Source organism: Mytilus trossulus, chromosome 2 (genome assembly GCF_036588685.1).
Source record: "Mytilus trossulus isolate FHL-02 chromosome 2, PNRI_Mtr1.1.1.hap1, whole genome shotgun sequence".
NCBI lineage: Eukaryota > Metazoa > Mollusca > Bivalvia > Mytilida > Mytilidae > Mytilus > Mytilus trossulus.
The window spans coordinates 68,248,818-68,493,418 of record NC_086374.1 but is presented as its reverse complement, the minus strand read 5'-3'; the positions used below and the strand labels follow the sequence as shown (position 1 = coordinate 68,493,418).

Here is a 244,601-nt window from a genome sequence, read left to right as displayed (position 1 = left end):
GGAACAAAAGTCACAATATATATTTTGTAGTCACTTAGTTTTCCTTTACTTTGAGTAATAAAAAAAAGTCACAATTATTAAATATATATGTTATATATTTGACCACATGTTATTTTGATTTTTTAAGGTGAGAATCCTTAGATTGAGTGTGAAACAAACAACTCATTGCCATTAGTAATAGTTTGGTATTTACAATATTTATTGATAGAACTATTAGTTTAGTGGCTTCTTGTGGTACATTTTCCTTTTTAAAGACTTTAGTTATCTATTGCATAGATGCAAATACTGTAAATTCGGAAATTATTGCGTGCATTTATTATTGCGATTTTGTCATTTTAAACTTAGATGCGATTTTAATTTTTGCGGTTTTGAGAAAAGTCATGCTTAATTCTGTTAGAATATTACAAAATGCGAGTTTAAATTATTGCGTTTACAACTCTGTCGCATTATTTGCAATAATAAAAACCTCACAGTAATTTGTGAATTTACAGTAGTGAATTATTCATATGCATTCCAACATACTTCTGATAAATAATTATACTTAAATACGTATTGTGACTTTTTTTCTTAGGGATTTTGTGACTTTTTTCCTGACTTTTTTTTCCGTTCACCTATATTTTGGTACACAGTAAGTTAATCTCTGATTAATTGGTGATCAAGTATCATGAGATAAATGAAAATAAAATTATAAAGTTGATGCTTCCAAAGTGCTTTTCCAGATTAACCTTCATCAGAAATGTTCAATTTAGAGTCATGAATAAACTGGTACCAAGTACATTCTTTCTACACGTTTTCTATCATTTAGTGTTAGAGAGCAAAACCAGATCTTTACATGACTGTGTTATTATGCATAAATATAAATTTAAGCTGTCAACTGACCCTCACCTTGACAGGGAATTCTATGACTCTTTTGTGTGTGTGTGTGAATGTGGGTTTGTGAAACACAAGACTTTTATCACATTATGGAGGTCAAATATGTACTACTTGTACAGTACTTAAAATGAAACTAAATAGCGCAAATCGTTTTGTTTCACAAATGAATATCAAGATTACGCAAACAATAGTGATATATTTTATTTATATACAATAAAATCTTTCTCAATATTACATATTTTTAAGACAGTAGTCTCACAAACACTTTACCAACCATAACAGCCTATGAGAATCTAGATAACTTCTCAATCCTGTGGGAGAATTTTACAATGTCTTTTCTTTTCATCAATGATAATGAAACAACTATATAAATATAATTTTGAATGGTGATATCTCCATGAACTTTTTGAAACACATAATTACAATACAGATACTGCATTGAAAGTAAACGAATCATTCCAGCCAACATGGAAATCCTGTAAAAGTTTAATTTCGGTATTTATGAATCTAAAGACTTATGGGTAATATCGTTATTCTAACCCCAAAATGAAAACAAAGTCATATTATTGGTTGAATTGTAATTGCTAAAGGCTTTGTTAGCCAATCATAGTGTTTTGGTGAAAGCTTACCCAGGATGCATTAGATTCTGAAAGAGCAAATTGATGCAATACTATAATGAGTTTTCTCCTTGACTATCAATCAACACACATACATAAAATACACACACAAACAGTAAAAATTCTCATAATTTTCATACAAATCTATATTCTGTTGTTGACAATACTAACAAATGATAGTTAACAATATTGATACAATATGGATTCTTTGTCAGCTGATATCAAAGAGAGGTAGAATTATCATGCCATATAAAAGTTAATTCGCTGTCCACTAGTTTACAGAATATATATTTTTGGTTCCCATGTCTTGTTGGTCATGTTTTGGGTATTGATATTTTTTCTTTATGAAAACAGTGTATGGATATCTAAATTTTATAAAATGTTGGACTGTGAGTCTGCCAATTCAAATGTTTAGTCATGAATAACATAATTGCTCATCTATTCCTACAGACTTCATTCTCAGCAATTTATTGGTGAACTGTTTGTACAGATGAAGCTGAAATTTAAAAAAATCAACAAAACTTTAACTTAAAATACATTAAATGCACTAAAATATCTTTTTTTAACACTTGATGATATGATATCTTATGTGAGGCAAGTTTGGTGGAATATTTTCAATTAACCAATACAAATCTTTCTTATAGAACTAAGGTAGTTTTCAGTCAAATCTAATTGAGAATACTAGTCTCACACCCAAAAGATAAATTACAAGCCATTATAAAGACTAACTTTTTGCTTCAGTATTTCTTCACAAAATTTAAGCAAGCAAAATATTTGTGGTTTTATAGCTGTCAAGCATTAATTCTAACAAAAAAATTACAACAACACTTAAACAATTCAAGCTTTTGAAGTGCTATCCTGGATTTACCTTCATCAGGGAGGTTAAAAGCCTAACATTTTGAAGCCAGTTTATAACCAAAAGGACTAAACAATTGTGGAATAGATTTATTTAGTCATGTTCTGACATTCGAGCTAGTTCTAGTCCTCATGGTTTCTTTTTCATGAATTAGCACTTATTCATTGTATCTATAATACAGAAACACCTTTTAAGGACCTAATTGGTAATTCACACAAAAAATATATTTGTTACTGAAAATTGTTCAATCAGGAGAATTAGAACAAAAGCAAAGTTCAAGAATAATAGATCCTACTGAAACTGGGCTATGCAAATTTGATTCTTTTAATTAATTGCCACAAATATCAACACCTAAATTCATCATACCCAAATCAAAAACAGCATGCTTTTTTTCTTTTTTTTTCACTACTTAAACAAATTTGGTGTATTCGGAACATTTACTTATTGTGAAACAAACACTGAAATATCAGTCTTCTACTGCTTTTCTGTAACTTCCTCCTAATAACAAGGAGCACATCCAGTATAAATTTAAAAGTGGTTGAGGCTTATTTTACAGTATGTTTAATGTGGGTTGTGTGATTTACAGGGATTAGTTCAAGTTCACAACATGAAAAGTACAGTTTATCCACATTTGTATACAAACTATTATATCAGAAAACACTTTTTAATGTTATCAACCAATTGCCAATGGCTTAAAACCTTACAGGTACATGCTGCCTTACTATTTCAACAATTATCATTATTTCTTACAAAAACTCAATTCTTCCATTATCTCAAATGCTTTCATTGCAAAATTTAATTATATTACATACATGATTTTTATTGTTATCTAATGAGAAAATAAAATGAAATGAGCAAATATATATATGTCACAAATTGATATTTAAAACTCTATAAACAAATATTTCTATTTACAAAAGGCATAATTCTATTATCCCTGATCCTCAGAGCAACAAACATATGTATCTCTAACAATATAAAAACTAACACATTAAAAATTCATTCAACAATATTCACATAAAACATTTATGCACCAAATAATCCATATAGCACTAATTTAGCACTTCACTCAACAAAGCACTCTATATAGCACTTCATTAGTCATAGCACTATCAACCACAAATCAGCACTTCATTAGTCATAGCACTAGCAACCATAAATCAGCAAGAGTTATTCCCCTTTCCTCATTTTTATCACAATATTGTATAATATTGCCATAAAATATACAGTTCCAAATAAAAACTGATTTGAAAATGTAAAATTAATATTTGTTATGTTTATCAAAAGTATCCTTAAATTAAAAAGTACCTGATAATAATTTTTTTTTTAAATAGTTAAAACATATTCAACTTTTAAGACAGAATACAAGACTTCAAAAACAAGGCAACAATCTCTTCTCATACTAGAAAAAAGTAGCAATGTATTTTTTAAGCTGACGAGTATTGATCATAATTGTCAAAAGATAAAAAGAAGAGAAACCTGGTCAAACGGAATAATGGCAATATTGCTTATTTATGTTCAACCCAAGTTCCATGACATCTCCCTCCTGATAAGTGATAGTTTGAGGTGTTGTTCATTCTAAAATAGCGTTCAATTTGTGTATGAAGGTCTAGATGGGGGTCTTTTTTAGTACAGTGGATTCATTAATATTTGTTAGTTACTACTTTACATGGGTTTCCATGATAAAGGTGAACCATACATTAAAATGTTTAACAAATGACAAATTTCAAATAGGCTTGTAAGTAGACTTTGTGAAAACACTGAAATCAAATATCCATGAAAATGCAAGTTTTCCTCAATCCACAAAAATAAATGAATCCACAGTACATTCTTCTATATTCTTTCTCTAGTTTTATCTTTTTGTCAGTTATTCTCTATTTTTAATATTCTACCACCCTTTTAATATTCTATATTATTTTTGGTTCTATTTTAATATAATCTTAATTTTTTAGCCCCTTATTATGCATTATCTGCTCATTATTCTCTATTTTGTTCACCCATCCAAACCCTTGTGTATTCATACCTGTAAATATTTACTGTAAAACCTTTTTAATCTTTGTCACAGATATATTTACTGTAAAACCTTTGTCACATATGGCCATGAACAAAGGTCTTTAATAATCCCTTCTACTTAAAATACCTTTTTTTTTAAATTTGAAAACTGTTGAACTCAAAGGGACATCTTGTAAATCAGGAAATGTTAAATCGTCTAGTGTTCTTAATTACTATTTGTTTAAGTGGAATTTTAAAAACTATATCCTATATTTCAAATGTTTCTGCGGATTATTTGTGTCCCCTAGTTGACAGTTTTAGCCCATAGTATAATTAATTAGATTAAAAACAGTTTAATACATCCTTGAAAGTCATAAGAAGTTAATTATGACTATATTTAAAGGAATTTATATAGTTTAAAAAGAAATCAGATTTTAAAAAGTATTATTATTCACCTATAAAAAAAATAAGTATGTCATTATCAATATTATTTTGGAATAGTAAGTTTTTTGTTTTGTGTTTTGGAGAAAATACATGTAGTGTTTTTCTTAGACAGCTGTTGTATATGTTTTTCAGTACATATTTAGAACAACTGATAGGAATAGAAGGTCACATCATAACACACAACATCTAAAATAAGCTGTTGTTGTTGGTAGCAACCTGCCATATTTGTTATTCTTTTATTTTAGCATAATTCAGGCCATTCCTTTTCCCTCTTTGTAGTTAATATTCTGGGGCATGTAATTTTTTTTCTAAAGTCTTTGGATGTTTATAATGATAACAGATGCAGGGATTTTTCTGATGAACAATTGCATAAAATTTAAGAAAATACACACTATAAACCATATTAACTTGCATCTTCAATTTTGCTTAAACATATTTGCAATATGAGAGGACTGGAAAAAAATATCCTGAACTTATTGCTTTTGATAAAGATTATAATTATCTCCACAGCTGTATTCATTTCTCTCAACATAAATTTTTGCATAAAAATGTTTACCCATTGAAACAGAAAGTATGTCCTTCGATTCAACTACATAACTAAATAACTTCACAACTCTACTGCATGAGCTGATGTATTTACTATTTTGATAAATACATCTTTTTCAAATATGTAAATACTGTCAAATGTTACAAATGACTCAATTTAGTTGTTTCGGATTTGTAAAGGATAAATTAAGAATCCTTCTTTACTTTTCACTTTCTTTTAATGTATATGAAAAAGATAAGATTGTAAAATTGTTCAGACAATTGACTTTTGTTTACAAAGTTTCCCCTGAACTTCTACAAACAACAAGAATCCATTGCGTAGGATATCAAACTTTTTTTCATTATAAACTTGATGTTTTATCCATTATTTAAATGGAATCATTGGCGGATCCAGGCGGGGTTCAAACCCCCCTTTATTTTGTCCGATCAATGTATTTGAATGGGCACATATAGTTGGAACCCCCTTTTTTTTTTTAAATGGTTGGATCCGCCCCTAGGAATTCTATATTATCTCCATAAATATGGTAATTAAAAAATAAAAGCTACTATATTTCTGTGAGAAAAAATTACAAATATTTAAGTCTGAGATATAAATTAACATACCAGATTACTGTAGAATTGTTATTGTAATAGGATACCAAACTGAATATTAATTCGAAGAGTTGAATTTTTACTCAAATCTTTAAAGAATTGGAAAAAAGGTTGAATTTAAAGAAAACAATAAAAATATGGCATACAATACGAAAGATGAAATAATAAATACAAATGATAAATACTAATCCTACAAAAAACATTCAATCATAATTTACTTTGTATGCTGATAAAATCCCTGAATAATTATGTCTGATGTAGATAAAAACTTTGTAGACCATATTCATACAGAAATATGTCTAAAATTAGCACTAATGTTAAACATAATAAAAGTAAATATTCTGAGTTAGACTCAGCACATAATACATTGTTGTACAGCTTAAATAGTTACAATTTCTTTACTAGATTTATCTCCCCTTAGAACATCAACACACATACTTCAAGATCATACTCTGAGCAAATAACAAACAAAGGTTACTGAGAGACTCTGGCCATGATTACAGGATACTAGTTCAATTCATGATTTATAATAATAATTCAAACAGAGGAAATTTTCTTAAATTGCATAGACTTTTAGTGTGTGTTGTATTCAAATTTTTCAGCAAAGATTTTTCTTGGACATATCGTGAACTAAAAGTGTTAATAGTTCGACTACATGTAATTAACTAGGTAATTTGTAATCAACTACATTTTATAACATGTAATTAACTAGATAACCTGTAATTGATTACATTTTATAACATGTAATTAACTAGATAATCAGTAATCAACTACATTTATAACATGTAATTTACTTGATAATCTGTAATCGACTACATTTATAACTCGTAATTAACTAGATAACCTGTAATCGACTACATTTATAACATGTAATTAACTAAATAATCTGTAATTGACTACATTTATAACCTATAATTAACAAGATAACCTAAAATTGACTACATTATAACATGTAAATTACTAAATAATCTGCAATCGACTACATTTATACCATGTAATTAACTAGAAAACCTGTAATCGACTACATGTTATAACTTGTAATTAACTAGATGACCAGTAATCGACTACATTTAATAACATGTAATTAACTAAATAACCTGTAATCATGTCTTAAGTCTCCACAGCTGCCACATAAATAATAACAATAATTAAACATTATACATCATCGTCTTGTATATATATATCTTTAACTACATTGGGCATGTTAGACTCTGGGATAGGTAAAACTGTTAACATTTTAGAGTGCTCAACACTTATATTCCGCAGGTCCATCAGTAAAAGAAGATACTTTGCTAAGGCACTTCCACCACGACATCGTTTTTTACTTTCATATTCATTTAATGCGTCAACGTACATTTTTTGAATCTCTTCAATGAGATCTCTGTTTTGAAGTCCACCTCTGTCAGCTGAAAAAGATAAATTACTTTAATAAATATAAGTGTTAATTTATACATAGCAATAAGAATAGCATTGATTCTTTCATTTAAATTGGTTGAATATTTTGAGCTTGCTTTCAGTAAAGATGAGCATTTTTTTATGGGATCTGATATTGATTATTATCCTTTGTTTGTATTTACGATTTTGTACTGTATTGCTTCTGATTTATTGTATTTGTTGGATACCACTTTTTGCAGAATTTATGGGTGTAAGTAAAACCATAAATATAAATTTCCAACGCAGTAAACATTTTCTTATTGAGAGTTTAGTATTTTCCATATCCTGATTTTCATCTTCTGTATTTTCATGGACCTTTTGTTAATAATCTGATTAAAATGAAAATCATGGATTGACGTTGAAAGTTACTGAAAATATATTTTTTTTAAGCATACTATCTTGGTGATTCTGAGTATATAAATTACAGATTTGGCTATATTTTTTGGATTATAGCTCTTCATCTTTTATATAAGCTTTGGATTTCAAATATTTTGGCAACGAGCATCACTGAAGAGACATGTATTGTGGAAATGCGCATCTGGTGCAGAAAAAATTTGTACCGTTAATGTTATTACAATAAGAGCCTTCTTTGTTTACTTATCTTAAATATATAAACAAGAGGGAATAATTCCCTTTTTTATAGAAAAAAACAAACCTTATAACCATTTTAAGTCACTTTAAAAAAAAACTTTTATGTTATTATAAATGTTTTACGTTTTTTATTCATATTTCGTCAGCTGAGTAAAAAGTTAAAAATATCTGTAAGAAAGTGATTTGAAAAGTTTCTATATTGTTTTCATCTGGTAAATAGTCATCATTGAAAAGCTTAAACAAATTGGTTTATCACATCAAAAACAACAAGATGTAAATTTATTCCCAAAGATCTTATTTGCGTAAGCGAGGTATAATATCACAGCAGGTTTTTTCACACACAAAAAATAAAAAAGACCTATTGTTTTATACAGCAGATTTTCAAAGTGACAAATATGAAAAATCAATATATATAAACTGATTGCAACAGTTGAACCAAATGATGGACAAATTAAAATATAACTTTTACTTAAAAGATTGAAATTGACACAGAATTAAAACATAATTAAGTAAACTTACATATGACATATTTTCTTGTTATTAAAATTAAGATGGAGCTTATATATTCAGGATATAATTAGGAAAACATTACAAATAGTATTTGAGGGTACTTATTCCACAAGTTAAGGATGACCTAAATTAAAGTGTTTGAAAAAAATCTCTTTAGGTTTAAATGCGGAATTTCTCAATAACATGAAAACTTATACATTGTGTATTCACAAAAACATTCTCTAAAAGATTTGAGTATAAAAACAGTTGTTTTCAGTTTATTCATTGTTTAAAACGTTTTTTTTTCTTTTTAAATCTAACATTAAACATTTTACATGAACATGAAACATGAACTAAAACATGAACTAAATCAAAACAATCATTTTCTTCAATTTGGATATTTCTAACAATTTTGAATGAATGAATATAAGTACAACAGGATATAGTGTGAGCTAAAACTGACTAATGAAACCCTTCCTTTATAGTTATATGTTAGTAGTAATGTGTATTCATATGTTATAATAAACAAAAATTCGGTTAACAGGATATGGACGCGCAATAGATGTAAAGACAAATCACACTATATTGCATATTCACATGAAGATTTATATCAAATTTCAGGTAGCTCTGATTTGTAGTTTTTCAAAAAATGTAACAAACAATTTCACAAGACTGATGTGTGGCCCAGTATATTCATTCCCCCTCTTTAAACCTATCCTTGAAATGAAATATTTGCAACTGGGCGTTAAGCTACCAACAATTAATCAATCAATCTTTTTTTTTTTCCTTTTGAGAATAGGCACAATATTACCAATAAGGTATTGTTTGTTTCTGTTTCAAATAATATGCCATCTTTGTTTTGTATACACTGTACAACAATATGACCTAGACATTGGAATTATTTTAAGAATAGGTGTGAGATGGTCGAATTCTTGTGGTCATTCACCTTTTGAATGATGAATGCTTCATTTAGCCTAGTCTCTTGTTTTCACAGTTTTGCTCGACTTTTTGATGTTGATTGTAAATATTTAACCCACTCTTAATTAGTACTTGTACAAAGCTGCTATAAAGTGAGTCATTTTTCTAGAATCCTTGAAATTACTTGAACGTTTCTTACCAAATTTGGGTTTCAAACTTCACAAGGTTTGTTTACATTCTGCCATGTTTGTTATTTAAAATTGTGGAGAATGCCCTTATTTATTTTCAAAATTAATAATTTATCTGATATGGATATTAAATTTTAATTCAAAAATCCAGTTTTACCAGACAAATATCAAAATTAAATACTTCATCAAAATTTTTCCATTGCATAACAAAAACTGGAATCAACTTGTATTATCCAGAATTTTGGCTTATTTAAACATTCATGAAGTGTACTAGAATTATTTACAAGCATTTTCTTATTCTACTTGATGATGAAAAACCAGTTATTTCATGAAAATACTGCAAACAATCACACGATTTGAAATTACTGAAATTTCAATAGACGTTTAAATTTTAACAGTGACAATTGTTGTTTTTTTTTAATAATTTCAGTGACAAAAATGGGGTAACCGACTTTATCAGGCCAATTACTGTAAATATATATATTCATAAGTTTTTGCAAGGTTTTTATAAATGGGAATAATGCTCTTGGTAATTATCGCAATCATAAGAACTTGCATTCTGACATTTGATACATATACATGTATTCTCTTGTCATCTTTTCCAAAATAGCAATAATTAATCTTTCATTTTTGTCCATTCGTTTAAAAATGGCAATAATAAATCCACCCAATAACTTTTAAATTTGCATTAAATGACAATTCTTACATGAAAATATTGCAATGGCAGTAAACAATGCATATTCTGCATTGTCAGAACCCAGCTTGGCTAAATCTTCACATAATTTAAACACTAATTCTGTATATTCTTGTGGCTGACCAGCAGCAATCATATTTTCCATTGTTAGTGGAGTTCCATTGGCTAACACAATTGCTTTGCTAGTAGGTTCATAACATCTACTGGCTCGGATAGCCATAACTTCACTAGAGGCACACTGCAATATAAAAAACAATATAAGTAAAAAAAGTGTAAAAATATAACGTGACAAAAATTGCTACTTGATCAGAGTTTTGTGTTAATAAATATTATTCATTGGTTGTTGTTCTTGAGTGTTTCTCATTTCTTGATTCTATATAGATAAGACCGCTTGTTTTCCTGTTTTAATAGTTTTACACTAATAATTTTTGAAGCCCTTGTTGTTTGGTGTGAGACAAGTCTCTGTGTTGAAGTGTGTAATTTGAAATATAATGGTATGACTTGGATGGAGAGATGTCTCATTGGCACTCATAACACATTTTCTTATATCCATTGTGTACAAGTTTCAAAACATTTGATGGCATAAAAAACTCAGCGATAGGGGCATCAAAGACTGAATAAAAGAAACTTACCTTGAGCAATATAATTTGATCATCTTTTGATAAACGGTCAAATCCTGGTAAACTTTTAGCAAATTCTACAATTAAATGAGTAATTAAAACGGTCATTCTGGCCAGACTGCCTAGGACATGTTCTCCTGACTCCACATTGTTTGTAGGCTTAATATCCTGTAAATAAACAATGACAATTGGTCAAAAATTATAAACAATAACAATTAGTCAAAAAATAAGCTAAAATATGAAACAAAGGCTAAAACGAGGAATCGGATAATTGTCAGATAAAGTTACGTGATTAAATTTTCTATAATCAATGCATAATCTGATAGAATTGTTTGTGTGCACAAGAAAGGGGGGGGGGGGGGGGGGTAGGGCAGCAATAAATGTATTCTTTGATATATAATAAAAAAAATATTCAAAACTATATGCAATTTTTAATAGAAAAGTATTACATAGATTTTCAATAAAAGATCTGCCTGCATGGCTAGATTTGAGATTCATATCACTGAACAATAGATATACAGATAAACATAATAGCTAAACTAAGTTGAAGGCAGTGATATTGACATCAATATTAATCCCTATACAAATGAACATGAAAACTGAGTTCAGCAGTAAGTATGGTCAGATCATATGTTTTCGTACGTCATATGAACTTATACTCTGGATACTTTTTCAAAGGAAATTCGATAAATAATTTTAACTTTTAGTTTCTAGGACTATCAGATTAATAATAAAATCATCAGATATATTGACTTTAAGAAATATTTAAAAACTTTTATAGTGAAAATGTATCATAAATCTACATACAATCAACTGACGAAAATAAGAGAAAGATACTTGTAAGATGGCTCTCATTCTGTATAGCTAGAAATAGTCAGTTTCTTACACAGCTACTTTTGCATAGGTACAGATTTTTAGTACGGAAATAGTACCTATGCAAAAGTTGCTGTGTACAAGGCTGTCACGACTCAAATATAGTATTTAAACAAAAGAAGGGAAATCTAGTAAGAGGTTGCATCATCCACAATTCCCCCACAAAAATAAGTTTCTTAACCTTAATCCTATAAACTTAATCATCAATTCCAGAGTTCTTATAAGGGTAAATCCTGAGTTCCTGTAAAATTAGAGGCATAATCAAGACTCCCCATAAAGGTCCTTCTGCCCCCTCCTAGTATTTATAGCCTGACTCATAAGTTTTTTTCGTACAGCAGTCTTAAATTCCTCATTTGGAAAATTAGATTTTGAACACTGATCTATTAATTTCATTCACAAGTTTTATAAATTAAGAAAAAGACCTTAAACACCTGCCTGTTGGTAAAGGTGGAACTGTTGAATTTACTGTCTGAGAACTAGGTTGCTCAATTTTCGTGGATTAGGGAAAACTTGCATGTTTATGGATATTTAATTTCGTGGTTTTGATGCAGTCTACATACAAGCCTATAGTAAATTTGTCATTCGTGGAACATTTAATTTCGTGGTTCACCTGTGACCACGAAATCCACGAAAATTGGTACCCAACGAAAATGAATGAATCCACAGTATCAGAACATTGTGAATTAAACAAACTAGAGGCTCCAAAGAGCCTGTGTCGCTCACCTTGGTCTATGTGAATATTAAACAAAGGACGCATTTGAATTCATGACAAAATTGTGTTTTGGTGATGGTGATGTGTTTGTATATCTTACTTTTCTGAACATTATTGCTGCTTACAATCATTCTATCTATATTGAACTTGGCCTAAGAGCTTCAGTGGAAAATGTTAGTTAAAATTTACAAATTTTATGAAAATTGTTAAAAATTGACTATAAAGGGCAATAACTCCTTATGGGGTCAATTGACCATTTAGGTCATGTTGACTTATTTTTAGGTGTTACTTTGCTGTACATTGTTTCCCTTTACAGTTTATCTCTATCTATAATAATATTCAAGATAATAACAAAAAACAGCAAAATTTCCTTAAAATGACTAATTCAGGGGCAGCAACCTAACAGCAGTTTGTCCAATCCATCTGAAAATTTCATGGCAAATAGATCTTGACCTGATTAACAATTTTACTCCCTGTTAGATTTGCTCTAAATGCTTTGGTTTTTGAGTTATAAGCAAAAAACTGCATTTTACCCCTATGTTCTATTTTGAGCCATGGCGGCCATCTTTGTTGGTTGGCGGGGTCATTGGACACAATTTTTAAACTAGATACCCTAATGATGATTATGGCCAAGTTTGGATTAATTTGGCCCAGCAGTTTCAGAGGAGAAGATTTTTGTAAAAGATTACCAAGATTTACGAAAAATGGTTAAAAATTGACTATAAAGGACAATAACTCCTAAAGTGGTCAACTGACCATTTTGGTTATGTTGACTTATTTGTAGATTTTACTTTGCTGAACATTATTGCTGTTTACAGTTTATCTCTATCTATAATAATATTCAAGATAATAACAAAAAACAGCAAAATTTCCCAAAAAATACCAATTCAGGGGCAGCAACCCAACAACAGGTTGTCCGATTCATCTGAAAATTTCAGGGCAGTTAGATCTTGACCTGATGAACATTTTTACCCCACGTCAGATTTGCTCTAAATGCTTTGGTTTTTGAGTTAAAAGCCAAAAACTGCATTTTACCCCTATGTTCTATTTTTAGCCGTGGCGGCCATCTTGGTTGGTTGGCGGGGTCACCGGACACAATTTTTAAACTAGATACCCCAATGATGATTATGGCCAAGTTTGGATTAATTTGGCCCAGCAGTTTCAGAGGAGAAGATTTTTGTAAAAGTTAACGACGCCGGACGCAGGACGACGGACGACGACGGACGCCGGACGCCAAGTGATGAGAAAAGCTCACTTGGCCCTTCGGGCCAGGTGAGCTAAAAAAAGAACAGAATCTACTGAAAATATTTTCTCAAGCTGAGGGATGATTCAGGTGTAGAAAAAGATGAAATAATTTTACATACAGATAAAAATGAATTTTTGAATTTGTATTCATTGCATGATAAAAAGACCTTAAAGCACTAGTGTCCATTGATTTCAAAAGAAATCAGAAAAAGTAAACTATCATCATACATATTCAAATTTATTTCTGAATATTAATTGAAAGTATTTCATTTAACTACATGTATGTCAGTATAAGAATGTGGTGAAAATTCTTCTAAAAAGGCTATCACTATCTTTGTGGTCCAGCAAATACAACAGTTTCATCTAAAGACGGTTGTCTGTTAATTGTCATTTATTTCTTATAGTTGGTGTGCTGTCTCATAGATGTGCACCTTAAATATCCTTTTATTATTAATTTAAATAAAGATGTATTTGAAATTTCCAATCATGCTCCCACAAGCAATATAGGAAAATTAATTCACACACAGATTCAATTTAAAGCTGCCAAAAGAAATAACAGTTATATGAAATTTAAATGTTTTATGTAGTTTGTTTGGCTTATAATGAAAAAAGTAAGCAAAATGTGGATTTTTAAAATTCACAACCAGAAGGAAAATTTAATTACAAATGAATTGGAAAAAGATCAAAGTATAAAATGGCCTGTAGAAATAAGTACATACATATAAATACATAGGGAAAACAGAAAAAAACAATTCTACAAACAAGAACATAAATCAGGACCTTGGATTTCTATTTTGAATTGATTTACATTTTGTCATGTTTGTGCTATAAATCATTCAATTATGTGGTACTGTTTTTTCTCATTGTTAAAGGATGTATAATGACCTTTGGTTGTGTACTTGCACACCCTTTTGTCTATTGTGTTATAGTTGTACCAATGGCAATCCTATAACACTGCCTTATTTTTATACATATGACATTCTTACTTCAGGGATTTCTTTGAGAATACCTGTCCATTTCCCATTGTTTTTTTAATATAAACTGCAGTATGGGCTTTGCTCATTGTTGAAGGCCGTACAGTGACCTATAGTTGTTAATATCTGTGTCATTTTGGTCTTTTGTGGATAGTTGTCTCATTGGCAATCATACCACATCTTCTTTTTTATATTGTATGATATGATAGTTGAACTTGTATGATAATATCATAGTTGATCATTTGCATCTGACTTAATCAAATTACAGTTCAAAGTAAAGTAATTAAATGTTCAATTGATATAGAGAACTAAAAATCTACTGAACAAAACTAACTGCAGCAGTAGTATGTCCAAATGAACTTCTGCTTATCAATGTTTTTACGTGGTAACCTGAATCATTATGGATAATATAATATGCAATAAAAATTCATTCCAATGATTTCTAAATGTTAAATAAATGATGTTTAGTGGTGTTGTCCATCTAGACAGTTACTAAATATGTAACTACAATGATCAAATATATAACTGTAATGAAGTATTGACAACAGACATTTGAATATTGATACAATAGCTACTTTCAAAATCTGCTAATGTCTAATGCTAAAGGTTGTTTTATACTTATAAAAAAGAAGATGTGGTATGATTGCCAATGAGACAACTATCCACAAAAGACCAAAATGACACAAACATTAACAATTATAGGTCACCGTACGGTATGGCCTTCAACAATGAGCAAAACTTAATTATTTTGTTGTTTTCTTATATTTTGTTTGATACTTGTTTATCAGGATTTCAGTTTCTTTTATTCAATTTTCAAAAGCTGCTATAATGCGATAGGTTAATTTTAAATACTAAGCTGCTATTGTTTTCCTTATATATTTTGTTTACTTCTCATATGTATACTTACACTTTGGTTTTTTTCTTCAGTAACTTGCTTCTGTTTTTTTTTTTTAAATGTTGTTCTATTAAGCTAATAATTTAGTTAGTTTTGAACTTACATGCTATTTTTTTGTCTTGTTTTGTTAACTTGTGCATCAAGTTTTCAGATTTTTGTGTTAAATAGCTAGTTTTGTGTGAACTTGTGTATGGTATAGATAAACCGAAAGGCACTTGTCTCTTAAAAATAAAATAACCTATATATCTTTTAAAATATGTATAATTGATTTTTCAGACACAAATTCCTGTGGCCAAACACTACTTAATATTGAAAGTCACTTCAAAGTAGGTTAATTTAGAACAAGAGGTATAAATTGAAAAAAAAACCTTGTTTATAAGACACCATGCACTATAGTCACACTATCATTTCCATGGTTAGTGAACAGAGACTTAAATTTAGATTTTCAAATTTTAAAAAGTTTCATTTACACCATAATGTCCTGACAATTTTGGTTCTAAAGTTTTCTGTGAATTCATATATTGATATGATGTCTTTCAAATAATTCATATCTGATCCGTATAAAAAAAGAATAGAAAGGGCTCTTGGAAAGAAACAAATTGGTAGATATATAATCTTTATTTATTTGTCCTCAGATACCTCATATGCCATTTCTCCACCTAACCAATTGATCAAACTCTTGACTGATAAAATGTAGTTCAACGTCAAATGTTACCTGTGCTCAATGGTCCATCACTCTTCCTTAATAAACCTCTTGGTCAAGGCTAATGAATGTTTTTGAACAGGGCATAATTTAGGAAAGAGGAAAGTGAAACACATCAAAATTTGATTTGAGTAGTTTAAAGAAATTAAATGTAGTGAAAAAGAAAGAAGTCTTTGAAAAAGTTTAATATTTGTGAATTTGAGTGATGAAAGTCAAATATCTAGTTACAAAACAGAAAGTACATGTATATGAAGCAGGAAATAAGAAAATAGGCATTTTGTGTTCAAATCTTAAAAATTAGCAATGTGGAGCTATATAACAGTCTTCTTTTTTATTAGAGGATTAAATACCAAAATAATTAAATTATACCCTCAATGTGCCTCTTTGACTTCTATTTTTACCTGTGTGATAAACTCTACATGACCCCATTAAATCTACTACCATGTAAATACAGACATGTGTGATAATTTAAGTGGAAGTACATGTACAAGTAGATACCAACTGAACTGTGCTTGTTTATTTATTTGCTATATAGTCTTCTAAAGGAAAATGCATATAGTAAATGTACAGCCAGGTCTACCAGGGGCGGATCCAGCCATTTTAAAAAGGGGGGGTTCCAATTACATGTCCCCATTCAAATGCATTGATTGTCCAAAAAAAAGGGGGGGATCCAACCCCCAGAACCCCCCTCTGGATCCACACCTGTCTACCCATAATTTGGAGAAGTAAATGGCCAAGAAATGTCATTATATTATCAAGGCATATAATCTAAATATATATATATATATATATGCAATGCAGGCGATTTGGTGTCACGATATCACAGTAGCATGGGTTCGAATCCCGGCGAGGGAAGAACCAAAAATTTGCGAAAGCAAATTTACAGATCTAACATTGTTGGGTTGATATTTAGACGCGTTGTATATATATATACACATATATTCTTATTCAATTATAAGGTACAATGTAAATTAATACATGAAAAACTGATTCCTGCTTATCTTGTGATCTTTATTTTACATTATGGCCTAGGGGTATATATAAATATCAAAACATGACAAGAAAACTACACATCTAATAAATTTGCAGAAATTTTTAAGAACTGCGTTGTTTTTATCTATGCGGGAAATGCAACAAGATTTTTTATTGCAATCATTTAAACTCACATTTGAAATTTTTAAAAGAAATTAATTGTAAAAGGACTTCTTCTCAACATAGCAAAAATAAAAATTAGTCTAAAATGACCATGACAATATCAAAATAATAAATGCACGCCATAATTTCTGCATTTACAGTACATGTACTTCTGTAGAGAAAATATACAGTACAGTCATCACAGTAGTGAGTACAACAAAGTACTAATTGATATATGTAGTACAAAACTTTAAAAGGAAGATTTAAATTCTAAAATGGAAATAAGAAGATTTGATAGGATTGCTAATGAGTTATATTTCCCCACCAGAGACCAAACGACTCAGAAATTAACAAATAGAGGTCATACAACCTTCAACAATGAGCAAAACTTACACCTTGGACCAATCTTGCAATATTGATATGATTGAATTGGTCAATCACAAGAATGCAAAGCTGAAAATAATCAGAGGTGAATTTAGGGGGGCCCCCTCCCCCTTTTTGGGAAAAAAATTGGTTGCTTATATAGGGAATCACTGAAGCATGACTGGAGCGGGCCCCCTCTTAGGTCAGTCAGTCGGCCCCCACTTAGGAAAATTTCTAGATCCGCCACTGACAATATCCATTCAAACTCTGTCTCTTTATTGAAAAGAACAATAAATTCTAATCAGTAATAAAAACTAGTTGAACAGCCAGCAAAGCTCACAAGAAGATACCTCATGCTTGCAAAGTTCATGATTTTTTAGAGGGGAATCCCAAAAATGTTATAAAAACAAAAGACGTGGTATGATTTCCATAAGACAACTCTCCATCAGAGACCAAATGACGTAGAAGAAAACAAGAAAAGGTCACAATATGGCCTTCAACATATCTCAATCTAAACTTAGATTAGGTTTTTACGTTGTTTATTGCAAAAGAGGTTAAAGTCAACTTAAAGGTCCATCCTTATCTAGACTAAAAACTTGCGGTTCAATTTTTAAAAGTATTATAGCACCATCCTTATTCACTTTTTTATATCGTTTTAAATATTACCTGCATTTAAAGCTTTTATAAAATCTAGCCTAAGATTCAACATTGATTTCATAGCAAGAAATATAACGAACACTTACATAAATATTTTAATCCATTCATAGTAACCTAACGTTCCAGCTGTTTATAGGAGTAAACTGGGAAAATTGCAAAATCAACCTTTTTATCAGAATAATGAGCTTAATTTCTGTCTACTTTCCCTGAAATCACAGCTTTTATTTTCCATTTCCTCTTTAATTTCTAGCAAATCTTATGTAAAAAAAATATTGCTATTTTGTGTTATATAAGACATGAACATATAGAATTCTAGCATTATTATTGATTTTTCTACATTTTAAATTGTCTTGCTAGACAAGGTTATTAATTCTAGATTAAGTAAGATGTTTTATTAATGTATTTTACGTAACCCACAAAAGCTTATATATTCTTTTATGAACAGAAACGCCAAATAGAGGCTGTAAAATAGACATAGAAATAAATTAGGTTTTACATGACAATTATATAATGAAATATATTGGGAATTTCATCACCTTCACTAATATAATTTTATTGCCATTCACTAGTCTGTAGGGAGCCTTTAAAACTGACTAAATTGAATCTCAGCCTATTCATTTTGTAAAGTTAAAAGAAAATTAAAAATTTAAGGACAAACCAGTTTTTGAACCTAACCTATTTAATACCAAATATCCGTTCTTCTTGAATACAAAATCATTTTTTCCAGGGTAATGTTGTTAAACGTAACAATCAATTTTCGACCAATCATATGCTCAGAGTACAGATTTTTCTCACTGATCAAGAAATGTGAAAAAAGTACAAAAAATTTAGAAAATACTTTTATCAATTACAGGATAAACAACAGAATGATAAACAGTGTAAATATTGTAATATATCTTTATTCATCCAAATGCGCCTTTATCTGATTCATCACTGCATCAAACCTTCATTAATGATTGCTTCAAAGAATGGATTATTTTTGGAATGAAATAAAAAGGCATAAATCAGACAGCAAGCTTCTCTCAGATAAATTAGTCAATAATATCTAAAATCCTGGTTATTATGTAACCTTGGTTATCAATTTATCATCTTAATGAACACTAACCAGTCTAGGATATCCCTTTCTTGACAATTCAATAAATCCATCCTGTTAATGGAACACCTCCATGCAAAGGTCTAATAACTTCAGTTAAGTATTTCGCACTTTAAATAAAAAAGAGTGGAAGTAACTTTCGAGTTGAAGTCTTCCGGAATCAAGTATGTATAAATAAAACTTTCAGATCTATGTTCTATCTCAAATTGATTCAGACAATTTCAAAGTATAAGAATGAAGTGTTTCCAAGGCTTGGTAAATTAAAACTACTGTTTTGGATGACTTGAAAATTAAAACTTTCCATTTTCTTTCTGAATGTGTTTTAATTTTGTTGCAAGAACCTTTTATCAAATAAAGACTAACCATTATAATGTTTTGTCATCAAATTTTAACCTAAAATCGCTGTAGATAAAATGTTTCCAGTTTTGAAGAGGGGTTTGAACATAATCAGAACTCAGTTATTTGAGTACAAAGTTTTTATTTGTATTTTATCCCTTGAAGGTCAGAGTCTAGATTCAATTATCATTGATGGTAACATACTTGGCAAATATTTTGGTCTTCGTTGCTTAGTTGGGTTGCCCCCTGCAGGTATCATATCCATGTACAGTCATATTGTGTCTCAACCAGCTGTTAACCTTGACCCAATACCACTGTACATGGACATGGATAATATGATTAATATGAAATTACCCATTTGAGACCATTAAAAACTGATTCAAAATATAAAAGTTTATTTTTTCCATCAGGTCACAGTTTGATTCTCTTCAAAATTGTGTATGCCAGATGCAGGCTTACAGACTCATCAATGACTATTGAATGAAAAAGTTAGAAGGCCATATAAAGTACAAAGACAGGTTCTCAAGAACTTAAATGAGAAACTGCAGAATCACACTAAACAGCCTATGTCATACTGTTCTACCTTGACATAACTGTATCTTACAAAAAACTATTTTAATTTTTTTTATCGGCAAGGTCATGTGACATGTTTTGACTTCAAAATTGTAATGAATATTTAATGTAATAAGATCAAATAACTTGTAATAACAACTATCAATCATGCAGATATAATAAAAGACCTTCAAAATATCACAAATAAGGTAAATAAACACTTTTATGTGCTGTCATTAAATTCCTGCTTCAATTTATAAAGATTTATAATTTAAAAAACTATTTCCGTATATACTACTTTAAGTAACCTTGATTAGAGGTGAAGCTCCTATGATCTACATGTCACAAAGGTTCATATGAATTTACACCTCTTAATAACACTCCCAACATATATATATCACTTAGCGCCAAATCCAACTTAATGAGGATCTACATGATTAACCTAACGGATAAAAGTGCAATGATTTGTAATTCTAGAAGATAACATGGAATTATTTATCTGCATCTAAACATTAAATTGCAAATGATGTAATTATCATCTCAATGAATGGCCCACTGCTACTCCAAATGTGTTTCCAAGAATGAATTATCCTCAAATTGAGTTCCGCTCTAAATAACATATCATTTGATTTGATGAATGGGTTTGTGCATAGAATTCTTAAAGCAGTATTCATGGAATTAAATAATGCTTGCAATGCAAAATTGGTATAAACTGGAAAAATCAATTAAACATTGGATTTTGAAAAATCAGCTTTTATTTATTTTTTTAATCACAGAAATAATGCTCCTAATAGTTGGCAGCATAGAATAAATCGTCAAAGCCAATAAAGCTAGCTATCAAATCAATATCAGTTGAGACAAGTTTTCTTTCAACAAGAGTCAAATATGATTAAAAGAAATCTTCAAATATCTGCAAAATTATGGCAATATGGTATGGTAAGCATTTCATGATGATTATTAATCCTCGGTACACCAATATGAAAGCAAATGGACAAAAGATCTGTAAGTTTCATGAATATAACAGAATGCACAAAAGCAGCCAAAGTCCAATAACTCACACAAAAATTTGCAATACAGATCAACAACAGAGGACATACAATTTGTCTGAGTATAAAGCTTTCCCAAACAGTCTCAGATTGATGGACACAAATTATTAGTTTTTTTCTTCTGCTGTGGTGCTGTAGGGGAAACCAAGACCTGAATAGAAGTCATCTTAGTAGTGGGACATTTTTCAAGCAATTTTCAAAAGCGGCCCATTTTATTACATTAAACAAACAAAAGTTAGGTCTGCCAAGTTTACATGTTGTTTTATATCAAATTTTTAATTTTCAGTCTTAAGGATGATTGTTTGCAAAACATAGAGACCATATAAAACTATATCTTTGAATTAATGTACAGGTGCTGTTGTCTAAAACTTGTAATATATATTTCTTTTTGTACTTACTATTGCATCATTGACTTTTTCTTCGTCAGGGAATTCATATTTGTCCTGCAATCTAACTATTCTGTTTATAAGAGCATGTGTATTTTCTGAAATAAGTTCTATTGGACGATCACATATGACATCATATGGGGAAAAAGACGCAGAAAATTTAACATCCTGTCTTTCGAATTCACAGCTTGGTCGACTGTCAAGGGAATCATTGTTGATATTCTGAACAACAACTGGAGGAGCTGGTTTCTCCATTTTTTTCTGTTTTGCTTTCCGCCGAGCATCTCTAGCTTTACATTGTTCATCGGATAATAAACCTTAAATACAGAGAAGATAAAATTAATAAAATGCTCTAAAACAAACGGTAAGTATGTACTAAAACAAATCTTTGGACAAAAAGAACCTCTTGCTACATTTCTAATGAGAAAATGGGTAATGATCATATTCAATAGTGTTTTCCTTTCTTATATAACAAAAAGATAAATTGCATTTGATATTTCTTTCTTAAATTAATGAAAAGTGTTCTTAAAATGATCAAGATGACTTTTGGTTATTTTTGTCATGTCCCATTGACGTAAACCCCACACCTCCTTTATATCCTTCATTTTGTTGGTAAAAATCTAATACCAAAAAAATCATCAATACCCTGTTCTAATTTTAGCCATGGTGGACATGTTTTTTGACGAAACAGAAACAAAATCACAAACTTTATTCTAGATACCATAAGGATCATTCAGCTTAAGATTGGTAGGAATTAGTTCAGTCTAGTTTCAGAGTCCTGAGAAGATGTGTGAAATAGTTTACACCAGACGGCAGACGACAAGTGATGGCGAAAGCTAAAAACTATGATTCCCCAACAGAGGTATTATTTGTGATGAATATGAAAACATATCACTAAGAGGAGGGGGGATAGGACCTTTATCAGGACTCTGGGATCGTGTGTTTTTTAAGCTCAGGATTTCGGGATTGCTACTTTCGGGATCCGGGAATCCTTTTTTTTGGATTTCGGGATTTACTTTATTTAAATTCAGGACCTCAGGATTTCGTTTTTTTAAGTCAGGGATTTCGGGATCAGGACCCCTCCTATCCCCCCTCTAAGAGGAATCTTAACATACATTCCTGTTTCATTCCCACTTCTCGACATCTTTTCAGTCGACAAGCTTGACATTTTCTTCTCATCCACATGTCCATTTCACAGTTTCCTCCATATTTACATGTATAGTTAGCTCCCCTTGTAATACTTCTTCGAAAAAAACCTGGAAAAAAATATATAAAGATGGATTGTATGGCACTATAAAATATATATATGCAAAAAAATAACTGATTTTAGGAGAAAAATACTAAAATTATTCCCAAAAAGTTTACATTGATATATAAGAATTTAACACTTTGGGCAAAAAATTATTTGAGTTCTAAAGTTGCTGTATAGTTTGAGCCAAGGCTCCGTGTTATAGACTTTGGCCTATAATGGTTTACTTTAAAAAAATTTGACATGGATGGAGAGTTGTCTCATAATTGGCACTCATTTCACATCTTTTTATATCTATTTTAAAATCTGAAAACCTACATTAAATTTATTTAATAAATTATAACAAATGGTTACAAAATACAAAACAAGAGGCATTAACAACCTTATCACTAAAAAATCAATTAATCAATATAAATGCTCTGATCTGTTCCAATTAATAAGGAAAATCCACACTTCAGCTGAACCAATTTATCCAGTAATGGAAAGTAGACAGTTGCGCTTAAATGATCCACAGCTGCTAGTTATTAGTATTAGACCAATTCTTCAACCATTTTATTGTCCATGCATCTCTCAATTTGCAAATAAGGACATTTTTTTACTTTTTATAATATTTTACATTAACCTAAATGTGATGCCTCCTCATAATGATCTGTTTGTGGATACATATATACTATATTTCTTGATAAGACCTTTGTAGTCCACTTTGCAGCATTTAATTTCGGGAACTTTCAATCAATTCATTTTATCTTTTTTTATAAACATTTGATTTAGTTAAGCAAGGAAAGATCCAAGTTTTATATATATATTCTGGTTTTTTTTATGTAGATTAGACTGTTGGTTTTCCTGTTTATTTGGTTTTACGCTAGTATTAATTTCCCACCCTTAATAGCTTGCTGTTTTGGTGTGAGCCAAGGCTCTGTGTTGAAGACCATACTTTGACTTATAATGGTTAACTTTTATAAATTGTGACTTGATGGAGAGTTCTCACATTGGCGCTCATACCACATCTTCTTATATCTACCAATAATTCCTACTCGTGTTATTTCTACTCACAAATATAAATTGTCCTGAAACTAATTGGTTGACAGAAACAATCTACTCACCTTTACAGCCCTCACAGCTAAGTGCATTGTAATGATACCCTGATGCCCGGTCCCCACAAATACGACAAAGCTCTTCCTCTATACTTTTCCCTGGAACACCATTTCCTTTGAGTTTCTTTTTGGGGTCAATATATGTACTTGATGATACAACCCTATCTGACGTTGGACCATACTGTCCATAATCATTGTTGTCCATTATAAGAGGTCCCATTGGACTGAGGACCCGTCCATCTATGGAGGCTTGAGTGTTCCTCTGGTCAGCGATGTCATCATGTAATACTGAATAAATAAAAAGACAAAAACATTTTAAAAACTCTTTCAGTGTTTTTTTTTTATATTATAGGTCAAATCTACAACAATTTCATCTTTTAAGGGTAAATTGAAGGTTATCCATAAAAAAAGGACTAAAGTCTTGGATAACCTTCAATTTACCCTTAATCTTTCATTCCTGTATTCTTTGATTTTTTAGGCATTTTCTTATTTTCTTAATTTTGGGGCCTATTTTCTGCTTTCTTTTTAAAATAAATTTTTCCTTTCTTCCTTTCAACTAAGGAATAACAGTACTGTAGTTAAAGAGTTCCGGTGGTTAATCGCAGATTTGACTGTCACAAATGCAGATTCATTGCCAACACCTAATTGGGTATTGACAATTGTCAAATCGTAATTGGTGGCAACAACTCTTCAACTACAGTAAAATTGAATGCAAAAAGAAATAGTACATTCAAGCTGGGAACAGTATATCTGTTAATATATATGTTCCTGATTCAAGTTTATAAAAATGTACAAATTTATAAGATACAAATAATATTGTGAAATTTCATGAATGATTTTGACACATTAAAATGTCAGGGACATGATGTCATACATGCAAAAAGGCTCAAAACTAAAGGTTAATTATTGTATTACTTGTAGGAATTCATATTTTCATAATATCTTATTCAAAGAGCAATTTAATTATAGTACTACAGTAATGGATTCCCGCAACATTTATAAGGCAAATAAAAAAAAGTTTTTAAAGTTAAAAATTTAGGCCAAAAAAATAAATTTAATACATAAAACAGGCATTATATTAGCATGTTAGATTTTTGTATGCAATTCTTATATATTTACAAAAAACTAACCACACAATGTAAATTAATCTTTTGTCAAGCTAAAATTAAAGTTATTGAAATCAAGACATCCTGTTTCTTTAATTTGAGCTCAAAAATAGCTTTAATTCAGGATCTCTTTATTCATTGGTTATTTTCAAACATAAACCATAATACACACATATACATATACTGTGGTTTATTAATACTTGTTGGATTCCAATTTTGTTGTGGATTTCCAAGATAGGAAACTTCAAATTTAAATTCTCAACAAAATACATTTTCTTTAATTTTGATTACAGGGACCATTATAATCAAGCCATAAAATAAAGGATAGCTAGGAAGGATACGGGTACGGGTACATTCAAATGCAAATTAGTCTAATATCAACAAAACCGATTATTAAGTATGTGAATATAAATGATTTCACAGTACTTTTTTTACAATATTTTCAAAATATTGGTAATGCTGATTTTAAATAAAGAAATTTCATATAGAATAATGTTTAAAACATCTATAAAGTCTTCCCTGATTATTCAAGAAAAACAAAATCCAGCATTTGTTGTCAAAAAACAGAGTGATAAATGCATCATTTAGAAAGTCAGTTTTCTTTTTAATAAAAAAGACTTCAAACATCAATGCCTAAAATTGCATAAAGCAACATAAAAACAATAATGTCAAATAATACAAATTAAAACTTTGACTTTGAACAATTCTAAAATAAAAAAACAACAACAAAAATTGTTTGTCAAAATTGAAAAGCTAAATATCTTATTACTCATTGGTAAAAGTGTCAACCATTTAATCTTGTAAAAAAACAATGGATGAAAAAATCATGAAGGAAGTTTTTTTAGAGATTGCCTAAATATTACCATTTGATCATTTTGAGATAATTCAACAGGTCAGTTATTGCAGAAATAGTTACAAACTCAAACTGTATTTCATTCATGGAACACAGAAAATAAAATGAAATGTTCTAATTCACAACATTTTTTAAACTAGTTGTATATATATTCTAATTCAAGGGCCATGACTCTGGATTCCACAATAGTTAACTTGGTCTGTATTTAAAGGAAAGCAGTCTCTGTTTCAAATTTAAATGATTATATAATGAAAACTAAATTAATGAACTTCAGTAATTATCCAGAATTATTTTTTTATAGATGGATGATCACAAACAGACACACATATAAATTTTTGACTTTAAACTAACAGTAGTACCGGTAATTAAAATATTTAATATTTAAATTAAAAAAATAAATAAAAAAATTCAAATATAAAAATTGACTAAACTAACTTCAGTAATTAAAATATTTTAAAAAGAAAAAAACAAAACAAAAAAAAACATGACCCTATTTCATTTTTGAAACCAGGTTTGATTATTGATGTAGTACTTCAAATTGTGGTACAGAAATTCAATAATGGATCGGAAACAAAAATCTTGAAAATTCTAGTTGTGGCCCCTTTTTCAATTAACCATTGGGAAATAAACCAACTTTCAAAATACTTTTTAATGGCAAGGGCCTTTGTATAAGCTGATTTTAATTAACTAAAATTAAGAAGCAATGCTTCAATATTGTTTACCTGCTTCAGTTAGAAATTGAGAAAAATCGACTTCATCCTGCGCTGGCCAGAAGATTTTCGATACATCTTCCATTCCAAACATACCGCATGTTATAAGCATACCTGTCATTTAACACATTAATTCTTCATCCTTCTACGGGAAATATCATTTATTAGCACTTCACTATTTTACTTATGATAAAAAGCCATGTACCTTTTACACATATTGAGTTCTAAAATAAACATCGTTGATTTTTGTACAAAAAAAATGTAACACTTATTCCTTAGAATACGTCTTGTTTTTATTTTCAATAGTTCAGATTTATCCAGTTTTAACGAAGAATTTATGCTGAATGTTTTTCTTTGAAACAAATTTCTGGAATAAGTTACTCGGAAGTTTACTAAAACTTTAATCTGTTACATAACTATTACTTCAAGCAGATTTAATCCTTTTCGTCCGTCTGCAATAGGAACAAGAATTTCCAGATCATTCACTTTCCACTGTAGCAATATGCAATCTAAATGATTGCTAATTAAACAAATTTTTGCTTTATACAATAGCCATAATTGTATATCTATATAAATAAACGTTGAACTCTTCTTGACTGTTAGTTAATCAATATCACGGGAATGTTTGGCCAAAGACTGACCCTAGCTCAACTAGACATGTATGTCTCGTCACAGGTAAGAACTGACCATAAGTATGGAAATATCGTAATTTAACCCTAAGTTAAGTAATCCCTCGCCAAAACAGTCACTCATGCAGGCAATTTTCATTGTCAATTATTTACACCAATTATGGTCATTTTCACAGGATTAAAATGGTATTAACAGGTTGAATGACCGGTACTTATATAGTATGCACTATAAAACTACATGTATAACTGCTAATTCTAAAGGTGACGTCATGGTATTTACTGGTCAGTCATTGACATTTGGCTGACCAGGTGAGGCTGTTTATTTTGTATTTAATACTTGGCTACTGAAACTGAGATAAAATCATCTACATTTACATGATAATTTTAACATACTGATAAGAAAAAGCATTCAAATCTGATGTTTCACTGTTATTGTTAGTAAATAAAACATTTTGATACTTGAATTTATATGGGGGAATTCAGTTTCTACCCTACAAAATGTCTTAGCAAGAGGCTTAAGATACCAAAAGAATTTTCAAATTGAAAAAAAAAATCTTGAAAGGCAGATCCAGGGGTAGTGTGGGAGCCTTCTGAGGGAAAAAATTGGTTAATTATATAGAGAATCACTAAACATGACTAGAGAGCCCCCCCCCCTCTTAGGGCAGTCAATGCGCCCCCTCCTTCTTGGAAAATTTCTGGATCAGCAACACCATGTTAAAAATAGAAGAAATGATCAAAATACAAAATCTGAGTATGGAAAATAAAAAACTGAGCAAAAGAGAGACAAAAGATACCAAAGGGATAATCAAACTCACAAGTTGCAAAATCAAAGCATACAATATGCATTGTAAAAAAAGACAAACAATTAACAGTATAGAAAACACATGATAGTAAAACAAACGACTGAGCAACTGAGAGGGGTAAGATACCAAAGGGATCCCCATATATTCAATTTTTGTTGAAATCAAACAAAGATAAATTTTTGACCCTTTGAACCTTAATGTAGACCAATTTGAAAACAGGACAATCCTGTGCAATATTTCTTGCTATTGAGCAATATTGTGCAATTAGATATTTCTTGCTATTGCGCAATTGAAGATTTCTTGCTATTGCGCAATATTGTGCAATTGAATACTTCTCACTATTGCATAATACGGTGCAATTGAAGATTTCTTGCTATTGCACAATACTTAATATAATAATTTTGAACCCAGATTTGGACCAACTTGAAAACTGGCCAATAATTAAAAATCTAAGTTTAGATTCAGCGTATCAAAGAACCCCAAGAATTCATTTTTTGTTAAAATCAAGCTAAGTTTAATTTTGGACCCTTTGGATCTTAGTGTAGACCAATTTGAAAAGAGGACCAAAAATTGAGAATCTGAATACACGGTTAGATTTGGCATATCAAAGAACCCCAATAATTCATTTTTTGATGAAATCAAACAAAGATTGTTTGACCCTTTTGGCCCCTAATTTGTTGGGACTAAAACTCCCAAAATCAATCACAACCTCCCTTTTGTGGTCATAGACCTTATTATAAATTTCATAGATTTCTGTTTACTTGTTCTAAAGTTATTGTGCGAAAACAAAGAAAATTGCTTAATTGAGCCCTTGTTGGCCCCTAATTCCTAAACTGTTTGAACCAAAACACCCAAAATCAATCCCAAACTTTCTTTTATGGTCATAAACCTTGTGTTTGAATTTTATAGATTTCTATTTACTTTTATTAAAGTTAATTAGAGTGTGAAAACCAAATGTCTTCGGACGACGACGCCAATGTGATACCAATATACGACCAAAATTTTTTCAATTTTTGCGGTCGTATAAAAACAAAAAAAAGACAAACAACAGTATACAAAACACATGATAGGAAACTAAAAACTGAGCCACATGATACAAACCATAAACTTGGGATGATGTCATGTGCTCCAGGAGGGTACTATGCATATTCTGCTCTACATGTGACACCTAACAATATCCTTGTACAGATTTTTATTGTTTTGTATGTCATAAAAGTTGTGTCTTTGTTTTTATACTTTTTCTTTCTGAATGAAATGATTCTAGCTGTTAAGATCAAGGTCCAAGAATATATGTAGGTGTCTTATTATTTGAACACATGTTCTAAATATGGAAAAATGTCATTTGATGAGTAATCTCTATCAACATTAGCAGATTTACAGCTTTTATTTACACCTGTTAATACCTTAGTACTAATTTTTCTCAAATCACACTTTCATTATCATTAATATATTGTCTATCTTAAAGCTCCAAAAAAAGACAAAAGATACCAAAAGGATATTCTAATTGTAAACAAATATCTGACAATGCCATTGCAAAATATCAAAAAGACAAACAACGAATACAAAACACATGAAACACATTAGGAGAAAACTAATGACTGATGAACAAAATGATCCCCATCAAAAACTGAGGATGATCTCAGGTGCTCTGGAAGGGTAAGCAGATCCTGCTCTACATTTGACACATGTGACAACTATGGTGCTCTGGAAGGGTAAGCAGATCCTGCTCTACATTTGACACATGTGACACCTATTTTGTTATTGTTTTGTATCACATTAATTAGTGTTTTTATTCTATTCTATTTTCTGAATGAAATGATGATAGCTGTAAAGATCAAGATCCAACATTTATGTGTAGGTGTCTTGTTTATTGACAGAGTTGTTTTCATTTTCTAAATATGGAAGAATGTCTTATGATGAGTAATTTCCATAGTTTTATCAGATTTACAGCTTCTGTTTACACCTAAGTACCTTACTTTTCTCAAATAAAACTTTCATTTCTTGTAAATATGGAAAACTGACTTTTGATTAGTTATCTCTATACCTGTACTAAATTTACAACTTCTATTGATGTGTTGGTATAATTTCTAATTCTTTCTTGAAACAAAACTTTTATTAAACTTTGAAGATGATCTATCTGATAACCACTCATGATGATGACCACATTGCAACATTACTTCAATTGGCAAGTGAGAGGTTTAGCTAGCTATAAAACCAGGTTCAATCTACCATTTTCTACATTGGAAAATGCCTGTACCAAGTCAGGAATATGACAGTTGTTGTCCATTTGATGTGTTTTATCATTTGATTTTGCCATTTAATAACTGCCTAAGACTTTGCTTTTTGAATTTTCCTTGGAGTTCAGTATTTTTGTGATTTTACTTTTTGGCAGCACAGCCTTTTTATTTGTCATTTTTTGCAATTATCTAAAGTTGTCATAAGCTTATTTATCACAAGAAAATTCTGAAACTGATCAAACAAGATATCAGAAAAGAAAAGTAATCTAAACATTCATAGGCATTTATCGTCATTTGAAACAATACACATCATCATCATAAACAATGCCCATTTAGCAAACAATACAGACCGCTGATTTAAAGCAACCAACTATCATTAAATCAATCAACATATATACCTGTAGATAAGATTCATTAAAATCAGTGAAGTGTGATATTAAGGTCAGAACAGATGAATTCCTTGTTAATCTATACATAGTCTTTTGGGGCAGTAAATGTCTAGCAAGTTTTATTATCTTTTACTGATTGTATGAAATATTTACACAAAATAAATCATCAGACCTTACTATCAATAACTGTTTTGAACATATCTGCAGAAAGTGCAGATCTATGGATAAATTGTAAACAAGGTTTTATTGAGGGTATGATAATCAAAGAATTAAAAGTTCTCCGTCAAATTCCCTTATCGAAAAATAGCCCCTATAATGATTGAAAAATATCTCATGTTTTAGCAAAAAAAATGTCAATTTGTTTTAAACTTGTTAATATGTTCAACAGTATTTCTTTCGTTTTATGGAATTATGCATACCTCTTTGAAAAAATCTTGATTCTGCGCATGACTATATATTTGAGTCGCCAAATGCCTTAATTAATTAATTTAATAAACATATACATATATAAATTTCAGGAAAATTTAAGCATAATGATATACAAAAGCAGGAAAATCCATTGTAACAAGGGTGGAAGACAAGAAAATCCATTACCTTAAATCTGACCTATTTATAAATAATACTTAATGCAAATCACAAATCAATGTGTAAAACAGCTGCCGGAAAATGAATTACAAAGAAAAATCATAAAAATGCATTACGACTTAAATCAACCAATATTGTAATTCAGAAAATAATGTGTGCATTTATTAATTGAAATCACTGATTACTAGCAAAAATGTGATACCTATAAATTAATACGTTTACAAAATTTTTGTGAAAGAAAATCATTACGGAAATTATTAATGCAACTCCTGATTATCGAGTAACAGAAACTGTTGCATTTTTTTGCATGAATAAACAAGAATGTACAGTATGTTAAATATATCAAGATTATACATATATAAATCCTTGAATAGATATACATATTTCAAAATCAATAATGTTAATTGATTGTTAGATGCTTAACATCCAGTGGCAAATATTTCATAGATATAGGAAGATGTGGTGTGAGTGCCAATGAAACAACTTTCCATCCAAATAACAATTTAAAAAGTAAACCATTATATGTTAAAGTACGACCTTCAACACGGAGCCTTGGCTCACACCAAACATGTTCAGGAAAGAAAAATTTTACAATTTGAGAATCTGTAAGCTACTGCTCATTAATGATACCCCTGCCTGCTAAAAGTAGAAGGTTGAGTGATGAATCTGAAAACATATCACAATGTATAGGTGACTCGTATAAACCTTTAAACCAAATTTCAGAAATCCTTGTAAAGTATATAGTTCCTGTGAGAGATGTGACAAAAATTTTCATGGGAAGGTAAGACTGACAGACAGAGGTATAAACACATACCCCCAGTCTTTGAAGCAGGGGTATAATAAATATATTAAGTACCGTCTGCTAATAGAGCCATACTGGGTTGCAGGTCAAGAAAATTTGGACTGCCACAGGAAAACGACCCACATTGGATAGAAACAGAAATTTAGCCTTGCAACAGGCCATCCAAATCAATGAGAATTACAATTGCAGAGAAAGCATTCATAAAAATAGGTATAGTTTGTATAGTGCAATATATACTGTGGATTCAAAACCATTTGTGGGGTACTTATCGTTCAGTTGATTTCATTAGTCATGTTAGTCAATTAATGGAGGTTAAGGGTGAATCTTTTGAAGACATTACAATGCATTACAAATATAAATTTACTGGAAAATTAGAAATTCAAAATCAACATTCTTGCTTAAAAGTTCAGATCTACTTTGGAATTGGTGACAGATTGAAGGAAAGATAGTGTGATTGAGAGCCGTGGTGTAGTGGTTAGTGCATCGGACTACTAACACAAAGGTTCCTGGTTCGATTCTGGTCTGGGATGAAAATTTCAGGGACTTAATTTTCGGCTCTCCCTTGACACCATTTGAGAGTATGGTCTTGAGGAAATGATGATAGTCCATCGGGAGAGGACGATAAATGGCTGACCCGTGTTAAGAGAGAGCCATATCTCTTGCACGTTAAAGACACCCTTGTAGATTTGGAAATAGAGCAGGCTAGTAATGCCGCTACAAGGCAGCACTCGCACCTGCAAAGTGGAAAGGGATTAATATTATTTGCAAAACTTGTTTCCCAATCCATTATAAATAAATATGTTTAAACTAGATAGTGTGATTGGTAACTAACTGAATTTAAAAATGTTCATATAAGGTATTTTATAGATATAGAAAGTATCTTCATTTACATGTACATGTATATATATAAACTACCATCTAGTCAAAAACAGGTTAAGTCAGAATTCTTCAGTGCTTTAAACTACATTCATTTGTGTAGGATCATTGTGTTAAAATTTATCAATGATCTTGCCCTTGACTAGAACACAATTATCACATTGAAACCTGAATGAGTGAGGTCTATAATTGGACAACAAGAGTAAATACCCTTATTTAGTAAAATAAACATAAACTGCATGCTTGTGTAAAAATTAGAAGGATTGAGATATGTGTTAATTAACAGCCCACAACAAAATCTATTTATGGGTTTACAGAAGACTACATCACTAAAAATAAAATGGACCAATAAAATAAATAAATAAAAAAAATATGGTCAAAATTAAAGAAAAATGAGGTAAATAATGAAGAATGAAGAATATAGTTCTAGAGAAAAATGACTTTAAAACATACAGAAATGAAGCCCCCCTTCCATTTCCAGATTCCAGACCCTCATTTATGCAAATGTTAAATCCACTAACAATTAATTCAATAAATCTCCCCAACAGATCACAAAAGAGTATCTTTGATAACATCATATTTTCTTCCTTAGAAATACTATAGCAATATAATGTCCTGTCCAGAACCCCTCAGAGATTCCAAACATCATCTAAAATTAGAATATGAAGGCCATGACCTTTTCACATAGCATGTTTCTATTTTCATCCTGTTTTTATCATTATCATAAATTAGTGCACTACACCAACCTATAATATTATTAAAGTCAATTTTGGATGTGTCAATGTTTGTTTATTTTTAAAATTTAATGGTTCTATTTCTTGATTACCAAAGCTTTAAATAAAATGCAGTAGTTATCAATCATTCATGAATGATTGTATGACAGCTTTATTAAAGTTGAAAGACCACATGCAATATATATCTCTTACAAATTGAGTGATAATTAATGTTTGCAGGAGATGTGAAAAAGGATCTCCCTTTTACACCACCAGAGGTACTTAGCACTCTTGATACAATATTAATTACGTACTGGTACACATGTTTGGGAAATGGCATATATATATAAAAAAAAAAAAAAAAAAAATTGAACTTTCATTCAGACTAACATTTTTTTTTTTTTTAGAAAAAATTAAGCAGACATTTCTAAATTATTAAAAAAAAGTTTTATAGTCTTAATATCATGCCTTTTTTATACAGTTACTTAATAAAACATAACAGTAACACTGAAGAAAATATCTTTTGCAGTGATTATAAATTCACCCCTTGATCCAAATACCTCCTACTCAATTCACAGCTGCTAAGCTCAAGATTTGGGTCTTTACGAGTTTTTCCATACAACTGATTTGCATTCACATGAAATTTAGTTGAAAAAAAGGACATTTTTTGGCAAGATTCTATAGTTTTATAAAAAGTACAGACAGCCTGGTGCACTCAATGTCACTGCTAATTTGCCCAGCAAACCCATAAACTGTAATAGAGTAATTTACCTGGTTTATTTACTATTCAAGCCTTGTCCTAAATTTGCCTAGTAGTATACATGGTATATATGACCTACACTTGAAGCTGGTACATTATGAAAAAGACCAACAATCAATCAAGATTCTTGTCCTTGATAGCTGATTTATTCATTATTGGACCTCAAGCTAGACATTCGTATGTACTTTTCTAAATGAATTTGATTACATTTGTTTCAGACCTAAGCCTTTTATTTTTCAGATTGTGTTACTTCATGTACTATTACTAGCGAAAATTTGCATTCAATAAAATTAAGAATGGAAATGGGTAATGTGTCAAAGACAACAACCCAACCAAAGAGCAGAAAACAACCAAAGCCACAGATGGGTCGTCAATACAGCAAGAAAATCCTGCACCTGGAGGCATGCTTCAGCTTGCCCCTCAACAAAAATGTGAACTATGTTTTCCTCATGCAAAAAAATTCATTTTTGGATTGAGGAAACATTGGATTACATGGATATTTCATCTTGTTGTTTTAACAAACAAACCTTTACAAAACTTGTACTTATTTGAACCTATACATTTTTGTTTCACCTGTATCCAGGAAATTCACCAAATAATAGTCTCCAAGGAATAATAATGAATCTATGGTAAATTGAAATTTAAACACAAAGGAATGAACTTATTTAAATAAATTAGCTCTATAAAGGATTGTCAGAATATCAACTTAAAATGGTATAATATTAATATATAAATTTATGAATCAGAGAGAAGGATGGTAATGTTTGAGGGTTATGTGTTCAATCAAAACCATTCAAGGATGATGATGATGTGGTTTTTAACAACCTTGACTCAAAACCCATGAGGGTCTATCACAGTTGGCATGCAAGGATAAATTGTGTTCACAGTTCCAGAGGTTAGGACCCCTCTTTTTTTGGATGATCAATGCATTTGAATGGGGACGTCACTAAGTCACGTCACATATAGTTGTAACCCCCCTTTTATCCTGGGTTGGAAACCCCCCTTTTTAAAATGGCAGGATCCAACCCTGGTTCATATGTACCAGATACATAATGTCTTTCCACTATTTTATATCGTCTCCTTTTTTTCTGTTTTTCTCTCTCTCAGTCTACTTAGAGCAGCTTCCTTGGTGCATTACAAAACAGCCAATCAAATGCTAGTTTACAGATAAACCTTTTCTTTTTCTTCCTAAACGATTATGTTTTATTGTTTCAATTAGAGAAAGAGGATGCAAAAGCTAACTAGAATTGATTTTTATGGTATTGGGATGACAGAAAGTTATCAATAACACCGACATTTAGCCAATCTCATACACATGAAGGCGTTAAATCTGCAACTGTTACGTAAAATACTTTGATTAATGTGTTTACAAACATTTATTACTTTTCCCTAATGCATGACCTTAAGGATCAGAAATATAAATTTGCAGATTTTAGGAGCCCTTCCAAAACGGAAAATTACATTAAAACCTTTGTTTTTTCATAAATTTATTCCTTTGTTCTATACTATTATTCCTTGCATTGAAACAATCCATTGGTTCTTTAGTCTCTGATGGATAGCTAGTTTCTCATTAAATTTTCCACCACATTTCCTTCCTTTTATATTATGTTGATTATTACCTTAAAGTCCATGCTGGAATTAGTGTTTAACCCCTTTCTTCAATTTTTAGCAATGGACCTATGGTGGCCATGTTGGTTTCGTGGAGCCAAACCAAATTAACCAACTTACATTTCTCTTGATTCCCTAAGGATATACTAGTACAGCAAGGGATTTTTACATATAAAATTGGTATCTTCCAGGAAGAACTTTGTAAAAACATTTACAGTTTATGTGTTTCATTCACATGAATCATTTAAAACTGTACCTGCAGAAATACAGGAACTGTTTTTTTCGTACAATCAAAAATAAGAATGATGTTTTGTTTGAATGTCTTAACTATGTAATTTCTTCACGACAATCCTGAAAAAATACTTGTTTTCTTTCAACCGGATGAAATGTTATGTAATTACACTGACACCTGCCCAAGGATATTCTAGAGTCCTACATTTTATTTGAAAAATACTTCCTTAATGTTTTTGTTTCTATTAATTATAAGATTTAAAATTTACAAAATCTGTGTCACTGATTATTTTACTTCATATTCAAATTGTACCCGATAATTATCCAGACTGAGGCTAACACAAATCTTTGAAGATGTACTTTAAAAATTTAAAAATAGAAAGAAAAAAACTGATGATGGCTGTTATAATAATTACTGTTAGTACATTTGGTTTTGCAAAAATATGCATTTCCTTTGATTTCCTTATTGCACAATGATTAACGTCATAACAAGCCTAAATACATATTTCCTCTACGTAAATCATCTTTTTTATTTCCTCGAGTCATTAAAACATGTGAACACAAATTAGCACAGGTTGGAAAGGAATTTATCGGTCAATATCGGTCAATATCAATGCAAATGAATGTTGAAATGAGATGTAGATGTATTTATCCTTTGTATCCACCTGATGAGTAAAGTCCTTTTCTACTGATTTAAATAGTTTGTTCTTATGTTGACCTCAGTAGCGGATCCAGGGGGAGGGTTCCAGGGGTTGGATCCCCCCTTTTTTTTAATGATCAAGGCATTTGAATGGGGACATATAGTTGGAAGGCCTTTTAAAAGTGTAAATTTCTGTGTCATTTGGTCTTTGGTAGAGAGTTGTCTCATACTTTGGCAATCATACCACATCTTCTTATTTTTAATATAGGTTTATTGTTGTTATTTAAAAATAAACAATATCAAATATGTTTAAAGTTCTTGTCATCTAATCAAACTCCCTAAAAGAAAAAAACACCCAACAATCAATTAGGATTGTCTTTTTTCTTTCTTTTTTGGCAAGTTCTTGTCTTTTTTACGATTTATGGCTAATGATTGCATAATTTCCCAGACATTATTTAAAACAAGACATTCAAAAGTTGGACTAGTTGATATGTTATTTTAGGCCATAATAGTGCCTGCAGTTGTATGTAACATAGTTTGTAGTTATAAATGTAGTACCAAGCCACGACTACTTTATGTTTTTGTTAGAGGTATACAAATGTATCTATTTGTTTCCATCTGATGAGTTAATTTCATTTACAACTGATTTCTATAGTTTGTTCTTATTTTGTACTGTCAAACTACTGTCACAGTTTAACAGAGAGTTGGTTGAGTGCTCACAAACATGTTTAACCCTGCCACAATATTTAAGTGCCTGTCCCAAGTCAGGAGCCTGAAGTTCAGTGATTGTTGTTGGTTCATGTTTGTCATACTTGATTTTTGTAAACTGTTTTGTTATAAATAAGGCTGTTAATTATATTTTTTTTATTGAATTGTTTCATATTTTCATATGAGGGCTTTTTAAAGCCTACATTATGTTAAGGGTTTTTTCTCATTATTGACACCTTAACAGCCTTTAAATGCTTACATCCACTTAATTTGAAATTGGCAATTACTTAATGAAAGCTACTACTGGAAGGGGATATTTAACAACCTTGACTTCCCATGAGGGTCTTGTCAGGTCCTTTATGGCAAGCTATAGCAACATTGTCCTTTGATGAATATGTTAGAAGTCTTGATGGGGTTAATAGAATATTGAATAATGGGTAAAAAGTCTTAAGAAAAAAAAAAAAAAAAAAAGAATATCAATAACAGACATAAGATATGTAAGAAAAGAATAAAGAAAATGGTCTAAATACATAGCAGTAAAGGAATGAGTGACACCCCCCATCCAAACAATCATGTAAATGACAAAGTTATCCAACATCATGTTTCTGTTTTATTCTAATTGTCCTGCACTGGAATTTGATCGATATCTTTTTTTATTTTGTTCTGCTTATTCCTCATTTTTAAATCACCCTTTTCTTAATTTCCCCAAAAATCACTTTGTTTCCTCTTACATGTATTAGTACCCTTGCAACCCTTGAAATACATATACTTCATATTGCCCCCTTGTTCAATATGCACTCATTTTTACATTTTTTTATTTTCTTTATGCTTATCTACTCAATTTGTACAAGCTGTCATATTTTCTCACATTTTCATCTCCTGTTTTTCTATAAATATTGTATGAGTAACCCCCACCATAGCCCCATTATTACTTGCACACAGTAGGACAGATTTATAATATATTTTACAGACTTATGCACTTCATGCATACAACTGGATAGAAAACAAACCTTCAATGAACACCTCACATTCTGTATGCAAGTATCAACAGACCTTCAAGGTCTACTCAACGTGTTCAAGGACTGTTATGGTCAATTTATTTCTAAATCTGTAAATACATGGTACCTAATTTTTCAAACATGTTACTTAAATACAAAATTTCATTATGCTTGATTACATTTAAGTGTATTTTGAAACATGTTTTTACCTTTTTCTTCACTATTTTTCAAACTATCCAGATCTGTATAAATTAATTCTTCTTCGTTATTTTGAGACAAATGTGTCGGTTCATCAATCCAAACCATTCTATCAGATTTACACATTACAGGATATGTCCGACAAATGACCGTTCGGACATTACTCACGCTTCAAATGTTTCATTTTTGTCAGCTTGCCTTCATGTAAAATTTTAATGTTTAAAATCCACCTATAAATCAGAATTCAGTCAAGCAAAGAAGGACACAGCTCACAAGCCAATATTCATAAATTTACATTCCAAATTGCATTAAATAAAAGATTTCGTTCACCACAATGTTAAAATACTCATCTTAAAACTGATATAAAATCCTTCAACAACGATTTGTACGTAAAATATAAAGTATCATATGTCCTACAGATATTCAGCACAAAAGTACACCACATGTAGATATATATATATATATATCTTGTAAACAAGACCACATAGTCTACACTCTCCTCTACTGAATAAATTAATTCATCAATATTTTAACATGTTATTTCCAATGTCAAATCATTCCACCATTTATTTTTTGTCACTTTGTAATAATGTCAAGTATTATGTGAAAAGAAAGTTGTACAAATCTAAATAATAAACCTTGAGTTGAAGGTCAAGGGGAAAACATGGCTTCCATGCTATGCAGCTTGCACAGAGGCTCAAAACAGGGGGATTGAGGACAATAAATTGGATCTTGTTTGGGAAATGATATGAACAAGATGAACTAATTACAGAAATGACTAACAGATACAATATATAGTCCTTATTAGAAAATAAGATTTTGCCTGCCTTAATATTCAATTTGTAAATTTCATATCTTAGCAAAATAGTAACTTACTTTAAGTTCAAGTTTTAAGAAAAGAGGTACATATATAATAATTAATAGCCATTTTCTCCCTGTTTCCCATCCAAGCTTTCACAAATATTATACTTTGAGAATCCTTCAATTTACAGAGAATGTAGTTGATCTTTAAAACACATATAAGCACCCCCCCCCCCCTTTTTTTCAAAAGAAAACATCTATTTATTTTTAAAAGACCAATCTATGACTACAGTATAATATATAAGTTCTAAATACAAGAATGTTGACTTCGAAAGAGATGCTCAGCCAAAAATATCATGATCCTTTGGAAAATAAAGCCACATAAATAAATTAATTGGGTTACAATTAGAATATGACCTGAATTGTGTTTTTTTCTCTTCAAAATATCAATTAAGTGACATAGACCTTATATGAATTCTATGATTTTTCAAAGGAGAGGGTGTTTCAACTTAGAAAAGGGCCTGATAGCGCATCAACACTTAATTTGTGAAAAATAGCAATACTATGTAATACCATGCAGTTATGTGTAAACTTAGAACTTAGTTTTATGATTCATTGCATTATTTTAGTTTCTGAACAGAAATATTTTAAATGAGCAAATCTGATGCAAAGAGGATTTGAAATGCATATTAAAAAGTAAAACTAACCAAAAATTAAAAAATTAAAAAAAATTACTAGTGGCCAACATAACTACATTGCATTAATTCATGAATGGTAAACCTAATACTATATGTATTAAAAATAACATGCTATTATTTGAACTTGGAATTATTTTTAATTATGGAATTTGCATAATTTCTTGTGTTTAAAATTTTTAATAAATTCCATGTTTATTTGGTATTATGATTTTTTGAGCAGTTAATAACACTTTCCATACAATGTATTTTTGTTAGATAGTGTTGTGCGCGGCACATATTCTATTGAAAATATACTATTTTCTTTGTAATAGAAAGTGAACATTTCAGTACAGAATAATCATGGAATTTATTAAAATTCTAATAACAAGAAATCAAGCAAATTCCATAATTAAAAATAATTCCAAGTTCAAATAATAGCCTGTTAAATATTTAATAGGAAAAGTCCAGAAATTCCATTAATATAGAAAATGCAGTCAAGTTATTTAATAAACCTGACTACTGTATACATAATTCCACATTTCACAGGTAAAAATGTAGTCATATAACCACATGTTGACCGATAGTGACCTCTCGACCATTACCCCAAACCATATATATATATATTCTGAACTTAAGACCTATTTAAGTAAATAAATAAGTAGCATTTAAAGTTCAGGACAAATATTAAGATAACATGATCATGACTTGTTATAATTGGGGTCATTCCGACTAAAGAAAATCTTCCAACTCAAGGGTCATCTCCGACATAGTTGAACTTACCAGCGATGCAATTAATTATATTCTTATTTGTGAACCTGACATATAAATTAAGTAGATGTGGTATTATAACCAATGGGACAACACTTCAACAGAGACAAAATGACTAGAAGTTACAACTATAAGGTCACCAATTGCTTTTTTTTCTTTTTTAACTATCAATTTTTATTTTTATATGAAGGACATGAAGGACCAAAAGACATGGTGAAATACTGACAAGATAAATTATTTCTTGTACATGTGTATACATGCCTGTTTAAGATTGCTTAAAGCAATTCCTACTTTTCAAGGGAGATAAAAAAAATAATAATAAGAGAATGAATTCTCCAAATTTTGTGCTATTTTCAAATTTTCTGACCGGTTTGAGAAAAATATTTCCCCTCACTAGTGAAAAATCTGTTCTCGGCAAATGATTAGTCGAAATTTGATTATGATGTCAAAATGTTTTGTTTTCTTCTATTGTGACGTCATGAAAAAGGCGACCTTGCCTGATGACATCGCATATAAAGAACACATGTTTCTGCAAATCATTGAAAAAGTAGGATAACAATCATTAGGGAAACAGATTCTGACACTATAACTTTTGTATTACAATATTTCTCCACTCTCGGCAGTTAAATTTTAGTTATCTAAAGAGCTCGGCAAGCCTTGTTTTAAATAATAAAATTCAACTGTCTCGAGTGGAGAAATATAGTAATACACTTGTTGCAGTGTAGGAATCTATATTTCTACTATTTCCGGAAATAATTTTGGACAATATCGTTGTGGCCTTTTTTTTGTGTCTGGAGAAAGCAGGATTCCCTGAAGAAATCAGAAAGGAACTTATAAAGGCACCAAGTGCAGAGAAGATACGCCTGGACATATAAAAGAACAGACACATCATTAATATGAAACAAGATCATTAAGTTATAAATATTTTAACATGTACCCAGAAAATATGAAGTTACACACCTGTCTGCACACCTGAAAAAAATATATAAACCTAAATACTTACATTTACCCATGACCGAGGAATAGTGACCAGATCCTAGAAAGGATTCATAATGTTGGCCATGCATTGCTTTGATGTGACAGAGTCAGCAGGAGTTACAGCCCCTGTCGTCATGCTGGAACACAAATATCTTGGAAATTATATTGTGCCAGTGTAAGGTGTTTATCCGTCAACCCGAAATCTGAAATATATAAGAAAACAGAATTTGATGATAGTTATTGAAAATTCATTACACCTTTTTGTTGTAAAAACTATTTGAATGTCTCAGATTACAGTCACTGAATGTTGTTTTTTAATATATAAACAACTGTTTACCAGACTTTCAATTTTGAAATACTGTGGATTATTATTTTTCTATAAATACCAATTTAGTGGATTTCGTGGGTATAGGTAATACATGAATATAAATGTTCAAGAAGTACAAATTTTGTCAAAGATTAAACGTACACTAAACCAAAACTACGAGATCGGATATCTATGAGAATAAAAAATTTCTTCCATCCACAAAAAAATTAATATTAAGAACATAAAATATTCCATTCCAATCTGTACTTCTCTGTTGTTTAAGACTGATGTTGAGTTTAAAGTCACTTTTTGTCATTTTTGTATTGTTCGGTTGCTGTCTCATTGATATGTACCCACATTTTTTCTTCATATATTTAAAGTATTTTTTTATTATTTTATTTTTGAACTAAAACACTTTTAAGGCCAATTTTTTTTTTACTACAAATTATTATATCCAGATCATTCCTACCTACTTGTTTCCAATTTGAGGTGAAAACAGCAGGTAAAGCAGTCAAACTCAGTTTTATATACTTAAAAGGACTAAAGTTGTCAAATTCATGTCTACCATTTTGACCCCAATTCTGATATTTTATTTTATATAACATACTTAACTGTATATCTAAACTACAAAAAGTCCAAAAGAAAAAAATGTATGGGCTTGCTGAAATTATTAGCATGTAATGTGCATCATAGACTGAATCATACCATCTAATTATCCAATGAGATGACCTAAGAAGACTGCCAAGGGTCATACAACCTAATATCAACCTAAATATGAGAAAATTGTAAGTATGTGCAATTTTTTTTTTTTTTTATAGGTCTGTTTGATTTCATGTTCAAGGTTAAAAATAAATGTCTTTATACTTGTATGAGAGAATCTGTGGACTAGAGCTAACAACTTTATGATAATTCCCACAACTATATGATAATTTTCACTCTCTCCCTTGTTTCACTGTTCAATATAGACATATACTTTTCTTTTTAATAAAAAAAACCCAAGAGGACACTGCACTCGCTGTTAAAGTGTGCAGTGCATAATCCTCTAAAGGTCAAATTAAAGGTTACAAGAGTACACATTCAAGAGTTTATTTATTGACTTGCAAGTCCATGATACACCAGTAATGTTTTTTTATGTTCTTTTGACTTAATTGAACCAAACTCACTGCTATAATAGCTTAACACTATTTCATTATTCTGCATTTATAAATGTTTGAAACCCAAAAAAGCATCATAAGCATCATATTTTATTCTGCAGTGGAAATCATAGCTAACAAATGAACCCTTTAAACCAAGCGGACATTTAAATGTAAAAAAATATTGTCTTTATAGAAAGTGAGAAAAATAGATATAATATTTTTTTTAAATAAAAGTGAAAAGATCAGTTACTTTATATACAAGATTTTCTCCACACCTCCCAGAAAATAACAGTTTGAGCAGATGGAATTTTTGCCACTTTTTTCTATTTATTTCATAAAACATAGTATTCATAGACAAAGATATCCATTTTAAGTAATTATAGATGTATAACAGCATGAAGTTAGAATTGAATTTGAACTGTTATTTTCTAGAGATTAAATGTCTTAACCTTTTGTCATAAAATGATGCAATTAACACATAAAGAATAAGGAGATGTGCGATAGCCAATGAGATACCACAACCATCCAGAGACCAAAGACTGATGTTGTGACGACTATTATCACATCTCCAACCTTCAACAATGAGAATGTCAAGACTATGAAAAAATGTGAAAAAAACTTAAGCAAAAGGGAAAATGATTCAATTCAAAAGCCACAGATATATGCTTAAAACAATAAAAACAAATGATTTGGAAGGCAGTAACAAATAGCAAACACTATATTACAGTGTGCCGACTAATTGGCCATATATAAAGAGAATGTGGCAGGTTTCCATGTGAATGCTCAAACATCCCTCTAACCTGGGACAATGGCAAAAGTGTGAGAACATAACATAAGAAGAAGCCAGGCCCTTAGCCAGGAATTTCCAAAGGGGGGTTCGTTGGACTCACAAACTCGACTTTAACAGTCACAATTCGAACAGAACATTGACTTTAACAGTGCTTATTTGTTTTCAAGGGGGGGGTTCGTCCGAACCCCCCTGGCTACGGGAATGGGAGCTGTCAGAATCAAATGGCTTAACAGAAAACTGAGGCATCACGACTATGGGCGAAGGGGTTAAACATCAACCAATCAATCCTTTTTATTTTGGAACTCAACAATTTGATGCCATAAATGATGAAATCCTTAATTCCCCAAAAGATTCCAACTATTTTCAGTAAAAAGTCACAATTACCTATAACCTTTCAAGTGTTGTTTCCATGAATCAACAGTATAACAATAATTCTATTTTCATGTTTATCGAGGTGATTTAATTCTACGATTTTCAGTAAAATCTGCCACAATTATTTGAGCTAAAATCAATGGTCTATCCTTTTCCACATGTAAATTGTAACAATCTCCATGTACTTTACTATTAATCAGTAATATATCATCGCTATTCAAATCAACCTACAGGTTTAAGTGCAGTTTTCTGCATTTGTTACATAGTACAACAAAGCAAAGCATGCATCATTGAACATCACTCATTTTTACCTTTGAATATATAAATCTATTAAAATTTTCAAGTGAAATAGAAATAATTTGATCAAATTTTTATTTACTTTCAAGTTCTTTTAGCAATAAGAAGCATTTGGTATATATACATAAATATGGTTTACTTTTACAAGTTATGACTAATGGATGGAGAGTTGTCTCATTGGCCCTCATACCACATCTTCTATATATAGAGTACATATTTTGTTAAGTGGTCAGCAGCCACCTCCAGGTGCATGATTTTCTCTCTGTATTGAAAACTCATTGGTACTCACTGCCTTCTGCTGTTTTCTGCCCTATGGTCGGGTTGTGGTCTCTTTGACACATTCCCTATTTCCATTCTCAATTTTATAGTCCTAAAGACCAATAATACTCCAACATGTTTCTAATGTGTCTAGAAACAAAGTTTTGCAAATACTTCAATACTAATCTGAATAAAATTTATTGGTCCGAGTATCTGAATAAGTTAAAATAGCTGTGCAGATCTATTGTAAAAAAAATATTCCTTTATCACAAAGATCAAAGATGAACATTATTCGGCTGAAAAAACAAATGACGAAAATGACTTGGACCAAGTTTACCTGGTCAAAAAACGAAAAAACTTTGAGCAATTTAACTTTTATAGTTACAACCAGGCTGATTGGGTTAAATTCTTGGGTGTAATCAGACTTTATTTACATGTATTTGTCATATTTACTAAGTAAATCTTCAAACATAATATCATCAAAAACATCAGAGGAAAAAAATCAAGAAAACCATAATCTCAAATGTCTACTGAACAGACAAACAGGATGTTATTTTTAAGCTACAATATAAATACTTTAACAAACCAGAAAAGCATTCACTCAACCTTTCAAAGTTCAATCAAAGGTCATCCTATTAAATCTTGTGTCCCAACATAAATCTAAGCAATCTGACAAAGGGCAATGTAAATGTCATCTTAAAACGAATCTAATGAAAAAAAAAATCAGTTAAAAGAACTTTCTCAAGGATATGTAAATTTCAAATGTGACCACGTTAAAATTACATTTTATGAACACCATGTCACTGTTTCTGTAATTGTCATCTTCAATTTTCCATTTTTGTTTTGTATTCTAGATGCCCCGTCTGCTGGTCTGTTTTGGGGCAGACGAAAGGTTCAACAGATAACACTATTATGATTGATTGAAGCATCGTCAGTCAAAAATTTGAATAATAGTTCATCATGAATACTGAGTTGTATTTTTGGAACAAACAGCTTTCCAGTGACGGTCTATAGCTACCCTTTAAATTGTTGTCACTTATTTAAATCTTAAAAAAATATTATTATATTACAATGCAAGTCATTCTAGCAGTGCTCCATACCCTGATGATATCTGAACCAAATAGACTCTGGTACTGCAGATTCATTTCTGTTCATGGGTACCAATTTTCATGATTTAAGCAAAACTTGCACTTTTGTTAATATTTGTGGTTTTGTCAAAATCCACATATTTTTCTATAGACAATTTGTAGTTCATTGAATGTTTAAATTTGTGGGCTCCTGTCCCCATGAAATCCGTAAAAATTGGTAACCATAGTTTTGAATAATAATAAATCTACATGTAGTTCTGGTAAACCCACCAATAAAACATGCTTCATGTAATAATACCTACACTGGCACCTCTGAAATTAGCCTACAATTCTTACCTTATGACAAGGATCAAATTATTTGACAACTAATTTCCTTCAATTTGAGTTCCATGTTGAAAGTATGGCTGATAAATAACCATGTTTTATTCAATTTAAGTCGGTCTCAATTCTTAATACTAGAAAATTTTCTAATTCTGTTGATACATTAAATATACTGTAAATATTTCCCTATATTAGGTGTTATAACATTATGGTAGCTATTTTTGGAATCATCTTTTCTAATCCCCTTAATTTTTGAATGGGATGACCCAGGTTGAAGAGAAAGAGGATCAGAACCAGATGAGGTTTTGCCCACTATGGGGTAAGGTAGGATTAAGTTTTGAACTAGTATTGACCTGAAGATAATCACTAGTGCATTCATTGCTGACTTACATGACCAACATAAAACTGATTAATACAAGGTTATACTATGTACCCAAATACCCACCTAGACATACAACTAACTACTGTTTAACATTAATGTGTCAATGTGAATGATTTATTAAGAAACAAAACAAAAATGTCTGTAAGAATTCTATATAAAGGCACATGGACAATTCAGCTTGATATTTACTAAATGATCTATGAAGATTGATTGATTGATTGTTGTTTTCTTAACATCCAGTGGCAAGTATTTCATAAACAGAAATTCTAATCGTGAAACATGCAGCCTGCATTTGTTTGATGTTTTATCGACAACACCACCACACATGTATGATGAATATATGGATCTCAACACAAAAACAGTAACAATTACAGTACCACATGCACTGGAGCCTAAAATATCAACGGCAAAGTCATATAATATATATATTTATTATACTTCACGTTAAAATGCCATATTTTGATTGGCTAAGACGAGGGTGTCAATTTGCTCTATCCCATGGCTTAGCGGGTGACAATTTTTTTGAATGTTACCCTCTCGTCTAGACCAATCAGAAATCGATAATTCAAAGAACAATGAATTGAATTTACATCAAGGAATTAAATGCAATGCTTAAGTTCTACGTTTTGGCTCAGATTTTATTATCGACTGTTAAAATAAATAAAATTAAACATCTTGATTGACTTTTGTTGTTTTTTTCTTATGCCCCTAACGTTGTTATGAACCTGACGTCATAGAAAATACTGTTATAATAAAAGAAATATGTAAAAGCCGATAATGATAGGACATTCAGTATAATATATCAAATAACACATAGCTGAGAGGGTGATAAAGCAGATTGGAACCCCTCGAAAAGGCATTGTCAACCTTGGCTTCGCCGCTTGGGGTACCAAGCTGCTCTATCACCCTCTCAGCTATGTGTTATTTATATAGTGTCAGACAGACATAATACCATACTTAAATACTCAAAAACATTTCAACTGTCATTTTTTTTATGTCCCAACCCAGGACAAAAGGGGGGGGTCCAACCCCCAACCCTCCCCCTGGATCCCCCACTGCCTTTTAGAATCTAAAGGACTATGAGTAATCTCACTGTTTGTACACCAAAATGTAAATAACATGATGCCATTGGTTCAATTACCCTTGTTTACCTATTAATTCTTGTTCCAACATTTTCTGAAAAAGCAGTTTAATATATAGTTTTGCATTTTATCCAGTTGATCAACATCAAATACAAAATTGCTACACAACAATATAACATTTGAATTTACATATTTTGTCATACAGTACAAATAGGTTAAAATATTGTTATTTGGAAATATTTATATGCAATAGCTGGTAAAGTTATACTTATGTCTCACACAAAATGACTTTCTTTACATTTAGCCAGACCATAAAATGCTATGACAAACCTAGGACTAATATATGAAAAATTATCTATTGGTTTCAAGATTATCTGATTCGAATTAAATTCACTTTCTTTGTAGTATATAAATATTCATCAAAGTTTTACTACTGATCTTAACAACAGCTGTCGTTATTCATTTATCAGTCTCTGATGTCATGTATTCATAAACAGTATGTAACAAAAGTGAGTTAATCTGATTATATAATACAATAAAAACCTGGTTTAAGTGAGTTAATCAGATCATAGAATACAATATAAAACCTGATTTGCTGTCATTTTTAACAGCCTCTTGTCTGATTTGTTTGAACTTTTGGAAAAACTGCAGATATAATACAATTTAAAACCTGGTTTAATTGCTGTAATTTTGAGAGTCTCCTGTTTAAACTGTTAAAGACTTTTTGGAGGGACTGTAGATATATTACAATATAAAACCTGGTTTAATTGCTGTCATTTTTTGACAGTCTCCTGTTTAAATTGTTAAAGACTTTTTGGAGAAACTGTAGATATATTACAATATAAAACCTGGTTTAATTGCTGTCATTTTGAGAGTCTCCTGTTTAAATTGTTAAAGACTTTTTGGAGAAACTGTAGATATATTACAATATAAAACCTGGTTTAATTTCTGTCATTTTGAGAGTCTCCTGTTTAAATTGTTAAAGACTTTTTGGAGGGACTGTAGATATATTACAATATGAAAATCTTGTTTGCTCTCACTCTCACTTTGACAGCCTCTTGTTTGATTGATTGATTGTTGTTTAACTCACTTTCAATACTTTTGTGCTGTTTCATGAATTTTCTATTGGAGGAGAAAGGCGGAGTTCCCAAAGAGAACCACCAACCTTTGGTGGAAAAACTAATAATCTTAGTCAATAGGCTATTTGCCAATTCCCGTAATTGACCCTGTAATTAGGGATCTCTTTTTTAAGTTGTCTCCCTTTCGAGGGAAATAAAATATTTATTTTGCAAAGGAGAGCTAGCAGAAAGAACAAATCTACCTGTGCGTAATGTGAGTAATCTATAAGGTTTTCAAATGTTTTTATAACATTAATTTGTAGTTTACCTAAATACTTTTCACATCAGAAATTATTTTTCATGAAAAATTCGTTAAACCGTGGATACATCACTTTCAATGTATTGCATTGACAAAAGCCAAATTTGTCCAGTATGGAAGCAGTCTAAGATTGACAAAGGGAAGTAATTTGTTTAAAAAGTGCATGTAATAACAGAATCAAATTGGTAATTGTCAAATGGACTATTGGAGTCCAGTGCACCTGCCAAGTGCAGGATTCAAATACACCTCAGTGTTCAGATAGGCTAAAGTAGTTCGATAACTTAAGACCATTTGGCCTTTCCCACCTCTTGTTGAATAGTGATGAACATTTTGAAGAACTGTTAATATGAAAATTGCTCAGACAAGTTTATCATTGCAAGGCTTATAGTGAAGGTGAATGCAGAAAAAAAGAACTAATTACAACTAAATCCATGTATAAATAAGCCATGAATAGATGAATTCTCTTAAAGCCAATCGTGTGTTTATAGGGGTTTTAACAGAACCAACAACTGCTGAGACAAAATAAATCTTCATTGGCATTATATAATAAACCTAAGTTTTGCTTTAGACATTTTCAAATAAGAAGCTGTCAAAATAACAGCAAACTGGGTTAAATTGTTTAAGAGATGAAGGGTCATGACTCCCAATCCACAAAAGTAAAAATTACCATAACAAAATCCACCTCAATTTTGCCATGCATTTACAATATCCATGTACTACAATATGAAAAACACTGAGGGAACAGTAGAAATTACAATTTTCCAATCAATGAAGGACAAATCGAGTACTGAGAGGCAAAAGTGAAAATCTTAATCAATGAACATGACCTGCATTTGAGAATCAATGTTATCCTATATGAATAGCCTATGCTTGCAATGAAGTTAGAGATGATGGCCCCAAATGCATATAATGTTTTAAAGGGGCATCACTCAAGAACAGTAAAAAGTGACTTACAACCCAATTTTAACTAAATGTTTTATGATTATAAGTATTGTGTACAAGTTTTGTTACAATTGGTTGAGACAAACGAAAATTAGAGAATGGAAACTAATTTTTAATAGGGACATACATATGTATGTACAAGGGTAACACTTCATGCTTTATATGCATTAGTGGGGGCTTAGAAAAATATTGGACCTCCTGGGGTCAAGAGGAGAAATATAAATGGAGCACAAATTGCATTATTGGAATAGTTGTTAAGGGACTTTCAAGCTCAAAGAAGCTGCAAATCTAACATGTTCATTAAAAGAATCAATGATGCACCACCATTTCAAGAATTTTTTCAAAATCCTTTTTCCCAAAAAACAGCAAGTTTTTTCTTGCATCTCTCTTTATTTTAAATCCCTTGGCAGCCCCCTCATTAATATGCATTGAATTATATAAACACTTCACCACAAAATATCTCAATGATCTATATTTAGTCTGTATTAATCAATCACATTTCAAGGGCACATGGTCTACCAGTTGTTTAAATACAAGCTGGCAGTATCAGTTGGAAGACTATACCCTCTACACAATACTTAAGATATTCTTTTGACATGTGATCACTTTACCCCTAATTAAACAAACACAGTAGTCCTTGTACATATTTTTTAATGTCGGTCACCTCCTTTGCGATGAACTTACAGCCAAAGGTCAACAATTCAAACGTGTAAGATAAAAAAAATAAAATGGCAAACTGATAGGACAAGATCCAGTCAACATGTGCCCTATCATTTACCTCTAACATGTCGAAAATGCATGTACATTTTTAGAATAAAATTGAGAATGGAAATAAAAACTGCATCAATGAGACAACAGTGGAAACATTGTTTTTCTCTATTTCAAAGAAATAACATTTTTTTCATTTTTATTCTGACTCATTTTTTGTCATTTCATAATTATTTTCATAATAACACCCAAACTTTATGGAAAACTTTATTGATAAACTAATGAACAAGTAACGGGAAAACAATTTGCAAAAAATATACTGTTTATATCAAAACTGTTATTTAGGTGCAAAATTGCCTGTTTTATTGTTTGTATTTGTTCTTTCCATATAACCATTTCATGTAAATGTGTTTTGCACTAATAAACAGAGTATATTGTCTTTATACCATGTGTGTTATTGGTGTAGATGAACTGCAATATGCTTATTCCAATAAATGTATCCCATGGGACCAGAATTGCATGTACTGTTATTCAAATCAAGGTCTTTCATTGAAAAAATATACATGTACATTTATTCCAACTAAGGTCTCTCATGGGACAGAGCATGTATGATTTATTTCAATGTATCCCATGGGACAAAGATACATGTACTGTTATTCCAATTAATGTTTCTTATCATGCTTATGGGACAAATATAGAAGTACGGTAATTTCAGTTAATGTCTCTCATGGGACAAATATACATGTACTGTTATTCCAATTGATGTCTCTCATGGGACAAATATACATGTACATTTATTCCAATTAATGTCTCTCCAGTGGTTCAGAGATTATGTATGTTATTTCAATAAATGTATTCCATGGGACAATGATGCATGTACTGTTATTCCAATTAAGGTCTCTCATGGGACAGAGATTATGTAGGAGTTATTTCAATAAATGTATCCTATATGGGACAAAGATGAATGTACTGTTGTTCCAATTAAGGTCTCTCATGGGACAAATATACATGTACATTTATTCCAATTAATCTCTGTTATGGGACAAAGATGCGTAACAGATATTTCAATTAAGGTCTCTCATTGGACAAAGATACGTACATGTACTGTTATTCCAATTCATGTCTCACATTGGAAAAAGATGTATGTACAGTTATTCCAATCGAGGTATCTCATGGGACAAAAAATACATGTACAGTTATTCAAATTAAGGTACAAATGTCTCTCATGGGACACACATACATTTACTGTTATTCCAATTAAGTTCTGACAAAGATACATGGTTTACTTCTACAAATTGTGACTCGGATGGAGAGTTGTCTCATTGGCACTACATGTAATACCATATCTTCTACAAATTGTGACTCGGATGGAGAGTTGTCTCATTGGCACTAATACCATATCTTCTACAAATTGTGACTCGGATGGAGAGTTGTCTCATTGGCAATAATACCATATCTTCTACAAATTGTGACTCGGATGGAGAGTTGTCTCATTGGCACTAATACCATATCTTCTTATATCTATGTACTATAATTCATGCATGTGATTTCTAGTATCATGTCCATACAAGTATTCTCACTAGAACAATGTATGATTGACAGGATATATTTCCTAGTACTAAAGCACCAGTATATGGTAATAATCAACAGGTAACTTGGGAAGGTAGAGCCTGGAATTAATTTAGCCTTGTAATTAAAAACTGTACATCATTATGGAACAAAAAGGTTATTTTTTTAGCTGTGCAAATTATTTCAAGGATTTATTATTGGATTAACAAATTATGATTTATTTCTAGGTAACACCCAACATTTAAAAAAATTAAAAAGCGTAATTAATCATGCCTCCTCCATGTTTTTCAAATAGCCAATGAACAACTAATAAAATTTAAAGTACAAAATATACCATGATTCACCAGAAGACGGGTCAACTAACTATGTCATTTTTATGAAGCAAATACATCATAATTTAATTAAACAAAGGGAAATAAAGAATAAAACACCTGCAAAAATATACTTATTATTAAAAACAACTTTTCTACGAGATATATTGAACTTACACATTTTGGCGTTACTTACTTCCGTGATAGTTTATAAGCATTTAAAGTTGTTGACCAGCTATTACTGGCCAGTCATGCTCGACTGATTTCTATATCTATCAAGGCCAATGGCCAGCTTGTTTAGAACATGTTTGATAGTCACTGGTTGCCAGCGGCTAAATCTGTATATCAAAATTGCCAACAATTATGAAAGTGTTTAAATTTCAAGCTTTAAGTATTGTAATAGTTTAAAAAAAAAAAAAAAATATTTAGGAGACTATTAATAATCAAAGATTTGGTATTTTCTAAAAGGGTAAAATATATCTAAAAACCCTAGGAGTTGTGTAAATAAAAGCAATTCAAACTATACCTGCTTGTGTTTTTAGACAGTGAATAATTTCTACCGACCAATGCTTAGACTTAAGTGTGAAAATTCAGTTATTTTGTGAAATTTAATCTTACTTTTTGTTTTTTAATCTTTTTGCAACTAATAATATCCAAGCTATAAGTTCATAAAAAAGATGTCAATAAATATTCTGGAGTAAAATTCTAAATGGTTATTTTTTAAAGGCAATTACTCTTTTAAGTAAAAAAAAAGACTTGGGAGGCTGGTTTTATGGTGTTTTCAAATTACGACATCAGAAATAGATCCTTAAGGTGAAACACAGCAATTGTCACGTACAGACATTCATAAACAGCAAGTGTTCTAAAATGTCTGAAGACACCTCATTTTAAAGCATGTAACTTAGTTTCTTAAGGCTATGCAACAAGTGTCCCCTTTAAGGAGCTAAATATATATAGACATTAGGGGTTCGACGAATTACAGAAATGAGCGATGATTTACAGAAAAGAACCGAAAAGGAGATCGAAGTTTATTGTAATTGAAGAAAATTAGCAAATTGTAAAATTATATAAGTCAATTATAAATAAAAAGATATTTTTCACAAAAGTTTATTATTAGGTTTTGAAACCTTATACTGCGACAGGACTACATATAATAACTTACTGTACATGTGAAAAATTATAGGTTAGGTCGGATGCCCATCTTATGGAATAGAAAGCATAGAACAGACAAGAAAACAAAATATATTAATTCATTACTGTCAAACAATTGTTCTACGTGAATTATATTTATAAGCTAAGTGTCATTATTTTGTTCAATCTTGCTTATTCATTTCGAACATTACAACAGTTCTTCATAAATTTTTTTGGAATGTGTTCCATTCATCAGTGAATATATATATAAAACGGACATTCGGACAATTGGACAAAAACAAAATAAAACAAAATATCCTTTAAAACAAGACAACTGAAATGACACTTAAGATTTTTTTTTCAAAAATATTAACTTTGAATGCTTTAATCTGATACAGGGAAATCTAACTTTTTTGTAAGGATCTACATATCCATATAAATGTACAGTCTAAATTTGAATTATTCATTCCTTTATTACGAGGGGGAAAATGGTGTATAATATATATATATATACATTGTTTTAACTTTAAATAATAATTATATGTATGCTCTTTTCGGTTCTTTTTGGTCCTTTTCTGTAAATCATTGGGCCGAGACTTTAGTGATAATCCATGATAACTGTTATAAATTATGTGATTTTTTTTTGTTAGTAGAACTATGGACATTTTTGTTTATAGCAACTTCAAAAATAGTTGTAAGTAGACAGAGTTTACAATGGTTTAGTTTTAGGATATTTTATATAATGAGTAATAATTTTTATTGGTAATTTATTATAAGATATGCTCTTTGGTGGAGTTGTTGCCTCAATTTTTATTTCCATACCTAATTTTATGACACTATAATCAATAATTATGAACTGGTTGATAGGTCATTGCCATTAAGAGTATTATATAACACTGATGACCTCAGACTAATGGCCTCAGAAACAATTCAATCAATTTTTATCTAATTTTGTATCTAATATGTTTATGAAACAGACAACTGATTGGCAAGAAAATGCAGAGTCAAAAGTTGAAAATGCTGGGGCGGTACAAGATAGTAATCTTGGCAAACATTAAAATACAAACAAACATAAGACTCAACTAAGCTCCTGCCATAATATCACCATTTGTTTTAATATTTCACATGAAAAATCAGGATGCCAGAAAATTTGCCTGAAAATTTGACTGCAAGACACACATCAAACAGAGGTTAAAATCTAAATCACTTCAATGATTAGCTGACCAGAATATAAAGATTCAGGGGGAAAAAAAAGAGAGAAGTTAGCAAAAATTTATATGACATATGTATGAAAAAAAAATAAAAATCTAACTAGATGATGCACATATGTATGTTCATGTGACAAGCATACCTGCATGTCAGACCTGTCTTTCTTAAATGAAGAAATATTCTGATAATAAGTAGTATGATTGATTGATTGTTATTTAACATCCAGTGACTTATCTGTATGATGGTTCATACCTGGCAACTTTTCAAAATGCCCATGGAGGTTTTGCATGCAAGATGGCTGTCATAGTCATAAAAAAACTTCCAGGGGGACTTCAAGTACATTTTTATGTTTTTTGGCTTCTTCATACTTTAATAAGCCTAATGTCAAAATGTAAAATTAATTGTTTTGTTTAAAATTGTGGACAAAATTGCACTTTCAAAATATAAATTTGGAAGCCTCCATGGAAGAAACTTCCCACGCAAATAGTGACAGTTGGCAGGTTTGCTGGTTGAAACCAAGAATTTAAAATTTTTAATAACCTTGAAAAAGATTCACTTACAGAAAGGAAAATTTCCAACCTCAGCCAGATGAACATAAAATGAAATTAATTTTAAATTTCAATTTGCTCAAGAGTTAACTGTCAACATGGTCAAGAGCAAATACATATTGTATTGCATGGGATTGGGGGGGCGGAACTTAATTCTCAAATGACTTTTCGACATAATACAGACATTTTTATCCTTCTTTTTTTCTTATGAACTTCAGCAAGATATGTTCTTTCTATGAGACACTATTAAGCATGGTCACCATTTATTGGGAAGGAAAGCATGAAAATTTGATGTCATAATTCAATTTTGACCAAATTTTGACCACTAAAGAACTGAGATCAAATGAAGCACACATTGATCCAATAAACAAGAGGTCAGGAAAAGCATAAATCGGGTAAGAATTTATTAGAGAAACACATTTTTAAAACTTGTCTAGACAAACTTTAAATGTTTTAAAAGTTTATGTTTCTTGGAGTGTTGGTTATTTTAAACAATATATGCCTCTGTCTGTCAAACATTGAAGAAATTACTGTGTATAAAAAAAAAACATTTAAGGAATGACTGTTATATTTTTTTCTGTCTATGAAGCAATAACATAAAAAATTTGGTGCACACTGAATAACGTGCGTAGCGGGTTATTTAACAGTGTGCACCACATTTTTTATGTTATTTCGAATAGACAGAAAAAATGTAAGTCATTTCTTATTATTTAATTCTAAATTCCAATTTAAACCATAGAAATCAATGAAAAAATGTTGATGACGTCACCATCACATGACTAAATTATGTCTATGGGCTGATAACAAAATAATGTCAGCAAATACATCCAAAATTAAATCATTGATTAATAATTCTACCCATAAAATATTTTTTTTTAAATAAATCCATTCAGAATTCTCCTGTTTACTGTAAAACAACTAATCTAAGCTATTTTTTGTTTTCTAACTAAATTCACTGCTATTTATTTTTGGAATCTATTCATTTTCTCAATGTACTTTTTAAAAGGCAAAATCCCAGTTTTACACAATAAGGACTTATGTAAGGAATTATGTAAGTCGCAAAATTAAGTTAGTTTAAAGTATACAAAGGATCAGAGTTTAAAAATATAGGTTATAACAATATTATTATTGTAGCCTAAAAATATCAAATAAGGTTATAGTCCTGTCAAAAAATGTTTTAGACAGAAAAACAACCCAAGGGTAGAGATATATGACATAGACATAAAAATCTTACCTTCTTTCATTTTAAGTATATATATATATTAAAATAATAAATTTCCAATTCAATTATCCACAAATGTACTTTTGTGTTATAATTAGCACTTTAATCCCTTGAATTAGTACTGTAGACCTCTGACTTTTAATATTCGTTGAAGCAAATCTTAGTCACTCTCATTAATTTGTAATCCCATTAACTCCTTGTCTTAAGAAGTTGACCATTAAAAATTCTTAATTAAAAAAAAATGGTCCAGAGTTAGTGTCCTTCAATGTCCAGAGGTCCATTGGTCTGAGGGTTATTCATCCCTAAGTTGAGTGACCACTATCACTGAATTAACTATTATATTGACCAGTCTACCTGTGTGTAAACAAATTGGTCAAGAACTAAAGGTGTGTAGAGGAGTTTACACATAAAGGCCAGTAGGTCATGATATAGTATAAGCCTGGTCAATTTCTATACCATGGGGTCATATTCAGGTCATCTTTATTGTATGGTCATCAATGTGTAGCTTACTAACTAAACATAGTACAAAGAGGTGAAGGTCAATGATAAAATCTTGATAAAAAGTGCAGATTACCAGCTCTGCTATAATTATACCAATGTAATAAATATGATATTCATATATAACCTTAGAGATTGAATTTAATATAAAATGTTACATAGATACAGACTGTGTCAGAAAGCTAAAAAAACTTTATGGTCTGATGGAAACAATATGTGTTAAGAGTGAAAAAAGTTTATTGAAAAGAGCATGGGGGTGTATCAAAAATAGTAACAAGGCTTTCATTTTAGCTTTCAATTTTTCACATTTGTAAGAGGACATAAAATTGTGCAAGTTTAAGGCAAATTATCTATGCTTCTTTCTATGCAATCGGTTAATTTTTTTGTTACATTGTAAATTCAGATATACATTTTATTTACTTTTTCATCTTCAAAAGATGAATTATCGTTTTATACATTATATCAGTAAATATTTTTTTAATTGATTTCATTACCAGAGGCACATACCAGTAATAGAATTTTCTCAATAAATTACATACACGCTAATGTTTGACATTACTTAGCATATAGGCACAAACAACAAAATAATGGCCAAAAAGGTCAGATGATATTTTACCAAATCTTAGCAATCGAAAACAAGAATGTGTCTATAGTACAGGGATGCCCCACTCCCACTATCATTTTCTATGTTAAGTGGACCATGAAATGGGGGAAAACTCTAATTTGGCATTAAAATTAGAAAGACCACATCATAGGAAACATGTATACTGAGTTTCAAGTTGATTGCACATCAACTTCATCAAAAACTACCTTGACCAAAAACTTTAACCTGAACTTCACACTATCTTTTCTTTTGTTTTTTTCAAAAACTTTAACCTGGAGTGGGATAGACGGACAAACGAACAGACAGACGCACAGACCAGAAAACATACAATGCCCCTCTACTATCGTAGGTGGGGCATAAAAATAAAAATCAGTGGATATAAAATTATGCCTGCAAACCAGGAAGCAATTAATATTATCTTTTGGTAAATAAATTAAATTATTTAAATTTTATCAAGATGTGTTTTAATATTTCTTTTACATATTGACTTTTATAATATGATTAAAATGGCCTTCAAACTGATTGGTTACTAGAACAACTACTAGTATTAGCAAAAGTTTTGATTTTCATATTGATTGGATAAAATATTATTTTTCAACTTGAAAATTTAATTTTCACTAGTACTCCGGTAATAGCTTTTCTAATCTAAGTCATCAAATAACAAAATTTTCAATAAAATTTCATTTAAATTAGATAGGGATTTAGAGAGGGGGGCCCAGATTGCCTCTCTCTCCCCCTCTTTTGTTGAAAACATTTGGTTGATTATACAAATATAGGAAATAACTGAAGCACGACTGCAGCAGGCCCCCTCTTAAGTAGTCAGTGCACCTCCTTCCCCCTTTATGAAATTCTGGAACCACCCTTGTACATTGAAGCGCTTCATTCTAAAAATGTGCGCACGGTCAACGCTTTTACAACCCTATGAAGTTACAAAAAGAAGCATTCAATAATACTTATAATTACATTTTTTAGCTATGATCATGAAAACACGAATTTTATATTTTTCTTTATTTCATTCACCTGTGCACTTTATTGTGGGACCACATGTTATCATGAATGAAAAGTTTTATTAAGTGATGCAATTGCTTACGGAATAACAGGTGATGTGCAGTTAGCAGTTAAATAGAAAGTTAGGGAATTTTTTTCTGTGATATAAATATAAGAAGATGTGGTATGATTACCAATGATACAACTCTCCACCTGAAACCAAATGACAAATTAGAAGATAGCAACTATATGTCACAGTATGAGGTTCAACAATATAGCAAGACTTATACACCAAATGACATAGAAGATAGAAACTATATGTCACAGTATGAGGTTCAACAATATAGCAAGACTTATACACCAAATGACATAGACGATAGAAACTATATGTCACAGTATGAGGTTCAACAATATAGCAAGACTTATACACCAAATGACATAGAAGATAGAAACTATATGTCACAGTATGAGGTTCAACAATATAGCAAGACCTATACACCAAATGACATAGAAGATAGAAACTATATGTCACAGTATGAGGTTCAACAATATAGCAAGACCCAGACACCAAATGACATAGAAGATAGAAACTATATGTCACAGTATGAGGTTTAACAATATAGCAAGACCTATACACCAAATGACATAGAAGATAGAAACTATATGTCACAGTATGAGGTTTAACAATATAGCAAGACCTATACACCAAATGACATAGAAGATAGAAACTATATGTCACAGTATGAGGTTCAACAATATAGCAAGACCTATACACCAAATGACATAGAAGATAGAAACTATATGTCACAGTATGAGGTTCAACAATATAGCAAGACCCAGACACCAAATGACATAGAAGATAGAAACTATATGTCACAGTATGAGGTTTAACAATATAGCAAGACCTATACACCAAATGACATAGAAGATAGAAACTATATGTCACAGTATGAGGTTTAACAATATAGCAAGACTTATACACCAAATGACATAGACGATAGAAACTATATGTCACAGTATGAGGTTCAACAATATAGCAAGACATATACACCAAATGATATAGAAGATAGAAACTATATGTCACAGTATGAGGTTCAACAATATAGCAAGACCTATACACCAAATGACATAGAAGATAGAAACTATATGTCACAGTATGAGGTTCAACAATATAGCAAGACATATACACCAAATGATATAGAAGATAGAAACTATATGTCACAGTATGAGGTTCAACAATATAGCAAGACTTATACACCAAATGACATAGACGATAGAAACTATATGTCACAGTATGAGGTTCAACAATATAGCAAGACCTATACACCAAATGACATAGACGATAGAAACTATATGTCACAGTATGAGGTTCAACAATATAGCAAGACATATACACCAAATGATATAGAAGATAGAAACTATATGTCACAGTATGAGGTTCAACAATATAGCAAGACCTATACACCAAATGACATAGAAGATAGAAACTATATGTCACAGTATGAGGTTCAACAATATAGCAAGACTTATACACCAAATGACATAGACGATAGAAACTATATGTCACAGTATGAGGTTCAACAATATAGCAAGACATATACACCAAATGATATAGAAGATAGAAACTATATGTCACAGTATGAGGTTCAACAATATAGCAAGACCTATACACCAAATGACATAGAAGATAGAAACTATATGTCACAGTATGAGGTTCAACAATATAGCAAGACCTATACACCAAATGATATAGAAGATAGAAACTATATGTCACAGTATGAGGTTCAACAATATAGCAAGACTTATACACCAAATGACATAGACGATAGAAACTATATGTCACAGTATGAGGTTCAACAATATAGCAAGACCTATACACCAAATGACATAGACAATAGAAACTATATGTCACAGTATGAGGTTCAACAATATAGCAAGACTTATACACCAAATGACATAGAAGATAGAAACTATATGTCACAGTATGAGGTTCAACAATATAGCAAGACTTATACACCAAATGACATAGACGATAGAAACTATATGTCACAGTATGAGGTTCAACAATATAGCAAGACCTATACACCAAATGACATAGAAGATAGAAACTATATGTCACAGTATGAGGTTCAACAATATAGCAAGACCTATACACCAAATGATATAGAAGATAGCAACTATATGTCACAGTATGAGGTTCAACAATATAGCAAGACCTATACACCAAATGATATAGAAGATAGCAACTATATGTCACAGTATGAGGTTCAACAATATAGCAAGACCTATACACCAAATGACATAGAAGATAGCAACTATATGTCACAGTATGAGGTTCAACAATATAGCAAGACCTATACACCAAATGACATAGAAGATAGCAACTATATGTCACAGTATGAGGTTTAACAATATAGCAAGACCTATACACCAAATGACATAGAAGATAGCAACTATATGTCACAGTATGAGGTTCAACAATATAGCAAGACCTATACACCAAATGACATAGAAGATAGCAACTATATGTCACAGTATGAGGTTTAACAATATAGCAAGACCTATACACCAAATGACATAGAAGATAGCAACTATATGTCACAGTATGACGTTCAACAATATAGCAAGACCTATACACCAAATGACATAGAAGATAGCAACTATATGTCACAGTATGAGGTTCAACAATATAGCAAGACCTATACACCAAATGACATAGAAGATAGCAACTATATGTCACAGTATGAGGTTCAACAATATAGCAAGACCTATACACCAAATGACATAGAAGATAGCAACTATATGTCACAGTATGAGGTTCAACAATATAGCAAGACTTATACACCAAATGATATAGAAGATAGAAACTATATGTCACAGTATGAGGTTCAACAATATAGCAAGACCTATACACCAAATGACATAGAAGATAGCAACTATATGTCACAGTATGACGTTCAACAATATAGCAAGACCTATACACCAAATGACATAGAAGATAGCAACTATATGTCACAGTATGAGGTTCAACAATATAGCAAGACCTATACACCAAATGACATAGAAGATAGCAACTATATGTCACAGTATGAGGTTCAACAATATAGCAAGACTTATACACCAAATGATATAGAAGATAGAAACTATATGTCACAGTATGAGGTTCAACAATATAGCAAGACCTATACACCAAATGACATAGAAGATAGCAACTATATGTCACAGTATGAGGTTCAACAATATAGCAAGACTTATACACCAAATGATATAGAAGATAGAAACTATATGTCACAGTATGAGGTTCAACAATATAGCAAGACCTATACACCAAATGACATAGAAGATAGCAACTATATGTCACAGTATGAGGTTCAACAATATAGCAAGACTTATACACCAAATGATATAGAAGATAGAAACTATATGTCACAGTATGAGGTTCAACAATATAGCAAGACTTATACACCAAATGATATAGAAGATAGAAACTATATGTCACAGTATGAGGTTCAACAATATAGCAAGACCTATACACCAAATGACATAGAAGATAGCAACTATATGTCACAGTATGAGGTTCAACAATATAGCAAGACCTATACACCAAATGACATAGAAGATAGCAACTATATGTCACAGTATGAGGTTCAACAATATAGCAAGACCTATACACCAAATGACATAGAAGATAGCAACTATATGTCACAGTATGAGGTTTAACAATATAGCAAGACCTATACACCAAATGACATAGAAGATAGCAACTATATGTCACAGTATGAGGTTCAACAATATAGCAAGACCTATACACCAAATGACATAGAAGATAGCAACTATATGTCACAGTATGAGGTTCAACAATATAGCAAGACCTATACACCAAATGACATAGAAGATAGAAACTATATGTCACAGTATGAGGTTCAACAATATAGCAAGACTTATACACCAAATGACATAGAAGATAGAAACTATATGTCACAGTATGAGGTTCAACAATATAGCAAGACTTATACACCAAATGACATAGAAGATAGAAACTATATGTCACAGTATGAGGTTCAACAATATAGCAAGACTTATACACCAAATGACATAGAAGATAGAAAATATATGTCACAGTATGAGGTTCAACAATATAGCAAGACTTATACACCAAATGACATAGAAGATAGAAACTATATGTCACAGTATGAGGTTCAACAATATAGCAAGATATAGACAGCATAAATAGCAATCTATAAAAGGCTCTGAAATGACAAAGGTAAACAGTTCAAACAAGAAAAATAACAGCCTGATTTATGGACAAAACATTTCATGAAAAACAAATATGATTTACAGCTAAAAAGGGCAACCATTGAATGACGGGAGCTCTTATTAAAAAAAATATCTAACAATTAAAATAAATCGAAATATTCATGATTTTTCTAATACAATTTTTGGTGAAATGAGTTGCTTGATTCTAACTTGGGACAGGCACCTACAAAACATAGCTTTCCACATCTGAACTATTGACAGAGGACATCCTGGTTAAGTTCATACAGCTGTAGGCTACTTTCTGTTGATTAACCATTACTATTATAGTCATATTTTATAACAGTTATGTCTAGCCCCAAGTTTCTGACTGGACAATATCGTTATAAGTTATCACATTTTTATAGCTTTATGTTTGATGTAATATTGTTGGGAAATTCTCATAAATTAAGCTGAGACTTTTATGCAATACTAGAAGTTATTGGTCCAGTAATTATGAGGGTCTGGATGGGTAAAGTAATACAGAATCAGTGGCAACATATTACAGAATAGAGAACAATGGTCAAAAAGATAAGAGAAAAGAGAATAATGACATAATAATATAAAGAAAAGATTAAAACAAAAAATCACAAAGTCTCGAATCTAAAAAAAAAATACAACCAAACATCCCGAAATTTGAAAAAAAAATGATTCCCGAATTCAGAAATCCTGAGCTTAAAAACACCCGATATATATAAGAAGAATATGTCTGAGCACAGAAAATGCTCCTGCTCAATCTTTGCATTTTTCAATTTATAAAGAGGCAAAAAATCTATAAAGCTAAATGATGCACTGCCCTAATTTGTATTCTGCCTGCATGTTGTGCTTAGTATTGTGAATGAGTTTTCTAAAATTTTCATGAGTAAAACTTTAGATATTGTAAGAGCATTCCTGCCATGTCTGGTTTCATTCCATTTGGTGGTTCTCTAAATGTCTCTGTCTACGATACATTTAGTCATCTTTCTGAAATTATCTGTATTAAAGTGGATCCCACCATGCACATTAAATTAAGTAAGCTTCAATTTGGAAAACACAGTGTAAAAAAATATCAGAAAACATCCAATAATATTTATTCTTAAATTATGTGCTTCCTTCGCTTTGTGAATAAACCCATGCTCTAAATCCAATAATAATTGAATGCACATACTTATATTGACTACTGCAGAATATTGAATTTTATCAAATTGGCATGCATTTAATATATTTCATCAACTTAAAACACTTCCAAACTCTTAAATGATGCACATGTTTGTCACTAATATATAATTCACTATCGCTTGGGCAAAAATCGTCAGGAGTATAATGCCTACCCATGTTAAAACTACAATAAAGTATAGCTTGCATCAATTATTTCTTAAACATACATTGAAACTGAGGTCAAGGACAAAGATTTATACCATATAAAAACTTCATTACATAATGATAAGGCATCTAGGTCTTCTTCCTTCTGAAATATAGGAAGCTTTATTAAAAAATATGACACTAGTTGTCACATTCACACCAGATTAAAATTGAAAATGGATATGGGAAATGTGTCAAAGAGACAACAACCCAACCAAAGAGCAGAAGTCAGCATGTGCAGCATTCTTCAACTTTCCTGGCAGATGATTCAATAAAACAAATATTTATATTGAAAAAGACTATCTTTTTTAATTGAAAAAAAACCAACCATCTTCACAAAATACAATAATTAAAAAAACACCTTATATAAGTCAAGGCAACACCACATCTAAAACAATAGCTATAAGAAAAGCATTTTGTAGATGCATTCTTACAGAAAGAATTGACCTAGATCTTAATAAACAATGACTGTCTGAGCCCATATTATAGATTACAATAAATCATTTTCTAGAAACCATAAAAAATCCCATGTTACTGCATTTTCACCGATATTTCCTGACATACTAATATTCAACTAATATTCCATAAGTGTCAAATAGGTACAAGCTTCAATAAATATTGTTAAATTGTCTGGAGAATAAAACACTGGTTAATGGTCTAGAAAAAATATTAATAAATTCCTAAATTTTACAAAACTGTTGACATATAAAAGATATTTGACAAATTCAATATTTCATGCAGAATTCGATTTTCTTTTGCTCATGTATTACAGAGGTCAGCAGGAGCAAGTACAAAGTTCAAGGACACAAATAGATAGAACGTGCCCAGTTGGTATACTTTTAGACCAATCATTTAGCAATGGTGGACATCTTTGAAGATGATTGTCTGATCTAATTTTTTGAGAAAATAATCTTATGAAATTCAGCAATATCATTCAAAAGATGTGTAAAATTAAATCATTTTTTTAAGAGGAATAACTTGTACTGTCACAGAATAGAAGTTCCTTCATAATATAAGTTCCAAATGGAAAAACTATTCTGGAATATTATTTCAACAGGAATAAATATTACAGTAGATGTTCCTAACAGAATAAATATTATAGATTATCGGTCGTCCCACTGTCTATATCACTCTGTTCAGCTCTTAATATTATTCCGTATCATGTCTTTGTGACGTCAAATACGTTGACCCGGCCTTAATAACTTTGACCCAGACATATCAGCGACGTCATAATGTTTTAACCGACGTTAATAACTTTGACCCGAACTTATCAAGTCATCTTTTGTGTGCTGGTGAAACAAAGAAAACGCTTCTGAAACACGCAAATACAGCCCGATAAATCGATTATCAGATTATCTACATGTTGATATCGTAAAATATCAGCTGCGAGACATAATATGAAGCTTTTTGTCGAGTGAACGTAGCGAATCAATTATAAATTTCAAAACTTTAGCCAATTACTTGCATTTACCTTTCAAAGTAATTAAAATTAAATCTCTCACTTACTAATTTTTTAATGCTTGGTGGCTGCGTGAACCAAACTTCTATAGTATGCTTTTATAAATGGTTGAAACCAACACAAATACTTTATTCTAATTGTTTTGTCTAATTCTTCACAATAATGCCCCTTTATTTTTATGGTCCATGACAGGGTGTTGAAATTTCAGTAGTTTCGTTAAGTAGTTTATTTGTACTAAAAATACTTGAATAATCATCTGGAACCCAAACGTATGATGGACTGAAAGACGGACATCACAATAACATAGTAACAAGTAGTTATACCCCTGCTTTGCAGAGGCGTGGTTTATTGTAAGTTACTAGTTTAAGTATGGTTTCAATGATTATTATCGCCATTTTTGACGAGCCTGCAACTTTTGTTGCAGAAGGCTCGACATAGGGATAGTGATCCAGCGGCGGCGTTAGCTTACTTTTTAAAAGCGTTTGCCTTTATATATTAGAAGATGGAAGACCTGGATGCTTCATACTTTGTTTATAGATGCCTCATCTTACGAAGTTTCCGTCAGTCACATTTCAAATGTCCTTGACCTCATTTTCATGGTTCAGTGACCACTTGAAAAAAAAGTTAAGATTTTTACAATGTTGAATTCTCTCTTTTTATGAGTAATAGGATAATTATATTTGGTATGTGCGTACCTTGCAAGGTCCTTATGCACGTCAGACAGTTTTCACTTGACCTCGACCTCATTTCATGGATCAGTGAACAAGGTCAAGTCCATATCTCAGACACTATATGCAATAGGGCTAGTATATTCGGTGTATGGAAGGACTGTAAGGTGTACATGTCTAGCGGGCAGATGTCATCTGACTTTGACCATAATTTCATGGTTGAGTGGTCAAAGTTTAGTTTTTGACCTCGACCTCATTTTCACGGTTCATTGCTCAGAGTTAAGTTTTTGTGTTTTGGTCTATTTTTCTTAAAATATAAGTAATAGGTCAACTATATTTGTTCTATGGAAGCATTGTTAGCTGTACATGTCTGCCTGGCATGGTTCATCTGACCTTGACCTCATTTTCATGGTTCATTGGTCTTTGTTTAGTTATCTTGGTTAATGTTAAGTTTATGTGACAGTTTTTAATAAAGTTTTATACTTAGGACTATCAACATAATATCAATGATTAGTAGAGAAGGCGAGAAATTTTAGCGTGTGCACTCTTGTTTAACATGTATTGCATCTGCCCAGGTCATTCATCAATAAACTCTAGTAAAAAATCAGCTAATTCCTATAATAATTGCTCGACATGTCATACACCCATTAGTTACTGTCTTATTTGCATTCATATGTTACATTTTAGAATAACAAATTACTATTCTTAAATATAATTATTTTCATGTAAAAGGAAAAGATTTCAACATGTTCCATATGAAGGTCTAAATGGGGTTTACAGAAAAGAAAATAAGGGGCAAGAAGGGTGACATCAAAAAAGAATAGAGAAATTTGTTCTAAAAACTTGAAGGATAAAGAAATAAATCCCCCACCCCCAAATCCAGACCTGACTTAAAACTTTAAATTGGAGCGTCATCTAATCAATCATACAAATTCAATTACTGTAATTCAGAAAATATGGTCTTAAACATAAAGAATAGAAAAAAATGGTCTAAATACTTATAAAATAAAGAAATAATGTATCCCCCTCCCCATTCAGGCCCTCATATATAACTTGATCTTATCAATCATACAAATTCAAGTAATTAAGAAAATATTTGTCCATCACAAACTGCAATAATTTGGTATTATTCCCAGAATAATGAGAAATATTGATTATGGACAGTGTAAGCAGTGGTCACTATAATAATCAATCTGCTTAACAGATGTCTGTGATTACAACGATAGGTCATATAATGGTCATCATATTAAATAAACAAGTCAAGCATATATAAAAGAAGAAAAAAATCGGTCCCTGTCTATTTAAAAAAATCAAAATTTCTGTAATGAAAACCAATCTTATAAATTCCCATCCCCTAAAATAATGTAAGCCAATTCCACAAAATCAATTTCAATTAATTCAAATGGAACCCCGACATCCACGAATTCCAACATCCTTATAAAAATCTATGTCAACATTTATTTCAATAGTTTGTTGAATAAAATTTTTTCATAGAAGATGGCAGTTAAATGTTATGGTAAAATACTGGAACTGACTGGATAGATTTATATAATTGTTTGCATCAATCAACACATTAATATCTAATTACAATAAGGATCTGCTTGTACCCTTTCAGAGCACATTAGATCCCCCCTCCCAGTATTTAGTGGATGTTGTGTAGCTCAGTCTATTATGTTGTACTTTGTGTACTAATTTTGTCTGTTGGTCTTTTTCTTTTTCTAGCCACAGATTTGTCAGTTTATTTTAGACTTATGAGTTTAAATGTCCCTCTGGTATCTCTAGCCTCTCCTTTATAACCTATTCCTGTCATGCTGACGACCAAATAGGCAGTAACTCTGTCTTTGAGGTATAAATAAAACTGACCATCATTTTTTTGTGGACTATATAGGCTTAGGGTTTTTGTGCATAAATACTGAGTTATTTTATAATTATACAGAAATGGCACTGCTCCATTTGAGTTCATCCTTGGAATATCAGAACAAATCAATTTATTCATATTTAGTATTCTTCATTTCCCCTCCCTGGTGATTTGGCCTTGATATTGTATATTTATATCTCTTTTGTCTATGTTATAACTTATTTCCTGAAAGAAAGACTCTTGAGTATTCAATCATTCTTTAAGTCCTAAAATGAACATGGTAGATAGTGCTTATCCTAGATTTTCTGAGATTGACAAATCCAGTTATAACAAGAGGCTGTCACTACGACAGCAAACCGGATATATTAACATTTATTTGTGTCCTGGCAATATCACAAGAACCATTACTGATGATTGGTGAAAGTGAAAATCGTCAATATCAAATTTGACATCTATTTTGTCATCAGTATTTCAACATATTAAAATTTGAAAAGCTTAGATTGAATGGTTCGTGAGTAAATGCAACAACGTGAAAGGAAACATCATTTTATAATCTTTCAAGAACCATAACTCCTGAACGGTAAAAGTCAAAATCGTCATTATTTAACTTGACCTTCATTTAGTTGTCAGTAACAACATATTAAAATTTTAAAAGCTTTGGTTGAATGCTTCATGAGAAAATGCACGGACACGACTGGAAACACCATTTTTCAATCTTTCAAGAACCATAACTCCCGAACGGTAAAAGTCAAAATCGTCATTATTAAACTTGACCTCAATTAAGTCATCAGTAACAACATATTAAAATTTGGGAAGCTTTGGTAGAACCGTTCATGCATAAATGCACGGACACGACTGGAAACGCCATTTTTCAATCTTTCAAGAACCATAATTCCTGAACGGTAAAAGTCAAAATCGCCATTATTGAACTTGAACTTTATTTAGTTGTCAGTAACAACATATTAAAATTTTAAAAGCTTTGGTTAAACGGTTCATGAGTTAATGCACGGACAACATTTAATTGCCCCCTGCCCGACCGACCGCCAAGCATTCCCAAATCAATAACTGACATTTTTGTCACAAAAATCCGGTTAATAAAATGTTCAAGTGGACTATAAATGTTGAAAAAGTCTTTCTTGACAATCGATTATTAAACAGGTTATTACTGTAAGAATGATTATCAAATAATGAGAAAAAAATATATGGTTACTTTTGCAATAAACAAAATACTTCAAATATGCTAAATCAGTACATAACTATATATGGAATCATACTGTAAAGTTGCTATGTTCAGTGGACTGACCATGAAAATGGGATAAAATCAATAATTTGGCATTAAAATTAAAAAGAGCATATCAGAGGGAACATGTTTACTAAGTTTCAAGTTGATTGGACTTCAACTTCATCAAAAACTACCTCGACCAAAAACGTTAACTTGAATTAAGCAAGACGAACAGATGGAAGGAAAGACGAACGAACAGAAGGACGCACAGACCAGTAAACTTAATGCTCATAAATGGGGCATAAAAATTCCTGTAAAATTAGTTAAATCTGTAGCAAAACCTAAATGAGATTTAGGAATATTTAAGAAAGCCCTTTTTCCCCTTTAAAACATTTATAAATCTTTAAGAAATGAAGGCTTCTGACAAATCAAATACAATGCAATTTCCAGTATAACTTTTATTTCGTAGGGGCATAACTCATTGAAAATATTTGATCAGCATTTACTTTTAAAGGTGTTTAAAACATTGCTAATTAATATAAACCTACAATACCAAGATTTATAAAATTCTGGAAAGAGTTGTTCACATAACTGGTAATAATGCAATTTTCCATTTATATTTCCAAGGGACAGACATAACTCTTTTAAAAATTATTGGATGGTTACCAATATTCCAATTCATTCAAGACATTGCTAATATAAAGCATTGATATATGTTTCATAATATTTTGGTAAGAATTGTACAAATATTAAAAGTGTTAAAGATGCACATTTTCATATAATTAATGTTTCCAAGCGGTATAACTCTTTTGAAAATAGTTGATCTGTATTGATTTTAAAACTTGAACCTAACATTGCTAATAGATATGTGTGACATAAGTTTCAGAAAATCTGTCAAGAATTGTACATGTGAGAGCTCTAACAAGACTGGACAGACAGACGTCCAGTATTGCTATGTCCCCCTGTAATGTGTTCAGGGGAAAAGTTGCTTTGGGAACAATATATTAACCCTGCTGAAACTGCCACCTCTGGCAACATTAGATTTATGTCTTGTTTTTTTTTTACTCCATAAAGGATAGACAAAAATTTTGTATCAGAATATCAGTTAAAAAAATATTAAAAAAATAAAATCCTTTGCCTATATCTATCAACCCTTATACATGTATTTGTTTTAGAATGGAAGCATAAACATCAATATTGTTTTTTTGGGTAACAGGTAGTCCATTCATGAATCTGACTCAAAAGACTCTAATGATCTGACCAAAGTCAGAGAAAAAACTTTTTTTTTCTTCTTCTTTTTAACTGAGTCAATAATGAAACGCATATGAACAAAACAGCCAAGAGACAGCTAGCTTTTCATTAAAGCTATTTCTTGTTTATAATAGCAGTCAATTTTTCAAACTGTACCTATCAACCCATTATTATCACAATACAATTTAATATCTTTCCCAGGAAAACATGGAATTATAAACTTTAATAAAGTCTGCATTGCAAATCAATAAAACTAATAATTTACATCAACAGAAAAGCATTAATCAACTTTTACGTAACTGAATCTCAGACAATATACAGAATATTTTACAAGGTAGATCAAGGATTTCTGGAACTGGGGAGACATTCCCTATTGAATTTTGTTTAAGGTCATTTGACTCTACCAAAAAATAAACTCATCATAGATAACAGGACTAAATTTAGTGTATACGCCAGACGCGCGTTTCGTCTACAGAAGACTCATCCGTGACGCTCGAATCCAAAAAAGAAAAAATAGCCAAATAAAGTATGAAGTTGAAGAGCATTAAGGACCAAAATTTCTTAAAAATTTGCCAAATACAGCTAAGGTAAGCTATGCCTGAGGTAGAAAAGCCTCCTACACAAAGCCTCCCAAGTAATAGTTACATAACTTGCATGCAAGTAAAAGTTTTTAACAGGGGACTAACAATTATTCTATTTTAATTTTATAGCTTCTAGTCATACAATGATTTTTGCGTTTGAAGTCTTGTATTGGTGACCAATTTGCCATTCCCAATATCTACCTTAATTTATTAGTATTAAAGTTTTCCTGGTAATAGGCATACACTTGAATTATTGTCTTTTTGTACTCTTTTTGCAAATTACATGATGCAATTGATATTGGATAACCATTGATGAGACATTAAAGGTGGAAGAAAGATTCGTTGTTGATTGTTTTCAAACTCACAGTCTGAAAATTTGGCAACATTACCCAAAAATAAATTATAACAAAAGTTTTTTCTACAGAAAATGACTCAAAAAACTATTTTTATGTTGATTATAGGATTTTGCATTATGGATTCATAATAGAACTTAAGTTTAGGATTTAAAAAAGCATTTTGATATATTATGGAACAATAAATATTAAGAGGATATATGAGGGGAGATAACTCAAGATTATTCAAAGTTATAACTAGTTGTAATGCTGCACACAAAAAAGCATTATGCCCAACTTTTCTTTTTAGTTTCTGAAGTGAATGAAAAATATCTCGAATTCTCCACCTTTTTTTTAAAATTCAACCATCTCATTTGCAGAAAAGTGGATTTCTCATTTTTTAAATCTACAAGAAATACGAGAGATTTTGCATTTCCTATATTTAGCTTGACAACAAGCTCCATAACATGGACTTGTCATTACTAGAATAGAATATAGCAAAGGCAAAGGCAAATTTATATTTATTTAATAGTGTAGCATAAACTAGATTTTAGAAGACTACAAAATAATTTTGTCATTTTTTTCCAACTAAAAATGCAAGTCATTAGTTTTATGTAAACAGAAACCAAAATTATTAAGACACCATAGAAATTAATAAATGCAAATAGATAACACAACCGAAAACAGGGCCATACAAATTTGTTTAAAAAAATCAATTTCAAAGCCCTGGTTAAGACTTTAAAATTGTGGAACAAGAAAAAGTATCATTTCATCAACAGAAATTAAAGAATAATTTCACCTGAGTGATGTTCTCATCGTTTTTAATTCTTTTTTCAGCTGTTTTGAAATTTAAAAAATTATTGATGATTTTTTGGTCTTATTTATCCGCCAAAAGTGTTTCCTGAGAAGAATAACAGGTGAGCCTTTGGACATGTAGCAGATGACCACAAGTGAACAATTTCTAAAGCTGTAATTCATTACAATGTGCACAATTCTAATCAAAATCAAATTCTAATAAATTTGTGTTTTTTAAAACTTACATATTTACAACAAAATAACAAATTAATTCTCAATAATATCAATATCGATTAAAAACCATTTTGATGCTAAAAGCTGTTTCAAAATTTGTCTAAAAATCTTATTTTAAACCCATTTTACGATGTCTGAAAGTCGATTTAAATTTCTTAACAATTTTTTTAAATCCATACTTGGGGAAATTTTTTAAAACTTTTTATTTAATCAATAATTGTGGAATATTTATCATCATTTCATCAAACGTTTAAAATTCATATATTCTGATTAAAAAAATATTTATAGGAAAGTCTGCATCAATACCCATGTTGTTGAGCTGCTTCATTTAACAAGTTCTAATTCAGTTTCTATATTTCAAACTTGATCTTCGTCTGCAATTTCTATTCTAAAGTACAAAGTTCCTTGAAATTTGCACTTTTGATGCTTCAAAGAAACTTATTGACACGGTTTCATTAATAGTGCAAAACATATTTCCTGGCTTCCTTCATTGAAAATTCAAAGCTATGTTAAATCCAAGCTAACTTGGTTTTGATAAAAATAAATTCCATCCATGAATATATTCACTTCCAAGAATAAATAAGCTAGTGGTTACATAAATGCCTAAGTACATATTTTTTTTCATATATTAATTAAATGACAGTTCTACAATGATGAAAAATCTCTTGTATACTAATTTACACCAATTGATAAGAACTGTATATGTAATCTTTATGTTTTGATTCTAGAAATGAAAGAACAGAGATCCAATGTTACCCCACAATGCATATATTTTTTTCTGCCAAAGGGTAATAACTCATACAAAATAATTACTAATATCTCACAAGAAATGTATGAATGGAATGACCAACAAATTTATTTTCCATGCACGACTTTTCAAGGGCTGAACTCTTGTAAAACTAATTTTTCCAAGACCTTGATGATCAGCCTTTCATAGAAACTATTTTTAAAACTTCAACAATTACATGACAAAGGGACATTAATCCTGTAAAAAACAAGGAAACTGCGAGCTACTGCTCACTGATGATACCCCCGTCGCAAGTGGATAATATAAATAGTGTAAAAATATGCAAGTGTTCGGTAAACAGGAAGTTGTCGAGTGATGAATCTGAAAAAGCATCACACGGTATAGCTGACTTATATAAATCCTGAAACCAAATTTCAAAAATCCTTGTATTGTAGTTCCTGAGAAAAATGCGACGAAAAATATTCATGGGACAGACGGACTGACGGAAGGACAGACAGAGGTAAAACAGTATACCCCCCCCCTTTTTAAAAGCGGGGGTATAATAATATATCGGAATAAATCAGAGCAGATTACTAACTCCCTCAAGACATTGTTGATATAAACCTACAATATGAATTTACTAACACATACCTGTCAACTCACCCGTTTTTTTGCGGGTGACACCCGTTATTTTCACCTCTCACCCGGGAGTTTTTCTTTACCCGGCGGGTCCCAGGAATTTCTAACATTACCCGTTTCACCCGGATTTCTGACCGGAATTGTTTCAGGTATTTAGAAGTAATACGACCTTCGGTTTTATCGGTCTTTTTCAATGTAACCAAAAGTCAAAATGTAGGACTTGTTTACCTGAGCTACGTAACGATATTTTCAACAAGCTACAAGATGAGTTCAGTGACTATCAGTTGACCCCATTAGATGAACTTCCACTTTGCACTTCCCCTGAAACTGACATTGGTACATTTTGGGGAGAAATGTCCAAGTTGCATGACATTTTTCTTAACAAGCCAAGATTTTTTGTTTTGTCAAAACTTGCTAAAACATTACTGGTTTTGCCAAACAGCAATGCAGACAGTGAGAGGGCATTTTCTTCAGTAAAGAAAATAGCTACAGAGTTTAAGGCTGATCTTAATAAGGATACACTGTGTGCTCTTCTTTCTTGTAAAATGAATACACATTTGCATTGCTATTAACTGAAACCAAGTGCAGTTCTTTTAAAGAATGCCAAGTCTGCTACTATGGAATACATGTATAACAATAGTCTGAAATAAACTTGTATACATGTTCTAACTGTTTTATATACATTATTGACTATATAAATTATATGTAAACATATTTTTGTTCTTCAATTGAGCCCGCAAAATGTCGTACGCGTTATGACCTGAGATTTTTTTTCTCAATGCAGGTCATGACCTGACTTTTCATTTTCAGAGGTTGACAGGTATGCTAACAATCTTACAGGAAGTGTAGGTGGAAGAGTGCTAACAGTGCGATTTTCTATATAATTGATATTTCCAAGGGGACCAACTCTTTTTTTTTAAAGCATTTTTAAACTTGTATGAAACATTATGGATATAAACCTTGATATAAATTTCATAAAAATCTGGTGTAAGAATTGTACATTTGAGTCAAATCCAATGCCCTGCAAATTTTTTATCTCTCCAGGTACAACTTCTAATTTTTTTTTAAAGAAAAATGTAAGCTTTAGAGCACTGATCGAATACAATTGATATTTCTTAAAAATTGTTGATTAGCATTTATTTTTTTTAAATTGTCCAGACATTGCTAATATAAACACTTGATATAAATTTGAGGTCAGATCGAAGGATAGACATCTAATATTTCTACTTCCCCCACAATGCACCAGGATGGGACAACAATTGATCAAACTCTTCAGACATTGTTGTTAATATAAACCCTGTTGATATAAATTTCATAAATATCTGGCAAGGATTGTACACTTGAGAGCCATAACAATGCAATTTCTATAGAATTTACATTTCTAAGGAAAATAACCCCTATAAAAATAATTGTTTATGAATTAAAATTGTTTATTGAGACAATTCTATTTTAGCATAGTTGCTGACAAAAAATAAACTATATGAAACTCTTTCTAAATTACAATTATTAACTGGATGAACTCTCTGGACAGCAATATCCTTTCTATCCACATAAATCAATAGACTTGTGCATCCGCTTTACATCAAATTTGCACACTTAGAACTTAAGGGATCTACCAAACCCTGTATCTTGCAGCATTTGAAAGAAAAGTTGTGCTGACAACGTATGATCTTTGTTTTCAAAATTCCAATAGGGAACATACATTATATAATTGTATAAATAAACCAATTTTTCAAGACGTTTTGGCCATTGGCCTTCTTCAGTTCTTTATTTTTTCCTCTAAACTACATGGCTGACATATGATCTGCCAAAATTTTAAAGGGACATTACCAGAAAAAATCAACTCAAATTATAATTGATAGATCACTGTGAAAACTGTCCAAATATGAGAAAATAAAGGTTTGCAGGTAGATAAAACTTGCATAAATGAGGAGATAAATGAAAAATAAACAAATTGAGGCCCGATTTATATGGATCCAAGGCCATCAGTCTGCTCCGGAGGCAAGGAAGCGGCACAAACTTTGAAGTGCCACAGTCCCAGCCATTCTGGCAAAACAGCTGTTGGACCTCAGAGTATTTTAGGACTTAACTCAACTAAAAAGAACATGCTACCAACATTCACTTATGTATACTGTGGATTAATTTATTTTCGTGGATTGCTGAAAACTTGCATATTCATGGATATTTGATTTCATGGTTTTGCCAATATCTGTTTTCAAAGCCTATTGAAAATATGTTATTTGTTGAACAATAACCCACCCCCTTTTCATATAAATTAGAGATTTCACATTGGCCAACCCCCTAATTGTTTACAATCTATATTTTTGTAACTAACAGACAGACTATCCAACAAAACAGCCATCATAATCTTTGTTAATGGTTCATATATTGGTTATATGTTGAACCAAACAATTGCTGTTTTAAAAAAAATTCATGTCATATGACTCAGAAACAAATTGGAATTCATCAAATTAAAGGGTAGAATGTCTATTCGACTCCCTATTAGTTATGACAGTGTAAAAGTGGTTAAATGATAATGTGAAAGAATACTTGAATTACCCAGTAAACACACAGAGGAAAAAATGTTGGATTTTTTTTAAGGATAAGGTTCTATAACTCTACCATAACTGGGATCTGGAAATCATTATAATTGAAAGGTGATCTTAACATTAAGATAGACGGACTGATGGAAAAAAAATGGTAAACCACAGCAACAGCAACAAGTCTACAACATATCATATCGAAATACCACTTGATTCCAATAGGATTCCATAATGTGCATGAAAAAATGGTCACTACTTTGGAATATTTCAATGCCATGTGATTATTCTTAAGCACACCAAAAAATCATAGACAAATTAATTTGAAAGAAGTAAAATGATTACTAAAATTGATTTTTTTCTTCTAAAAATATGATGTTGACTAGTTGTGCTTTTTTGTCAGACCTTTCCTATCAGAAATACATCATACCTTCACCCTCTCTCTTATTCTTTCATTTATACTCAGCATAATCTGTAATTGTATCAATTGTTCCAAGTTCATATAGACACTGGCAGTTTACTGCAAAGAGAAAAATACATTCACTAATTATCAATAAATGTATCAAACTAATTGAAGTTTTCATACTGTATAATACACGGTACATTTAATACAGAAATTTCAGTAAAATGATGCAACTACATAAAATCTTGACTTTTTTCTTTCATTTTTTTACATAAATGAGGCCGTCAGTTTTCTCGTTTTAATTGTTTTACATGGTCTTATTTGGGCCTTTTATAGCTGACTATGCGGTATGGGCTTTGCTCATTGTTGAAGGTCGAACGGTGACCTATAGCTGTTAATGTTTGTGTCATTTTGGTCTTTTGTGGATAGTTGTCTCATTGGCAATCATACCACATCTTCTTTTTTTATTAGTATCTTGATGATAATGCTTAAAATAATACAGAGCACTGTGTACCCTCAGCCAAAATGAAATTCACATAGGTCATTAGTAATAAGCCAAAATGTATAAAACATTAAAATTAGGTCATGGTGACCTTTTGTTATACTCATCAAATCTGAAAGACCATGTAAATGGATTTTTGATAGGCAATTATTTAACTGTTTGTATAAAAGATCAATTACTATAACCCCATATTCCATGTTAAACAAGTGCATGACACATAGAATTCTTGAAAAGAATATAAAATGGAATATAAAAGCAAAGATGCTTTAATTGAAAATTGTCAGTCTTAGCAACCTACTTTTGATTGGAAATTGTCAGTCTTAGTGACCTACTTTTGATTGGAATTTGTTAGTCTTAGAGACCTACTTTTGATTGGAATTTGTCAGTCTTAGTGACCTACTTTTGATTGGAATTTGTTAGTCTTAGTGACCTACTTTTGATTGGAAATTGTCAGTCTTAGGGACCTACTTTTGATTGGAAATTGTCAGTCTTAGTGATCTACTTTTGATTGGAATTTGTTAGTCTTAGTGATCTACTTTTGATTGGAAATTGTCAGTCTGAGGGACCAACTTTTGATTGGAAATTGTCAGTCTTAGCGACCTACTTTTGATTGGAAATAGTTAATCTTAGTGACCTACTTTTGATTGGAATTTGTCAGTCTTAGTGACCTACTTTTGATTGGAATTTGTTAGTCTTAGTGACCTACTTTTGATTGGAATTTGTCAGTCTTAGTGACCTACTTTTGATTGGAATTTGTTAGTCTTAGTGACCTACTTTTGACTGTAAATTGTTAGTCTTAGAGACCTACTTTTGATTGGAAATTGTCAGTCTTAGTGATCTACTTTTGATTGGAATTTGTTAGTCTTAGTGACCTACTTTTGATTGGAAATTGTCAGTCTGAGGGACCAACTTTTGATTGGAAATTGTCAGTCTTAGGGACCAACTTTTGATTGGAAATTGTCAGTCTTAGTGATCTACTTTTGATTGGAATTTGTTAGTCTTAGTGACCTACTTTTGATTGGAAATTGTCAGTCTTTGGGACCTACTTTTGATTGGAAATTGTCAGTCTTAGGGACCAACTTTTGATTGGAAATTGTCAGTCTTGGGGACCTACTTTTGATAGGAAATTGTCAGTCTGAGGGACCAACTTTTGATTGGAAATTGTCAGTCTTAGTGATCTACTTTTGATTGGAATTTGTTAGTCTTAGTGACCTACTTTTGATTGGAAATTGTTAGTCTTTGTCACCTACTTTTGAATAGAAATTGTCAGTCTTAAGAGACCTACTTTTGATTGGAAATTGTCAGTCTTAGGGACCTACTTTTGATTGGAAATTGTCAGTCTTGGGGACCTACTTTTGATTGGAAATTGTCAGTCTTAGTGATCTACTTTTGATTGGAATTTGTTAGTCTTAGTGATCTACTTTTGATTGGAATTTGTCAGTCTTAGTGACCTACTTTTGATTGGAATTTGTTAGTCTTAGTGACCTACTTTTGACTGTAAATTGTTAGTCTTAGAGACCTACTTTTGATTGGAAATTGTCAGTCTTAGTGATCTACTTTTGATTGGAATTTGTTAGTCTTAGTGACCTACTTTTGATTGGAAATTGTCAGTCTGAGGGACCAACTTTTGATTGGAAATTGTCAGTCTTAGGGACCAACTTTTGATTGGAAATTGTCAGTCTTAGTGATCTACTTTTGATTGGAATTTGTTAGTCTTAGTGACCTACTTTTGATTGGAAATTGTCAGTCTTTGGGACCTACTTTTGATTGGAAATTGTCAGTCTTAGGGACCAACTTTTGATTGGAAATTGTCAGTCTTGGGGACCTACTTTTGATAGAAAATTGTCAGTCTGAGGGACCAACTTTTGATTGGAAATTGTCAGTCTTAGCGACCTACTTTTGATTGGAAATAGTTAATCTTAGTGACCTACTTTTGATTGGAATTTGTCAGTCTTAGTGACCTACTTTTGATTGGAATTTGTTAGTCTTAGTGACCTACTTTTGATTGGAATTTGTCAGTCTTAGTGACCTACTTTTGATTGGAATTTGTTAGTCTTAGTGACCTACTTTTGACTGTAAATTGTTAGTCTTAGAGACCTACTTTTGATTGGAAATTGTCAGTCTTAGTGATCTACTTTTGATTGGAATTTGTTAGTCTTAGTGACCTACTTTTGATTGGAAATTGTCAGTCTGAGGGACCAACTTTTGATTGGAAATTGTCAGTCTTAGGGACCAACTTTTGATTGGAAATTGTCAGTCTTAGTGATCTACTTTTGATTGGAATTTGTTAGTCTTAGTGACCTACTTTTGATTGGAAATTGTCAGTCTTTGGGACCTACTTTTGATTGGAAATTGTCAGTCTTAGGGACCAACTTTTGGTTGGAAATTGTCAGTCTTGGGGACCTACTTTTGATAGGAAATTGTCAGTCTGAGGGACCAACTTTTGATTGGAAATTGTCAGTCTTAGCGACCTACTTTTGATTGGAAATAGTTAATCTTAGTGACCTACTTTTGATTGGAAATTGTTAGTCTTTGTCACCTACTTTTGAATAGAAATTGTCAGTCTTAAGAGACCTACTTTTGATTGGAAATTGTCAGTCTTAGGGACCTACTTTTGATTGGAAATTGTCAGTCTTGGGGACCTACTTTTGATTGGAAATTGTCAGTCTTAGTGATCTACTTTTGATTGGAATTTGTTAGTCTTAGTGATCTACTTTTGATTGGAATTTGTCAGTCTTAGTGACCTACTTTTGATTGGAATTTGTTAGTCTTAGTGACCTACTTTTGACTGTAAATTGTTAGTCTTAGAGACCTACTTTTGATTGGAAATTGTCAGTCTTAGTGATCTACTTTTGATTGGAATTTGTTAGTCTTAGTGACCTACTTTTGATTGGAAATTGTCAGTCTGAGGGACCAACTTTTGATTGGAAATTGTCAGTCTTAGGGACCAACTTTTGATTGGAAATTGTCAGTCTTAGTGATCTACTTTTGATTGGAATTTGTTAGTCTTAGTGACCTACTTTTGATTGGAAATTGTCAGTCTTTGGGACCTACTTTTGATTGGAAATTGTCAGTCTTAGTGATCTACTTTTGATTGGAATTTGTTAGTCTTAGTGACCTACTTTTGATTGGAAATTGTCAGTCTGAGGGACCAACTTTTGATTGGAAATTGTCAGTCTTAGGGACCAACTTTTGATTGGAAATTGTCAGTCTTAGTGATCTACTTTTGATTGGAATTTGTTAGTCTTAGTGACCTACTTTTGATTGGAAATTGTCAGTCTTTGGGACCTACTTTTGATTGGAAATTGTCAGTCTTAGGGACCAACTTTTGGTTGGAAATTGTCAGTCTTGGGGACCTACTTTTGATAGGAAATTGTCAGTCTGAGGGACCAACTTTTGATTGGAAATTGTCAGTCTTAGCGACCTACTTTTGATTGGAAATAGTTAATCTTAGTGACCTACTTTTGATTGGAAATTGTTAGTCTTTGTCACCTACTTTTGAATAGAAATTGTCAGTCTTAAGAGACCTACTTTTGATTGGAAATTGTCAGTCTTAGGGACCTACTTTTGATTGGAAATTGTCAGTCTTGGGGACCTACTTTTGATTGGAAATTGTCAGTCTTAGTGATCTACTTTTGATTGGAATTTGTTAGTCTTAGTGATCTACTTTTGATTGGAATTTGTCAGTCTTAGTGACCTACTTTTGATTGGAATTTGTTAGTCTTAGTGACCTACTTTTGACTGTAAATTGTTAGTCTTAGAGACCTACTTTTGATTGGAAATTGTCAGTCTTAGTGATCTACTTTTGATTGGAATTTGTTAGTCTTAGTGACCTACTTTTGATTGGAAATTGTCAGTCTGAGGGACCAACTTTTGATTGGAAATTGTCAGTCTTAGGGACCAACTTTTGATTGGAAATTGTCAGTCTTAGTGATCTACTTTTGATTGGAATTTGTTAGTCTTAGTGACCTACTTTTGATTGGAAATTGTCAGTCTTTGGGACCTACTTTTGATTGGAAATTGTCAGTCTTAGGGACCAACTTTTGATTGGAAATTGTCAGTCTTGGGGACCTACTTTTGATAGGAAATTGTCAGTCTGAGGGACCAACTTTTGATTGGAAATTGTCAGTCTTAGCGACCTACTTTTGATTGGAAATAGTTAATCTTAGTGACCTACTTTTGATTGGAATTTGTCAGTCTTAGTGACCTACTTTTGATTGGAATTTGTTAGTCTTAGTGACCTACTTTTGATTGGAATTTGTCAGTACTAGTGACCTACTTTTGATTGGAATTTGTTAGTCTTAGTGACCTACTTTTGACTGTAAATTGTTAGTCTTAGAGACCTACTTTTGATTGGAAATTGTCAGTCTTAGTGATCTACTTTTGATTGGAATTTGTTAGTCTTAGTGACCTACTTTTGATTGGAAATTGTCAGTCTGAGGGACCAACTTTTGATTGGAAATTGTCAGTCTTAGGGACCAACTTTTGATTGGAAATTGTCAGTCTTAGTGATCTACTTTTGATTGGAATTTGTTAGTCTTAGTGACCTACTTTTGATTGGAAATTGTCAGTCTTTGGGACCTACTTTTGATTGGAAATTGTCAGTCTTAGGGACCAACTTTTGATTGGAAATTGTCAGTCTTGGGGACCTACTTTTGATAGGAAATTGTCAGTCTGAGGGACCAACTTTTGATTGGAAATTGTCAGTCTTAGCGACCTACTTTTGATTGGAAATAGTTAATCTTAGTGACCTACTTTTGATTGGAAATTGTTAGTCTTTGTCACCTACTTTTGAATAGAAATTGTCAGTCTTAAGAGACCTACTTTTGATTGGAAATTGTCAGTCTTAGGGACCTACTTTTGATTGGAAATTGTCAGTCTTGGGGACCTACTTTTGATTGGAAATTGTCAGTCTTAGTGATCTACTTTTGATTGGAATTTGTTAGTCTTAGTGATCTACTTTTGATTGGAATTTGTCAGTCTAAGTGACCTACTTTTGATTGGAATTTGTTAGTCTTAGTGACCTACTTTTGACTGTAAATTGTTAGTCTTAGAGACCTACTTTTGATTGGAAATTGTCAGTCTTAGTGATCTACTTTTGATTGGAATTTGTTAGTCTTAGTGACCTACTTTTGATTGGAAATTGTCAGTCTGAGGGACCAACTTTTGATTGGAAATTGTCAGTCTTAGGGACCAACTTTTGATTGGAAATTGTCAGTCTTAGTGATCTACTTTTGATTGGAATTTGTTAGTCTTAGTGACCTACTTTTGATTGGAAATTGTCAGTCTTTGGGACCTACTTTTGATTGGAAATTGTCAGTCTTAGGGACCAACTTTTGATTGGAAATTGTCAGTCTTGGGGACCTACTTTTGATAGGAAATTGTCAGTCTGAGGGACCAACTTTTGATTGGAAATTGTCAGTCTTAGCGACCTACTTTTGATTGGAAATAGTTAATCTTAGTGACCTACTTTTGATTGGAATTTGTCAGTCTTAGTGACCTACTTTTGATTGGAATTTGTTAGTCTTAGTGACCTACTTTTGATTGGAATTTGTCAGTCTTAGTGACCTACTTTTGATTGGAATTTGTTAGTCTTAGTGACCTACTTTTGACTGTAAATTGTTAGTCTTAGAGACCTACTTTTGATTGGAAATTGTCAGTCTTAGTGATCTACTTTTGATTGGAATTTGTTAGTCTTAGTGACCTACTTTTGATTGGAAATTGTCAGTCTGAGGGACCAACTTTTGATTGGAAATTGTCAGTCTTAGGGACCAACTTTTGATTGGAAATTGTCAGTCTTAGTGATCTACTTTTGATTGGAATTTGTTAGTCTTAGTGACCTACTTTTGATTGGAAATTGTCAGTCTTTGGGACCTACTTTTGATTGGAAATTGTCAGTCTTAGGGACCAACTTTTGGTTGGAAATTGTCAGTCTTGGGGACCTACTTTTGATAGGAAATTGTCAGTCTGAGGGACCAACTTTTGATTGGAAATTGTCAGTCTTAGCGACCTACTTTTGATTGGAAATAGTTAATCTTAGTGACCTACTTTTGATTGGAAATTGTTAGTCTTTGTCACCTACTTTTGAATAGAAATTGTCAGTCTTAAGAGACCTACTTTTGATTGGAAATTGTCAGTCTTAGGGACCTACTTTTGATTGGAAATTGTCAGTCTTGGGGACCTACTTTTGATTGGAAATTGTCAGTCTTAGTGATCTACTTTTGATTGGAATTTGTTAGTCTTAGTGATCTACTTTTGATTGGAATTTGTCAGTCTTAGTGACCTACTTTTGATTGGAATTTGTTAGTCTTAGTGACCTACTTTTGACTGTAAATTGTTAGTCTTAGAGACCTACTTTTGATTGGAAATTGTCAGTCTTAGTGATCTACTTTTGATTGGAATTTGTTAGTCTTAGTGACCTACTTTTGATTGGAAATTGTCAGTCTGAGGGACCAACTTTTGATTGGAAATTGTCAGTCTTAGGGACCAACTTTTGATTGGAAATTGTCAGTCTTAGTGATCTACTTTTGATTGGAATTTGTTAGTCTTAGTGACCTACTTTTGATTGGAAATTGTCAGTCTTTGGGACCTACTTTTGATTGGAAATTGTCAGTCTTAGGGACCAACTTTTGATTGGAAATTGTCAGTCTTGGGGACCTACTTTTGATAGGAAATTGTCAGTCTGAGGGACCAACTTTTGATTGGAAATTGTCAGTCTTAGCGACCTACTTTTGATTGGAAATAGTTAATCTTAGTGACCTACTTTTGATTGGAATTTGTCAGTCTTAGTGACCTACTTTTGATTGGAATTTGTTAGTCTTAGTGACCTACTTTTGATTGGAATTTGTCAGTACTAGTGACCTACTTTTGATTGGAATTTGTTAGTCTTAGTGACCTACTTTTGACTGTAAATTGTTAGTCTTAGAGACCTACTTTTGATTGGAAATTGTCAGTCTTAGTGATCTACTTTTGATTGGAATTTGTTAGTCTTAGTGACCTACTTTTGATTGGAAATTGTCAGTCTGAGGGACCAACTTTTGATTGGAAATTGTCAGTCTTAGGGACCAACTTTTGATTGGAAATTGTCAGTCTTAGTGATCTACTTTTGATTGGAATTTGTTAGTCTTAGTGACCTACTTTTGATTGGAAATTGTCAGTCTTTGGGACCTACTTTTGATTGGAAATTGTCAGTCTTAGGGACCAACTTTTGATTGGAAATTGTCAGTCTTGGGGACCTACTTTTGATAGGAAATTGTCAGTCTGAGGGACCAACTTTTGATTGGAAATTGTCAGTCTTAGCGACCTACTTTTGATTGGAAATAGTTAATCTTAGTGACCTACTTTTGATTGGAAATTGTTAGTCTTTGTCACCTACTTTTGAATAGAAATTGTCAGTCTTAAGAGACCTACTTTTGATTGGAAATTGTCAGTCTTAGGGACCTACTTTTGATTGGAAATTGTCAGTCTTGGGGACCTACTTTTGATTGGAAATTGTCAGTCTTAGTGATCTACTTTTGATTGGAATTTGTTAGTCTTAGTGATCTACTCTTGATTGGAATTTGTCAGTCTAAGTGACCTACTTTTGATTGGAATTTGTTAGTCTTAGTGACCTACTTTTGACTGTAAATTGTTAGTCTTAGAGACCTACTTTTGATTGGAAATTGTCAGTCTTAGTGATCTACTTTTGATTGGAATTTGTTAGTCTTAGTGACCTACTTTTGATTGGAAATTGTCAGTCTGAGGGACCAACTTTTGATTGGAAATTGTCAGTCTTAGGGACCAACTTTTGATTGGAAATTGTCAGTCTTAGTGATCTACTTTTGATTGGAATTTGTTAGTCTTAGTGACCTACTTTTGATTGGAAATTGTCAGTCTTTGGGACCTACTTTTGATTGGAAATTGTCAGTCTTAGGGACCAACTTTTGATTGGAAATTGTCAGTCTTGGGGACCTACTTTTGATAGGAAATTGTCAGTCTGAGGGACCAACTTTTGATTGGAAATTGTCAGTCTTAGCGACCTACTTTTGATTGGAAATAGTTAATCTTAGTGACCTACTTTTGATTGGAATTTGTCAGTCTTAGTGACCTACTTTTGATTGGAATTTGTTAGTCTTAGTGACCTACTTTTGATTGGAATTTGTCAGTCTTAGTGACCTACTTTTGATTGGAATTTGTTAGTCTTAGTGACCTACTTTTGACTGTAAATTGTTAGTCTTAGAGACCTACTTTTGATTGGAAATTGTCAGTCTTAGTGATCTACTTTTGATTGGAATTTGTTAGTCTTAGTGACCTACTTTTGATTGGAAATTGTCAGTCTGAGGGACCAACTTTTGATTGGAAATTGTCAGTCTTAGGGACCAACTTTTGATTGGAAATTGTCAGTCTTAGTGATCTACTTTTGATTGGAATTTGTTAGTCTTAGTGACCTACTTTTGATTGGAAATTGTCAGTCTTTGGGACCTACTTTTGATTGGAAATTGTCAGTCTTAGGGACCAACTTTTGATTGGAAATTGTCAGTCTTGGGGACCTACTTTTGATAGGAAATTGTCAGTCTGAGGGACCAACTTTTGATTGGAAATTGTCAGTCTTAGTGATCTACTTTTGATTGGAATTTGTTAGTCTTAGTGACCTACTTTTGATTGGAAATTGTTAGTCTTTGTCACCTACTTTTGAATAGAAATTGTCAGTCTTAAGAGACCTACTTTTGATTGGAAATTGTCAGTCTTAGGGACCTACTTTTGATTGGAAATTGTCAGTCTTGGGGACCTACTTTTGATTGGAAATTGTCAGTCTTAGTGATCTACTTTTGATTGGAATTTGTTAGTCTTAGTGATCTACTTTTGATTGGAATTTGTCAGTCTTAGTGACCTACTTTTGATTGGAATTTGTTAGTCTTAGTGACCTACTTTTGACTGTAAATTGTTAGTCTTAGAGACCTACTTTTGATTGGAAATTGTCAGTCTTAGTGATCTACTTTTGATTGGAATTTGTTAGTCTTAGTGACCTACTTTTGATTGGAAATTGTCAGTCTGAGGGACCAACTTTTGATTGGAAATTGTCAGTCTTAGGGACCAACTTTTGATTGGAAATTGTCAGTCTTAGTGATCTACTTTTGATTGGAATTTGTTAGTCTTAGTGACCTACTTTTGATTGGAAATTGTCAGTCTTTGGGACCTACTTTTGATTGGAAATTGTCAGTCTTAGGGACCAACTTTTGATTGGAAATTGTCAGTCTTGGGGACCTACTTTTGATAGAAAATTGTCAGTCTGAGGGACCAACTTTTGATTGGAAATTGTCAGTCTTAGCGACCTACTTTTGATTGGAAATAGTTAATCTTAGTGACCTACTTTTGATTGGAATTTGTCAGTCTTAGTGACCTACTTTTGATTGGAATTTGTTAGTCTTAGTGACCTACTTTTGATTGGAATTTGTCAGTCTTAGTGACCTACTTTTGATTGGAATTTGTTAGTCTTAGTGACCTACTTTTGACTGTAAATTGTTAGTCTTAGAGACCTACTTTTGATTGGAAATTGTCAGTCTTAGTGATCTACTTTTGATTGGAATTTGTTAGTCTTAGTGACCTACTTTTGATTGGAAATTGTCAGTCTGAGGGACCAACTTTTGATTGGAAATTGTCAGTCTTAGGGACCAACTTTTGATTGGAAATTGTCAGTCTTAGTGATCTACTTTTGATTGGAATTTGTTAGTCTTAGTGACCTACTTTTGATTGGAAATTGTCAGTCTTTGGGACCTACTTTTGATTGGAAATTGTCAGTCTTAGGGACCAACTTTTGGTTGGAAATTGTCAGTCTTGGGGACCTACTTTTGATAGGAAATTGTCAGTCTGAGGGACCAACTTTTGATTGGAAATTGTCAGTCTTAGCGACCTACTTTTGATTGGAAATAGTTAATCTTAGTGACCTACTTTTGATTGGAAATTGTTAGTCTTTGTCACCTACTTTTGAATAGAAATTGTCAGTCTTAAGAGACCTACTTTTGATTGGAAATTGTCAGTCTTAGGGACCTACTTTTGATTGGAAATTGTCAGTCTTGGGGACCTACTTTTGATTGGAAATTGTCAGTCTTAGTGATCTACTTTTGATTGGAATTTGTTAGTCTTAGTGATCTACTTTTGATTGGAATTTGTCAGTCTTAGTGACCTACTTTTGATTGGAATTTGTTAGTCTTAGTGACCTACTTTTGACTGTAAATTGTTAGTCTTAGAGACCTACTTTTGATTGGAAATTGTCAGTCTTAGTGATCTACTTTTGATTGGAATTTGTTAGTCTTAGTGACCTACTTTTGATTGGAAATTGTCAGTCTGAGGGACCAACTTTTGATTGGAAATTGTCAGTCTTAGGGACCAACTTTTGATTGGAAATTGTCAGTCTTAGTGATCTACTTTTGATTGGAATTTGTTAGTCTTAGTGACCTACTTTTGATTGGAAATTGTCAGTCTTTGGGACCTACTTTTGATTGGAAATTGTCAGTCTTAGTGATCTACTTTTGATTGGAATTTGTTAGTCTTAGTGACCTACTTTTGATTGGAAATTGTCAGTCTGAGGGACCAACTTTTGATTGGAAATTGTCAGTCTTAGGGACCAACTTTTGATTGGAAATTGTCAGTCTTAGTGATCTACTTTTGATTGGAATTTGTTAGTCTTAGTGACCTACTTTTGATTGGAAATTGTCAGTCTTTGGGACCTACTTTTGATTGGAAATTGTCAGTCTTAGGGACCAACTTTTGGTTGGAAATTGTCAGTCTTGGGGACCTACTTTTGATAGGAAATTGTCAGTCTGAGGGACCAACTTTTGATTGGAAATTGTCAGTCTTAGCGACCTACTTTTGATTGGAAATAGTTAATCTTAGTGACCTACTTTTGATTGGAAATTGTTAGTCTTTGTCACCTACTTTTGAATAGAAATTGTCAGTCTTAAGAGACCTACTTTTGATTGGAAATTGTCAGTCTTAGGGACCTACTTTTGATTGGAAATTGTCAGTCTTGGGGACCTACTTTTGATTGGAAATTGTCAGTCTTAGTGATCTACTTTTGATTGGAATTTGTTAGTCTTAGTGATCTACTTTTGATTGGAATTTGTCAGTCTTAGTGACCTACTTTTGATTGGAATTTGTTAGTCTTAGTGACCTACTTTTGACTGTAAATTGTTAGTCTTAGAGACCTACTTTTGATTGGAAATTGTCAGTCTTAGTGATCTACTTTTGATTGGAATTTGTTAGTCTTAGTGACCTACTTTTGATTGGAAATTGTCAGTCTGAGGGACCAACTTTTGATTGGAAATTGTCAGTCTTAGGGACCAACTTTTGATTGGAAATTGTCAGTCTTAGTGATCTACTTTTGATTGGAATTTGTTAGTCTTAGTGACCTACTTTTGATTGGAAATTGTCAGTCTTTGGGACCTACTTTTGATTGGAAATTGTCAGTCTTAGGGACCAACTTTTGATTGGAAATTGTCAGTCTTGGGGACCTACTTTTGATAGGAAATTGTCAGTCTGAGGGACCAACTTTTGATTGGAAATTGTCAGTCTTAGCGACCTACTTTTGATTGGAAATAGTTAATCTTAGTGACCTACTTTTGATTGGAATTTGTCAGTCTTAGTGACCTACTTTTGATTGGAATTTGTTAGTCTTAGTGACCTACTTTTGATTGGAATTTGTCAGTACTAGTGACCTACTTTTGATTGGAATTTGTTAGTCTTAGTGACCTACTTTTGACTGTAAATTGTTAGTCTTAGAGACCTACTTTTGATTGGAAATTGTCAGTCTTAGTGATCTACTTTTGATTGGAATTTGTTAGTCTTAGTGACCTACTTTTGATTGGAAATTGTCAGTCTGAGGGACCAACTTTTGATTGGAAATTGTCAGTCTTAGGGACCAACTTTTGATTGGAAATTGTCAGTCTTAGTGATCTACTTTTGATTGGAATTTGTTAGTCTTAGTGACCTACTTTTGATTGGAAATTGTCAGTCTTTGGGACCTACTTTTGATTGGAAATTGTCAGTCTTAGGGACCAACTTTTGATTGGAAATTGTCAGTCTTGGGGACCTACTTTTGATAGGAAATTGTCAGTCTGAGGGACCAACTTTTGATTGGAAATTGTCAGTCTTAGCGACCTACTTTTGATTGGAAATAGTTAATCTTAGTGACCTACTTTTGATTGGAAATTGTTAGTCTTTGTCACCTACTTTTGAATAGAAATTGTCAGTCTTAAGAGACCTACTTTTGATTGGAAATTGTCAGTCTTAGGGACCTACTTTTGATTGGAAATTGTCAGTCTTGGGGACCTACTTTTGATTGGAAATTGTCAGTCTTAGTGATCTACTTTTGATTGGAATTTGTTAGTCTTAGTGATCTACTTTTGATTGGAATTTGTCAGTCTAAGTGACCTACTTTTGATTGGAATTTGTTAGTCTTAGTGACCTACTTTTGACTGTAAATTGTTAGTCTTAGAGACCTACTTTTGATTGGAAATTGTCAGTCTTAGTGATCTACTTTTGATTGGAATTTGTTAGTCTTAGTGACCTACTTTTGATTGGAAATTGTCAGTCTGAGGGACCAACTTTTGATTGGAAATTGTCAGTCTTAGGGACCAACTTTTGATTGGAAATTGTCAGTCTTAGTGATCTACTTTTGATTGGAATTTGTTAGTCTTAGTGACCTACTTTTGATTGGAAATTGTCAGTCTTTGGGACCTACTTTTGATTGGAAATTGTCAGTCTTAGGGACCAACTTTTGATTGGAAATTGTCAGTCTTGGGGACCTACTTTTGATAGGAAATTGTCAGTCTGAGGGACCAACTTTTGATTGGAAATTGTCAGTCTTAGCGACCTACTTTTGATTGGAAATAGTTAATCTTAGTGACCTACTTTTGATTGGAATTTGTCAGTCTTAGTGACCTACTTTTGATTGGAATTTGTTAGTCTTAGTGACCTACTTTTGATTGGAATTTGTCAGTCTTAGTGACCTACTTTTGATTGGAATTTGTTAGTCTTAGTGACCTACTTTTGACTGTAAATTGTTAGTCTTAGAGACCTACTTTTGATTGGAAATTGTCAGTCTTAGTGATCTACTTTTGATTGGAATTTGTTAGTCTTAGTGACCTACTTTTGATTGGAAATTGTCAGTCTGAGGGACCAACTTTTGATTGGAAATTGTCAGTCTTAGGGACCAACTTTTGATTGGAAATTGTCAGTCTTAGTGATCTACTTTTGATTGGAATTTGTTAGTCTTAGTGACCTACTTTTGATTGGAAATTGTCAGTCTTTGGGACCTACTTTTGATTGGAAATTGTCAGTCTTAGGGACCAACTTTTGGTTGGAAATTGTCAGTCTTGGGGACCTACTTTTGATAGGAAATTGTCAGTCTGAGGGACCAACTTTTGATTGGAAATTGTCAGTCTTAGCGACCTACTTTTGATTGGAAATAGTTAATCTTAGTGACCTACTTTTGATTGGAAATTGTTAGTCTTTGTCACCTACTTTTGAATAGAAATTGTCAGTCTTAAGAGACCTACTTTTGATTGGAAATTGTCAGTCTTAGGGACCTACTTTTGATTGGAAATTGTCAGTCTTGGGGACCTACTTTTGATTGGAAATTGTCAGTCTTAGTGATCTACTTTTGATTGGAATTTGTTAGTCTTAGTGATCTACTTTTGATTGGAATTTGTCAGTCTTAGTGACCTACTTTTGATTGGAATTTGTTAGTCTTAGTGACCTACTTTTGACTGTAAATTGTTAGTCTTAGAGACCTACTTTTGATTGGAAATTGTCAGTCTTAGTGATCTACTTTTGATTGGAATTTGTTAGTCTTAGTGACCTACTTTTGATTGGAAATTGTCAGTCTGAGGGACCAACTTTTGATTGGAAATTGTCAGTCTTAGGGACCAACTTTTGATTGGAAATTGTCAGTCTTAGTGATCTACTTTTGATTGGAATTTGTTAGTCTTAGTGACCTACTTTTGATTGGAAATTGTCAGTCTTTGGGACCTACTTTTGATTGGAAATTGTCAGTCTTAGGGACCAACTTTTGATTGGAAATTGTCAGTCTTGGGGACCTACTTTTGATAGGAAATTGTCAGTCTGAGGGACCAACTTTTGATTGGAAATTGTCAGTCTTAGCGACCTACTTTTGATTGGAAATAGTTAATCTTAGTGACCTACTTTTGATTGGAATTTGTCAGTCTTAGTGACCTACTTTTGATTGGAATTTGTTAGTCTTAGTGACCTACTTTTGATTGGAATTTGTCAGTACTAGTGACCTACTTTTGATTGGAATTTGTTAGTCTTAGTGACCTACTTTTGACTGTAAATTGTTAGTCTTAGAGACCTACTTTTGATTGGAAATTGTCAGTCTTAGTGATCTACTTTTGATTGGAATTTGTTAGTCTTAGTGACCTACTTTTGATTGGAAATTGTCAGTCTGAGGGACCAACTTTTGATTGGAAATTGTCAGTCTTAGGGACCAACTTTTGATTGGAAATTGTCAGTCTTAGTGATCTACTTTTGATTGGAATTTGTTAGTCTTAGTGACCTACTTTTGATTGGAAATTGTCAGTCTTTGGGACCTACTTTTGATTGGAAATTGTCAGTCTTAGGGACCAACTTTTGATTGGAAATTGTCAGTCTTGGGGACCTACTTTTGATAGGAAATTGTCAGTCTGAGGGACCAACTTTTGATTGGAAATTGTCAGTCTTAGCGACCTACTTTTGATTGGAAATAGTTAATCTTAGTGACCTACTTTTGATTGGAAATTGTTAGTCTTTGTCACCTACTTTTGAATAGAAATTGTCAGTCTTAAGAGACCTACTTTTGATTGGAAATTGTCAGTCTTAGGGACCTACTTTTGATTGGAAATTGTCAGTCTTGGGGACCTACTTTTGATTGGAAATTGTCAGTCTTAGTGATCTACTTTTGATTGGAATTTGTTAGTCTTAGTGATCTACTTTTGATTGGAATTTGTCAGTCTAAGTGACCTACTTTTGATTGGAATTTGTTAGTCTTAGTGACCTACTTTTGACTGTAAATTGTTAGTCTTAGAGACCTACTTTTGATTGGAAATTGTCAGTCTTAGTGATCTACTTTTGATTGGAATTTGTTAGTCTTAGTGACCTACTTTTGATTGGAAATTGTCAGTCTGAGGGACCAACTTTTGATTGGAAATTGTCAGTCTTAGGGACCAACTTTTGATTGGAAATTGTCAGTCTTAGTGATCTACTTTTGATTGGAATTTGTTAGTCTTAGTGACCTACTTTTGATTGGAAATTGTCAGTCTTTGGGACCTACTTTTGATTGGAAATTGTCAGTCTTAGGGACCAACTTTTGATTGGAAATTGTCAGTCTTGGGGACCTACTTTTGATAGGAAATTGTCAGTCTGAGGGACCAACTTTTGATTGGAAATTGTCAGTCTTAGCGACCTACTTTTGATTGGAAATAGTTAATCTTAGTGACCTACTTTTGATTGGAATTTGTCAGTCTTAGTGACCTACTTTTGATTGGAATTTGTTAGTCTTAGTGACCTACTTTTGATTGGAATTTGTCAGTCTTAGTGACCTACTTTTGATTGGAATTTGTTAGTCTTAGTGACCTACTTTTGACTGTAAATTGTTAGTCTTAGAGACCTACTTTTGATTGGAAATTGTCAGTCTTAGTGATCTACTTTTGATTGGAATTTGTTAGTCTTAGTGACCTACTTTTGATTGGAAATTGTCAGTCTGAGGGACCAACTTTTGATTGGAAATTGTCAGTCTTAGGGACCAACTTTTGATTGGAAATTGTCAGTCTTAGTGATCTACTTTTGATTGGAATTTGTTAGTCTTAGTGACCTACTTTTGATTGGAAATTGTCAGTCTTTGGGACCTACTTTTGATTGGAAATTGTCAGTCTTAGGGACCAACTTTTGATTGGAAATTGTCAGTCTTGGGGACCTACTTTTGATAGGAAATTGTCAGTCTGAGGGACCAACTTTTGATTGGAAATTGTCAGTCTTAGCGACCTACTTTTGATTGGAAATAGTTAATCTTAGTGACCTACTTTTGATTGGAAATTGTTAGTCTTTGTCACCTACTTTTGAATAGAAATTGTCAGTCTTAAGAGACCTACTTTTGATTGGAAATTGTCAGTCTTAGGGACCTACTTTTGATTGGAAATTGTCAGTCTTGGGGACCTACTTTTGATTGGAAATTGTCAGTCTTAGTGATCTACTTTTGATTGGAATTTGTTAGTCTTAGTGATCTACTTTTGATTGGAATTTGTCAGTCTAAGTGACCTACTTTTGATTGGAATTTGTTAGTCTTAGTGACCTACTTTTGACTGTAAATTGTTAGTCTTAGAGACCTACTTTTGATTGGAAATTGTCAGTCTTAGTGATCTACTTTTGATTGGAATTTGTTAGTCTTAGTGACCTACTTTTGATTGGAAATTGTCAGTCTGAGGGACCAACTTTTGATTGGAAATTGTCAGTCTTAGGGACCAACTTTTGATTGGAAATTGTCAGTCTTAGTGATCTACTTTTGATTGGAATTTGTTAGTCTTAGTGACCTACTTTTGATTGGAAATTGTCAGTCTTTGGGACCTACTTTTGATTGGAAATTGTCAGTCTTAGGGACCAACTTTTGATTGGAAATTGTCAGTCTTGGGGACCTACTTTTGATAGGAAATTGTCAGTCTGAGGGACCAACTTTTGATTGGAAATTGTCAGTCTTAGCGACCTACTTTTGATTGGAAATAGTTAATCTTAGTGACCTACTTTTGATTGGAATTTGTCAGTCTTAGTGACCTACTTTTGATTGGAATTTGTTAGTCTTAGTGACCTACTTTTGATTGGAATTTGTCAGTCTTAGTGACCTACTTTTGATTGGAATTTGTTAGTCTTAGTGACCTACTTTTGACTGTAAATTGTTAGTCTTAGAGACCTACTTTTGATTGGAAATTGTCAGTCTTAGTGATCTACTTTTGATTGGAATTTGTTAGTCTTAGTGACCTACTTTTGATTGGAAATTGTCAGTCTGAGGGACCAACTTTTGATTGGAAATTGTCAGTCTTAGGGACCAACTTTTGATTGGAAATTGTCAGTCTTAGTGATCTACTTTTGATTGGAATTTGTTAGTCTTAGTGACCTACTTTTGATTGGAAATTGTCAGTCTTTGGGACCTACTTTTGATTGGAAATTGTCAGTCTTAGGGACCAACTTTTGATTGGAAATTGTCAGTCTTGGGGACCTACTTTTGATAGGAAATTGTCAGTCTGAGGGACCAACTTTTGATTGGAAATTGTCAGTCTTAGCGACCTACTTTTGATTGGAAATAGTTAATCTTAGTGACCTACTTTTGATTGGAAATTGTTAGTCTTTGTCACCTACTTTTGAATAGAAATTGTCAGTCTTAAGAGACCTACTTTTGATTGGAAATTGTCAGTCTTAGGGACCTACTTTTGATTGGAAATTGTCAGTCTTGGGGACCTACTTTTGATTGGAAATTGTCAGTCTTAGTGATCTACTTTTGATTGGAATTTGTTAGTCTTAGTGATCTACTTTTGATTGGAATTTGTCAGTCTTAGTGACCTACTTTTGATTGGAATTTGTTAGTCTTAGTGACCTACTTTTGACTGTAAATTGTTAGTCTTAGAGACCTACTTTTGATTGGAAATTGTCAGTCTTAGTGATCTACTTTTGATTGGAATTTGTTAGTCTTAGTGACCTACTTTTGATTGGAAATTGTCAGTCTGAGGGACCAACTTTTGATTGGAAATTGTCAGTCTTAGGGACCAACTTTTGACTGGAAATTGTCAGTCTTAGTGATCTACTTTTGATTGGAATTTGTTAGTCTTAGTGACCTACTTTTGATTGGAAATTGTCAGTCTTTGGGACCTACTTTTGATTGGAAATTGTCAGTCTTAGGGACCAACTTTTGATTGGAAATTGTCAGTCTTGGGGACCTACTTTTGATAGGAAATTGTCAGTCTGAGGGACCAACTTTTGATTGGAAATTGTCAGTCTTAGCGACCTACTTTTGATTGGAAATAGTTAATCTTAGTGACCTACTTTTGATTGGAAATTGTTAGTCTTTGTCACCTACTTTTGAATAGAAATTGTCAGTCTTAAGAGACCTACTTTTGATTAGAAATTGTCAGTCTTAAGAGACCTACTTTTGATTGGAAATTGTCAGTCTGAGGGACCAACTTTTGATTGGAAATTGTCAGTCTTAGGGACCTACTTTTGATTGGAAATTGTCAGTCTTGGGGACCTACTTTTGATTGGAAATTGTCAGTCTTGGGGACCTACTTTTTATTAGAAGTTGGCAGTCTTAGAGACCTACTTTTGATTGGAAATTGTCAGTCTTAGGGACCAACTTTTGATTGGAAATTGTCTGTCTTAGGGACCAACTTTTGATTGGAAATTGTCAGTCTTAGGAACCTACTTTTGATTGGAAATTGTCAGTCTTGGGGACCTACTTTTGATTGGAAATTGTCAGTCTTAGGGACCTACTTTTGATTGGAAATTGTCAGTCTTAGGGACCAACTTTTGATTGGAAATTGTCTGTCTTAGGGACCAACTTTTGATTGGAAATTGTCAGTCTTAGCGACCTACTTTTGATTGGAAATAGTTAATCTTAGTGACCTACTTTTGATTGGAAATTGTTAGTCTTTGTCACCTACTTTTGAATAGAAATTGTCAGTCTTAAGAGACCTACTTTTGATTAGAAATTGTCAGTCTTAGGAAACTACTTTTGATTGGAAATTGTCAGTCTTGGGGACCTACTTTTGATTGGAAATTGTCAGTCTTGTGGACCTACTTTTTATTAGAAGTTGGCAGTCTTAGAGACCTACTTTTGATTGGAAATTGTCAGTCTTAGGGACCTACTTTTGATTGGAAATTGTCAGTTTTAGGGACCTACTTTTGATTGGAAATTGTCAGTCTTGGGGACCTACTTTTAATTGGAAATTGTCAGTCTTGGGGACCTACTTTTTATTAGAAGTTGGCAGTCTTAGAGACCTACTTTTGATTGGAAATTGTCAGTCTTAGGGACCTACTTTTGATTAGAAATTGTCAGTCTTAGGAACCTACTTTTAATTGGAAATTGTCAGTCTTAGGGACCTACTTTTGATTGGAAATTGTCAGTCTTGGGGACCTACTTTTTATTGGAAATTGTCAGTCTTAGTGATCTACTTTTGATTGGAATTTGTTAGTCTTAGTGACCTACTTTTGATTGGAAATTGTCAGTCTGAGGGACCAACTTTTGATTGGAAATTGTCAGTCTTAGGGACCTACTTTTAATTGGAAATTGTCAGTCTTGGGGACCTACTTTTGATTGGAAATTGTCAGTCTTAGGGACCTACTTTTAATTGGAAATTGTCAGTCTTGGGGACCTACTTTTGATTGGAAATGGTCAGTCTTAGGGACCTACTTTTGATTGGAAATTGTCAGTCTTGGGGACCTACTTTTAATTGGAAATTGTCAGTCTTGGGGACCTACTTTTTATTAGAAGTTGGCAGTCTTAGAGACCTACTTTTGATTGGAAATTGTCAGTCTTAGGGACCTACTTTTGATTGGAAATTGTCAGTCTTAGGGACCTACTTTTGATTGGAAATTGTCAGTCTTGGGGACCTACTTTTAATTGGAAATTGTTAGTCTTAGGGACCTACTTTTGATTAGAAATTGTCAGTCTTAGGAACCTACTTTTGATTGGAAATTGTCAGTCTTAGGGACCTACTTTTAATTGGAAATTGTCAGTCTTGGGGACCTACTTTTAATTGGAAATTGTCAGTCTTGGGGACCTACTTTTGATTGGAAATTGTCAGTCTTAGGGACCTACTTTTAATTGGAAATTGTCAGTCTTGGGGACCTACTTTTGATTGGAAATTGTCAGTCTTAGGGACCTACTTTTAATTGGAAATTGTCAGTCTTGGGGACCTACTTTTGATTGGAAATTGTCAGTCTTGGGGACCTACTTTTGATTGGAAATTGTCAGTCTTAGGGACCTACTTTTGATTGGAAATTGTCAGTCTTAGGGACCTACTTTTGATTGGAAATTGTCAGTCTTGGGGACCTACTTTTGATTGGAAATTGTCAGTCTTAGGGACCTACTTTTAATTGGAAATTGTCAGTCTTGGGGACCAACTTTTGATTGGAAATTGTCAGTCTTAGGGACCTACTTTTGATTGGAAATTGTCAGTCTTAGGGACCTACTTTTGATTGGAAATTGTCAGTCTTAGGGACCTACTTTTGATTTGAAACATGTACATGTGTGTATATATATATATATTCACCTACAATGTTTATTGATCACATGATACAGATAAGAATAAAATGCCTTAAATATCAGTATATGTTTAAAGCTTGGGTAAACTCAGACATTTAACGGGAAACTAAGTGGTTGGGTCAAAACTTATGAGAGTGTTCGTACAAAATTGCAAACATTCAGTTAAGGGAACGTTTACGGTGGCACCCCTATTAGGGAATGTATTTGACAAGGGCAAGAGAAATGCCACTCACAATGTCAATGTACTGTCAAAATTTGGTTGATGTTCCTGTAAAGAATTCAAGTTGATCAAAAGAGCTTTTGACTACTGGTATATTTAATGCTAGTATAGCTATGACATTGCGGGAATACTTTGTCCTGGATCCAAAGTGAAGGTACACATAAGTCAATCTTATGTAAGAAAAAATGCAACAGCCTGCACTATCTAATAGTGACATACTCTCTTACACAAAGGTCAGGCTGTTAAATTGTGCTAAATTGTTCAATTATCAATTTTTGAGGAGGCCAATATGTTATATGGACCTATTTAAATTAAATTAACCAAGGACTAAGTCTGTGTGTGAATATAATATAATAGGTCTTTTTTTACATAAATTAAGCCATTAGTTTTCTTGTTGAATTGTTTTATATTGTCATTTCGGGGCCTTTTATAGCTGACTATGTGGTATGGGCTTTGCTCATTGTTAAAGGCTGTACAGTGACCTATAGTTGTTAATTTCTGTGTTATTTTGGTCTCTTGCGGATAGTTGTCTCATTGATAATCATACCACATTTCCTTTTTTATCTATACATGTATATAACATATTGACTCAGTGAGTCCTTAATCTATATACAACACAAAAATTGGTATCAACGAAAATAAATGAATCTGCTGCAGTGAGTATAAGACATTAACCAAGCTTATTAATACCTTTCTCAGTCAGGAAAATAAAATTTAAATGTCAAACAGGACCAAAATTAAAATTAATTTTTTATATGAAGTGAAGAATTATGTGACAAAGATTCAATGTTGTTGTGAACATCTAAAAAAATTCAAAGTGAATCCAAACAGGAATTGACTGCCTGGAAGACTTGAAAATAGCTTACATTGCACATTATAAAAGTCCAGGTCATATTTCAAACCATTGCTAAATATAAATCATATTTCAATCATTATACTAAATACAATCCTCAATATATAAGCTGAGCGTCATGCAAAACAACCCAACAATAATGCTCTGTGGGTATAATAAAATTCAAAGTAAAATCAAAAAGGTTTTGACAGTCTGGTAAATTATTGATCTGAAAATCGCTAACAGCATTCAACTGAACAACATAAAAGTTTTATACCAAATGTCGTATGTCATTACATAATAGATAAGCTGTTTAATGTATATAATGAAAAATGCAATGCTCAGTGAGAAAATATTCAGAGTATAGTCAAACGGGAATTAACTGCCTGGCTAATTATAAATTTACTCATGCTGCAAACCTATATATATTTTATTAATAATAGGTTGCCTTAAACCGGTGTGCGATAAAAATAAACAAAAATTTTCCCTAGACCAACTAGCTATATATTAATATATATACAATTAACTCAAGGTTATAAGGTTTTGTGCAGAAGGTGAGAAATAATTGATCACTAAATTCTATACTCAGTTGGGTAATATACTACAGGAAGGGATTGTACTGTTGTCTGAAAATTGCTTACATAGCACAACTCAACATTAAAAGTTTCTGACCAAATATCAATTCATTTCTTGAGTTATAATCGTTTTATGTAAGGCAAGAAATTCTAGGGACAATATTAATATTAGAAAATGTGGTATGATTGCCCAAAAGACTCTACCAGAGACCAATTGACATAGAAGTAAGGAACTATAGGTCACCGTACGGCCTGAAACAACTCTTGTAGTCAATTCAGATTCGAGTTGAGTGCACTTGCACAGACTAGCTTTGAACTCACAACCTCAGTGTTGACTGGCTAGTGATTACAGTAGTAGAACAACTTGGACCTTTTGGCCACCAAGGTTTTTATATCTATTGTTCACATTTACCAGTAAGCTATTTACTACTGACTCCTGTTCAGGGCTGAAAGTTGGTCATCAATACTGTAACACATGACCTTAAAGATCCTTAATGACAGGGAGCAGAAATTGTGCTTTTCTGTGAAATTTGGTAATCAATTCTGTAATACATGACCTTAAAGATCCTTAACATTAGGGAGCAGAAATTTAGCTTTTCTGTGAAATTTGGTAATCAATTCTGTAACACATGACCTTAAAGATCCTTAATAATAGAAAGCAGAATTTGGGATTTTCTGTGAAAGTTGGTCATCAATTCTGTAACACATGACCAGTGGCAGATCCAGAAATTTTCACAAGTGGGGGCCCACTAACTGACCTAAGAGGGGGCCCACTCCAGTCACACTTCAGTGATTCCCTATATAAGCAACCAATTATTTTCCCAAATAGGGGGGGTCCCCCTGCCCCCCCCTCCCTAAATTCGCCTCTGATGACCTTAAAGATCTTTAATGACAGGGAGCAGAAATTTAGCTTTTCTGTGAAAGTTGGTCATCAATTCTGTAATACATGACCTTAAAGATCCTTAATGACAGGGAGCAGAAATTGGGCTTGTATCCCAGGCTAACAACTTTCAAATTGCTGGGAACTAAAGAATGATTAGTGATCAATGAATGGCTTCTTACCGTCTTTTAGACAATGTTCTAAAAGACAATGTCAGAACTGTAATTACATCAATGTATTACTGCAATGAAATATTGATATTTGAGGTATCTTTTTTTATGTTTTCTGACACCTGATCTTACCTGATAATTAGGTATTAGGTAAACTGTTTATTAACAGGTGTGAGAAAACATCATATAAGAATAAACGTATTTGCACTTTTGATATTTAGCTCAATTATGACCTTAGATCGTATCTGAATAACCTTCTGACGTCAAGCAACAATCACTTTATAATTGTAACGTCAAATTTTTTGAATTGTGATGTCAATTTTTTTTTATTGTAATGTGAAAGTTTACAGGTAAAGCAGGGTTTCCGCTGGCGGTCGCCATTTTCGCAATTTGCGAAAAAATAATAATTTTGGCGATTAAAATTCGTCATTGGCGAAAGAATTTGGCGAAAGAAATATATAAGAATAAGAATAAGAATATTTTAATATATAACGATTTATTTTCAGCCATCTTGTTTATTTACTTCTTTCGGTTTTCTCTAACTTTACCGATCATTCAATACTTTGAATTCACCTTGAACTCGTTAAGATTTTGACAGAAAATCAATAATCAGCTGATTGCATTCATAGCTATCGACATCAAAGGACTAATTAATAAAGGTGTTGATTGTATAATATGACAAATGATAAGGTTAAATGGCTTCTGTCACATGTCACAAAAGGGAATAATTAACTATTTTACGACGCACGTGTTTGAAGCAAAATTTTTAAGGCTTCCTATCCTTCTTTAAAATGATAGTCAGAAAAGAAAATTGTTGTTATGACGAAAATGTTCAAAAGCAAGAAAGGTCTCTGATTTAAAACTTTATCATTCAACTTTCAAATAGATCATTGATTTGAGTTTGTACTTCAAAGTAGTTTCACTTACACACGTGTTTCAAGCGTATAGTTTTACTTATTTACGATGGTCTAGAAAAGGAAACTGTCGTTATGAAGAAATCTATTTAAAATGTTTGCATGAGAGTAACCCTTCAATGTAATGACCACACCTTACAAAAGGGATCAATTCCAAGTGATAAGATGCTTTGTATTGTTGTAAAAACCACTTCTTATTATGGGGGGGGTCTGGAAAAAAGGATTTTTTTAAAAGAAAAATATAATGTGTTACTTGGCGAAAAAAATAATAAAGTGGCGAAAAATATATTGTTTTGGCGAAAGAGGTGGCGAAAAAAAAAATTGACCCAGGGGAAACCCTGGGTAAAGGCAGACAAATTTGCTAACAAGTGTAAATACGTCTATAGATTGATTAATGTATTCCAAATTTTGACATCATTCATTATCCTGATCACCGCGGAGTATTAAAACTAGGTTAATAGGGCACTTAATATATGTCAGGCAACCAGTTCATTAAACAACTAGAGGGTCATCTGGGTCAATATATTTGTTTAGGGGCCAGCTGAAGCACGCCTCCAAGTGCTGGAATTTCTTGTTACATTGAAGACCTGTTGGTGACCTTCTGCTGTTGTTTTTTCTATGGTCAGGTTGTTGTCTATTTGACACATTCCCCATTTCCATCCTCAATTTTATTTGATAAGCCCTCAAAAATTAAGTTTGATTTACAAAAATCAACACAATATTAAATTTCTACAAAAGTGAACATGCTGAAATGTCTCACCTTCTTTTCTTATCATTGATAGCATGTTGATAGTCCTAAATATAAAGCTTTACTACAACTATCACATATACTTAACATGATCCAAGAAAATGAGGTCATGGTCATATAAACCAAACAAGAAATACATGTACACCTCACAATCATTCAATACACTAAATAGAGTTGACCAAATGCTACTAGTTTCTTATAAACAGACAATGACTTAACCATGAAAACCAAACATTGACCAATCTACCATGAAAATAAGGTCAAGGTAAAAAAAAACACCTGCAAAACTGACATGTACATCATAAATTATTTCTATGCATCAAATATAATTGACCTATTGCATATACATGTAGTATTAGAAAAAAATATAAAAACACCAAAACTTAACCTTGTTCACTGATCCATGAAATGAGGTCCAGGTCAAGTGAAAACTGCATGAAAGGAGTGAGGACCTTGCAAGGTACTCACATACCAAATATAGTTATCCTTTTACTCATAATAAGAGGGAAATTAACATTACACATAATCTTAACTTTTTTTCAAGTAGTTACTGAACCATGAAAATGAGGTCAGGACCATGCACATGTGACAGATGGGAAACTTCTTAAATTGAGGCATCTATATATGCAAAGTATGAAGCATCCAGGTCTTCCACCTTCTAAAATATAAAGCTTTTAAGAAGTGAGCTAACGTCGCTGCCGGACCATTATCCCTTAGTCAAGCTTTCTGCAGCAAAAGTCGCAGGGTCGATAAAAATTCAAAAGATTCAAAACCATTTAACAAACTAAAAAGGGCATTACAAAACAATTTAAGGATTCTAGCAAAATTTGTAAATTTGTCTTGATTAAACACTGGTACAGAAAACAATATGCCCTTAGTCTTAATGACAAGATTATGGCACAAATTGGAATGTATCATCTGAAAATTGTTGATAAAAGACAATGACGTAATACGACTCATTGCAAATGTATTAATTACAATCAAGAAAACTAAAAAGTGTATTAATTAACTTTTGTGTTGCAACCACAGTACAAGATTGTTTGCATAAATGTCTTTATGTCAGCTCAAAAGATCAATGTTGTTTTGTGACTAATCTTGCTTATTTCAAAATAAAGCCTATTTAATTTGAATGTACCTATCAAATTACAAATCCCCTTTCTGCACTAATATAATCTATAATTTGTAAGTTAACTATATATACATTGCATTGATCTTTGAAGCAGTTGTCTCAAAGTCAAAATGGCTTCTCCTCTCCTTATATCTAAACATATATGCATAAAATTGAGAATGGAAATGGGGAATGTGCCAATAAGACAACAACCCGACCATTGAGCAGACAACAGCAGAAGGTCTCCAACAGGTCCTCAATGCAACGACAAATTCCTGCACCCAGAGGCGTCCTTCAGCTGGCTCCTAAACAAATATATACTAGTTCTGTGATAATAAATGCCATACTAAACTCCAAATTGTACACAAGAAACTAAAAGTTAAAATAATACAAGACTAACAATGGCCAGAGGCTCCTGACTTGGAACAAGCGCAAAAATGTGGCGGGGTTAAACATGTTTGTGAGATCTCAACCCTCCCCCTATACCTCTAGCCAATGCAGAAAAGTAAAAGCATAACAATACGCACATTAAAATTCAGTTCAAGAGAAGTTTGAGTCTGATGTCAGAAGATTCAGGCTCATAGCCAGGAATTTCCAAAGGGAGGTTCGTTGGACTCACAAACTCGACTTTAACAGTCACAATTGGAACAGAACATTGACTTTAACAGTGCTTATTTGTTTTTAAGGGGGGGTTCATCCGAACCCCCGAACCCCCCTGGCTACGGGTATGAGATTTAACCAAAGGAAATAAACAAAATGACAATAATACATCAATAACAAAAGACTACTAGCAGTTCACTGACATGCCAGCTCCAAACTTTAATTAAACTGATTGAAAAGTTATGTCTTCATCATACAAATATCAGACACAATCTTCCCCATGAGGGTTAAGTATCATACCATCATAACATATATGAAAAGAACATAACCCGTGTCATGCCAACAACTGGTTTTTAAATAAATGTGTTTAGTTCCGATGCAAAGACCCTATAAGTAAATCAATATTAATGCCAAAATATGCAATCTTGAATGACCTGACAACAGTATCGTAACTATATCCTTTCTTAATAAGTCTATTTAAAGGTTTTGTTAGCTTCTAGAAACTAGAAACTCTATGTGAGGTTCCACAATTAATATCGACAAACTGGTGTTCTCCACCTTCTGTTAATTAGGAAATTATTGTGTGCTTTAATTATTGCTTTTTTGAAGAAAGGACAAAAATACAAGATAATTTATTGCGATTTCAGGGAAATCTGCATACAGGTACATGTATATATATCAGTTCATCATGAAAATAAATCATTTGCAATATAAATAAAATGCAACTCTGAGCGCTACCAGATAGGAACTGCAGAGGTTGAACCCTGAACAGTTGTGGCAAATTTGGACGAAATACTCAAGCTTGATTCTGTCTGAGTTTGGATTGTGATCAAATTTTTGACATAGTATAGGTTTCTGACACAAAAATAAATGATCTTACAAATCTATTGCACAATACTGTGCAATTAAAGATTCTACTTGACAAATTAAAAAAAAATATATTTGCAAAAAATTTGAATTGACTCCTTGAAAAAATTGTAGACCCCCTTGGAGCAATAACCCCCACACATAAAACCAAGCCTTTTCTCTAGAGTATGGAACCTTGTAGTTCGATTTCAGAGGGATCCTTAATCTAAAACAAGAGTTATTGTCTGGAAACTATAAAAATACTTGTATTTTGCCCATTTTTGCCCCTAATTCCCATATGAATTGTACAATTACCCCTAAACTCAATCCCAGCCTTCTTTTTGTTATATGGAACCTTGTGGTACATTGATGTAAGAGAGATCCATACACTTTAATACACACAAGTCATTGTCCAGAAACTACAAACATGCTAGTTTTTAGCCCCTTTTTGGTTCTTAATACCAAAACTGTTGGCACCATAACCCCCAAAATGAATCCAAACCTTCTACTTGTGGTATTAATTATTGTGGTACAATTTCAGACAAATTGAAATACTTATACAAAAGTTAATATCCTGAAAGTAAAAAAATGCTTGTTTTGGGCTCCTAATTCCTTTTGTGGTATTGAACCTTCTTATTAACTTTCATCGAGATCCATTCACTTAAACTAAAGTTATTGTCTGGACACCAAATGTGTCTTTCAGACAATGAGACAACGAAGACAACATCATACCATTATACGATCCCAGAAAGTTTTTTGCGGTCATATACAAACATTGCAATCATTTTTGAATTTACGGAATTTCAATCTATTTTTAGTAACTTAGACCTTGACATAGAACCCTGCACAAATTTCAGCCTACTTTTTGTAACTATGACCTTGACTTTGAACAAAGTGACCTCAAAAACAAAAGATATCTTTCCCATTTTATGTAACCAGTTGATTCCAATATCAATTTATTGAATCTTCGTCTGAAAACCCAAATGACTGAAGTACAAACCGTCCGACAAACTGACTGATATATGGTGAATAAGAATCTATTCTTATATTTATATATTTTGAAACATAAATTTCAAACAAGTCACGATGATGTCTACCAATGAAATTTTAAAATACCATAAAATCTTGCAGAATCAGTATGATTTGATAATGCATAATTTTATAAGTTCTCTTGACATGAACAACAGGAAACAAATAAATTTTCTCTTGCTTTAATCGTGTTTTTTTGTTTAACAAACAGATCACTTAAATTAAACCAATACACTCTGCAATTAGGTAAACAAACAATGTTTTTTGCTACAGATTAAGATATATTACAGTAAGATTAAATATTGTACCTCCTATGATTTATAAAAAAAGAAATACTTTAAAGTACACTGTAACATTTGCAAATGACTTATAAAATATAAGAAGATACATACATACCTTTTTATAACCCAAATTTTTGACCACTTGTCCGTTTTTCAACAAATATACGATCATTCAACATAGAAATAAGTCAACCCACCTCTTGTTCTGATGACTGAAGCTTTTATATTTCACAGCAGTATGCTTATATTAAATCAGCTGTTAGACTGATTCCGTGCTAAGCTGTCCTATTTTTTTGCTCCAAGGAAAGAATACATTAATCCAATGATTTAGAAAGGATCAATATTTCCGCTACAGTCACATTTACTGAAAGGAAAAAGAAGAAAAATATACCTGATGTACTTCATGAGCTGATGACACAAAAGACGGTTTAATTAATTTCTTAAATAGACCTTCAATTATATATATTTTCATCACAATACGGAAAATTAGCACTACATGCCGATTAGATATAAATAGTAAGGAAGAGATGTCAGAAGAAATCTCTATCACTAAGCAAGTTATTGATTCCTAATCAGTTTGGTTATCAAATATTTAAAAATAAAAAAAAAAAAAAAATGTGGAAAAAAGCATCCGTAATTGTAAAATTAAAAAAACTTTTTAATACCAGAGGGACAAAACAATAATTTAAGAAATTACAAAGTATACTATTATCTATGTTTGAATAAAAAGTAATAGTGTTATACATCAATGCAACAGCAATCCAGCAATACAAAATCCCAACACATCCTGAGCCTTCAACAATGAACAAGCGTTTGTACACAATCAAGCTGGAAATCATCCCAGAAAATATCTATTGACGATTTGGACTATGAGACTTATTTGTAGTAGTTGTCATGCTGGTCAATTTTGCATTTTAGTTTTTCTCTATCTATGAGAGGTTGTCTGACAGTTTTGATGTATGTAGACAATTGTTAGACATTCTAAACATTTCTGGCCTTTCAGATTTTCTTAATCTATTACAGTTTAAAATAAAAAGACAAAACTTGCATTTTACCCCATATGTTCTATTTTTAACCATGTCGGCCATCTTGGTTAGAAGGGGAGTATCAGACAAATTTTAAAACTAATACTCCAATGATGATTGTGGCCAAGTTTCATTAAGTAGGCACAGTAGTTTCAGAGGGGAAGATTTTTGTAAAATTTAACAGACATTAATTAAGGATGGCGGACGCCAAGTGATAAAAAATATCAGTTGGCTCTATAGTCCAGGTGAATTTGAATTATAATTAATGTTGAAATCAGGACACTCCAGCATAATATAATTGTCATTTATGGTTCATAGGGATAAGTTATCTATGTTCATATCCGTAGATATGGATATTTAAAACCCTGAAGTATCTAAGTACACCCTGGATAATCTACATACTTTGATATTTCATAAGGAACAACCATGGAACTAAGGAAAATGAGCTTGAATTTCCTTGATGTATTGGGTAGCTCTGTCCAAGGATATGGGTTAGCAACACTCAGGGGCTATGGTTTTGTAACAACCTACGTTAACCAATAAAAATCTTAGAAATATACTAAGCCTTGGATAAGATCTTATATTCCCTGTCTGTGTCCTATGTCCCTATTCGACTAGTTGCTAAAAGACATAAAACATTGACAGAGTAACTTAGCCCATATCTAATGTGAAGATCCTGATTGCTATAGTATTCTACTTTCCTCCTTTTGACAGGGAATATAATAAAGAAAACAAAGGTAAATTCTAAATCTTATGTTCATCTCAAATATTTACTTCAAGTAAAACCTTCTTAAGGGTTCTGTCGAACCCAGTATCTAGCTTACTTGTAAAGCTAGGCTCAACAAAATGGGGAAAAATTAATTAAAGATTTTCCTCGATCTTTTGATTGTATGAAGCTTCTGTCCAAGTTTGGTTAAAATCCAGGATGGTGTATGAATCTAATAAATGTTTTAAAAACTGTTTTAAAAACTTTAACTGCAGATTGTATCTAACTGGAAGAAAAACTAAGTTCATTTAGAAGTTATATACAGAAAAAAAGAAAATAGATTTTTACAAAGTTTCCTATGCGATGCTAGCTTTTGATCATAAACAAGATTCCGTCCAAGTTTGCTACAAATCCTGAATATTCTAAGATAGTTACTACAGAGTGAATGTAATGTTAACTGGCCGAAAAACTAAGTCCATTTATAAGTGAAATACAGATTAATAGGATTTTTTTTTACAAAATTTACTTCTGGATACTATTTTATGATCATAAACAAGCTTCTGTCCAGGTTTGGTAGAAATCCAGGGCAGTTTGAGAAAGTTATCTAAATTTCAAAAACTTTAACCATAGTAAATATTTGTGGACTCTGCATCTGCCGAACGAATGAAGAATTGCTATGACTTGCCTTGCAACAAAATTTGCATGCTCGACAAAAATGTGAAAGAACTACTGTAAATTCAGAAATTATTGCGAGGTTTTTATTATTGCGAATAATGCGTCTGAGTTGTAAACGCAATAATTAAAACTCGCATTTTGTAATATTTTAACTGAATTAAGCATGACTTTTCTCAAAATCGTAAAAATTAAAATCGCATTCAAGTGTAAATTGACAGAATCGCAATAATAAATGCACGCAATAATTTCTGAATTTACAGTACTTAAAATTGAGTTGTTTTACTAAAATGTACACATATATAAAAAAAAAATGCAAGTACTGAACCTTACAATATGAAATCTTACAGAAATTTATATGCTTTTAAACTTTGAAGTAATTTAAACTGTATACCTCAAGAAGGCTTTTAAAAGAGTTAAATTGTATTGGAGCATATCTATATTTCAAACATAGCAACATGTGTAAGAGATATATTACATTCTCTTGTGCTTAGAACCCTCCATAGAAGAGGGGGCAGGACCTTTTTAGGGTGTTAAGATTGGGTGCTTTTAAGCTTGGGATTACTGGATTGATCCTTTCAGGATCCAGGATTTTTTTCCCTAATTTTGGGATGTCGTGATTTAAATTTCTTTAAATTCAGGACCTCAGGATATCATGTTTTTCAGCCCAGGATTTTGGAAACAGGATCACTCCAATACACTTAAGCTGAACGGGTCGTTGTCGACCTGGGTACTCCATCGACGTACCCTGGGTACTTTTACTTTTAATGATGGTACCCTGGGTACCGTGTTTTGTCATACACGTACCCTCGTTTGAAATAAAATGCGTCATGGTACCGCGGAGTATTAAACGTACCCTACTCTCGTCTTAAAACCACGTGATTGCTATCGGAAAATCTCTGGATGTTGCTGATGTTGTTGATGATGCAAAATGGCGCGGAAAATTAAACAAGAAAATCTTAAGGAGTATTTGGATTCTATTGAAACTTTCAACTTGGCCAATATTATCCGGAAAGGAAGAGAAGTTAAAACAAAATATGTGAAAGCTGAAAAGGGAGAAAATGGATTTTTGACAGACACAATTATATTCAAGAGTGAAGACATTGATAAACCAAAACAGAGAATTTGGGTTGCTCGGGAGACCCTCCTCGGCAATGGGACAGGCAACTGTCTCCGGAATTGTGGAGGTTTTGGTGAATGTGTTGAAGGTAGGAAGTATGTAATGCTTAGCTACAATGCTACAGAAACGTTTGATAAAATATGGTGAAATGTGGGGGGGGGGGCTGATATTCTGCGTTCTGTTCTATGCGTAACGTCCCGGCGGTTGGAAGTTGGATTTTCAAAACACCCACCTTACCTCTTTCAAAAAAGGAGAACACTGATGCGTTCTTAATTCTTTAATTTGGGCTAACCACCAACATCCGACTATTCGGAACTCCTAAGAAATCTCGCGATAAATTTCAAGACTCAAATCGGTACGAAGCTGGGTACGATTATCGACGGAAACGTACCCTATTGGTACCATTCATCCAAAACACGGTACCCAGGGTACCATCATTGAAAGTAAAGGTACCCAGGGTACGTTGATGGAGTACCCAGGTCGACAACGACCCGTTCAGCTACACTTAACTGAACATAGACCTGATAACTTCAAAACGAATGACAATACTGAAGTGTCTGGCCTGTCATTTTTTTCTAATAATAATTGAATATTATAGATGAGATATTGGTCAAATAAACCCTACAAAACAGACCTATTCACCTTAATTACTATCATTCCACATATAGCTCACCTATTTGTTAATGTATCAGATAAACCAATGAAACCATGAAAAATTAATATTGACCCATGCAACATAAAATGACGTCAAGGTCAGATGAAACCTGCCAGAGACATATTCACCATTCAATCATTCCATACACCTTGCCTGGTCCACCTACTGCTTAAAGTATCTGATTATCTGACATCTCCATGAAAACTTAACAGTGACCTCACATCAACAACTTAAAGCACCCTTACACCAAACTATTAGTATGCAAGTCACTGAGTATCTGAACTAAATCAATAAAGCCTTTAATGTAGGTCAGAATGACCTAGGTTTTGACACATGCTACCATATACTGTTACATAAATGAATCAGTTAGTAAAAGTAAATTGATTATAGGTGACTAAGTACGCAATAGAAGAAACATACTCTAGACATGGTAAGCTTAAAGCAAGACATTTTAGCTATAATCAAACATGGAAAGGCAATTACTTAATGAATAAACATACAAACCACAACTTATTAGAATGAAATTTTCTTCAAACCAGGATATAAAATTGTCACTTGTTTCATGTAAAATATCTAAAAACCAGAAATGCAATATGTTACTAAAAACATGTGTTAAATAACAATTTTAAAAATCAATAATTTGTTGATGAGAATTTTATAGAATGGTATTGGGTAATAGGATTAGCAAGAACTGAAACATGTTAACATGACATGACTTCAGATATTTAGTACATTTTATCTGGAATTAGTTTAATATAAAATGAGGAGAAACATGCTGATGTGACAATTACGATGGAGTTTAAACATTATTTTATTGGTTTGTTGATCAGCCAAGCTAAAGAAAGAACTAGTAACACATCTGAATCATGTAAATTGTAGTTGCAATATATCACATTTTTTCTGAAGACCTATATACTGAGGATTCATTTATTTTTGTGGGTACAAAATTTCATGGATTGAGGAATACTTGTATTTTTCTGTGATATTTGATATCATGATTTTGCTCATCTCTGCATACAAAGCCTACAGATAATTTGTAATTCGCTGAACATTAAATTTGTGGTTCTGCTGTTCCTGTGAAACCCTCAAAAATTGGTATACCATGAATAATAATGAATTCATAATAATTATCAAAAAACTCCCAAAATCAATCCCAACCTTTCTTTTGTGGTCATAAACCTTGTGTTAAAATTTCATAGATTTCTATTCACTTTTACTAAAGTTAGAGTGTGAAAAAGTATATTCAAGACGACGCAGACGACACCGCCAACGTGATAGCAATATACGACGAAATTTTTTTCAATTTTTGCGGTTGTATAAAAATAAGAATACTATGACTTTGAATCCAGAGTACATAAAAATTAAAATTTGAAGGATAGGAAAAAGCTTCACGGATTTTACCTGATATTATTAATGAATGTCTGTGTATCATGTCTGTTATCATGTTATTGTGATCACCATGGTTAGGGATCTGAAAAGAAACCAGTACAGCATTATTTCGCAGGAAACCAGAACAGTAGAATATTACAACATTTAAAATTATCTTTTTTCATCCCTTGGTTCTTCTAATTGCATAGGTAGCAAACAACAGCCACTTACCAACATTGTAGACTAGAGTAGAGTATAGTTCATGACTCAAATCTTTTATTTGTTGATCTTGTAATATTTTTTTTTTGTTTTTTTTTTGTGTTTTTTTTTAGAAAAATAAGCATAATCAAGCAAAAAAGAGTAAACAAAAATAACTAATAATACGATATGATATAAATATGGATGAAGTATAACATTTTCGTCAAAAAATATATAGTGATAAATGAAATTACATTTCAGACACATCTATATAAAATAAATCACTATTAAATTAATTGATGATTTTATCCCAGGGGTTCCAGTACATGTTATAATCTTTCACACTCATATTTTTTGAGGAAATATGTTTTTCTAAAATCAAATTTTCATTGATATAGTTTTTAAGTCCCTCTATATGAGGTTTTTCCTCTCGCATCTTTGATCTGTATATAAAATACTTAACTAGTAAAATGACTTTATTTTTTATAAAATTTAGTTTATAGTTATCATAAAGACCAAACATGACTATATCTATATTAAGTGGAATTTCAATATGTGTTGTTTCAAAAATCTTGTAATATTGTTGATCTTTTTTTTTCTGATAAAATTTCTCTCTATCTACTTTTGCTTTTGTCCAAAACACAAAAGCGAATAGAAATCTTCACTCAAGGGCAATAAATCGACAATTGATGACCAATGATAATTTTTTTGTCTTGTAGATTGTTTTTGCTGTTAACAATTTCTTTCTATCTTCTATAGTTTTATCTGAACACATAAAAAGTGTTAAAATGGTCATTCAAATTGGCAATAAACTTGCTTACTTGAAATAAGCTGTTTTTGTTTTTTAAAAGTTTTATGAGGTACATTGGTCAGAACAAACAAAAAACAGAAAACAAGGCTAAAAAGCAATATAAGGCAAGCTAGAAATAATACATTTCAACGTACTTCCTCCCAAATTATAAATAACCACTCAAATTTCTAATCAAATCCTCGCAGTGCGACAAAACAACTTAATAGAATTTATGATACAATTGAAAAATTTCAAAAGACAAAGTTAATGATCATCCCAATGCTGCATCAGATAGCAATTTATTTCTACAAAAACTGTCATCTATAAAATATGATTTTCCATTTAGGAAATAAAGAATAATCTTAATGATCTCCTGTCAGATATCAAAAGAATTGTCTATTGTAGTATATACTTATCTATATTTCAACTCTTGGTGAACCTTGAAGTCTATAAATTAGTAAATAAGACGTCAGGTGAATCTTAGAAAGAGCGTAGGAGAGGTAATGTAGGTGTCTATTTATTGGATCAACTATGTAACTTGTAAGATAAAATTGTGTTTTATGAATCTTTTTAATTTTTAAAGAACCTAACTTTTAATGAAACAAATATGTAACTTATAAGATAAGATTGTGTTTTAAGAATCTATTTTAATTCACTAAGAATCTCTCCCCAATTCAAAAACCAACTAGAGGCTCAAAGGACCGTTTAGAACCTGATTAGCACATTGCATGAAGATGTGCAAACACACACCCACTTCCGCAGATTTTGTACAGATGGTAATTTTTGCCTTCCAGTTTTTATCTATCAATATAAACAGGGAGAAATGGTAAAATTAGTTGAATATTGTAATGAATGGGCAGGGACTCATAAGATCTTTCTAGTAATTTGGCATCTTTGTAGATCCTGAAGTCTATAATACATTAACTTGCATCTAACCACTATGTTTGATTTTCAGACATTGCTGCCTTATTGCTTGGTTAATCAAAATAAAATTAACACATTAACATCTATAGATGGATTTACTGGGTGGCCCAGGCCCCCCCCCCCTTTTTGGGAAAAATTCTGGTTGCTTATATAGGGAATCACTGAAGCGTGACTGGAGCGGGCCCCCTCTTAGGCCAGTCATTGACCCCCACTTATGAAAATTTCTGGATCCGCCACTGAAATCTATAACTACTATAACACTTACCTTATCATTTCAATTTGATTGGTGGTTTAGGAGATGTGTTAGACACTGTAACAGCAGATGCAGTGCAATATCAAAACCTCCTAATGGTCTTAGGCAAGATCATCTAAAATAAAAGAGCACATTAAGCCTTCCATTCACATAAACTGTTAAGTGAACCTCTTCTTCTTGTAACTCTTGGTTTATTCTGTCAACAAAGGGTGATTCCTAAAGTAAATCTTTCCTTTCAAAATATTCAGTTATTCTACGAGAGATATCCCATTTTTATTCTTAATATGATACCATAAAGAAATCTCATCTATATTATAACATATCATTGTGGCAGAAAAGCAGACTGTAGATTTATCAGTATACAAGAAAATCCAAAAAGCAGTACAAGTTATGGCTTATTTGGATAAATTGATTATCTGAAAATAATAAGTAAAATTGAGAATGGAAATGGTCAGTGTGTCAAAAAGACAACAAGGCTTTGAGAAAACAAATTTATGGCTATGATATATCATGATACAAGTCTATTATGAAGGTCTAATGGGAAAATTGTAAACACTTTTCAGTGCAAAAAAACTAATTTCGCAAAATTAAAATAACAGAAAGCTCAATTGTCAGCTAAAATAAATTTTCCTCAGAGACAGTTGTCACATCATAAAATTTTACATTGAATGTCTTATTGGATGAGTTTATCTGTATCAGGGGCCGATCCAGGACCTCGATGTCTGAACCAATTTTTTTTTTATATATATATAACAAACAAACTTGACAAACCTTTTTTTGTTTGTTTGTTGTTTTTTGTTTTTTTTTGTTTGTTGTTTTTATTAAGTTTTTTTTTTTTGGGGGGGGGGGGGGGGGGGGGGGTTCAGATCACCGTTTCTATATTTTTATCTTTTCACTTTACTGCAAATTGATCTTTATTAAATTCAACCTGTATTTGCCACTGGACGTACGTTTAACAACCATGCAACATTCAAACAATATTTTCTTTATATTTCATCACCTCAATACGGTATTCTTTTATCTATATTTTTTGCCTCTCTTCCAGACTTATTTTTTTGCACATTATTCTAATATCTGCAAAACACCTTCATATCTTCATAAATGGTGACCTTTTGCATCGCCTCATACATGTACATGGTATTTGAAACAAGAACAATAAAAACAAATATAACTGCATGCTTCAGCTTTTAGAGAAATGTATAAGTCCTAGATTCTGTTACAAACTAAGTTTTAACGAAAATCAAATAGCATTTAATTTATTAATGATTATTTAATAGGAAATGTCAAGTTATTTTTCCTGGACAGTGGGAAAGCATTAGGGGAAAGGGTAGGGGGAGAAAAACAAATTGTTGATTTGACCTTGAAAATAAGAGGGGAATGAAATATGACATTCCGTTTAAAAAAAATATCTTCTAAGTTGTCAAAAAATAAATAGTTTAGTTTGCTGCTGAATAAATTCACAAAAAGAAAGTTTTGGAAAAAAACGTACATTTACAGGAAATGTTTGTACATATTCTTCAGATACACAGATCAGAAGTTTTACCTGGTAATCGATCTAAATCGGTATTGCATTATAAACCAATACAAATTTGTACTATTCCAATCATAATGTAAATGTTTTTTTACATAAAAGCTTTTGCATAGTGACATTACCCACAGGTGACAATATTTACACACCCACCGATAAGTTGTCATAAATCACGCACGGGGGACGCTGGTATTAATTAACGGCCAGTTTAAGAAGTCTAATCAAGCTGTGACAATTTCCGCACTAGAAAAGAAGTTTCAGTAGCAATAAAATATTTGGTGACCTGAACTGTTGCCCCCCCCCCCGGTAAATCCAACACTGAGTATATATTTAGTCTAGGCAAATAGACATCTTTGTTTCAACAGTATCAACTAGGATTGACTTAATATCTAGATCTGTTATGTAAAATAAATAGATTCTCCCACAGATGGCTTAGTATTAAAATAAAAATGTCATATTTCATATATATTGCTGTTCTATATGGGGAAAGACACATTCTTAAATCATAAACTATATTCTGTGAATTCAATTGTTTTCTCTAATACCAATTTTTCATGGATTGAGGATAAATTGTATATTTCATGGATATTTGATTCCACAGTTTTACCAATGGATGCATACAAGGGTTCAGAAAATTTGCATGTCTTTGAACATTTAAATTTGAAGTTTACCTGTACTAAGAATAATGAATCCACAATTTATATAAAACAAAAAGACTGGAGCTCCAGTATTCTTTATAACAGTAAGCATATGCAAAAGAGTGTTCTAGAATTATTCTTTATTTAAAATATTGGCTGGTAAGCCACCTAATCTCATCATAGAATTAACTGTTCTTGTATGTTTGATGTCCAGTGACAAGTATTTCAAACATACTCAGAACAAAACAACTAAATGATAAATTCAATATGCAGGATTTGAGTGTTCCACCAGCATGAGGAGTTGGGAATTTAGAGACTTGAACAAGTAAAAAAAGAGGAAAGAAACTACATAGCAACAAAGCCAACCACATTTGTGTAGTAGACCAGAATGAGAGGTTGGGAATTTAGAGACTTGAACAAGTATAACAATAGGGAGATAAACTGCATTGCAGCAAAGCCAACTGTGGACCCATCAATAAGTTGATGTAACTGTTCTTTATCTTGTAGAGTTTACGACACAGTTCCTACACAAGGCATTGGACTAAAATTAAGGTCACTATTCTGACTGGATGTGGCTGCATATTTACACGTTCTGCACAAACAAATAAGCAACCCCTCTATTTTCCTCCCACCTCTTAAACAGGCTTTCTTGCAAGATTAAAGCAGTCCAGGATTAACATATTTCTATATATTACAGTCAATTCGTAAGTTAATGTGTATTGCAAAGCACAAATCAAGCCGTGAACACTAATTAATTTATGATGATAATTCTCCTGCTTCAGACAGGACATCTAATTAAATGTCTGTCCTTTCAAAATATTAAATTACTTATATCAATTTTTTGTACTACTTTCAGGATTTTAATTTATTTGTCTTGCAAACAAAAGAAAAAAAATAAAATTCTAAAAAAATTGGTTGTTTAACAGGAGACACGAAGACATATTACAGTGTATATTACCTGTCTTTGTCTGATGAAATAAACATCCAACTGTTTACTTGTGGTTTGTTATGTAACTAAGTCACCTACTCCTCAGATCTGAAGAAAAAAATTAGTATGTAACATATCAATCAACCTAGTATGCATGTACTGATACTTCAAGACAAAAGTTACATGATAAATATAAATCATGAACACAAGATCTTTTATCGTTATATTTTCTAATAAGATATTCCATGCCCGATTATATAATATAGTAGTGAGTATTTTATTCTGAAATACAGAAGGAACTGGTTTGGACTTCAAGACACAAATAACATCTAGATCTATAGATATAAAACTAGAACACAAACTTTCAGATCTGTAATATTTCCTCATAAGATATTCCATGCATGATTATATAACACATTTATATTAAGATTTTTATTCTGACTTACTGAAGGACATGATATGTACTTTATAGCTAATTTCCTAAAGCATGTAGAACAAGACTTAAGTTAGCTTGCTTGCTTTGTTTTAATATTGTACAATCATTAGGATAACACCCAATTAAATTCAAATATTATATATACAGGTTAAAATATGTCTATATATATTGTTTAAAGATGTCAATCTTATTTTCAAAGCTTGTATAAACAATTATACAAACAAAGCAAGCAAAGCAAGCAAGCCAACCAAAGTTTTACTTTACATGCATTAGTAAATTAGCTGTAAGAGATAAATCACATTAATATAAAACTAGATCACAAAATTGTCTGATCTATAATTTGCTCTTTTTAAAAGATATTCCATTCCAGTTTATATAACACTCTCTGAATAACAAAAGGAACAGGTATGTTCTTCAATACAAAAAATAAATGGATATGAAACTTTTAAAAGAACACAAATTTCTGACTTTTAATATTTTCTCTAAACATATTCAATGCCCAAATATAAAATACATTTTTAAGCATTTTGTTCTTAATTACCAAAAATGCATGGTTCTGCAGATCTATCTTAAATATCCATTTCAATAATCAAAATGTGAATATATATATTTAAAAAAAAAAAAAATAACAAACATTTCCAGTTTGGATACCCATTAAAATACCAACTAGAGGCTCAAAGTGGAATTTATTGCTAATTGGCAACCTTTCTGAAGGTAGTAAGAGCTAGGTATTGTATGATTAAAACCTATCACATTATTGGTATGATTTAAACCAATCACAATTATTTGATGTCTGCTTTTGAAAGTATTACCCAGTATGCGTTAGTTTATGAAAAGGTGAAATGCAGCAATCCCTTCCTTGATTCTGGTGTTCCATTTAGTCAGTGAAATAAATGGATGTGATACAGCTGTATTTTATTACTAAAGGAACAGCCATTTAATTCTGAAGGGGGAGAGGGGGGTTATGGCTTATTGCTTGGATTTTTTTCTAAAAAAAATAAAAAAATATTATTTAAAAAAAAAAATTGTTTGAATGGGAGTTTTGAATTTGTCATCAAATAGAAAGTTAAGTTTTAAAAAAAAATTTGAATGCTATCATGGTGCATAAAAAATTGAAGATTTTAAAAAGACACATACAACTCCCCCCTTAAAAGTTAAAATCCTATAAAAATAAATTGCTTTGCTGAGTACAGCCTGATATGACTGCAGAGGTCAAACCTGACCAGAAAATCCAAGCCTTTGTAGTATGGAAACTAATAGTACAATTTCCAAGAGATCTGTTCACTTAAACACAAGTAATTTTCTGGAAACTACAAACATGATTGTTTTTGGTCCCTTATTTCTGCATGGTTGGGCCAATTACCCCCAAACTGTGGTACCATGTCAGAGAGATCCATACTCACTCACAAGTTATTGTCCGGAAACTACAAAAATGCTTGTTTTGGCCCCTTTTTTGGCCCTAAGTTCCGTAACTTTTGGCACCATAACCCCCAAACACTTACCTTCTACCTGTGGTATTAAATATTGTGGAAGTTTTTCAGAGCAATCAAAATACTAAAACACAAGTTATTATCCTGAAATTAGAAAAATATTTGTTATGGGCCCCTACTTCCTAAACAGTTGGGACCATCATCCCCAAAATCAATCCCAATCTTCCTTTTGTGGTGTTGAACCTTTTTAAAAAAAAATCATAGAAATCCACTCACTTAAGGTGTTAAACCTTGGTTCAGGGAGATAACTCTTTAAATCAGTTATGTGTTTGTAAAAGTCAAGTTTCATCAACGTATTTTAATTATAAGCATTTACCAGAAACAGATTGAAAATAATCTATGTAACAAAGAAGCTTAGAATATATTTATGAAAATGGTTGACACAAACGTACTGATGATTTTAAGAGTTATTTCCCTTAACCTAGGTCTAACTCCTTAAACTAAAATTGTTGTCCGAAAACCAAATGTGTCTTCAGAAGACGACCCAGACAACGCTGACGACAATGAAATTATACCATTATACGATCCCAAAATTATTTTGTGGACATATAAAAAAGATATAGAGATAGAGCTACAAATGTATCATAAATTTATCAGAACTTACTTTTGATCTAAATAAAGGAATTAATTGTAGATGTGTCATTATAACTGTAGGAATTGAATAACTATATTTAGCAACATCTAAGAGCTTTTAAAATCCCTCAAAATATGATCAATTGATATATATCTTTACTTTTCCTAGTCAAAATAAATTATACGTAATAAGACGATTTGAAAGGCTATTTTAATTATTTCTTAGGAAGGTGTCACACAAAACAGTTAGAGTAGCCTTTAAAGATGTCATAATTATTTGGACTTTTTTCATGGTCAATTTTTTCCCCCCAGAAACAAATCTATTTCAAATAAACATCTGCACAAGTGGTATCATGTAAAAGTAGCATATAACCTATATCTTTTTTTAGTGGCAAGATCTCATTATTCATTTAAATTGGTTAATAGGGGCAGATCCAGGGTCTGAGGAGTATATATATATGCCAAAAATAGGGGCAAGCATATCATATGTATAGTGAGGATTTTTTTTTTTTTAAGATTTTATGCCAAAAAACTATATTTTCCAGATTGACAAGTATACCCAGATATCCCTGTCCCCCTCTGAATCAGCCTTTGGTTTACTATCAGAATAAAAATAAATCTTCAAAATTCCTATTCAAATCCATTCTTTTGATATATCTCAGTTTGCTCATTCATTAGTAACATGCTGTTTACAGTTTTTCTAGAATATTGTTTTCAAAATAATAAAAAAAAACACACGGTTTTACACCTACTTAAATTTTATGAAAATCATTATTAAAGGTCATTTACTTCAATAAAAAGTCAATAGACAGTTTCAGTTACATGACAAAAAAGTCAATAGACAGTTTCAGTTACATGACAAAAAGTCAATAGACAGTTTCAGTTACATGACAAAAAAGTCAATAGACAGTTTCAGTTACATGACAAAAAAGTCAATAGACAGTTTCAGTTACATGACATATGATATTGCCCTTGATGATAATTCTGTTATTTACAGCAGGTTCTGTCTAATCTATTACAGCGTTCAAAAACAAACATTAAATTAAGGGCAATAACTCCAATAAACAATTAACTCAAAGACATTTTTTTACTGATTATCACCTTTCAGTATAAAAGAAGAATGTATCTGTGGATACCAATGCCCCCCGCTCAAGCTTTGCAATTTCCCAAGTTAAAAAGAGGCACAACTCTAGAAGAGTTAATGACTTACAGTCAACCTTTGAAATGTGCTAGCTTTATGCCTTAGTGTGGTGTACATGTAAGAATTTCTTAAAATTGGAGTAAAACTTTTTTTGTAATTTTTCAATTTAAAAATGGAAATAACTCTAGAATAGAATATGAATCACTGCCAGAATTCTAACAATCTCATTAAAATCCGATGTTCTGATATGCTATCGGAAGAACCTCCGGTAGCTTATCAGAACATCGGGTTTTAATGAGATTGCAATTCTAACTCTGTTTGAGAGTTTTGGTTCCTAGCATTGCTTTCAAATTTCATAAAATTTGGATGTGAAAATCTTATTTTTGAGTGCAGACTTAATGGGTTGGAAAGAAGGACTGTAGGACAGAAGGTGGAAGGTAAAACTTAATGTCCCCATTTCCTACAGCAGTGGCCGTAACTATTCATCATGCATTTTCCATAGGGAACCAGTGGTGTTCCATATATTTAATTTCTAAAAAGCATCAAAATCTAGAAAAATTAGTAGTCTCTCCTGTTACCAATATTTGTCAGTGTTATATAATAGACAAAATATATATAGTTTAAGGTGGTACCTAACACTACAGGGAGATAACTCTGTAAAATCAGCAGAAAGTTTAAATGACATTGTGTTCTTAAGGGAATATTAAGCTTCTCAATGATCAAAATGAGTGTTTGTCAAACTGCTATATAACCAGTGTAATTTTTCTGATTAAACGGTTCGTTCAATTTTTTTGATTTTTTTATATTTTGTCAAAGGGTCAAAGTAAATACTTTGTCAAAATTTTAAGAAAATTAAACGAGCCAAATTAATTTTAGTTCAAGTGTTAGGTACCACCTTAAAGCACCAAAGAAGACTTAAAATGCAGTTAAAATAACATCTATTTATCACTTAATTGAAAAGGCATTTTTTTAATGGCTACTTGGTCCATAAGTTTAATATATTTTCTATACTTTACAAAACATGAATTTAATTTTTTTGATTTTTTTTTTAACCTAAATGAATGGTTAAGCTTTTTAGTCTTGTATCATCCAATAGATTCTATTCCATCTTCGGGTAAAACACTTGCCAGTCAAATGTAAACAATTAATTGTGCTATTGCAATCAACTGAAGGCTATATGTAGGTCTAGGTTCTAGCAAAAAACAGCTTTAATCCAAAAGGGTCTAAGTGTGATGGAGAATTGGCAGACTTTTAGTAAGGCTGAGATGCAAAAGTAAAATTATTGTGCATTAAATGTAAAATTGTGTCAGGTGGCACACATGAAATCGCAGAATTATTATTACATTATGAAAAGCTTGATACCAAAATCTGGAGAAAAAAAACAATGGAGGTATCTTTAATTACATCTTTTTATGCATTAAATTGATAAACATTTTCAAAATATGAATGCAGGCATCTTACCTTTTGAATCCAATAGTATATTAAATATGATTTCAGGAAATCACAGTTAGGAGTCAACCAGTTAATATCACGGAATTCAGGTAGGTTAACATGTAATTGTACCTGCAAGCAGAAATCATTAGACCTTATATAAAGTGCAGTTTATACATCACAAACGTACAGCAATGCAGGTTTCTCGTACAGGTAAAATCAACAAGAAAATTAAAGTACATGAAATTTAGAACAACAGGGTCAATTTTTATACTGTTGTCGTGTATTGCTAATATAAAAAATAAGATGTTGTAAGATTGCCAATGAGATAACTCTTTACAAGAGACCAAAAACACAGAAATTTATAACTTATAAAAATGCATAAAAGTCATATTTAATTCTTTTCTTCAGCGAGATACATGTATATTTGAAACATCTGTACTAAACTCTTTCTTTGATCAATTTCTTTCATATGACATCAAATCCAATAAAAAAAAATATTCTGCAAATGTACATGGCAAATTATTAATCTTCCATGCCCCAAAGGAGAAATTATTACAACATTTACAACCAAGGACTTACAATTTTTTTCATACAATTTCTGTCATTTTGAGTTGACTTGAGAGAGCTTGGGTCATTTTTTCAAACTTGAAATTATTCATCAATTAATAGCATAAACTTGCTTGTATTGACAGTTTTGTCTCATTTACTTCATGATGTATCTAACTGTTTCTTTTAAGGGGGCACTAGCGACAAGATATTTAAAAATCTAATTAATCATTTGTTCTGCTCAATCATTAATAAAATGCAAATAGTGAAATAATAATTCGCTTTTAACAGTCGGTATGGTTCAATTTTGTCAAAATAAGCTAAAAAAAAGAACCCATTAATTATGAATTATTCACTTGCAAGTGAATAATTAAAACTCATTAAATCCTTATTCATTAGAACTTCAATATAACCCCGTAGCTTGAGATTGATCACATGTGAATTGTATGTGAAAAGTTATTTAAAGGAAAAGAATGTCAACATTTAAAATGAAACAAAGGTAAATCATTTGATTGACTGATTTCGATCCACAAAAAAACATTTAAATAGGTAAAAACAATGATAAAAATTTAATTTCCATCTATAATATAAAATTAAATTAAATATGAAAAATCCAACAGCACGAGTTTGCTTAATCTATTTATACCTATTTTTATATTTACATCGCTCATATGGTCATCGGATGACTTTAGAGGTCAACTCAATAGTTTTAAATTAGATGACATCCAGACTAAAATACACACGAAACAAAGCTTTATATTGTCATGCTCGTGCCAGGCTAATTGTTTATTTAGACTTAAAAGTTTGAATAAATGTTTTACATTGTTATAAATCAACAAGAGTTCACACACTGAAATGTCTCGCCTTCTTTACTAATCATTGGTATTATGTTGATAGTCCTAAGTATAAAGCTTTATTACAACTGTCACATAAACTTAATATTAACCAAGGTAACTTAACAAAGACCAATGAACCATGAACATGAGGTCAAGGTCAGATGAACCATGCCAGGCAGACATGTACAGCTAACAATGCTTCCATACAACAAATATAGTTGACCTATTACTTATAGTTTAAGAAAAATAGAGCAAAACACAAAAACTTAACACAGTGCAATGAACCGTGAAATTAGGTCATGGTCAAATAAAACCTGCGGGACTGACATATAGATCATAATATATTTCCTTACACCAAATATAGTTGACCTTTGGCATATAATATTAGATAAAAAGACCAAAACTTAAAATTTAACTTTGACCACTGAACCATGAAAATGAGGTCAAGGTCAGATGACATCTGCCCGCTAGACATGTTCACCTTACAATCATTCCATAAAACAAATATAGTAGACCTAGTGTATAAAGTATGAGAAAAACAGACCGAATCACAAAAACTTAACTATAACCACTGAACCATGAAAATAAGGTCAAGGTCAGATGACACCTGCCAGTTGGACATGTACACCTTAGTCTTTCCATACACCAAATATACTAGCCCTATTGCTTATAGTATCTGAGATATGGACTTGACCACCAAAACTTAACCTTGTTCACTGATCCATGAAATGAGGTCGAGGTCAAGTAAAAACTGTCTGACCGGCATGAGGACCTTGCAAGGTACGCACATACCAAATATAGTTATCCTATTACTTATAATAAGAGAGAATTCAACATTACATAAATTCTGAACTTTTTTTTCAAGTGGTTTCTGAACCATGAAAATGAGGTCAAGGACATTGAACATTTGACTGACGGAAAGTTCGTAACATGAGGCATCTATATACAAAGTATGAAGCATCCAGGTCTTCTACCTTCTAAAATATAAAGCTTTTAAGAAGTTAGCTAACACCGCTGCCGCCTTGGCCGCCGGAACACTATCCCTATGTCGAGCTTTCTGCAACAAAAGTTGCAGGCTCGACAAAAAGGAGAATTTGATTAATATTGGTGAACAAGAATTTGACAGCTAGCGCCTTTTTAATGTGTTTATAAACAATTTAAAGAAAGCAACTGTACAAAATAGAAATTTTTACAATGACTTTAACAGTAAATTTCTCAGGAATTGCTTTTGGTGCTGTTGATTTTGATGTCGAAATATAACCAGAAATTTCAAGAAATAGATCCTTTACAGTTGTGAATTCAAGCTCATTTATATGGGATTCCTTCTGTTATGAATTGACAGAAAATAATCATATTTTTTTATTTTATTTCATGTAAAAGTGTTTGAATTTTACTTGTTCTTATAATAGTTTTACTCGTTTAAATAAGCATGAAATCATTATGCAGTTAACAATTAAGTTTCTAATCTAGAGAAGACAATTTCATGCACATGTATTACATATTAGTAAAGTAAAGCAGTTTTTCTATTTTGATGACAGATATTTTTTTTATTCTTAAATCAGAATTGGTGATGGTCTTTTAAGCAAAATATTATTATATAATAAAGTGATAATAATATGTCATGGAATTTCTTTACAATACTTAACCTGATTAGTTCGGAGCTTGATCACTTCTGTCAGGTTTGATGAAATCAGGTCAAAAGGGATAAACGATCATTCGCTATCAAATGATGTATTATGATTATTGAGAGGGCCCTCATGATTATCATACTACTCAAGTGGTAGTTTGGCCAGCTGAAGGATGCCACCTGGTGCGGGAATTTCTCGCTGCATTGAAGACTTGTTGATGGTCACCTTTTGCTGTTGTCTACTCTATGATCGGGTTGTTGTCTCTTTGACACATTCCCCATTTCCATTCTCAATTTTATTATTACTGAAAAAATCATAAATTAAAACAAATTTAAATGCAAATAGGTGACCCGATCTAAATGAAAACCATGATTTTTCTATAAAATATTTTTTTTCCCCCAAATCTTAATCTGCCATTTCTGGACATTGGCCTTTCAGTTTAGGTCACTCACTCAGATTAGGTAATATGACTATTTGTAAAATTTGCAGATCCGTTTTCTAGATTAACAATGTTGCTTTTTAAAAATGCTATATTCAATTTTTAATGTCCAGTTGCAAATAATTAGGTTTATTATGTAAGAAGTTATTATAACAAAATCTAGCAAGACTAAAAATCTTAAAATAAAAACATTTAAAAAAAAAACCATTCAAAAAGGTAACAAAAAATGTTTGGTCTTTTTAACCTATATGTTTCAAATAACAAGAATGTGTCCTCAGTACACAAATGCCCCACTCGCATTATCATTTTCTATGTTCAGTGGACCGTGAAATTGGGGTAAAATCTCTAATTTGGTATTAAAATTAGAAAGATCATATAATAGGCAACATGTGTACTAAGTTTGAAGTCCATTGGACTTCAACTTCATCAAAAACTACCTTGACCAAAAACTTTAACCTGAGGCGGGACAGACGGACGGACAGACGGCCGAACAGACGCACAGACCAGAAAACATAATGCCCCTCTACTATCGTAGGTGGGGCATAAAAAAGACAAATATTTTATTTCATCATATTCTTTGCCTTCTTTTCACTGCATATGGAATAGACAGTATACATCATTTAACTTTTTTTCCCACAAGATAATCCAGGAAAATATTTTCAATAATTATTTTTCTCCAAATAAAGCACACTCTAAAAGCACATATTTTTTTTAATTTAAAAAAAATCCACTTTCGATATAAAATATTTCAAAAAGTATTTAGAAATAGTTTGACTCGAACAAAAAGTTTAAAATATAATTTAGCTTCTAAACTCAAATTAATGGAAACAAATTAAACAAAGGGAAATAATCAATTTGTAGTTAAATATTTTTTTCCCAACCAAATTTGAAATTCAATTTGTAACCAGGTACTCCGCAGGGCGCAGCTTTATACAACCGCAGAGGATGAACCCTGAACAGTAGTGGCATGTATGGACACAATATTCAAGCTTGATAAAGCTCTGAATTCGGGTTGTGATCAGATTCTTGACACAATACAAGTTTTTGATACAAAACAAATGTCAAGATCTTGCAAATATATTATGCAATATTGTGCAATTAAAGATTTCTCCTTTAAACTTTTCAAAAATTTAGAATTTGAGAAATTTGGGAAAAAAAATTAAATGCTACTCCCTCCGCCTTTTTTTTGCATTAAGTCTAAAACCTGACATTTCTTTATACATTATTTACAAGAAGTGTATGGGAGGTAAATCAAAACATACCCAACATTGCATGTTAAATGTTTTAGAATTACTTCCCTTACACTGCTTTTAAATTGTCTTAACTGTCCATTGACCAATATACCTAGTTTCCTCCTTTTTATGCCCCTAATTCCAAAACCTTTTGAGCAATAACACCCCAAAGTCATTACTAACCATCCCTTCATGGTATGGAAACTTGTGGTATAACTTCAGAGAGATTCATACACTTACAGTGGCAGATTTAGGGGGGGCAGCCCTCCCCTTATCTGGGAAAAATTTGGTTGCTTATTATAGGGAATCACTGGAGCGTGACCCTAGCAGGCCCTCTCTTAGGCAGTCAGTGGGCCCCGCTTATGAAAACTTTTGGATCCGCCACTGACTTAAACACAAGTTATTGTTTGAAAACTACAAAAATGCTTATTTTGGGCCCCCTTTTTGGCCCCTAATTCCTAAACTATTCTGACCATAACCTCCAAATTCAATCCCAACCTTTCTTTAGTGGTATTAAACCTGTTCTGGTAAAAAATTTATAGAGATCCATTTATTAAATCTAAAGTTATTGTTCAGAAGCTAAATACGTCTTCGGACAAACGACTAGGTGTAGACGATGACATGATACCATTAAACAACTTCTGAGGTTGTCAGGGGTTAAAAAATTTTGTTACAGCTAACTAGCCCAGGACTTATTGGCAGCAGGATTTTACTAGCCCTGTTGGAAGAACTGCTAGTCCATCAAAACTGACCTGCTAGCCCTAGCTATATATAGTATGCCTTAAAATCAAGAGTTTGCTGCATAATACAAAGTGGGTGTCCTTTGTTTTGAAGGAGACATTATACACTGTATTTAAAAAAAATTGTTGATCTGTAATTTATTCTTTTGGTGCTTAACCTAACTTACTCAGGAGCCTGTAATTCAGTGGTTGTCGTTTGTTTATGTGTTACATATTTGTTTTTCATTCATTTTTTTACAAAGATGAGGCCGTTAGTTTTCTTGTTTGAATTGTTTTACATTGTCATGATTGTCTTATCGGGGCCTTTTATAGCTGACTGTGCGGTATGGGCTTTGCTCATTGTTGAAGGCCGTACGGTGACCTATAGTTGTTAATGTTTGTGTCATTTTGGTCTTTTGTGGATAGTTGTCTCATTGGCAATCATACCACATCTTCTTTTTTATATTAGTTCCCACATTCAAAGCAGACTTTTTATTTGCGTGCTTGGGGCAACTAACGGCAATATTCACAGAGCATTGTCTGTTTTTTTCCTTAGCAACAGCCAACCTTGCCAGGGGAATCATTGTGTCCCAGTTCTGCCAACTTTTCAGGAAGTGAATGTGTGATTTTTTGGCCAAATTGTAAAGATCAAAGAGAAAAAACAATAGATCAAAGGAAAATGCTGCCAAATAAGCATGAACATGTGTGAGTCTCACGCTAAAGACTTGGCAGCCCTTCTGTCCTGGACACTATAAAAAATTTTCCGCGACTTTTCCCTGTCGTATTTAGCATTTTTGGGGGAAGAATTTTCAGCCTGGTTACTCCTTTCATCTACCGTTTTTCGTTTTGAAACTGACGAAGTTCCTGGGGTTCCCGTACTAATATATTAAAAAATATTTTGTTGCATGGTTTCGTGCTCAAGAGCTGTGCAACAAGACAGGTCAATACCAATCAATACCTCAAACCCCCAAATACCGTTAATTGAAAATCTTGGCACGATAAGCAATGTACAATACCCCAAGCCATGGTATGAGAAATCGATATTTAAAGTACGAGAATTGCAATCAACACATGATACCAGGTCACCAGACATGCCAGAGTTATTTGTTCTATTTTTAAAATATGTACAACCCAGTTCAAATCCCAGATGATTTAATTGAATCGAATTGGCTAACATAGAATAGTGATGAAGGGATTTTTCACTTTCTATTTTGGAAACGTCAAGAATTTTTTGTTACTAGTCCGTCGGGCATATCGGATTACACATTTTAATTGCCCGAGGCGTAAATGATCTAGTCCTGGGCGTCGGGCTAGTGGATTTTTTAACCCCTGGTTGTATAAAAAAGTGTCAAATTCAAAAACCCTAAAAAAAAAATTGATTTCATCTTTCTGAAATACAAAAGAGAGTGGTAAAGGGGGGGGGGGGGGGGGGGGGGGGGGGGGTGCATGCACGAAAAAAATGTGAAATAAGACAAAATTTCACTTTGAACATGATATAGTTTCTGTAATGAATGTTTCACAAAAAATAAATACTTTTATGTGAACCTTTTGTGACTGAGTCACTGTCTTGTATATATTAACGCTTTGTTTTACTTGATATTCCCGATTTAGTATACACATTTATGATATTTATAGATTATCGTTGGTTATCTCAACGAGATTGATTTTCTTGCTTGAGCTGGAACAGCGAAAGTGAGAGAAGCAATCGAGTTGAGATGACCAATGATAATCTGTTTATCGCTATTTTACCTATGACGACGTTATCAATTTCAATGTCAATTTCGTTAGTAACGCACGTGGCGTCCTTAGTTTCTAGCGATAATTTTTCCATCTCAAGCGAGTAGCATGATATGAAAATTATCACAAAAAAAAGATCAAAGGAAAAATGCACAAAATAGCGATAAAAGTGGTTTACAGCTGTTAAGAAAGTATTTCTTGACGATCCCTGTCAAGTGTTTGAATTTTATTTGAAAAAATACCGAGGACACAAAATAAGACTGAAAATCACGATGCACGTGAAATTAAATAAGCAGAACATGTTGAACAAGGCACATGTCTTGCAGGACTGAAGGTCAAATAAAAAAGTCATAACACGTTGAACGTGAAATAAAAAATGGCGATCACTTTGCACAGAGAAAACCTTTTACCACCCTCACAAAATGCATTTAACTTTCATTTATCTATAGTGAATGCCAGTCCTTCAAACGTTTCCAATTGGGCAGGTATAAGTCTAGTCCAAATAATTATGACGTCTGGGACGGCTATTTTATTTTTTTTCTGGGACGCCTTCCTACGACGTTGTAGGAAGGCGTCCCAGAAAAAAATTAAAATAGCCTTGCCAGACGTCATAATTATTTGGACTAGTATAAGTCTGAACACAGAGTAGTTTTAGAGGTGTAGAACAGTAAAATACAGCCATATTTCTTCTTTTGTTATAATGAACCACAGGCACTTGTTTCTATCCATTGGGAAACCCACTACCAACGTATATTTACGTTGATAGAATTAGTGGAGGTCTTCCAATGGATACTGAGAAACAAGTGCCTATGTGGTGAACCTAGATGTATCACGTCACACGTATGGCTTGAGAAAACTTCGAATGTGAGAAGAAAGAATAAATCGTCACATTCTTTTGATGAACGGCTTACGTCTTCCAAGGATAAACAGTTACAATAAAAAGTCAATATATATTCACACAAGACCCCTGACGGCCCTGTCGTTGCAGCCAGTTGGAGGAATATGGCGCCAAAGATTAGGTGCATGTTAATACCAACAAGAAGATGGAAAAATAAACAATCAGGGTCATAATAGGAGGCTGAGGTTCTTTTGGACCAAAATCAAAAAAGTTAGTTACCGAATTCCCAAGACAAGGTGATCTGGTTAATAATTATTTTAAACAGTCGTAGGCACAAAACATGAGAAAAAATATATACGACTGTGACTATCATCGAAATAATTAAAATAAATATTTGAGCCTTTCTGGGAACATCATATGATCTAAGTAACTATATAATACCTAAACATGTTTGTTCCCAGATAACACTGACAATACATCAATTATGTCAAGTGTTTATATAGTAATATCTTATTATATGATAAATTCTTGGAAACATCAAAACCTCAGTCCTACGGAAGCGTATTAGGGACATAGAAAAAATAAAATTGGCAGTGAACTTTTTTTTCAAAGTCGAAATTTTGACATTTCAAATCTCGAATTCAAAATTGACAATTTAAGTCAGAAGAACATTAGGTAAGGAGCAAAAGATGAGGTAAAATAAAATATTTAATTAAAACAAAATTGCAGGGGAAAGTCTGACTTGAACTGTTACCCTATATTTGCACTGAGACTATAACACATAGTATAATTCTCAGAATTGCAATGGTATTATTTGGATCTCAAATCGAAATAAATTGATAAATCTAGTAACTGCAAGTTAACTCTTCGTAAATTACCTTTTATGCCACGAGCAATTGAGAAAACCTGATATGACTTGAAAGCAAAACATAAATGGTGCTATGCAGCAAGATATTGTAACCTGCATTGTAGAAAAAAAAAAACAAGGAGCACAAGGTATACCAACATAAGTTTTAAGGATTTTTATGAAAAAGAAATGAAAACTACAACCTGAGACTACTTTGTGTGTTATTATTAGTTATAGCAGTCTCAGTTATAACGTAGGTCGAAAATATGAACGTCTTTCACCAACATTTTAAGGCAGATTCATGGAATATCGCCATCTCGGATTGTACAGTCGCAGTCAACAATCGGTCTAGTTATTTGCCCAATTTTTGTAAGGTATAATTGGTTAAACCAGAGACATATATACACATGTGTATATATGTCTCTGGTTAAACTGTTTATTTATATAAAAAAAATAAATGATTATTTATTGAATTTGTGTTATCATATTAATATTTTAACACATATTAAATGTTGTGTCTTTAGAATATTTTTTTCCCATAAGCCTTTAAGGGAAGATAACCTTTTTTTAATAAAAAAAAATATAGGAAAATTTTAAAGGCAGTGGCTATTTGACCGGCATCGGCAAAATAGGAAATTTGCCATTTAGCCGTGCTAAAAAAAATGCTATTTTGACGGCTCTGGTTAAATTATATATCACAGCGCCATAATAGTTCAAGGTTTTACACGAGGGCTAATTTACGAGGACTTGAGTAACTTAGTTTTGATGTGATTTTAATATTATTACGTATTTGACAATGAATAAGTTCAAAAATGGGATAAAGCAAGTCAGAGTTACTTCCCGTACACCATGGAAAATCACAGATTACCTTAGAAATCAATCTACATGCATTTTAAATTGCACAATTTTAAAAAGACATATACCTACATGTAACAATTATGTATGTACATTGTATTTATATATTAGAGGTATAATTTAGTTTCCTTTCATAAAGCTAAATGCCATAATAGATTGCGTGTAGTTTATTGAAATGAACACATCAGTATTAACAATCGACAGTTTTTAACTATCAGGGACGACATCAAAAGATCAATGTAGGATAAAAAACTTAAATCAAATAGTTTGGGGGGGGGGGGGTTTACATTGCTGCAAGTTTTGTTAATCTAAAATCGATTTTACATATATCCCTATTGGTCAATCAATGTTTCACAAATTAAGTAAAGAGAGGGGGGGGGGGGGGGGGGGTCAGTCAAAAAACTATGTGAATTAAGTTTTTTATCCTTTATTGAACTTTTGATGTCGTCCCTAACTCTAATAAGTTTTATCAATTTAATGACAAGTGCAAAAATACGCAGGCGGTTATCAAAAATCACAAGTCGAAGGAAAACAGACAACATCTTTGTCATAAAGGGTTTACACGAAATCTATTAGTTCACAAAACACTACAAACTTTAATCATTGACACCACAAAAGATTTATTTATTTAAGCAACATTGTACGAACTCCAGAACAAAAGTTGGAGTAAACACATGGGCTGTGGAAGAAAAACTGTTCGTATACCTTGAATACAAATACAATAAAAATACACATATGGTAAAATGGCAAGTTAAAATGTATTGTCATCATAAAAGATATGTACATTGGTAGTTAGTATGTATCATAGATAGATAAACCATGTTAAGTAATAAAATCTATAGTTCTCAGACAGTTATGATCGCGATCATCTTCTTCATATTTAAATCAAAATGATCAAAGATACGAGATTTTCAGGCCTAAAAATTACGATTTCTGACAAATTATTATAAATTCAGTGCACAATTTTTTTTAAACTATATAAAAGAAACAAATAATAATAAACAAGAATGTGTCCATAGTACACGGATGCCCCACTCGCGCTATAATTTTCTATGTTCAGTGGACCGTGAAATTGGGGTCAAATACTATAATTTGGAATTATAATTAGAAAGATCATATCATACGGAATATGTGTACTAAGTTTCAAGTTGATGTAACTTTAACTTCATCAAAAACTACATTGAACAAAAACTTTAACCTGAACTTCGTACTATCATTTTCTATGTTCAGTGGACCATGCATTTGGAGTCAAAACTATAATTTGACATGAACGGTTCTTAAGAAATTATCATAAGTAAAAACATTTATAATTTTCAATACAAGATAAACAGGATAAAATAAAATTAAATGAAATGAAATGGTCAAGTTAATTACCTTTATAAGGGTTATTGCCCTTTAATGACATTTTATCAAACAATATCTGTTTAATAAATAGTAACAGAAAGACATACAGAAACAATTTACCACAAACAAATTATCACCAATTCGAGGTATATAAGTTAGTCATGAATAAAACTGCCAGTTGGTTGTTAATTGGAGTCATTGTCCTTTTATGATATTTTAACCTATGAATTGGTCACGTTATTCTGACTTTTCTGTCGATAAACCAAAAAGGCCATGATTACAAAGAAAAGAATATACTGTGATTACAGAAACTGAAAATAGCAAACCAATTTATCACCAAGGCAAGGCAAGGTTAATAAAGAAGGGTCGAAAGATACCAGAAGGACACCCAAACTCATAGATCGAAAAAAAACCCTGACAAAGCCACGACTGAAAAAGACAAACAGGCAACTAATAGTACACAGGAAACAATATAGAAAAGTAAAGACTAAGCAACACGAACACCACAAAAAACTGGAGGTGATCTCAGTTGCTCCGAAAGGTTACGCAGATCTTGCTCCACATGTGGCACCGGTTGTGTTGTTCATGTTATTACAAACCCGGTAAATAGTCTAATTCTGTAGGTCACATCCGTGAACAGGGAAGGGGATAGTAGTTACGACATAAGGATCATATCCGATATCATCTGTGAAACGGTCAACCATCTCGTGATGGCGTCCGCAGGTGTACATGTACGAAGGGATGATTTCAACATCACCATTTGGAACTCTTGGTTTAATAGCTTTAAGTAGTCACATGCATGAAACTGTCAGTTGGTTATTAATTAGTGTCATTGTGCTAAAACGATTATATAAACCTTTGATTTGGTCACAATCATCCTAATGTTTAATTTAATATGTTTTACCTGACATTCCCGTCGATTAGCCAAAATGGCCGCGGTTACTAAGAATAGAACATAAGACAGTAACTGCGTGAAAAACAGCAAAACAAATTACCACCAAGGCAAGGTATACGAACAAGTCACACGAATGAAACTGTCAGTTGGCTATTAATTGGAGCCATTGTCATTAAAGGACTAGTTTAATATGTTTTCCTGATATTCCTGCCTATAAATTAAAAAAATGGTCACAGGGGATTTTGGCTTAATAAAAGAAGAAAATTTATCTTGAATTCAATCATTAGAGAAACAGATTATTACATAGTAACGCGTGGATAATAATATTTTCCCGCGTTTCGATCAGTATAGCGGGAAAATGTTGTATTCTCGATATGGGAATCGTCAATTTTCGGTAGGCCGAAGAAATTTAGCCAATCAGAGGACTGAGTTGTGGTCATATATAAGGTGTTTTTCTGTGGTAGCTTCACTTCTAGCCGTCGTATTGACCGTGTAAACGAATGGACGCCGAATTACAGCAAGTTATCCAGACAGAAGTACAGAATGCCGTTCAATCCACACAGGACCAGATGTTGAACAGTATGACGACGTTACTAGATTCACGTTTAGAAGGGTTCCAAAGAAGGATACAGGACAACCAGAAAGTGCTGTCGGACACGCAAATAGCTAGGATGGACGAATCACTGACCGACAGTTATAAATTCCGAAAGAGGGGGAACGAAGAACAACACAAACACAACCAGAAAGTGTACGCCAAAATCAGAGAAGTGCATGCAGAATTTGAGACCGACAACTTGACGCAGTCCAATATCAACAGTGCAAAAAGAAAAATTTCAGAAGGTATGGACTTGATAAAAAATCGACAAAAGCTCATCAAACTTGCAGATTCTTCAGACGCGGGTTGGCGCGTGGTAGAAGAATACGTTACCAATCCACTCGCTGAAGATTCCGAGGACGAGAAGAAGATGTATAAAGCGCAGAGTAGAGCAGAAAGCAAGCTGAAAAAAGAAAAGTTAAAAAGACGCCCAGACCGCAAGAGCGTGCCATACACACAACAGGCTCCAGCGAAAACAACAAATTCGATCCCTGTGAACGTTAGTGGTGGATCCAGGTCTGATGTACGACCCGGTAGATGTTTCTATTGTAATGAGTACGGGCACTGGATTAGGAATTGTCCAAAGTCTGCTGCTGAACAAAAACATAAGATAAGTATTGATACTTCTATATGTAAAATTGATAATAAAGTAGAAATGTATACTCACCCAAAAACAGAAGTAGCATCGGGTGAACTCTATTCAATGAGAAATGTTAATTCAATAACACAGACATCACGTGATGTCCAGTCAATGAGCAATACACATACTACTACTATAGTAAAATGTAACGGTACAGGTGTAGGTCATTTAAAAGAGAGCTTGAGCGAATGGAAGAGAATAGGTGCCACGGATTTTGTATTAGATATTATAGCAAACGGGTATAAAATTCCTTTCAGCACAATTCCATGCATGGTTGAATTACAAAATAACAAATCAGCAAGAGACAATCCTGAATTTGTTCAGAGCGAGATTGAAAAATTGCTAGAAAAAGGATGTATTACTAAAGTGTCTCGTAAGCCATATGTAGTTAATCCTTTAACTGTAGCTCATAATAGAGGTTCAAAACTCAGATTAGTACTAGATGCAAGACATATCAATCCATATGTAGTTAAATTTAAACACAAATATGAAGATGCAAAAACTGCTAGACAGTTATATGATCAAGGAGATTTTGTATTTTCTTACGATTTAAAAAGCGCATATCATCATATAAGCATTTTTGAAACAGATACTACATATTTAGGTTTTAAATGGGAGCATGAATATTATGTGTATAATGTTTTGCCTTTTGGGTTGTCAACCAGTGGGTATATTTTCACAAAGGTAGTCAGGGAAGTTATAAAATATTGGAGAAGTACGGGTCTAAAAATTGTCATGTATCTAGACGATGGCCTCGGCGGGGGCAAAAACATGAAAGAGGCTATGTTAGCGAGTGAAAAAATCCATTCCGATTTGGAACAATTTGGGTTTGTTCTTGCATCAGAGAAGTGCAATTGGGTTCCTATTCAAGGTCTTGACTGGTTGGGTTTTCATTGGGATATGATAGAAGGGGTTATAAGAATTACCGAAATAAGAATAGAGAAGCTTTTAAGAATTTTGGAAGTTTTCAGGTTACAATTTCACTACGGAATTAGGCTTTTCCGGGTAAAATTTATTGCAAGTATTGTAGGACAGATCATATCAATGCAGCCTGTATTAGGAGATCAGGCACGTTTAAGAACAAGGTATTTGTACCAATGTATATTGCAAAGGGCAAGTTGGAACGCCAAAGTACTAGTTAGTACGGACGCATTCGAGGAGTGCATTTTTTGGGAACATAAAGTTGAATTCAATCATTAGAGAAACAGATTATTACATAGTAACGCGTGGATAATCGGATATATCCAATCTCGATAGTTAAATTATAAATGTTAAAGTCTTCGCCGACTGGCTCGGACTTTAAAATTTAAAATTTAACTATCTCGATTGGATAAATCCGATAATCCACTTGTATCAATGTAAAAATCTATATCTGTCGAGTGATCCGAATTGTAATGAACTAAACTACTGCTGATGACATTTTATAGTTTTAATGATGATGTTTCATGATGTTCTTTTTGTGAAAGGTTTTTGGGATAAAAACATGAAAACGAGGATAAATCATATCTTGAGTAGAAGAGGACTAGAACATCACAAATGAATAATGAGAAGGAAATATATTCGGTTTGAACTAAATATATCTACATGTCTATATATATATACAATTATACTACAGTACCACATTTGCTGTTTTTTTTTCAGGGAAACGCTAGATATAAAATGAAAGGGAAATAAAGGTATGATTATGCAGTTTATTCCAGCATATTAAGCAATAAGTCAAACGTATCAAATTGTATATGAACGTTATTCAATATTCAACTTTCATAATTCCAGATCCGTTTGAATTCCCTGTAATAAATAACTAATTTGATAACATCCATTATTATGTATATCTCTGAGTCTGCGCTAAGTATAGATATATCGAGAATTTTCACACAGTGTTGTTTACAAAGCGAAAGAAGCACGTCATATTAGAATAGTAAATTACCGATTAACTGTTACATATTGTTCAGTTGCATCACGTACTTACCCCGGGGCGTAGTTATGTGAACTGTAGGCACACACTGTGAGAGGGGGTTAAGGGGCCGGTTTAAGCCCTTCGGGTCCTAAAAACGATGATTGCATTTGTATATAGAAGCAATATTTCCGTATTCATTGTACAGCAAACATAGAATTTAATCGCCATTTTATCATGGAAATATATATGAAAAAAGTTCAAGAATTAAAATATTTTTGGTAAATTTGACTGACGATTTAACGTGCTCAGATCAGGTTACCTATTTCGTTTTGATTGTTGTGCATTGGTTAACTTACATATAAACGATCTTATATTAAATAATATGGCAGGTAACCTTTAGACTATTCATCTTTTGATTTCTAAAATAAAAACAAAACATTTGAGTCGTTGCTTCGCTTGAACGACTGGTAGGCAGAGACTGGAAACAAGATTTTTATTTCAATTAGATCATGTGTGTTTTTACTGGGATTGGAACTATGCCATCCATAACTTGAAAACGCCAGGCTATAGATATTTATTCAAGGAATTCATGATAGGAGTGAATTGTGTTCGTAGATAGTAGATGTTTTTGTGTTCTGTTAAATTGTTCCTTTTAAAATTGTTATACGATGATGACTGATGTTCCCATATTTTGACTATTTTATTTATTGTGTCTGTTTATTTAACGCATCAATGTAAATATAACGGAATTTGATGAGACTGTCATTAAAGTGAGAGGGTTAGCGCTGTAGAACCAGGTTTAATCCACCATTTTCTACATTTGAAAATGCCTGTACCAAGTCAGGAATATGGCAGTTCTTGTCCATTCGTTTTTTATGCGTTTTGTTTTTGATTTTGCCATGTGATTATGGACTTTCCGAATTGATTTTCCTCTAAGTTCAGTGTTTTTGTGATTTTATTTGATATGACCCACAGCTGGACGCTTCAAATCCGATTTTATCCTTGCATAACTTTAGTCGGTCTCAAGTGGAGGTCAACCGTTTCAATTTTTATATCTTTATAGGTATAAGATGTGGTATGAGTGCCAATGAGACAACTTTCAATGTATAATAGTTTCTGGTATATATTCAGATGTAGTTTATGAAGTTTCTATTTGACACATTATTTCAACGTTATTTTTTTTTTAAACTTTTAAGGGTGTACATAAACTTCAATCCGACGCTGTTTTACCAATGATGGTAGACATGTGAACATTGAATATTTAGATTAAAGAGTTTGACAACTTCACGTGTATCTAGATTACGTTGACATCATTTTTTAAAAAATAAAAAGTTATTTAAAAATATATATATATATATATATGTGAAGGTACAGTTCATATAATATTATTTCGACAAATTGTACAAATTCCTATTGCTAATAAATGTACAACTATAATTATAGATCTTGTTCTAATTGTTACTCTTTGTATGCATCTTTCTTCATGGAAAAAAAACCAATATTTAGGCGATTTAAAAGTAATCAAATAATTTCCGTTTTTGAACGGTAATGTTTCTCTTGTTGCATTCTATCGGACGTTTGTATGAATTTCACTATGATTTTTAAATCTTTCATTTTTCCAAATTTTATTATAAAACGCTTTAGAACTAGGGTTAAACTTTGATTTAATTATATATAAGTAGAATCTGTTTTAGTAAGTTAACAATATGATTTTAACTTTTTTATTCGTGACAACTTTTGTTGTGAAAATAGCCAACACGTTTTCCTTTGTTACTCATTCTTTAGTTAGTACATATGGATCTATATCGAACATGTGCAACTTTCTTTAAGTTCAACATATTTATAAATCCGTTTACAGACCATGTAAATGAAGAATGACGTGTAAATCATTGAATTATATTAATGCATACCCCTCTCTCATTCTCTCCTTACTTTGAACATACCGATATTTTATTGTTTAAACATTATTGGACGTGATGCAAATAAGAAACGTCTTTTCTCTCTTTATGTATAGGCTCGTTCCAAATATATTTCATGTCATCTATTAAAAATATAGTAACAAAAATCGTAACGCGTTTTGAAAAATAAATAGCCATTAAATAGTTTAATACAAAGAAACAGACACGCACAGTAATGGTCATCTGTCACGTGTCAGAATGACCATCCATTTATTATGAAACTATAGTTTTAAAACTGTCATGCCTTCTTGCAACATTTTTGATTGTTCGTATTATTTGTCGCAGGTAAAAATACCCAAGCGCACGTGCGATACACGTGCTCAAAATTTCACAAGGAAAGCTGTTTTAATTCATAAACAAAAAATCATAACTTCTGTCACCTTAGTAATTAATCAGTTCCTATGCATTAGTTTTTCATGCACATGCAGATATAGCTAACTATAATTACTGATTATACTTTTTATTTCTTATTCCATTCATTTAAGCATATTTTATATGCTAAATTAAAGAAAAATGGATTAAACAACAAGTAAACCATACATAAGAAGTCTTTTCCATATTACAATATTATAGATAATTACAAAAATACTGTATAATAATTGGTTTAACAAAAGTACACTATACATATGATGTCTTTTCCATAATACAATATAGATAATTACAAAAATAGTATAATAATGGGCGCATTACGTTTGCGCGTATTTGGGGATTAAAAAAGTTTACGTTTGCGCGCAGCTCTTGATAACAATTGCACGCATTTATTTTATCAAATTAAACAATTCTTCTTATGACATAAAGGAAAACATGTGGCCAGGAATATCTGACAAAGATCTCAATTAAGGACTAGGTCCTAACAACCACTTAACCTTTTATATAATATGGTACATAGTCTGTGAAAAAAATTACAGAGCTGAGTCTATCATAGATTCAGCTCTGTGATTCTTTTTAAAGCAGAACCAAATGCATGGTACAGTGAAAGTTCCAACCATTTACTTGGGGCCGAAGCTGTCTTGGGTCCGAAGCTGCACATAACTCATTACAAACAAAGGTTTATTTCGTTTCAAGCCATTTTTTCCCTACTAAACTATATATTCTACTTACTACTTTGTTCAATCAAAAACCTCAGCTGGTAAAATAAATTGTTCAAATAAGGCTTTTGAAAATAGTGGAATAAATTGCTTTTAGAGTGTCAAAATTCGTTCGAAGTACTTGATAAATTCCATGCTTATAATTGGTGCTTATGATTTTTCTACCCTATATACCACTTTGCCTCATAGTCTTATTAAGAAAAATTCACCCATCTCATTAAATGGTCATTTAGAAAAAGTCAGAACACAAAATTTAGTCCTGGTATCTATGATGATATAAAAAAGAAAGATGTGGTATGATTGCCAATGAGACAACTATCCACAAAAGACCAAAATTACACAAACATTAACAACTATAGGTCACCGTACGGCCTTCAACAATGAGCAAAGCCCAAACCGCATACATGAAGTCGGCTATAAAAAGGCCCCAATAAGACAATGTAAAACAATTCAAGCGAGAAAACTAACGGCCTTATTTATGAAAAAAATGAACGAAAAACAAATATGTAACACATAAACAAACGACAACCACTGAATTACAGGCTCCTGACTTGGGACAGGCACATACATAAACAATGTGTCGGGGTTAAACATGTTAGCGGGATCCCAACCTTCCCCTAACCTGGGACAGTGATATAACAGTATAACAGAACTAGAACTAAAAATCATTTTAAAAAGGCTTAACTCATCAGATAGACAAAAATACAAGTGGACGTGAGTTTATTTTCAAACATTTTAGGTCATTTTTTTATTAGCAACAAAGGGAGCTTCAGTCAATATATATAAACAATACACCAACGTTTCATGAAAACTGCTGAAAGCATTTTTTAGTTATTTTTGAAAACAAGAAAATACCACCTTTTTCTAATGAATAAAAAATCTCTCAACTCAATAACATACAATCTAAAATTAATAAAAATCAAAAGGGAGTTTACAACAATAGATATAAACATATCAGCAAAGTTTCATGAGAACTGCTGAAAGCATTTTTGAGTTATTTTTGAAAACTAGAAAATATCACCTTTTTCTAATGAATAAAAAATCCCTTAACTCAATAACATAAAATCTAAAATTAATAAAAAAAAAAATCAAAAGGGAGTTTACAACAATAGATATAAACATATCATCAAAGTTTCATGAGAACTGCTGAAAGCATTTTTGAGTTATTTTTGAAAAGTAGAAAATACCACCTTTTTCTAATGAATAAAAAATCCCTTATAGACTCAATAACATAAAATCTAAAATTAATAAAAATCAAAAGGGAGTTTACAACAATAGATATAAACATATCAGCAAAGTTTCATGAGAACTGCTTAAAGCATTTTTGAGTTATTTTTAAAAACTAGAAAATGCCACCTTTTTCTAATTAATAAAAAATCCCTTAACTCAATAACATAAAATCTAAAATTAGTAAAAAAAAATCAAAAGGGAGTTTACAACAATAGATATAAACATATCAGCAAAGTTTCATGAGAACTGCTGAAAGCATTTTTGAGTTATTTTTGAAAAGTAGAAAATACCACCTTTTTCTAATGAATAAAAAATCCCTTATAGACTCAATAACATAAAATCTAAAATTAATAAAAATCAAAAGTGAGTTTACAACAATAGATATAAACATATCAGCAAAGTTTCATAAGAACTGCTTAAAGCATTTTTGAGTTATTTTTGAAAAGTAGAAAATACCACCTTTTTCTAATGAATAAAAAATCCCTTATAGACTCAATAACATAAAATCTAAAATTGATAAAAGTCAAAAGGGAGTTTACAACAATAGATATAAGCATATCAGCAAAGTTTCATGAGAACTGCTGAAAACATGTTTGTGTTTATGTCTGAAAACTGGAAAATCCCGCCTTTTAATTAATAAAACCCGTTAACTCGGAAACGTAAAATCTAAAATTTATAAAAATTGAAAGTGACCTCATTTTAATAGATATAAACAATTCACCAAAATTCCTTGCTTTGAGAAAGCATTTTTGAGATATTAGATCTATCAGAAAACTGAAAAAAAACACCATTTTTTTTGAATGAAAACCCATTACCCTGAAACTTAAAATCTAAAATTTATATTAAAAAAATGAGCGCTCACATCAATAGATATAAACAATTTCCCAAAGTTAAATGCGAATTGGTTAAAGAGTTTTCGAGTTAATTTCCGACATGTTGACAACAGACGGACAACAGTATACCATAATACGTTCCGTAAACGAGCGTAATTTTTTTTTATTATATATTGAGTAGTAATTTAAACACATTCTAGATACATAAATTTATACTAAAAACATAGTCATAGAGAATAGAATGCATTACAAAGGATTATATCCGTAATAAGAAATACTGATTTGTCAAAGACCGAATTATTTTAATATTTCATTTACTGTTTTTGTCCATTTTAATTCCTTGTTATCTGTTATGAGCCATATCAATTTGCTGTTTTGCTGTTATTGGGACCCCTCTTGTCCCCCCTATCATTAGAATCGAATGTTTTTATAATTTCTATTAATCGTGCGCATATGTTTGAAATAAAGCGCAATTACAGACAAGATGTTCTTTGGCCAACAATTTGACAACCTTGTTGAAATGTTCATTCAGTTTTTAAGTGTATTTTGAATTTTGTTGCATTTATATATCTGTATGCAGACATGTAGATATGTTAAACATGTTCTTATAGCGAACGCACAACCATATACTGGATAAACAGCTAAACAACAATGCATACTAGTATGTGACACTGACAGTGAAGATTAGTTTAGATTTATTTTATTTTATTTTATGAGCATCAATTGGAGAAAATAATATTATATATCAAGAATAATGCACTCAACTAAAGCTAGCATTTTAAAAACAATAATAACTGATATTTTAGTCTCCTTGAAGCACGGAATATTAACTAATTAAAATAAATTTTGGCCTAAATTTGAAATAGCTTTAAAGTTAGATAAGATACTATTTATTTCAGAAACAAAAGGCCTATATTTATAAACAAATGACACCAAATATTCTGTGTAAACAGGATACAGTGTTTACAGTATACCAGTAACTATAGTGAATTTAGATATAAGTCAATATCCCATACTCTAGACTCTTAGAGATCTCTGTGCTATTTGTTTTATTAAGCTGTTTTGTACATCATGCCAATTTAAAAAGTCCAGCCATTCACAACTAATTTTACAGTTTGTTTAAAGTTTTGTTGTAACATCACTGTCCGACTGTTGAACGCTCAAGTTTAACACCGCCATATTCTTTAAGTGTGTGACCAAAATCAGAATCCCTGTAATTCATGTGGTTTTTGATTGTTGCTTTCATTCCTCTTCTTCTTCTTTTGTACGTTAATTTGTTTTAGAACAAGCTATGTAGTTGCATGGTTATCTGACTTAATTGTTTCCCAGTTTGTTACACCATTGCCTTTTATCTACAGCTTACTGTATGGTGTGGGTTTTGTTCATTGTATTAGATCATACGGTAACTTATATAATGTTGTTTACATTCCCCTCATTTGGTCTGGTGTCATGATAATAGGTGTATCGGCATCGTCACCACATATCTTTATCTTCACAATGCTGATTCCGTTGTAGACAAAGGTGTCTCATATGATGATGACAATTGAATGCTTATCCTATATTTGACATTTTTTTTTAAAAAGAAAACAGCTTTGTAAATATAGAGTCTAGATAGTCTAGTGGACTAGCTCATCGGGCACAGTGCAAGGCGATATGATGCCATGATATCGCAGTTGCACAAGTTCGAATCCCGACCAGGAGAGGAAAATAAAAAGCTTCCGCAAATACAGATCTAACATTATTTGGCTGATATTTAGATAAATTATATATATATATATATATCCTGTTAGATAAATGAGGGTACTTTCTCTAAAATTGAGGGTACTTTTTATATGGCCTTCCAAATACCGTTTCGATCCCTAACATCACTGAAGAGACATTTATTGTCGAAATCCGGATATGGTGTACTAAAGAAATATTGACACCGAAGGTTTGTGGCACAACATCCTGTCCACAAGTTAACAATTTTTTTTTCTTTCTGTGACGTATTAAATTTATATGAGAATCCATTTTGTTACATCTTGTGATCAATTTTATTTGGCAATCGCCAATGGCAGTCAGCAGGGTTAAAGAACATCAGTTGTTCGACCTGTTAGTCAAATGCGTTTTGTTTAAATATACTTTTTCACTCTTTTGGTCTTTAGGAAAATGTTGTTTGTGCTGTTTTTAGACCCTTCTACAACGAAATTTGTTTGACATGCACACGTATAAAAATTGCGGTTTTTATCCAACGCAGGCATAGGTTTGAACGTAGTTTTCAATTTAGACTCGTTTATATATCCTGTTATATATATGATATTGAATTATTGAAATATGTATATTTGTATATTTTGCCTGCTGACTAATGTCCACCAGCAGTCGGTGAATCGACCCAAAAGTTGTAAAAACCTATAGCCAAGATGACAACGTAGTAAAATTGAAAAATATAATTTGTGGAAGGATACAATGTCAGGAAAGGGAAATAATTTAAAAGTTCATTTTGACGCTATTGGTTCTTTAATACACTTTCTTTTCACTCTATTAGAACTTGGATTTTGATTTTCGGTTAAACAGCAATCCTATTTATTTCTCGTGAAAAGACAAAAACATTTAAACAATAGTATTAATCAATATAAGCGGTAACATCTGTTTGTAACATCAGAAAAATATATTAAAATGATTATTGTATATATTGAACATAAATCTGTACTAAACAAACTTTATGAACATGGAAAAAGAAACACAAACAGTTATATGTCTTAAAACATAGATAAACTGATCAAATATAGCAGGCTTTTAATTTTGTATGCCAGACGCGCGATTCGTTTACAATAGACTCACAAGGGACACTCGAGTCAAAAATATGTTGAAAAAGGTCACATAAAGTACGTAGTTGAAAAGCATTGTAGACGACCCAAAATTCCAAAGATGTTTGCCAGTACTTAATTTATCTTACAAACTTGAAAAGCTAGTTTTTTCCTATGATTCTACCTCATAAGTTATATCCTTTTTATATTTTTCTTTCCTGTATTATACTTTTTTTTAAAGCCATTTAATGAATTGGTTGGAAATCTTCTACACAGTATTTTAAGGAATGAAAATAGAATTTATTAAGGTCCGAGACGAGAAAAAAAATATCAACTCATGCAATCTTATCTAGCTCGACTACATGACCTTTGTCATCCTGAGGAATTGGAGATTTATCTGCTAATAAATTTTAGGTAAAAGATAGACCGAAATGGGATGTTGCTGTGTGTCGAAAATCAAATTTTCTTAATTGTTTCCACCAATGGATATGGTAGAAATTCGCATCTTTTCTAAATGTGTTTAATAATCCATTTAAATGCTCAGCACTGACTTCTAATGAGTGCAATATTAATAATTTTGTAAATTTACGAATCATGCTAGCCTCACGGTCATAAAACTTTCGAGCATCATTTTTTTACTCAGACTCGAGAATCAACCAATAAAATCGCTGGATTTCAGGTTTCGAATATGATTTTTGTGCTCCAAGCACTGAGCAAAATTTTATGCCTTCAAGGTGTCCTCAGAAAATTTAGGTTTTCCAGCTTTTGTAGGTTTGCCTGCTCTCAGTTATTTTTTCTTATTTTCCTTGTGTTTGTCTTAACGAGAAAAGATGTTTGAACAACATACTTGTACATGTATCATTAACGTGTTCTACAAAACTCGCACACTGACACTATCAGCTGAACGAAACTGAAAAAAAGCCAGTCTAGAGTCTGTAGAAAATAAGATGCGCTATCAATAAACTCATCATAGATACCAGGACTAAATTTTGTATATACGCCAGACGCGCGTTTCGTCTAAAAATGATTATGGCTGTTTTGAGTACATTTCAAATGTGTGTTTTGTTTTAGGTTGATTCCTGTTTGATCATAATTTGTACTTGGTTTTGATTTGTCATGATATTAAGTTCATGTCTTGTTCTAGTGTTGGGATTAGACTTATACATGATAATTGGCGTCTACCGCCCTTTCCAAACACTAAGTCACTTATTATAATAAGTTTGTCTAATTTGCCATACAGAAATAATCTAATATGTACGACTTTATACTGTCATGGCGTGTTTGTTTTTTTACGTCATACGAAAATCGATGCAGTCCGTAACATCTGCTGTGCGCTTTAGTTAATATTCAACATATATTGTTAAAAATGTAATATTATTGTTTTAAAAGTATTACATTTCTCTCCAATGGTATTATCGGTTTATAGTTTAAAAAAGAACGCGAGTCAAAAAGGAATTTACATATTGACAAGCAGTTACATAGAAGATGATACAAATAAGATATATATACAACACTGTCATCTATATTTTTCTCTTTTGATTTCTGGGTTTCACTTTTTTCATGGCGAGGCAATTTAAAGTTTACTATACACAATGTGTTTTTCTCATTGTTAAGGTCCCTATGGTGACCTACAATGTATATCTCCTGTAGATAGTTGTCCTCTTTGCAATTAAATCACACTTCCTTATCTCTGCTGCATAGGCTGTCTATATTTTCTATACGAAATATAAAGATGTTAGTACTATTATAGTTTTCGAAGAAGCACCCCTTCCTCAAAGAAAAAACATGAATGAATCTCAACGAAAACCATTTCAAAACCTTTAATTTCTAAATGTTTCATTGTTTCGAAAAAGTTAAAATTTCCAAGGTTATAAACCTATATAAATTCTGTCCCATTTAAAAGTAGTTTTACCTGACGCGTGCCGGAATGATGGGTATATGTTGTTAATGTGTCTACCAGCATACTATCAACATAATGACAAATTGTCAAATTTATGGCCTGCAACGGTATAAACTGAACAATTCATCACTCTATGATCCTTTAATACAACCGTTTAACTGTAACATTCGTAACAAAAGCTTCTTATGACACCCCTGTTGGCTAGAGTGTATTAATATTGGCCTATACGTTGTCGACCTTCAAATTTTATATTATTGGTCTAGGCTTAAGTTTTTTTTTATTATTATCGTTTTTTATTGCGCTAAAATATCTGATTAACCTTGGAACATATGAAAGCTATTGAAAAATTACATAATAGACACAATTTTATCTTTAAATGTGGATAGAATAGTTCTTTATTTGAAATCAATCACAGTAAAAGTAGTCGTTTTTCGAATTAAATGAAGCCTTCATCTCTATGTTAACTTAAGGTTTTCATGGGGTAATATTGTCTGAAATTTAGAGCTTAGTGCATAAAAGCAAATGTGCTCTTTCACGACAACATCATTCAAAAATCTAAAAGATTCAACCAAAAAAAGAAATAAAGAGTGAACTTTCGAAATAGATGAATTATTTTTCGTTATCCGGATCTAAGACCATAATTTCACCAATATTTTTTTGCGGCTAAGTCGTAATTGCTTAATGCTGAATATCTATAAAAAAAAAAACCTCGTCATATAGATACCAGAATTTAATTTGTATACGTCAGACGCTAGAAACTAGCGTCTACAAAATACTTATCAATGACAGTCGATAAAAAAAGGTAAAATGCAAAAAAATATAAACATTTAGGACCATACATATACATGTAAGCTTTGATGTCATGATTATTTTACATTTATTAAAGCCCGAAAATGCTTATACCAAGAAGTGGAATATGACAGTTGTTATCTATTCGTTTGATGTGATTTTGACAATTTAATAAAGACTTTCAGTTTTGAATTCTCCTTGGATTTCGGTATTTTTTGTTATTTTACTTTTTATTGTCAAAGTATTTATTACATTGAGACCATTTCGTTTATATCGAAAGAATATGACCAGCAGATATTATATACAAATAGTTTAAGCAGTAAACAAAGTTCCTCCAAAATATACAGATGAAATACATTTTGTGTAAAGCTCTTGATATTTCTGTTATTAGTTACACTCCAAGTCATATCTTTATGTGAAAATAAATGCTCAATTCAACAGTAAATCAAGCGAACTTTGAAAGGGTCAGCTGTGCTTTTGGTACAATCATTTAAGATCAAAATTGTATGACTTATATCACATATGATAACCTTTTGAAGTACGAAATATCTGCTTTTAATTGGATATCGTGCATAAGAATAACATGAATGGCTTAATAGATCAAACCAGTATTGCATCACAAGAAACAAACCAGCCTGAAAAAAACATGTTTCCTGGATTAAATTTGATGTTCACTGATCTTATATAACAAGATATACGAGGGGAGAGCAAAACTATTGGAATTCTTTATGCGGGTGGCATTACAGGGGTTACAGTACATTACGGAGAGAAAGTGTATTTGCTAAATTGTCCTAGTTTTAATTGTATTTCAAAACGGAGACAATTAAAAAGAAAAAAAAGAAGACAGGAAAAAGATGATTCTAAGCTAATTAGAACTATAAAGAGTTGAAACTGAAAATACAAGTTGATTGAATTTCAAAACGGAGAGGAAAAAGAAGAGCCAAAAAACATGTGGAAAAATTATGATGCTAAGCTTATTAAAACAGCAAAGAGTTGAAACTGAATATAAAAGTTGATTGCAGTTCAGAAAGAAGAGAAAGAAACAAGAAGACTAAAAATTGATGATTCAAAGCTAACTAGAACAGAAACGTGTTGAAAGTTGATAGATATATATGAGACAGATTAAATTTTCTGTTCACTGATCTTATATAAGAAGATATACGAGGGGAGAGCAAAACTATTACAATTCTTTATGCGGGTGGCATTACAGGGGTTACAATACATTACGGAGAGAAAGTGTGTTTGCTAACATGTCCTAGTTTTAATTGTATTTCAAAACGGAGATAATTAAAAAGAAAAAAAAGAAGACTAAAAAATTATGATGCTAAGCTTATAAGAACAGCAAAGAGTTGAAACTGAAAATACAAATTTCTACAAAGCACACTATGAGACGGTTGTATTGACCATGCTAACACATTACCGATGAATTCGTTCCTTAAGTTAACATGGTTTAAAATATTTTGATACAACGATCTACCTTGATTCGGCCATTAATTTCGAATCTTTTCGGTCAAATAGCTCTTCAACTGTTTATGTCGTGCAGCCTTGGTAATTAAATATTCGGTGCTGTGTGCTCCCGATTAAAGTAAATCCAGAAAAGCGCTCCGGACGCTTGGAATTTATGAGTTTTTGTTTTCAGTTCTTTTATCCCTTCTTATGGTTAAGAAAATTATTATTGCCCGACAACAACATATTACTAGCATTCCTTGAATAGTTTCACTAGCTTGCAACAAACCAATAATTTTATCATCAGATTTCCAAATCACTGAAGTACTGAACAACGAAACAAAAATAATTGTTTAAGACGGATCTGAGTTTCGGTTGCTGCGTTACTTAATACTGTGTGTTAAAAACAAAAACAACAGTTTTCGTTCCATTCAATTGTTTCAATACTTCATTTATTCATTTTTTCTTAAATTTCAAATCAGTGTTCAGTATTATATTGTATAAGGGCTATTAAGAGAGCTATGGATAACACGTAAAGAAAAAAATGAATATGCAATCGTGGTTTAAGACCCGACACCGTTGACTTTCTCTCGAAAAGTTGTTTTCAGGGTATTGCAATCACACAATGATTTATATGCATCTGAATTCCCCCAAAAATCAAGCTTTAATGCTTATCTCTACATAACATTTCCTAAATATAGAAAACTAAAAAGTACAAGCCTTGATTTATTTGATATACGCTTAAGAAAAATAACTTAAAAGAAGAAATTAATTCGAAACATTTAATAAATTATACTTCCGATTTGAAATAACAGTAACAACAATAATAAAATTGATATAAATGTAATTTATTATTACTTTATGAATGCACAATTTTGCAATTTAAAAAGATTGAAGTGCTTTAAATATTATTTATTTTAAAGAAACGAAAGTTTTGATAAAAATAAATGAAAGCCACAAAATCCATAAAATACGTTATATAATCGGTGCATTTAAGGACAAGCATATAAATCGTATACGTCGTTAAAATATCAATTGCATATTTTATTGTCACTGTAAAAACCTAAAACAAACAGAGCATTAGAATTTAGGAGAAACCGTTCAACTGCTCAATGCAAAGAGGATTATTTTCCTTCCCAAATATCCTTCATATTTGCCATGTAAACACATAAACGACATCTGTAAGTAAACAATAACAAATAATGATAATACAGTAATTAGTTAAAGGGCACATTTCACACATGTCAGCGTGACTGGTCATTAATTATGGACTTAGTTTAGATGTCACGTGTCATTAAGCAACAAAGGCTTACCTGGTGTTCAGGTAAAAATATCTTCATACACGTGTATTGCATGTGCTGTTGTTTGTTGTTAATGACTGACCAATTTATTTCCTCTCAGAATATTAATAACAGTAGCTATAACAAACAAAGCAGGAACAATTAAAGTTTAACTCAACTCTTAATGAATGACTTTTTGCTTGAATTCAATATAGCTTGAATTTAATATCTGAACTATTAAAATATACCCTTTTCTGATAAACAAGCAAACAAAAAACGTGTTAAATTCTACCCCATATTTTAAAGTTTCATCAATCGAACAATTCACAGCAATACTCCTGTATATCATCGTAAAGGATTATGAAGGCCAAACTAAAATTAACCATAATATTGTTTTTTTTTACATCTTTCAGCTTGTAACTACCTATCATATATTTCTAAATGTCTCGACGGATGAGTTATGAACATCAATAAATACATGCTAACTGGGAAACCCCACTCAAAGCAAAGATTCGTAACTGCTAACAGTTAACTTCCATTAAACATAGAAGAAAAGAAAAAGATTGTAGAAACTCATCAAAGATACAAATTTTACAGACATATTATACTTTGAAACACCAGACGTGGAGTTTTTAAAATCAGTGACGATCAAATTTAAACATTTAGGAAATCCAAGTCAAATACAAAGTTGAAGAGCATTAAAACCCAAACTTTACAAAATGCGGATAACTTAATATACGTTTAGTGTACGAAACTTAAAGTATTTCGAATAATTCAACATCTCGTCAAATTTAAAGAAATAAACATATCATTACTATTTAGGTTATTACTATTGGTTGATGACGGATACCTTGACGAAACGTAATATTGTCCTCCAAAAAGGCAGACCAATCTAACCAAAACACAATGAAGGATGCATTACATACAATCAGAACGAACGAGATTATAAGATAATGTTTCTAAATGAGGGCGATTTCAACGTACCAGAAACAACTTGTCAAAACATACTACCACCAAAAGAAAATACTACAAGGACCAACTAGATAAACTCATCATAGATACCAGGACTAAATTTAGTATATAGGCAGACGCGCGTTTCGTCTACTAAAGACTCATCAGTGACGCTCGAATCCAAAAAAGTTTAAAATGCCAAATAAAGTACGAAGTTGAAGATCATGGAGAACAAAAATTCTTAAAAGTTTTGCCAAATACAGCTAAGTTAATCTATGCCTGAGGTAGAAAAGCCTTATTTTTTTCAAAAAATTCAAAAATTTGTAAAAATTTCATAGTGGTTGTAGCCGACTAAGCATTAGAACAAATTTTAGACTTTACAACGCGTAGAAAATTACTATGTTTGTAATGCTAAATCCTATCCAATCGCTTAAGCTACGAAAATATCCTACCATCAATAAGAATAAGCGACCATTACATATATTTATGACACTAGGAAACGATTTTTGATCTGAATTGGTCATTTTGATCTTAACCATAACAAACTGAACACCTATCTTTTTAAAGTAATTCTTAATCCTTACGTACATTTGTGGACGTCAACATGCACTACATGTTCTTCTAACACTAGACAAACAAGTTTTGATCCGAACTGGTCATTTTGATCTTAACCATGAATTACTGAACAATTATCTTTTTAAATTAATTCGTAACCTTTACGTAAATTCAGTACTATTCAAACAATTCGCTTGCATTCAGTTAGAAAAAAATAAGTTTATGTTCATATATATTTATATATACATGATCATGTAAATGGAAAAGGCGTATGAACCAATGTTACCCAAATAAACTAGTAAGAAGGAAAATAGATATATGGAAGAAGCTGAAATACTTAAATTAAAGAATGATCTAGAAACCACCAGCACAAGACAGCAACATACATTCCAGATTCCCCCCAACATTACTAAAGGAATATTATCAACGATTGATTACACTTATTAGTTTGAAACTAGAAAAAAAAACGAACAAGAAGGCCTGTTAAGTTTTATTAAAAAAGAATATCTGATACAAATAAAAGTCAGAAATAAAAGTTGCGATGGAAAATCAAGTATTAATATAAGAAAAATCGGTTATGCATTAAGAGCAGTGGTCAATAATGAATAGGGATAGAACCTTAAAGAAAAAGTATAGAATTCCGAAAAATATATAACAAGAGTAGAGCAATAATACTTGCTGAACAATTCCATTCAGTTCCACGCATAACTTACTTAAAAAAAAAAAAAACTTCCATCATGGTACACATAAAAATAACCATAACACAACTTCATTACGCTGCTGAAGTAACTAGTTGAGATACGATTATCTATTAGTGACAACAATTAAGAGAAACATTGGAATAAGTAATGAGCAATTAAAACCAGTATTAACTACAAAAAATGCATGAATAAATTGCCCAATTATGGAAAAAAAATGTATTTAACCAGATGATATAGAAATTAATATAATTTTAGTTCAATAATTGTTGAAAAATTGTATACCTCATAAAGCTACGCATCAAGATGTGATTTTATCAGAGTACAAACAAGATAAAAGCTAACTATTTTTTCCAAAACAGAAAATAGTGCATATTCCATCACAAAGGATATCTACATAAACAAAACAGACGTCCACAGATAATTGAAATCTTAAAACGCATTAACTTACGGGTCCCTATCAATGGCCTTTATGGTTTACTATAAGGATTGCCTGAAAAACTAGTTCCTATTCTGACAGAACTGTACCAAGCATTGCTCAACACTGGATAAATCTCACCAGAATAGAAAGATGCAAAAGTTTTAACGCTTTATTGTGTTTGAGAGGATAACAAGAGGCAATTCTAGCTTACCTTACTTGCCTCCCTCTTATATAAGACAATAATAGCAATATAGCGCATAATAGCATAATGGACAATTTTCATGAAAATTAAACTTATGAACAAAACGGAATCCGAATCCGGAATCACGGAAGACGATCATGCGAATTTTATATCGTTGTTGTCCATGACTTCGCATCAAAACGGAACTTGATATCATCCATTTAACTTCGATAAGTAGTTCTACAAAGTACCATATCTGTACGTCTACAAAAGTTTGAATACAATGGCGTCAACTAATGCATGTAGATTTATGCGATCTTTCACATAGAAAAACAATAATAGTGTTATAAAAGTAGGATCTGCCAGAAACTACCAGTTTCTATGGTGTATCTGAAAGCACTCTTATTGCCCTTTACTATGCATGGTTTACACCAGCGATATCAGATACAGCAGTTTCATCAGAGATCAAATTATTTGAAGATTTCAGCCTTACTTTGCAGATATAAACGTCAATCAAGCAGACAATGACTTTTTTTCTAACAAACCTTTAATACTGTAAATTCAGAAAATTATTGCGAGGTTTTTATTATTGCGAATAATGCGACTGAGTTGTAAACGCAATAATTAAAACTCGCCCTTTGTAATATTTTATCTGAATTAAGCATTACTTTTCTCAAAATCGTAAAAATTACAATCGCATTAAGGTGTAAAATGACAAAATCGCAATAATAAATGCACGCAATAATTTCTGAATTTACAGTAATTGGATGAATTGGAAACCACGAGGAAAACAAGTTTCAACGCCAAAATGTAGATTTATGAAAATAGTCTCGAAAGGGAAGGATTTATCACTGCTTCTCCAAAAAAAAACGCCCAATGTGCGAGTAAGAAATTATTACAAATCATAAATAGCAGCAATAATTATAAATAAAAAATATGAAGTATCAGTTAAGTATATATGAAATAACAAAAAAAAATAAAAGTAGACTTATGCATGTTATATTATTTGAAATAAAAACAATTCTAAAACTTTAGTAACCATTTCTTTTTTAAGGTGTTAACTGCACCTGAACGTGTTTTTTTAGTTGAAATTAAGAAATTGCCAGCCATGTCTGCATTGTTATATAACTTCTTAAAATGTCTTCACCACAAATTCTGCATCCTTTTTTCTGACAATTCAGTGACATAATATTATTGATTTTTCTGACTTTTTTATTTTGTTATTTTTTTCCTATTAAAAGATATTGTTACTACACGTGTTTTTCGTTTGAAAAACGGCATGTGACGTACACATATTGATATGGCTATTTTACGCATGTTGGGTATGATATTGTATATTCTAAAATAAATTAGAAAATTGTCGGAACCTCGATGAGCAAATAATTATCTACAGTGAAAACTCGCCTGATAAATCCAAACAGACAAAATATAAAAATCAACACGATATCGGATTTAAAGTCATTTGCACGATATCCATGATAAGACGTATGTACAGTGGAACTTGTATGCAAAGTATGGGACCCAACAAACCCAAAACCCAATACTTCCGAGAGCAAGTGAAGAAACAAGCAGAGCGATATTTGTGCTCAACAAATACACGTATATAAAAATTAGGTGTGTCGAAAAATTGGGAAGTCTCAATTAATAGCTACCCAAGGGTGCATGCTCTGAAATAAAACAGTCACCACAACAGTAAACATAACTTGGAATGTTAAATAAAGATTTAAAATCATTAATTGTCTTGTTTTATCAAACATAAATGAAAACCTGTCGATTTTGAAGATCTGAATTTTCTAAATGTTGTTTGAAGAGCCAGATCTTGTCTGTGTTTTAAAGAATTTTTGCTGAAAGAAGGGTGTGTGTTCAATTGCCCTTTAAAAAAGTTATTATGTATGGTAATCAGATATAAAAGATAAATCACTCATCGTTGAAGGTCGTAAGGTGAACTGTGAATTTTCACATCTTTGTTCTTTGGTCTTTTTTATATAGTTGCCTCATTGACAATCCCATACCACATTTATTTTTAATTGAATTAATAAATACAACCATTCACAGAATACTAATACTATTGCATTTGTATTGAATAACTAAATTAACTCAATTATAAATATGAATTTGGTCTGAAGAAGAAAAAGGCTAATTTCCGTTGGCATGTTGGTACATTGGCCTCATGAGGACGGGTCTGGGTCGAACACCATACTTTGACCGTTACAAGTTGTGACTTAGATGGAGACTCGTCGCATTGGCATTGGCACTCATACCACATCTACTCATACCTAAGTATTTGCAGAAAAAAGTAAATTAAATATCTATGCTTCTTATATTTTGATTATGATTGACCATGTCAAATGCTGATATGTATTAACTTATTTCCTCCTAAAGACACATACTTTTTTAATCCGAAAAACCTTGATACGGTACAACCGATACTAAAACCTTGAATTGTCAAATATATCGGAAAGTTTGGAAACTTAAATTCAAAATGGACATAAACATGTTGTCTAAAGTTAATTTTGCGTGATGGACATGTAACTAAGTTTTATTACAGATTATTATTACTAAGTCATGTAAGCGTCGAATTTATCATGCTCATGTCGGACATCATTAAAAACTGGAAGCTTTGGCGCCAAAAATCAATAAAATTTTCTTATTGGAGGTAACCAACGTCCGGTTAAACAGTTTAATGAATGGAACAAACTACAATAACCCACTGTAATAAATGATCCAAGTTGAGTACCGGACAATTGGTATCAAATAAATAAAGATGGACCTTTTTTGTTGTTAATTTTGACTATGAAAGCCTTTGGACACCTAGTTAGAAAATGACATTGAAATTATTTACGCTGAAATGTGATATTATTCTTTTATTATCTGTATATTTTTGTCATTTATGGTATACTACGTTTTTGTTTGTGTGAGTCCGAAATCAAATAAATTTATTTATATGACAAAACAGTTTGAATTGAATTCACTTTATACAACATCTGAGTGATGTGGTCATCAAGCAAAGGTCATCAAAATGTATGTTTTTACTAAAAAACATTAACCCGGTAACCTGATGCAAAGTTGTAATATAGATGATAATAGAAACATCATAGTTATTGCAATTATTTATTCTAGTTTTTTTAACCCGTGTAACTTTGTGTAGCATTTTATTTCAGAGAATATAGCTGATTTTAATCTAGATATCATAGTAATCGCAATGATGTTGGCATAAACACTATCATAAAAAGGCTGATGATTGGATGGATAAAAAGTAGCTAATATTACATGCAAATTATGGACGAAAACTATGTCATATTAGTGCGATATGCATATGACCGGACGCCTAATATAATCGTGGATTTTAGAGTGCTAGCACACAGAGTAGGAATACTATTCCCCAATAATGTAAACTATTGTATAGTAACATCCTCTTAAATTGCAACCATCTCTACAGGATCTTATTGAGAACATAAACTAGAAGGATATACACCAGTTATCGTAAGCAAAGGTTGCTAGAATATCGTTAGACAAGAAATGAAAAGTTCAGAATGAATTGATATTGATGTTTTACATTTTGTTGCACACAAGTTGTTACACTACCAACACAGCTTAGTTCTGTTTGTCAGTTTATTTATAAAAAAAGGTCTGGTAGTAGTCTTTTAAAATAATAATAATTAATAAAGCCCTTTCTCTAAACTAGAGGTACAAATAAGACCTGGTCATCGTTAATAATCATGACTAAGAAAGGTAAACTACGTTACAGTTATAATCATCCGGTTCCATAATTTCTGATACGAAAACCAGATGTCAATAAAATCTTTCGAAAGGAGGTTTTAAAAATTCAAAAAGCCTGTTCTGTTTGTGTACTGTCTTTGGAATATGACAGATATTATCACATAGTCCGTTCTTATGCATGTTGGCAGTTTTTTGTGGCAGTTCAGTGTTTCTGTTGTTCCATTTTGTTTCCTCTTATAGTTGAAGTGTTTCCTTCAGTTTGGTTTGTGACCCGGATTTGTTTCAGTTAAATAGATTTTTGACTTATGAACAGCGGTTAACAACTATTGTTTTATTTACTCGAATTCGACATAAACTATATCACCTTGAGTCATCAATATTATTCAAAAACGAGGAAGGAGTTTGAAATCTACTCTTCACCTTAAGTTTGGTAGCACATTCTTTGATAAAATATATCTTTATTTTCTTCAAAAATCTACTCTAGGTAACAGTATGGGAATCTGTAACCCTATCTCCTAAAAGCATTACAATTGTATTATGTACAATAAGTAAGGAGGCAACATGATTGTTTCTGAAATGTTTTATTTTTTCTGTCACATTTCGCCCTTTTCAACATCAGGTGTGACCATGACTTAAAGACAAGCATATTCAGAACCATAATTATGATGCATTTGCGTCATTTTATTTTATTTGACAAAAAATATATAGTAACACACCATATGTCTTTTTGTGTGTCATGTTTATTTATTTATTTACAGTGTTGTCATATTTTTGTTTGAATATAATTGATGGCGGTTGGGGTACAAGCTATAATTCTCTAAAGATGTTATAACTTGACACCCATTAAATTTTAAAGATTTTTTTGTTTATTAATTTGTCTTATTTATTTGAAGTTGGCTAAGGTCATCAACAAAAGTTTGTAAATATCATTATTATCAATCAATCATTGTTCGCAAAGTTTGGCAGTTATATGAACTTAACCCTAGTTTTTTCCCTCCTCAAATGAACCGTATGAACTAATTTTTTAAAATTGAGTTAAATGGCAGTATGCAGGTTACAGCAAAAAATTGTATATGGAAGAGTGCGCTTTAAAAAATTTCAAAAATTCAGCGACTTACATTTTTTTAGATACTAAAAGTCTACGACGAAAGACAACGTAATGACGTGGGTTCCAAACTACGGAAGGACAAAATCTTGAGAAAAGCTCACACTTACCGTCTGGGTTTTGATGCTAAAAATGAGATAACGATGGATAGTATTAGACAAATGTAGATGAACCTCTATATGCATCAATGTAGGGTTTGATGTAAATTGTAAGTTTTTTAAAAACCGCTTATTTTGAATTAGCGTTTATTATGGAACTGGTCTGGTTTTCTTTTATAAAGCGATAATTTTCAAGCATTTTTTTGTGCATTAGATCAGTATCAAAATAAATCACAGCTACGCCTTCAGTTATGTTTTTTTTTTCATTTTTACTTTATTCCCATTTAAAAAATTAAATGCTTGCTCTCTTGTGTAATAATTCTTCTTAATAAAACAATGTTGGATTGCAAAATATTTAAACAATCTTTTTATTAAATATATATTTTTACGCTTGTAGTTGGACAGGTGATTTGAATTATTTTTTACCTTATTTTTTTTCATTCACCAAGGGCAATACATATAACGGAATTACACCACGTTTGAAATTGACAATTTATGTTTTGTCTGTATAACGGTAGCATTTATTAAAATTATATATGACAATTTTGTTTAATTATCTACACAAGCGAACTTTAGCTGCAACACGTGGTGGAGTCTAATTTGATCAATGACTTTCGGCGTAACATCTTGATGTGTTCCGATCGATGTATCGCCAACTGCTGCCAAACCGTATACTTGGGGGTAATTGAAGTGAATAGTTACAACGAATCATAAACACACCGGCAGTTCGGATAAAAAAAAAACATTTTCTTTTGTTGAACAGCTTATTTCAATATTTCTTAAAACTTAAATTCTGTGTATAGATTTGTACGATAACGGTAATATCTAAATCATTTTATGAATGAAAATCGATGCTTACAGACATAAAAACTGCATTAATTTGCATTCCATAAGGTTAACAGTTTTGTAGGACCAAGATGTTACCAAAAACCGTTATACGGCAAATACTCTCGAATACAGATAAAAGATCAATCATCTTAAAATTAAATTCTGATAAATATATTTCATCGTAGCATTATTTAATTTTTATAAATTAGTTACGCGTGCGTCTTTTATAGTTCAAGATTAGCTGCAGTAAAAAATAGAAAAATGAAGACACACAAAAAGTTCAGAAAGCGAAAATCACTGCATTACTTCACACAATTCTATAAGTGATGTTAGTAAAATATATATATATATATATACATATATAATGCTTCATTATCATGGGGCACAAATGGTCAACAATAAAATATAATCATAATTATTCTAATATATTCAAAATTATGCCAGTTGTTTCCATAAAATTACATAGGATTTTAAAATTTATTGTGAAATATGAAAAAATACAGAGATAACAAAAGTATGAAATGATAGCACTATAATACTTTTTCACACTGAAATTTTGATGTTTCTGTAAGATTTATGCATTTTTATTACGCATAAATTTTAATAAAAATGTTGCCAAAGACACTTTTTTTATTAATATTTGACCCTAAGGCCAAAAAAAAAGATAGTTTGTGGTGGTTCCAGTTACATAAAAAAAAAATAGTTTAGGTAAGTAAGTAGGGAATTTTTTTTTCTTTTTTATGGTGTTTTTTTTTTACATTGAGTCTATGGAAGCAACATTCTGACTTAAACAGCGCTTAATGTGAAATGATGATTTGTTTGCGCGTAGGCTATTGTTTAAACTAAAAAAGTAGGGTAAGTATGGCTACTGTAACCACACTTTTATTTTTATTTTGCTTAAGACTGATTTATGAAAAAAATATGATGAGTTAACACTTAAAAGTCATATTCATTGGAAGATAAGGATGAGTAAGCAAAATATTGAAAAAAAGGTTAAATGTAGTTCCTTGTTTTACAGTTCTAGGCGTGTAATTGTGACCATATTTCTCACCTGCCTTAATATCTTAATTCATAAATAACAAAAGTATTACTTTGAGCTGAATATTCGCTTAATTTTAAAGTTTGTTGCAGTAACTGATTTATAACTTAATGAATTTCCAAAAGTATTGCATAAATCAAGATGGTCAATAAAAAATGAACATTATTTTGCTATATTTTATTCGTATAACTGATTTGCTATTAGATAAACTTTTAAAGGTTTTTTGTATGTTTCAAAAAGCTTAAATATTAATTCTATACAGAAATGTTTTAACGATTCTGTAACACGAGTTTCCTTTACAAAGAAAAATAATAAAGTTGTAATCTCACTGATAAAACATGTAAAAAAAAAACTATAAAAGTCGAAAAGGACAATGTTTACTTTAAATCAAAAAAGACCTTGAACTTCATTTTTATCATAAAATATTAAAAATACCATAATTTGGTTCTTGTTTCAAAAGCCTTACTACGAGGTTGAACAAAATCTCAATAAAGAAGAAATTGAGAATGGAACTGGGAAATGTGTCGAAGAGACAATAACCCGAGGTACATTTAAGTCAGCAACGGAGATGAAAGCTTAGGGCCAGTGTTAACCCTTATTACTTTAAGTGTTGACTGATCTAAAGGGGTAAGGGTTAAACATGTTATGGTCATAGACTTGTCTCCGCAAATTACGTAAAATCATCGTATTTTGACGATGCATCTTTTTTTTAATACATGATGGTGTCCTTATCAAAACCACATTTTTTACGAATTATAATTTGTACAGGGTATTTGTACCAGTTTTTTTCACCCATACCTTCTTGCAACAGGTCATAAAAGTTCATCTTCTCAAATATATCAGTTGATTTTTTAAATTCAAATTAATTTATCTAACCAAACATTTAGTGCTATTCTCTTTGTCCTCAAATTGGAAATGAGGATACCTGATTGCTTTGAACTCTAAATTTATTTTTCTTCTTATACCAAAATCAAATCCATAAGAAGTATTGTTGTATTCTTTTTGTAGTAATGCTCATTATTAGACTGTATCATGTAGTTGTGGAATTATGATAGAAATATGCATCATCAACTTGTGTTACGCGTTTCATAAAACACTGATTAATTGTACAACAAATCTGTACAAATAATTTGTACTTCATTACAACTTGTACACAACATATCACTGTAAAGAAATTTGTCTTATCACCAGCTTAATATGATACTATAAGTAAGAAATAAATGTACTTTAATGTATCCTTGAGCTTTTGTGTTCTTTTACAGGTAAACGACGTTAGAGGGCTTTTTTTCTTCAGAAAAGTCATTCACTTTTTTCAGTATAATGACATCAATATTTTAATGCCAAACATGACGCCCGGAAGTTATTCAGAAACACTTTTTACATTTTACTGAGTAAATTCAATGAAAAACAAAATAGGTGAATATAAAATCACAACCTGAACGAAACCGACATAATGTCCATTCATAAGAATGTGCTTAACACCATCGGTCGTGTGCCTTTAAGTGTGTTGTCTAGAAATACTGTGATAGTTTTCAGATACGTTTCAGCATTGAAATACGTTAAAATTAATCAGCATCTTAAACATACACATGCGCATCTTGTTTTCGGATCAATACTCAATTAAATAAAATAATTCTAGAGATCTGTCATAAAAACAATTCACATTCGCGCACAAAAAAACCCAAACCCAACAAGAAAAAAACAAGAAGAACAGACATGCTTCAGTATTACGTAAAAGCTGGATACATTTTGAACAGTACCCAGATGGAAAAATGACCAGATAAAAAAAATCTTTGTAAACGCTCATTATGAATCAGCCACTAAACAAGAAAGTGAAAAATACAAAAATAAAACTCAGACTTAACGCATTTTAATAAGCATTGAACAACTGAAATGTGAAAAGACCTGAATGTGGTTAATGGTGAACAATGGAAGTCTCAAGTTATAAACTTGCAATATCTGATCTACATCTGTAGAACAAAAACACTGCGAATTAAGATATATCTGCACAATAAGCGAACCACAGACACGGACATATTTGTACAACAAACAAACTACGGACTAAAATGTAGCTGTACAACGATAAAAAAAAGAGACTTAAGACATATCTGCACAACAAAACAACAACTACATAATGCATATATGTACAGCAAACAAGCTTCGGACTAATATATATATATGTACAACAAAATTCTACGAACTTAAACATTTCTGTACAACAAACAAACTTAGATATATTTGTACAACAAACATAATACAGACTTACATATCTGTACAGCCATCAAGCTACAAACTAAGGTTTATCTGTACAACAAAACAACCTACTAACTGAGATTTGATGTATCTGTACAACAAACCTGCTACAAACTTAGATATATATGTACAACAAACAAACAACTTACATAGAGTTGTCTGAAACGCAATAAGGCTACGGACTAAGATATTATACTATATATAAAACAAGCAAGCTTCCGACATAGATAAATATGTACAACAAGCAAGTTACGGACTAAACTTTATCTGTACAGCAACCAAGCTACGGACTTGTATATATATATATGTACAAAAAAACCCAGTTTATGGACTTATAAAGGCAACATAGTATACCACATTGCAATTTTCTTAAATTTATCAAGCGATTGGGTTACAAACTAAAACCAAGGAAAAACATCAATTATAAGACGAAAACAACAGAACAACAGAAACACTTAACTGAAACAAAAACAAACGCCAACATTCATAGAAACGGAATATTTGATAGCAATTGCGATATTTGTGACTTGGTATAGAATAATTTTTTTTAGCAAAAATGTTGGGTTGAAAGACGAGTTTTATGTTTTATCATCATGTAATTATATAAGTTTTTATTTGAAGAAATGACTATTTCATCTGAAAAAAAAATGGAATATTAATATTGTTTTACGCTTTGATTTTAAAATTCAGATGAAGATGCTGTGAGATTAAATCATTGATAAAATCATAACTAAAACATAATTTGAATCATTGAAAAAAGCCAAACATGTAAAAAAAAAATAGAAAACGAGCATGAACGAGATGATTACTTTATTACCATAAGGCATATCCGCATTTTTATTTCTTATTAAAGTACTTCTTAATCAGAAAAAAGAGGGTTAGGTTTTTTTGATAAGGAAAAAATGAACATAAATGTGTTTGTTATGTTTTCTTGAATGTATCTGCACTGTATTCCCGTCATGTTTTGTTGCCATTTTAGCGGTATATTTCACATTGCAATATATTTGGCTAGTCACAAAATCAGGTTCAACCACCCATTCTTTTATCTTAGTATGTCTTGTACTAAGTCATGAATTTCTTATTATGTCTTGTACCAAGTCATGAATTTCTTATTATGTCTTGTTCCAAGTCATGAATTTCTTATTATGTCTTGTACCAAGTCATGAATTATTATTATGTCTTGTATCAAGTCATGAATTATTATTATGTCTTGTATCAAGTCAGGAATATGGCAGTTGTTATCTAATAGTTCGTTCCTATGAATGATGCATTGTCGTTTGTTTTTTGTTGCACTTTGGTGTTCTGTTGTTTCGTTTTTTTCCCACTTTTAGTTAATGTGTTTCCCTTGGGTTTAGTTTGTAATCCGTATTTGCTTTCTCTCCAACATTTTTTTTACTTTTGAACAGCGGTATATAAGTGTTGTCTTTATTTATACACCTTCTGGTTAACTCAATTTTCCAAATCATAGTAACCTTCATACTTGCAACAAAGGGGGAAATTCTTATTTAGACAGTTCTTGGCTATATAAACAATTGTTGTTCTTATATCTGATACTGGCGAAATATTGCGACGACTATAAAATTGAACACTGCGCACAAATATGAAACTTAAGGTCTAGGAACAGTAAATGGGTTTTGCCACAGGTTTGGGTAAAATTTTGCGTACAACTTTGGTTATTATTGAAATATGATGGAAAATAATTAAGAAAAAATGCATTTCACTAAACAAATGTTTAAGAAAAATCTATAGATTAACTTGAAGATTTGATAATATTAAATCCCCTGATAAAGGTACATGTAAATCCAGAAAATGTCTTCGGATACATCGAGCCAAAATTGTGTACAAACAGGTTTTGTTTGAAAATCTGTGACATAGCCAATTTACTATAACCGGGACTAACGTCTGCACAATTGGTGATCAAAGAAGACAAAAACCAATACAGTCGTAACAGCGGTAATACTACACAAAAACAACAAATTAGATTGTAATTCGCTGTGTTTTATTGTCAATTGCTTAAAACGTTGTGCATGAAATCACTGAATTCAACACAACCAGCATGGCGCGAAAAAACAAAGTGGAAAGCATCTGCTTTGCAAAATTCATACTGAAATCATCTGGGATTAGTCGTGTGTCAAACCCTAGCGACTTGTGTGTATTCAAAGTGTCATTCATTTTGGTAATGTCGGAAGGTGTACCAATTAAACTCTACCATTTAGATTTTTGTACCAGAAAAATATAGTCTCCAAAGTTCAAATTAATTGGTTTAGCGACCTTGGCGGACGCTGACGTTATCCTATGGATCATGAAAATAAACTACAGTTTTGGAGGCCATTCTTTTTCATTGGTTCGATTAAGATGTCACAATCTATTAAATTATTTATTTGATTGTAAGACGTGCTATACGTAATGAGTATGTTCGGTGCGTACCCTTTTTTGGCAACAAATATTAAGTAAATCGGTTTAAGATAAAAAAAAAAAAAAAAAAAAAAAAAAAAAAAAAAAAAAAAAAAAAACGAAAAAAAGGGCTTTAGAATGATGATACACATGCACTAAAATGAAATATAATTACTATATGTAATAAAAAAAAACGTCGACAATTGCAACATAAAGAAGCCAAAACAATCTTCTCTTTTGACCACGATCAATGGAATAACGAAGAAAACACAAATACATTCCCTTCTTTCTTTTCTCTTTATTTCTATTTTTGAAATAACATGAGGAAAAAACATAAGAAGTTTACATAAAAATTTGTTTAAAAATAACATATTTTTGCATAAAATCGGTATTACACGACAGGTGACATCTAATCACATAATACCGCATCAAAGAATTTCGTGATTGCTTAAGGCGGGCTTAAAAAAAACTACGAAGTCCGCTTATCAATATCAATTCCAGATAAAAACTAAGAGTGAAATTTACACTTCCAATGTCAAACTTCAAAAATAATGTTCAGTTTAAGCGTCAATCAATTGTGTATAAGTAAATAACTGATAACATTGCTAATGGAAATGGGGAATATATTCGATAAGTTGTTATGTTCTAGTATATAACATTGCAAACCAGGTACGACATAATGTCTTCTTAGCCGAATTACGCGTTGGCGAAGCCTGTTCGAACTTTTTTGAAAATTCTCATTTGTTTCCAGGACCAGTTATTTGTAGAAGAGACTGTTCGATTACTCAGATGAAACACTCAGATGTACTATCTCTGAAAGGATACGTGACGAGTGGCCTACCATTTCTACAGTTCTAGACGATCTTGAGCTGATCAAGTTTGATTTAATCACTACGAACTGTGTGAAATAGTGTGCTAGTGAACTCGAATTGTCCGGCGACTTCAGCTCAGCCTGAAGACAAACGATAATGTTTTTGACATGTCAAAGCAGGGACCAATCTTTGGAAAGCTGCATTTCACAGTATCAATGACAATCGCATGTCAAACCCTCAATTTTTACAAACGATAGACATACGGGTGAGTTAAACAAAGTATGAGGTGTAAAACAGTCATGATTTTTTTTCGGGACAGTAATTTCAACCTACATTTGCAATGTCTTGAACAATACAATTGGTAATTTGACAAATTGTCCATGTCGGTAACCTGTACTTTAAACACACCATCAACAAATCTTTGCTTGATTATCTAATATTCGTTTATTTATTGTCAACTTTCATATGAAAATACAATGATCTTAAACGTTATATTTTATGCAGATAATAGTAGGACAAAAGATATTCTGATTGTTTTTGGGGGTATTTCAATTATATAGAGGTTTGTTCTCGACATAACAAAAGATCATGTCTTCTGGTACGGTTTATAACGTTAGTGTTTTGTCTTTGATGTAAATAAATTCATTATAGATATTTAATGTTACCCCTCGGGCTTAGTTAAATCTTTAACTTAACTGGGGGGACTAACTGTTAGTTTACTGCTTGTTAACTTTTTTAATCCCACGTTGAATTTAACGTCGTGTTAAAGCCTAGATATTAATAACGGTTAGTTAAATTTAACTAAGTTAAACGCTCGTGCAACCGGGTGTAGGACTAAACTTAGTATATACGCCAGACACGCGTTTCGTCTACAAAAGATTCATTAGTGACGCTCGAATCTAAAAAAGTTAAAAAGGCCAAATAAAGTACGAAGTTGAAGAGCATTGAGAACCAAAATTCCTTTGATGTAAAGCCACGCTTACAAGGTAGGACGAGTTGATATCATATCAGTAGGTTTATTATTATGAGCATGCTTTTAGAAAATGCTAGCTTTCTTTGATACGGTATCTTAAACGTTACTATTGTTGTGAACGAGCTAGTGTTTTATCAAGGACTTTTCCTATACTGATATGAATGTATAGTCCGCTGGTCGATATCAAAAGGTCTCTTTGGATACTACGGGCTTCCACCACCAATAAAATCTAGCGGCTAGGAGTCAAAAGTGCTGAAAGTGACATTAAACGCCTTTTATCTGTCAATCACTGTTAAAAGGCACACGCGGTGGAATTCTCAAATAAACTAATTCAACCTGCCACATGCACGTTCGTGTGAGTGTCCATACATTGATGGCGGTTTTATATATCTGAATGAGGATAATTCTGTCATTGTTTGTTTCAGCTTAATGTACGTTATGTCTGGATTGTGTCCTCCGTTTCATTCTTCTCTTAAGACCATATTTGAATTTTTCTTTCCTTTATTTATTTTGCACAATATTTTCTTTTCTTTATTTTTTTGTCTTTTTTGTCTATTTTTATACACTTCCGGCTTGATATTCTGCACGTTTTGCTTATTATTCTCTACATGTCAAGACCGTCACATATAAGATCACCATCCATCACAATATCTATATAAATATATACACATAAAGTCATAAGAACCTTACATTTAAGTAAAAAGATGCCAGCCGAAAACGACTTATGAGACACTATATAATCACAACTTGTTCTAGACTCGGGAAGATTACGTTTGAACTTTTTAATAGACACCTTTCTATTATTAAAATGTCTTTTGTTGTGTCGTTCGATTTTTGTCTTATTATAAAGTTATTTCTAACTCCTTTTATTTTTATAGATATAGAAGATGTGGTACGAGTGCCAATGATACAACTCTCCGGTTAAGTCACAAATTGTAAAAGTAAACCATTACAGGTCAAAGTTAGTCTCCAACACAGAGCATGGCTTAACTTCTTTTATTTTTACGTCTTTTTTTAAACAGTGACAGAGGGTAACATTATGTTCCAAATAAATCAATATTAAAAAAAAAAACTCTTTCAAAATCCAGATAAATAAATAAACGAATGCATAAAAAAAACGTCGAAAGCCAAACAAATATATTCAAGATAAGTAATGCATTTGCAAAATTATGAAACCACACGTAGAAATTGTAATATAAAAGCCAACTACGTAAGGCTCGTGACTCTTTGTCAAAGAGTTGCTAAGTTACATTCAAAAAATATATTATATCTTTAATATATTAGCTTAAAAAAAGAATTAAATACCTTGCATTTATTGTCAGATTTAAATATAATTATTTTAAAATTACGATTGTGAACCATAAAAGTAAGGTGGTACACGCGTTTTGAAGATTAAGCGACAAGCACATTTTCTAGTCTGAAAATGAAAAAGATTTAAATATGTCAATGTTAACGCGAAAATTGCTTTTTTATTAGCCTAGGATGTTGCACTCTCTACCAGACAGCAAAACACTGAATGAAACCATTGTAGTATTATAGACGATGCACACGGGGAATCTATAAAAACGTTCAGCATTATGCAGACTATGTTGTTTGAAGTTTTTATTTCCAGTCTTCAAAAAGTAACATTAAAAATGCAAGCAATAATTTTTATGACCAGAAAATTGGATGAAACTACTAGCTTAGCACTTTTTACATATGGAACCATAAAATTATATACTTTCAGTGTCACTTAACATCATGCCTTTCCTATACTGTCTGTTGTGACTAAGTGCAATTTTCTTTATATATTCATTTGTATTGGTATATTTTTCATATTTTATATTTTTTGGTTCTAACAAACCACCCACATCCCGAAGGTACCATAACATTTTTCAAATGAATTTCTACAATAATATTAATTATGGTTTTAATATTCTGTAATATTTTTATAACAATTGAGGAAAGGTCGTTCCATAGGGCTTCCAATGCAAATACAATAAGCGGATGTAGCCGTATGAAAAACAACTTTTGAAAGTCGCTACGGACTTTGTTTAGAGTCTTACTTTTTTAAGGGGGTATAAGCTATAGTGTCTGTCTGTCATTTTATTGGAAAAAGGTGTTACCGTTTCCCCAGCAATTTGATTGCATAGTCAATATACTGTCAATATACTGTACTGTTGGTGAGAGTTGTTAAAAAAAATACTATTCTGTCCATATAAAACAACTTCTGAATGCAGTATAACAATTACGTGTATATAGTTCAGAAAAGAACCTAAATAAGACGTCTCCAGGGCTGACAAAGCTGATAATAACATCATTCGGTTCAATATGTTCCTGATATAACACAAACGAGGATGTAGACGGGTGTCCTCATTTTTGTATTCTTTAGGGAAAAACATAGGTCAGTTTTCTCTATACTTTATAATAAATCATAATTATTCTCTGTTCTTTGTATCTAAGCACCGCATAACTCTCTTCTCTTTATGTTTTGCCTTTTTCGCCTATTGTTTGGTTTTTAAGTCTATTATATCCTAGCCTGTTAACACAATCCAGACCATATTTTTGTTATGGATATGGCGATTGTAAGTTTTGGGCTTATACCCGAGCCTACGTTGCAAGTAAACGAAGTTATATATGGAAAAATAGCATATCAGGGTATAGTAGAACTAATGAGACTTCTTGCCATGCGCAGTAATTACTAAATGGTCACGTTTAATCATTTATAAATCCTATTTACAACAGATATCGAAGGTCAAGAATTTCGACGGAACAGCCACGTGCACGATGATGTTTAAAATATAAACTTACTCAATAAATCAAACTAAATCTAAAATAAACTCAATTTTAAATTCCCCAAAGGAAAATTGAGTAAATATATCAAAAAGTAATAATGAAATTCAAAATAATGAAATAAGGTTTTGTCTTCATCTTCAAGAAGTTAGGAAATAAGGAATTATTTTATATATCGTTTAAAATTACACCAATATTTACACGATTATAATCCTACTTTGACAAATTGATATGCCCAATAAGAAACTTCTATTATTTTGCAATCGGCAAATATGTCCCTGAAATTATTTAAACTTCTGAATACCACTGAATTTAATGCTGTTTTAACATTTTTGTAAATCTTTTTCTGACCTTTGTACCATATTGGGCTCGATGGAAGTAAACTTAAGTTGATAAAGAAACACTCTTACTTGAATGAAATAAATGCAAAATCATTATACCTGTTTACACTGTATTTTTTAAGACTAAACAAATCTTACGCTGCGCTTCCTTTTAAAATATTCATAACTAAAAAATTAGTTTATCTTCAAATAAATTATGCAAAGATGGACGAGATAAAATTGTTCAGTGTTTCTGTCGCGTGTGCAACTAATATAAGCTATTGGTTTAATTGCAGCCACGCGACACCGTTGATATTTCCTTGATAAATCTACTTGCAAATACCCATCTTGAAATCAACACCAGCTAAAACTTGGCTTATCGCATCTTTAAACGACAATTAGCTTTCTGAAACTGTTGGTTTTATGTTTAAAATACATGTTTATGAAATTTAATACACTTTCAACAGTTAATTGGTTAAGTACTTTTTAATTAAGTATAAAAATTACAATATTTCTCCTTAACTAGTTTTGTTAATTATACAATATCAGTTTCATAATTATATCGTAACGTTTAAAGAAAAAAGATACCAGCCTCAGCCTAGACTGATACTAGCAATTTAAATAAGACATAAATTTTAATTTTGATGACATTAATATCTTTTCCAAAACTAGAACTTTTATTTTTCTAAACTTAAATAAATAAAATCAAGATTATTCTGATATTACTGAAATTTGTTTTGGTATGGAGGCAAAGTTCATCTTGCACATATATCTGTCTTTCAAAATTTGATACGGCTGTGGTAATGCATTAATGGTTAATTAAAAAAATGGGGATGAACTTTAGTATCTCCCAAAAAATGATTCTAAAGTGTTTCAACATAAAAAAAAAAAGAAAGAAAAGCACTTGTATCCGTCCAATCCAATTGTCTGCTATTTTGTTTCTGGTGTCAAAAGTCTGTCTGTTACTAGTTGTATCTTATTCTCCTTTATTAAAAACAATGAAAAAATGTGTGAAATTCAAGAGTGTTGAAACGCTATATTTATCAACACCAAATGAGGTTCGCTAGTTGATGTTATAACATCGTATGCACAAAAAAGGTCAAACATGCACTTTATTAGAATCAATTGAAATTTAACAAAATTAGTTTGAAAGTTTACACCTTATTAAAACGTCATTTTCCAATTAATTTATGATAATAACTGTTTGTCTGAAAATCGTTTGTCCACCTGTTTAAATATGAAATTTGGTTTAGAGACTACGATAGACTTAGTCTCTAATCAATTCACACAAATCATCGACATAGTTGTAACTTTTTTTGTAGCAATGTTGTATTTCATTATTTTTCGTTTGATAAATACAATAACGGTATCTTTGTAAAGAAAAGTTGGTCTTAATCCTGTTTACTTCAAATAAACTGAAAATCAATTATGATTTATATAGTAGAAATTGACAATTGTGTAGATCAAAAGGTTTCCCGAAAGATCCTTAATTTGGATTAATAAATTTATTATTGAACTTTTCAATATTTTAATAAGGTTTCGAATAGTTGACTGTTGACAAAATTTTATACGATTGTTTGGAGGGATTTATTGATTGTTATACTAATTATGATCATAATTGGAACAAATCGTACTATTCAAGTTACTGCTTTTAATAATCAGAACAAATCTGACTATAATTACTACCACAGGTCTGATTTCACGAGAGTATCATATCATATGTCCTCTCAATGCGCACTCCAAAAGTCATTTTATGTATTAGACGGTGACCGTACTTACTATGTCGTGTGCATCAAACTTACTTTTTTGATGCTATGATTTAATCAGCCAGATATCAATTCATAGGTGTAAACTATTAATAAAAATTAAAGTATAGCTTATAATCTATTCCAAAATTGAAGCGCATTATGTAATTCGATAGTTTGTACAAACCAATAAATGAAATCTTAGCTAACATAAGTTTCCTGACGATATCGCTTAGGATATTAAACAAAAGAACGAAGAACCGCGCGATGCCAGCATATTAATTTCATACCTATTTGCACTTTCAAACATGAAAAAGTAATCTCTTTTAAATAATGATACAACATGAGCAGGTTTTCCACTTACTTTAAGAACTACATAGTCATTTATACTAGTCTTAACATGAGCAGGTTTTCCACTCACTTTAAGAACTGTTCATTTATACTAGTCTTCTTAATGAATTTTATCACAAAAGTGGAAAATATATCTCCTTATTTGGTCAGTTTAAGAATTGAGGGTGGATATGAATTCAAATGAGATAAGCAGCCACAAAAAGACAAAACTATAAGGATGTAATGAACCACAAGCCATCCCGCGGCCTCCAACAATGAGCAAACCCGTATTTTCATGACGAAAATGGTAGATTATTAAAGTTTCTCATATATATGTCAAATTTACCGTATATAAACCTGTTTAACATCGTAATAACAAAGTTTATTAATCTTCGAGTACTATTTTAACTTTTATCTATAAAATGTCGCCGGGTATGATCTTGCGAACAAATTCAGCAGCCGACTTTCTTAGAAAATTAACCAATCAACCAAAGACTTTACATTTATTTGTAATTCTTGTACATTTGTAAGTACTATACTATATATCTGTTATTTAGATGAATAGAAAGAATAAGACTGAGCCATTCTTAGATTAAAGTGTTTGGCTGCAATAGTAAACCGCAGTTTGGATTTTGTATTTATTTAACCCAAGCCACAAGTCAAGAGCAAACAAATTATACGAAACAATGACTTTAAACAAGACATCAATGCACTTTATAGTTCAAGGTTAAGTTGGTCGTCATTCTTCCGTAACGGTTACGTCTGCAACTCAAAACCACAAATTCTATAGCTGTTTTTTATATGGATTCGAATGATGCTTGTGGTATTTTTTTCCATCTCTATCGAATCCTATTGTTCATATATATTTTCATACCTTTATGACACGAACATCAACGCAGACTTATAACGTTACAGAATAAGCACGTGACTCGTGTATCTAATTACCTTGAAACGAAAAGGACAACCGCCGTTGAACATCACTGAAATATAGAAATATAAATACAGCATTAAATTCATGCGTGATGGTGGTTCGAGAACATAATCCAATCCGATTTTGCATCATTCCATACCAGTTGTCTCGGAAACGGCAGCCCCGCAGGTGCGTGCACGAGAGTCCAAATGCAAAAATAAACCAGATATTTATTTTATATTTCATTTTGACAATTGTGCACGAGGCATTACTGTCGCGTCTCCTTTGGTCGTTTAGAGGGCATTCATTGCGTTAAATGTTAAGAAAATAATATTGCAAATCTTACACCCGATTAGATTGTTTGAGAACAACATTATGCAGAAAGTACGACAAGAAATAAAAATCTTTTATTTGGAAATTGAATAAGGACATGTACAGTTTACTCGTGCCAAAAAGAATCCGTAATGAGTCTCGGAAATCCAATTTATATATTAACAATAAAATTATCATAAATCCAGCTACCTTTTATACGTCTGTGAGGCTCACTTAATCGCTAGATCGGCTATCAAACTCGCTACTTTATACAATTGGTAATAATTCTACAGCAAAGAACCCAATGACGCGAAAAGCAAAGAAGGAAATTATCATTTGTCATTCTTTAGTCGTTAGAAAGGTCATCTTATCGTTATTCTCCGTATCTTTTTATATTTTCGTTAGCGTCAAAACTAAAATAAACTATTTATCATTTAAAATTTTCACTTTTCTTTCTAAAATAAAATGTCCATTTTTATTCATTTCCGGTTAAATTTATCGCATCAATGTTCACTCTACTTTTATGTAAACCTGACGAAGGCTATCCCAGACACATTTATCGTATGTAGTTATACATAAACATTTAAAGTTTAATCTTTATTTGAAACATTTGATTTGCCGTTGATATCGGAGATCATAGACGAATCAGGGATATCTATAAGTAAGCTTTATAAAGCATATGATGAGCTTATTTACAACCATTGGATTAATGCCACTTCTGGTGGAAGTTTCCACTTCGAGGTTATTATCACTAACAAGTAGTCAACACTGTTGTTATGATATACCATTGATGCATGTATGGTCATAATTATGAATTAACCGTTTACAAAACTTAGATTTTTTCGAACTGCTATAGGCATTTTTCATCAAGGTTATTATTTGGCAATTCCCTTTGGAATATTGGGTCATTGGTGTCCGTCAAATTCCTACTTTATATGGAATTTGTTACTTTTTTTTTATTCAAGCGTCACTGATAAAAATGGTCTCATTGGTGTCCGTCAAATTCATACTTTATATGTAATTTTTTACTTTTTTTTTTATTCAAGCGTCACTGATAAAAATGGTCATTGGCGTCCGTCAAATTCATACTTTATATGTAATTTTTTACTTTTTTTTTATTCAAGCGTCACTGTCAGATAAGTCTTTTTTTATATAGATAAGCGCGGGTCTGGCGTCTACAATTCTAAGTCTGGTTTCTATGATTAGTTCATTCATAAATTATTTTTTTAGCAATAATATGAATTTCTTAAGAATAAGTCCACTGAAACTATGCATGTACTAAGTTTGAATAACAACTAAAAACTTTTTTAGCAAACATTTAAAGTGAATACTTGGAAAATGTCTCGACATTCAAAAAAGACTGACTAAAACGAACTTAATAGTGATAATTGACATTAAGGATATTCTTTTGAAACTTGCACTATGTATCTGTGTGTAGTAATTTCTCTCTTACTAATAATTTATTATCAAAAGTTTATAATGCAACATATCAAACTACGCAAGAAGCAAAGAAACCAACATTTTATACTTGAGAGACTACTTGTGGTAACATTATTAAAAGACTAAAACGATAAAGATCTAAGGTACGTACCTCGAAGTGTTAAAGTGCACGACCAGTAGGGCAGCATCAATTACTTTGAGGTGGTAGGATATACCTTTAAATGAACATAATGAAAGTGTATTCTGTCAAGTAGTTTTTTTATAGGGCCAATATCAAAGAAATCTCATAAATCTCGTATGATTCATATAGTCTCGTGATCTTGAAGAGTAATGGTGAACAAAACTTACAAAACAGACGAGAGAAAGAGACAACACATAAAAAATGACAACAATACTGAATACAATGTATAAGGCTGATAACAATAATATTGCTACTCGTCAAATTAATCTTTGTTTTTGGCAGACAAAACAACAACAAAAAAAAACATGTAAAAGAAATCATAGCAAAAGGAAAACAATTGAATACGAAAACGATTCAGAGAATATATATATTCGCTTCTCTGCTACAGTAACTGAGACTGGGAAAACAGACTCTTTGTGTGTACTTGTCAACGTAAAGTGTCAAATGTTTCATGCATAGTTAGGATGAAAACTTATAGCAATTAGAACAAAAGGCTTTTTCTGCATAACAAGTCGTAAGGAATGATAACTTGATAAACGGTACCAATTCTTTCTGCACCAGATGTACATTTCGGCGGACAATCAATGTCTCTTCATGCAGTGATGCTTGAACGATGACAAATCTAAATTGCTTCTGTGTAATGAGGGTATTTTAGCTAGGCAAAACATTTGTATATTTGCATTCACCAAACCAACTATAGATCCTCCAATATGTTGTTTCAAAGGTTCTAAACAATGTATGATACCCCCTTCATGAGAAAGCTGATTTATCATCCCCACTCTGATCGGATGTGGATGTATTTATATATCCCATACAACCGAACTCACGCCACTGTTGTTATTATCATACTGCCAGGTTGAAGGAGTATTTTCAGAGAAAGAATACTTGCAGCAATTTGAATTTTCCAAGTATGTATAAATATTTTGGACTATTTGGACCATTTTAATTACTGGCACTCAGCTTATATAGTGGCCTTAGATATAACAGTTAGGAATAACGGTGGTACAAAATAGCCAGTGAAACAACTACCCTTTGAATGCGAAAGAACAAAGTTGTGAACAACACAGGTCACCGTAAGACCTTCTTCGAAGAGAAAAAGACTGCAATACATTTGCAGCAACGGGATGTCAAAATATGAACCAAGTCAAAAGAGGAAACCGACGACTTGATTTATACTAAAGAATTAATCCAAATACATTAATGATAGACGCAAACTTACAGCAAACACTGGATAACAGGTTACGTTTTTTACAAATGTACTCACTTCATCGTCAAACCAATCAAATAATTTCATACAAATGTAAGATTATTTCAGTACCGCCAAATGGCATTGTAACCCTCTGTTATAGTTTTGATTAAATTTTAACTTAACCTTTCAATACTAGAACTATATAGAATGTCCACTGCAGTACTCTACAACACCTCTTCTAAACCAAATAGAAGCATTATGCATCTGTCATTTAACCTTTAAAGTTTCATTCAATACAAGAAAAGTTTAAAATTCAAAAGGCAATTGGTATCCATTGCGACGAGATGACTAGTATAAACTGTTGATGGATGTTCTGTATCTATGCATAATTTGGCCGTTTTATTGGAAGCCTGTACGGTGATCTATAGTTTTTAGTGTCTATGTTATTTGGTCTCTTGTGGAGAGTTGTCTCATTGGAAATCATACCACCTCATCTTTTTTATATTCGTATCCTGAGTAATCAAACTCAACCGAACCAATGCAATGCGTAATCATGCAGATCACATCTAAACTTGTAACCGAATTAATCAAAGTAACACGCCCTGAACACCTTGCAAATAATGTCTCCTGTTTCATTTGGTTTGAAAACGACAACTCTATATTTGCTAGCTTGGATTGTTAGGTTGCTATTAATTGACGTAAACAACACATTCTTTCTATAAAGAAAATCTTCTAGAATGCATCGTTCTACAACTAAGTTCATTAAACGACCACCTTCAATTCCCTTTGAGTAGTAAATACTTCAAGTTGTATCTAACTACCAATTTTGTTTCCTTTGACAAACTGAGTAGTAAAGACTTCAAGTTGTATCTAACTTCCAATGTTGTTCCCTTTGACAAACACGCAATGTATTTAAGTAGTTGTTCAATCTTTAGAAGTGTAAGTGAAACTGTTTTGTTGAAATAATGATTGTTTAAAGTGAAAGTAAAGTCATATCGATAAAATGAAAGAAGGTTGAAGAATCAGCTGTCAACGGTCCTTTGAATGCAAATCCTCTACTCTTCGGCTATTTGTTAGTCTCTAAATAGAGTTAATGATGATTTTTATTTCTGCACGTGTTCAGCATGAAATTCATGTTAATATGTTGTTCTAATAGATTTTCAAATACGTTTTTATTTATAAAAAAGAAAGCACTGGTCAAAAGCTTTACACCATTAAAAAAAAACCGAAAATAGGTGTGCAATAAATACAATAATTTCATTTCTTGCATTTAAAACTATTCGGAATCCTACGGTCATGAAATAATCAGACCATGAACAAAATTGCGTGAAATAACACTATATGCTAAGGCGATTTGTAATAAAACAAACAATATAATCAAAAATGCAACATTTTAATAAACTGTAAATATGAACACATTTTAATACATAGAACAAATATAATAGTAATACAAATAACGTTGTATTATTATGCAGTTATTATATTAAATTTCAATAGAAAAAATACATCAATAAATCAAGAGGACTTCCGTTATATCAGTAAGCGGTATTCATTTATGAAATGGATAAAGGTTACTTGCTGTGTGTAGATTATGACAAAAAATACGAATTAAGGTATTTTAGGCATATTTAACAGGTTGGAGTAACTGCCATGTGATAATTGCAATTATACAAAATATAATGGATTGACGGTCAAACGAGTTGTTAAGGCAACAAAGCTATATACATAAAGATGTTTTAAAATAAATGTCTGCTCTTTGAATTATATATTATACATAAAAAATTCTAATCAAGAGGACTATGCGATGTTGTGGTTTTAAAGACATGCAAGTAAAATCAAAAGCCAAAATTTTAAAACCGCTTTTACCATGTTTACAAACGTAAATCTGAAACCATTATATGCCCCTACTGTCAGTATGAAAAGAAGGAAATATTCCTTAAATGCTTTCTCATAAATAAAATAATGAACACATGAAATGGATTGACTAGTCATAATAAATATAAATAAAAGTTACCCGGTCAAATATTTTTCATCAATATATAATATTACGCACAAAAGTTCACCCGGAACGTCACTAGATGCCATGGAATGCACGTGCACAATTACAACGGTGAATGGCTTTCGTCTGTATCATTAATTTGTTCTTGCATACTCCTAAATAATGTTTCATCCATTGCGGTTTGATATTTCAAAAGTTTAACGTCATCCGGGTCGTTACCATCAGAAATGTCTTTCATAAAAGATATATATGTCATTGCAAGACGCAGTGTCTCAATCCGGGAAAGCCTTTTCTCATAATTGAATGCCGGTAAACGTTTTCGGAGCTCATCAAATGCTTCGTTAAGATGGAACATTCGGCGTCTTTCTCTAATGTTTGCTGCTTTTCTTTGTGAATGTGTCTGAACACGTCGCCTTTTAGCTTTTCCACTTTTTCCAGTTGGACTTCCTTGATTGCTGTCATTACTGTAATCTGAAGGCGAATGAAGTCTTTCGTTTGAATGATAAGTGTAGTTAGGTAACGTTGCATGTCCATTAAATTCTCCTTGCCAATAAGTTCCATTCGTAATAAGTTCTGGTTGATTTATAGCACTACTGGGATGATATCCCATATATGGCTGATATTGCACTACCTCAGACTGACGATTCGGATCAACTTGATGCCATTCGGAAGTTGCGTACTCGGGGTAAATAATTCCCCCAATAACAGGGGGAGACGTAGATTGTGGTGAAACATAAGTCATTGCAGAAGTGTCGTATATCTGTCCAATAGTTTCACATGTTTCGTGTGCTGCCATCATGGTTGTAGTAAAGTCGCGAAACTTTGAAACAAATATTGATATTAAAAGTTCAAAATTCTTTAAGCTGTCACAATATTCAGAAACTTTCCATAACAACTTCCATATTTGTCATCATATGATACATAAATATGGCTGCTGATGTTGCTTACGTGTATTTTAGATGCAACAGGTTGTAAAATATTGACGTTTGACTTTCGATCAAAGTGTTCCGTTAGATCGGAAATAAACGAACGGCTTTTTATATATCAGTCAAATTTTATTTCAAAGAGTCAGGTAAAATACAGATACAAACAAGGTGTCAGGTATACTCATTATTATTGGCTCAGAATCCTTTAAAAAGTTAAAAATCTTACACTTTTTGACAGTTCGCGTGTTAAAAGGCGTGGTTTACCTGCGACACGTGACAGGCGCGAGACATTGATTGCCATTTTTGGAAAGATGTTATAAATCAGGTAGGACAAGGCGTGACATCTGTACGTGTGCCAGGTAGACGTAGGGTGGAGCTTGCGGTAAACCGAATTAATTTTTGTTACCTGTGTTGAAAATATCTCGAAACAGAGTTTATGTAAATAGTTTAAAATTAATCTAGTATTTTTTTTTACGTAAACGTCTGTTACAACCTGTATAGTATTTTGTAGAAAATTAAAATAAAGAGTCATTTTATTAACTATTATCTTTTTAACCCTATAACCATGACTTCAAAATTAGGGATCCTATCTTTAAAACGATATATTCAGTTTTTAAAAGAAAATCCCGATGCTTTTATTGGTACCAAGCACGCAGTGCCTTAATAGTATTTGACTTTATGTCACCCCTAAGCATTGTATTCTAGAGTCTGAATGTTTTATAATAATTAACATTAAACAGCAAAAAAATAGGAATTATTAAAACAAATATTGAAGAAAACAAAGAAAATACAATTCTCAATGAAATGTGTAACGATTTAACATTAAAACAAAATTTAAAGGTAAAAATGATTCTGAATCAAGATACCTGTTCAATATGTCCATATTCATAAAAAAAAGACAATTGGGATTGAAGGACTGCAATATACAAAAAAATATTTATGAACAACAGTGGCAGAGGAACAAACTAAACGAAAGGGGTACGTAGTCTATTGACAAACAAACAAAAGTATTCATAGTCAAATAGTTTTGAAGTTGGTTAATGTCTTCATTAATTTTCAATTTTTATAGTAAACATTTGTTTTTGCTAAAATCCTCACAAAGAGACACACATGCAAATAACAAGCTAAAGTATTGCCAAGGATTTTTACTATACAAATCCTTGGTGTTGCTATATAGAAGAACCTAATACGGATAATATTATCACAAAACTGTTTTTTTTATTACGTCAGACGTTCAGATGTTGAGCATTTTATAAAAACGAAAGTCGTAAAATTACGTTCGTGATAGGAATTTTAGAGTGCATTAGCAGGAAAGGAAAATTAATAACAAATGCACTTTACTCTAAGATGTTGTATAACAACGACGGATTACTGGCAAGGAATAAACAGTCTCAGGGACAATTAATTCATATGGATAATTTAGCATATTCCTAATCCGGTGGATCCCCGCCAATGGATTGTAAAGCTAGTAACGACACTTAACCATTTACCTGATTGGTAATGTGTAAAGGGATCGGACACGACAAGTTATAAATATCAGACACTAAGGGAACGACCATTTAACATCAAAGAGGGGGGCATGTTTTTTTCTTATTTTTTTAAAAATTCTGGTCCCCATGCAATTTAATGAAAATAAATATTCTGGTCAGGCAGATGACAAAAAAAGTATTCTGATTGCAGATTTCCCCCATACGTTATAGTGTCAAACTTTGAAAGAAAAAAAAATTGATTAATAGCACCGAAAACTAAATAAATTTGTTCTTGCGCGAAAAAAAATCTGATTACCATACCCGCCCCCTTTCCCAACTTGAAGTCAAATGGCTGTTCCCTAAGGTAACACAAAAAATACCATTATGTATGTTAATTCGAAAATTACTTTGAAATTACTAAAAAAAAAAAGAAGAAAAAATGATAATTCTAATTTGATTATTAACTATATACGTTTATAGTGAATATGATTTATACAATTAAAACAGGAAACTCCGAAGAGATGTCTTGCTAAATGTTTTACAAACTGCATGAAATTTTTCACAAATATATAAGAAAGAAAAACACATCAACAACAAAGGTATGTTTTTACGGGTTGTTAGTTTCCTATATGATTCATTTTGGAGAAAAGATTCATACAAACTGCCCCATATTGAAGAAACTAGTACAATATCCATCGTTCGTGCTTATTTTTTTTTTCAAAGTGACTATTTAACCATTACTCAAAATATATGAAATATTGCTTCCCTTTTACCGATATTTCAAATTATATCGTATACTTATTGAACACGGTTTAGCCAATTTAAATAAAAATACGTAAACTGATATAAAGACGATAATATGACTTGTGTTAAAATACTTCATCCTTTTATTAAGATATCGACTTTTCTTGTGGTTATCTGTAGACCGGATGCATCAATTGAAACCTCTTCTATCCAAATTAACTCCTAAATGATTGCATAAAAGGCCATTTCAATTTGAAACCCGAGATATTTAGAATGGCATACCGTTAGACACGCGACCAATAAAATTCGAATGTCAACCGCCGAATAATTTTCCATGTAAAACGAGATAAAAGGTTGTATTTTCTTTTAAACAGACCTTTAAATAAAACTTAAGATATCATTTTTCATTAAACTTCCCAATATTCCATTTCATAACGATTAGAGATCTCACTTCGTTTTACAATGAAACTTCTTTTTTCTTTTTTCACCACAAGCGCAACGCCTGTCCTGAATAAATGCCTTACATATTAAAAAAAGTTAAAGGGTCATTTGAAATGATATTTTATGTTTGAATTTTATAATATTTCGCTAGTTGAATGAAATGGAGATATCAAAATATGAATTATGAATGAACGAATAAATTTAATTTGTTTTGACTAACACCAATAACATGTACTTAAAGGGTTACGGATGAGCGATTAACTACAAGATTCATTGTGATAATATGATAAACCCTATGTAATAACCAGATAAAGTATTTTTGTGCATTTACTGGCAGCCAAAATTGGTTTATAATTGCATTTGTATAAAGGATTTCAGTACAAAAAGACCACGCTTAAACTCCATCTAAGACTATCTCTCAAACATAATTTTACCATCACTTCTTAAGGAGTTTATGACCAACAATAGTTGTCTTTTTCGGTTTTTTTCTCAGGAAAAACCGATTGGTCTCAAACTCAGCATTAACCCTATATAGAACGAGAAGCAGAGTAAACATAAAAGGAAAACAAGACAAATATATACATACTCCCAAGGATATGACGTAAGGATATGTGGTATTATTGCCAAATGAGAAAACTATCCATCAGATACAAAAGGTTAAAGGTGCAACTTACTATAATAGACCTTCAACAATGATCAAATGCAGTATAATAAGCTATAAAAGGCTCCGGCATGCGAACATGTAAAACAATTCATTGTAGAAAAAGAAAAGAAAAATCCCTTAATTACAGGTACCTGACTTGGCACCGGACACACGAAGAATGTTGCGGACTTAAACATATTTGATAGGACCTAGTCATCCTTAGGGAGCTACCATTTGATTTTTATGGGGGGGGCTAGGATGAAAAATTTTGTCCTGCCTTTTTTTTTAGTCGTAATCTCTGTCCTGCCTTTTTATTTTTCAGTCTATTCGGTCCTGCCTTTTTTTTTCTTAGTTATCCTGACTTTTTTTTACAACAATTGTCATCCTGCCTTTTTTTTTTGCCAAGTAACTCATCCTGCCTTTTTTTTTTACTCAAAATCCTGTCCTGCCTTTTTTTCTTCAAATTTCATCCTAGCCCCCCCCCCCCCCCCCCCCCATAAAAATCAAATGGTAGCTCCCTTAGAAGTTCTGATAACTACAGATAGTTATTGCATTTCAAAAGCAGTCTATTCACACCCTTCAAGGTTGTACATAACACTAAAGGGAGATCACTCCGTAGGAATAAACTGAACGTTCTAATCACGTTCTGTTGTTACTTCACAATTATCAAAATTAGTGATTTTCAAACTGCTATTTATCCAATGAAATTTTTCTGATACAGTGTGTGGTTCAAGTATCATGTTTCTCAAAGTTTCAAAGTAAATATTACGCCAAAATTTTATGAAATTCAAACGAGCCAAATTAATTTTTGTCTAAGTATTTGGTATAGTAACTTTAAAACAAACTTTGTACATTTAAAAAAATTACCTTTGAATTATAAATATTTCATTCCAGACTTTAAAAAAATTAATATTTAGTTGCCCTCTGGGTGCTGACTCTGCTCGTTCCGTTGAAGACCCATAGGTGAACTCAGTCTGGTTTCAGCTCTTTGATCGGGGCTGTTGTGTCTTTGACACAGTATTCGTTTCCATGCTCTAATCTCTCTAAAAGATCCTCTTAAATAGGAAACAATAAAATATCTCTTTTCACACATTGTAACAATTTTAAACATAAAATTTACTCCTTTTAAAATACTGCAATACATCATTAATAACAGAACTTCAGCTTCAAAATACTAGAATGATTAATGATATTGAATAATAATTTGTGTACTTAAGCGCACAGAAGAGCGGTAACTTCAATAATAGAAGTAAAAAAGACAGTCTTCTGATTTCATAATGAAATAGCGAAAATTTCAAGGTAAATTATTTAGCGTAAAGGGTTATCCATACTTTGTTAAAGGATATAAACGAATAAAATATCAAAGTCCTTGATCCCGTGGTGATTTTCTTTCAGCTGACCTTTAATAATTCCAGTTTTAATGAGCTTTGGGGACATGCGTTATGATAATATTATACAAGTTCATGCTTTTTGAACTTATCTTTTTTCAAAGATATTTTCTTTACAAGAAGATACAATTATTTTAAATTTTAACTTTCTTCATCTGTTTTTCTATAGTGACAAGAAAGACCAACGTTCCAAATCAAATTGACGGGTGGTGTTGATTGTTTACGGTAAAAAGGATTTATCAGCATGTGGATATTATCCATGCCACTTTGGCCAAACTGTTTATTTGAACGTATGCATGCTGTTAAGGCATAATTAAGATATAAAAATGCATGTAAACCTGTTAAGGAAGCGTTACACCAGGTGAGATGGACATTAATTTATGGTGGGAAGATGTCGCTTTTGACGGACATTGATAAAAGATGTCAAAAGACTCCGTCAACAAAATTAGAAAAAACGTAAATTGACGATTTTAAAGAAAAATGTTTGATTTAATCCCTTAAATCATTTACATGCTGGCGGGATTTAAAGAAATATATGATTAAATATACAAAAACCCTTGTGTAGAAATACCTTTGAAATTCAAATATTAATTGTATAAAATGTTCTCATACATGTATGTACCATTTCTACCAGAAATTTCACTTAGATATTATTTTGAATTTATATACCAGTTTGTAAGCAGTTATACTTTTTAGATACTGAAATTTTATGTATTGTAAAAAGTAAAAGACATTTACAAAAAAGGACAATTGTAATATATTTTTTTACATTATGACTAAACTATATGACCACAAGTTGGTACTTTAATTACACAGTTTGTAAGACCAACACTTATAGGAGACCAACGGGAGAGTTTAATTCAAAGTCTTAGTTACAATTGACATCTTGAATTACAAAAGAACAAAAAAAAAGAACAAAACTAATCTCAAAAGACGGTAAAATATCGGATATTTAGTTTCTATAGCAATTTCACCTGTAAGTTTTAAACTGAGGCGTCTAATTTCAAGGATAAGGGGCACTAATACTTATCAATTTGACAAAAGTTGTGAAGTGTGTGAAAGTGAATTTGCAATGTCCATGTTTGGGCATAATTATAAATAGATTAAACTTCCAATTGAATCATGAATTAAATATTCACATACTGAAAATGAAATACTTGTATGCAAACCATAATCAATGCTGTTAGGTACAAAATATAGTCTTTTCGGTTACGCCAATGGCTTGGAGTTTTATGTAAAACTTTTGCAAAATTTTATGAAATGATGTCAACAGTGTAAAATTTTAAACTATGCATTTCCAAGATGTGATCTTGTTCGTTATTCTTCATAATACACTACTATTAAATTTAGACAGGAGAGACTATTCTGTGTTTTATTCTACACTTTTTTTAATGTTTATATTGTAAAAACAGCAAAAATAAGATAGGATTTAAAATTGATTGCCTAGTGTCCAGTTGCAAATATTCATGGTAATAAAGAGCTTACAACTAAACCAATAGGAAGGTCCTGCAAATGGATTTAATTGACCGGGATGGTAAAATGGTATTTGACAGGCATTGTAAAAAGAGAGTATGTTTGAAAGGGGGAGCTTACAGAATACCAGAACATATACAGATATACAGAAACTGTCCTCTCCCTAAACAAGCAATATTTCATTACAATCAGACGTGGCTGTGTATTCATATTTTCCATACAACCATACGGACGCCAATATTGTAAACTGTAGATGGGAACAGTCTATTGATGATAATATGCCAGAATAAGGTATGATCTCTTTATCGTCATCACAATAAACCAAATCTTCATCTTTTTAGTGTGTCCTGGTACCACAATTGATTAATTCAATCCTTCCAAGTTCAAATGAGGACTATCAAAAAATTCAATTGCATTATGAAAATGAATAAATAAAAAACAAGAATGTGTCCCCAGTACACGGATGCCCCATCTGCACTATTTTCAGTGGACCGTGAAAATGGGCTAAAAATTTTGCATTAAAATTACAAAGATATTATCATATGGAACATATGCACTAAGTTTTAAGTTGATTGTACTTCACCTTCATCAAAAACAACCACGACCAAAAACTTTAACCTGAAACGGGACAGACGGACGAAAAGACTAACGGAAGGACGGAAGAACTAATGGACGCACAGATCAGAAAACATACATAATGCCCATACATGAGGCATAAAAACCCAACACAATAAACTATGCAGATGTTCACAAATCATAAGACTCAATTTGCCATGATCGGGAACTTTTCCTAATATTCGATATGGATTTCTCTTATTTGTTGAATGCCTGACAGTAACTTGTAATTGTTTGCACCCTCGTACTCTTGTCGTTTTGATACTTTTTTCTATGGCAAAATGTTTGTCATTTCCCCAAAAGCATTATTTGAATTCCATTTACAATTTACAAATGGACGTTAACAGGAATCAATTACAATGCACATTTGTATATACGTAGTCATTGAGAATATAGCACATAGCGCAGGACTGAGGAAACGGTCATTTCAGTACCAGAATTTATGACAAACGCGTGATATATTTCAATTTTGAAATTATTTATTTTCCTCAATCTATACATAATATACAAACTTCACCCTCCTACGAAGTAAACATTTCTCAACTTATATGAAATTCAATACTTTGCAGCGGCGTCTCAGACTTTATGACACGTCATCGGTGTCTAAACTAATAAATAATGAGCCAAGGTTTTGCATAGGAACGTCTCGTCCTTTTTCTTAAAAAAATCATTGGACAGTACCTAGACCTATTACATTGTACATGACGATTAATACTTATACTACCTAACAAGTAAACATAATACAACATGGTCTCCAGTTATATGTTCTAGATACTGATTTTTTGTATCTTTTCATATACATTTGTACATTACAGTATTCCCTTGATATATCTGAGATTATTGGTGTGACTCGATAATTGTGAATCCGGTTTTCGGATCTTTGTCTCTTGGCGTTCCTGCGGTAGGTTGTTAAAGAGGTGTGATTTGGTTATAATAAGATTTTATAGTGAGTTATTTTCATTTTGTTTACTCATGTATTTATAATTAAGCTAACTTGTACTTTTATCATGGAAGTTTACACTAATAAAAGAACAAAGGTGATGGGATATCTATTTATGTCACAAAATCAGTACATGCGCAATGAAACAAACACCCCAAAACACCACACACATACAAAAAGGAAAGAAACAGTGATTATTGCTGTTCTTCATCTAAAAGCCACAGTGAGGCCTTCAACACGGAGAAATTTTGCCAGATTTAATATAAACTTCAATAAATCGTCCGTAAGAGTCTCATCAGATGTTTGTTTGCCTTTTTGAGTCAGTTATGTTGTAACTTGTATGTTTGTGATATTTGTGATGTAATTTTCACAGTTTTTCCTGCTGAATCCCATTTATTGTATCATTTGACAAAAAAGCCATGTCTGTTTGGGTGTCCAACCCTATTGTTTAATATAACTGAACTATAAAGACCTGTCATTCAAGTGGGAGGTTTGGCTAGCTACAAAACAAATTTAACCCCTGTAACCAGTCGGGAATATGACAGTTGTTTTTCATTTGTTTCGTTGGTTGGTAAAGTCTGAAGTTTGATATTGTCTGGTTTCATGGACTTCGCTCTTATCGAATAAGCTTTACAGTTTGGTACATTTGTTAATCCTGATTTAAATAGGACATATAGAACAAGTAAATAAACTCATCATAGATACCAGGACTAAATTTAGTATACGCCAGACGCGCGTTTCGTCTACAAAAGACTCATCAGTGACGCTCGAATCCAAAAAAGTTAAAAAGGCCAAATAAATTACGAAGTTGAAGAGCATTGGGGACCAAAATTCCTAAAAGTTTTGCCAAATACAGCTAAGGTAATCTATGCCTGAGGTAGAAAAGCCTTAGTATTTCAAAAAATTCCAAAATTTGTAAACAGTAAATTTATAAATATAACCATATCAATGACAATTCATGTCAGCACACAAAAATGCAACTAACAACTGTTCATGGCATTATTGTTTGTACATGTCCCGATTTTCAGTGGTATATCAAATGAAATTGAGAATGGAAATAGGAAATATGTCAAAGAGACAACCGAACAAAGAGCAGACAGCAGTTAATATAAAAAAAGAAGATGTAGCATGATTGTCAATGAGAGACAACTCTCCACAAGAGACTAAAATAACACAGGAATTAACAACTAGAAGACTACCACTGGGTCTCCAACGCAGCGAGAAATTCCGCAACCGGAGATGGCCTCAGCTGACTCATAAATAACATTGTTTACTAGTATTTAGTTCAGTGAAAAATGCGGCGCGGTTACACATTTTTTTGTGAGATCCCAACCCTCCCTCTATACCTCTAGATAATGTAGAATAAAGAAAAAGAAAGCAATACGCACAGTTAAACTCCATTTAACTATGCTTAATTTTGACTATCTTATAAGACATCCATGCGGTGAAAGTTAACTAGGACGTGTACATTTTCGATAAAATTAAATACCTTTCAGACATCGATAACATCTTCTTCTGATGTGTGACCTCCATATTCGTAAGTTGTGTTATCAAGAAATAAAGATCTTTCATATTTTATGATATTATAGTTAAAAGGTGTTTAATCCTTGATTATATCTGCACTTCCTAATATGAATATGTAAACCAAAAATTTCATTGTCCCCGCGATTTTTATCTTTTATGCTAATGAAATTGACGGATCTTCATCGCAAATAGCAAGTGGCGTTGACAATAACATCGAAAACTCGATTATGAAAGAAAACAAAAGAAAATAATGTTAAGTATGTCAGTAGTATTGCTGTCTTTAAAAGAGAATATTGACGTACATACTTAAAAACACCAACTACCTGAAGTGCAAACCGGTATTAGTCTAACCATCAGAGATAGGCAAACCACACATTCCCATTTTTCAGTTTGAAAATGTGGAAAATATAAAGGGATCCAATGCAGTCACGTTATACATTATACAGAAAGTAAAAAGAAAAAAAACCACAAATGCTTCGAAAACGAATGTCGACTTCAACATCCCACCATTTTGTTATTGTTCTACTTTATTCTAGTCTTTTCTTTTTGGCGTATATGCTTTGATTATATGCTTTTTTTCTTCGTTGACATGTTTGTTTGTTTTTTTATATAGAGATTGAATTTATAACACAATTGTAAAGTTTTACCTATTATGTTTGTTTGTTGACACATTGTTGAAAATGTAATGTAGTTTTATGCCACTGTCATACAATTGAGAGGATTACATAGTTTTGAATGCACAATTTTCTACATGAAGATATTCCTATACCGAGGAAGGAATATGACGGTTGTTTTGCATTCGTTTGATGTGTTTGAGATTGTGATTTTGTCAATTGTTGAAAGACATTCGGGTTACAAGTTTACCTTGTAGTTCGGTTATTTTGTCATTTCATTTTTTCAGCCCTTTTTTTTGATCGGCCAACGAGCCAACGAAAATCACAGGACGTCTGGACCCCTGGTTGAAAACGACACAAAAGGTTGGAACAATGTTCTACGGGCATGCTATATCAAAACACAGTTGGATAGACATGCATGATTATGATCAGAAATTATAACTTAAGGATAATATAAGACTGCAGCTGCGATGAGGGGTCATTTTTGAAGTAGTTATTCAATAGTTGTTATATCCATGAAAGATGATAACATCTAAACGAATTCACCTACTTTAAATACCATTTTTACCTACACATATTTTAATGTCATTAACTATAATTTGGATTCATAAGGATATTCTTGAAAACTTCAATATCAGTTGATTTCTGAATAACTTAGAACACAAGAATTGTTAGTGTTTTTAAAATTGTCTGTCTTTTTCATTTATATTTGAAATCAAAACAAAAATCGATGAAAAACTGACAGGCATTGGTTTGTATAATTGTGTTAATAGCTTGCTGAATTTGTATTGGCTCATGTATTTCATGAAAGGTCTGATGTATTAGAGGTCCAGAGGGTCATAGTTCCGAGGGTCATAGTGCCGATGGTCAATATAGCTGACCGAGTCCCAATTCAAGGCCAATACAAAATCAACAATTTTTAACACGTTTATTAAATAATCAAACTAGTAAATACGGCGGGTCCGTATTGCCAGTCCGTATGAAACAGGAAGTAGACGACACATCTGGTATTGAACAACTTATAAACTGGGCCAAACAGCTGTAATACTGTATGGAAATTATGAGTTAATCTTTTGAATTCCATGAGTCATGGTGAATTTAGCAAACTATGGTCAATCTAAAAATATTATTCAATGTTTTTTAGAGGTAACAGTCACTGGTATTAAAGAGATAATAGTAACTGCAATTACGATTATCCCAATATGGCGACGACAAATATAGGTAAAATCTTTACAGTCAATTTACTCAAATGTAGCATGTTTTGTCAATAGTTACTCAGCTGCAAGGTTCTTCTATACCATTGCATCATATTTGAATCGTAACGGTGCACTGGAATTGTCTAAGCGCTTTGAAAATTGCCGTTGAAAAATTCGGGATGATAATCGTAACTCGGATGAAAAGATAATCGTAATTATGGTATTAATAAATGAGAAGATAATCGTAACTGGATAGTGTTTTATTGATATTGACACTTAAAACGTATATCTGATAGCACATGATGAAAGTATGGCGATGAATCAATCACGTTTCAACATCTTATGACATATTTTTTTGTGCGCATATTATTAATGGTTCTAATGAAAACAGCTACATACTATTATATCATAAAATTGGAAGGGTGAACAAGCTTCAAGACATTTGCATATGGGAAAACACGAACTATGTTAAAATACAGAAAAATCCCAAGAACTATAGGAATGCCACAAAAAATGGGAATGAGCGAAGAGGCAATTTTAAAGGAAGTTATGATATATGGCTTATTTTTGTTAGGGGAAACGTATGTGTTACCCTATATCAGATTTGTGATTAAATTGAGAATAGTAATGGGGAATGTATCACAGAGACAACAAACCGACCATAGAAAAAACAACAACAGTGGGTCACCAACATGTCTTCAATGTCGCGAGAAATTCCCGCACCCGGAAGCGTCCTTCAGATGGCCATAAGACAGTTAAAGAACATTGATTTATCCTGCATATAAACATAGTAAATATAGTAATTATTTTTTTAAATCATTTAATGCAGTTGGCTATGTGTGCTATTTCTTCCCTGGGGAAGCGACTGCTGGTTCAGTTCTATTCAATACCCGTTATGCAATAATGAAGTAGAAAATACGTTTAGTATTCGCCAGAGACAGTTTGACAAGATATTAAGACAGTTTTGGGATATGGGATATATTGCTGATCCCCCTCCATTGTCTCCAAAAACAACCACCTTAAACGCGCACATAACATTGAAATTTTGAAAACAATTAGAATATCTATACTTACCACAATACCTGATTGACCCGACAGCTGCTTTATTGTCAATATATTGAACAGGTACATAGATATAGGAAGATGCGGTGTGAGTGCCAATGAGACAACTCTCCATCCAAATAACAATTTCAAAAAAAGTAAACCATCAGGCGCGGATCCAGAGGGGGGTTCCGGGGGTTGGAACTTCCCCCTTTTTGGACGATCAATGCATTTGAATCGGGACATGTAATTGGAACCCCCCTTTGTCCTGGGTTAGGAACCCCCTTTTTAAAATGGCTGGATCAGCCCCTGGTCATTTTAGGTCAATGTACGGCCTTCAACAGGTATACATTAAAAGGAAATGCATATTGTTGTCTGTTATAAGGGCATTTTTCAATAAAAGTGTGAATTTCAGACCTAAAAAATTAAAAAATCAACTTGTCGAAATTTTTATTTCTAGAGTTATTTTGAATACAATGCAATCTTAAATACTCTTTAAAATGATATCATTTTCATAATGTATGTACTGTTTCGCAGGGGACATTTGTCCATTACGAAACTGCTTTTAAACGCACATCTTATTGCATTTTAATGTCTCCTATAGACATTCTAGTTTGTTTTACTTTCTAAACTCAATGAGAAAGATCTCATTTTTTTTCTAAATGTGAGAACCATTTTTTATCGATAAATATTAGACAGTACTTCACATATGAACGTACAACTTATGTTACGAAGTGGACAGTTTCACGAGTGTCGAGTGGACAAAATCGTTTGGATCGTACGTAGTGGACAACAAGTTTCGTAGTTGACATCAACCCTATACTATGTTGATAACATACTGAAAATTACATGAAACTAACCCTTTTTATTTGTTTTGCACGAATAGAATTGAAAAAAATAAAAATCTCCAATACTTGTTTCGTAGGTGACCGTTTTGTAGTGGACATATTTACATGATGTTTCCCCACAATCTCCATATTGCAAATTAATAGTAACAAGAATGATTATATTCATCAAAACACGTATTAAGCTATACACTGATTTTGTTTCATAATTTTAAAACCAGATACTGATGGAGATTTGAACCGTTTCAAAGTGGACATTAACAAAAATACGTTATCACTCTGGTCCATTTGATGTGCTTTTTTTGTCAATAAGTGCCTTTATTAAAACATCATTTCTTTTGTTAGACCCTTATGTTTATATCTCTTGCAAACATTGAGCATGAATGTTGAATAGGGTGTCTACGGAAATGCCAGGAATCCATAGCTTATTAGTCCCTCTAACAATAGTATGTGTCTTTGCTTAACAAATGTTAAATCTAAGTCCATGTACTGACTGCACAAAAAATGACTTGTGAAGATCAAAAACATTTTTTTTAAGTGGCTGGGCAAGAAATCACGGTTTTGTAAAAAAAAACGCCAATAAACCGAGAGATATATAAGTAAATTAGTCTTAAATATTAACCTGCAAGTTTCTTCATTTATTTTTATTTTCCGTTAATGTTATCAATTAACTGTGCATTAATTTTGCATTTTAATACACACAATACCATTGAAATGCTGAAAGACACATTAAATTTTTCAGTTACTATTATCCGATAAAGAAATTACGATTATCAAACAAGAAAAATTCAATAGAGTTACGATTATCATCCCGAATTTTTCAACGGCAATTTTCAATGTGCTTAGACAATTCCAGTACACCGTTTCGATTCACATATGATGTTATGGTATAGAAAAACCTTGCAGCTGAGTAACTATTGACAAAAACATGCTACATTTAAGTAAATTGACTGTAAAGATTTTACCTATATCTGCCGTCGCCATATTGGGATAATCGTAATTGCAGTTACGGTTATCTCTTTAATACCAGTGAGTAGTTAATCAATGTTCAAATGAATTTTTGGAATGCGTATGTGATGCTTTATGAATGACCAGTCGTTTAAATCTGAAAGAATATTCTTTCATTTGTAAGACGTTGCATGATTGACATACTATCTTCAGTGGACAATTGAGTATATATGCCAGTGAAGTTCAATTTGAAAATTTAGCTTGACAACCGATATAATTGCCAAATATGATACATTTATTCTGTATTATTCTTTTGTTTTTAATATCTATAAATGATAAAAAATTGTTAAATTAAACTAGCAACCGATTTCATAATTATTGGGATACTAGTAGTTGATTTTATATATTTAATTATATTTGTTTGTGGGGTTTATAATACTAGGCCCTAAGTTCATTTTTTTGAAAGTACAGACATGTTGACTTTATTGTTTACTGGTTGCTAAGTAATAAGACTTAATGATGGAGATGATTTGTACACAAAGAAAATGTAACGCACAATTTGAATCTTTAAGAGAATCAAACTGAAATAAAACCACTACAAGTATTTTGCTTTTTACTAGTCGTATGATTTTTTTTTAACCTATAGCTTGAAAAACGTGTAATGAACGTTCTTCAAATTAGCAATACCAGTCATCATTATAATTGAAATTGATTGGCTTTATAACTCGCTTTTATTAATTTCTAAAGATAATTAGAGAGTGCACCATTACCTTACACAGTGCAACGTTCTATTATATGGAGCACATTTCAAAAAGTGCAGTTAACCTGGTTTTTTTAATGTTGGTTTACTAATGATGCAAGATTTATCACCGAGCTTCACAAAAGAATTTAATATAAAACGAAGTACTTGCATAAAACTGCACTTTTATCCTTTGTTTCCCAAAATTAGCTGACTTTTTGATGCTCTCCAGTTTTGGCGAGGAATACGTTGGCTTTTGACAAAACTGTTGTAAATAACTTCAGTAGTGTCAGTCTTTTGTATTTAAGCAAATATAATTCATATTTGGAGTATTTACTCAAATTGTTTAGTTTTGAATTGTACCGTCGTTTGATTTTCCAAACTGAATAAATACAAGTATAAAATTGACATTTTTTTTTTATATCGATTGATTTACAAGTAGTTAAAAGATAATTCAATATGCACTAGATTTACTACTGTTAAAATTTAAATTGTATTGTACTTTAGATAAATTAATATAATTAAATCAACGTTGATAAGGATGGTTCTCTCATATATTCAAATGATTGATTGATACTTAATGTTTTGAGTATCAACGGAGCAATTGCTATATCGAGAGAACGAAATTTGATAAAATAAAATGAACATAAAATGAGTCAGGGTGGTATTGGAAACAAATTTTAACTGTCAGAGGGAACAGATGAAGAGTTTTTTCGAGTCGAAAATTTCACATAAGCACCGATCCAATGCTGCATGGGATATGTTTGTGGAGGGGATAATAGAGTTACATCTATAATCCCAATATTCCTTGAGGTAAATATATTTGAAGAAAGCAAATATTACTTTAGTAACAGAAATTGAGGAATTAAATATGACTGTCATCGTTACAAAAATAAGATCATTCGAAGAGAAGGGAAGTATATATTTCTTGTATTAAAATCTTGTTAAAGAACCATTGCTTCAAAACTTTGGTTAAAAAATACATTTATGATATTCTTAAGAATTATGATTCCAGATTAAACATCGATGCACCATCATTATTAGAAAAAAATCACCTAAAGAAAAAGAGAGGTAGTATGACTGCATACAGGGACAATTTTCCACTGGAAAACAACTATAAATCAGTAAACATCCTTTAACAATGAGAAAAAACGTACTACATTGCAAGATATAAAAGACCTCCAAGTTGTATTTGTAAAAGAATCCAAACAATGAAACTAACGACCCGACAATGTTTTGGTAAAGGACACCGAAAAATCTTGTATACCCCAAAAAATTATGATAACAGGTGTAACTGTAAATCAGCAAACATTCTTTAACCACGAGCAAAAAACATACTGCGCTGCAAGATAAAAAAAGACCCCCAAGTGGGATTTTTATAAGAATCCAGACGATAAAACTAACGATCCGACAATGTTTTGGTATAGGTAGGACACCCAAAAAAACTTGCTGATAATTGTTTTTTTTATATATTAATAACAGGTGCACAAATCCATATTCTGCAGACACATCTTTGCAATCGATTTTCAAGGAGTTGCAGATAAACAAAGTGTGGCGCGGGCGACGTCACATGATGGCATAAGTGCGCCCTATGTGTTGCTACATCTGAGCATTGTCGGGCAACACAATAGTTATACAATTGATCAATAACATCCGAACTTTATACCAGTCATTACACTCACTTAAATACCAGCCCAGAAGCATAGTTTTGTACGAAACTACGAAGATATGAAACTCCGTTGGTATGCCGGTTTACATTAGATAAACACGTCAGTCATTATGAAAAAAAACGTATTTTTTTAATAAAAATCAAGCATTTTAAGGTTTCATGATTCATAGAATAATTAAGAGAATTGAAATGAGCGGTTTGTTCCCGATTGTCCCACTTTTTAAAATCTAAGAGTTCTGATTGTCCCACATGAAAAGTTCTGATTGTTCCACATTATTTTATGAAATAGAATGTCCTTAGATAAACAAGGTGATTGTTGTTTGTTTTGCTAAATAGTCATGAATTGATTATTGCATATTTGATAAAAAAAAATAATAAAGAATACAAAAAAGTTTTTTTTAAATCATGAGATCTAATGCACTTTTCAAATAAAAAAATATAGTATTTCTGATTTATGAAATATATCTACAATGTTACGTTATTCATAAAAAAAATGCCATTTTTTTCTGATATTTCCATTGTTTGTTCAGTCAACAGGACTCTTTATCAACTATATAAAAAAAGAACCATACTTCCATCAAAAATAAGAGGATGTGGTATGATTACCAATGAGACAACTTTCCCAAAGAGACCAAATGACATAGACATTAACATCTATTGGTGTCCATACGGCTTTCAACAATGAGCAAAACCCATACTACAAAGCTATAAAAGGCCCCAAAATGACAAATGTAAAACAAAAAAACAAAAAACTAGTGACATAATGTATCCAAAACATAATGAGTGAAAACCAAATATGTGACACAGCAATAAACGACAACCACTGAATTACAGGCTTCTGATCACAGGGACTTGTTTCTATCCATTGGAAGACCCACTATTAACGTATGTTTACGTAAATATACGTTGATAGTGGGTCTTCCAATGGATAGAAACAAGTGCCTGTGCTTCTGATTTGGGACAGGCACATACAGAACGTGGTGGGGTAACGTTTTGAATACGCCAACCCTCCAATGGGCCAGTGTTGATACATTGCAACAAAAGATTGAATATTCAATTTATCTCATCAGATGTGTACAAATAGAAAAACATCGTACACAAACACAAAGTGGATGTGGTGACTTATACATCACCAAAGACAATAAGTGATCGGAGAGTATTTGCAATACAAACGATATAAATATGCATTTAAGACTAAAATTTTATGACTTCATATTATATTCCATTTTGATGATACTTCAATTTTACTTACTATGTGAACAATAAGATATGTAAATATTAATATTATTTCATGTTTTTTCTTTATATTCTATAAGTTACATTGATAAGCAACCGTTAATTAAATGCAACACACTATAAAAACAAATTAATCACTAGCATAACAATTCCCAATTGTCCCACATTTAAACTTCCCAATTGTCCCACAAACATATTACCAATTGTCCCACAAAATTTCATGACATTTTTACCTGTAATTTCAAAAGTGGGACAATCGGGAAGAAACCAAATGAGCTTTCCTATTTTTTTTTTTTTGTCACCCTATTTGTTTCAACTTAAAAGCTAACTAAATATTACTCGTATATTATATACATATACATTTTCATGGATCTACAATCTGTCGATACCTGTAACTTGGCATTGCACAAGGTCATGTTTTTCTCTGGATGTTTATGACGTCTGTACACTAAATCAATTGTATGTTGGATGTGTACGGATTGAGTGTTTAGTCTTAGAGGCATGATTTTTTTTATTAGTTGTTAGTGGCTTTGAACTAGCTGTCAGATAACTGCGAGTACTCTCATATCTGTACTTTGTGTCTTTTTGTGTCGGGATGTATAAGTACCCGGCCACGTCCACTTTTATTTTTTTGTCTATCTGATGAGTTAAGCCTTTTCAACTGATTTTTATAGTTCATTTCTTATGTTGTACTGTTATACCACTGTCCCAGGTTAGGGGGAGGGTTGGGATCCCGCTAACATCTTTAACCCCGCCACATTATTGATGTATGTGCCTGTCCCAAGTCAGGTGCCTGTAATTCAGTGGTTGTCGTTTGTCTATATGTTACATATTAGCTTTTCGTTCATTTTTTTTTACATAAATAAGGCTGTTAGTTTTCTTGTTTGAATTGTTTTACATTGTCTTATCGAGGCCTTTTGTAGCTGACTATGCGGTATGGGCTTTGCTCGTTGTTGAAGGCCGTACGGTGACCTATAGTTGTTAATGTTTGTGTCATTTTGGTCTTTTGTGGATAGTTGTCTCATTGGCAATCATACCACATCTTCTTTTTTATATTGACTGTTTTTCGTTTAGATTAAAAAATTATGGTATTTTTATCTTTGAAACAATTTGTTGTTAGTGTATTGTTTACACAGAGAAATAAATATGGGAAGGCATTAAAAATGATACTAATTTGTCACAACAGCATTTAAGCATTCAAAACGCAAAATAGTTGCATTGTACTATTGAAATTTAATGTCCGAAGAGTATTCAACACAATTGCATGACATCTCTATTGATATCTTATTGTTTCCATAATCTATTAATACGCAAATTCTCGTCAAACTATTCTTATGATTTAATAGCTATAGGTAAAAAGGAGATATTCAAAACTGGCTAAACTAGCTAGTCGAGATAACCTTACTACGCTTTTGAGTAAAACAGAAAAGAAAGACGACGTAAAGACGATGTAAATCCCCAATACTCCTACATAGAAAATCATAGAACTGAGCAGTACAAACCTAAAAATAATTTATAGGGGCAGTAATTTCTACCCTAACTTTGACATGTTTACCTTTTCTGTCTGTCTTTTTTGTTTACACATCATTGTCAATATAATGGAATTTTATGCACCGTAAGTTTTGCTAGATATCAAACCAAGTTTAATCAACCATTTTCTACATAAAGAACATGATAGTTCTTATCCATTCGTTTAATGTTTTTGGGCGTTTGATTTTGCAAATTGATTCGAAACTTTTCGTTTCAAAATGTCCCCGGAGTTCGGTATTTTTGTTATTTCACTTTATAGTATCTCTTCTGCCTATTTAAAGTTAGTTTTTTACTTTGGGTTTTAAAGGTAGTAAAATGATTTTGGTGATCAAAAAGAACTGTATAACTGCAGTATTGTATTCGTAACATATCATTGCAGACATTGGATGAGACAGCTTTGTTGTGAGACATTCGATAGGAGTAACACAAAAAGAAAGAGAAAACATATCTCCCAAACTGTAATGCATGCGTTTCTTTTCGGTACGGGATGATGTCTTGTCTCTTTACCTTTCGTTAGTATTAATGACCGTCGCTTCAAACATTTTCTTCGACGTTGGTGGTTCTCTGATGCGTGCTGAATGATTGATTAGTAACCTGTATCATGGAATGGAAACGATTCGTAACTTCTGTCACTTTATTTTGTTTTGACATCTACATAGGTAGAAAATGACTGAGTGAAAATTACATTTATTTAGATTCTGGTTTTGAAAATTTAGCAATCAGTTATGAACAAATTTGAATGTACTATCCGAACTGCATGAACCTTAATTACATTCTTTTAAATAGAATTACTCAAACGTTTACATTTCGGTGTTGACATGAATATCAATAATGTGGTCATTTTTATAAATTTCATGTTTACAAAACTTAAATTTTTTCGAAAAAATAAGGATTTTCTAACCCCAGGCATAGATTACCTTAACCGTATTTGGCACAACTTTTTGGAATTTTGGATCCTCAATGCTCTTCAACTTTGTACTTGTTTGGCTTTATGAATATTTTGATACGAGCGTCACTGATAAGTCTTATGTAGACGAAACGCGCATCTGGCGTACTAAATTATAATCCTGGTACCTTTGATAACTATTTACAACTGGACAAAGGCATCGATTCACTTTAAATATCTTTAAATATCTGTTCTAAGTTGTATCAAGATACAGAATATAACATATTATAAATGCAATAAAATTACTAAATGAAGACACTTTAGTTCTTGTTGTGTGCGATGTGGGCACACTTGTATATGTTCATTATCTGTCTTCTTTTATATTCCAAAACCAACGACCTGAAATATCTCATTATAAATATATTATGATATATAATCAGTTCAACTTTAAAGAAAAACTAACGCTATCGACATCGGACTTGAATGATGACGCAGCTATAAACGTTGGTGATCATGTAAATAAATGAAGTTTTCAATTAATGCAATGAAAAAGAACAATAAACAACACAGCAAAACAAAAAAATAAAAAAATAGACCATAAACCATAACAAGCAATTTGAACCTCGTATTCCTATTGAAGAGCAGTAATCAGATATTGTGTCAGATGTGACATCTTCAGAGCAGATCGAAAATCATATAAAGAGTATGACATTTAAATAATCATTAACTAAAGGATACTAAAAAAAAGTAAACAAAAAGATCCGATTGGACTACGATGGATAACTAAAATTACTGGGTGATCAGTACTTCTAAATGCGCTTATACTTTTTGGAGTTTTTTGCACTTTAATTATTCCCTATGCAAATAATATAGGCCGATTTATATATCACCTACGCCAATGCTGAAATATGATAGTACACGTTTTTATTATCTCTTATTTGTAGTTAAGTTTTCAGAGTAAATACTGCAATATGACTCGTTTGACGCATGGATGTTTTAGATTGTTGTCATGCGGTTGTCCATTGAGCTCTTTGCGATTGGTATATCATATTTGAGTTGAAATAAAAATGGCCTAATTCGATTTGTCTAACGTTTAAGCTGGAGTTTCAAATAATGGAATGTTCTGTTCTTTGTTAAATGATATGTCTCTTATCAATAGTTGCTCACGTGTAAACACCGGCAGCTAATTCATCCTGTTGCTTAAATAGTCTGGTATATTTGATGCCACGTGGCCATCACGTGTCAGAATGAAAAAAGAAAAACTGGATGAAGGAAACCGTATGTATGTGCTTAATGAGTTTAAGTGTTAATCACAATTGATCTGCATATTTCATAAAAATACGTATTCAATATATCATTTTGGCTTTCAAGTTTTAAAGAAAAGCGAATTGCAACAGATATTGAATAACGCCTTTTGCAGTTGCAGAAATAATAAGTTTTATATTTCCTATCCACAGAACACTCTTAAACAATGTTAATAATACACAGCTTTCAAATGGCTACGTCGACAGAGTGCCTCTGTTGCATAATTCAATTATTTTTTTTATTTCTTTTACAATTTTAGCACAAGCCAAAACGATGACCAAAAAAAGGGAAATACAACTTTCGTCATTCAAATATAATAAATTTGACAAAATGCTATTAACTGTCTGAATGCGTTTTGATTGTATGCAGTTAATGTTAAATGAATCGTGAATGATAAAAATAAAATATTGGAAAAGTTGCTGAAAATCTGCAAACAAAAACGAATCTAGAAGCTAACATATGACAATAAAATAATTCAGTCTGTTTGTATAATTGCATAGAACAAAAATTGGTACAAAACATCGTTAAATGTGGGTCATATCCTATTTTCAATGCAACTTAATTGCTATTCATATTTAAAAAGTTATAAATAGCAAAAATATCAACCTCGAAGGAAAATTCAAAACGGAAAGATGATTTAGTACAGAAATATCAAAGTCGCTACGGGAGCGATGTAATCTCGGTTGCAGTTTGAATATAAGATTATTTTTTTTAATGATATGCACTTTTGTTTATGTTGTATTCAACTTAGACGATTCGAAATGTCAATGAACGATACAGTTTAGAACCCCCACCGCAATCCTTTCTTACACAATTTGGGAAATTTTAGAAAAATTCAGCAAAAGAACATGTTAACTGCGTTTATTTTGAAAATAAGAACAACATATACTCATTATTGTAGTAATGCTATGAACTAATTAACATTTTATGAACAGTAAATTTATAAGAAAACAACCGTATATAGGACAATTTACGTCTCAGGTGAGACCCCCAGGAAACGTGACATTAAGCAGTAGTTGTATCTATCAAGCTGATGTATTAAGTCACCATTGATATCAGTCTTATCCTTTGATACGCGCTAAGTTATAGAGTTTCCTAGTAGAGGTCGGGCATCATAATTTTTTATGCAAACTCATTTGTGAAATATCATTACAAAAAACGTCGTTTACTATGTGTATTTAGTTTTTTTCAATAACATTGCATTTGTTTCTCCAATTAATTGTTTCGTCCACGTTATGTTATGTATCAAATGATTGTAATAATCCTGTATGATAGAAAATATGTATATCAGTCATTTTTATCAGAATAGATAGAAATTTTATTCTTCTAATCTGATTGACAAAGGTACAGAGAAGGAAACATACTTAATGTACATACAAGGCTAAAGGTAATAATTGTATTCACAATGCAAAAAGTAAAATCACAAAATTACTGAAAATTCTATAATCAAATGGCAAAATCAAATGATAAAACACACCAAACGAATGAACAACTGTCATATATATCTGACTTGGTACAGGCATTTTCAAATATAAAAGAGACTTGTAATCAAAACTATATGTGCATAAGAGCACAACATTTTGCATCTAACTGAACTATACAATCATCATGATCATGCAGTACACGTCTCAATTATTAGAAAAACGAACATTGTTTTAACTGGGATCAAAATTTCATTTCGGAAACAGGAAGGTTGTTTTTCTTAGTTGTTTATTAGTCTACTAACTTTTATAGAAATGTGAAGATGTGGTGCGAGTGCCAGTGATACAACTCTCCAGCCAAGTCACAATTTAAAAAAGTAAACCATTATAGGTCAAGGTACGGTCTTCAACACGGAGCCTAGGCTCACACCGAACAGAGTCTAGTTTATGAGCTTTAACTCATGGGAATCGGTTTGGAATTATTATTTGCAAAAACTAGTGTGTCCAAAGGTGCACGAAGATTGTAAAATATTGCATCCTCTAAGCACACATTACATCACTAGAGACCAAAAGTTGTAAAATAATAAAATTTCCTTATTCATTAGTCATAGAGACTAAACTGATAATCTATATATAGCAATAACATATTTTCCTCTTACAATTGGACTCACTATGGCCAACGTTGGTAAGACCTTCTTAAAAATGATAGTGAGAGTACCGATAACTATAGGTTTTGGTTTGACTTTCATAGTTTAAAGTATTAAAATGTCAATGAGGATCTCTTCGCAATGAAAAATATATTATTGATAACAAGCCGTACATACGCCGATTATTGCTTACAACCACTGTGTTATACTATGGGATGGTAAGTTGTCTCATTGGAATCATACCACATCTACTTTTTTTAGATCCAAATTAAATAGGGGGAATTTATTATGATACTGTGATGCAGATGACAATGTGCTAAAAATATAAATCATTCATTTTTTTTCACGTAATTATATTATGCATTTAAAATGTACCTTAAGATTCGAACAAAACATTTTAAAACGCAGAAAATTATGAAACAAGATGTCACACTTCTAGGATTTAACCCCATGGTGATTTAAAACAGATCATTTTACAGGACAGGAATATCTTAGTGGAATATGTCCGTTTTAAGTATGGTTACTGTTGAATGAACGGAATTACGCCATTGATAGGAAAGATATAGCGTGATTTGGAATGATAAAGAAAGCTTAAGAACTGTGCTTGGTTGATCAACTCAGAAAGTCAATAATGCTTAATTGTTAGAAGGTTAGATTTCTTTTGCTCCTCAAATCTTACCAGATCTTATTTTATTTTGGAATGTCACAAACTTGAGACAATTTTTTAAATTAAAGGCATTGCCAAACAGCATGAACAGAATTTGATAAAGTATAACACCATCTTAATTAAGCGCATATAATCTGTGCACTTTTAAAAAATCATAATTTTATCCATTTAAAAAATAAATAAATCAAAAAGCATAATATTTCCCCTCTAGGCAGTAGAAAAATATTTTAGCCGTAAATGGTTTTCTAGAAGATATTTTTTTTTCTTCCGATTTTTGAGAATTAAACAAATTATGAAGTTGGTGCTTTATAGGTTTTAAATTTTAAATAAGTATAATTCTTAAGTTTATTTGTTTATTTAGATTTCCAGAACAATTAAAATCTACCGCTATAATATCTCAGTGTTGAAAAAAGTAAAATCACAAAAATACTGAACTTAGAGGAAAATCAATTCAGAAAGTCCATAATCACATGGCAAAATCAAATAACAAAACGTATCAAAAACGAACGGACAAGAACTGTCATATTCCTGACTTGGTACAGGCATTTTCAAATGTAGAAAATGGTGGATTAAACCTGGGGCCTGTTTATCGAAGCTCTCTTAGGATTAGGACATGTCCTAAGACCAACTTAAGATACATCTTAGTCCTAAGTGGGTTTATCAAACATGTCACAAGTTAGGAAAATCCTAGGAATTATCCTATTCTTAGGATATCAAATTAGGTGTCTTAAGATGGTCTTAGGATGGTCCTAACTTTAGGATATATTCGAATTTCGTATTTTATTCATTTTCACACTTTTTTTAAGCAGTAGTAATATCGTTGAAATTATCCGTATTTATATGAAAAATGCACGAGATTTGCCTTCGAAAGAATAAATCCGTGACACTTCGAATTCAACTCACTCAAAAACATGGAATGATTTTTACCGACTATATCTAGATTACAATTAGTTTGTTAAATTTTTATATAATATGTAGTTCAATATTATTTGTGTCTTATGTTTTGTTTTATACAGTTTAAATGTACAATTAATATACAAAAATATTTATTACCTTTTAAATTAATTTGAAACTAATAATAAGTTTCTAATTAACCATATTTAAACAAACACAAAATATTGATTAAATATGATATGATATCTTATTTTTTTTTTCATTTTTCATTTGTATTTTCTTTTCCGCCAATACTAAGGACATCGATAAGAACGTCCTAGCTAAGATATTCCTAAGATAGCTTCGATGTGCATGCTTAGACGTGTCCTAAGTCGGTCCTAACTTTATCCTAAAACCTGTCCTAAGAAATTCTTAGGACGGAACTTAGGATATATTCGATAAACAGGCCCCTGGTTCTATAGCGATAACTCTCTCACTTTAATGCCACTCTCATCAAATTCCGTTATATTTACATTGATGCGTTAAATAAACAGACACAATAAATAAAATAGTCAAAATATAGGTACATTTTTTACCTTTTGTCAAGTTTTACTTTAATACTACAAATAAATAAGTGGGTCAAAGGCCACATCTATTTTTCGGTCGAGTACGAATTCACTTTTTTTGTATCTTTAGTAATATTTCAAGCTGTATATATTATGAACAACAGGTTCGGCCTTGAGACAGCAAACATATATTTAGAATAAATTTGAAATGAGAAAAAATGCGTCTTTTTATTTTCATTTTTATAAACGCTGTTGTAATAAAGTAACGTACAATGTAGAAGTTTTGGCTTTATGGCTAATTTGATCAGACATAATGTAAAAACAGTATGAATGAGCATTCGTTAGTATGACGAATACAAATGGTAATGCATATATTAAAATGTCAAGGTCTGGTCAATTGTTAAACTACGTTTTGTATGTCTGCATACCCTGACTAAGAATCTAAAAAGTAGGACTATATTATGCGGTTCGAGGTTTGAGGTAATGACTCGAAAGGACAGTATAATCAGTTGGATTAACATAAGGACACATGGTGAGTCTTTGCTTAACATTATATTTATTTATATGTTGCAAGACACAGAAATACCATTTATACTCGTCAAATAAATATACAATTATAAAACCACTATGAAAGAATCACGTTCTACAAATTTTGTCCTATTTACTGGTTCGAAGACCCAATACAAAAACAATACAAAACGAGGCAATTGTAACTTTATTTCTTTGAATTTGTTTATATTGTCAGTTTATGAGTTTCCTAATAGTGCTTAGCGCAATGAATCAGAAGCGTTTGTAACTTCAATAAACTGTTATATACAAAATGAAAATAAGGAGTACAAGTAGCACTACGTTATAAACCATGCTTGTCCGATAGTATTTTAACCCCTTAAGCACTTCAGATCGCATATTGGTGGTGGAATAATAGTAATTAAAGTGCGATATATTCAATCACAACCCGTGCATAACTTTCTATATCAAAAAATAATTCATTATGAATTCAATCGGAAATAAAACCCCTAAAATGCTAGCCTGTAATTTAGTGATTGTCGTTTGCTAATGTGTTGCATATTTGTTTTTTGTTCATTTTTTTTTACATAAATATGGCCGTTAGTTTTCTAGTTTGAAATGTTTTAAAGTGTCATTTCGGGACCTTTAATAGCTGACTATGCGGTATGGACTTTGCTTATTGTTAAAGGCTGTATGGTGACCTAGACCATATTATTATAGACTTAATTTCTGTGTCATTTTGGTCTCTTGTGGAGAGTTATCCCATTGGCAATCATACCACATCTTTTTTATACTTAAAGTTTAATATATCAACTTTAACAGTGTTAATATGTATTTTTTAATAGATTTGATGAAGATGTGACCAAAAGACCATTTGAATGATCGAACAAATGTATACCATTTATATTATAAGTTTTACGCAACATTGGATAATATGCATAGTACAGTAGTTTTAATAGCTTAATGTTATAAAATGTAACAGGGATTTCATATATACTTCACATAGTATCCTTCATGTCGATTTTTCTCTTAAAGGTGCAATACCAATAACCCTATACCATTAACTTTGTCATTAATGTCTTCTACATACTTGACAATTAGTGTTCTGACAGTGTGACATCATGACGTCTGATCAGTTGTGACACCTTACATGTGAAAAAACTTCAACTGCACCCGACGGGTATTTCGACATGTAAATATACAGTGATGCTCAAGGCCAAACGTTTTGATTACAGTTACTGATAACCTGCTTGATATGACAGAAAAATACCGAAAGTATACCAAAATACAGACACAAATTAGAACTTGCAGGAGATACATTGGATAATATTATATGATGTGCTTAAACAGCCAATTAAATAATATCACGATTTCATACCAGAACTGAAATAATTTGCTTATGGACTGGTGGTATTATCAGTTCACCACCAGAAGTATAAACACAATGATAGGAGTGCAGGAGTATATGGGCTGATGATACCCTTGGGAATTATAGAAATGTAAACGCTTCTGGAATGGTGATATATGAGACGAAACAGTTCACCAACAGAGGTATCACACCAATTTAAATGGTAGTAATACAGAAGGATCTTAGCTGATGATACCAAAGGAGACTTTACACTCAATGACAAAAGGAATCGAACCAATTGTAGTACTTTCTAGACTGATGATACTATAGCATAGGTGACTTAATAGTCCACGACCAAAGAAATCGAAGCAATGGTAGTTAAGCAGAGGCTTATTGACAGATGTTACTAGAGGAGAGTTAACAGTCTAAGACCAGAGGAATCTAACCAATTGTAGTAGCTCAGCAGTTTCTGGACTGGTAACTCTATAGCATAGGAGACGTACATATAACAGTTCACGACCTTTATGAGTCGAAGCAATGATAGAAAAGGAGAGACTTATTGACAGATGTTACTAAAGGAGAGTTAACAGTCTACGACCATAGGAATATAATCAATTGTAGTAGTTCAGCAGTTTCGGGACTGGTGATACTATAGCATATGTAACTTTATAGTCCAAGACCAAAGAAATCGAAGCAATGGTAGTTAAGCAGAGCATATTGACAGATGTTACTAAAGGACAGTTAATAGTCTACGACCACAGAAATATAATCAATTGTAGTAGTTCAGCAGTTTCGGGACTGGTGATACTATAGCATAGGTGACTTAATAGTCCACGACCAAAGAAATCGAAGCAATGGTAGTAAAACAAAAGCTTCTTGATACTTCGTCGATACTATAGAACAGATAATGGTCCACGACCAGATGTATCGATGATAGTAATGCAGAAGCTTTCTGGACTGATGTTACTGTAGGTATCATTTACAGTCCACGATCAGAGGTATTGCATTTTTGTAACAAAATGTAAGATATGCAGAAGCCTCTTGTCCGATGATACCATAAGAGACTTACCAGTCCACGACCAAACAAATCGAGGCGATGGTTGTACTACGGACGCTTTTTGATATGTGATGCTATAGGAGACTTAGCAGTCCACGATCATAGATATCGAAACAATGGTAGAAATGAGCAAAGGTTCTGGACTGCTGAAACTATAGTACACTTAACAGTGCATGACCTGAGGTATAAAATCAGTGGTATTGATGCGGAATCGTCTTGACTGGTGATACTATAGGAGCATTAACAGTCCACACTCATAGATATCGAAACAACGGAAGAAATGAGTAAGGCTCGGGATTGCTGAAACTATAAGAAACTTAACGGTTCATGATCTGAGGTATAATATCAGAGGTATTAATGTGGAATCGTCTTAACTGGTGATACTATAGGAGTATTAACAGTCCACAATCATAGATATCGAAACAACGGGAGAAATGAGCAGATGTTCTGGACTGCTGCAACTATAGGTAACAATTCAGGACTCAAGGTATAACATCAGTGGTATTAAAGCGGAATCGTCTTGACTGGTGATAATACAGGAGCATTAACAGTCCACGATCATACATGTAGATATCGAAACAACGGTAGAAATGAGCAAAGGTTCTGGACTGCTGAAACTATTCGTAACAGTTCAGGACCTGGGGTATAAAATCAGTGGTTTTAATGCAGAAGCGTCTTGACTGGTGATACTTAAGGAGTATAAACAGTCCACGATCATAGGTATCGAACTAATCGTAGTAATATGGAAGGTAATGGGATGGTGATACTATAGGAAATCTGACAGTCCAAGACAAGAGGATCGAACAAGTGGTATTAACCCGTTAGGTACTGGCCTGGTGATATTATAGACGATATAACGATTCACAGGTATCAACCCATACCATAGAAGACTTTTTAGTATCATAAACTTTTCAATGAAATACTGAAGATGAGTTAAAAAATAATTCAAAGGAATTTTCTTTGGTTATACCCAAAATATTATTTGTGATAACTTTTTGTATTTGTACTTTTTTTTTTTTTTTTTAAATAAAATGAATGTAAATGTATCACCATGATAATGGTGTGGATAAAGGCGATATGTGATAAATGGAAATAACATTTGATTAATTTCGTGCGTCCGAAGCGCTCCTTTGGATATACTTTCATCTGGAATTAACGCTCAACCCTAAATATTTGAAAGAAGGGACAAATACGTAGAAATATTAATACATACATTAAAGGTCGACGATGATTACGAGACAACAATAAGTGTACATCTACAAATATTGCAAGGTCACCAATACCTATTTAGAAACAAATATTTTCGTGTCACCAATGCTTATTGAGAATTTCTACATGATAGATGTGTTCAGTGTTCATTTGTCAGGTTTGAATATTAAATACAAAAAAAAAAACCTCGCCATTAAAACACATTGACTAATTTAATGCGTCCGAAGCTATTTACTGAATTTACCTACATCAGAAACCTTGATAAGGGTCAATAAATCATATGAGGATTCGGTTGATGATTTTGGTAATGTAAATCAAATTTTAATTCTTTTCCTGCTGAACATGTTTGCTCTTAACAGTTTGTGTCTGTCTTCTTTCGTTTCTGCAATAAAAAAGAATCTTAAAAATGGCAGTAACTTATGTAAGGAGTTAAATGACAATAATGTCCATGTTGACTTATCTTACGTATTTACCATTTATAATTTGTTTTTATCTTAAAAACAGTTTTGTAAACTAGGTAGAACATTTTTGCCCCTTTGGATTTACTCTGTATTTTACCCTTTGTGTTGTTCTCAAAGCCCGGATCATCTGACTTATTTCAAAACTAGATACCATAACGCCATATTTGTAAGTTGCTAATAATCAGGTATCTAAAATCTTCATTTCACTGGAAGGAAGATATTTTTTTACTGAACTTATGATACTATCACGCCGTTACCCCTTAATCTGTCGAGTTCAAGTATGTTTAAGTGTTTTTTATTAGTTCTATTGACGACAAAACAATTAAGATTTGGTCGCAAAGACCGTTTTATATTAATTTTCGAGTTCAGTTAAACATTATATTTCCAAATAAGATGATGATACCGACTATATCATTAAGTGAATGGTACATGTATGAGGGTCTAGTTGGGATTTTAAAGAATAGAGAATAACGGTCAATAAGTGCAGAATATAGGATTAAAAGTATAAAGAATATAGAAAAATAAGGCAAAAATTAATAAAAAAGGAGAATTATGGGGTCCTAAAATATAAAGAATAGAAAACGATTTACAAACAAATAAAAAAAAGAGAAATGGTTCTAAAATTAAAGAATGCAGAAACGTAGGAACCTAATCGGACCCTCGTGTATCTGCAACCCTCTAATCGTAACTTTTGATAAAATCTTGATACCGCATACAGGAGTTAAGCATGCCATATTTAAAAGTATTTTTCAAATATTTATATGTCAAAGTTAATTATCAAATTTCTAAAGGTAAATCCTTGATCACCATATGAATGAAGTATCACCAGCCGACTAAACCGGCACGTGCCAAAACGATGTCCCACATTAAGCAGCCAATAGGGAAATTGTGTACATGACAAATTGACATCTATTATGCCCTCAGTGTGTAAAATGACACGTTTATGTCAGCTAATGATCTTTTTCAACATTGAATTGTAAAATAAAAAATAGAGCTTCTGTAAACAGAGTCTCGTCTTTTTATACTAAGTTACTCAGTTGGAAATCTAACCATATACCACACAAGAGACGAATAAAATGATATATACATACGTACGACGAGCATTTGCTTGATAAGTGAATGAAGTAAAATAAAAGTTTTTGCTAGTCATTCCTTCTAATAATTAATCTGACTGTACTAAAATAGAAAAAAAAACTATTTTCAATGTATGTTTTTCTTTCTCAAATATACGAGTAAATATATGTAAACAAGTAAAGTTTACACTTACAAAAATGGCGCGTCTAAAGAGCCTTTCTGGTTTACTTTGATCAGAAACTCACAATCACCAAAATTGTAAACCAAGGATGTATAAGTACTTATCTTCGCAAGGAGCAATACGGTAAAATGGGATATAAGAAGGATAGCTACGTCCAACTGAATATAAAAAAAGAAGATGTGATATGATTGCCAATGAGACAACTGTCCATGAGAGACCAAAATCACACATACATTAACAGTTATAGGTCACCGTACGGCCTTCAACAATGACCAAAGCACATACCGCAAGGTCAGCTATGAAAGGCCCCGATATGACAATGTAAAACAATTCAAACGAGAAAACTAACGGCCTTATTTATATAAAAAATGAAGTCAACCGGTTTTGCGAAAAGGACTTTTTGAATCACTTTTGCTGTGTTAAAAAAGAGCACTCAATATGTTAGTAAAAAATTTAAAGAACATTCCGCCGCTGATGATTGGTTCGAAATCAGCAGCCATATTAGAAGACTTGAAAGAGAGCCTTTTATCACGAGCTTCGCGATCAACATCACATGAGGGGAGTGACCATAAAATGACTTTCAATCACTGGTTTTAGATGTGTAGCACCATGATGTGATTTTTCATAACTAATACTTGCTGAGCAGTAAAAAATGTGACAATAAACCCCAACCCTACATTCATACCGACGTCGATATGACTAAGTTGGTCTGTAAGTTTAAGAAAAACTAGATAGGAAGTTTTTTAAGTTCTTCTTGGTACTCTTGTATGTCGATCAGATACAATGTAGCAGTGTCTCAATTCGCTAGCACCATTTTTTTCCGACTTAGTTTTTTTAGATACTTGTAATAGTAAAGCCCCCTGATGATAGTGTCCTGTTCCCGATTGTGACATTTTTACTGAGTGTAAGTTAAATTGGCGGGTGATGCAGGCATAGCAGAAGACGATTACACGCACTGTCGACACAAACGGTCTCGTACCTTTTGGAGTTCATGCGAACCCTGTTTTTTTTTGTCTGTTACCCTAATTTGTATATTCCTAATCGATTAACCGGATTTGAAAACCGGTAAGATACTGACGTCTTAATTTATTTTTAAAATCTTGTTTCCTATAAAATAGCATATACATGTACAACTATAACATGGTCGTCCACAGGGATTCACACGTGCTTTTGAATAGTGAGACAAGATTAAAAAGGTATTAGACATGTTTTATTTAATGTATTTAATATTCAGATTTTCCAGATTTTAAACGGTCTGATTGTACAATTTGAATTTGTTACTTTATGAATTTAACTTTTAAATCAACTGCACTAAGTATCATTGAAGGTATCAAATCCATATCAATTCAAATTTTAAAGGGTTTTAAAATTTTAATTAGATAGTGATTTCAAAATTCTTAGCAAAATTATAAGCATGCAGTTTTTCAGCAGGAAGCCTTGTAGAGACTTATGAACCTCTTATATACTTGGTATTAAGCAGCTCATGGCAAGTGCATTCTTTGTACTTTGTAACCGACTTCATCGTCTGTAATACTGTTTTAAGACATACATTTGAATATCTAACTGTATAAAAATAGCGATGTCAACGAGATTAATATCCATCTAAGGTCCCACACAGCTACTGGCAATCTATATATAGGTGACATCTAATTTGGGAATTAATCATAATTTTAAACGTTTTTGAGTTTTTATTTAATGTTTGTTTTAAATATTACAGTTATTCGTTTCAGGGCACATGTCTTTACAACTGTATACATTTACTAAAGGAAGAAATAAATAATCTGGCAATAAATTGTAAAATGACACATGACAAATTTTACCATTATGACAGTAAGCTTGGCAAGGCTTGTAATTTAGTAAAAATGCACAATTGAAGATGTTCATTCGAATAAATAACTTTGACATAATCCCAATTTGGATACATTATTAGAATAAAGTTTGAAATCACTTTGTTTAAAAAAAAAATCTTATGCCACAACATGATTTAAATGAACAAGCAGCAAAATGCAATGAGTTTATGAATGTAAAGAACAGATTATTTTTCATGTTCTAGATTTACAATGAACCTAGAGAAAAGAATACCGGAATGTTGTACATGTACAAGTTATACTCATATTCAAGAAATAGTAGTTTTTTTTTTTATACATTTAAAGCCGTCTATACGGGATAGGATTTTCTCGTTGTTAAAGGCCGTACGGTTGTCTATAATTGCTAACGTCCACTTCATTTAAACTTTGATAGATAGCTTTCTCATTTGCAATCATACCACATCTTCTCATTTTAAAATAAGAGCTTTAATTATCAAACACAATCATTCAGAAAATCCACGTGTGGAGCAGGATCTGCTTACCCTATAGCTGCATCTGAGATTGCCGGCGTTCCTCAGTCTTAAGTTTATGATATATAGTTTTGAGTAGTTTTATATTCTAAATTTGGTCATTTTTTAGCCATGGCGTTGTCAGTATTTTTTTCGATTAATGAGTTAGAAAGGGAACAGCGTGTGTGTATGTCAACACAGTTTTTATAAGTCATAAGAATGAAGAAAAATAAAACAGTGACAAAAAAAGACTATATTTCCATAAATTTTCACTTTGGAGTGTATAATCCGACAGGTTACCTACCCTGTGTTCGAACTTTCTGAAACGTAGTCAAGTTAGAGCAGGTACAAAGAGAAACTCAAGCTAACAATTGGTGCAATATTTTAGAGTAATTAAATTTCCCCCCAAAAATGAACCTTACCTTTTCGAGGAGTGTTGGTTGTTTTTAAATTTGTTTAATAACCTCAAGTCATATTGTTGATAAATAAATATTCAGCTGTCAGTGTTGTTTAATGCTTTTTATTCAAACAGCCATAAGAAGACAAACGCTAAAAAATGTAACATGAGACGTGGTATGTAATATCTTTTTATCATAATGACCACCATTGAAGAGATTGAAACAATTTGTTTTTACATGCGCACGCATATTTTACACGCGCATGCAGATAGTAAAACAACTAAGCCTCAGTATGAAATATAAATTCATTACTGGGTATGACACTACAGGAAGACTGCAAAAGTCCTACGAAATCCAAAGTGTGGTTGTCATTGCATTTGCTCTGACACATCGTTACTCGTGAAATTTCAGAAAAATGCATTTTGAAAAAGGTCTTACTCTCATTATTATACACATCATAGCAAATAAAATCTAAAATACTATTACATCTTTCAATTGTCAAATGTAAAGCGCAGAATATTCATCGCAAATACCGCTATCTTTAGTCAATAATAGATAAATTTCGATCTTTTAGAATTGATAATAATGATCATAAAATATATCCATGACTTGTTCGTATTGTGTTTCGACTTTAAAATTTAAGAATAAAAATACTGTTACTTGTAAAACTTCAGTAGTATATGTTTAATTCCCTTTTACATTTTATCCTGAAAACAGATAAGTTATAGATACACCAATTACAACTTTTTATGAATTCATTGCTTACTGCATGCAACTCAAATGAAACATTATAAGTAATACAATATAAATCGCAGAAAAAGATATTCTAACAAATCATTGCATAGAAGTAATGCTATATATATCTTCCTTGTAGCATATCATTTGAATATACTATAGAACGATACAAAATGAATTATCACGCAACGGCAGATCACTGACAGGTCCCAAAAAAAATATCTAAAACTGAACACCTATATATCTGCTTACCGCTGAAGTATTCACTTTCCACCGATGTATTCCCTTACCGCTGATGTATTCTAAAATAGCACGAAAGGAATTCAACTTGTTTATTTCGTTCATAATTTTGTTTTACTATAAAGGTATCATAATGTAAACTTATACAACAATAGAAAAGAGTTACGGAAGCATAACACCTTGATCATTGATGCTCTTTCATTTTCTTATGTGCAATGCGGCGACTCATTTCCGTTAATCTTTACGACAATACAATATATGTTCATCTACGTGCACTAACTGTACTGTAAATGTTTTTCTCCGTATTTGTATTAAGTAAAAACGATGTAAGAAAGTACTCAATTTCACCTTAATTCTCAGTGCATCTTATAATTAGCTGACCGTATTTTAGGGGACAGTTAAACGCCATGTACCGGCTATTATTTACATGCATATTTAGATCGAAAGCGTGCTATGTACCGCACTTTGTTTAATTATACGTTTTCAAATGCATAAGTCCAAAAAAAGACATGTCTCTCTTGTTATAAGTTATCCTGATTCTGAACGAACTAGTCTAGTTCTTACTTCTAAACATTTGCATACTAAGTACAGAAGCTGTGGCTTAGTATATTAGGAAATTGTAACGTCCAAGCCGAGGATTGAATCTTCCATACCCGAGGCAGGCACACTACTATTGACACATGCGGCTTTGATGGCAATTGAACAGTAAAATTAAAAAGAAACATGATGAAATTGTCCTAGGAAGTATTTATACCACAAAGCAATTTTTAGAGTAAAATCAATTTCATTAATAAAATTGAGAATGGAAATGGGGAATATGTCAATGTCGAGCAGGTTTCTCCATTTTTGTTTACTAACTTGACCAATAGGACAAGTACATATCAAAACTTACTTGTCCGAAAAGGAATTGATACTTGATAAAAAAAAATTCAAACCCAAAGTTTTATATTAACCTCATTGACTCAACATGTTCAATGTACAACATGAACCAAATCAATCCAACAGAAAGACTAGTAAGTATATAAAGTTGGGTTTTCCACTATGACAATGATTTATTTAAACATAAAAATGATAAAAGTTAAAGATTATAAGAGAACTTCAAGATTCAATGTATACAGGAGAAATAAAGATTACATATTCCAATTTATCGTATAAATAGTCATAGTAGAACAAAGGAAAAACATTTTTATTAACGAGTATCAACTTTCCCAAATATTAAATTATTTAGCCTCCACAAACAAGATCAGCGAGATTAAAAGTAAAGTTCATTGAATAAGTCTGCCTACTTTTTAACAGGTAAATAAGCCACGCGTTAAGTAACTGACCTTCTTAACGGATAAAAAATATGTTATCATAATGCCTGAAGAAACACATTAAGTCCATAAGATCGAAAGTTTGAAGATGTAAAGGAAAATTGTTGATTTCCATTTATGATTTATCTTAAAAAAGATACAAAAGAGCAATCATAAGGTGACTGAAGGAAGGACGCTGGCGAAAAAGAAGACTTCTCGGTTTTTTTATATAGATTAGACCGTTGGCTTTCCCGATTGAATGATTTAACACTAATCATTATAAGGTCCTTCATAGCTAACTGTTCGGTGTGAGCCAAGGCTTCGTGTTGAAGACCGTACTTTGACTTATAATGATTTTTCTTTTACAAATTTTTCTCAAAACAGAAGGATTATTTTGATACCCTGCAATGGTCAGCAGCTCTTGTTCCGTTTCCAGTAGCTGCATTTTTACTCCTATGAAACTTTTCTATACTTGATTGGTTTAATACCTAGCTTGAAACAGGAACTTTTTATCACGTAAATATGTATATAGAGTTTTGGAATATAATATCAAACGGGGGATATATAATATATATATTGAACAAAAATACACGAGTACGTATTTTAAGTTACTGTGGAGTAAAATAACATAAATACCGACCTCCAAGGAAAATTCAAATAGGAAGTCCTTTTTAAAATGGCAAAATCAAAAGCTCAAACCAATGGAAAACAACAGTACTATCTTATTCATGACTTACCCATTATTTGCTAATCAAATAGATGTTTGACATTTGAAAGACAAAACAGAACTTGTTGCATTTACAGACTTCTGCGTGTTATGTTAGCATGTTTTAAGAGGTAAATATGGTATTACGTAAGATGAAGCAGTATCATCATTACAATCTACCATTAATTTGTCGTCTGCAAATGTGTTAAAAGAAAAGCTACATATAAAATTAGTCCAAATAATTATGACGTCTGGCAAGGCTATTTTTTTTCTTTTCTACTTTTTCTGCTAAAGCGTCCAAAAAAATATTAATAAAATAGCCTTGCCAGACGTCATAATTATTTATACTACATATTAAATATGACATTTCTATCGTTAAGAGAAAGGTTAACTAATTGATTCTATTCTATCTTATTTTACTTGACGCCCAATGGCAAATATTTCATTCATAAAAACAAAAAACTTTATAAGTGTTATTATAGATAAAATTTGTAAAATATTCCATTTGTGTGAAACCAACTCAATTACTTAAATTAATATATTTATTTCGATAATACTAATGATGAACAATATGCATTACATTCATACTATATTAATATATTTGAATAAGTATGTCTATGATGTACAATATATACAAAACGATATAAGAAAACAAATAAAAAGAAATATTATAATGTTTTACAGTTATACTACATTAACATATTAAGATAAATGTCTATGATGTACAATATACGAGTATACATATCGATACAAGAAAATAAAGAAGAAGTATTTTCATGTTTTCATATTTTCGGAAAGATCAAAACCCTAAACACATGCATAAAAAAACGTTTAAAGAAAACAAAAAGAAGTATTTTTATGTTTTATGTTTAAAAAAACAAAAAAACCCAAACTAAACCCCCAATGTATACAAAACGTCATAAGAAAACAAAAAGAAAAAATATTTTATATTTTTCAGAAAGATCAACATCAAAATCACCAATGTATACAAAACGTAAAAAGAAAATCAAATAAAAGAAGAAATATTTTTATGCTTTCAGAGAGATCAAAACCATAAACACCCGTGTATACAAAACGTTACAAGAAACAAAAAGAAGAAATATTTTTATGTTTTCAGAAAGATCAAAACCCTAAACACCAATGTATCAATTTAATAAATAATCTGCAGGTGCTTTATTAACCAGGTGAGCAGAACGAATCGTATTCATAGCTTTTTACAGTTGGGTCGATTGTGTTCATTTGACATGTTCTGTTATAGTTTATTAACTCTAACTCGCTTTATTTAAACACCAAATTAAACCTTTATAATATGGAAATTATGATTGTCAAAACATTCAAAGAAAAGCAAATTCTGCATTTCTTTAATTATTTTTTTGTAGTCTATAAGGTCGTTACAATGTATCGAGCAATTAACACAAACTTAAGATGTTTTTAATTCTACTGTTTGCTGTTATTGGTTAAATATAAAACTTCACAGGAAAGAAACCTTTTTACTGAATGTAATCAAGAAACGTAAGTGGTAAATAATATTCTTTCATCTCCATGCTGAAGATTGATAAAGTACATGTATGACTTAATTTTTCACAATTTTTCCTTGTCTTTTAAGAACACGCTGTTGGCAAAAAACAGTTATTGCATAATGCATTTCGTTTATACCATACATTTAAATTATAAAACAAATCTCAGCCTTCTTTCTCAATAATAAAGTTTGACACTAGCGTGAACTAATTCTGGGACAAATAATATCATATTCATAGAAACTTTATGCAGATGTAACTAACAAATATGAACGATTGCATGTTAAGGGGTTCATAAAGTTAGTTAGCAGGCTTCAGACGTACTAATCTTTCATCTTTTTAAACTTGAACAAATCAATAAATCGCTTCTTAACATAAAAAAAGTAAAATAACTAGAAAATACCGAACACTAGAGTACACTTTTACGTTACTGTGGAGTAAACTAACAACAATGCCGAATTCCAAGAAAATTCAAAACAGTGGCAAAATCGAAAGCTGAAATACAAAAAACGAATAGAATACAACTATCATATTCTTGACTTGGCAAAGCATTTCATTTTGTAGAAAGTGGTATATTAAACTTTGTTTTAAAGCTAGCCGAACCACTTATTTGTATGACAGTCGCATAAAATTTCATTATATTGATGACAAAACAAACAGACATGATAGGTTTTTAATTAAATTGTCATAAATAGGGATGTAGCAGTCATTATTTTGTTATTATCTTAATCACTATAAAACAAATAAATATGCCGTCAAAGAAAAAAAATGGCACATATATTGACAAAACACATAAGAGAAAAACGAAGGACAAGAATATAAAAAGAGTAAACATTGCATGATAACACAATAGCGGAATGTATAAGTACCGAGCCACACTAAAAGGAGATTACAAAAAAATTGACAAACATATCACATCTTCTTTTTATATAAACAGTAAAGATTAATAATTTTTAGTACAGTTATAAGAACGTTAGATCATAAAAAACGTCAGTACATTGAATCTATACTTCAAAACCATCATGTTGTAACAGTTTTATTTGTGAAGTTGATACGGAATATAAGTTCAGGACCTACATTTTCTTATAGTGAAGTTTTATAACCCTACTTTCTATTTAACACATTAGACATGAGGAAATAAATTGGGAAGGTGTATGAGAAAAAAAGTTGTACACTGTCCATACCAGGGACTATATTTGTGAAAATTAAAAGACGATAACAGAGTTCCTCGTCATTATCTGCGGTCCCAAAACACTATAAAAGAGGGACGAAAGATGCCAGAGAGACTGTCAAACTCAGAAATCGAAAAATAAACTGACAACGCCATGGCTAAAAATGAAAAAGACAAACAGACAGACAATAGTACACATGACACAATATATAAAACTAACGCATAAGCAACATGAACTCCACCAAAAACATGGGATGATCCCAGGTCCTCCGGAAGGGTAAGCATTTCCTGCTCCACATATGGAACCCGTCGTGTTGTTAATGTTATAACAAATTCGGTAAATAGTCTAATTCGGTAGTTCACATTTTTGAAAGGGAAGGTAGTATCTAATCTGAGTATGGTGAACTATTTGATTATTGTTGGACGAATCCTTAGGGATCAACAGTCGACCAACAGTAGTCTTAAAATGAATACTACGAAAAGACAAGCTTTATATTGGGAGAATTTTCAATAGATTTTCAACAATGCAAGGTGGGAACAGAATGAAAAAAAAGAAGAATTATGAAATAAATTCTATATGCTTTAGATTCATATCATAAACATTTAACTGAATAGACTCCAGTACCAAATAACGAAGAACCTGGCCTAGAAAAAATAGTGAACGAATATTTGTGTTCGCCTCCTAGACTATTGTCTATCTAAAGTAATTATTAAATGTCCTTCGTTGTTACAATATTACAAAGAAGGAAACAGATCATGTTAGATATGTAGAAATAATATTAGGAATCAATTCATTATTTAATTTATATTTCAAAATGATATTATTGTATGATCCTCCACAAATACATACATACCGAGTTTTCTTAAAATCTTAACGGAACATTTTCAAGTTTGATTTTTTTTTTGTCAATTTGAAATTCAGATTTGACGCAAATCTTTTCTTTGTTGAACACAATAGACAAAGCACCTCTTTGACTTTAAGTTTGAAAAAAATACCGTTATACTTGTAATTCTGAACTATACAAAAAGGTTTCCATGCTGAAAAAAAGATGATTTAATCCTTTCATTTGTGTTAATGCATTGACTTTAATATGCTTATTTGTTCTGTCGTTTTATTTATACATATTGAATTATATATTTTACTTCCTAAAATTATACGTTAGTTGTATATCTTGAATCATACATATTTATTTTTAGTATTCAGATGTATACAAAATTTCATAAGACCCCAAATAACCAGCCAATTACGTTTTCTTCGAATTAACAATATTAAAAAAAACATTATCGTCTTTAAACATGACACGCATTGTTGATGAAGTAAGGTTAAGGCAATTAAGTTCCAAGGTCCTCATCATGAGGCGCATGATAATTTCTTTGAAGAAGTGTTGCACCATAACAGAAAAAAAGTGTTATGAATATAACATTACCCGGGTTCATCAGGTACGGTTCATGTTAAAAAGTATATATCCAAATAAAAAAGCCAAACATGACTTACAACAGGAGCAAAAACCGTAAAAGCATATTTATAAGTGTGCTATGAACCATAACTTTACAGAAATATTTTGTTTACCAATTTAGTAGCTTTAATTTAAGATAAATTGTAAAAAAAACATTTGATTCTCAGCTTCTTTCGTTTGAAGGTCATGACCCCTTCATAATTGCTATTTTGATTAATGTTGGCATGTGATTGAATCGAACAAGATTAAGTTGTTTATTTGTAATATTCGTAACGCCAATTTTCTCTGTGCAAAACTAGGAAAATGCGGTATGATTGTCAATAAAACAACTACATTGTACGTTACCCCTTCACCTTGGACTGTGGTGTTACAGCACAACATAAGAACAAATGGTGTACTCAGTTGCAAATGGATTAGCTAAAAAATCGGTACGAAGCACATACAAACCAACTATCATATTATGTGTCTAAGTCTTAGGGACAACGATTTTAAAACTCACTACTGACACTAGTATTTTTAAGAATAAAATATAAGAGATATAAAATAAATGATAAGCTTGAAAGTTATGTCATCAAATGGAATCTGATTTTTGCGGTGCTGCTGACGCCAAAGTTGAAAAAAAATCCACTTATTAACATTTTCATTTTTTGGGGTATTTTTTTTAATTGAAAGACATCTTTAACCAAAACAAAACAACTTGTATCTTATCTTGTATCTTACAGCGTTACTTATAATTAAAATGTTGGTTTTGGTTAAGAATGTCCTTTTATCCATTTTTGGATGAATAATAATGATGGCAGTTTTTGACTATCTTTATGTATGCTTGAAGCTTGTTAATATCTGACAATGTTCTCAGATAAAGGCAACAGTAGTATACCGCTGTTCAAAACTCATTAATCGAAAGAAAAAAAACCAAATCCGGGTTACAAACTAAAACTGAAGGAAACGCATTAAATATAAGAGAACAACGACACAACATCAAAATGTAACACAGAAACTCGAAGAGCACAATTTAATTTTCGTTGATGTGAAAGATACCATTCATAGAAGCCATTCGGTCTTTACTTTAATTCACCTTATCCTAGGTGTATATGTGTACTTTAAAGCTATATAAACATTAAACGTATTTCCAAAATTGTGTAATACTAGTATATTAAATGTCTGAAATTGCAAAATGATAAATTTGGGAAAATATTCTAAAAAAGAAAAAAGTAAAATAACAAAAATACTGAACTTTAAGAAAAATTTTGAATGGAAAGTCCTTAATCAAATGGCAAAATCAAAAGATAAAACACATCAAACGAAAGGATTGTTAACCCAAACTAAAATTCAATTGCAAGATATTGAATATGTTTACTCTCAGTTATATTAGTTTAATACAGCTAAAGCTGTCTATGGATGTCATTCAGATGAGTAATCGTGTCTTTTTCACTCATATCCATCTGATCACTCACGGCGAAGGTCTTTATTCAGCGTTAATGCGAGAAAGACACAGAGTTTAGAAGGAAAACAAAAACACCAAGACATTTCTGAACCAAATTAAGGTGGCAGTGGTTAACCGATGTTCAAATCCACCTTGTAAATCGATTAAAACTAGACTACAAGAAATTCATCATTTTTTCCACTTTTTGTTTCTTCTATATTAGTAGTAGTTAATGAACATTTGCCCAGGGATCGTATCACTAAAAAAGATGAAATAATTAAATAAGTGTATTTTTAAGACACATTGCAATTTGAATAATAATTTGATTTCTAAAATTTGTCCTATTAATAAAAGGTTTCATAACGAGTTAGAATTGCTTATCGCCTGCTTTCAACACGTCACAGTGTTGTATTATTTCAATATGATAATGAACGAGTATTGGGTGAGTTTATTTTTATTATTAATATAAAAAAGTTAACGAGCGAAACATTTCAGGATCAGATACGAGTTTGAAGTCCGTATGAATAAAGGTAAATACAAACAAGATCTCTAAGAAAAATACTATTAACCATCACTGGCAACCAACAATCAATCAATCAATACTATTATCCAGTGTTAACAAACAAATTTTATAATGAAATCTTGAAATAAACAAGGTAATACTAGGCTGGATTTCGACTGCTACAAGAAAATAAGGGGATGGTAGCTATAGATAGACATGATAAAAATATACCAAACCAAATACATTCACCAAAGAGTTGTAACATGGCTTCTATAACATGCATAGTGTGCATAGAGCATATGATTTTCCCTACAAACTGCCTCTACCTTCCCCCCAAAAAATAATAACACAACTCGACATGGCTGCGTATTTATACATTCTGTATCTGTCAAATGCATTTCCAATTTGAACATGGGTTTTATTGAGAGAGGGAAAAACAATGAAATAAGTGGTATCAATTATGGAGAAAAATATAGCACAGGAAGGCTAAAGTTTGGCAAGTGGCATGCATATTGTCAAGATTTGTTTTTACTTTTCCGATTGAAGTATTTATTCGAAAAATATGTGGACACTAGTCAATCTGTACATATTACACTCATCCACCTCCGTGTTTAAAGACGCGTAATTATTTCATAATTGATAGTTATAATCTGTTCTTTACAATGTATTTAGAAAAATATAACAACATGAAATAGGGATTTAAAGATTTTTGCTAGACTTTTCTGTTTAAAAAACAGCGGGAATAAAATTATATTATTTTCTTAAACTCTGACCTCTTTTTGATGAAAATATAAATTAAGGAAATTAACCATGAAGTTTTACTCTATATAGGAGATTCGCTTTCAACTTGCATTGAAATTTTTAGGTACATATAGTTGAGTTTTAATTTACTGTGAAAAATAAGAAGAATACCATGCACCCCTATCTTTTGAGTTTTAAAATTGTGTCACATGCATCATAATAATTTTAAATCTAACGTTTATATCGTAGTACATGCTTTGAGTGATGTTTTTTTGATATATTCTGAAACTTGATTTTTCAAAATCATTTGGTTTTCCAAAATTTTAGACCAGAAAAAGAAATTGAATTGATATGATTTACACATCAATATCGTTTATCGGTACTGCAAATGCCATAAGAAGCAGAGATATAAATTTACTGTACACGATTTAAATTTTTATTATATTGCAATAGCAATGGTGAGGAGGACCAACTATAACATATTGTATCTGCAGCATTGATAACCGTTGGTAGTTGTATTGTAACAGTATAAACTTTAAAATGAGTTTACGAGTTTTGAACATCAGGTAAACTATTGTTGCTTATAATTTTGCAGTTACGATTTAGTGTGAGCAATTTTAAAGTGTATTTTTAAATGATCTAGATTTCCTTGAAGGAAAGTATGTAGCAATTTTCTCTGAGGAAAAGGTAACGAATAAAGGCAACAGTATTGCAAGAAAATTTTTGAGGGTACAATTTTCCTTTGGGGAAATCAATGAATCATCTTCAGGTTTAATTGACACATTTAAGTCACATGCATGTCCTAAAATATCAAACTAAGTTAATTTCAAAAATGGGATAATATTGATATATTTTTTGAACGAGAATATCCATATGTAAAAATAAATGGCATTATCCAATATATAAATGTTTAGTGTAGTATTGTTGTGATTGTTTTCCCGGATGACTGGTAGGGTATAGATTAACATTAACAATATCAATTTTATTGACCAGATACACACTCTGAGTTTATCTACTACCACTGGGTCAATGTCACTGCTGGTGGAGATTTATTTCCCCGAGGGTATCACAAGCACAGTAGTCAGCACTTTTTGTGCTGACATGAATTATTATTGATATGGTTATATTCATAAATTATATGTTTACAAAATTTCGAATTTTGAAATACTAAGGCTTTTCTATCTCGGGCATATATTACCTTAGCTTGATTTGGCAAAACTTTTAGGAATTTTGGTCATCAATGCTCTTCCACTTCGTACTTTATTTGGCCTTTTTAACTTTTTTGGATTCGAGCGTCACTGATGAGTCTTTTGTAGACGAAACTCGCGTCCGGCGTTTATACAAAATTTAGTTCTGGTATCTATGATGAGTTTATTTAATACGTGTCTCTTCAGTGATGCTAGAGACCAACATATTTGAAAGTTAAAATAAAAACTATAACAAATGTTGAAGACACAATGAAACCAAACACGGACCAAAAGTAAGGCATAAAAAGGAAAAAAGAATCAGAGCTATACCGCGAGATATTTACTATTTTACGGCATAAATCAAATTAAACCTGACATGACTCCATTAAATGAATAAGTCAATTGTAGAACATGCATATATGAATACTCGTATACCCTAATACACGAAATCAATCAAATGCATTCATGTTTCCTCTAATACTGTATTTGACATATACACAAAGAGCGATAACTCAGAAATAATATTCGCAATTCAAATTCATTTCGTTGACGAGTTTGTTTTTTTATTTAATAGATTTTAGATGTGGTATGATTGTCAATGAGACAACTCTCTATTCCAGTCACAAAGTATACAAAGTAAACCATTATAGGTCAACGTACGGTTTTCAATACGGAGTTAGACTTACACCGAACAGCAAGCTATAAAGGGCCCCAAAAATTACTAGTGTAAAACCATTCAAACCATTTCAGAATTGAATGCTTCTTTTTGTAAATTCAGTGGGCTGTAAAAGCGTTAACCGAAGTTAATTTTGTATGAAGGGCAGAAGTGCCTCATTCTGAAATTGTGCGCACGGTTTACAACCCTTTGAAATTACTTAAAGACGCATTCAATACTTACAATTACATTTTTTCTCTATTTTCATAAAAACACGATTACAATGAAGTTATTCTTATGTTTACCTATTCACTTTATTGTGGACACGTGTGGTATCATGAATATAACAATTAATTTTGAACTGGGGTTAATTTAAAATGACTTGAGATTGATGTTATCCGATCAAAGTAACGTAATATAATGATAGCATACGTCTTATGCAATTAAATGATTATGATGAAGTTTTGTATTTTGTATTTGTATTTCTGTATTCCGAGAATTAAAAAAAAATATGTGCTGACAAGGAAATTCAACAGGGCATCGTTCCAGTGAAAACTGAACATTATAACAAAATATAACCTCTGTATGGAAATCTTTATTATCCGTATTTAAGATTATTAGAGACAATCAAATATCAAATAACTAAACAATTTGTAATTGCTGCGACTGTAGCGCACGAATTTACCTACATTATGGAGGCTTAATAAAAATATATATTATTTTCTGTGACTGTATCTTGCATTAATTTGTAGGATCCTTTACTATAGATAATTCAGCTGATCTGTAAAAAGTAAAATCACAAAAATACTGAAATCAGAGGAAAATCAATTAGGAAAGTCCATAATACATGGCAAAATCAAATAACAAAGCGCATCAAAAACGAATAGACAAGAACTGTTATATTCCTGACTTTGTACAGGCATTTTCAAATGTAGAAAATGGTGGATTAAACCTGGTTCTATAGCGCTAACCCTCTCACTTTAATAACAGTCTCATCAAATTCCGTTATATTTACATGATGCGTTAAATAAACAGTCACAACTAATAAAATAGTCAAAATATGGGTACATCAGTCATCATCGTATAACAATTTTAAAAGGGGACAATTTAACCGAACACAAACACATACAATAACATCTCCATGCTTTATATATCATGTACTGTAGTACGCCACTAGATTAAAACTGACGAGGAAAGGTAACACACGGCCACCGAGAGCTTTATTATTGTGAAACCCAGGTGGTCGTGTGGTCTAGCGGAACGGCTGCAGTGCAGGCGATTTTGTGTCACGATATCTCAGTAGAATGGGTTCGAATCCCGGCGAGGGAAGAACAAACAATTTGCGAAAGCAAATTTACAGATCTAATATCGTTGGGTTGATGTTTAGACGAGTTGTATATATTTTATTTATTCGATTACATCTCCTTAGATTATTCAGTTCTATATAAACTCATCATAGACACCAGGATTGAAAATTTATATTTTAGCCAGATGCGTGGTATGTCTACAAAAGATTCATCAGTGACGCTTGAAAAAAAAACCGTTAAAAAGATCAAATAAAGTTGAATAGCATTGATGACAAAAAGTTCCATAACTTTTTGACAAATACAGTTAAGGTAATCTATTCCACATGTAGACAATCCTTATTATTTAAAAAGAGCAGTTATTTTAAAATTATGACCATATCAATGATAGTTCATGTCAACACAGAAGTGCTAACTACTGGGCTTGTGTTATACCCTCAGGGAATACAAATTCCACCAGCAGTGGCATAGGCCCCGTGGTTGTCAATAAAATCATCAAAGATACCAGGATTGACATTTATATTTGCGCCAGACGCGCGTTTCATCTAAAATAGACTCATTAGTAACGCTCGAATAAAAAAAAATAGAAGAAGAATAATTTCATCGATAGAGGATTGCTGCTCACAAGGATGACATTAGTAATTCAACCAAGAGTTCCAAATGGTAAAGTTGAAATCATCCCCTTCGTAAATTTTACGGACACCATCACGAGTTGGTTGACTGTTATGGAATAACCGTTTCACAGATGATATCGAATATGTTCCGTATGTCGTTACTACAATACCCTCCCTTTTTCACGAGTGGGACCTACCGATTTAGACTAATTATCGGATTTGTAATAACATAAGTAACACGACGGTGCCATATATTGAACATTACATACTTACCCTTCCGTAGCATCTGAGATCACCCCAAATTTTTGGTGGAGTTTGTGTTGCCTAGTCTTTTTATTTTTTCTAAGTTGTGTCTATTATACTATTATTTGTCTTTTTTCTTTTTGAGTTTTACCCATGGCGTTGTCAGTTTATTTTCAATCTATCAGTTTGACTGTCCCTCTTGTATACACAATAAAATTGTTGATATTGATACCCTGACTTATTTCCACGGAACTTGACGCAGTTCAATTCTATTTAGCTTTTTGTCGTTTTGGTAATGATAAGTTATCACTTGATATGTGATAAGACACTACCCATATCATACATATGCATATTTGAATTCCTTTCTTACTCTGAATAAAATCAACCGTTTTCTTTCCAGTATGAACTTTTATCCCACCTGTTGAAGCATCTTGATACATAGATTAAATTTTAATAAAGATAATCTTAAAATAATGTATTTAGAACCCTCTCACTGCATGCTAAACGTTTAGTTTTAAAAGAAACTTCAAGGTAAATTTTAAAATGAGGAAGTAAATACTAGAAACATTTGAAAAAAATCAAACGCTCGACAATCAACAAATGAATGAAAAAAAAACCTGTCATATTTCTAAAGGATATGGCTGGTTTAACATGGCTTTATAACTAGCTAGACCTCCCATTTGTAAGAAGTTAATAAATGGTTTCGTTATAATGACAAAATAAGGTAAGCAACTCACATAGACATAACTGGTTAACGTGACATTTGTTTGGAGTCAGCAGCCAAAACTGTGTAAAATATACATTACAGACAGAATCAACTTCCTAAAAATATACATTCATCGAAAGACATAATACACTTTGTCTTTGCAAAAACTCATAACACATCGTTGCTTTGTGATTTTACCGAACACAATGACTAAAATGAATGTGACTGAATTTTAATATTTATTTTACAAAGTATTAACCCTTTGACAAACATATAAATGTTTTGAAAAAACTGGAACCACACACTTTATCGGAAAAGAAACATTGGATATATAGCAGATTGGTAATCACTATAGAATCTGATCATTGAGAAGCTTAATATTTCCTGTACAATAGAACTTGATCGGTCCGGAAACATAGTTATCGCCTCTTTATTTTCGTAATATAAAGTCCCTTGCGTGGACAGTGTGTTACATTGTACTTGCTATTATTTTTATACCGTTTCCAATTTAATTTCTTCATGAAACTACGATGTAAAAATATTAGAGTGATGAATTGGTCCAGCTAAAATGGTTCAAAACAAGTAGTTTTTTGGAAGCTGTCAATAGAATGCAAGACCCCTTAACATAAATGTTTTAGTTAGAGCGGATGAAGTTTTCCATAATTGTTCTCAAAAGTAGTACACCTCACTTTTAAAATACTATTGAGAAGGTGCAGGTGGGATTTTTCTAATTTCATTTTTTGTCTTAACGATATGCATTATGAAAAACCTGTGTTCATGGGCCAAAACCTTTAGCTGATTTGTTTAAAGTTATCTTTCATGAGTGTTTTGTACCACCTTAAATGAAATAACGTAGTATAAAAAAAGTACATAATTACTCTATTGCAACTGTGGAAGTTTCACTGTTTTCTTCGTCCTTGCATATTTTTTTTACATATAATTACAATAAATAATAATGATATAAGTTTTTGATTACCAGACAAGTTTAATAATCGCAAGGAGTTCTAAAATTATATTTTTATTTCTCAATAAAGTGCAACATTTACGACTACACGTGCTCTCCATGACAAATTACGGCAATGCATAGGTGAATAAACGAAAATCTTGATTTAACTGGTAATTTCATGGTTATAGCATTAAAATGTCATTATAAGATTTGAATGCTTCTTTTTGTGATTTAAATGAGTTGTAAAAGCGATCTAGCATGTGCACATTTTCAGCTTCATTCAAAGCTTTTAAACTGCAATCAAATTACAAACAGGAGCATTTAATTCTTAAATAAAGGATAACACAAAAATAAAAAAGGTTTGCTTTTTAATCAAGATGACATTTTTATTTTCACGAATAGGCTAAAAACCATTTAACAATACTATAAAGGATCATACCTCACTAAGCTTAAAAACATGCAAAAGATTGTTAAATATGCAGATATGTTTCGTATAATCCAAGGAGACCATAATGCAACGACACACGTCATTAAAAGACCATACAACCTTCAAAATTTGACAATTGTTACACAATATAGATCTGTTTCCAATAAAATTATGAAAACAATGAAAAGCTGCACCAATTGCTTATTCGACAATTAATGTCTCTTCAATGATTATCAGGGTCTAATTGTTTGACAATCCAAAACCTAATATTTTGTTGAGTATAATTATTCAATCATACTTTGTTGAGTTTAATTTTTCAATCATACTTTGTTGAGTATAATTTTTCAATCATACGTTATTGAGTATACATTTCAATCAAATAATATCTTTATTTGACGGTGATATCTCTGAAGACTCACAGTACACAAACAGAGGCACCGAATCAGTGGTAGGAATAACATAACATTTAGACAACTAACGAATATTGAGCAATTTCAGGTTTCACGGGTGTGGCGTTCAGAATATGTTTACCTTTCTTGGTCAATTTTATATGCCGGTTTTGAAAAAAAGATCGAACTGCCAAAGCTTAAAGGGTTTCTCCAGTTCATATTTAACGATGACACCTTCGTTGCAAGTAAAGTGGTATCCTACTAAAAGCTATACATTACACTTAAAAGTAACCTCCATATTACAAACTTTCACCAGCTGTTTTCACACAAATATTGATGCAACCTCAGTTTGCAGCCACACTACTTGCTTTTTTACTAATTTTAAAAACGTGATTTTTATGGAATTTCCAGCAACTGCCATTCTAGTGAGTTGTTTTGCTAGCTATACATCTAGGTTTTATCTATTCTAAGTCAGGGATTTTACAGTTGTTATTCATTCGTTTTAGGTGTTTGAGTTTTCAATTTGTAATTTGCCTTATAATTAGGGACTGTCCGTCTCGGAGTTAGGTATGTTTTTTATTTTGCTTTTTATTACTGAAAATTTAGATGCAATTCGAAAAATAAATATATTCACTTTCTACTGGTTTTTGCCCAAATTGCATATTTACATCCCATTAGAGATCTCTAAGGCAGAACCATTTTTTAATTTTTTTTTTTATATTTCAATCTGTTCAAGCAAACGCCATGCAATAATTAACTCAGTTTCTCTTTTTTTTTCTACGAATGGTAAATTCATTTAGATATTATTTACTTCAATTTGTAAATCACAAACCATGTTATCTAGTTTCCACCAATGCACGAGAGCTCTGTAAGGTACCAGTATTGTATCCAACTTTACTTTAGAAAAAGAATATGTAAAGACCGTTGACAACCGTTACTCTACTTCAATAACTTTCGGAAGATCACCAAACACCTCCAATATCTACCTTTAACAAAAAGGTGGTGTTATGATATTATAATACACAATATTAAAGGGCGGGCAGAGCGAGCCAACTAAAAATATGATATAGGACATATTTATCAAACGTTATCACATTAATGATGTTTACACATGTATCATTTTGTAGCTAATATGTGAGTAATTAGTTATTGTATTGGTAATCTTAGTCTTAGTCTTACGATATATGATCTATATAAAAGCAAATATACGATCACGGAAACTCGTTGGTAATTTAAAAAAACTTTATCTTGAAGTTCATAATTGAAATAAGATCTTCAAAATATCCTAATCGGCTCTTACTCAGATTTTGTTTTTGATAAATTAAAAAGTATAACAAAAACAAGTTTTCTACATATAAACAGCTATGGAATCTTATTGTTCTTCATTGTGTCGATTTTTAGAGAACAACCATTTAAATTCAAGGGGGTTGTTATGGTTTATTCCTAAATAAATATTCTGATCCCCAATTTGATGAAGTAGAATATTTCGGTCAAGCAGATGACAAAAAATTTTCAAAATAAGATTTCCCCATACCTGATAGTGATCAATTTGAAAAAAAATATTAAGATTCAATTTGATAGCATAGAAAAACTAAAATAAAATTTTCGCGTTTGTTTCTTATAAGTTGCAGTTGGCTTTAACCTAGCTTTTGATAACTCAAAAGTCCTTTTTGTTTTTGTATTGTCGTGACAATCAAATGAGTCAAGCCAACAGATTTCTACAGTTGTTCTTATATTGAGCTGTTTTTATATCATTGTGTATGCGTCAGGAGTCTGGAGCCAAGAATTCAGACGTTATTGTTGGTTGTTATCTGTCATATGTGTCTCTTACAGCATAGTTAAATATAAGGTCATTGTTTTTTTTTATTATCACTAAAACTCTCTCACTTTTAGTCAAGTCGTTTGTTTTCAAAGCTTAATGTACCGTGAAGAGTTTGTTAATTGTTGAAAGTCACATGACGTAACGTAGTTGTTTACACCAACGTCACTTGGGCTTTGATAGATATTTGTCTCATTAACAATCATACCACATATCGTAATCTTTATAAAGTTATAATGTTTGTACGCACGTAAAACTTTTATTCCAATCACATTCTGTGTATGTACCAAGTCGAGACTACCAGATAATGTAAGAAAGTTGTTTCACTTGGAGTCCTTTGTTTGTGGTCCAATATCATTTCAAGTATATTATCCTGTCATCATTTTTTTTTATCGTTTGTGTTCTTTGCGATAAAGTTACGTACCGAATATCAGGTTTTATGCATATGGATACTTATAATGTGAAACATCAAATAGGGACGAAAGATACCAAAGGGACAGTCAAACTCATAAATCTAAAACAAACTGACAACGCCATGGCTAAAACTGAAAAAGACAAACCATAGTACACATGACACAACACAGAAAACCAAAGAATAAACAACACTAACACGAATTGCTTGACAATCATATTTTTATTCAAAGCTGTATACAGAAAACCTGATATGAAGTTCCTGTCTTATAGAAATCAAAATAGAATTTATTCTTTACTGAAACTTCTAAATTATATGTAGGCGCTAATCTGCCTTTAAGGTGACACTGTTTAACGTCCAGTGGCATTTATATGCATTTTCAGGACGAGAACATGTTATTGTGATTTAAATATCAACCCTGCTTTGTACTAGAACGACTAGACTTTCTATGTTTACTGATAAGTGCCAGCCTATTAATTGCCCTTGGAGAAAGGCCTTCCTCCTGCAGATGTCAGTATAATTGTAATCTCCTAGTTATAGCAGTAAAGTTATTAAAGGGGCAAAATTAAAAAAAACCATAATTAGGTATTGACATTTAGCAAGTCTATAGACCGACACGCTGATCCAGATTTTAACGTGCTTGTTTACAAGGAAACAATCAACAAAAACGAAAAGAGACCTTATCGGGACCTTTATTTCGACTATGAGCCAACGAGTCGTTGCTCAACCTTCTTAATAAAGCGTGCTTGGCAGAGAAGCAGCAAATGCCAACTATAAAGTCTTTGAATATGAGAAATTGTTCAATACATTGTAATAGTGTCTGTACTACATGCAATATAAAACAGTTGTTTGGTATTACAAAAAGACGGCTAGATTTTATATACTTATACTTCAATTGCACCTGATAAATCTGCACCAAACATCACGACGATATAAAATTGCTACAAGTGGAGCTTCCTGTCTGTTTGAAATCTGGTTATATGAACAATTCCAATCACAAAACTCGGTTGATAACGAAATGTTTTCTTTTACTAACTATTTGTTGTTAAAATTCACGTGACAAAGGAGAGTTGACAAACATAAATTAATTATGATAGAGTAGAATCTCCATCTCCAAAGATTTAATAAAACAATAAAGTTCTTGGACAATTTCGAAACATGCGACATTGAAATCAACGTACGGTTTATTTAAATTAAATGCACTGACAACTAGTCAGAAGTAATTTGCACGCACGAACATTGCAGAGATTTACATAACTAGCAAATTAAATAATTGCATTATCCACAGCTATCATTTTGGTCTCTGAAATGAGCTGAAAAAACTAACAATCCAATTTCACTAATGAATAGTGTACGGAAAGTAAACAAACGTCTGATAGTGTAATACCACCAAATCATTGTACGCCACATCCGGTTGTTTACGAAAGTAGGTCTAAAAAAAAATCCCTTGAATTTGACAGTTGTAGAAAATTAACTCTGCATTTCAATGCACTTATTAAATTTTTCTGAGTCATAAACATGTATGTTGGGTGTCTGAAAGCATCTTTCTTTTCTTATTTGATGTTTTTTTTAATTTTTTTTGGAAATTTGAGGTCACATAGTTCCAAGTAAGTAACCAGGTAAACAGTGTAAAAAATGGGTTATTTACTTCCGGTGATGGTTACTTTCTTATATGTAATGAAATGTAGTGTGAAATTTTTACTGTAGTACTGGAAAGGATTAAACTTCATTCAGGCAAAGTATTTCGTTGGTTGAAATAGAGGTAAACACTGTACATTTGTTTCAAAAATGCCAATTTAACAAAGACTCATAGTGGAATATCAATGGTGGTATTACACTTGATTCTATACAACGACTTATCAGACTATTTGGGCTAGTGATGCGTAAGTACATTGCTATGACATAGTTAGATAATAATAATTATTCATTTACCATTTATCAATCCGTTTTGGCTAGAAATCTTTATTTTTATTGCTTTGACATAATTTCAGTTTTAATATACTTTATATTTAACAAAATGTCTGCTTAATATCAAGAAAGATAAATTGGGCTCATATCCCCTTATGCGCCACCAACAGGTTTTCAAATATTATGTGTTAATACAAATCAAATCAAATCAAATATTTTATTGTCGTATAAACTTTACAGTAGGATGACCAACATATATTACCACAATAAACATACATATACATATCAAACATACACAATATAAACAGCCTCAAAATTTATAACAAACAAGCTGTTTTAAGAGTCCCCTGCCCTAAGTTCTAAGGCCTTTTTCAAGAAGGATGCGAGTCCTAACTTATTTGTTTGTAGAGGCGTTGATGGATTTAGTAAATAATGATTTTTTTCTTCTTCAGTTAAATTATTAGAGTTATTATTTTCAATACATATGTGTTGAAGAAAGGCATTTCTTAGAGTTTTACTATAATCACAATAGAGTAAAAACAAATTATCTGTGCAGTGATATTAGACATGTTACAATTTCTAATTTTTAACACAATGTTGGATAGAAAACTTTACAATATTTGCTAGTTCTGAACCATCCCCTTTACTTCTGGCCAATGATGAATAATCAAACACACAGCACAGTAAAACTCAGAATTCCGATGATGGAAACTTGAAGAAAAACGAGTTTGTAAGGATTTTAATAAATTCAAGTTAACCCTTCTGACTGCCCACTCGAGGTAACATTTGAAGGAATCTCGTCTTTGGCTGACTAATTGTTGTGTAATCTCTTTAAATTTCTATTCTTGTTTCGTTATACAATCTACTAAACATCTCCCAAAAGTATAATCATAATATAAACTGTACAATTACAGTACGCCAAATGCTCATTTTGACATTGAATGCCTCTTCAGAGGTTCTTGCAGAAAATTTATTTGACAAACTAAGAACTTATTTTCATACGAAGGTTGAGGAGTTGATCACTATAAAGGTCCGACTCTTCTGTCTAGCTGTTCAACGAATCAAGTTTCTTAAATTTCAAACGTTCTCTGCAGATACTTATCAGTTTACCCACTTGAAAGATCGATTACATAACAATCATGGCATTAATGGGAAACTTATATTGACCTCGTCGTCAATATGGATGCAACTTTCATACAAGTGAGAGGTTTGGCTAGAAATAGGACAGTTGTTATCCATTCGTTTGATGTGTTTGAGCTTTTGATTTTGCCATTCGGTTAGGGACTTAACATTTTGAATTTCCCTCGGATTTAAGTTTTTTTGTTAATTTACTTTTTACATCATATTTTAAACAGTAAAATGAAACGGGATTCAAAGCAACACATTTACTAGTATTAGTTTTGGACACCGATTGCACTGATTCCAACAACAAAAAAATACACAGAAGACGATATCATAAAAATGCATTTTTTTAAGAATAGTCACAATGGCTTTTTTAAAAAGTACAGAAAAAGCATTATGCCTTGTTCTTCGTGTTCTTCAGATGTACATGTATTGATGATTTTTAACGTCATTACATCCCTTGTTACTGTATCGTATGCCCTTAAAGATTCTACAGAAACAAGAAAGTTTGTTTCATATCTCCATTGTTTTTTTTCTAATATTGACACGGATGGAAGAATTCAAACTAGGATTCACAGTCTTACGAACGTGACGATTTCATCTTCCCCATTGTTAACTTCTTATTTCTCAGAAGTAAGTTCATTGTCAGGTTTCAAATGTTTAGTTGGCATAATTGTACGTTACAGAAGGTTTATGTGAAAACGATTGAAATCGACACTATAGTAATTGAACTTCCGCCATATTGAATTACTAGTAGGTCGATACGATTTGTCTGATTGAAAACTTACAAGAGACATTTTTATGCAGTCTTAAAACTTTAGATAGCACAAACACATGAGTAGTCCGTCCTGTATATTCGCAGATTATGTCCCATTTCAAATTTTGACGTTCAGACTGATTGCGATATCATATGGCGGATGGGCAAGCCTAGCCGGCTCAGTAGAGGTTTTCCGCTTTGTATTCGAGATCTTGAAGTCTTATTTAAGGCATACATTGTGGATGTCATCATTGCAACTTTGTCTGGAAAATAAAGTCAAATATGATAAACATCTGTACAACGGTTTAAATATGACATATGAAAAGTAAATGAAACCCATTGACATACATAAAATATGAGGCCAGAGCATATTTCGAAAATAGATAAAAAAATGTTTATGAACAAGTGCCACATTGATATATTTTGGTATGGTTTAATCTCCCTTTCTGCATGAGATCTACTTGTGTTTAAAAATTTATTTACAAAGCTCCGTTGATTTCAATATCTATTGTAATGTTTTAATATTTGTTGTGGAAAAAAAACAATCGAGAGTGCACAAATATAAATCAATTATGATGGAAATTTGGTATAATATGTTATTCCAATGATTTAATAATTAAATTAACGTCTGGTTTGTATATAAAAAAAAAATGCACTGACAACATGTCTGTACTGGTTAAACGCACAAAATCAACAGAAATTTACAAATTAATTGCATTATCCACAGCTATCATAGTCTATCTAAATTGAGTTTACGAACTAACAATCCAATTTCACTAATGAATTGCAAGAAAAGTAAACAAAAATCAGGTTATCGTGTGACTAAACCCAAAATCCGTCAATGGAACGACTGTTTAATCCATTTTGGTTAGAAATTATTATGTTGGAAACAGCAAACTCGATTGAATGGCTTTTTTTTTATATCCAACATATCAAAACCGATGAAATATTTAACGGGATATACATATAAGGTAATAACGGTATTGTATTTTAAGCTTGGCCTGCGTAAAAAGTTGATTTTACTGTCGCAAATTGAGTTTTCCAGGTGACACAAACACTAGATAATTTATACTTTTCGTACGCTTCTGAATTGTTTAAGTATTTGAAAATGAAGTTTTGGAGGCACAAAATGGGAATTCTTGTATAATTTTATAAAACATTAGATATCCCAAAAAATAAGAATTAAAAATTTTGGCCTTTCCGAAGTTACGGATTAGTAGAACATGTAATATTTCTATTAAAAAATTGTTAGCGTCCAATGAAAATTACTGCATGTTACAAAAGAATTGCATTACAGAGAGTGGTTCCAGATTATACATATATTGTATAGGCCCATTTTGTTTAGGCCAAGGTATCTTTTGCGACAGGTGAAAACCAGAACAAGGGACCAGTTCGTATAATTTACATTGTATATTGCTCCTTTAAATGAATGAAATAGAATAAACAAACGTTACAAGACATATTTTATGCAATATTATGTCAATACTGATGCATGTATATCGTTAACATCCTCCGCCTAGTTGAAAAAAAACAACAACGAAAAAGGACCAAAACAATCAGACCTGTAGTGTCTCAAAGCTTAGGCATCTGCGGTCAGCTTTACAAAAATAATGTGACAAAAGTTGATCATTATTCATGTACAATTCAGATCGCACGTAAAAGATTATCCATCCTCGTATACATCGATCTTCCTGACAATATTGGATTTCTTATCGGCTTGAACAGGTAAAAGGGTGAAAGGGTCTTAGGGTTTACGTTGAAAATATATAATGATCCTTATATGATCTTAGATGGCTTTTAGTAATTTGTGCCACTTTTGGTTTCTGAAAAAAAGTAAAATCACAAATTACTGAACTCCGAAGAAATTTAAAAACGGAAAGTCCCTAATCAAATGACAAAATCAAACGCTCAAACACATCAAACGAATAGATAAAAATGTCATATTTCTGACTTGATACAGACATGTTCCTTTGTAGAAAATGGTGGCACGAACCGGGTTTTATAGCTAGCTAAATCTCTCTTTTTGTAAGACAGCCGCATCAAAGTATTTTATATAATCAACGATGCATGAACAAAAAAATATAGACATGATAGGTAAATATGTCAAATACACAGCAGTCAGCATTGTGTTATAAGCATATTCAATAAAAAAAGAAACCACAAAAAGATTAAAAAAAATAAAAAAAATAAATATGCAACAAAGAAGCACAAAATTACATATAGACCAGGCGTATTAGCAAAAATTAAACATGACCAATGAAACATTTCTAAACTTGGTCTTAGTAAACCGTAAAGTTTACTGTCGCAAATGGCGTTTACCTAGCAACTTCATGCCGCGCTTTGTTATCATGTGTTTGCGACAGTAAAATCAAGCTAAAAGTATGCCTAGCTTAGAATACAACAAAACTATCTCTAGTATAATGCAAATCTGACAATTGTTAGTTTTGATATGTCATTGTAGAGTAAAACTCATATAGCTCGACGTACATTCATTCCAATTCATATTTTTTTGTTTGTTAATAAATAGAGGTAGGAACCTGACGTGATTTAAATCATTCTGTATTGGTACACAGTGGTCATCTTACTTGGACTGTTAAGGTCCAAATTTCTTAATTTACCTTAAATCTAATTATCAAGTGACGATCTTGAGTAACCCTCATAATCCATCTACTTTCCAAGCGTTGAATTTAAATTCATCCCTCCGAAAATGTTAGAGACGCCATCACGGATTGGTCAAAATCTGTTTCTCTGATGACGACGGATATATTCTTATTGACAAACAAATATGTAATACAAAAGTACAAAATGGCATATAGACCAGGCATATTAGCAAACATTAAACATGACCAACTTAATATATTTCAGCTTGGTTTTAGTAAACCGTAAGTAGGTAAGTGGTACTGTAGCAAATGGTGTTTACCTAACGACACGATACTAAATGCACTGACAACATGTCTGTACTGGTTAAACGCACAAAATCAACAGAAATTTACAAATTAATTGCATTATCCACAGCTATCATAGTCTATCTAAATTGAGTTTACGAACTAACAATCCAATTTCACTAATGAATTGCAAGAAAAGTAAACAAAAATCAGGTTATCGTGTGACTAAACCCAAAATCCGTCAATGGAACGACTGTTTAATCCATTTTGGTTAGAAATTATTATGTTGGAAACAGCAAACTCGATCTTGTTAAATGTATGCCTAGCTTAAAATGCAACAAAACTATCACAAGGTTTGTACTTATTATTATAAGCGACACGAATAGTGTCACATGTTTGAGTAGGATATGCTTATGTTTCAAGGGCACATAAAATCACCACTAGTTTTTGACGAGGTTTTTGTTTCTCAGTCTCTAGTGTTTTTTCATGTTGTAGTTTGCGTGTTTGTCTGTTTGTTTGGATATTTTTGCCATGTCGTTGTGAGTTTATTTTCTATTTATAAGTCTAGATGTCCCTTTAGTTTCTTTCGCCTCTCTCTTAAGAAACGCATGAATTTAGATATTTTGTTTTTGACCTTTATTTACAATAAATACTCATCCCAGAATGTTTAGAAATATTGAAATAAACTTATGTAAAATGAAACAAGATTTAACACTTCATGTATTTACAATCGCTGTCAAAACAAATAAACTTATTTTAACCCACATTTTTAGAAAGATTCTAGATAATTATATCATTTTCTAATTATCCTTTGTTTCTATCGGTTTTTATTTGTTCTGTTCTGATGAATTGTCTGGTGTTTCATTAGGTCGGTCTGACGTTATTTATCTACGTTTCCTGTCATGATTGATACTGATATGTATAAATGTTTTATCTTCATCAATTGCTTACACAATGATAGATTGAGGCATAATTATATAAGTCACAGTACGTAAGCTTTATTGTGAAATTGTCTGTGTAAATATAATCAGTGAGCTATACAATTTCACAAATTGTTGACATGAAATATTATTGGAACGGTCAGTTGTTTAAATTTTTTACTATTTATATTAATGTAAATTAAAATGCATAAAAAGTTACAAATTATAGGTCAAAACTGGTCCTTTCAACAAATAGTCGTCATTTAAAAAGTACTGAAAAATACTGAACTCAGAGGAAAATTCAAAACGGAAAGTCCGTAATCAAATGGCAAAAGCAATTGATGAAACATATCAAACGAATGGATAACTGTCATATTCCTTACTTGGTACAGACATTTTCAAAGGTAAAAATTGGTGGATTGAACCTATTTTCATAGCGCTTAACCTCTCAATTGTATGACAGTTGCATCATTACATTTACAACAATGCGTGAACAAAACAGACATAACAGGTACAACTGTCAAAAAGGGGATACAGCAGCCATCACTGTGTCAGTCGGAACTAGTGTTTTTGTTATTTTACTTTTCACTATCTCAATTATACCAAAAAGACCCATATATTTCAGAAAGAAGAACAAACAGCATCTATCAAATTTAACAACCACATTCATTGCCTAGAGTCGCGTGTTCGATGTCAGAATGTTAACGTCAATATAAAATAGTTTTGTCGTTCAAAGTATTTTCACAATCGTAATTGCACATGGGAAATGGTAATATGCAGGGTTGAATAATCAAAAGTTTTGTTAGAACTTATTTCAGAAAAGAACCGAGATTTGAAATTATCCAGAAGTTATTTAGAATTTTTAAGAATCCACATATGTTTAATACAACTACGTGAGTAAACTAATTTTGTCGTTCGAAGTATTTTCAAAATTATAATAGAACAATAACATTATGGCCTTTTAATAAAACAATTAACATAATGCCGGATCTTTAAAAGTATAAAGCCATGACACATGTACCACAGGCACAAACTTTACCATGAAAAATGAAAGATTATACAAACAACATATTGACGAGATGTAAAAGGGACCGGTCAAAATTTATCTACACATAGGACCGGTGCAAAGTGCAGTAGGACAGATCCGGAATCGCTTTTGTTGGGATATCACTTTTTTCACAGATAATATCCATAGGACACAAGTTTTTTTTCAAACGATTACTTTGAAATAATTTTTATTAACATTTATAACAGAACTTGAAATAATCGGGTATAATATACAATATGTAAAAATAAAAATCATTTAATATATAAAAATTCAGATAGGCATCTTTATTTTTTTTTATAACTTTTTCAAATCAACTTGGATTTTCTTCAAACTATGCAGCTATCTTAGATATATATCAAGCTTACTGAATCCCATTTTATTTAGTTTTTTTGTTGTATTGATTTAAAATTTAAGAATTAAAGTAATCTTGGTAAAAAAAAGCTAGGATTTGCAATTCGGACAAAATAGAGATTCCTAATAAAAAAACACATTCCAAGCTTAAGGCAACCGATGGGTCTTCAGGTTGAAATATTTATAGAGAGTTAATCCAAATGCTATTCAGTTTCATGTTTCTCCTGGAGCTTTTTTTTATAATTTATATTTAAAGGTATTGATAAAATTCTATATAAGATACATGCAGCTTCATTAATTTTTTCAGTTTAACAAACACCTATTTGTGGTTTGATTGCATTATGCAATGTATTTGGTTATTTTAAATGCTTTATTCATAGTATAATTTATGATAATGCCATGCCTGTAATTGTATGTGAATCAACACAATAAAACATGAAACTGTTGCTTTTGATCATATTATAAAGACAACATATGTTAAATGCCTCTATTAAGTATTCTTTTATTTACAATACATTGGAAAAGTAGGATAGGACACCAACCTTTTTATTACTAAGTTGGCATAGGACATCATTTTTTTTTCAGACAGAAAGACATAGGGTTGTAGCTTTTATTAAATGTTCTTATATTTTGCACCGGTCCTATGTGACGATAAATTTTGACCGGTCCCTAATATACAATGTAGCAGCAAGGAGAAATGGTATGATTGCCAATGAGACAAATGTCCATTGGGAAGGATGAAATATAAATAATTATAGATCACCATATGGCCTTCAATAATGAGAAAAACACATAACGTAAAGTCAGCTATAAAAGGCTTCCACTTGACGAATGTGAAAAAAAATCAAAATGGAAAGTTAACTGCCTGTATATTTTTTTTAAAATTATTGCTCGCAATCAGAAAAAAAGTCGTATGTAATGGCATTTTATTCTCTTTCATTTTTTTTTCGAAAAAACCAAAGCACGGTAGATTACATTTGGGGAGACATTAATATTGCTAACACAGAACAAGGGATAGTTATTAACCTTTTCAAACTAAATAAGACAGGCAAAAACACATGACCAAATCCTACCGAGGGAAAGACAACAAATAGAACACACAATTCTACACATATAGATGATACTCTGACAAGTAAAAAAAATACCACTTAAAACTAAAACACCGAATTACATAATAGTTTGCCGATATGAAACCGCTACTCTACAAAATGATGACAATATCTTATTCTTATTTGAACTATGTAGAATATTTATTTTGTGACTGCTTTTTTTTTAAGGAATTATGTCTAATAGTCACCCATAGAAAAAACACTCTCTGTGTTTCGTTTTTCCATTCACCTTTGCAATAACAAATCTAAATATTTGTATTTATTACTATGCAGAATAGAAATAGAAAAATTGATATACCACGCACTAAAACAATTTCTTACTAAGCTTCCAAACCGAATGTTTGCTAGCTCTGTTGCTTGGTATCGCTCAACAGAGAAACCAGGCTTTAAACATTGTACGCTATACGCGCGTTTTGTTTAAACATTACTTATATGAAATACTTACATCACACATAAGCGTATAGCACCGGCGTACGTCATTCATGGTCAAAAACGATGTACGTTGCCAAAACGTTTTGAACGCGTTTAACTTGTCAATCATATCTCATTATCTGTATCGTGTGCACAATGACGTTTAATCGTTTTTAGAGCGTATGTGACGTGTACATACGCGTTTATTTGGCGTTGAGGGGGCTTCTGGGTATAAATGCTTTTTTTTTCTAAAATAGGATTTCGCTATATTTTTTCATAAATGAACTTTATCATATACTTAAAAGAAACATGAAATAAAAAAATGGGGTCACCGTTCATTTAAGCTAAAATCTGCCTCTGGAAGAAGCATACATTTTTGTTAATGTCCTTTTTTTCTGTTGAACTAATAGGAGAAAAAGAGGAAATATCGAAATAAAAAAATAAAAAAATAACCTAATATAAGAAATCGCTTGAATTTTACAATTATTTAGTTTATGTACAGCTTATTTGAAAACAATAATAAAAAATATAGTTAAAAAAGATATTTCAAATTTAAGGCAAAACAATAGCATTTTTGCACCAAAGGGAGATAATTTGGAGCTTTTTCATTTTTTAAAGTCATCTGGGGCCAAACCAAATCATTTTTTTGGGTTGTGTTTTGTACCATATCATAAAGTAACAACTAATAGTGTAATAAATAAAATTTGTAATGAAAAAATAAAGGTTTAATTTTTTGCTAATTTTTTTTTACCCACGAGCCACCTTAAAGTAACGTTTGATGGCGTTTGTCTGGTGTATGACTAATGAAGATAAAATGCATACTACGAAAGAAAAACATCCCTTTAACATATTTGTAACGCGTTCCGGTCGTAATTTGCTTTCGGTGTGTCTGTGATATTTTATTATGGTTTATTTCACTGAAATAGTACACATTTGTATTTAGGGTACAGATTATGCCCTCCTCTGGGTGAGGTATTTTCTTCGGCTGTTATCTGCTCTAAGGTAGGGTTGTTGCCTCTTTTTATATTCCTCATTTTGCATTCCCAATTTTATTGTTTGTACTACTTCTGGATTCACATGGTCTTGTAAATTCTCGGACTTATATCGCTATATAGATGTCAAAAAAGGTTCATTGAAAGTCAGAATACGCTTTGGATACGCCACGTGTGCATTTTATACGTTCACGGAGCGCTAAAACTAAGGTGTATAAAACGTGCCAAAACGTGTCTCAATCTTGACTGTAGCGGGTTCCAACGTGCTTGTAGCAGACTGTATACGTTTAGAAAACGCTTGAGCTAGATGATTTTTTATTGGTGCAAACAATTTTCTTGGAGTTAAAGCGTTCACCAAGAGTATACTTTGCATTTCGACGTGCTTTAAACTTATGCAACAATCGTCTAACGATTGCTTAGCGTTCATTTTGTGTGCATCTAACGTATGTGTGACGCCGGCATAACGCTTTAATAACAAAACGTCGGAGAGCCAAATGAAGTTGAAGAGCATTGAGGACGTACAATTTCTAAAAGGTTTGTCAAATACAGCAAAGATATTCTATTCTTAGAAAAGTTCCGCGAGCTTAAGTCTAACAACGTTTCAGTTGGATTTCCATGATGAAAGTGAAATTTAGATTCAGCATCTCAAAATGTTATTAAACCACACATTCTCTCTGAAGACAAAAATAACAAATTTAAAACACATTCGTCAAAGTAATTCACTAATTGCATACATCTTATTAGATAGAAAAAAATGTCACTTTAATCCATTATGTAATATTGGACGATATTTTAGAATGAAAATGTTTTCTTTCTACAGATTCATATCGATTTAGCTGAGCATTGCAATTAAATATCCATTGAATGTCATGCAAAACTGTTATTTGAGACTTATCTAGATGCAAAAACATAAAACAGTTTCATGCAATTATTGATACAATCATATTACAAATTCATGAAAAAGAAAATAATTATAGATAATTGCATTTAACAATGTTAAAGATGAATAGGAAACCAAAAACAAAGGACAGAAACCGTTAGTTATTTGTAAAATTAACGCTATATGTAATAAACACAAAAGCACTTTGAGTGATCTGTTCTCAGTCTAGTCGTCTTTGAGGAAAGAAAAATAGAACTTTTCTCTGGTGTTCAGATGGCGATGATTGAGTAGTCAATAACTAGTTTATTGCTGACCTACCAGATAATCCATGGTCCAGTCTTCAAAAGATGTTTCAACTTTGTTAAATATTTAATGGTTTTCCTGTAGAAAAGTTGAAGCTGATGGGGACCGATTTTTGAAAGTCAATTTTTCTGGTTCGGTTCGATTAAGAGGCAAATGATACCAATGGATGTTTAAAATAAATTAACCTAAGTCAGAAACCTGTTTTTCAGTGGTTATAATTTGCTGGTTTGATTCATAAGTGTTTCAAGTTTATTTAAAAACATTAAACCGTTGGTTTTTTTTGTTTGAAATGTTTTACACTGGTAATTTCGGGGCCCTTTATAGCTTGCTGTTCTGTGTGCGAAAAGACCCAGTGGTGAACTTTTTAT

General features: G+C 31.8%; 5 protein-coding genes across 9 annotated transcripts; 3 read left to right on the top strand and 2 right to left on the bottom strand.

Annotated features, from left to right (window-relative positions):
• Window positions 1-1,056: 1,056 nt before the first annotated feature.
• Window positions 1,057-122,708, bottom strand: LOC134707862 (ecdysone receptor-like). 5 transcript variants are annotated; one of them, XM_063567966.1, is made up of 14 exons: window positions 122,607-122,708; window positions 117,536-117,613; window positions 114,424-114,526; window positions 112,280-112,349; window positions 111,383-111,451; window positions 106,898-107,064; window positions 77,745-77,834; window positions 42,261-42,438; window positions 24,175-24,453; window positions 22,938-23,078; window positions 21,835-22,139; window positions 10,866-11,021; window positions 10,246-10,471; window positions 1,057-7,325 (listed from the first exon to the last, which is right to left on the bottom strand). In XM_063567966.1, exons 8-14 carry the CDS (start codon window positions 42,322-42,324, stop codon window positions 7,075-7,077), a joined length of 1,422 nt encoding a protein of 473 aa, XP_063424036.1. In that variant the 5' UTR covers window positions 42,325-42,438; window positions 77,745-77,834; window positions 106,898-107,064; window positions 111,383-111,451; window positions 112,280-112,349; window positions 114,424-114,526; window positions 117,536-117,613; window positions 122,607-122,708; the 3' UTR covers window positions 1,057-7,074. The 5 variants fall into 5 exon arrangements, 4 of the variants coding, with proteins under 4 accessions (XP_063424036.1, XP_063424037.1, XP_063424034.1 ...); XR_010105778.1 differs by lacking the exons at window positions 42,261-42,438; window positions 77,745-77,834; window positions 106,898-107,064; ... (3 more) ...; window positions 117,536-117,613; window positions 122,607-122,708 and adding an exon at window positions 39,023-39,617 and having other exon boundaries at window positions 1,057-5,542; window positions 5,631-7,325; XM_063567967.1 differs by lacking the exons at window positions 77,745-77,834; window positions 106,898-107,064; window positions 111,383-111,451; ... (2 more) ...; window positions 117,536-117,613; window positions 122,607-122,708 and adding an exon at window positions 57,298-57,316.
• LOC134705958 (uncharacterized) lies at window positions 60,383-61,783 on the top strand. Its single transcript, XM_063564671.1, has one exon. The coding sequence runs from the start codon at window positions 60,383-60,385 to the stop codon at window positions 61,781-61,783; it is 1,401 nt and encodes a 466-aa protein (XP_063420741.1).
• LOC134705957 (uncharacterized) lies at window positions 61,970-63,094 on the top strand. The gene has a single exon (XM_063564670.1). It carries the CDS (start codon window positions 61,970-61,972, stop codon window positions 63,092-63,094), a length of 1,125 nt encoding a protein of 374 aa, XP_063420740.1.
• Window positions 63,143-63,595, top strand: LOC134705956 (uncharacterized). Its single transcript, XM_063564669.1, has one exon. The coding sequence runs from the start codon at window positions 63,143-63,145 to the stop codon at window positions 63,593-63,595; it is 453 nt and encodes a 150-aa protein (XP_063420739.1).
• Window positions 122,709-177,543: 54,835 nt separating the features above from the next.
• On the bottom strand, window positions 177,544-179,196 carry LOC134707861 (protein lin-32-like). The gene has a single exon (XM_063567963.1). It carries the CDS (start codon window positions 178,960-178,962, stop codon window positions 178,267-178,269), a length of 696 nt encoding a protein of 231 aa, XP_063424033.1. The 5' UTR covers window positions 178,963-179,196; the 3' UTR covers window positions 177,544-178,266.
• Window positions 179,197-244,601: the final 65,405 nt, after the last annotated feature.

Coding starts and splice junctions, on each gene's coding strand:
- LOC134707862 (XM_063567964.1), bottom strand. CDS start 39,137: ATGTGTAAATCTGATAGAATGGTTTGGATTGATGAACCGACACATTTG. Junction 24,454..39,022: donor GAAAAATAGTGAAGAAAAAG/GTAAAAACATGT, acceptor TTATTTATTCAG/TATTACATGATGACATCGCT. Junction 22,140..22,937: donor AGTGGGAATGAAACAGGAAT/GTATGTTAAGAT, acceptor TCTGTATTTAAG/GTTTATTATCCGATGAACAA.
- LOC134705958 (XM_063564671.1), top strand. CDS start 60,383: ATGTCACAGTATGAGGTTCAACAATATAGCAAGACATATACACCAAAT.
- LOC134705957 (XM_063564670.1), top strand. CDS start 61,970: ATGTCACAGTATGACGTTCAACAATATAGCAAGACCTATACACCAAAT.
- LOC134705956 (XM_063564669.1), top strand. CDS start 63,143: ATGTCACAGTATGAGGTTCAACAATATAGCAAGACCTATACACCAAAT.
- LOC134707861 (XM_063567963.1), bottom strand. CDS start 178,962: ATGATGGCAGCACACGAAACATGTGAAACTATTGGACAGATATACGAC.